The following is a 288358-nucleotide window of genomic DNA, read 5'->3' as shown; positions in this document are numbered from 1 at the left end:
ATCTGAAGATGCCATTTTGTAGTTTTTCTTCATTATTTCAAGTCACCTGCTCCTCTCTTCTATAATGATCGGAGCTGGGGTATTTCGGGGGCTTCAGGCTTAACTAAACCTGATGGATAAATTCAGTGTCACTCCACTTCATGAAGGCATGACATCGACTTTACTGTACCCATCATTCTGTTTCATGTAGTTACTGGATTTGTACACCTCCTTTCTTCTGTGAAACATAAAGCCCTATGTTTCTTATGTGAAACATAAACTTCTTGGGGCACCTGGGTGGCTTAGTAGGTTAAAACCTCTGCTTTCAGCTCGGGTCGTGATCCCAGGGTTCTGGGATGAGCCTGGGATTGAGCCCTGCATTTGGCTCTCTGCTGGGTGGGGAGTCTGCTTACCCCTCTCTCTCTGCCTGCCTCTCTGCCTCTTTATTTGATCTCTGTCAAATAAATAAATAAAATCTTAAAAAAAAATCTCTTGAAGAACATCCCTCATATTTTAATATTTAACAAAAACCCTTTGACAAGGAAAGACACCAAAGGAAAGAGGGTTAATTGGAGGAGAAACCCCATGAAGCTCAAATGTTGAACATTTCTCCTAGACTTTAGTTGGCCAAGTCATTACATGTTTAAAAGTCATGCATGGCTTCTTTCTTGTAAGTCACTGTGACTTACAAGAGTCACAGGGAGGGTCCTGGCTCTCCCTGGAACCCCAGTGCTCAGCATTGGTCTGTGTGCTATAAATATTTGTTGACTTGGGCATTCCTAAGAGATTGCTAACACGGAGAGATTAATTAGGATCTAGTTCCAGAGAATTCCCAAAGGTAAAAAATACTTTGGAATAATGAAGGCCCTGATCAGAAGGTCCTAAATTTCCTTGTTCTTTACCAATGTTGATCAAGATTCAGGAAGACAGAAGGGGCAGTTCCCAGGGTGGGATTCAGGGGGAACGTTGGGTAATACAGCAGAGGGCTGGTGCATTTGTCCGTGCTATAGACATACATTTAGGTGAGTGCTTTTAGACCTCCTTTGGCCTGTTTCCAAAAACTTCACTACCAAGGGTCATTCAGAATAACTGAACGATGGGTAGACTGAATTAAATTCTGTCTTGTAGTATTCTCCCTTACTTTTGCCGCTACATTTTGAGTCCCGAAATAGATATTGAATTCCATGAGAACAGGGCTGGATCTTTCCCATCTCGGGCCCCTACAGCAGACTTCTTTGGCCCGGCCCTCCCTCCATTACTGGCCCTTCTCCAAGTTCACCAATACCTCTAGCCTTCAGGATTAGTACACTTACCCAGTTCCATAAATAATGGATGTGTCAGCTGGAGCCTTCTTATCCCTTGGGACACAGAGAAGATTGTCTCAAGCACACCATTCCATAGACTTTGGAATGCCTCGTGCCTTCTCTAAGCTTCTGAGTGTTCCGGGGACCCTCCATTCTCGGTTACCTCTTGCTCTGACCTGTTCCTGTGAATTTATTCACCTTTGGGCTTGTCTTGCTGTTTTGTATCACCCAAATGTGAGACTCAGCCCTTTCCTTATTTTCTGTAAATTCACATGGACGTATCTTTGTATGTATGGCAGACTTTATTTTTACTAAAAATTCGGGAAGGTGGAAAGCTAGGTATCACAGAAAGTTAGACAAGTTACTTTGCTCATTCTTTGTAGCCTCCCTGGTCATGTTCTTAAAAACATCCTTCTGGGGGTGCCTGGGTGTCAGTCAGCTGAGCTTCCGACCCTTGATTTCAGCTCAGCTCATGATCTCAGGGTTGTGAGATCATTCCCCACATTGGACTCTGTGCTGGGTATGGAGTCTGCTTGGGATTCTCTCCCTCTCCCTACTCACCCTCCACCCCCACCCCAGCTTGCTCTCTCTCTCTCAAAAAACAAAAACAAAAACAAAGAAACCCCAAACAAACAAAAAACCACGTCTTTCTGCCATTTCTTCTGCCTTCTACCGGGTTACGTAACCTCCTCTCCACCTTCTTCTCTCTCCTTTTCCTTTCTCTTAGGAGAAAACAAAACTCCACACCCCGCCCCCAACTGCTTTCTGTTTTTTGAGCCTCCCATACATATTCCAGGACCACACTAAAGTTCTAAAATTACAACCCCCAAGGAAAAGCTCTTCTTCTAAAACAAATCGATTCCCATCCAAGATTTCGTCTAGATATTAATTAGGAGGACAATATGGAGATGGTTAGTTTCCTAGTTATTCTGATTCCCGGTTTCCCTGTCTATTAAATGGATATACTATAGCACTTGCTTCATAGAAGAGATGTGAGAATGAGTAAGTCAAGGTGTCAAGTCCTTAGCACAGTGCTTGCTACGTGATCCCCCCATCTTATTTGTTCCCGCTCTTCCTGCTTATTGAGGTTCTGTTCAGTCATCTGGGTCCAGATCAAGTACTGGCGTCCCCATAGAGACCTGTGAGCTCTTCTAGCCAGAACTGATCGGTCCTTCCAGGCCCTCCCTCTTGCATGCATTCTTGCAGCACTGGATTTACACTTCCTCCAGGCAGACTGGAGTGCAGAGATACATAAGGCTAGCCCCTAAATGAATTTATAGTCTAAAGGGAAAGACAAACATGGTCATATAGACAGAGAATGACCCAAGGACACTAGGAATGGGTGGAAGAAGTTCAAGCCAAAAGGCACATTCACCGGCTTCAGGGTCTTCAGTTCAAAGTCAGCAGTGGGATCGCATTGCCAGGATTGTCAGCCCTAAATACCATTCTGCGGGCCTTCTCTCGGATTTTCATCTGCTGCAGGCTTTATCACTGTGTAGTTTTAGGGCTTGCCGCTGTTACCCTGTGTTGATTATTTCAACATGTGTGTATCAGTCAGGGCCTGATCAGGGGAAGCAGAACTATGATGAGTTACGGGATAAGAAATGTATTATATGAAATGGACCTTACATAATTTTGGGAAGACATAGGGAAGAAAAGGTCTGGAAAGAGGAGCTGAAGATTCAGAGAAAAGTCAGTACCCAGACCTGGCTTACAGGGAAATGCGGAAGCCAGGCAAATCCAGCTGCAGGAGTAGGACTGGGAGGGGAAACTGGGCTAGAGATCTACAGGGGATTGTTGGCTCTGTATGATGGTTTCCTCTGCATGTTCCCAGCACAGCATCTGTTGGCACGCCCAGGATTGCTGCTGGCAGAGCAGGCAGACAGGAAGGAGGGCTGGACGCAGAGTGGGGAAAGATGAAGGCAAGCTGGAAAGTGCTAGTATGTCTATCCATCAGGCCAACTCTTACCAATGACCACAGTTAGACTGTAACGTTACCTGCCTCATTTCTTCTTTCTAAACCTCAAACCACTTCACTTTTGGCCAACTCAACCCAGAGTCACACAGAGAAAGGAATTCTAGGAAACAGTTCCCAGTAGAACAATCCAGCAAAACATTCATTATGAATCTCAGTATTCATTGCAAATTGGAAAAATTGCTGGTTGCTAATATCTACTTCTTGGAACAAAGAATAAAGAACAAAGAGGGAAAAGTGACAGAATCTGGGTAAATGGCACAGAGTTTTAGATCAGACAGTCCATAATCAGAACACACATATACAGATACACAATATATGATAGAGACGGTTCTGTAGAACAGTGGGAGAAAGGACAGCCTTTCAAAATGGTGCTGGGCCAATTGGATGTTCAAATGGAATAAATATTAATCTTGACTTCCTATCTCACAGCATATATAAAATCAGTTCTAAGCATATTATAGATCTAAATGTGGAAGATAAAACAGTAAATCTGCTAATGGATAAAATAGGAGACTATTGGGGTACCTGACTGTCTCATTTGGTAGAGCATGTGACTCTTGGTCCCGGAGCTGTAAGTTTAGCCACATGTTGGGCATGGAGCCTACTTAAAAAATACAATAGAAACTGAAATATGGGGGTGCCTAGGTGATTCAGTCAGTTAAGTATCTGCCTTCAGCTCAGGTCGTGATCCCAGGGTCTTGGGATCTAGCCCTGTGTCAAGCTTCATGCTCAGCAGGAAGCCTGCTTCTCCCTCTGCTCCTCCCAATGCTTGTGCTTTCTCTCTGTCTCTCTCTCTTCAGATAGATAGATATAGACATATAGATAGGTATCTATGGATCAAATAGATAAATAAAATCTTTTTTAAAAAACTAAATGTAAAAAATTTTTTTTAAAAAGGAGACTATCTACCATGACAGGTTGGGTAAGGTTTCCTAAATAGAACCCGAAAAGCACTAAACCCTTTTGAAGAAAATACAGAATAATTATAAAGTACAGTTGTTGGATGGGGTTATGAATTAATTCAACCAACCACTTTGGAAAGCTGCTTGATGGTGTCTGCTGAAGTTACATATATTCATAGCCTATATTTCAGCAATTTCACTTTTAGATACGTACCCTATATATATATATATATGTAGGTTTATCAAAGTATTTATCTAAGAATATTCATAGCTGCTTTAATAGTAGTCAAAATCAGGAAGCAAGCTAAATGTCCATTAACAAAAGGGCAGATAGGGGTGCCTGGTGGCTTGGTTGGTGACCTTCAGCTCAGATCATGATCCCGGGGTCTTGGGATCGAGCCCCATATCAGGCACCCTGCTCATCTGGAAGTCTGCTTCTTCCTCTGCCCCTCCCTCCTGCTCATGCTCTCTCGCATATGCTCTCTCTCTCTCTCTCAAATTAATAAATTTTAAAAATCTTTAAAAATTTCCTTTTTAAAAAGAACAGATAGGGGTACCTGGTGGCTCAGTTGGTTGGGCGACTGCCTTCAGCTAGGGTCGTGATCCTGGAGTCCTGGGATCGGGTCCCGCATCAGGCTCCCTGCTCAACGGGGAGTCTGCTTCTCCCGCTGACCTCTCTTCTCTCATGTTCTTTGAAAAAAATGAAATAAATAAAAAGAGCAGATAAATAAATGTGGGTATATGTATGGAATACCATACAGCAATGAAAATGAACATCTTTTGTTCTAGGCAAAAAGAGATAAATTTCACAAACATTTTGAGCAAAAGAAGCCATACACAACTGAATATACAGCGTGCGACTCTATGTAAAGCTCAAAATGGATGAAACTAACCTATCATGCCATAAGTCAGGATAGTGGTTTCCTTTAGGTAGTGGGGGTTAATAGCTGAGAGGAGGTATTGGTGGGGGGTTGCTTTGGATGAGCTGAAAATATATTTTTTTTTACCTGGAACGTGGTTCCGATCTCTTGATAATTCATTAAGCTATATGTGTATGAATGTATGCTTTCTGTATGTATATTTTACTTCCAACTTTTTTAAAAGCTTATTTTTAGGGCACCTGGGTGGCTCATTTGGTTAAGCTACTGCCTTCAGCTGAGGTCTTGATCCTAGGGTCCCGGGATCGAGTCCCCCATCAGGCTCCCTGTTCATCAGGGAATCTGCTTCTCCCTCTGACCTTCCCCTTCTCATGCGCTCTCTCTCTCTCATTCTCTCTCTCTTTCAAACAAATAAACAAAATCTTTAAAAAAAAATAAAAACAAGAATCTTAGTTTTAGAAAAACTTTAAAAATGTCTTGTATTATCCATCACCAACAGTCATATCTAGTAGTCTTTTTTTTAGTTTTCTCTCTTTTATCCCTCCTACATTATTTGCTACCCTCTGGCTCTAAAAGTGTGTTTCCTTTCATAATTTTTCTTGCACCTTGGACTTTATTGCTCAACAAATATTTCTGAGTAGCTACAATATGCCAAACATTGAGCCAGGCCTAGAGTTCATGGCGGTGACTAAGCTAGCGAAGGCTTTGACTTCATAGAGCCCCAGTGTCCAATGGAAAGAGGCTTCTAAACAGGTTAATTGCATCATAACTGACTCTTCTTCCCCCCATTTCTGAAAATGTAGGCCTTCCCCAAAGTTCTAGATTAAAGCCAACTTCTCAAAATCTTCTGTTTGTGCCCACTGATGGCCATTCTCCCCAACACATCATCGCTGTGTAAGACCCCAGCATTAACTGTGACAATTTCCTTCATCCCACATCCCAAATTCTGCCTCATCTTGCACATTTCTACCTCTGAAATGTATACACCCACTCCTGCTTTCCAGCCCTGTTGCTTCCAACCAAGCTGAAGTCCTAACTCCTTCTGTTGCCCCTCCCCCCATTTAGGGTTGATTTATAGAAATAGAAGCCATGCAAGCTGGTATGATCAGAACTCAGGTTTATGTAGCTCACAAATTGTTGAAAAATCCGGAGAAAACATTTGAAACAGAGCTTTCCCCAACCCTTGGAATCCTACTGCTCCTGTCAACAATTGGAAAGTGACTCCTGTCTCTATAGAAGTCCTTGAATTAGGAAACAAATGACCCCAGTACCTTGTTGCCTCTGTATCATCAATGTCCACAAAATGGATCTTTGTCCAGAAGTCCAGCTACAATGAGGGGGGGTGAATTATAGTTTCCATCTTTCCAACGTTAGTGGGTACGGGTTAGAAAGGACGTCGAGCATGCCAGACCTCACTGGCTCCCTCACCTCCTAGCCAGACTTCCGGCTTCCCTGCTCTTGCCCTTGATTTCCTTTCTCTTCATTGCTTCTGGCTCTGATTGTTATCACTCCACAGCTCAAAAGCCTCTATGAGTCATCCTCCCCAATGAATTAGGTTAAAATGCCCTCACCTATCATTCAAGGCCCTGTGTAATAGGATCCCCACTAGTTTTTCTGTTTTATGTCCTACTCCACTCCTTCAATTTCCTTCATGCAGTCTACGCTTTCCCACCTGGTGTCTTTGTGTATCCTCTGCCCCTTCCTGCCATCATTGCCCAGTAAAATACGTAATTTATTTAGACATTGTGTCTGAAGACAGAGATGTGGGCTGGAATCTTAGCTCTGCCTAGGAAAATGAGATCATCTTGAACTCAAAACCTCAATTTCCTGCCCTGTAAAATGGGGATAATAATAGTACCTCGTTTATAGACATGTTGGAAAGACTGGTCGAGATAAGAACCCGAGTTGCAGGTGCACACCCTCGACAGATGGCATCTAAGGTATTGTCGGCCTGATCTTTGCACCCCCTGACTCAGGTGCTCAGGAAATACTTGGGTCATGATTGGACAAGCCATACCAAGCAGCAACTGGGGCCTTGGCTAACCTAAGGTCAAACCAAGGTGATACGTGGTCCCTTCCTGGTCAGGGTCAGGGCCCTGGGTGGGGTCAGTTTATACCAGAAGTATGGGTGGATGAAATTTCCACTTGTTTTATCAAGTCAGGAGAAGTAAAAGCTAAGAATCTTAACAATTAGGCTGGGACACAACCCCATGGTGTAGGCCACAAGAAGTTACCAGTGCCTCATGGATTGAAATTGGGTCAAGATTCCCTTCCCAAGGGGCCTGGGTGGCTCAGTGGGTTAAAGCCTCTGCCTTCAGCTCAGGTCGTGATCTCAAGGTCCTGGGATCAAGCCCCACATCGAGCTCTCCGCTTGGCAGGGAGCCTGTTTCCCCCTGCCCCCGCCTGCCTCTCTGCCTACTTGGGATCTCTGTCTAATTAATTAATTAATTAATTAATAAAAAGATTCCCTTCCCAGGCCTTTATTTGGAGGGCTGTCACCTCTGTGCTTGGAGAAATCGGTATCTGAACACAGAAAGTGGAAGGAGGCAGGAGGTCTCAGATCAGGTTCATTCCTATCTGAGCCCCAGTGGAAAATACTCAGGCAATCTCAGTTGCTGCTGGAGAACTGAAAATTGATGTGCTCCACTTTGGGGATCCATGTGGCAGTATTTATGACATAGGAGGATGCACGTGCCCTGTGGCCCAGCAGTTCTGCTTCTAGGTCTCTGCCCAGGGAAGACACTCTTCCAAGGAGACTCACTCAAGGAGATTTTGTAAGGTCCAGGAGTGAAACCAACCTTGAGTCTCCATCAATGATGAACAAATAAAATGTGCATTGAAACATTACAATACAAAATGGCTAATGGGAAGACATGAACTAGATTTTTGTACGTTATTTGGATAGATTCCAAAAGTATAATTTTGAGTGAATAAAACAAGTTGGAGAACAATGCATTGAGAATGTTAAATGTATAAGAGCGATACAGAGATTGTTTAGGGATACATATCTTACAAGCTTTAAATAGTGGGCTGAAGGCATCCAAGCTGAACTCATCATTGTAGTTACTTCTGGAAGGAGGAATGAGACCAGGAATCAAGAGGACTTAAATTTTGTCTATAATATTTTTTCTCTTTTAATTAAAAAACAAAACCTTAAACCCTTGAAGGACAGATATTAACAACTGAATTTAGAATGGTGTTTGGGGTATAAGAACTCTCTTCTAAGTGAGGATATTCCTTTTTCGTCAGAAAACCAGGATATGGCTGTGAGTCTGATTTGGCGTCTGTGTCTGTGTGTTGTGTCATGCTGTGTTGGAGGAGGAGGTCCTAGGGAATAACTTTTGTTGTGATCCTTGAGGAACGTCTACTGGCAGGCGACAGAAATTAATCACCCCTGTGACATTTAAATACCTATGGGCCTTTTTGACTCTGATGAAAGCTGTGTCCTCTTGATTCTAGGGGTAAAAATACTTGTGCACACAATTTGGCATCTTGTGTCGTGCGCTCCATAGGCCTCAGGTTGGATCCTTACCACTGCAGGCTCTCCAGAGGTTGGCTTCTTTTGACCTCCAGAACAGCTATTAGAAATGCATGGCAAGGAGACCAGAGAGACTTGTTAAAGGAATATATAAATAAAACCGTGTCTTTGCAGAAAGGCAGTTTGAAGTGAGGGAGTGAGAGAGAGAGAGAAAGTATGTGTGTGTGTATGAGAGAGAGAGAGAGAGAGAGAGAAAGCTGCTGAATCCCCTCCCCACTGCCCCCCAAATAAGCACAGCTTCTCAGAAGTTCTTAATTTGCATCCTGAAGTGCAAGGCCAAGGTAAGTGCCAGCATCCCATCGTCCCAGCATCCCAGGCCTTGGAATTTGCTTCTCTAACCCTGGAGCAGGACAATTAGGGAGACTCGTTGGGTCTCAGTGATGTCTGTTCTTCGTGTGGAGACCACACAGGGTCCAGCTGGCTGTATGGTCAGCCTCTGTCGCCCCTTGCTGGAAGGCTTCAGGCTTTCACCCAACATCCCTGGTGAGACGGAGCCCCCCCATGAAGGGCACATGCAGCCCCTTTTTGCCCCCTGACCTCAGGCAGGGGGCTAAGTTGGCTTTTGAAACTGAACATTTTTTTTGAAGAATCATTTTGGTATTTGGAGTTTCTGAATTTGACTTCTTTTTTTTTTTTTTTAAAGATTTTATTTGTTTATTTGACAGACAGAGATCACAAGTAGGCAGAGAGGCAGGCAGAGAGAGAGAGAGGGAAGCAGGCTCCCTGCTGAGCAGAGAGCCCGATGCGGGACTCTATCCCAGGACCCTGAGATCATGACCTGAGCCGAAGGCAGCGGCTTAACCCACTGAGCCACCCAGGCACCCCTGAATTTGACTTCTAACAAAGGAGTTCAAATAGAGGAATGTAATTGAGAAATAATTTGAAATGTTTCCGTCTGCTGCATCTTTTCCAGTTGATAGGAAGGTCTGTGGAGTGGAGGGTGACAAGCTTCCGGGCCCCCCGACGGCAGCTTTCCGACTTTCTCATTCCCAGGGTTAGCGTTGTGGCCAAAACACTAGAGAATGCATTAGACATTTAGAGGAAATCTAATCTCTTCAAAAGACCCAAAGTCAGATGCAGCCTTAAATATTTTATAGGAAAATATTTGCGAAAAATGTGACTTGGCAATAAATCACAGGATGTACTCATTAAGGTTACTTGCTGACGGAGACAACTGGAATAATGATCCAGACCCAGAATTATTTTGGAGCCATGAAGAATCTATCAAGAGATATACTTAAAATTTTGTTCTTTCATTTTGCCAAGGCTAACTTCTCTTGGGGTTGGGTGAATAAAGCCCAGTGTGCTCCACTCTGAAATCTAGAGAAGCAACGTGACCTGGGACACAGAGCCCTCTCTCTGCTTTTGTTGAAACCGAAGAATGGGCCTCCCCACCCCTGTTGCCATGGACTCTCCTTCAGAAATCCCACCTCTGCATGTGGGGGCTGGCTTTAAGGAATTCCTTGTCTGTAGACCAGCTCTGCTTCCCCAAGGCCTCCCTTGGAACCTCGTGTAGGAGACTCTTGTTTTGAACCCATCTGGGAAATGCACACAGCACCGGTGCCAGCTCTCTGGGGGAAAATATTTATTCCCAACAAACATGCACCCGAAGTTTCAGAATCCAGATGTCAGTTGTGCACCGTGTGCCTCTGCCCCGGAGAGAATACTTGGAGAGCCCCTGCTGCGCTTGGTGACTTGTTTTTGCTCACAGGCTCCATTCTGCTAACTTGGATGCCAAGGCCAGTGTCAGCAGCTCCTATCAACAGCACAGGTTCTCAGGCATGAGCTTCACAATCCCCTGGAGGGTTTATTAGACTGGAGGCTATTAGACCTCCTCCCCAGGGTTTTTGATTCCATAGGTCTGGGATGGGGTCCCCAGACTTGCATTTCTGATAAGTTCCCAGTTGATGTTGATGCTGCTGGTCCCAGGACTGCACTTTGAGAACCACTGGTCTGTTGCTTTTCATCTGAGGTGCCCCTAATTCCTCAGCTTGGGTCTGGTCCCAGAATGTAGCCCTCGACAAACAGCCCTTGACACAAACATCTTGGAAGGAAGGGCAGTGCAGATATAGTGCGCCAGACACAAGAGTCCAAACTTATGCATAAAACAGCCCTTTCATTTTATGTTCAGCAGAACGTACTAATCTGTTCTGGAGACCACAAAGGGAGTCTGGAGTGGCTTCTCTGCTCCCTCCCACTGGCTTGCCCTTCTTGGGGATCTCTCACTGAAGAAGGGCTCTCTCTCTTTATAAGTCTCGGGCACCCAGGCGGCAGCTCTCTCCCTTTGGAGGAAGAGCCTCTCCTTCTAGACATCCTGTCCTGTCCCCCTTCCCCATGTGGCCCCTCATTTGGTTCATTTCTTCTGCTGGACTATGAAATTGTTCATTTCCACCTTTATACCACAAGGCTTGGGGAGCTGGGGAATGTAAGGTGGAAGAGGTGAGCAGAGGCCTCCTGTCACCTCTGCCTCGGGATGTGTTGTATTCAAGATCATCAGAATTTTCATGCTGCCTGATTAACAATGCCTTGGCTTTGTCCTGTGGTATTATGGTAAAAAGCGTCTGTTATCTTAGACCAAACTGTATCCAGTCCTAGGGACAATCCCTGGAAGGGAGAGGGGTGGTCCGCTGTCCCACAATAATGGGTCAGTGTGTGTTACCTCCCTTGTAACTGCTGCCTTAGCCTTCAAAGGGTGGATTTAATGCTGGGGATCCCTACTCTCAGTGGCTGAGATGGTTTTGCACAGAGATTTCTGTTACCCTTAGACCATACTTAGTAGGCATCAGTTACCTCTTGTGTGACATATTCACCCTAATTAATATATAATTCCCTAGTCATGATTCCAACCTGGCTGTCCTCAGAATTACCTAGGAAATGACAATAATATATATTATGAAAAAAATGCCTATAACACAGAAAGTAGGGATATGCTTTCTTAATATAGAAAGAGTTCTTACAACTCAATAAGAAAAATACTAATAACTTGACAGAAAAAAAGGACAAAAGATAGATTAGGGAGATCACACACACATATAAAAATTCTGATATGAACATGAAAATACAATTGGTATCACTCATAATAAAAGGAAGAAACATTGAGTTACCATTTTTCACATATCAGATTGGAAAAGATAAAAATGTTTAACAATATTAACAATTTATTGCCAAGAATGTCAAGAAAACACATTCTCATACGTGGTTGGTGGGAGTACACATTACTATAACCTTTTTGGATGGCAGTTTGTCAGTCTAGGAAAGTATGATGGGCATGTACCCTATGGGCCAGAGTTTCACTGCTACTAGTTCAGTACAGTGATGTCTCAGCACATGAATGAAAGTGTACATACAGGCCGTTCATAGCAGCATTGCTTGTGATGGCAAAATGCGGAGGCAATCTAAATGTTCATCAGGAAACAGTGGGTTAAGTAAAGTATGCCATGGACAGTCACCAAAGCTCTCTGCCAGTATAGAAAAGGATGATGTTGATCCTTAATCACATAACAATCTCCAGGATTTTTTGTTGGCTGAAAACAGCAAGATGTATTAATGTGTTGTAGCATACTGTCATTTCTGTTAAAAAGAAAAATGGGTGGTTTATATGTGTATACATATATGCATATTCAGAAATACATGTAGATCATTTCTGAAAAGATTTATAAGAAACTGGCAATACGTTGCCTTTGGGTAAGAAGACAGACTCTCAAAATAAATGTATATTGACTCACTATATATATATATAATATATATATATATACATACACATACACATACACACATATACATGTATGTATCTATGTACACATATGTATATATACATATATACACACACACCCTTGTCCTTATTTGAATTTATTTTATTATGAGCATGTTCTGTTTCATTTAATTAAAAAATAAATAAATACTCTTGAGCTCCCTCCCTAGACCGACTGGATTTTAGTTTCTGAGGTTGGAGGCAGGCATTTATATTTTGGAAAAGGAACGCCAGGGGCACCTGGGTGGCTCTGGTTAAGCATCTGCCTTCAGCTCAGGTCATGATCCTGGGGTCCTGGGATCAAGTCCCTCGTCAGTCTTCTTGTTCAGTGGGGAGTCTGCTTGTCCCTCTCCCTCTGCTGCTCTCCCTGCTTGTGCTTTCTGTGTGTCTGTCAAATAAATAAAATCTTGAAAAAAAAAGAAAAGAAAAGAAAAGGAACTCTACTGAGAGAAATACCGATTCTAAGAGTTGGGGTAGGGAATACACAAGATGAGCTTGGAGCATCTTGTTAAGATGCTCAAAAAAGGGCGCCTGGGTGGCTCAGTGGGTTAAGCCGCTGCCTTCGGCTCGGGTCATGATCTTAGGGTCCTGGGATCGAGTCCCGCATCGGGCTCTCTGCTCAGCGGGGAGCCTGCTTCCTCCTCTCTCTCTCTCTCTCTGCCTGCCTCTCTGCCTACTTGTGATCTCTCTCTGTCAAATAAATAAATAAATAACCTTAAAAAAAAAAAAAGATGCTCAAAAAAGCCAAAGGGTGGGGTGTGTCAAAGGGACACAGAACTCAGACCGAAAAAGCTTCCAATGAACAAAGCTGGAAAATTTGAGCATAAAATATATAACATGGGGCGCCTGGGTGGCTCAGTGGGTTAAAGCCTCTGCCTTTGGCTCAGGTCATGATCCCGGGGTCCTGGGATCGAGCCCTGCATTAGGCTCTCTGCTCTGCAGGGAGCCTGCTTCCTCCTCTCTCTCTGCCTGCCTCTCTGCCTACTTGTGATCTCTGTCAAATAAGTAAATAAAATCTTAAAAAAAAAATACATAACATACTATTGAACTATAACCTAGAATGTAAAATAAATATGCATGAGCCCATACTGGTAAACATAAATTATTAAACAAGTAAATGAATAAATAAATAAAAATAAATAAATGGGAGAAGAAGAGTTACATCTCCCTGACAAAAGAACTTCAAGAATTCCAAGTAATTTATGTAAATAACTCTCCATTCCAGCAAGTGAAGCTGAATTCCCAGTTCCTCCTTGGTTGTGGGTAGTGCTTTGTGACTCCAAAGAGAACAGTGTTGGAGTAGAGGGGTACTTATAGTGTGAAAGCGAGCAACCACTCTTGGCCCAGTGATCAGGGTCAATGTCAACAGTGATTAGTCTGGTTGAGAGTAGTACTTTTGATATGGTATGATGAGAAGGATTCTTCCTATCTGGTATTTTTCCCTCAACCCATAACCTGGTAGAACTATGGGAAAAACATAAGACAAATCCAGATTGAGGGGTGTTCTACAAGACACCTGCCCAGTACTCCTCAAAGCTGTCAAGGTCGTGAAAAAACAAGGAAACCCTAAGAATCTATCACAGACCAGAGGAGACTGTAAAACACCATGACTAAATGTAATGTGGTGTCCTGGATACGATCCTGGAACAGGAAAAGGATATTGGTGGAAAAACTAGTGACATCCACCTCAAGTATAGAATGAAGTTAATAATTAAAAACAAAAATAGATCTCCGGGCAGTTCTTCTTCAGCCAGCTTGGCTCCAGGCTGCCGTAAAGCACTTTAGGATCACATCAATAGGGTGGAAGTTCTCAGACTTGGGTGTGCAGTAGTATCACCCCGGGACTTATTAGCTCTATAGATCCCATCATAAAAATTCTCAGTGGGCTCATAGTGGGCTTGAGATAGACTTTTTAAAAAATAAGTGTCGATGTTATTCATTCCGTTTTTACATTTGTAGTATTCTTTGTGACATCCTTGAGTCTCTGCTACTTTTGTGCATTTACCACACAATTGCAACAACCACTCTTTTTTTTTTTAAATTTTTTTTTATAAACATATATTTTTATCCCCAGGGGTACAGGTCTGTGAATCACCAGGTTTACACACTTCACAGCACTCACCAAAGCACATACCCTCCCCAATGTCCATAATCCCACCCCCTTCTCCCAACCCCCCTCCCCCCAGCAACCCTCAGTTTGTTTTGTGAGATTAAGAGTCACTTATGGTTTGTCTCCCTCCCAATTCCATCTTGTTTCATTGATTCTTCTTCTACCCACTTAAGCCCCCATGTTGCATCACCACTTCCTCATATCAGGGAGATCATATGATAGTTGTCTTTCTCTGATTGACTTATTTCGCTAAGCATGATACGCTCTAGTTCCATCCATGTTGTCGCAAATGGCAAGATTTCATTTCTTTTGATGGCTGCATAGTATTCCATTGTGTATATATACCACATCTTCTTCGTCCATTCATCTTGCAACAACCACTCTTTAGGGTTTCCCCTCTCTGTCAGTTTTACAAAGGCCTGCCCATCCCCCTAGTTTTTTATTGTCATGAGCCTTAATTAGGTTAATTCCTTGTTCACCACAAAGAGCCTCCACCAACCTGACATACGTAGACTCAGCACAGTTGGGTACCAGTACACAAAGATGGGCTCAGTGCATCAATATTGGCAGCTTTGCAAATTTCATGTGCCCGATCATGGTGTGCAAGAGGGCAGTTCTCAGTACCTCTTACAAAGCAATCTGACTGTCCATTACACCTCCAGTAGCAATGTCATGCTGGTGCATTTTGGGTAAAGCCAAATCTTGAACAGACCTTAGGCTCTGCCTCAGTTTGTTGATGGCAGGAAAAGAGGGGATAATTATTTTTAATAAGCACTCTAAAGGCTTCTGAAATGCCACATTTTAGACACACTGCACTGGAAACCAAATCTGATATTCTACTCATAATTACTATGTCCATCAATAAGATGTGAGTTCAATTGGAACAAAAACCTTCTGAAGATAAAAAGATCAAGAACTTCCATTCATTATGTAACATCTCTAGTCTATTTGGGACATTCAATGAGTTTCTTAATAGAATTCTTACCACCATTTGACATGTGATAAGTGTGAAATGAACAAATACTGAAAATAAAGAATTAATAGGAAGCCTCCTGACACATCCTTTCTGATCATCCTGACCTGGTATAGTCAGGAGACTTTATTTCCTATGGCACTTCATTCACATTTAGGTCATACTCGTTTATTTTTCAATACAGACACAATGTCAACCATGAATTTGTTTACAGAATTAGAGCTTGATGAGTACGTGTTCTTTCAAAGATATCCTATGCCCTCTCTCTTCAGCTTCTCCCTGCCCACAGTTCTCTCTCCTGTGACTGTTTCAGCAAACCAATCCATAGCACTCCCCGCCCGCCAAACACACATTCCTGCTCAAGTCTAAGCTTAAAGATCATTTCTTCATCCAGCTTCTCACATTGGTAAGGGCTCCCTGCTCCCCAACATAGTCTCAGGGCATGTAGTCATTCTTGCAGTACTACCATTACTTAAAAGAAATCTAGAATTCCTTTCTTTGTGTTTTGTTGTTTTTTTTAATCTGTTGCTTGTGTTCCAGTACTGTCTAGTAGAACTTTCTATGATAGCAGAAATGTTCTTTATCTGTGCTCAGGTTTCAGTCCAAGAAATCTGTTGCTTGAGCCTGTGCCCCAGACCACCATGGAAAACTGCCTCCCGAGACCAAATAATTAATTACTTCATTTGTAACTTACCTTTTCTGTTAAGTTATGTGTTTCTTCCTATATTCATTCATTTGCCTGAGAGGGCAGGAAGGATTAGAGGAAACTCTTACAGAAGAGGTTAACATTGGAGAAGGTTGAGAGCAGTGAAGAGGTGTTCCCTTACAAAACAGAGAAAGGCCCTATGGGCGGATGAAACACCATAGACAAAGGTTCAGGGCTTGAAACAGCAAAACAAAGTACAGGTAGTCTCACAGCCAAAGACACTTAATGTCTAAGGAAGACATGAATGAAATCCAACATAAAAATTTCATATAAGGTAGGGGAAATTTTGATGAGAATTTGATATTGGAAAGTGAAAAGAAAAATTATGAATATAATCAATATTGTTATATATATTTAACAGAAGTTAAGTAATGGCTGTGAGTCTGTCCTAATTTTCAGAATAAACAAAATTAGTTGATTTAGGGCTTGGGAATCTACTTAAAAAAAAAAAAAAGTCCAGTAGCACATTTGATGACTATGTTGAAGTCCTTCATTTTTCTCAGCTGCCTCCCTTGATCTGTGATCTTGAAATGCTTCTCCCCTTTTGATGATCCTATTATGTCCGTTTTTTCATCTTTAATTTTAAACTGTTCTAACCCTGCAAGCCTCTTATTTATCAGTGTTTGCCTGTGATTCTAGCTATTTCTCCAATATCACTTCCATCTGTTTCATGAGACCCTGAATTAGGGTTATTCCCATTATGATTTTTGTGTCCCAAACTAACCAGAGACATTTGGATAATGATTACCAGTCTAGGACTGCCTACGTTTCAGCATAGCTGGGGTATTGGGTGTGAGATAGGGAGCAGTGGTACCTTGACATTTATAAACTGGAGGTATTCAGCAAATAACTGATTTTTGACCTTCAGATTTCTACGTTGAGGAAGCCAATGCAAAGGTTCAAGAAAAACCACAAAAATGGAAGCATATGCCAGGAAGGTGATGGTCCCTCAGCAAACACTCATGTTTTCCCTCCACATTGGATGGATGGATTGATTTGTGCATGATTGGATTTTTAAAATCTTGTTACTCTGTCAAGTAAGCACAAAACCTGATAGATGAATTTGTATGCTGCAAAGGGACAAAGTAAGGAAACATTTGTCAATTTTTAAGACAGGGGTTCCTAAGAAGCTAGTTTCACATTGAATATAGAGAGAAAAGCAGAACAAGAACGCAAGATATGACATATGCTGAGGATGATATCGCTGAGACTAAACAGAGCTGGCATCTGTAAGACAGGCAAAGATTTTTTTATTCCAGGGCCAAGGGATTCTGGAATCCAGCCCTTTCTGCACGTCATTCATTCTAGAGAAATAAGTTAATTAGACAGTTAAAGAGGAGGATCAACATGCCTCATTGCAGTATTAAAATTGAATTTTTAAATAAAAATAAGAAAATGGAACTCATCCTGGGCTCTTCTGAAGAATTATTGATAAATGTGGGACTCACTGACATCAAATCTGAAATGCAATTTTTCTGTCTATTGTTTTCTAAAATCATGTTTAAATTCATATTTTAATATATTTGTTTTTGCAATGTTTTATTTCCCTCAAGAACAAAAGAATTCTTGGAAAAGAATTATATGTGAAAATGAGCTGAGTGGTTTGCAACCATTTACAATGGAAATTTCTGTGCAGTGGTGGTAGACTAGAATGTAACATTTACCTTATCATACATTCCCATTACTTCAAAGATAGCTGGGAGACTAAATCTCAAGAAGGTTCTGATTTTCTAATGAGAAATTGAAAATAATAATGAGATTTGTTATGAGATTAGAATCATGAAATCATGGACAGAGGAAGGAATAAATTTGAGACTTTAATCTTTGTGTTCTGCATTCCATCCACATAATAATAGTATCTTGAAAGAAATTTCTTGTAATTTCTGTGAGGTGGTATTTGAAGCTATTTTCCTGTGTGAGTTAATTTCTTGGAAATAAGTCCCAAGGATGAATGATCATGTCTAAAGGAAAGAAAATGCTAATAGGCTGTGTCTTAATCATATACATCCTCCTTGGGAAAATTTTAACCAAGAATTGAGCATGTAAGCATTGAAAGAGTATTTAAAGAAACTATTGATTTGGAAAAAAAAAAAAAAACTGTTTTGGAAGAGCAACACCAGATACTAACAACAGGGCACAGTGAAAATCGAAGCTTCCCAACACAAATGTTGGAAAAGTTCCACTCATCCTGTTATTTGCGATTTCCAATTTCTCCTTAGAAAACCATTCTTTTAGGTTAATTTTATTAGTATATAAATAAAATTTTCTAAATTAATAAGAACTCAACAATTCAACAGAGGACACGAACATGCAGTTCACAGAGAAGGAAACAAATGGTTTTTAAATAGGAAATACGCTTTAGGTAGGCAATTATTAACTCAAAGAAAAAATAGAACGTTGTAGTAGAAATGCAATCTTCACAAGTTGGCTCAGCAATGGATAATATTTGTATAGAAATAATAACGCAAATGCTGAACTTAAACACCTGTTAAGTAGCTTATTGAGCAAGGTGGACTTGGAAGGCTTCTCTGCCATCTTATTTTTTCAGCCCCATGGATGGAATATTAGACGATTTCTATCACTTTTCTAAGTACTTTAGGTTATTAATGAATAGTCTCCATTTTTTTTCAGGTTAGCCAAAGTCCAGTGTAATATGATATCAGAACACCAAGCTCTTAGCCAGTTCATACTTTCTCCACAGCTTGGGCCTGCGCAGCCTTGAAATTTGCAGTGGGCAAGAAGTATGGGTAGGACTGCCAAATAAAACACAAAACGCCCAGCTCAATGTGAATTCCAGAAAGCAACAAATACTTTTAGGAAAATTAGGTCCCAAATATTGCATAGGATGTACTTATACTAAAAAAAGAATTGATAGTTTATCCAAAAGTCAGTTTTAACTGGGCATCCTGTATTTGTATTTGCTAAATCAGGCTACGCTAGGTACAGGGTTGACATGACTTTATTCTGTCTTGCTCACTCTGCTGTCTCTGGCTCCTCTAGGTTTGATATAGATTTGGAAGGGGTGGGAAAGGGATGGGGGAAGAAAAGCTCTTGGCCTACAGGATTGTCATCCATGATGGGTATCCTCCTCATATGGCTTAAGTCCAAGGCTGACCCATGGGAGCACCTCCATCCCTCTTTTAGCTAGGATGTGCCTCCTTTGGCTAACCACTGACAACCGTCCATTTGGCACCTGGCTTCCGGTTGTCTGCTCTTTGTTCGAGTCCTTTCTTTATCCTTCCCTGTAGTACTATTGGGTGGGAAACTTTTGAAGGCCACCTGTTGGCAGCTGTCCTCCACAGAATCCAGTCTGGCCTGCAGAAAACCACATCCTTGTTCCACTAATCCTCAGATATGCTGGCCAACCTTGACCCTTTGTCATGCTCTCAGGAAGGTTGCTGCAGTCAGCTTCTGGCCTGCAACTTTTTTTCAAGTGTCAGTCACCAAGTATGTGCCTACCCCATCAAACTGCAGGGAACACCTGTCATTCTCAGGATCCTCTTGAAATCCCCTTTACTAAGTTTAGGATGAATGGGAGGAGTCCTCCCATCCAGCGTTGGGGAAGTGGTGGAAGACAATGCTGCTAACTTTATCCAGAGCAACCTTTAACACAGACCACTTCAACCCCCTAGGTAATTCTTTTTTTCTTTTTTTTTAAAGTAATCTCTACATCTAACATGGGGCTTGAACTTATGACCCCAAGTTCAAGAGTTGCAATCTCTACCAACTGAACCAGCCAGGCGCCCCACCCCTTAGTTAATTCTTGAGACTTCAGGGAGATAGTGGCTAAGACTGGGGCCACCCAATGTGCAAGACTTGCATGGATTGTGTAGAATCTTTATTTAGAATGTGGGGCCTCTTTGTACCTATTGTTCTCATCTTTGGAGTCTCAGTTTGGTCTCAGAGACTTAGAAAATCTATTTTAACAATCTATTACATAACTAAAATGGTTATATCATCAAATTGTGAAGATAACAGGAGGGTATGTATATGTATGTAGGAATAGGTGTTGTCATAAATTAAGATCCTCATTTATCATAACAGGAAGTCCAAAGCGAGAGTCTCACACTGATAAATCAAGAATTAACAGTACATGCACATTACATAGAAATATGGAGTTAAATACCAGAAGGAAGATCCGAGTGATTAAAAATCTTTGCCTTTGGGGAGTGAGACGGGATTTGAAGAAGAGTAAAGAAAGGTACTGTTATTTTTCATTGTAAGCCTTTAAGTACTAATTTTTTTTTAACAATACTAGGGGCTTAATAATAAATATTTAAATGATAAATTTTGCCAAAAACACAGGGAAAAATATGCTTTCATTAAAAAGCATGAGGCAGGTCTATACAATAATGACAGCTAACACTTATGTGGTATTTGATGAGTATCAGGCATTGTCGAAATTCTGGGCATCTGTTAATTCATTTAATCCATGTGCACTTGTTTGCTGTAACAGTACAGCAAACTGGGTGGCTGGACCAACAGCAATTTATTTTCTCACAACTCTGCAGGATCAAAGTCAGAAATCAAAGTGCCAGCAAGGCCTGCTCCCTCTGAAACCTATAGGGCAGGGTCCTTCCTGTTCTCTTCTAGCTTCTGGTGGCCCCAGACATCCCTTGACTTGTGATAGCATCACGATCATCTTCACATGGCTTTCTCTGTGTGTGTCTGTGTCCAAATTTTCCCCTTTATAAGATCATTTTATAATCCCCTTTTAGATGAGGGCCCACCCTCATGACTTCATTTTAACTTGATTACTTCTCAAAATGCCCTATTTCCAAACATGGTCGCATTCTAAGGTACAAAGAATGAGGACTTTGACGTATCCTTTTTTGGGGGAGGCACAATTCACCCCACAACACCATGCAGAAACCCAGTGAGGTAGGTACCATTATTAGTACCATTTTGTAGAGGAGGAAACAGGAACACAGAGTGATTAGGTAATTTGGTCAAGAACACACAGCTAATTGATGGTGAATTTAATCCCAGAAAATCTGGCTCCCAAATTCTATACTCTTAGCAGTGGCCACTGCTAAGTGGCCTCACTCTCTATATTAAAGGCACAAAGCAAGGCAAGAGCAGTGTGTAGAGTGTGCTGTCATTTGTGTGAACAAAACAGGATGACTAGGGGTGCCTGGGTGGCTCAGTTGGTTAAGCGTCGGCCTTCAGAGTCATGATCCCAGGGTTCTGGGATCGAACCCCACATTGGGCTCCCTGCTTAGTAGGGAGTCTGCTTGTCCCTCTCCATTTGTCCCTCTCCCCTCCCCCTCTCCCCACTTGTGCCCTGTCCTCTCTCTCAAATAAAATTTTTAAAAATTGGACTTTTCTATTACATACATGCTTGCATATGCACAGTACACCTTTGGAAGAGTGCCTAAGAGACTGAGAGAAATATCACATCTGGGAGAATTTGGGACAGGGAACTGAAATATATATATATATATTTAACACTGAAGATTGTTGGAGGTTTTTGTTTACCATATATAGGAATTAATTTGAAATATTTATTTATTTTTAAAGTTTTAATTAATTTAGAAGAGTGCAGGTATGGGGAGTGACAGAAGGTGAGGGAAAGTGAGAGAGAGAGAGAGAAAGAAGCAGATTCCCTGCTGAGTGCGGAGCCTGATGCAGGGTTTTATCTGAGAGCAGAGATCACCACCAGAAATCACAGTTTGAGCCAAAATCAAGAGTTGGGTGCTCAACCGATTGAGCCACCCAGGTGCCCCTAATTGAAAATATTTAAATTAAAAATGAAACCAAGGATGCCCTTCCATTAATGCCATCCGCTCAGACTACAGAGCTACTTGCATAATATTTTATGCATGTGTGTAAGGAATCTGGGAAGAAATTATCTTAGTAAGCACTGGTTCCCAGACAACCTCTTTAAGAAAGACCATTGCTTTAAAGGACTGTTTTGGTGGCTGTAGAACTTTGGATGATGGAATACTGTGTAGCCATTATACTTTATATTTATGTATCATTTTTGAAATGATAATGAGAAATACACTCATAAAATATTAAGTGAACTTGTAGGGTAGATATTTGTGTCTCTTTAGAAACAAGGCTAAGTAGAAAAAAACAAAACCAAAAACTAACAAACCAATGCTGAGTAGAAAAAGCTGGAAGGAATAGACCTAAATATTAACCATGGTTGTTTTGGGGGAGGGTGAAAGAACCATGGATGATGTTTATGTTCTTTTTTGCATCTTTTCTTGTTTTCTTTAAGTCTGAAGATAGAATTTAGAGCATTTCATAAAATGTGCTAGGATGGCTTCTGGTGAGCTGCCGTCGTTCCCAAATCGACCGACACCGAACGCCCTGAAGAGATCATAATGACAAGATGAGTGTGTCTGCCTCAAAGGTTTCTCTCCCTCAAAAGTCAGCCTAGAAATCTATTTTCCAGTGTGGGCACGTCCACTCAAATGACCTCTTTCCTAGCTTGACTCCTCAACGAGATTTTTTAAAAGGGGAGCCTGAGGTGTGAGAGTCTTCTGCGGGGCATTAGCCATTACACTTGGAGATCCATTAGGATTAGTCTCTCTCAAGGGGCCACAGGATGTAACTCTGTCCCATGGGCCCCGCCCCAGCTGACCAGCTGTGGAGCTGTCCTTTAAGGCAATAGTGCCATACCACTCAAGCTTTGGTCCACCTAGACTGATGAGGATAGTGTATCCTTACATGGTGCATGGGAGCAGCCCCCATCATAAAATTCATATGGTTTTCTGGAGAGATTCGGACTTCTTCCCTCACTAGCCCATCCCATGTCACTGCACTGCTGAAATAACAGAAGCCATGACAGCCCTGAGCTTATCTTCACCACCAATGGTACGTGTCTGCCTGGTGGGCTCCATGGTGCCCACTGGCACATGACTCAGATGGCATTGCACCATCCTCAGCCCAGAGCCCACCTAATTCTCCCGAGAGAGCTGGGGGACAGGTTCTCAGGTCCGAGTGGCTGGCCGGCAGGACTGCTGGGCTTGCATTCTAGAAAGGGTTTTTGTGGTGTGCTCAAGGATGGCTATGTTAAACGTCAGACTAAAATAAAATCTGCTATGGAGTAAGGCAGGAGTCCTTCAGGGACTGGAAACATTCTGATCTGGAGTCCTCCCACCAGCATTCATCATCCTAATTCCCAGAGGGATGTATAGAACATTGTGAAATCTGTAAGGGGACTGCTGACATCTAGGTCATGTGATAGAGCTGAAAGAGTAAAATACAGAAAAAAATATTCCGTGCTTGATCCTATCTATGCTATGATAACCATAAATCAATATGATCCTAAATATATAAATATATGAAGAGATGTTTGGAGAAAGTTCCCTTAAATATTATCAGTGGTTGTCTCTGGGTGGTAGAATTTGGTGCTTTTTATTTTAATGAATTAATTGATTGATTGACTGATTGATTTTTACTTTTTAAAAAGTGTAATCCTCAGTCTTCCAAGAACTTTTTAAAGAAAAACCCATAAGCAGGGGTGGGTGGGTGGTAAAGTTGGTTAAGCTCCTGACTCTTGATTTCTGCTCAGGTTGTGATCTCAGGGTTATGAAATCAAGCCCTGGGTTGGGCTCCTCGCTCAGCATGGGGTCTGCTTCAGATTCTCTCTCCCTCTCCCACTGTCCCTCCCTACTGGTGCTCTCTGTCTCTCTCTCTCTCTCAAATAAATAAATAAATAAATATTTTTTAAAACCCACAAGCATGCGTCTTTTTTATTTTTTAAGATTTTATTTATTTATTTGACAGAGATCACAAGTAGGCAGAGAGGCAGGCAGAGAGAGAGGGAGAAGCAGGCTCGCTGCTGAGCAGAGAGCCTGATGTGGGGCTCTATCCCAGGACCCTGGGAACACGACCTGAGCCAAAGGCAGAGGCTTTAACCCACTGAGCCACAGAGGTGCCCTGCATGCATCTTTTTTATAGGCTAAAAGCAGACACATTATTTTTCTAAAGAACAAAGACACGCATCTCTTTTGACATGTGTATAACGTTAGGTAGGTTAGCTAATCTCCCTCTGCCTCAGTTTCCTCCACTATAAAATGGAAATGATAAGTTTCTACTTCGTGATACTGTGAGGATGAAATGTGTTAATATATATAAAGTACCTAGAAAAGTGCTGAGAACACAAGCACTCAATGCTCTTATTATTTTGGTGGTGATGGTGGTTGGCATTAGTTTTATTATTATGATCCCACATTACACAACAATATCCTCAGGACAGGAATTATCTAGAACAGAAAAGCCATGTTTTTCTTGCAAGGCCGTGAGACAGATCGGTGATGGTAGAAAAGAATAACATAAGTACATGGATAGGTTTCCAATGGAGAGCCAAGCGGCCTGATATATTCATATAACTGATGATTAGTTTGCTAATAAAACTACATGTCAGGGGGTTAAGGAAAAAAAAAAAAAAGGCTTCAGTCAGACAAGTTTCTAAGCATAATTTTCCAGGAAAAATAGAGTGATTTTCAGATTGATGCATTTCAAAGAAATGGATGAAGGTCATAAGGAGACAAAAACTTGTATGTGAATGCCTTTGCAACACACTGATTCTGTCTGTTTCATCAACACAGACCCACAAGAATCGGGGAGGGATGGTGGGCCACGGCTGTGTATATTAACTCCTTGGGTCTTTATTTGCAGTGGGGGGTCTCTGCCAGGTGCGCATATGTTGTGAAAGGCCCAACGAGCTGATGGTATGTTAATGTGCACAGTTCAGGGCACAAGTTGAGCCCCTGGTACCTAACCCTGAAATATTTTGAAGCTCTCCCTCATTCAGATGCCTCTGGCCCCGGGTTTCTGGGGTGAGGGCACCTAGACTTGCATCCCTGGTCCAGGTTCTTTTATCTAATGACAGCTGCTGGAGAACTTCGCAGCCAAGGTATGCCATCATTCAAGCTGATGTGAACCAGAGACCCAGGTGAGTCTCTGGTGTCTGTCCCTGCCAATGATAAACTCCTGAACAAAGCCACCCGCCCATTAAGGATGTACAACAACAAAGATCCATTATCATTCCACTTAGGGGAATTCTGTGCTGAAAATTCCAATGTAAATGTAAGCGCTTTTCACAAGCTGTGTCGTGGCTGAAAAGAGGAATTCCTGTCAGCAGCGTAAATAGATAATGTTTATGAACCCAGCCACCAGGAGGGCTTCTAGCAGATGAATTGCTTTGTCACCCCGTGTCACCCCATGACAAAAGTAAGATATCCAAACCTCTAGTGAAAAGCAGACAAAGGCAGACTCTTTATGGAGAGGAATAAAAAAAATTTTCATGTATGTAGGTCAGTTCTTATAAAATAAAGACTAGGAATATTTTAAAGTAATATTTATCTTACTGACCTACATGCCATAGGTTCAAAGTTACCTTATTTTGTTTCCTTACACCCTACTGAGGGTGGAAGGGATAACTTAGAAAATTATTTAGAGCCTGGTCTAACGTAGACCAGGGGGAAAAGCCTCAAGCCTCCACTCCCATAGAGATACAGAAATTGTTTTGACCTTGAAGGGTTTTGGGGAAGTTATAGCAATGACCATCTGGGTCAATAAAAGAAAAATCTTTATTGATCTAAGCCACACAACTTCTTGGGGTGGTTGCCAAGACAAACAAGTTGCAAAATATTTGTTTGTCAGTATTTGTCGGCTACTCAGCTGAATCCCAAGAGTCTGGACGAAGATGGTCCTCTGAGAGCTGAACTATAAAATCAGATTACAGTGGATTGAAGTGGAAATCCTCTCGGAAAGAGAATGCTACCCAGGTGGGGATTGGCACGGAAGGAGATACAAGCATTGCCCAACCATGGGGCGCTGTGTAGGGAACTAAGAAATCTTAGTCAACAGCTTTTAAATCTTGGCTTTTTGTTTTTGGGGTGTTAATGTTTGTTTGTTTGTTTGCCTGGAAAGGCCATTCCCCAGGTAGGGGTAGAAGCCAGAGATTGTCACCAGGTGGCCACAAATGTTTGGATTCCTAGATAAGAGCCTCCCTAAGGCGAGGGGGCGGGGGGGGGGTTGGGGGGGGCTCCTGCTGGGTGTGCCTGATACCATTAATATTCAATTAATCCCACTTCTCCGGTTCTCTTTCCCTGTTTATGAGCGGCGTCTTGATTATTCTGGCTTCCCATGTCAGTGGCCCTACAGAGGAATTTTGTATGGAGAACATGGGCACTATGTATTCCCATCATAATGATTATCTTTGATGTGGTCAATGAATTTAATTGTAACTCAGTTTAAGATTTGGCTTCCCATACGACTTGACTACAGAGAGAAAATGGGCTGCTCCTGCCCACTTAGGTATTCTAGTCTGTAGCCTCCATTATGTTTTGATTTTGTAGGCCTGAGTCTCAGTGGGCACACCTATTTTCCTGGTTCTTAGAGAATACCCTCTTTGTAGCCTCAAAACATTGATGAAAGCAGGTATGAAACACACCTTTCCGTACATCAGTGCATTGGTGTTTGGGTTTTATATCTAATCTCATATGTCTGGTGAAGGTGAGCATAACAAAACTAGGTTTCTAAGTCCATAAGACCAAGGACCACCCAGCAGACCATAGAAAATTACGAAAGTTGATCTTCGGGGGATCACCAGGGACTTTGGAGAGCAATGAAATCCTAGAGAGAAGTGATGGAGGATTTAGGGAAACAGATGCAGACAAATCATACACTCGTGAGTTTAAAATGGCTTTAAAAGAAACACAGAGTTTGGGGGAAATGGAATTCCCATGCATGGAGAGTGGGGTTGGACTTTTATAAAACGCAGCACCTGACATTTTACCCTGGGGTTCCCAGGAGCTATTAGAACGGAAACTACTCATTTTTAGTGCAATGTTACTTGGATTTTTTTCTTTTTCTTTTTCTTTTTTTTAAACTAGAATCAGTTGGTCATTTTGAGAATTTCTATGTGCTAACGGGGGGCGGGGGAGGGGGGCTTGGGTCATCTGGTGGGATGGTTTTGCTAGCAACAATAGACCAAGGTCACAGCTCTGGCTTCTGTCTCCTTGCTCTTCGTATTATGGATTTCAGCTCAGTGAGATCTTCCTCTGGGGAGGCTCTTTTTGTACTTTTATAACTAAACACTGAGAGAGAAGTCGACACAACCTCACTTTATGACATGTGTGCTAACACTGCTAGATTCATTTTGTAGCCAATGCATATTTTAGCTTCATTCCTTATTTGTGAGTTTTTTTGTTACTTGTGAAAATGGACATCTCTAAACATATTTATTTTTCTGCCACTTTTCCTATTATTTAAAGCAAGTGATATTTTCTTGATCACAAATATTTTGTAATGAAATACTTTCTCTTTCCTAGGGCTTTGTATGCTCTTGTATAATTATATTGATGGCAATGTAGAGTAAATATGGTTTTGGAAAACAAATTTTTATGGGTTTAAAAAGTTTTGGATATTGCAGATTTTCTTTTGGTGACTTGGTGGAAAGTGATTCGAGAACCTTTGGGTTCTCTGTTCCTTTAACTGTTGGCAAAACTGTGGGGTTTTTGTACCCTGGGTAAATGAGTACATGAAAGTGTGTCCCTATAAGGTAACAGTAAGTGGGCCTTTGTGGGTTGAAAAGTGTTAATGTAGTTAAGGCTATCTTTGTAAACAAATCTGTTTAATTTCAAAGGAGTTGGAGGGAAAAGATATTGTGGAAATAAAACAATGGCATGGTTAATCTGGACCTTTGGTTCTTAACCCAGTAAAGGAGTCAAGGGAGATACCCCAATAAAGAGGCTTCTAACACTGAAAAAAAAAAGAAAATTACGAAAGTAACAGGTGTCATCTGAGGCCTCCTGAGAATCAGTCTGACCACCTTCTCTGGAAAAGCACACTGTCTTAATTCTAAGTGGGCAGGTCATGTCCCCCCTTCCTTTTCTATATAAATCTCGGATCATAGATGAGCTTACTGGTCTTATGGGATTATTTGAGACAAACTAGTAAAAAGTTGAAGAGTAGCTATTCAAAACAAAACAGTGAATTTGGCTTTTGAATCAACTGACCCCAAGCTCTTCTTTTTGTCAATAATTAGCCTTTAGGACCAGACACCTGTTAAGACCACCCTTAGATCCATATGAATAGTCTGCATACAAGAGAACGTTTGTGTTTCTATTCTCCGTAGCAGGAAGTTAGGCATCCAGCTAACCCAAAAGTAGTAAAAATATTATTGTGATCTAGATTAAGTCTAAGGCCAAACAAATCCAGTTCTATCCCATTACTGATTATTAACTGATCTATCAAGAGACCCTTCCTATTCTGACTCTCAAAATGGTTTATAATGTAGGTTCTTATGAGCACCACTTGTCAGGGGTCATGCAGCTAGCCCAGATCCATTTGAAGTCCATGAAGTCCCAGCCCAAGGAAAAGCCTGCTAGGAACCACCATTGTTATGGACAGATTTCTTTTCAAGGTAGCAAATAATGTACTAGTGGCTTATAGTGGAACAATTATACCGAGAACCCCTGGCTGGTGGTAAGGATTGGCCTGCAAACCCAGACTCATGTTTTATAACATAAAAATTGGCTATCTTTTGCCTGGAACATCTATTAAGTTGATAGACATATAATCAGGCAAAGAAAAGAGTTTTCCACTTTTTTTCAACGAAACCTTTTGTTTTGAGACAGCTATAGATTCATATGCAAAGGTAAGAAAATAATAAATAAATAGAGAGATTCTGTGTCCCTTTCCCCAGTTTCCCTGGTGATAACATGCTGTAAAACTGTAGAACAGGATCACAACCTGGAGTTTGACATTGATACAGTCAAGATATAAAACATTTCCAGCGCCCCAAGGATTATCATGAAGTCTTTCCATAGCCGCACCCACTTCCATAGCCACACCCATATCCATAACCACACCCACTTCACCTCCCACTCCCATCACTCCTTGACCCCTGGGCACCCACTAATTTATTCCCCATTTCTGTAATTATGTCATTTTAAGAGTATTATATAAATGGAATCATGGCTTTTTTTCATTCAACATGGCCTTCTGGAGATTCATGTAGATTGTTGCACCTATCAGTAGTTGGTTTCTTTTTATGGCTGAGAAGTTTTCCATGGTACACATGTACCCCAATTTGTTTGACTGTTCATCCATTGAAGGACAAATGGGGTGTTTTCAATGTTTGGTTCTTCAGAATAAAACTGTTACAAGTATTTATGTACAGGATTTTGTATGAACTTAAGTTTTCGTTTATCTGGGGTAAATATCCAGGAGTGCAGTTGCTCGATCATAAGGTAGTTGCATATTTCATTTTTTTTTTTTTTTGGTTTCGTTTTTTTTTTTTTAATAAACTGCCAAAGTGTTTTCTAGAGTGACTGTAGCATTTTGCATTCCCACCAGCAATACGTGAATGACCAAATTTCCCCACATCCTTGCTAACATTTGATATGTTCACTATTTTTTATTAGGTATTTTGATAGATATTAGTGATCACTCATAACTGAGTGCCAAGCACAGCGTCTGACAGGGATTGGATCTGTTCACCCTGAGATTGTGATCTTACCTGAACCACAGAGGCTCTCCTTGATGTCCAATTCATTTATTTTTCTTTGTATGGATCTTGGTTTTGGAGCCAGGACTAAGTATTCTTGCCTAGTTTTAGATTCTGAAGATTTTCTCTAGTTTGTATTCTAAGAGTTTTATAGTTTTACATTTTACATTTAAGTCTGTGATTCATTTTGAGTAATTCTTTGTATAAGGTGTGATACTTTTTAAAAAAAAATTGACAGAGAGCTCATAGGTAGGCAGAAAGGCAGGCAGAGAGAGGGGGGGAAGCAGGCTCCTTGCTGAGCAGAGAGCCTGATCTGGCGCTCAATCACAGAACCCTGAGATCATGACCTGAGCCAAAGGCAGAGGCATAGTCCTCTGAGCCACCCAGGCACCCCAAGGTATGATACTTAAATTGAGGGGTTTTTTTGTTTGTTTTTTTGTTCTGTTTTGTTTTGTTTTTTGGTTATGATATCCAGTCGTTTTGTGAAAAACGTGTCTTCCATTGAATTTTTTTCCTCCTTCGTCACAATAAGTTGGACATATTTGTCTGGCTCTATTTTTTTTTTTCCAAAGATTTTATTTATTTATTTGTGGGAGAGAAAAAGAGCACAAACAGAGGGAGTGGCAGGAAGAAGGAGAAGAGAAGCTGACTCCCAGCTGAGGAAGGAGCCCCATGTAGGACTGGATCCCAGGATCCTAGGATCATGACCTGAGTGGAAGGCAGATGCTTAACTGACTGAGCCACCTAGGCATCCCTAGCTTTATTTTTTGGTTCTCTAGTCTGTTCTTTTGACCTAAGTCTATTCCTCTGTAGTGCCTCACAGTTCTGATTGCTATAGTTAAGTCTTGAAATTAAGTAGACTCTTTTCCTACTTTATTCTTCTTTATCAAAATGGTTTTAACTATTTTCATTCCTCTATCTTTCCGTAAAAGTTTAATCATAATCTAGAATATCTACAGAGCACGCACAAGAGAAAGAGAGAGAATGAACGCGTGAGCTGGGTGAGGAGGGCAGAGGCAGAGGAAGTAAACTTCTTATCGAGCAGGGAGCCCCATGGTGGGGGGCTCCATCCCAGGAGCCTGGGCTCATGACTGAGTCCAAGGCACACGCTTAACCAACTGAGCCACCCAGGACCCCCTATATGTGTTTTGTTAGATTGATAACCTAAGATTTTCATTTTTTGAGTGACTTTAAGTGGCATCATATTTTTAAATTTTGGTGTTCACAAGTTCATTACTCATATATAGAAATACAGTTGATTTTTATATATTTATCTTTTATCTGGCAACTTCAGTGAACTCATTATTTCTAGGGGTTTCCTGGGGTGGCAAGGTTAATTTCTTAGGATTGTCAGTATAGACAATCATGTTATCTACAAATAAGGACAGTTTTATTTCTTCTTTTTCAATCTGTATGTCTTTTTTCTTTTCCTGTCTTATTTATTATCCTGGCTAAAACTTCCAGCATTATAGAAGTGGTGAAAGCAGAAGTCTTTGCCTTGTTTTCTATCTTAGGGGAAAAGCACTCCGTCTGTCACTCTTAAGTATAATGTTAACTGTAAGTATTTTGTTGATGTTCTTCATCAATTTGAGAAAGATCCCCTCTATTCCTGTTTTTCTGTTTTTTCCTGAATGCTTTTATCATGGATGGATGTTGAACTTGGTCAAATGCTTTTTTTTTTTTCCAGGAACAAATATGATCCTGTGGTTTTTCTTCTTCAACCCATTAATATAATAAATTACACTGACTGATTTTTGAATATTGAACCAAACTTGCATTCCTAGTATAACCCCATTTGACCATGCTGTATAATTCTTTTTGTATATAGCTGCATTCTCTTTGTTAATATTTTGTTAAGGACTTTTGTGACTCTGTTTATGAGGAATATCAAACTGTAGGTTTTTTTTTTTCCTTTTTTTTGTACTGTCTTTGTCTAGTTTTGTATGTACAGTCCCCAACTTAACAGTGGTTCAACTTCTGATTTTTTGGGTTTACGATGGTGCAAAATGATAAACATCCAATAGAAACTGTACTTTGGATTTTACTCTTTTCCTTGGCTAGCAGTATATGCTACAATACTCTCTTGGAGTGCTGGGCTGCGGCAGCAAGCCACAGCTCCCAGTCAGCCATGTGGTCATGAGGGTCAACAGTCAATACACTTAAGACCATTCAGTACCCACACAGCCATTCTGTTTTTCACTTTCTGTAGAGTGTTCAATAAATTACATGAGATCTAACTCTTTATCTTTGTATTAAATAATTTTTCCCAACTATAGGCTAATGTTAGTAATTCAGAACACATTTAAGTTAGGTTAGGCTAAGCTCTGATGTTTGGTAGGTTAGGTATATTAAATACATTTTCCACTTAGGATATTTTCAACTTATAATGGGTTTTTTTCAAGGTTTTATGTATTTTTTTATTTTTTTAAAAAGATTTTATTTATTTATTTGACAGAGAGAGAGCACAAGCAGGGGGAGCAGCAGACAGAGGGAGAAGGAGAAACAGACTCCCCACTGAGCAGGGAGCCCAAGGTGGGGCTCCGTCCCCGGACCCTGGGATCATGACCTGAGCTGAAGGCAGATGCTTCACTGACAGAGCCACCCAAGTGACCCTACAATGGGTTTATTGAGACTACAACCCCATGGGAGATGTATCTTATTACATAAATGCATTAAAGATGGCCTCATGTTTGGCCCCTGGGTGGTTTATTTCATCATTGCAGACTGAGACCATAGCTCATTGGCACTCAAATTTTTACGTATCCCAATTATTTAACAATAGTATCAACAAGCAAATATTTAGTCCTTTAGGGATGGCCTGCTCTGCATATCCCATAAAACCTAATTCAGCATCTCCTGGTCTTTGATAAGATCGAGTCTTATGGGTTATAAGATACCAAGCTGCTGCCTTTCAGAGTTCTCTGACTCAAACTACCTCCCATGCTGCTGAGAGCCATCACCTAGACTTACATTTCTGGGGATATGAAACTCCTCTGGGAGTTACCCTGTCTTCCTCCCCTTCTGGATGGTAGCCCTTTTGCCAGAAGCTTCTGGATAATCTCATCCTGTGAGGGACTTCCCTTCACATACAACACTGTCTAAACACAGGCCAGTAAAGTTTACATGTTATTTCCTTTGTGGTTATATCTTTTTTTTTTCCCCCTTGATCATCCTTGAAATCCTTCAAATCCCCTGTAGATATCAAGGTAATATTAGCTTCATAAAATGAATTGGGAAGTGCTCTATTTTCTGAGAAAGATTATGTAGAATTGATGTTAATTTTGCCTTAAGTGTTTGGTGGGATTCTCCTGTGACAGTCCATTTGGGCCTGGAGGTCTCTTTTGGGGATCTTTTAATTGAAAATTCATTTTCCTTAATAGTTACAAGGCTATTCAAGTGAGCTGTTTCATTCTAGGTAGAGTTAGGCTGGTTTTGTTTTTCAAGAAATCCAGTTTGTTTTCATTACTTTCGTCTTCCTCTTCTTCCAGGAATCTAATGATCATTTGTTGTAGTCGCACCGATCCCCCAGGCTCTGTTCTTCTTCTTCTGCCCCTTCTTCTCCTCCTCCCTCTTCTTCCCCTCTCCCTCCTCCTTCTCCCTCTTCTTTTGTTCATCCTTCTTCTTTCCTAGTCTATTTTCCCTCTGTTCGGATTGGGTATTTTCTATCGCTCGATCTTCGACGTCACTGGTTTCTTCCTCCATCTCCTCTGTTCTGCTGCCGAGTCCCTCCACTGAAATTTTCATTCCTGTTACTGTATTTTTCAGTTCTGAAGTTTCTACTTGGTTCTTTCTATCTTCTGTTTCTCTGCTGAGACTGTTCTGTTTCTTTGCTGAGTCTATTTTGTTTTGTTTCAAGCCTGATCCTAATTGTTCATGGAAGCCTTTTTATGATGGCTGCTTTAAAATCTTACTTAGATGATTCTGGCGTCTCTGTCATCTTAATGTTGGCATCTCCTGATTGTCTTTTCCCATTCAGTGTGTGCTCTTTGTGGATTTGGGTAGGATGAATAAGTTTTAATTTAAACCTGAAAATTGGGGTATTATGAGAATTTGGATCTTATTAAAACCTTCTGTTTTAGCTGGCTTTCTCTAACATTGGTCTTTACAGGGAAAGAGGGTGCTGCCTCATTACTGCCAAGTAGGGGTTGAAATCCAGATTTCTTTTTTTTTTTTTTTTTTTAAGATTTTATTTATTTATTTATTTGTCAGAGAGAGAGGGAGAGAGAGCGAGCACAGGCAGACAGAATGGCAGGCAGAGGCAGAGGGAGAAGAAGCAGGCTTCCTGCCGAGCAAGGAGCCCGATGTGGGACTCGATCCCAGGAGGCTGGGATCATGACCCGAGCTGAAGGCAGCTGCTTAACCAACTGAGCCACCCAGGCGTCCCTGAAATCCAGATTTCTTACTCAGCTCTGCAGACACCTAATTTGTGGGGGCGGGCTGGTGGGGAGGGCATGGCCTTGCAGCTTCCCACTAGGGCTGCATTGGTACTTCCTCTGGCTGGGAGAGTTAGGGATGCCTTGTTACTACTCTGCATGTGGCCTAGGCCAGCATCACCGTGTGGGGTGTGGCCTTGTTCCAGCTAAGCTGTGGTAGAAATCCTGACTCCTCATATCACTCCAGTGGGAAGGAGAGGGGGTGCCACATCGCTGTGGGCAGAGGTGGAAGTCCAGCTCCCCGCTGGGGTTTGGTGACTGCCCATTGCTGATGAAATTCCTGGCCCTCTATCCTACTCCTTCTCACACCACCCTGGCTGTGAGTTTTACATTTTACATTCATAATTGACATAACGGCTTCATGAGGGTGGACATCTAGGCTCCTTTGCTAGCATTGGTGGGGGTGAGCACAGTTTTTTCTATGGTGTTTGGCCCCTGTAAAGCAATTTCCAGTCCAAACTTTTCTGTTCTTGCTAGGCTACCCTTTTTCTGCTCCTTTGGCTGGAGAGAGCAGGCTTTTGTTGGGGCCTTTCTTTCTTTCTTTCTTCCTTTTTTCTGAGTTTGTTGGCATTTCTAGGTTGCTGGCTTCCTTAGCTCCAAATCTGAGCTACACAAGGCAAAAAAAGAACTCAGAGAACTCACAGCTGTGCTGCTCCCCGGGCCTCAGTGTTTCTATCTGGTCTGCCTTCTTCCCTCCACCTCTCAGTCTTCTTATGTTTATTTTATAATGTTCAGGGTTTTGTGTTGTGCTTAGTGGGAAGAAGTATATCTACAACTACCCCATCTTCTCAGCAGCAGAAGCTCCTAGATGGCTATTTTGAAAAACAGACAAAACCCACACTCTGGGTCATACCAGATAGCGGCAGACCCATGGGATTCAAGAAGATGGCCCGGTTAATAATCACCTGAGCCAGCTGTGCCAGGTCGTCCTCCCAGTAACTCTGGGGGCTGGGCATTTCCTCCAAGCATTCATTCAGCGTGAAGTTTTTGATCAGCTATTTAAATGAGGTACAATGACCAGGTTCTATTCAGAGAAAGAGCTGAGCAGTGACCTTGTTTTGTAAATCAGTGGGTGTCCCCCACATCTCAAGCAGGACCTTTGGCGACACGACCTCAGTCATCAAGTTTATATTTCTGCTAACTCTCCTCAGAATCTGTACTGGTCCCTGTGTCTGACAACCAGACTCACATCCTCCCACTGGGATTTATAATTTCTATTTTTTTAAGTGGTGAGAAACTTATAATAAGCTTCAAATCTGGTGATATTTTAGTCACATGTATATCATCGATCTTTGTCAATACAGGTATTGGGAGAGTGTTTACTACATTTACCAGGACGCTCTGCGTGTAGAACTGATGTTTGGTTATCAACGATTTGTTAGTAAGTGGCCTCAAGGACAGAATTTTAAGTGGATCTCTGCCAGTAATAGGTCCCCAGTTGCACCGAAAGGTCTTGGGTCTGATCTCGTGGCGCCGGTAGACTCTGCATTCGAAAGGAAGAGAAAAAGCACTTTCTACCGCATCCACAATAGTCATTCTAACGATGGGAACTTTATCAGGATTCCACTCAGCTGCAAATGACACAAAAATCACAGTGGCAGTGGTTTTAACAGGATAGTAATTTATTTCTCTTTTACATAGAAGTTGGAAAGGACAGTTCAGAGCACTGGGCTGAAGGGACTGCCTCAAATTTCATCTTCTTGCTCAACATACAGCTTGCGGGTCGTGGTTCAGTGAGAAGTAGGACACACCCTTTCCTGTAATAAGACTTCCTTAGAGTCAAGACTGCCCCTTCCCACTGGCCTGATCTGGGTTATAGGCTTCCCGTTAGTGGCAGGGGATGCTTTGTAAGGTTGGGCCTATCCTGAGGACCTACGTGCCCACATAACCCTCCATTCTATTACTGAGAAGGAAAGGGAGAATGAATATTGGGGGGCCAATAACAATTTCTGTCACTGGGACTGACAACGATCGAGGTCTGTAATGCTAACTGGGGGCGACCACTTGACCCTGGATTTACCTTCACATGCTATCACTCCTATGTATTTGAGGACTTTTCCATTTGCAACTACATCTGCCTTTAAGGGTAGGGTCCATAGGAGAGCAGCCCTCCTCTTCTCCTGCAGCTCCAAGTGAGAATGGTAGGACTCACCAGCAGGTTTAATTTTCACGTTCCAAGAATGATTAATTCTGCCGTGGAGTCTGTGGAATAATACAGAATAAATATTATGACGCAGAGATCAGAAATCCAAGCAAATAGCATGCCCTTGGCAGGGGAAATATAAATGTTAAAAACAAATCACATCCAGTTGGCCAGAGAGCCAGTTCATAATTGTAGGAAGCTCCAGTCTCTCTGAAACCAGCAGAGATTTTAGTGACCAACTCAGCTTTCTCTTAATTCCACCCCACCCCTGATCCCTGCTCCCCCTAAATGTGTGGAGAGACAAATCCACAAATAGAAGGGGATTCATTCTAAGTCTGGCTCAATTTTAGACATATGATGTGAAAACCCACCTGTAAAGCCAGTGTGAAAAGGTTTATAATTATGGGGTACCAGCTTGTTGTGGTACCCAGGGGCTCTGAACTAAACAACGGCATCTGAAATTTACTAAAATCAAAAATTACCTGGGGCGCCTGGGTGGCTCAGTGGGTTAAGCCGCTGCCTTCGGCTCAGGTCATGATCTCAGGGTCCTGGGATCGAGTCCCGCATCGGGCTCTCTGCTCAGCGGAGAGCCTGCTTCCCTCTCTCTCTCTCTGCCTGCCTCTCCATCTACATGTGATTTCTCTCTGTCAAATAAATAAATAAAATCTTTAAAAAAAAAAAAAAAATTACCTGCTGATATATCTCTACTTTAAGATGAAATTTTTAAAACTATTTACAACCTCTCACTTCTCTAGAGCTCAGCAGTCTGCAACCTCTCAGGGACATAGCTAAGAAACACATGTCAATGAGAAAATAGAATCGATGTTAGAAGAACTCGTGTTATTTTTTTCCTTAAGGAAGTCAAGACTGTCCACTGGGTCCTGACTCATACTCCATGCAGTCTTGTACTATCTATAATTGTAGTAAGGGTGTTACCTTACTTCCAACTCCAAGCATATTGAAACTATAGAAGCAAGAAGAGGGCTGTGCAAAATGGCATACGAGCAATGGGAAGTGATGCTTATCAACCTGCCAGCAGGAAAGGAGACAGAAATTTACAAAAGACAGAAGGGAACTCCAATAATTCTGGTTTCCATAGACATGTAATGGTTAGGAAAAAGAAACATGCACCTTAGCAAGCACTGGTTAAAGTACCATGTCTTCACTTAGAAACATTCATGGAATACTTACCCTGTTACCCTTGCTTCGGGACACAGGAGTGAATTCTGGCCAATGGATATAGACAAAAGTGCTTGGTGCTGTATGCAGGTATGGTTTTTAAAAATATCTTTGAAGATATTTCAAACTCTCTCTCTTCTGTGTTCCCAAATGCGGAGGATACAGGTATGGAGTCCGAAGCCCTAAATAATATGAGAGCCCCAGATAAAAGGAACCTACTTCCTGACTGACTGCATGACCTCTACAGACCCACACCAGACTGTGAAGCCAGCTAGAAATATTTTATTGGGTCAGGCCACTGGGTTATGGGGCTGTTTGTTTGTTACAGTAACCAGAATTTCTCATCCCAGCTAATACAGAAATTAGTACTGAGAAATGCTGTTAAAAACAACAATCCCCTAGGGTGCCTGGGTGGCTCAGTTGGTTGAGTGACTGCCTTCGGCTCAGGTCATGATCCTGGACTTCCAGGATTGAGTCCGCATCCGGCTCCCAGCTCCTTGGGGAGTCTGCTTCTCCCTCTGACCTTCTCCTCTCTCATTCTCTCTCCCACTCATTCTCTCTCAAATAAATGAATAAAATCTTTAAAAAAACAAAAACACAACAATCCCCAAACTCACCGTAGGCAGCAAGAAAACAGATATTCAGGCTGATGGCTAGAAATCCATGTAATACGGTGGCAAAATTTTGGTAAAATTGTCACCTGTGATATTTTGGATGCAGGCCATGTGCCTATTGAACTTGTAGCTCTATGGGAAGAAATTAGGAAACAACACATTAGTGGTGTATGTTGGTTGTTACTGCTGCTTTTGACAGGCTATTCAAAGAAAGATGAGCAGAGAGAAAAAAAAAAGGGCCAATTTGCAAGCAAAAGTGAAAGGAAATAGAGAAAGTCCAGAAAATCAGATTCGCACAGAGTTGGAAAAATCCAACTTTTGTTCAGCTTCGGATTGGAAAATATAAGAACAAATAGGGTTTTGGGCAACAAAGTCTGAAGAAAAAATTCTCAGTTGAACAGATTGGCTGAGCCTGGCCTCAAAGATAAGACTGAGGGTGTGGCTTCCATCCCAGGTCTGATAGTCTGAAGGCAGCCATGATTAAGTTGAAGAGGCCTGGGTGAGGGGGTTGTGTTGGGAATAAAGAATAAGGCAGGCTCAAAAACTACAGGAAACATTCTGGGTGAGGCTACTGGGACATGGAACTGGTTGGAAGTAAAGGGATGAGAAGCCTGTGAAGATTTTGAAGCCAAGAACCCAGACTAAAACCTTTTGGCTAATCAGTCTTTGAGCCCACACTCTTACTTCCAAGGAAGGCATCCTCCCAAATACACAGGTCAGCTGTAGCCAAAGAAAATCATGCACAACGAAGACCATGCCAGAGGCTGGATCTAGGAGCTATCGAAAACAATGGAAATTTCCTCCCAGAGAATAGAATTAAAGCCTAATCAAGGGTAAGAATGCTTAGAGGATTTCAGATTTTTATTGACTGATGACTATTGTGTGTTTTTCATTTTGTCTTCCAAATGTAAGTGATTTATGTGGCAGTTCTGTGTTCCACCATTTTATATTAATATGTGTGGAAGGTAGGACCAGGACCAGAATGAGGCAAGTGAGTTGCCTACAGTGCAAATTTAAGGTAAGTGTTCATTCTCAGAGGATGCAGGTGCTGACTTTGCACACATAGAACCATATTCAGACCGGATAGAACTGCACATGAACAGACTATCTGCAGATCCTGTTTCTTGTAGTGAATGTAGTGATTGACTGAGATTTTGGATTATTCCTCTTTGAGGATGAATAGGCAGTGTTCTGTGTGTGGAAGAAGGAATGAAACAGACATTTGAAACAGAAGCATGGACATTGACAGAGATTGGCAAGGCATTCTCCAGTACCTATACTCTCTTTTCCTTGGCACACTGGTAGGCCACCTAGTATGCAACTTTAGGCTGGACCCTGAAACCTCTGGTGCAATTATTACCTGCCACCCGATGCATACAATGCAGTGAAGGGCTCCCAGGCTCTAAAAGGCAGCAGAATCTTAAGGTAGAAGAAGTCCTAAAATCTCAAGCTCACATGGAACATTCACCAAGAGAGACTATGTTGTGGGCTACAAAACACATCTTAACAAATATAAAACAATAGAAATCATGCAATATCTGCTTTCAGACCACAGTGGAATTAAAGTAAAAATCAATGACAGGAAGATAACTGGAAAATCTTTAAACATGTGAAGATTAAACAGCACACTGCTAAGTAACCCATGAATCAAACAAGAAACCTTAAAGGAACTTAAAATATATTTTGAAAAAAAAAAATGGAAATGAAAACACAGCTTATAAAAATGTATGGGATGCTACAAAAGCAGTGCTTAGAGGGAAATTCGTAGCACCGGATGCATAGATGGAGAAAAGAAGAAAGATCTAAAACCAATAATCTCAGATTCCATCATAGGAAGCTAGAAAAAGAAGAGCAGGTTAAATCCAAAGTAAACAGAAGAAAAGAAATAATGAGAATTAGAGAAGAATTTTGTATCATATTATAGTGATAGATATATGTCATCATTCCTTTGTCCAAATCCATAGACTGTACGGCACCCAGAGTGAACCCTAAGGTAAGCTAAGGACTTTAAGTGATTATGATGCATCCCTGTAGGTTCATTCCTGGTAACAAAGGTGAGTCATGCTGATAATGGGGAGGCTGTGCCTTGTGTGGGAAGAGTATATGGGATATTTCTGTACCTTCCCCTCAATTTTGTTTGGACCATAAACTGCTCTGAAAAAAAAATTGAAATCTTTAGGGGAAAAAAAGTCATTATTCAAAGTGATACATTTGTAGGGGCGCCTAGGTGGCTCAGTGGGTTAGGCCGCTGCCTTCGGCTCAGGTCATGATCTCAGGGTCCTGGGATCGAGTCCCGCATCGGGCTCTCTGCTTGGCAGGGAGCCTGCTTCCTCCTCTCTCTCTCTCTGCCTGCCTCTCCATCTACTTGTGATTTCTCTCTGTCAAATAAATAAATAAAATCTTAAAAAAAAAAAAAAACAAAGTGATACATTTGTGAAAGGTAATATTGGAAAAAGTGATTTCTTGGACGAGCTGCTGGAGACAGAACTAAGAAAAAATCTTACCATTGTCACAAATAGTAGTTTCCTTTCCTTTCCTTTCCTTCTCCCCCCTCCCCTCCCCTCTTCTCTCCTCTTCTCTTCTCTCCCCACCCCCCCACACAAGTAGTACTTTCTAATTTGTTCTCTCAGTTGAGCTGGGCTATAGTGCTGTGGTCATGGAAGAAATCTTCATGTGGTCTATTTGGTGTTCTGGTCCCAAGCCATGGAGAAATCGTGCCTGTGCCTATCATGGATGGATAGCCATTGGGACATCAGCACTAAAGGGTCTCTCCTACTATTAAAATAATACCTCAAAGCACATAAACTATTGATGTTATGTGGGTAGCTGTGCCTTCCCTTAGGAATGACTATTTTGCATAAGTAAGTTTTTTCAATGAATGGGGATGAATTGAAGTAATTTCTTATTAAGCCTACTCCAATAATATCTAAGTCAGAAATGTTTGGTCATTGTCCAAATAAAAAAATAAATCTTAAGTTACTTTTTTTTTTTTAAGATTTTATTTATTTATTTGACAGAGATCACAAGCAGGCAGAGAGGCAGGTAGAGAGGAGGAAGCAAGCTCCCTGTGGAGCAGAGAGCCTGATGCGCATCTCAATCCCAGGACCCTGAGATCATGACCTCCAAGTCAGAGGCTTTAACCCACTGAGCCACTCAGGCGTCCCTTAAGGTACTTTTCCTAAGTACAAAGTTGTAGTCTCTCTGTCCATTGATCCTCAACTAAAAATGCATTAGAAAATGAACAGAGCTGGGCATCGTATATGTATTTTGTTTTTATCTAGAAGTCATCCTTAATGCTACTAACGCTTTAAAAAAAAAGATGAAAGAAACCTGAGATCATCTAAACAAAATGAACCTAAGTTCCCCAACTACAGATAAATCCCAAAAGTATATTAAAATCCAGTTGCTAGAAGGGAAAATGAGTGAGATTTGAAGTTGGGGAAAGCAAGGATGAATGGGTATATGTGTGTTTCCGCTTAAAGAGTTCAAAAAAGGGGTGCCTGGGTGGCTCAGTCGTTAAGCGTCTGCCTTCAACTCAGGTCATGATCCTGGGTCCTGAGATCAAGCCTAGCATCAGGTTCCCTGCTCAGTAGGAAGTGTGCTTCTCCCTCTTCCACTCCCCCTGATTGTGTTCCCTCTCTCACTGTGTCTCTCTCTGTCAAATAAATAAAATCTTTTTTAAAAAAAAGTTAAAAAAATTAATCTTGATTTTTACTTAGATTTCAAGAACTGGGATTTCTAGTTATGTATATGGTTTCAAACATTTTTTGAATCACGGACCACTCTGAGAATCTAATGAGATCTATGGACTTAACTCTGAGAAAAATGCAGATATACACATACATAAAACTTTGCATGTAATTAATTATATTACCTTGGAATTTTTTTTCCTTTCCTTAGAGGACTACCAAAATGTTATGGTTTTTTCAAACAAAAACTAATGACCACTTCTTGAAAAAAACTTCAATAAGTAAAACTGCACATAAAACAAAAACAAGTTAATTCTGCTTGAAAGTTAGTTTAATGAAAAAGATGCTGTTCCTTTGGTTTATTTTATCTATTTTGTTCTTTTTTGGGGTAGGGGCACAAAGCATCTCATTATTTCAGGGTTTTTGTTGGTCAGAAGTTAGAGCACAGTAAAGCTGAGAACCCTGCAGTTGTCATCTGAAACTTTGGATACCTTTCAAGGCCCATTCAGATTTTTAGCAGAATTCTAATTATAGGGTTGAGATCCCTGTATTCTTGCTAGTTCTTGACGGGACCACTCTCAGCTTCTGCATGCTGCCCTAAATTCCTTTCCATGTGGCCTCCTTGGGCAGTTCCTGGCATGGTTGTTTGCTTGTTTCCAGGCCAGCAGGAGCATGTGTCTCTGCCTACCAAAAGTCCCTTTTAAAGACTCACCTGATTAGGTCTGGCCCACCGATCATCTCCCTTTGTATGAACTCAAAGACAGTTGATTAGAAACCTAATCACAGGAGTGATAGCCTATCATATTCACAGGTTCTGCCTGCACTCAAGGGGAGGAGATAATAAAAACTGTGTATGCCAGGGTGGGAGGGAGTTGGGGGTTGGGGGTGGGTGGCAACTGGGATCAGTGGGGGCCATCTTAGAATTTTGCCTGCCACAGCTACTTCCCCACAGCTGCCTAGAGGGAGGCTCCTTTGGTTTAATACGAAGTCGTGTAGTTTTTTAAAAGGCAAAACAAACATGATTATTACACAATTGGCTTTAACTTTTGCTTTGATGGAGATGGAAATGGTGTTGCTGCCTTGACTCCCTAAGATCTGAGTAGCAAATGGAATCAGTGACCAGTTAAGGATGGACTTGGACCTAGAACACCAGTCTCTGTAATACTTCAAGTTGAATTCATGTTACTTCATTTCTTTTGTTCTCAAGTCAATGAAGTCATCTTTGGCAAGGTTGGCCTCAAGGCTACTATCTGTGTCAACAAGGAAAGGATTACAGATTCACTTTCCACTTGAAGATTGAGCAGAAGGAACATTCAGAAATATCCTGAGGGCTCTCAGGTTGCTATAGTTTGCTGAGGGCGGAGAGATCAAGAACACTTCATCGTTACTCTGAGTTCTAGCCTGTGGAAGCGTTTACTTCCGTGGTAGAAAGTGTGAAGCTTCATCCCTCCAAGTTATTCTTCCAAGTATATAGGTTTGGCTAAAAGAGCTTGTAGTTTTGTTTTATTTTTCTCAACATAACTGCACTGCTGACCCCAGGACCTTGAACTGAAGGATGTACCTTATTCAGCATGACCAAAATGATCTGCCTAATCATCTAGGCTGGGAGCAAACTCCTCCCAGTAGCATTGCTTGGAGAACTGGCTTTCCTATTCTTTTTGTCTTAAGCACCTGCACGAACTTCTGCTTCAAGTTAAATAAGCACTTCATGACCTGTTTTATTCTGTGTGGTTGATGATATTCTGCTGCTATTATTTGACGAAATCTGTTTGAAAGGTAGTGATTCAAGGTCCTGGCTTGGAGGAAGATAAAGATATCCAGTGCTCAGACAAGGCTGTCCATAGGATCTTTGGCATCAGTGCCTGCTGAGAAACATTCAGAGAGCTGCTTTCTTCTAGAAGACAGTGTGACCAGGTAGACAGCTGAGTTTCCAAGGGTGCCTCGTAGAACCTGAGCTGGGAATTTTCTTGCCATCAAAGTTTGTTTGGCCAAGCTTCACAGTCGCCTTTTTTTTTTTTTTAAATATTATTTATTTTAGTGAGAAAGAGAGAGAAAGTGCAGCAGGGAGGGCCAGAGGGAGAGAGAAACTCAAGCAGACTCCGCATTGCATGGAGTCCAATGCAGGGCTCAATCTCATGACTCTGAGATCCTGACCTGAGCTGAAACCAAGAGCTTAACGAACTGTGCCACCCAGGAGCCCCCTTTTCACAGTTTTAGAAGAAGTTAGTGGTGTGTATATTTTCAAAAATGGGCTCAGAAAGCTTGGGGTTTTTTTCTCCAATGGCATTGGTCAGTATGCTAATAGCAAACAAAACCCTGAAGGCCACAGAGGAATGTTTATAGTTTCCTTCTTTTCCATGACAAAAAGAAACACTATCACTTTCGATTATTCAAGGATCTATTTCAAAATATGAGAAAGGAATATCACATATTTTGGACTGGATGGCATCAATGTAATATTCTGCCTCAGCTTCAAGCCCCCAGATAGTCCCAGTTCCAGGTATGCGACTTTGCCTAGGTCTCTCCAATTACTTGGGGATTCTTTGGCTTGACAGTAGGATGAACAATCTTGGAGGATGCTTCAAAATTTGAGATGAATCCGTACAATAAGATTCTGGTATTTCCAAAACAGGATTCTTCTTATGAATCCACACTGCCTGACATCAATTTTAGGGTATAGAAGTGTTAGGTCTTCCTTCAGCTTTGTTGGTCTCAGGTTTCCACTGGCAGAATCCTACCCCATCCAAGGCACCAAGACTTGGTATCTGATTACGTTCAGCAATGAATGTAGACCAAAAAGCACAAAAGTTTGGTCATGCTATGTTTTCTTTCCTTCAACATTTCCAATTTAAGCTAGACCTAAAAAAACAAAGGCAGATATTTGCATTCAAAATGAAAAAGTATATTTTATGTAATTCTCATCAATGGTAAACTTTTAGAAATCCAAAATGGCAGCAGGGACAACAGTGTGTTACCCAACCACACATTTAACTAAGCATGTGATAAACGCAGTTTCAGCAAGCAGAAAGTCAAATTTGGAAATTTACACCAGCTAACTGTTCCACTCACTAACTACCTGTGTAAATCAAGAGCCAATTGCAAAAGCTTTTCGAATCTTCCAAAAATCTCTGGAATTTCCTTACAGTTGATAAGGAACTATGATGTCCAGTTCTGTAGGCTTTAAAGAATCACATAGCTTCCGGTATGCTATTCTTCCAACTGCATTTATAAATGTTTTTATATTGCCAGTGTGTTCACAGACACCTGAGCAGTAGAAAACAAAGACTTGACCGTCTGGAGAGAACTGTGGTGTTCTTTCCCTTCTCTGCGGACCTCATATGACCAGTGTAGAGGACGAGTGTGATGTAGGCACCTCGGGAAATAGTCTTGGCTTTTCTTATGCTTCACGGAAACTCTGTACTAACCTGCCATTCATGTTAGCAGCACAAAGGTAGACATAATCTTATTTTATTCATATTGACTCTGATTTAAATAACCTTATAACCGTAGACAACTAGTGTTCACCCTGCCTTTATCATCTGTGAAATTTCCTTTAAGTGTAGAATTTGATGTTTTCTGTGATCATCTTGCATAAATCAATAGTTGTGGTTTTTCTTTGCCCTATCAGTCTTTTGTAAAATAATATTGAACAGGCTGAGGAATGGGATCCATTTATCACATCCTGCAACTATCCTGTCTATCATTCCAATGACTGTGAATTTGTACATTAATAGAAATCAACTTGTGAATGCTAAAAAATTGCTTTTATATATAGATGAAATAAACTGTTAAAAGTAAGTGGTATTTTCCAAGAAAAACAAAATATTTCCACCTAGAATGTCAGGTATATTTTACTTTTTCATCTTGTCTTGAATGAGTGAAGGTGTCATTTGTTATCTGTGGTTTTACCACGAAAATCAATGTTCACTCTCAAGTTGAGGTATGTTCAAACGTAGAACTTTTTCATGGTCTCTGAAAATTTTCAATGCTTCCTAAAAAGTCACAAAGCTACTTTCCATCAGAGATTCTTAATGACTCACTTTTTAAGTGGGGGAGACCAATAGGTGTAAGTAATAGAATAATGCATTCTTTGTCATACCATATTCCAACCACTGAAACAGTTTTCTTAAAGCTTCTCAATTTACCCACGATGTTTTTAATCTTTGGGTAAATTTGTATTACTGCTTCCTAACATGTAATTTCATGAACTTCAAACTGCATGCAGAATCCCAAGGGGAAGCTAAATCACAGTGTCCCTTATAGGTGAACTGTGATCAATGGTGGGTGATGATAAAGCCCTCCATTGCCAGTTACCATCACTAGCATCATTGTTCAATTTACAGTGGAATATTAGCACATTTTGTAAAAGATAACAATACACTTTCATTCTGACAGTGTTTTACAATAACTTCAGTTCCAGCAGCAACGGGGTGGCACAGTTGGTTAAGCACCTGACTCTTGGTTTAGGCTCAAGTCATGATCTCAGAGTCATGAGATTGAGCCCTACGTTGGCTCCGTGCTCTGTGTGGAGTCTGCTGGAGAGTCTCTTTCCCTCTGCCTCTGCTCCCCACCCCGCACAATAAATAGATAAATCTTTTTAAAAAATCAAATAACTACAGTTCTAAAACAAATAAAATTTATGTAGGTATATGCAACTGACCACAATTGAAATGTCACACTTCTAAAGAAGAGCAACAAGGGGACACTTGGTTGGCTCAGTCAGTTAAGCATCTGCCTTCAGCCTTTCAGCTTAGGTCACGATCCCAGGGCCCTGGGATTGAGTCCCATATCTGGCTCCTTGCTCAGTGGGGAATCTGCTTCTCCCTCTACCTGCCGCTCCCCCTGCTTGTGCTCCCTCTCTCTGACAAATAAATAAATAAAATCTTAAAAAAGAAAAAGGCAAAACAAAACCTACATACCAATACTTTCCCTTGCAAAACTGTGCAGCCGTTAAAAAGCCGGAAAAAACACGTCCACATGAGGAGAGAGGCAAAACATGCATTCCCTAACGATGCCAGGTCTCACCATCATTTCAGGTGGGATGCTCCTTAGTGTCCTTGGTGAGTTTAGGCTGCTGTAACAAAAACACAGACTAGATGGCTTATAAACAACAGAAATTCTGAAGGCTGCAAAGGCCAAGATCAAGGGGCTATTAGATTCAGTGTCTCGTGAGAACACACTTCCAGCTAACATCTTGTTGTCTCTACCTGGCAGAGAGCTGAGAAGGGAAGCGAGCTGTCTTGTGACCCTTATGAGGGCACTAACCACATTCATGAGGTCTCCACCCTCATGACCCCATCTAATCTTAACTCCCTTCCAAAGCCCCCCACCTCCTAACACCGTTGCACTGGGAAGTAGAGTTTCAACATGTGAATTTTGGGTGCACAGAAAACTTCAGTCCATAGCATATCCCTAGTTTGTGTTTTTATTTTTTGTCTCCATGAAAAATTTGGATAATTTTCCATTTTCACAAGGCAAATAAAACCACGACTTCCATTTATCATTTCATGTTCCTTCTGGAATATCGGGTAGGCCCATGCCCACCTTATCCCCATCACCACCCCTCCCTCATCCTCACCCTAACTTGCCATGCTTTTTATCCAGTTCTTCCAGAAACCAAATAATACCTTAGGCATAAGCCTGTTTTTTTAGTATATGAGACTTTTTAAATAAAAGCTTAAGTACTTTATTATTTCATAGTTGAGGAAGGGAGGCTGTGGTATTGTCCTTTGAGGTGATTAATCAGTAAGATTTTATAGTACGCTTTCAAGTGCCTTTGACAATGATTTCAGAGAAGAAATGACAGGGTTACAAAAGGAGCTAGAAAGAAAGGAAGCAAAGCTTAGTCGCAAAATATCAAGTGTCCTTATTTGCCACAGATCTGCAAATAAGTGGCAAGGATATCACAGGGGTCCAGAGAATGGTTTCACAAGCAATTAAAGTACTCCTTGCAGAGTTAAGAACTTTCAAGGACGACTTTAAGACAGCATGAACTATTTCACAGGCAAATCAAGGGCTCAAAGCCAAGGAAACTGATAGAGCTTTACCCCTCATAGAAAAACTGAGAAATGATGTGACCAGCTTAGTGGGCCACTGCTGTCCACTAATGACACCTGTCTGTAAGTGAGGCCTGGGAACACAGCAGCACCCGCTAGGGCTTCACATCCCAGGTTCAGAGGAAGAGCTCCATGCCAAGTGATAGTCTTCACTTCTTAAAGTCTCAGTGACCCTTGGGGCCTGGGCATCCATTTTTTGCACAAAGGTTGTGTTAAGTTTCACCAATACCTAAAGTACATAGTAACCAAAACAAAGAACAGAGATCTCAAATACAGACTGGGAATTCATGTTGGAAAATGTGGGTAAATAAACTATTTTAAAAGTTACAAAATAGGGGGGCATCTGGGTGGCTCAGTGGGTTAAAGCCTCTGCCTTCAGCTCGGGTCATGTTCCCAGGTTCCTGGGATCGAGCCCCACATCGGCCTCTCTACTCAAAAGGGGGCCTGCTTCCTCCATTCTCTCTTTGCCTGCCTCTCCATCTACTTGTGATCTCTATCTGTCAAATAAATAAATAAAATTTAAAAAAAAAAGTTACAAAATAGGGGAAACTTGCTAGCCCATTTGGTGGGATGTGCAATCCTTGGTCTCAGGCTTGTGAGTTCGAGTCCCATGTTGGGTGTAGAGATTACTTAAAAATAAAATATTTTTTAAAAAATGCAAAATATAAAAAGAAGCAAGGTAGTCTGTGAAATATAATTAAAAGCAATAAAAACATAATTAAAGTACAATTTTAAATAAATTTTAAATGTTGATAGTGAAGGTTGGTTTTTTTTTTTATTGCTGTGGCATTCAGAAAAATCACAAACATTCAAAACAAAAAAATTATAAACATTCAAATCATGTTTAGAATTTTCGCACATAAAATTCTTTGCCTTGAAAGTACACCCTGTAAAATCAGAATGGTGATTTCACAGGGTGAAATCCTTATCCTTAAGGATGGCAGTACCGGGACAGGGGAGGAGAGGTCGTCTGGGCTACTGGTAAACAGACTGGTAAAAGTTTGTTATACCTGGAACTAGCTGCACAGTTGCATTCCATGGTATGCTGGAGTCCCTGCAGACAGGCTATGAGAACTGATTGTTCTAGTTTTGAGGAATTTGTAAGCCAGTGGCTAAACACAGGCATCATTAAAAATTAAATGATGTAGGAGCCCCTGGATGCCTCAGTCACATAAGCAACCAACTCTTGATTTCCACTCAGGTCAGGAGCTCAAGGTCCTGAGCTGGAGCCCCACATCAGGCTCTGCACTCAGCAGGGAGTCAGCTTGAGATTCTCTCTCTCCCTCTACTCCTCCCCACTCGCTCTCTGTCTCTCTCTCAAATAAATAAATCTTTTTAAAAAATTAAATAATGTAAACATACAAAGTATACTAGGGACGCCTGGGTGACTCGGTCGTTAGGTGTCTGCCTTCGTCTCAGATCATGATCCCAGTGTCTTGGGATCGAGCCCCTTCTCAGCCAGAAGCCTGCTTCTCCCTCTTCCTCTCCCCCTGCTTGTATTCCCTCTCTCGCTGTCCCTCTCTCGGATAAATAAATAAAATATTAAATAAATAAATAAATAAATAAATAAATAAAGTATACTAAAATGGGTTCTCAAAACTTCCCAAGTATTTTACTACATTTTATTATGACGCACTCTCTTGAGGTTGTTTATGTGCTTTGTATCTGAATGAGGGAAATCTATAAGATATATAGATACTCGTGTTACTGCACATCTCTTCCCGGCTCTGCATTCTATGAAGTCACGTGGCTAGTTTGAAGTGGGCCATGGTGGCCAATTTCATTTGAGCGGTAGAAACTGACAAATGCTACAAATCAGGGCTTGAGTTTTGTTGATTTTCTAACTTTAGGGAAGTAATGACAAAAGCTTTAATGATGCAGATTAAACTTAAATGTAACATCACATCTGTAGCAATTACATTGTAAAAAAGCACAGAAAAATTAAGAAATATTCTTCCAATATTTGAAAACTATTACCCAGTTCAGTCAAGTTGTTCACATTGTCGATGAGTGAAGTTCAGACATACCTTTTCATTCTTTCACTTTTGTCTTACTCTTAAATGTAAAGAAAAATATTAGCCAAGATTCATGTTGGAATTACACTCATTGTCAGTTGCAAACTTAGATTATCTCCAGGTACAAGAACTCAGCAAAACTCCATTTTTTCCCCATGATTTCTTTATTTCCACCCCTTTTTTCTATTCTCTTTTTCTGTAATTCTAATTAATGAGATGTAGACCTAATTACTCATGTATTTTCCACCTTTCTGTTATTCTTTCTGAGAGTTTTTTAACTTTATCGTACAAATCTTCTATCAAATTTTTAAAATTTGGTGATCATTTTAAATTTCCAAGATTTCTTTCTCATTCTTGAATTCTACTATTTTTATAGCACCCTTTTCTTGTTTTAAAAGTACAATTCGTGTTTCTCAGTTTTTTGGAAAACACCCAAAGGCTTTTTGTTTGTTTGTTTGTTTGTGTGTTATCCACTATGCTCAGAATCTCTTATCTCTTCTTGGATCGGTTTCTTTGTTTAACTTGGTCCTTCTTTTTCTCCTTGCAGCCTTTTCTCCCCAGTCTTGTGATCCTTGGTTTCTCATTCATATTTAAAAATGAAGCAATAGAAAAGCTCATTGCTCGGGAGCTTGGCTTTGTGGATGCGCTCCTTGAATGGCAGGCTTTGTTTTCAGGTGACCAATGCTACAAATCAGGGCTTTGAGGACTCAAAATACCAAAATGCAGGGTCTTGCACTCTTATCTAGTTGTCTCCAGGCAGATGATACATTTCCTTAGATAAATACCTTTCTGCTTATCTTGAGCTTGGGGGCACCCTGGTATTCTGCAACAGGGACAGGAAAGGTGACTGTTTCATAGACAGGCTCCTGTGTTCTGCCACACTTGACTTCTGCCTTCTGTTGTACCAGTTATTATTATTTTTTTTTTAGATTTTATTTATTTATTTGACAGAGATCACAAGTAGGCACAGAGGCAGGCAGAGAAAGAAGAAGCAGGCTCCCTGCCAAACAGAGAGCCCGATGTAGGACTCGATTCCAGGACCCTGAGATCATGACCTGAGCTGAAGGCAGAGGCTTTAATCCACTGAGTCACCCAGGCGCCCTGCAGCAGTCATTTTTGAGACTTTGTGTTTTGAACCTGAGTTTCTATAAGCAAATCAGCTTCCCTCTTGGTGGCATTAGGTAATCCAAGAAAGTGTCTTGCACCCTGCTTTATTAGTTAACATTCCATTTTCTGCTATCTGTCTCCAGAACTGTGTGGAAATTCTTGGTAGTTGATGGCTTCCCCCGTAAGTTCACCATCTTGAAACAGGAGGGTCAACTCCTTCCTGACCCTGTTTGTGACTTACGCTTCGTAAACTAGTGTCTTTGCTTGTGAGGAAGAGGGGGGAGGAAGAGTTATGGGTATGGGGATGTTATTGTCACTGATTTTTTAAGACCTGAGCTAATATTTCTATAATTACTAGTTCATGCAGTCCCTCCCTCTTGTTTATTTAAAATGTATTTATCCTCTTTCCTCGCTTCTCTCTCCCCTTCTGCTAGGCAACCATTCTACTGTGTATAATAAATATCCTTCTACTTGTAGGTACATCAGTACAATGTGTATCAGTATTCCTCATGAACTTAATTTTAATCCACACAATGGACATTGTGCTAAAGATCTCGTTCTCCTTTTGACTTTTACAGTGAGCTCAAACCTCTTACATTTTCCAGAAATTCCCTCATCTCTATTGTTTTTTTATCTGCTTGATCTGTCGGTTAAAAATCTCCACCTAGGGGCGCCTGGGTGGCTCAGTGGGTTAAGCCGCTGCCTTCGGCTCAGGTCATGATCTCAGGGTCCTGGGATCGAGTCCCGCATTGGGCTCTCTGCTCAGCGGGGAGCCTGCTTCCTTCTCTCTCTCTCTGCCTGCCTCTCAGTGTACTTGTAATTTCTGTCAAATAAATAAATAAAATCTTTAAAAAAAAAATCACCTATAACTTTTGATTTATCTAAAGTTGTTGTTTATTATATATTTGAGACTGTTTAAGTGGTTATATGGGCATATGTATGGTTATATCATCTCGTATTTATTACTTGGATTTTATTTTGTCGGATATAGAGAGTGTACCTCAGCTTTCTTTTAATTTCTTATTTTTGTCTGGTGTATTTATTTCTGTTCTTGTATTTCTGATTTTTCTTTCTGTTTTAAATGTGTATTTTACATATAACATCTTTCTTTTTTTCCAACATGGACATCTGTTCTTCAGTCAATAACTGTGATGGTTAATTTTATGTGTCCAACTTGACTAGGCCACAAAGTACCCAGATATTTAGTCAGACTTTATTCTGGGTGTGTCTGTGAGGGCATGTTTAGATGAGAGTATATTTGACTCTGTAGACCGAATTACAGATTGTGCTCCCCAATGTGAGTGGGCCTCAACCAGCTGAAGACCTAAACAGAATAAAAAGACTTATCCTCCGGCAAGTGGGAGGGAATTTCTTCCTGTGTGACTGTCTTGTGCTGGGATATTGGTCTTCTTTGCCTGCCGTTGGGCTTGAACTGAAACATTGCTCTTCCTGGGTCTTAAGCCTACCGGCATTTGGACTAAAAATACATCACTGGCATTCCTGGGTCTCCCAACTTGCTGACTGCTGATCTTGGTACTTGTCAGCCTCCATAATCACATGGGCCAATTTTATATATTTATATGTAATTATATATGTAATTATTTTTAAAAATATTTTTTCACCTATTTCACCCATCCCTCCCACCCACCTCCCCTCTCGTACCAACCAGTTTATTCTCTATATTTGAGTCTCTTCTGTTGTTTCTTTTTTCCGTTCATTTGTTTAGTTTCTTAAATTCCACATAGGAGGGAAAACAAATTATTTGTCTTTGTCTGACTGAGTTATTTCACTTCGCATTCCAAGGATCCCTTAGATCTATCCCTGTTGTCGCAAATGGCAAGACTTCATTATTCTTATGGCTGAGTAATATTCCATTGTGTGTGTGTGTGTGTGTGTGTGTGTGTATGTACCACATCTTCTTTATCCATTCATCTATGGATGGACCCTTGGGCTGCTTCCATAATTTGGTTATTGTAAATAATGCTTCAGTAAACATAGGAGGGCATATTTCTTTTTGAATTAGTGTTTTTGTATTTTCGGGATAAATTCCCAGTAGTGGAATTCCTGAATCATATGGTAATTCTACTTTTACTTTTTGAAGAACTTCCATATTGTTTTTCAGAATGGCTGCACCAGTCTGCATTCCCACCAATAGTGCATGAGAGTTCCTTTTTCTCTACATCCTCACCAACACTTGTTTCTTGTGTTTTTGGTTTTAGCTATTCTGACAGGTGTGAAGAGATAACTCATTGTGGTTTTGATTTGCTGTTTCCTGATGATGAGTGAAGTTGAGCATCTTTTTATGTGCATGTCGTCTTTGGAAAAATGCCTATCCCATTTTTTAAAATTGTATTTTTAATACATTAAAAACCATTATGTTCTTTGGGTGTTGAGTTTGCTAAGTTCTTTATAGATTCTGAACACTAGTCCTTTATCTGATATGTCATTTGCAAATATCTTCTCCCATGCTGTCAGTTGTCTTTTGATTTTGTTAACTGTTTCCTTTGCTGTGCAAAAGCTTTTGATCTTGATGAAATCCCAATAGTTCATTTTTGCCCTTGCTTCCCTTGCCTTTGGCGTTGTTCCTAGGAAGATGTTGCTGCCCACTGAGCCACCCAGGCGCCCCCCATAAGTGACTCAATCTCACAAAACAAACTGAGGGTTGCTGGGGGGAGGGGGTTTGGGAGAAGGGGTTGGGATTATGGACATTGGGGAGGGTATGTGCTTTGGTGAGTGCTGTGAAGTGTGTAAACCTGGTGATTCACAGACCTGTACCCCTGGGGATAAAAAATATATGTTTATAAAAAATAAAAAATTAATAAAAAAAATAAAAATAAAGCATCTTGGAAAAAAAACCATTATGTTTTATTAATTAAAACATATTACATTTATGCATAGATTAAGTTATACATTTCAAATCTACTGTCATTCGTGTTCCAAATACAGAATATAGGCATTCAACCAGCATACTTATGCTGATACAATGATCTGGGAGTGGTGATTTCCATAATTTTCAGGTTTGAGGTAATTACTAAGAAATGTGGATATACAATTATGTGCCCTATTTAGGAAAAGTTAGTTACCCTCTGATATCTGAGAAGATTTCTTCCTTTCATCCACATCAACTATTATTTTCTACTTCTAATTATTGCTATTATGAAGCTATGTCAGTTTTTTACTGGCCTACCACCTCTTTTTCTTAAAGACCAATGGGTAAACCATTTTATTTATCCGATTAATGTTCCTCAGTCTTACTAACACAGAATAATGATGCCCCAACACCTATTTCATGGTAACTTACATCAATGTTGTAAGTCAACCACAAACATTATTTCCATTTAGATTTTCTTCATATCTTGTGTATATTTTATATTTAATTAATTTAATTAAAACTATGTTTTAAATATATACTTTAGAAAATACCAGAGAGTGTGTAAAGGAAAGTAACGTGAAGATTAAAGAAAAATAGGAAAATAGTTAAATGAAAATCAAATGTGAATAAATATCACATAATTCACAGTAGAAAGAAGTAAGTCAGTAACTTTTTCAGGCATTATTTTAATTCAGAGTATTTGTTATAGGGAGTAATCCAATGCTAAACCTTTAGATAAAGTATTTGCTAATATGCTACAAAAGATTAAGGGAATGGATTTTTAAACAGGTGTAATTAATTTCAGCATAGGCTTTTGTATATTGACCCTATTTGAGATTTGTGACCAGTACATATTAATGTATTCTACTCTCAAATCCCTCCATGAAATACCTTTAGTCCTAGTGGGTGTGTGAAATCATGTGGTTAATTATTGCTGCATGAAAGAGATGAGATGTCCTTTTTCATTAGGTAGGATTCATGCATATCTAATTTTTCATGGAAGATTAAGGACAATATAATATACAATATATGAAGAAGAAAAAAATACATATATCATTGGTTTTGTTTCTCTGGAGAGCCCTAATGTCATAGCTTTACCATATATTTTAATCAATATTTTATTGGGATTTATTTTTTATTTGATATTTCTACTTATATTTTTTATTTTTTCTTCTTTCCTGCTTTCTTCTTCTTTTCATGAAGAAGGTGTATGTATTACAGAATGCCTCTCCAGTCAATATTTTATCAATAAAATGCTTCTTAATTTTTCATATCCAAATATATATCACAGTGTAAGATTTTGGGGGCCTAATGTTAAAATTTTTTTTTTCAAGATTTTACTTATTTGTCAGAGAGAGAACAAGAGAGCAAGCACAAGCAGGGAGAACAGCAGGCAGAGGCAGAAGCAGACTCCCTGCTAAACAGGGAGCCTGATGTGGGACTCCATCCCAGAACTCTGGGATCATGACCTGAGCCGACCGTAGACGCTTAACTGACTGAGCCACCCAGGCATCCTGGTGCTGATGTTTATATAGCAAAAACAGTTGTTTACATTCCCCAAGATCAATACAATATTTTTAACAATGTGATGTGAAGGAAGTCTCAAGTTACAGTCACATTCCCAATAAAAGTAGTAAAATGTCCAAATCACTTGTGGACATTTTGAAAAGTGCACTGTGTGCCAAGCAAAGGGACCCGTGTTTCAGATGTTGCAGAAACAGAAACAGAGGAAACAAAAATTTTAAAGCTGTAAAGCATATGGCTAAGTGGTAGGACTAAGCGGGGAGGAAAGCCAAAGCCTAGATAATTGAAGCAAGAAACTCAACATGAACCGGCAAAAATCAAGCATTTGGCAACATCAGGTCATTCTGAACACCGGGAAGAGGTACAGTCTGAAAACAGTGGCAGAATAAATTTTTAAAGTCTACATTCTGAACCACTGGCCCTGTTCCCAAGCTCGGCTCTCATAACACTACAGGTTGGGCTTATTCCTATCACTAGCTCCACCACAGACTGAGTTCTAGAGGATTACCCTCCAGAGAAAGTGATCAGCCAACAAAGAAGAAATCTCAGGCACTTTTCATCTGGGAGGGGTGCCAAAAAGAGGCTGGGACCCCATCCAGTACCCTTTAGAAAATGCCATCAGAACAATCCCCAACCACTCAGAGCTTCCAGTCCTCATCTATCAAGGTGATCACATGACTTCTCTCCTTTCATTGGTTTCACTAGAATTCTGTCAACCAACTTGCATTTAACCGATCAATACTCACCACCTCTTGGGAAAATGCACTGACAAATGTTTATGCCGTGTTGCACGCTCACAGCTTATAGGCTACTCTCTAGTATTTTAAATTACACACTTCTGTTCCTCCAAATCAAGTTGTTCAGTTGTCATTTGTGCCCAGATTGCTTTTGCCACTTGTAATTATTATTTTAAATATTTAATTAAATATTTCATAATTTGTGAACTATGAGTATAAAGCAAAAGAGACTATTCTATTTAGCATAGGCAGAATTCTAATTTTACCAAAGATTCCTGTCCCCTGATTTTTCAAGCTCTAGGTGCTGATCTAAAAGGATGGAATTAAGATTATTAATCAACCAGCCTTAAAATAAGGAGATTATCCTGGATTTTCTGGGCAAGGTTGAAGGTAATCCTGTAAAAGCAGAAGGGGAGGCAGGAGAGATAGGCAGAAGGAAAGATCAGAGAGATGAGAAGTGTGAGGACTGACCCCACCTGTGATGGATTTGAAGATTGAAAAAGGACACTGAGAGCCAGGGAATGTGGGTAGCCTCCAGAACATGAGAGTGACCCCTGGCCAACAGCTCACCAAGCAACAGGGATCTCAATCCTACAACCTCATAGAACTAAATTCTGCCAACATCCCAAATGATTCTGGAAGCGATTCTCCCCTAAGAGCTTCTAGTAAGGAATGAGATTCTATCAACTCCTCTATTTCAGCCCTGTGGGACCCTAAGCAGAGGACTCTGAACTTCTGACCTACAGACCTAGGAGATAGAAAATAGGTCTTGTTTTGAGCAGCTAAATATGTGACAGTTTGTTACAGCAACAATAGGAAAGTAATACCCTCTTGAAAACTAAATTTATTACCTCAGAAAGATTTGATGAGTTGCTAAAAAAGCTGCTTTTGAACTCGATGTGAACACCACAATTGTACAAGATTGGAAAGAAGATTGGAAAGATCTTGCAGAAAAATGCATTCCATTTGCTTCCCAAATGCCCTTAAGATTTTGCTCTGCTTCAATAGGACCCAAACTGGAAATTGAGGGCAATACCTAAGAGTGTGTAGGAAAGACCTATGCAAGAAAGACAACTCGGAGTTCATTGATCCACTGTACAAGAAAGGAACTCCATCTACATTTAAAGACTGGTGTTTACATGTCTTAAGTTAAAATTAAATATATGAGGTATCTGTTGTCTTTTTTTTTTTTTTTTCCTTAAAGACTATGCTCTGGGCACCTGGGTGGCTCATTCGTTGGGTGTCTGCCTTTGGCTCAGGTTATGATCCCAGGGTCCTGGGATCCAGCCCCACTTTGGTCTCCCTGCTCATCGGGGAGTCTGCTTCTCCCTCTACCCTTGCGCCCCTGCTCGTGCTCTCTTTTTCTCACTTTCTCTCTCAAATAAATAAAATCTTAAAAAAAAAGAAAAAAGAAAAAGACACTATGCTCCAAGCCAGTTATTTGATGAACAAACTGTCTATCCTCATTGGCTCCAAAAAAGAACACCTCAACTACTTTCCTGAAGTTCTACGCCCCTGCCGTGACTGTCTCTACACTATGTCTGTCACTGTAAGCTTTCTTCAAAATGGTGGCTGCTGCCCTAGGGAGGCCTCTCCCTTCTGGGCTGAACTGTGGCTTGCCTTGTCCCCCTCACCCCAACCCTGGCCCCACAGCTGCCTGTGTTGTAAATGTGAGAATAGTTTCCTTGGTCATCACAAAAATTTCACAGGAATTTTTGGTTCCAAGTTGGGTAGGACCTGAGGTGGCCTCCCCACTGCACAGAAGTTCTTGGACTGCTGAGGTGACACATTCCTGGCTTCAGCATTTCAGGTTTTTAACTGTCTCAGGGGCTGCAAATTGAAGTGCTTTCAGGGTGAGACGGGAAACCTGGATGAGAAAAGCAGGAGAAAGGGAGTGATGAGAGCTGACCTAAGCAACAGGGAGTGCTTAAGTCCAGAAAAAAGAACACGGTGCCTGACGGTGACCACTGATATTAATTTCATGCCCACTGCCAGCTGCATTTCAGCTCTTTTTTAAACTTTCGCTAAATTTTATTTATTTATTTGAGAGAGAGTGGAAAAAGAGAACAGAGAGAGAGAGAGCACAAAAGGAGAGGGAGAAGCTGACTTCCCACTGAGCAGAGAGCCCGATGTGGGGCTCAAACCTGGGACCCTGGGATTATGACCTGAGCTAAAGGCAGGTGCTTAACCGACTGAGCCACCCAGGTGCCCCTTAACTTTCACTTTTAATGGCCATTTGACTAACCAAAAAAAATGCATGATTTTATGAATAACTGAAAGTTATATTAATTACAATTAGCTGCCCAAAGTTCTGTATTGTAAGATAGCACATCTCCCACCATATTTCAACGAATAACTGATACACTATTTTGTTATTGTATTTTATTGTCATATGATGAAAAGAACCAGAAGGTATGGAAGGAACAGTATTCTCTTTGTGGAGAGAAAGTTGAAGAAAGAGATGAAAAGAATGAGCAAAATATGAATTTTGAGAGGCACTAGGTAAAGGCTTTTGAAATTTTTAATCACTTACTTGGAAAATATAGTTTTCTGGATTGTGGGCATATAGGGTGCTCAAAAGTAAGTTCAATTATATACCATGACTTTTTAAATACTGCTTTATACCTTGCAGAAGGTCATAAAATATTTCTGTGTGCTTTTGAGGAAATCTTAAGAGGATCTTCTCTATCTTTGGTGAAAGATTAATTTTAAATGACTTCTGAATCCCTTTGAGAAAAAGTTGTGTCTATTGTTTCCCACAGCTTAATTGCATTAGCACATTAGCACAGAGATTTTTGGCAGAGCAAAAATCTAAGGTATTTTGACTATTTAAGTGTTAAAAGTTTTAGGGTGAGGTTTCGTTTTTTTCTACAAAGTCTGCCAAACTCTGGCTAAAACAAAGCAAAGAGGCCAGCAGTATCAGTTTTGGTACTAGTTACATGTCTTTTTTTCATGAAATCCATTGCAAGTAGATAACTGCATAAGAAAATTTGGGGGCGCCTGGATGGTTGGGTCCATTAAGCATCTGCCTTCAGCTAAGGTCTTGATTCCTGGGTCCTGGGATAGAGCCCCACATCCGGCTCCCTGCTCAGTGGGGAGTCTGCTCCTTCTCTCTCTGCCCCTTCCCTGGCTTGTGCTCTGCTCTCGCTCACTCCTTCTCTCAAATAAATAAATAAATAAAATCTTACCAAGAAATTATGAAGTTGTAGTAGTGAAACAAAATTAAAAACTTTCTGAAATGCTTCAGACCCAAAGGCTCAGAGAGAGCTCTGCTTCTTGGTTCAAGCAAATGATAACCAAAGGGTATAGAAGTTAATTCCCTTATTACATTATATTTTTGAGGAGCTATTGAAGTTGCTGAAGATTAAGGATATTGAAACAATTAGAATTTCAGAGGCTGTCTTGTGATGTTATGTGGTTTGAAGCAGGATGTGATTAGGAGGTAATTTTTCAGTAAAAGGAAATAGGCAGAAATGTCTAGAAAGAAAATTTAGGATAATTGAGAATTGACAACTTGTGTAATTCATGGATTAATTATTAATATTGAGGGTAAAAGTATTTGATAGTGAAACCTGAATAACTAGATGAAAATGACATTTACCCATAGTAGGGGGCTTTTGTTTTTGACATTTTATCTTTTACGTGCACATTAAGTAAGGGTTTTACTGGAAGTATTGAGTTTTTGAGGAGTTATTTTAGGGAGTAAGCCGGGATAGGAATAAAAGGTTAAAGCAGTGTCAAAATCAAATGCCTACATGAGCTGAGCAGGAGACATAGCAATGACGGTGGCCCAGAGTGAGAACAAGGGGAATCGTGCAAATGGGGACCAACTGGGAGGATACATTCCATCCCAAGGGGGCAACTGTTAACATGTGGGAATCTTGGTGAGGCGGCTCTTCAAAAAAAAAATTTTTTTTAAGATTATTTATTTACTTATTTGACAGAGATAGGACGAGAGAGGGAACACAAGCAGGGGAAGTGGGAGAGGGAGAGGCAGGCTTCTCGCTGAGCAGGGAGCCAGATGTGGAGCTCGATCCCAGGACCCTGGAAGATGACCTGAGCCAAAGGCAGATGCTTAATTTAAGACTGAGACACCCAGCCTTCAAAAAGGCTCTTCAAAAATTTGAAGGCACCCCAGCTCTTCAAAAATTTTTAAGTGATTTTGGATATCTGGATTTTATGTGACATTTCTTGGTATTCAGTAAACATTTCAATTTTAAAAAATCCTCTGAGTCAAATAAAAATCATGTACTGTTTGTGGAGCATAAGGAATAACACAGAGGACATTGGGAGAAGGAGAGGAGAAGTGAGTTGAGGGAAATCGGAGGGGGAGACAAATCATGAGAGACTGTGGACTCTGAGAAACAGACAGGGTTTTGGAGGGGAGGGGAGTCGGGGGTTGGGTAAGACTGGTGGTGGGTATTATGGAGGGCACGTATTGCATGGAGCACTGGGTGTGGTGCATAAACAATTTTGGAACACTGAAAAAAAATAAATAAAATTTAAAATAAAAACAAAAAAAAAAATCATGTACTGTTTGGATTCAGCTTGCAGACTTGCAGACTATCCCTAGATTTCTAGAATATGGTCGACATGGATATTAACTGAGCACCTATTTTTTAAAAAAAGGGGGCGCCTGAGTGTCTCAGTGGGTTAAAGCCTCTGCCTTCAGCTCAGTTCATGATCCCAGGGTCCTGGGATCAAGCCCCACATCGGGCTCTCTGCTTGTCAGGGAGCCTGCTTTCCTTCCTCTCTCTGCCTGCCTTTCTGCCTACTTGTGATCTCTGTCTGTCAAATAAATGAAATAATAAAAAAATCTTTAAAAAAAAATTGAGCACCTATTTCATGCTAGTTAATAGATATGTTTATTTATAGCTAAAGTAACTCAGTGCATTAGATACAATCATCTCCATAACACACGAAGAAATTGAAGCTTATAGAGATTAGCGTATCATTTTTTTTTAAGATTTTATATATTTACTTGAGAGAGAGAGCATGCATGGGTGCGTGCTCAAAATAGAGAGAGTGCATGAGCAGACAGGAGGGGTAGAGGAAAAGGAAGAAGCAGAATCCTGGTGAGCAGGGAACCCAACTCGGAGCTCGATCCCAGGACCCTGGGATCATGACCGGAGTGGAAGACAGTCGCTTAACAAACTGAGCCACCCAGGTGCCCAAGATTAGCATATTATTGATAATCACTTACCTGGGTAGCAAAATGTTTAATAGGAAACAAACAAATCAAGTGATAAACAGACCACAGAGGACCTAGTGTGGAACAGGTGTTTAACAATGATGGGGAAAAATCAAGGATGAAACTGGTATATTTCGCAAAACACACCTATGACTGTATGAAGAAGCTAATGTTTTTGTTTAGCCTTCCGTGGGCAATTTAAACTTGGAAAGGGCTAAATAAATAAATAGATGGATGGATGGATGGATAGATAGATCGATCGATCGATCGATCAATGATAGATAGATAGGGGTACCAGGGCAGCTCAGTCGTTAAGCATCTGCCTTCTGCTCAGGTCATGATCCCAGGGTCCTGGAATCGAGCCCTACATTGAGGTCCCTGCTTGGAGGGAAGCCTGCCTCTCCCTCTCCCACTCCCCCTGCTTGTGTTCCCTCTCTGTCTGTCAAATAAATAAATAAAACCTTTTTATAAAAATTAAATAAATAAATAAATAAATGAACTCGGTAAGGGCTCTTTACATTCGTGGGCTTGATTTCCATGTCAGAATACTCAGTTTTACTGAGGCGGCTCCATGTCTTTTTCTGATTATGATCCTGTTTTCTGCATTTCCACTTACAGTAGAAGAGAGAGGAGTGGAACCCCCGAAATAATGTGTAGCTACAGAGGAATCTCTTGTTTCAGGACATTTGAATCCAAAGTTCCAGAGGAAAAGGTTTTCGGGACCTATGGCTGACTTGGTGTAACAGGAGGAATACAGTAGACATGTTCTAACCATATCATTACATTAAGGACTCAAGTTCCTCCTTGTAATGTCTGAATTAATTTAAAATTTTTTTTCTTTCTCTTGTATGCTCTGAATTTTAAACACATATTATTTTAAAATCAGAAATAAATGTTATTTTTTCAAGTTTGATCGATACCGAAAAGAGCATACAGCACATAGAATTCAAGCATCAAATATCTAAACATCTGAAACAACTTCCCTGCACAACTGGGTCCCTAAATATTCATTTAGCCCTGCTTTAACCCCTGAGCTCCAATGTCTGCATCTGTATTCAGGCCTTTCAGCCTCCCTGGAATTTTCCATGACCTTCGTCTCTTTGAAGGCCCACTCTGGGTGCATTATTTCTTCTCATCTTGGGCCTAGACTTGATTCTTTCCAGATCTGTCCAGGTGCAATGGCCTTTCTCCTCTCTGAGAATACTCTGCATTTTCTTCTCTTCTGGTTTAGGAGTCATTCATTCAGTTTCATTTCGTTTCGTTTCTTTACTTTTATTTCTTTCTTCTTTCAAGATTTTATTTATTTTAGAGAGAGGGGGGGAGAGCATACGCTGGGGGAGTGGCAGAAGGAGAGAGAGAAACAGAGAATCCCAAGCAGGCTTTGCATTGAGGGCAGAGACCCACGTGTCCCATGCTTAATCAGCTGAGCCACCCAGGCACCCCCCCATTCAATTTCTCTTATTATCCGGGTTACCATTACATCTTTAGTTAAGCATGTGTAATTTGACAAAGTTTAAGTTAATCTGCATTACCACGTCTCTACCCTCTCTCAAACTAGACGAGGACTGTAGAGTGACCTTGTCCTTCTAAATATACTTTTTTGTCATCCCTTCCATAAGGTCCTCTTGGCGGGGAGCTCTCTCTTATGTCTGAAAATGCCTCTATTTCACTGTTTCTCTACGTAGGTAAGCTAGGTTGGCAGTTTTTTTCTTTCAGCACTTTGGAAATATTATTCCATTAGTTTCCAGTTTCTCCTGTAGCTTTTGCTGTCAGCCCCAGTGTTGCTCTTATGTGGGGAACCTGTTCTCTTGCTCTCACTCTCTTTGGTGTTGTGATGTGAAATTTACTGCAAGGAGTCAAGGTGTGAATTTAATTGTTACTTATTCTGCTTGGGACTTGGTGGGAATATTGAATTTTCTATTGTAATCTCACCTTCAGGCTTTTACCAGGAGAGCTCCTGTGCAACCTGGGCCGAAGGTGTGCTTTTCAGAGGTGTATGGGGTGGTGGGGGAGAATGTGTGTGTGTGTGTATGTTTGCGTCTGCTGGAGGGCTAGGAGAATCATTGGCTTAGAACCACATTCTCTGTTAATATCTTAGCTTGAAGATTTGCAGATCACAGAAACGGAATACACTGGAGCCCTGAACTCACATGAGGGTTAAACCATGACAACAAATAACCAGCTCTGTCTCTTTTTTTATCTCCACTGGGATCCTGGACTGAAACAGACATGCTTCCTGTGGTCTCACGAGGACAGTGGGTGGCGAGTTTCTCGTCCTTCCCCTCCTCAAGGACAGAACCCTTCGCTGGGCATAGCTACAGGCCTGGCTCTCAGTTCCGGGTCTCTGCCCACTATCCTGTCCCCTTGTGGCCAGAAAACCCTGAGTGCCCTGATGTCCTGGGTGGGGGCACACACTGAGGTCCAAACTGCTTGCTGCCTTAGCAACCTACCTGCTGCCCTCTTCTCTCCAGTTTTCATTCCCATCTTTCACTTGGACCTTTGGATTTCGCTTGCTTTCTTAGGAGCTCAGCCACATATCTACAGGGATGTTTGTTGTATTTTATCTTAGCACTTACAGGAGTTTGAGGGGGTGCCTGGGTGGCTCAGTTGGTTAAGCATTTGCTTTCAGCTTGGGTCATGATCCCCAGGTCCTGGGATCGAGTCCCATGTCAGGGAAGGGTCTGTTTTTCCCTCTTCCCTGACCCCTCCCTGTGGCCTCTCTCTGTCAGTTAAAAAGGAAGGAAGAAAGGAAGGGAAGAAGGGAGGGAAGAAAGGAGGAAGGAAGGAGTTTGTGGAGGGAAGGGTTTTATACTCTGACCCCCTGAAAGTTCTGGAAATGAAAGTCCACGTGGTTCCTCTACATTTCCTTCTTTCTTCTCTCTGTCCATCAGAGCTCTCAGAGCAGATAAAGACTTGTGCATCCAGAATGTGGACAGGAGTTCCAGGCTTGGTTTATCATTCTTCTTACACAGTAAATCCCACCCCAGTCTCTGGGAGTAAATATTTTATTGCGGGGTCAGTTCATTAGGAGCACAAGAAGCCCCGAGGAGAGTAGCTTCCAGGGAAAGACCCCAGGTCTTGTCTTTTCTTTTTATTCTATTTTTTGCAGATTCATTGGAAATGGGGAAAAAAAATTTTTTTTTTAAATTCAAATGGTGCCTATTAAGGTGCCATCTCATGCCACATCTTTGAGATTCCCAGCAGTTGGGGAGGCAACCCCTTGAATGGGAGCAGGCCTGCTAAAATGAGTGGGAAGGCCTTGTTCACAGTTCACTGAGCCACTCTTTGACAAGCAGCTCTGATTCACTTTCCATTTATTTGGGAATAAAATTCATTGTAACAGGCTGATAGAACTGTTTGTGAGAGAGGGATTTTTTTTTTGGTTCAGGTTAAGAAACAGTGCCTTAGGGTGTGTTCCTTTCACGTAGCTTGATTGGAATGATGCAGGTGTACAGTAAAGGAATCGGTGGGGGGGGTGGAGGGGAGGAGGAGATTAGGAGCTTTGAATTTGTAAAGTGAGGATCCAAGTTAAGGAGGAGGGAAATGCTGGAGACTTTCTGTGAAGGGGGTGGAAAGGAGACAGGTTAGGAGCAAGCTTTCCGATGGTATCTTGGTTAGGGGTTTGCCTGAAGTCAGATGACCCTCTCAAAAGAGGCGATTTAATAAAATTTAATGAAGGGACTATGTAGAAAAACCAAGTGTTGATGAAGCACCTGGGGGAGTGCGGCCCCCAGATTCTGAGCTCCAGTCAGAAGAGGAAAGGAAAGGGAACAGTGACTGGAACCTGGGGAGAGCTTGGCTGTAGGAGACAACTAAGCCTGTCTGTGGGGAGTGGGCATTCTTAGGAAACCTTGACCTTATAGGGAGGGAGCTGGGGGGCGGGGCATAAATACCGATCATTCTCGATCATTCTCTATCCTCCGAGGCTTTGATCTCCCCTGGTGCCACCACTGACCTAAGACAAATAGAGGCCAGAGGGCCAGGGAGCCCCACTGATGCAGTCAACAGAAGTCAGCCTCTGAGGACCAGGGCACTGTGGAGGATGTGGAGGATCCGGAGAGGCAGGTAGACCAGACAGACCATCCTCACAGGCCGCCTCCCACAGCAGAGGAGGGTGTGGAGGTCAGTGTGGCCGCAAGGCAAGCATAGAAAGCAGTATACCACTCTTTGACTACTTTCCTTTCTTTTTTTTTTCTCTAATCTTTTCACTGGTTCTAATGGCTTTTCATTTTCATTCAGTACCTAAATAATTGTGAAAAGGCACCACTTTGGGAGACCTGTCTTCAAGGGGGTGGAAATGCTGTTCTGTTCCCCACTTGCCCTTCCGAGCTACACTTTTCGGGGAAAGGGGACAAAAATCAAGCCCGTCGATTAAGGAGGGCATGTGATGTGATGAGTTGTGGCTGTTATACATAACTAATGAATCATGGAACACAACGTCAGAAACTAATGATATGTTGGCTAATTGAATTTAAATAATTAAAAAAAAATCAAGCCCATCCCTTGGCAGGTTTTCAGCATCTTGTAGTGGTCAGAATAGCACTGAACAACAGCAGTGGTGGTGAGTTACCCGGCTATGGAGGAAAATATCAGGGCAAATCTAGAACTCCACCAACCTTGTTATTTCCCCAGTGGAAATGACAGTCTCCCCTGTCTCCCTGAGCCACCAGGTCTGGTCCACCCTCTCCAAGTTAGCCTCTTGTATCTTCACTGGGTAGCTACAGAAAAAGAGTAAAAAGAGGAGAAGAAAAAAGTGAAGAAAAGATAGCACCTGGCCTTCTTCTCTTCCTTAGTCATTGAAATCATACACTGCCGATTTTCTTTCTTTCTTTTTTTTAGATTTTTATTTATTTATATGACAGAGATCACAAGTAGGCAGAGAGGCAGGCAGAGAGAGAGAGAAGGAAGCAGGTTCCCCATGGAGCAGAGAGCCCGACACGGGGCTCGATCCCCGCACCCTGGGATCATGACCTGAGCTGTAGGCAGAGGCTTTAACCCACTGAGCCACCCAGGCGCCCCCGCTGCTGATTTTCTTAATGCATGGGACTGTGAGCCCTTGAACCCGTCAAGGCAGGGCTCTAGAGCCAACCTTGAATCATTTGTTGATTCAATAACCATGGCCTCTAATATTATTCTCAGCATCTGATGACGACATTACTCATAATGATTGCTATCTTTGTGTGCACACAGGGCTTGTAGACCAAGGCTGGGCTCATGTTTCTTTTTAGGCTGCTCATACAAAATCTATTTTCTAGTCTGTGGAAACAGCCACTAATTGAAGCATCTGGTACTATTTGCGAGCCTTCTTTTTTTTTGCCCTATGGCAGGTGACTTCCCTTCTGTAAAACTAGTCACCCCATCCCTGTTGACAAAATACGAGGTTGGTCTTTCTGCCCCTGTCACTTTTCGGCTAATCATAAATCTGATGTCCCAATTCTGGTAACCTTGCAGACCATGTAGGCTCTGCCCATAGTAGCCTTACACATAGGTGCTCGAAAACATGTTGAATGAATAAATGAATGTTCTCGAAAGTTACGTTTATGACTCTGAGGTGAAAGGGTGTAATAATAATACAGCTAGGAATTTCAAAGCAATATTGGGATAATTAATAACAGCGTCTACCTACAGCGGCTGTTGAAGATTAAATGAACTAACATATATGAAAATAAAACTTTAAAGCCCTATACACACGTTAATTATTACCATTATATATTGTCAATAACTAGTCTCTCTGGAAAGAACACAAGATTTAGCTCAGTCGGTTAAGCGTCTGCCTTTGGCTCAGGTCGTGGTCCCAGGGTCTTAAGATCAAGCACCACGTTGGGTGTCCTGCTCAGCAGGGAGCCTGCTTCTCCCTCTGCCTGCTGTTTCCCCTGCTTGTGCCCCTCCCCCTCTCTGACAAGTAAATAAATAAAATCTTAGAAAAAAAAAAGAAAGAAAAGAAACTGTGGGCCACTCAAGGATGGACATTACGGCCTCACTGCCAACTTGGGGTGTCCAGCCAGCTCGACTGACAGAATTAAATCTGTGGGAAATTTCTCCTCATGGTATCAGGAAGCCACTCTCCCATCCAGCGCTTTCCATGACTTCTAATGGATAACAAAGTGGGAAATTTGCATTCCCTGATGTGTTTAACAGTAACGACACCAGACAGAGAATCAGAAGCTGGGTTCAAGACCCAATTGTTGTACTTTCTGGCTGTGTGATCACAGACAAGTCATTTATCATTGCTTAGCTAGAAAAGGAGAATAATGAAATCTATTGCACAGGACAGATAGGAGGCTAAAATAAGTTTGTATATGTAATGTCATTCTGTAGACTGCAGAGCACTGAACAAATGGAAGTATTAGTATTCTTCCCAAATACCGAGGGAGATGTTACTGAGCAGTAAAATTTCCTCACACATAAATAGCAGAAGTGGAGAGGAAGGAAAGCAAAAGGGCTGGATAATTCACAAACTGGAATAACCAGATCCCAAATCCTAGGCTGGGTCCAACAGGGAGCCCTGGTAACAACTTTAGTGGTGGGAACATAGGGCTTATGAGGAAAATCCAAAGGGGTTATTTCCTCAAAAGACAAGCTGGGTGGGAGCGAACCTGATGATTTCCAAGTACAGGCGAAGCAGGCAGCTGGTGCAGCCAGGATGTTGGGTCAGTAGATGGGAGTTTTTCTGTATGTGCCCTGGAACGATGTAGCAGGCCGAAGCCAGCGCCATAGCTGTCGTGACCAGAATGTGTTTTTGGCCAGACTGCCCTTTCCAGACCTGGTTGAGGGGAAGAGACTGTCATGGAGTTTAGTCATGTTCTTGTTTCAAAGATTTTATTTATTTAAGAGGGAGAGAGAGCAGGAGTGGGGTTAGGGGCAGAGGGAGAAGGAGAAGCAGACTCCCTACCAAGCAGGGGGCCCAGTGTGGGGTTGGATCCCAGAACTCTGGGATCACGACCTGAGCCAAAGGCAGCTGCTTACCCGACTGAGCCACCCAGGCACCTCGAGTTGAATCCTGTTGAGCAAAGGTGGGACGATCCCTAAGACTGAAAGGTCAGTCCTTGTGAGGTGGAACCTAAAGGGGCCCAAGGGACAGGAATCTTATTTTGAGCAGGCAGCTCAGCCCCAGATCTAAGCTGTGCTTTAATCCCCACATTGGTTATGTGGGACGATTAACTGCAGACTTTCATTACCTTAAATGCAAAACAGAATTTGGAGATAATTGCCATTCATTCACGCACGCATGCATTCTTTTTTTTTTAACCTATTGAGCCAATACTGGTGACAGTTACTCACGGGCAGAAAACCCAGGTGAACACGATAGAGTTAATTCCACAAGGGAGCGAGATTGCTGCATATAGAAGGGGGTTAAGGGATAGTAGATGGTGGTGGATGGTAGGGGGAGCGGAAGTGTGAAGAATGAAACTTGGAGGTTCAGGGGAGGGAGCAGTCTCACCTCAGAGTGGGAGATGACGTCCCAGAGAAAGTAGCATCTGGGCCAGGGACTGAGGCAAGGTGTTTGTGGCAGTGGCTATCACGTGAATTTTCAGAAGTGAGTTTGGAAGTGAGTATTTGATTTTTTTATTCATGGTTTTTATTGACTGTGTCTCTAATCAAAGGGTAAATAACTTCGTTAAGAATAATGAGGGTGGGGACGTCTGGGTGGCTCAGTTGGTTAAGCAGCTGCCTTCGGCTCAGGTCATGATCCCAGCATCTTGGGATCGAGTCCCACATCGGGCTCCTTGCTTGGAGGGGAGCCTGCTTCTGCCTCTGCCTCTGCTGCCACTCGGCCTGCCTGTGCTCGCTTTCTCTCTCTCTCTCTCTGGCAAATAAATAAATAAAATCTTTTAAAAAAAAAAAAGAATAATGAGGGTGCATCACACTCTTTAAATGACTGTGCTGCTCTATCCAATGTTCCATACATATCCAGAACTAACGTCCCTTCTTTCCACAGTTTCTCCTGAGACTCCTCTAACAAAACCCTTCCCCTAGGCTTTTATCTGTCATTCTTGTGTTCAAATCATATCCATTTTTCAAGACCACCTTCCCCCCTCCCTTTTTTTTTTCCTGGGGAGAAAGGACTCAGCTGCTTTCTAACACCTATTTATAAAGCCGAACCACACACAATTGTTTCTGTAGATCAAAAATGGTCCAATACTTACGATTTTATATGGTTCAACCTAATGTGTTCTCTTCCACTGAATTGGCCCTCACTCGGTCCCACTTTATAGTACTTCCCATTACTAGAGAGTAAGTGACCTTGTTTCTTTCTCGGCTCTCCCTGTGTGTCCCATCTCTACTCCCACCAAAGGTAAGTACCATGAGAGTAAGCAAGGTGCTGTCTTCTCTTCGCTGTAGCCATACCTCCCAGCAACTCTAGGTGCCTGAGAGTTGTTCAATGACAAGTAAATGCCCCAGGGTTTGGGCATTAAACAGTTTTTTGTTTTGTTTTAAAGATTTTATTTATTTGTCAGAGAGAAAGAGGGAGGGCTAGAGGCAGGCAGAGGGAGATGGAGGCTCCTCACTGAGGAGCTGGACACAGGACTTGATCCCAGGACTCTGGAATCATGACCTAAGCTGAAGGGAGACACCCACTGAGCCACCCAGGTGTTCTGGGCATTAAACAGATTTTTATCTAGCTGTGGGTTTGGGTGAGCCCTTCCAGGTTCTCACTGAGCTCTAAAAGCTAAGTTGTAAGGTATATAGGCCAGTGGTTCCCAGAGTGGCCTTCGGAGAATGCTGAAAATACCAATTCTAAGGCTCACTCCAGACCAGTGGAACCACAGTAGTGGGGAGGGGCCCAGAAGCTTTAGGTATTTGCCTCCCAAGATGACTCTTACATAGCCACCAAAATAGCTGTCTGTCTGCACTTGGGAACTGCCAGAGCCCATGGCGTCACCTAGATCTGTCTTGTTCACTGCCGGGTTCCCAGTGCTGCACAATGTCTACCACATGGCAGAGAGCAATGATCGATTGTTGAAGGCATGTTGGAGGGCTTTTCCATTTCTGACGGGCACCTTAAGCTGCCAAGGCCTATTAGGTTATCTGAAAGAGGTCTTACATGGATTGACCTTGAGATTTTTTGAAGGTCTCCTTGGGCTCCCAAATTCAAGATGCTTGCGTATTTGTGAGACTGTGTAACATGCCACATGTCATTGGGTGGTTTCACCTCTCTGAGCCTTTGATTTCTCTGTGAAATAAGGGTATTGGGTTAAAAAAGGACCACTATGGTCCTGTTGGACTTTACCTTGCTTTCCTTAATGACTTTCCTACTTACTAACTATGTGACTTTGGGCAAGTGACTTCCCTCTTGCTGAAGAGGGAACCCCATGCTCTCAGCCCTCGCAGCAGGATTGTAAGCCCCCCGTCCATGCAGAGCAGAGACCTTGCCCACCCACTGCAGCTATTCACAATCCTAAGTGCTTGGCGTGTACTCGTCACTCGGAAAATCATTCTTTGGATGAATAATAGAAACTTTTAAAAAACTGCAACAAATAAGTAGAAGCTAGCTTCCTTAGTTGGAAATTGTATATATCCCCCTGAACTCATGGCCCTGCTGGTGGAAGCATACGGTCATATAACAACTTTTCTTTACTTTTTTTGAATGATAAATTTATTAAGATGTCATTAACATATCTTAAAATTAACCCCTTTAAAGTACAAAGTCAGTAGTTTTTAATATTTCACAACCATTAAAATTGCACAACCATCACTGCTCTCTAATTCGAGAACTTTTTCCCCCCACAATAACCCCACATCTGTTAGTTGTTACTTTCCCTTTACTCTCCCAACCCCCCAGGGCAACCATTAATCCACTTCCTGTCTATGGACTTGCCTCTTCTGGATGCGTCATATGAACAGAAACATACTATATTTTTGGCCTTTTGTGTCTGGCTTCTTTCACTTACCATAATGTTTTCAAGGTTCATTGATGCTGTGGCAAGCATCAGAGTTCCAACCCTTTTTATGGTAAATCATATTCCGTTGTATTGATATACCTCATTGAATGTATCCATTTATCAGTTGATAGGCATTAAGGCTGTTTCCACGTTTTCTCGATTAGGAATAATGGTACTATGACCATTTTTATGAGGACGTAAGTTTTCAGTTCTCTTGGGTATATATCTAGGAGTCGTCTTGTGACTACTACTATGACTTTTTGAGTAACTGTCAAAACTGTCACAACTGTCAAACTGTTTTCCAAAGTGGTTGTTCCGTTTTGCAGTCCCATCAACAGTGTATGAGGGTTTCAATTTCTCCCCATTTTCTCCAATGTTCCCTGTTGTCTGTCCTTTTTATTTTCACTGTCCCTGTAGATGAGAAGTGTTATCTCTTTTAGGGTTTGATTTGCATTTCTCTAATGACATAAGATGTTGAGCATCTTTTCATGTGCTTATTGGCCATTTTTTATATATTCTTTGGAGAAATGTTACTCAAATCCTTGGCCTATTTTTTTTCCTCAAGATTTTAAAACTTTTATTTGGCAGTGTGGTATATGGTTTATTGGGCTCTGGAGGCTTGACTTTAAGACAACTCAGTGCTCTTGGGTAGTCTTTTTCTCCCAATCTGAGCTTTAATTGTTCACCTTCAAAATCTTTATTTTCCTATATAGTCCAGACTGAGTTTTTTGATGGAGGAATCCAGAGTAGAACACTCTACTCTGCCTTTTATCTGCTGCTTGTTAACATCTCTGCATCTTTACAAACCAGTGCTTTCTCCTTTCTTATTCATCATCAGCCTTTTCTGACCCTCTTCACCCATTTCTAAATTGGATTTTTGACTTTTGATTGTTGAATCATGAGTTTTTCAAATAATCTAGATGCTGGTTTTATATCAGATACATGATTTGCAAACAGTGTCTCCCATTCCATGGATTGCCTTCCTACTTTCTTGGCTTGGTGTCCTTTGAAGGGTAAAAGTATTAAATTTTGATGAAATCTAATTTATCTATTTTTGCTAATTGTTTTGTCCCTAAGAGACAATCACCTTATCTGAAGTTAGGAAGATTCACTCCTATCTTTTCTTCTAAGACTCCTAAGTCTTTATCTCTTACATTTAGGTCTATGATCCATTTTGAATTAGCATATCTATATGTGGGGGGGGCACCTGGATGGCTCAGTCAGTAGAACGTGCCACTCTTGTTCTCAAGGTCATGAGTTCACTCTTGATCTTGGGGTCCTGAGTTCAAGTCCCACATAGGGCATAGAGCTTACTTAAAAAATAAATACATACATACATACATAAGATTTTAAAAAAATTTTAAAGTTCTGTATGGTCTAAAGTAGAGTCATCTTCCTTTTTTTCTTCTAATTTTTAAATTTTTATTTTTATTTTTTGAGAGAGAGAGAGGTGGGAAGGGGCAGAGGCAGAAGGAGAGAAAGAATCTTAGGCAGGGTCCATGCCCAGCGAGGAGCCTGATGTGGGGTTTGATCTGGGGACCCTGAAATCATGACCAGAGCCCAAATCAAGAGTCAGACGCTTATCTGACTGAGCCACCCAGGTGCCTGGAGCCATTTTTCCTTTTATTTACTTATTTATTATTTAAAAAAAATTTTTTTTTAAGATTTTATTTATTTATTTGACAGAATGAAAGAGAGGGAGAGTATGAGAGGAGAGAGGGTCAGGGGGAGAAGCAGACTCCTGCTAAGTAGGGATCCCGATGCGGAACTTGATCCCAACTAGGTGTTGTAAATTTTGTGTGTTTAGACAAATTTATAATGAGACATACCCATCATTAGAGCATCATACAGAACAGTTTTAGTACCTTAAAACTTACTTTGGGCTTTACCTATCCATTCCTCTCTCTACTCTGGCCACTACTGATCTTTTCACTCTCTCCACAGTTTTGCCTTTTCCAGAATGTCATATAGTTGGAATCATAGAGTATGCAGTCTTTCAGAGTGGCTTCTTTCATTTAGTAATATGCATTTAATATTTCTCCATATCTTTTCATACTTGACAGCTCATTTCTTTTTAGTGTTGAACAATAATGCACTCTGCAGATATAGGCATTCACCTACTAAAGGACATCTTGGTTGCTTACAAGTTTTGGCAACTATGAATAAGCTTCTACAAACACCTGTGTGCAGATTTTTATGTGGACATAAATTTTCAAGTCCTTTGGATAAATATCAGGAAGTGTGATTACTGGATCATATGTTAAGAGTATGTTAGTTTTGTAAGAAACCACCGAACTGTCTTCTACAGTGGCCATCCCATTTTGCATTCCCATTCTTGTTGTTCTACATTTTGCCAGCATTTAGTGTCAGTGTTTTGGATTTTTAAGCCCTGTTGTTTTACTCAGTCAACTTTTACATACCTACATATTTTCTTCTGTTTTCATTCTTCTTCATACCTTTATGCCTCTCTGAGCTTACACTGAGGGATCATTTTTCTTTTGCTTAAAGAGTACCCTTTAGGAGCACCTGGGTGGCTCGGTGGGTTAAGCCTCTGCCTTCAGCTCAGGTCATGACCTCAGGGTCCTGGGATCGAGCCCCACATCGGGCTCTCTGCTCAGCGGGGAGCCTGCTTCCCCTTCTCTCTCTCTCTGCCTGACTCTCTGCCTACTTGTGATCTCTCTGTCAAATAAATAAATAAAATCTTAAAAAAAAAAAAAGTACCCTTTAAGATGGGTTGACTGTCAAAAATCTCTCACATTTCTTTTTCTTTCTTTCTCTTTCCTTTTTTTGGTAATATCTTTTCTTTCATTCTTTCGCCTTAAGAGTATGCATTACTTACAAGTGGGGAGTGTGTAAAGTGTTAGGGAACTAACCCAAGAACAGTCCTCAACCACTGAGGGATGGAGTTGATGGATAAATACTTCTAGCTCCCTCCCCTCTCACTGAGATAACTCTGAGGTATGTCCCCCCACAGTCTCTCAGATGGTCCCCATTGGATTGCATTCCAGTTATCCATAGTGTTAAAACATCCATCAGCCCATATTTCATCAAGCTTTTTCCCATTCCTGTCTCATTTCTCCATTCATTTGTTTTCAAAGGGAGAATTAGTCCAAATTTTTAGAAAAGAACCCTCTCCCCCAGTGTTGTTTTCTAGGCTTGTATTATACTTTTGATACTTCAGAAAGGTTCTCCTTAAACCCTGCTGATCTCCATTCTCTATCTGTATTCCTTCCTCCCCTGTCTATGTGATGGGCTTGAAAACTCCATGCCTTTATTTCTTATTTTTCTCTGTGCAAAGTGTGACCCACCACAGTGTTGGGGATCTAGAAGAGGAAAATTCTCCCCAACAAGCCAGCCTAGGACAAGAAGAAAACATTGCAATTCCAAAATGGTCATCAAAGATCAAATGTGCAGTATGAATGGGTGCCTAGAGTGAGAAGACTGGCCTTCAACCAGGACAGAAAGTCTCAGAACTTGGAAAGTAGGAGTGGATAAATCAAGCAAACAGGGTGCAATCACAATGAAAAAGAAGAAAAACAAATTTGGAAGAAAGAAGTAATAGATGGGTATGGTATGGAGTTTGTTCAGAGACAGATATAAATAAGTTTAAGCTAGATATTCTGTTTTCCATGAACATTCTTTAAAGTTCAGCTTAAATGACTTTTCTTAACTGTCTTGGCTTGAATCACTTCCTTTGTTAACTTCTATAGCACTCTTATTGCATTTGTCATATCACATTTTTCCTATGGCTTTGAATAATCTGCCCCTTTTAATTATTAACTAGATGGCAGCTGTGGTGTGGTGGAAAGAGCAACGTAATCAGAGTTAGATGACCTGGGTTTCAGTCTCATCTTCAACACTTACCTAAAGTGCTTGAGCCTCAGTGTTGTCATCTATATAATGGGGGTAATATTAACTACCCCATAGCGTGATTTGAGTATCAGAACACTTAAGTGTATCAAGTGGCACATACTGAGCACCGTTGACACATGAAAGTGTGCATTTGCTGAGCCTACCTAGTGTTATGAACTGCTCCAGGTGCTTGATAAATTTATCTTATTTAGACCTCACCATAACCCTCTGTAGATCTGTAACTATGGCATATTTTACAAAGGAGAAAAAAGACATTATGATAGGCCAAAAAATTTAATCAAGGTCACGTAGTTAAGTAGCAGAAGCAGGACAGAAATCCAGTTCTATCTGGCTCTAAAACTAGCAGTGTCCATTGGTCTACCCTGCTTCCCTGTGGCTTTGGAGGACTAAAAACCAGCCTTGAAATCACTTTTTAGTCTAAACTAATCTGGGCCAATTTTGGAGCTGGTGACCTACAAAACTGTTCCATTATCTGTCTCAAGGGGGTACCTACTCTATCCTCATTTATAAATAAATGTTCATATATTTCGCTCAAAAGAACTTCCTAAGCAAAAGTGTGTGTGCGCGGGTATGTGATGCAGTAACAGGAGAAAAGCGATATTTAACATTAAGAATGTTTCCCAGGACCCCTGATTTAACGAATATCCACACAAACTGGAGAAGCAGCTTAGTTTTCACTCTTTGCCTTGAAAGGGGTACTTGATTTTTTGAAGGAGCCATGGGAGCCTTGAGAAGAAAGCTGGGAACTGGTTCCCTAGAAAAAAGGAGTTCTTAGAAAAAGGATCCATTCAAGAATTTGCCGTTTTGATCCCACTGATGATGAGTTGAAGAACGCCTTTGTAGGAGAGATATATCATCTTTCATTTAAAAGTAGTTTAAAACCCCCATGAATCATTTAAATCAGGAAATTAGTGGAAATTTCCACATTTTGTCTTTGTACGGGTATGTGATGGTGTTGCTGGGGACTCTGGGGAGAGTAGGGTGATTAAAGAAGTTGCTGCAAAGTCAGCTCTCTCCGATCCTACGATAGGACCTTCTGGAAAGGTCCTTACATAACTACCTTACTTCTCCAATAAAAGGCTGTGTTTTCTTGCCCCTTCAGTGATTTTGCACTTCTACTTTAAATCTAACTGCGGGTGAAGGGCGAGAAACAACAACAAAACCCCCCTAAAGATCCGCAGAATAATTAGGGCTGCCCCAGGGAAATCAGAGCGAGAAGCGCAGGAGCCCCTCTTCCTTCCACCTCTCCGGGGACACACACTTAGCCTCCCTCCCAGACTTCTTCCCCGCCCCAGTGAGCTCCCCTCCGCCTCCTCCTTCCCTAACACGTGCTCTCCGGAACACTCACTCGGGAGCTATCCCACCTCCCGGGGGGCTGGGCTCGGGGCCGAACGGACCAATCCGCACGCGCCTTACAGCGCCGTGGCCCGACAACGTTGAGCCGCCCAATCGAAAGGGCCTTACCGCCCGTTTCCCGGAGCCCCGCCCCCCCGCAGCCGTGCCCCCGCCCGCCGGTCTCCTCCCTCCTTCTCCTCCTCCCGTTCGCCCCTCCCCCGCCGCTCGGGAGCGGAGCCTGCGAGACGGAGAAACTGGGGCAGAAGTGAAGATGGCGGCGGCGGTGCTGGCGGCGGCGGCGGCTTCTCGCCAGTGACGCGCGGTGCGGGCTAATCTCCCTCCCCACCTCCCTAGTCCGGACCCCGTCCGCCGCCGGGACCACACCGTCCCCGCAGCCCGCCCCTCTCCTCCCTCCCCAGTCGCCCCCTCTCCCGACGCCTGGCCGCCGCTGGCGGCGGCGCGCCCCGGGTCCCGGCCGCCGGCCTCGCACTCCTGCGCGCTGTCGCGGGGGGAGCGGGTGGCGTGTTGATCCGCCCCTGCCGGCCCCGCCGGACCGCCGGGCCGCGGACACACGCCCGGCAGGGAGGCGGCGGCGGCCCCTGCGCATTTGCTTCCCTCCATTTGGGGACTGGGAGGCGGCGGCGGCGGCAGTGGGTTTTGGGGAGGGGAAGGGTGTTCGGGGGGGGGGGTGGGCGAGAGCGGGAGGGGGCAGTCCTCGGGAGGAGGACGAGAAGGAAGCACCATGACGTCCATCCATTTCGTGGTTCACCCGCTGCCGGGCACCGAGGACCAGCTCAATGACAGGTAATAGGGCCGGCGGGCGGGCGGGCGGGGGGAAGGGCGCCTCCCCGCCCTCCCCTCCCCCACGGGGCCGCGCCGGGGCGGGCGCCCGTGTTTACGAGCCGGCCGGCCGGGTGGGGGGGGTCCTCACTGCCCCCGGCTAGGCCCCTTCCGGGGCAAACTTCTGGTCCCGGGGGTCCGGGGCCGCGGGGGGAGCGCGTTGTAGACGGTGCCCGCGATGTAGACGGGGAAGCGCGCTGCAACCTCCTCCTTCCCCCTGCACCCCCCCACTCCAGTCTCCCTCCGAGGAGCCGCGCTGAACTCGGTGGAGATGGGGGGGGTTTCGGCTCCGGAGGGGGGGCGGGCTGTAATTACCGCCCGGCCCAGGCCCGAGGAATCCATATTAGTCAAAGTTGAATTGAGACAGACAATGCGGATGGGGGATGGTGGAGGTAAAAAGAGAGGGAAGAGGAGAAGCGGGGCGAGAGGCCCCGGGGTAGACCGGGCTCGCCCGGGCCCCCGGGAGCTGTGTCCGGTGGGGTGGTCTGGACCTGCCAAGCCTGGAGATCCCGGGGGATGGGGAGGCTGATTCCCGGCAGATCGCGTGGGGTGGGAGGAGGAAGCGCCATGATTATTGTTATTATTATTAAATTTGAGCTCCTGCAGTGAGGTTTGTCTGCCCGGGGAGGGGATGAATTCAGGCGGGGGTGGGGAAGTGGATTGGATTCCCTTTGCTCTCCTTCTTCCGAAACGGGGCTGGTGTGCTCCCTCTCCCAGCCCCTATGGTGCGAGCTTTTTTTGTTTCCTTTTTTATTCTAATGATAGTGTTTTCCTGAGTTGTAATTTGACAGCTGAAAACCGTGCGTAGAGTCAAAGGAAAACTCTTAGGTTTGCAGTTCGCAATGCTGCTTTCTTAACAAGCTGTAAATTTCTGGGATGGGTTTGCAGTGGGCGGAGGAGGAATTATGGTGTTGTGTTTTTTGTTTTTGTTTTTGTCGTCTTTAATAAGAAGGCTATTTTGGCTGTGTATTCCTCCCTTTGCCTCCTCCACCGTTCCCTGCCAGTTTAGGGTATTGAATTGCAGGGCCGCATGCTCTCAGGGAACTAAGATAAAGCAGGAAAAGTTCCTTCACTGTTACAAAACAGGGACTCGGAGAAGGTTGAGGGAGGCCTCCATTAAAGTAAGTCTTAGAATTTAGGACTCTGATCTAGTGATGGTCTGAATATTTACGGGGCCAGAAAGTGGGGCATTTTAAGCCTCCTTCTCCCCCAGTGATATAGCTGCTTTCTATTTCTTTTGAGTATGAATGGCCATCTGGACCCAAGATTAGAAGTTAGATATGATTTTTACTAAGTGACCGGGTGACATAAGTTGCATGACGCCGTTTGTCATGCGCTTCCCGGAGGGAGGAAGAGGCCTAACTTGCTGCTAAGATATTGGCCTGAGTCTCCCGAGTATCTAACCGCCTCAGGTGAGGCGAAAGCTGGCGGCTCATGTTGTGGCACTGGGTTCAGATTTGTCCAATCTTTGCTGTAGCTATAGTGTATTTAACATGTTAGTGTTTGAACATTTTGCAATACTTTCTGAAAGTACTGAAATAAGTTTTGTCATATATTTTAACATTTTGTTATGTGATTTTTACTCTGCTTTTTATTTCATTAGAGATGGAATTCTCTGAGACTTTGAAATAAGGTTATTTTTGTAAGTTTTAGAACCAGGCTCTTCTTGAGGATAGCTCTGCTGTCACTCATAGAACTGAGTTAGTAGTGCTTGTCCTGGAACGTGTCTTGTAACTTAGAAAACTGCACCAGGCAGGAGAGAGGTAGGCCACGTTTTCTGTATTAGTCCTACTTTATATATACCAAGAATTCTGACCAGCTTACTCAATTGACTCTGTCTGCCAAAACCCATTTTGCCAGTTGTCTTGGGCACTCTGATTCATTTTTGAACATTCATTTTACTTCAGCTAGTCTGGGGAATTTACAAGTAATGGATCCTTTTTTAAGCTACCTTTTTTGTCATTCCTGATGTAAAGAAGTAATCAGTTTTGGTTTTGATTCCTGTAGTGTGAGTAGACAATATGAGGACTATTTAAAGCATCTTTGAATTTTTATGAAACAGAAGTGTGCACATCAGGGTGGCAGACATGTGAGAAGATAGAAAGCACTGAGGGTAAGATTTTGGGGACATAGAGTTGAGCGGGTAGAATGGTCTGTGGAGATCTGTGAGGACAGCATTTGAGACACCCATGCACCCTGTTCTGATGTAACTGACTTCTGGTGGAGCTGTTCTGTATCTGCTCTTCAGAGGGAAAGATCCTCTTTGCAGACCTCCTTGCAGAGTTACCAGATCAAGCTTTTGCTGCAAAAATCTGTTTACAAAACAGACTGGCTTTCTAGAGCCTTTTAACTAGAACAAGAAGCCCAGAACATTTTCATCTTCAGATCAAAAACTTTTTACCAAGATGTAGTAAGTTTTGGTAATCGGAAAGAGTGTGCCACTATAGCTTGACTTTTATATGAAATACGTGTCTACATCAGGAATGAAATGATAAATGATTTTTTGGGGGATAAAAAAGGGTTTAAATAAGTGGACTTGATTCTTGCATGAAAAGCAGTAAGATTGGCCGGGCAGTATGGTACTGCAAATAAATTGGTGAGTCAAAGAAAATGGAGGGGGCCCCAAAACATCGATATTTTCTTCTCCAAATAAGTTTTCATTTTGAAATAGCCATATCCTGTAAAAAGTCAGATATTTTGTTCAGTGTAATGATGTGATGTCTCTAATACCTCAAATATACTCAGTAGAGCAAAAGTTTATGTGATTTTTTTTTCTTTGTGTTTTCAGACTTGCTAATTCTGTTAATAGTCTTTCTGTATTGGGTTAAAATTTTTAATCATTACATTGGGAGACCAAATAATAAATGCAGTTGGTGAATGTAGGTGGGGGTGGCTAGGGCAGAGGAGAGTAGTTCAGAGCCTAGGATGTTGGTTGTGGCTTCCCAGGATGATTACAAGGTCCCTAGTGCCCAGTGGCTGGCCCTATGCAAATATTCACTGTGGTGAATTGAAACCATCCTACTCAGATACTTTAGTGACATTTTGATTTTCTTTCTAGTGAATTTCTTGAGTTAGTACTATGTTCCTGCTTGAATCATTCATTGTCTCAGAGAAACAGCAAAAGAACATAGAGAAAATGACTCTGAGGGAAGGGCTGGAAGTGCCTGCTAAGGTCTGGAAAGTGCCAAAGAAGTCACATAGACCAGTCTTTTCAGTAATGAGTTGAAAAAAAACAGGCCCAGAGCTTTGTGGCATTCATCCAGGGGTACACAGTGAGCTACTGACAGATGAGGTCTACATCCCCCCCACCCCCTCCCCTGCCCCCAGTCCAGGTCTCTTTCCACTGTTGCATGTGGCCACTGTTCAGAGATATGGTCACATTTGAGGCAGCTCAGCCTTAGAGCAGCCACCTGTCTTAGGCTTAGAGTTTGGATTTCTCCTTCCCCTCACCTCCTCCTTCCACTTAGGCCTTTTGTCAGGGGGCTGACCCTCTTAACCGTTTCCTAGAACTGGCCTAGGGAGAGGCATTTTTAAAGTGATGTGGGTATGCCGTGACTTGTCCTTATCCTGAATTCTTTCTCACGATGCAGGTTGGTTACAATAGGAACCAGTTCTCATTGTTTGTCTATGTGGAATTTTCCTGTGAGCTTTGCTTTTTGGCATTGTTGTGTGTTGTGCAATCAAACAGTCTGGGTTGAGATTGTCATATCAAAAGGGTTTTTCTCTAAGGAGCTTCCCCTTCATGTACTGTGAGCTACCAGGTAAGATAATAGAGGAGTTAGAAATTTAGAATTCCTAAATCTGGGTTTGTCTCAGTCCTGCTGCTTATTAACTATGTGCTGGTTGGCCAGTCATTTAACCACTTCGAGACTTACTCCATGTTTCTCCTCCTGTCCCCCGTGGCCCCCAATCTCTAAGTCAGGTGTAGTACCCATCTCAAGGTTGGTAAGGAACAACTGAGATAGTGGGTAGGAAACACAAATATTGTAATGCGGGTAATGTGGAAAATATGAAGAGGTGGTTACTTTTAACTGCTTTTAAAATCAGAAGGCAGGAAATCAAAGAGATTGCTCTAGAAAATCCTTACCATTGAGTGCAGAATCCAGACTTCGCCTTAAATCAGTGGTTCTCAACTGGGTGCAGTTGTACCCCCCCACCCCCACTCTGGGTATATTTGGCAGTGTTTGGAGATCTTTTTTTTGCTTGTCACAGCTGGAGCCCTGCTGCTGGCCTCTAGTGGGTAAAGGCCTGGGAAGCTGTGGAATGCCCTACAGCGCATGCTATAGCTCCCACACGGAAGGCTTATCCTGTCCAAATTTCTGCTTGTGCTGGGGTTGACCAACTGTCCTAGCTAATCTTGGGTATAAACAGATGTAAAAATAAATGGAAATGACTTTTATGAAGAAAAAGTCCAGCAGTATAAGTTGTTAGTCTCATACTGTGACTACTTAAAATTAAAAAGTCAGTTCCTTGGCAACTCGAGCCACATCGTGAGTGCCCAGTGTAGCCCGAGGTAGTGAGCAGCACAGAGGACAGTGTTGTAACTGAAGGTTCTGTTGGACGACAGTGCTGTAGAAAGTGCGTTTTTGCACGGGCCACGGCATTCTGGAAGTGGTTCTGATTTTTATGAGGAACTTTTGGGTTTTAAAGACTCTGGGATATCCTTGCCCTCTCAGTAGGCCCCTGAAAACATGCCAGGGATTGCATGGAGCTGAACAAAGGTTGTGGTGGGTAGATGTTCTAATAGTGGAAAGCTGCCTGAAATTTCAGTATGCCACACCAAGTGCACACGTGTTGGTCTGTGTGGGATAGAGCATCACCTCAGCAGACCAGAGGGCAGTCGGGCGGATTACTGAGGTGGTTTCCCAGGCACAGTGCTGCTGCAGGACTGGACTGGGAAGGTACAGGCAAGTTTAACTGAAATGATTCAGTGAAGCTGATTGAGGAAAGCAAGCTTAAAGACAGGGTATGAAATAGCCAAATGAAAAATGAACATCAGAACACACAGGGGCAGATCAAATCAAGAAATCGGGGACTACATTGTAGCTTTACGAGTAAATAGACACTTGTGAAAGAAATTACACAGTACACGGAAGTGCAACTAGGAGTAAGGGGCTGAATTTTAAGGCAGAGAAGGATTTTTCCCTAGCAATTAGGAAGTGGTCTGTAAAGGCAAGTGGCATCACCGAAGGCAGCGTCAGATTGCACTGCGGTAGGGGCGCAGGGCCGGCTCAGTTGGTGGAGTGGGCGGCAGTTGATCTCTGGGTTAGAAGTTTGAGCCTCACGTTGGGTGTAGAGAGTACTTAAAAAAATAAAATCTTTAGGAAATAAGTGCACTTCAGGAGCTCCTGTGGGGTGTATTGAAGGAAGCCGTTTTATGTTGGGGGAGAATGTACTTACGTCTTCTTTCCTCCATTTTTATCGTATCACTTCTAATTAAAACAAACTCGGCTTGTGGTCTCTTTTTCTGTCATTTTGCTACCTTGGCATTCTGAGCCAATGAAAACAGCCTCTCCTGGCTCACGGTGATGATGAATTGTTGATTTATTATTATAGTTGATTTTTAGGTTTTACTCTGAGAATTGTTTTTAAACTTTTAATTATGGAGCGTTTCAAGCGTACACAGATGTGGAGTCAGTAGGGTGCTGAACACACAGGTACAACAATCGTCGCTTAATCGCAGCAGTCATCACATTGATGACCAGTCTGGTTTCAACACTTTCCCTATCAGATAATTTAATCAATATATCTTCAGTATGCATCTCAATGATGAAGACTTAAAAAAAACCCAACCCACCTAAAATGGTTCCTTAATATCAAATTCAGTCTGTTTAGATTTTCCTGTTGTCAGATAAATGCTTATTTTTCATCAACAGTTTTACGTGATAGAACTAATTGGGTTGTGACATGTTGCAGAATTTGACTTTTTAAAGAGTAAGACAAAATTTGTTTGGATTGTAGCCTTAGAAGGAGGAATAGCATCACACTGGGATCTGAAGGCTCCTTGCATCTTGATGCTGTCCCTTGTTAACCTCCCGTGAGAGCGTTGTGTTAGCAGTCCCTTGTAATGAGAGTAAGAAGGGATTCTTGAAACTGCAGGGTTTTCTGTAGGGCATGTTGAGGAATAGTAAGTCCTGTGAAAAGTTTGCACGATTCTTCTAATTTAGTGTACAGAAGTGAGACTATTAGTAAATTGAACTTGGCTATGAGACATTATTCTCTAATGAGATCATATTTCGTATTACTTTCTTGATAGAATCAGTGTTGTGGTCATAAATCTCTTGAAAATGAGAGATACGGTAAGTTCATTGGTAACTGTTTTGTGACATTCTCATTTTTGTCAGGATATTAAAGTTAAAATCTAATGTTATTCCATGTGTAAATAAGGCACAATTTTCTTTGTAGCAGGAGTAATGTTATTTGGTTTCTGATGGTATCATGTACCTTAATAAAATGTTTTCAACTTCTTTATTTTGTAAATCAGCTTTATTGAAGTATATTTGACAGTATAACTTACCAAAAATGAACAGTTTGAATTTTGACAAATGTATACAGCTGTGTATCCACCCCAGTCAAGAACATAGAACATTTCCATCACCCCAAAAACTTCACTGGTGCCCCTTTGCACTCTCAGTCCCTCTCTTGTCCCCGTCCCTGAAAACCACTGTTTTTTTGTCTCAGTAATTTTACCTTTAGAATTTCGTAGAAATGGAATCATGTTTCTGGTGTCTTCTACTTAGCTTATGTAGCATGTAGTAGTTTTTTTCCTTTTGTGTTAGTGATGGTATTTCATTGTCTGGATATGCCACAATTTCAGATCTGTTTTTTTGCTAATTTAAATTTGGGTTGCTTTCAGTTTCTGGATATTCCCTAGTTTTTACTTACTTGTTCTTAAAAATTGCTTGTTTTAAGAAACGTTCTTAAAAAAGATCTAGAAAATACAGAAGATCAATTTAAAAAGTTTAGTAGTGCTACCACTGTTAACATTTTGGTGGTTTTCTAGTCTATTTTTCTGTCCCTGGATCGTTTTTGTTTGTTTTTATAATAGTTGTGATAATCCTGGGTATAATTTTATATCCTTGAAATTTTTCTTGACTTTAATATATTATTACAGTATTTTTCATACGAAAGGCTACTTTTAAGATATCTACATTTTCCTAACAGCAAATTTTTGTGTTAATCAAAAAAAATTGTATATATAAAGCAATGTTATTTTAGAATCCATTAGTATTGATGGTAGTCTAGATTGCGTAGACAGATTAGACTGCGTTCAGTATAGGAAGCAGTGTGGACTGAATGACTGGATAGATTTTTATTTCCTTTTCTCATCAGTTCAGACTCCATTTTTTTGTGATTCAGAAGAAAAAGTGTTGTGAACCTACCATTTCAAGAAATTAGCTCTGCTCCAGCATGGATCTGCTATTTCAGAATTAGGTGACAAGGTGTTCCAGATATTTCTGTGAACTCCGATACTAGGTCTTCCTCATAGCTGATCTGAAGGTCCAGAGATGGCCTTTCTGTGAGTGGCTTCCTTACCCTCTTAGGGGGAAATTCATATGAGATTTTCTGTGACTGTCTGCTTGCTGTGATTTGAGAAGTGGAAGGTGGCGGATGTCTTAAGCTTTAAGAAAAGGCCAGATTTGAGATTAGGGAGTTAATGTGAAGAAGAGACAGGGACACCTGGGTGGTTCAGATGGTTAAGCATCTGCCTTTGGCTCAGGTCAAGATCCCAGAGTCTGGGGATTGAGCCCCATATCCTACTTCTCCCTCTGCCTCTCCCTCCTGCTTGTTGCACGTGTGCATACTCTCTTTCTTCTCTCTCTCTCTGACAAATGAATACAATTTTTGAAAAAAAAAGAGCAATGTAGGGTTATTTTAATGTCTAAATGATGAAAGGGAAGGGGTATCAGGTTTTTGCAGTTCCACATCTATTTTCTTATATTGTAGGAATGACTTTGTTTCTTGTCCAGAAGTAATTTGAATTAGTCCGTTTATTGCTCTGTGTCATCATCTGCATATAGATGCTTTAAAAGAATCGCCAGTAAAATGATTTTTCTTAAATTGTGTGCATGTTTAGTTTAAACGTTCAATTCTTTCGGCATCCTTTTCTCTCTAGTGGTGTTTAGCCATGGTCTTCCTTCTCCTCTCAGAAATCCCTGGTGTTTTCTTCTTGTCAGGTGTTCTGATGATTGTACGCAGGTGGAGAATAATTGAGGGAGAGTGAGTACTTTGCTTCTGTGGCCAGTGTGCTCTTTCCTTTTCTGTGGCTGCTCTTCTAGGGGGGAGGTATATGAACTACTTTTTCTTTGCCTCTTGGAGTCCCAAGGAAGGGATAAACCCAAATTACTGTCACAGGTTCCTCCTCATTCACTCTGGTTTCTGTCACTTCAGAAGGGCTGCAGAACCAGGACCGGGTGTCTTCCATCGGGCAGCTTGGCAGCCCGTGGTCTGTAGGTCAGAGATGACCCGTGGGCTGATTTTGCCGGCGGCAGCTGCTCACCTTTCTGCCACTTGGGAGAGCTGGAAGCTTCTGAAGAAGGTGCACAACACCTGGATCCAGAGACAGGAGTCATAGGTGGTTAGCAGCCACCCCATGTCATTCCGGAATGTTTCTATTTTCACAAAATTCTTGAGGGGAAGGGCAGTTGGTCTTTTCTCTTTTCTCCTGACCATGGCCTCTTGATTCCTCGGAAGACTTTTGGAAATGGAAAAAGCTTTTTCAGCTTTCATGGAGATTTGATGATTCTTTGGTGCATTCTAGGACATTCTTGAGGGGTGATAGCATTGGTTTTTGGGCGTGGTATGTTTAAACCATTTTTTTTTTCTTTGAAATGGAGTTTCTCTGACAACACTGAAGTTTTATAAGAGTAACAGAACCTCACCAAATTGTAGTAAAAACATTTTTTGTGGCTTTTCTGAGTAAGAGTTTCATTGATTTAAAGTAGTACTCATAGTGTCTAAATGGACCACCATCATCAGGAGCACAAAAGCTTAAGGGTTACTGTATAAAAGGCCCTTGTTCACATTTCTTTGTATTACAGTTAAAATAATTACCGACAGCAGATAGAGCTATGCTTGTTAAGGCCTCACTACCCCTGGCCTTCCTCTCCCCATTAGACTAAGGGTTCTCTTGCTGTTGCTTGAGAATAGGGTATTTTCCTGCTCCTTGAAGCTAATTTTTGTTTTTTCTACAAATGAAACTTTAAAAGTCTGAGTAAAGTTGCATAAATATGAGGTCCTCCCTAGAACTCTAAGACACCGAGAAAGGGTAGCTTTTTAACAACGCATGTCAGTACTCACAGGGTTCGGGTCCAGGTGGGGGAGTGAAGCTCATTCCGACCACTAGCCGACTTTGAAAGACTGGTGCAAGAGGTAGTCAAGTTTAGCCTGTGCAAATATTTGCCATGTGTTCCTAGCATAGAGTTGGAGAACTGTGTTAGATTAGTTTTCCTTATTCAGTAAATGTTTGTGTGCTTTTCACCCTCAAACATTATGCTAACCCAGGAGTGGGTTTCACTTGTTGCACCAATTGATTCGCTTGTTACACCAACTTTTTTGGAACTTCGGGTTGAGAGGCAGTTGGAACGTTTTCTGCCTCATTCATTGGTCAAGTTTGGAGAATAGGGATGTGAAAGAGTATTGGGCCCAGGGAGCGGCATCAGGTGGGTATGCCAGGGATTTTTTTTTCCCCAACTGTTTACTTTGAAATAATTACAGATTCAGGTAGTTGTAAAAATAGTGCAGAGGGCGAGTGTCCCCAGAACCTGGCTCTTCTTGATTGTATCAAGTATTTTTGACATCCTTGCAAAGTGCTAGAGATTTAAAGGAGCATGTTCCCCCTTATGTATTTTTGAAAATTGGTTATTTCTCTGCTAAGATAGCATAGATTAGAAGACACAATTTTAGAGAAAACTTGGTATTCTTAGACAAGTTTGAATTGTTGAGATATATTCTAGATACTGTTTAAGTTTTTAGTCATTTGGTCTTTGATGTGTTGGTGAGTGGATTATAAATTTGAGGAAGTCAGTGGTCAGGGATTTTTTTTCCCCCTGACACTAATTGGCTATGTGACCATGAGTCAGTGATAAACTTACTTGTAAGTGAGTGAATTGGGCCAGATCATGTAGGTTTTCTTTGCTCAGTTTCTGTGTTCTTAGGATATGCTAGGGAAACGGTTTTCGTATTGTAGAATAGTTCAGAGGGAGAAGGAACTGTGTCTACGGTTGTCTATGATTTCTTTCACTTTGAATGGAAAATGAACAAAGAAAGTGGGAGAACAAATTTATACTCTTTTACTCAGTAAAAGTAACTATTCAGTAACTATTTTGCCAACTAAAGTATATACATTGGGATACAAAGATGATGGCCTCTGCCCTCACAGGGCATTCATTTTACAGGCAAGGCAAACATGTAATAGGGAGTTAAGTATAAGTACTAAGTGCTACTAGATAGTATAAATGACAGGGAAGATGGACCTGATGATGACACCTGGTGCATACGAAGGGCTTTGAAGACAGGGTTGTAGGGTGTGGAGACTGGTTCATCCTCTTCCCTCTGTTCTCTTGGGCCTAATGACTTTTTTCTTGTAGGGGCATGGAAGGTACTGTCTGCAATCAGGGCTTCAGAACCAGGAGGTGATTTGGATAATCAGAGTTTTAACAGTAGTCTAGAACTCTTGTGCTGTGTGAGAGCAGTTTACATATGGATAGTGGTTTTTGTTTTGTTTTGTTTGTTCCTTTGCTTTTTGTTTGCAAAAGATACTGCCCAGGGATGAGACAAGAATAGAGGACTCCGCAAGGTGTGAAAACAGGTTGCTTCGTCCTAATGCTTAGACTGCCTTATTGTTGGAGTTGGCAAGGAGGGGAGAAGGGGATACTTGAGCTTATATGGAGAGTCTGTGCTCCTTTCTGCTCACTCATGCTGCACAGGCTGGCATGAGTGACGGTGACTGACCTGCATACTACCAGGAGAGAGACGCTAAAGTGTGAGACTGTGTGTCCTCTGATTCCTTCACTGTTACTATTTTCATTTAAAATCCTAATTTGAGGGGCGCCTGGGTGGCTCAGTCGGTTACGCATCCTACTCTGGACCTGGGGATTGTGAGATCGAGCTCTGCTCTGCATCTAGCTCTGCACTGGGCGTGGAGCCTCCTTGAGATTCTCTCTTTTCCGCTGCTCCTCCCTCCCCCTTAAATAACATAAAATACTTAATCTTATATAGTACTCTGCCAGAAATATTTCAAGATTATTTATGTTTATAGACATTTATGGGGTAGAGCTGTTACAATGGATATAGAATTTCATATCAGATTTAAGACCCCAAGGTGAGATGACATAATCAGAAATATTGGGGGGGGGCAGCGACTGGCAGGCTCAGTCCATAGAACATCCAACTCTTGAGCACCCAGCTTTTGATCTCGGAGTCAAGAGTTCGAGCCCCAGGTTGGGTGTAGAGAGAGATTACTTAAATACATTTCTGAATTTAGGTGTATCTGCTTAATCCTTTTTAAGTTTTTTATTAAGTTTTTATCTGTCTTTGGGTTTGTTTTATGATACTGATGTTCATTATCAAGTATTAAAATTCCTACAGAATTTGAGCGTGTTACTGTGGATCTGTTAAGATTTTATGTACCATGGCTGGGTCCTGATTTTGAAGAGCCTTGTGAACTGAAAAGCCACTGGACTCCTTATCAGGAGGCTTGGTTCTTTTGCTAACTAGTGTAGTCTTGGCCAAGTCATTTCCCTGCAGTGAGTCTGGGTTTACTCATTTATAAGATGGGCAGATGTGTTTGATGTGTGAAAGTTCATTTCAGCTTGGAATCTGTGTGACTGTAGGGCCGTACGTATTGTTTTATGAGCTGTAGTTGATGTATGTTTCTCAGCTTTCCCCCTAAGATTTAACATTTATTTCCTGCGTTAGACCTGCTCTTCTTCCTTTTAGTACTCATTCTAATAGGTGTGTAAAAGCAGTGGACATTCTAAATTCTTCACCACCTTGTTGGGTTAAGTGGAGGGGAGCTCTTAAAAGCCATCCCAACTCTTCTGCATCTTTTTAAAATATTTTAAACTTTGAGAGATGATGTATTTAACTTGACATGAATGAATTCAGTGCAGTTATATTATCTCTTAATTATATTTTATTTATAAACTTAATGGTGAAGTTTCCGTAGCAAAAGCTCATTTGAAGTAAGGTGTGATAAAGCAAAAGCACATTGACAGTGTGACACCTCCTGGGACTGGGAATGTTTGTTCCTTTTGATTTCCAATGAGTTGAGACCACTGTTCTTTTTGAAAGGCTATTTAGTAGGTCCCAGTAGTGTCAGGTGCTGTTCAACAGGACTTTGTTCAGTTTTCTAGGATATCTGTTATTATTCCGGATTTTAGTTTGTACTAGCTGACGTTAGTTTTTAACTTGAGTAGCCTGCATGTCTACTTGACATTGACTGCTGAGTCATTTTTGAGATGTTCAAAGTTTTACACCAAGGAGGATTTTAGGGCTTTCATATTTTACAGCTGAGGAAATTGAGGGCAAGAGGGCCCAAGAGATTAGTAAAGTGGCAAAGACTAGACTCTACACTAACTCAGTTTTTTAAAAAAAGTTTATTTATTTGAGAGAGAGAGAGCAAGCGTGTGCACACAAGCAGGAGGGAGCTGTGGAGGGATAAGCAGACTCCTGGCTGAGCAGGGAGCCTGTCACGGGGTTTGATCCCAGGACCCTGGTGTATCATGACCTGAGCCGAAGGCAGACACTTAACTGACTGAGCCAACTAGGCACTCCTGCACTAACTTGGCTTTTTTTTCTTTTCCTTTTCTTTTTGGAATGGGCATGGGAAGTTACTTGTTTTTTTGTTACATATTTATTATTATATATAAATACAATTAAATAATGATACACACACTTTGTGTACACACCTGCCATTAAAACAGCAAATTTGGAGGGGGCTTCTGCTACACATCAGTTCTAGTCTTGGGTGTGTGGTGGTGGAGCTTAGTTGGGGAAGACAGGCCAGTAAGGGGGAGGTGAAAGAAGTTTGGGATTCTTCACCAGAGGCCCATAGCCTGGTCTTGTGAGGAAGGAAAGCTTCCCAGAACGGTCAAAAGGAGGATTGGGATTCTGAGTAGAAGGTAGGCTGAGAGGACCATGCCAGAGGTGAGGTGCAGGGAAGGACGTTGAAGACGGGAAGAGATTTTTATAGGCAGAAGGAACTGCATGTGTGAAGACGCGAAGGTGGGAGGGGGCAGTACAGATGAGGAACTATTTAAGAAGCCCAGAATGCTTAGAGCAGTGAGCACATAGGGTTTCAGATCAGTTGAATAGTCTTGTAGAAAGGAATACAGTGTTAACTGTCTTCAAAAATGGGCTTGGTATTATCATGAAAAATAAAGTTGATGTGCTAGGTTATGTATTTTGGCTATAACTGATTAATTTACTAGGTTAGACTTAGCAACTGCACCAGTGCAGTAAAGGGTGTGAATTCCCTCCCAGTTTAGGACAGTTGCTTGATTTCATGGCTACAAATGGCATCCTTTACTTCCATCCAGCCTAGTTGTTGGAATTTGCTATTGTTAATGAAGATGAACCAGCATGGATGGATGGTTCAGTTCAGATGCTTCACTGCTGTTGGGAAGACACTACAGATTCTACAGAGGAGCCACTAATGTCACTGAGATGAATAATAATGTATTTGTCTAAGAGAGAAAATAGTCTACGATCTTAACCATGTTAAGGACAAAAGTTTCATAAGAAGTGCTTGAGGAAAATGCACTTGTCTCTGGGTTATGGGTAAATTACTTTTGATGTCTCAATGTGTTTTCCCATTTTATATGCTTCTGTTTGAGTATGGATGTGTTTTTTTAAATAATAGATACAATAAATCCGTAACAAAGTATTTTAGTTTAGCTAGCCCTTCACATGTACTGTTCACATATATACTAACTACTATACCTCAGGTACTGGGAATGCAGAGACCACACACAATAAGCCTGTCTTCAAAGAGGGCACCTCTCAGCATTCCCATGAAACATGAAAAGCATTGAATAAAGAACATTTAATATCATTAAAATTTTTTTCCCTAGAAACCTTTTTTATGAAATATAATTCTTTGTGTAAGACTGAGGGGTGGTTCTATAAATACATTTATTATTTCAAAAATTTTATTTTGAGCTTTGATGTTGAACAAAGTCCTAAATTAGGATTAGATATTTGGGCATAATTTTTGATTTGAGCTTATGGAAATTGGTTCACAGCCTGCCCCCAAAGGAATGGTGTGTAATGAAAGCCTGTTGGATTTTGGGCAAGAACTAATTTCCATTTTACATTCATAGTTCACCCGGAGAGAAGACAGATTGTAACAAACATTGGGGTAAAATTTAAGGGCTATTTTTTCTAGTACACTGACAGAATTTTTGTCATAACTAAAATATAAATGAACACTACAAATAAGCATTAAAAAAAAATGCGGCCTGAAGTTTGTTTGATTGACTGATTCATTCATTGTCAATCAACAAATATTTATTGAGGGCTTGTTTTGGGCCACTCTTGGGCTGCAGCAGTGAACAAAGGAGGCAAAAATTCCTGCCTTTGTGGAGCTTACACTGTAGTGACATGCTTTTTGTGTGCTAGTAATTAGGAAACACTTCTTTTAAATGTGAGGTGTTTAATTTCCATGTTACATCTGTTTGAAATGTATTCTTATTAAAAATTGTATTCAGTTAGAAATGATGGGAAAGCCCAGTGAATTTAACTGTTCTTTGTAATATCCCTAAGTGGTTTATTAAACATTTTCATCACTGTGCAGAAGCATTCTTTAAAAACTTGCTTTTTCTTTACTTTGAGACTGCGAGTGCCATCTGGGAATGCTGAGAGTGGCCTGTTTGAGGACAGGCTTATTGTGCCTGGTCTTTGCATTTGTAGTACCTGAGGTATTGTAGTTAGTACACACTTTTATTAAATTAATTTGAACTTCAAAAAATAGTATTTTAATAAAAATTAATTCTTGCAACTGTACTTTGATCTTTAGAATAAGGAATGAATTAAGTGTATGGATTTTTTTTTTTTATATATTACTCTGATAATATTGAAAGATACCACAGTGTAACTTCATTGCTCCCTCCCATATTTCATGTAGGAGGTCTTCCTTAAATGGTGATCCTTGAGACTGTGTGTGTGTGTGTGTGTGTATATATTTTTGGTTAGGTCAATCCCTACCCCAACATTTTGTTATAAGCATTTTCAAACACACAGAAAAAATTGAAAGAATAAACAATAAATTACCTGGTTATACATCTAGATTCAGTAATTGTTACATTTTGCCAAATTTGCATTGTGTGTGTGTGTGTGTGTGTGTGTGTATAAAAGATACATATAAAAACTTAGGACTATTTGGAAGTTGCACATGATGCTTTATCTTTTAAATACATGTCCTTGCATTTCCTAAAAATCTGCAGTTTCCTCTGTACAACCATCTTACCATTATCACACCTTCGAAAAGAATTCCTTGGGCACCTTGGTGGCTCAGTTGGTTAAGTGTCTGCCTTTGGCTCAGGTCATGGTCCCAGGGTCCTGGCATCAAGTCCCACATCAGGCTCCCTGCTCAGCGGGGAGTCTGCTTCTCCCTTTCCTCCTGCTTCTCCCCTCCACTGATGCTCTTGCTTGCTCGCTCTCAAATGAATAAATAAAATCTAAAAAAAGGAAAAGAAAATCCCTAATACTGTCCAATAGCTGGTGTATATTCAATTTTCCCAACTTGTCTTTAAAATAGCTGTATATAATAGTTGGGTTTTTCAAATCAGAATTCAGTCAAGGTTCATACATTGCATTTGGCTTCATATGAATTTTGTCATGGAGTTATTTTTACAAAAAATAACAAGGGTCGACCTCAGTGATTGAAATGTGGAAATCCTTCTGTTTGAAAGTGCAGTCGTCATTGTTTTTAATTTCACGAACTTTTAATTGGTCAGTTTATACAATTTGTCAGTGGTGTATGGATATTTTGGTGAATTTTCTAGTATCGCTTTTCCTGGACTTCATGAAATCTTGCATCTTTTGCAAGATTTGCAATTTCACTTTGCAATTATTTTGCACTGAATTACATTGTATTGTCAGATAACATCCCATGATCAGTAACAGCTTGACTCCAAAAGATGTGGAAATGATAGCCAGGTTGTGCAGGGATGTCTGATACCATTTTAATAAGAGATAAGTGGTTGGTGAAGGTTTTGGCCTTGTCGGTTTTTGTTTCCTTATGCAGGGTCCTGACTGGGGGGGATGAGGGAATGAGAACAATCTATCAGTGTATATTTCCTGGTGTGATTGACAGGAGAGTGGGCCTGTTAGTGTTCTGTTAGTTACTAGGGAATATAGAAGTGAGAGGTTTTGTTTACGTTACATAAAAATGGTTTTTATTTTGAGAAAAGATTTACTCTCCAGATAATTCAATGGTTAAAACAGATTTGTTAAATAAGCTTGAAGTACATGCTTAAGGGAGTTCACATGAGTAGGTAATACAAAGTTTTGTTTTGTTTTTAAACTTAGCACAGTTAAAGGAAACTGGTAAGAAAGATATAAAAGATGAAGTATAAATGAGGCTTTATTCATATACCAGTGGAACTAGTACCAAAAAAAGTGGTGAGGTTTTTTTTTTTTTTTTTTTTTTTGATCTTCATTCTGGTTTTTTATTACTGTGTAAGAAACCACTCCAAATTGAATGGTATAGAGCTACAGTCATTTATTATTTCTAAGTTTGACAGCGCTCGGCTAGGGGGTTCTTACTCGAGGTTTCTTATGCAGTTGCAGTCAAATGGTAGCTGGAAGACTCAGCTGGGACCTGGAACTGGGGCGGTTCCTTGGGCATCTCCACCTTGGGTGGTCTCTCTGTGTGGTCTCTGCAGCGTGGAGGCTTCGAGCTTGCTAGACTTCTTAGGTTGGCAGCTCAAAGTTTCAAAAGCATGTGTCCCTGTCCCCAGAGAGAGAGTGCCAAGCTGGACTGCCTTTTTATGCCATGGCTTTAGAAGTCCTGCAGAGTCACTGCTGCCTCATGCCCTTCTCAAGAAGCAAGTCATAAGGCCTGTATTAAAGGGGAAGATAATGAGAGTCCACCTTTTGGTGGAGGAGTGTCAAAAGGATTTATAGATTTTTTTTTTTTTTCCAACCACCTTGACCATTAAAGATGATAAACAAGGCACCCGGGTGGCTCAGTCAGTTAAACATTTGCCTTAGGCTCAGGTTTTGATCTGGGGTTCCTGGGATCAAGTCCTGCATCGGGTTCCCTGCTCAGCTTGGAGTCCACTTCTGCCTCTCCCTTTGCTCCTCTGCCACCCTCCCGCTTGTACTTGCACTCTCTCTCTCAAATAAATAAAATCATTTTTTTTTTTAAATAAAATCATTTTAAAAGGGTGGTAAATTAATACTTACCAGAAGGAGATTTGGATACAATCAAACTTTTAGAAAAGATTGATACCATGTATTTGAAAGTAGAAACAGTGCAGACTTGAAATTTATAGCACTGGACATAAAACATTTTTTGGTAGTAGTAACTACTAATGAACATTATTTCCAGACAGAAGTACTGAACTTGACAGTTAAACAGTTTAACATCACAGAGTGCCTTCCCCCTGCCCCCTGCAGCATCTAGATCAGATCTCAAGGGAGTCAGTATAATGTGTTCTTTTGACTGTTATCACTCATATAGTCAGGTGTTTGATTGGGTGCATTATTTAGGAAATAATGAAACATTTGTTATGTTCTGAGACTTAAAAGATTGCTACGATGGCAAGCGGTTATTAATTCTTTACTATAACTGTGCTTGGATGCAAGATGTATTTCTTCTGGACCAGAATTTTCTTTGGACAAGAGCGTTTCTGCTTCATCATCTATTTGGTAAGTCAGCTTTTAGGATGGGATATTTCCTGTTTGCAGAGACCCATGTGCCCTCAAGTGACTAGGTTTTGGTGCTGAGTCTATTTAGTGTAATACTCATTTGCATGCCTACTGTGTGCCAGGCATTGTACTGGCTTCAGCCGTGCAGTAGCATTCAAAAGAAGCCTTATAGCCAGTTCCAAAAGGAGAGTTGGAAGCATTTTGGGGGCAGGGTCATTATGATTGAAATAAAGGTGTTGCTGAACAGTATGATTAATAGGAAGATGACGTCTATTCGCAAGTAAAGTTTGTTAGAAGTAGGCCTTCGTATTACTTCATAGCTTTGCCTGAGGTGGTGTTTTGATATTATTTGTGGTCAGTCTTAAAGGGATGTTTGTCATGAGTCTTTTTGGGGGGGGGGCGTGTTTTTGCAGTTTTTGTTAAGAGTATGTGATGAAATTGCAACATCTTTTGTGTCAGTGTGAAAAAGAAGGACTCTATTTATTCTGTACATTCAGTACCTTCTGTCATTTTGTCTCTTTCTAATGACAAGAGGCCTTATTGTTGTCATTAAAAAATGAGGACGTGGGACCGGACAGTTGATAAGAGCCTTCCCAGGTCTAACATTCAGAGCTGGGAAAGCATGTGGGTAGCAGTTCTAGTTGGGAAAGGTAGTAGGTGGGGTCGGCAAAGTGTCAGCTTAAGTTGATTCATATTTTAGACTTTCTAGAAGCTGAGACAAAAAAAAAGCAATGGCTGAAAAAAGTGTTGCTTGTTATGTTATAACAGAGAAACTTTTTCTTAATCATGCTCTGAGAAATTCCTAGAGAATCTTTTTTACATTTAGAGACATTAAAAAGTCCAGGGGACTTTTTAAAAGTCCAATCGACACATAAGGTTTCTTTATGTGATTATATTAATTAAGCACTGCTGCGGAAAAACTGAAGTTACTATAAGTTATTGTTTTGTTGAGGCCCTTCTTTAGGGATTGAAGACTGTAACTTTCCTGGTTAAAATTCAGATGTTTAGAGGCATCAAGAGGTTTGCTTATTTATTGTTTTATTTTATTTTCAAAGATTTTATTTATTTATTTGACAGAGATCACAAGCAAGCAGAGAGGCAGGCAGAGAGAGAGGGGGGTGGGGAAGCAGGCTCCCTGCTGAGCAGAGAGCCCGACTTGGGGCTCCATCCCAGGACCCTGGGATCATGACCTGAGCTGAAGGCAGGGTCTTCACTCACTGAGCCACCCAGGCGCCCCTATTTTATTTTAAGATTTTAATTTATTTGAGAGAGTGAGTGAGCCAGGGAGGAGGGGCAGAGGGAGAGAAGCAGATGCCCCGCTGCACCCCAGGGCTCATGACCCGAACCGAAGGCAAGCCATCCAGGTGTCCTTGAGGTTTGCTCATTTTAAACATTTTTTGTGTTGTTATTTCTTATTCTGTGCAAAGCACTATGGTTTCGGAACGTCTTGTTTCTCACCTGGCAGCATTGTAAAGGAAGCTGAGTTGCAGGGGTTTGCCCCCCCCCCGCCCCCCCGCAAGCCCCACGGGCACAGCAGGGGAGTGCTAGGTGGGTCTGCAGGCCCAGGCCCTTAGTTACTAAGTTGCGTCAACAGGCTCTACGGCTGAGGCTTATGGGTAGTTTTATGTGAACTGAAGTTTTAAACATTCATAGATAAAAAACAAAATGTCATAGTAAAGGCCTGGGCTGTAGCCTTTAAAAGCAGTACAGTTATCAGTTATCTTGTGCCTACAGGAATATCATTTTTTTTTTGCTTTAGAATTTTATCTGTTTGCGGAGGACAGGATGGGGTCACCATTCATTGTATGTCTTTTCTTCCTCTTGCCTGGGGTTTGTTGGAGGAGAGGGGGCTGCCAAGTGAAGGGACGTATGGTCTCCATGTTCACTGACCGTTGAAACTAGCATGGTGTTTCATTTCTGAAGCTGGGGGCCACTGCCTACTCTTCAAGCTCTTGCTGCACTAGCATGGAAGACAGCGGCCTGGGCCCTGTATGCTCGTCATTGCCCAATGACACCGAATTGTTCCTATCCATTTAGGTGGTGTTTGGGTGAGACAGCTTGTGAACAGTTGGGTCTCTGGTTTTGTATAATAATTCAGTATTTCTAATTTATGCAGTACCTACAGTGTACTAAATACACAGATGTGCAGAAAGGTAAGTCATAGGTCCTATCCTTGAGGAGTTTACTTCTAAAGTTGGGAAAATAAAATAGATTGGGGAAAAGTAGAATAGCAGTATCAGAGAGAACAGTTTAAAGCAGTAAATAACTAATTGCAAAATCGAATAGAATTGATGAGATGTTCTGGAGGCGGTCAAAAGAGGAAGTGCATACTGGGCTGTAGTATCTTAATTATACTTTCTTTTTTTAAAGATTTTATTTATTTGTCAGAGAGAGAACGGGTGTAGGGGCAGAGGGAGAAGCAAACTCCTTGCAGGACTCTGGGATCATGACCTGAGACACCCAGGCGACTTTAATTACACTTTTTGTAGATATTTCATGTGTAACTTGGGTAGAGGTAATTCCAAATATAATTTGGAGAAGTTGAGATAACCAGGATTTTAATAGATGCCATAGCATCACATTTTTATAGTACATATGAACTGAGAAGTCCAGTTTGCTCCATGAGGTTGTTTTATCTTGTTGGTATTCTTTTTTTTTTTTTAATTTTTTTTTATAAAGATTTTATTTGTTTATTTGACAGAGAGAGACAGAGAGGTCACAAGTAGGCAGAGAGGCAGGCAGAGAGAGAGAGGGAGAAGCAGGCTCCCTGTCAAGGAGAGAGCCCGATGCGGGGCTCGATCCCAGGACCCTGGGACCATGACCTGGGCCGAAGGCAGAGGCTTAACCCACTGAGCCACCCAGGGGCCCTCTTGTTGGTATTCTTAATATGTCAGTTAGGAGATCTACTTTGGATGTCTCTCAGTTCTTTTTTTTTTTTTTTTTAAGATTTTATTTGTTTATTTGACAGACAGAGACCACAAGTAGGCAGAGAGGCAGGTGGAGGGATGGGAAGCAGGCTCCCCGCTTAGCAGAGAGCCCCCATGCAGGGCTCTATCTGGGGACTGAGATCATGCCCTGAGCTGAAGGCAGAGGCTTAACCCACGGAGCCACCCAGGTGCCCTCTCAGTCCTTATTTTTTAAAAGGGTATGACGGTAGATACTTGGAGTTGCTCTTTCCTGTCTTCATCCATAGTGGTATATGCTCATCAGTTACACAGTTCTCCCCAAATTCCTTTTTTAACCAGTTCTTATTTAGCAGGTTTTTTTTTTTCCTCTTTTATTCTGTCAAAAGTGGTAATGACCATAATAGCAGGAGCAGCTAACATTTTGTACCTGGCTGTGTACTGAGCATATTGTGTGCTACAATACCCTGTTGGTTCAAATGTATAAGTAAAATTTGCCAGGCTGGGAATAAATTTGTGGTCTAAATTATTTCTTGGCTGTGTTGAGGAACTCACAAACCCTTTGTGGATATTTCAGATCAAAATGCTTGATTAAAGGTCAGGCTTTTAAGTGCTCTGTTTGTTGTGGTTAGAGTTTTTCTGGCTTGTCTGCTTTATAGACTCTGGTCAAGCCAATAACTCACTAGTAAGAGAGTTTAAAAATAAAGAAGTAGGGGTCAGGGTGTTCTAGACTTGCTAATTTCAGAGAACATTCACAAGGAACTCCTCTAATTTTTTAAAGAGACCTCAGTCACTAGGGTTTGTTTTATCTGTTTGGCTCTGTTCCTTACTCTTGTCCTTCTCCAGGCGCTTGGGTTTGCTGATACTCAGTTATCTTGAACATGTGTGAGGCTGTCGAAAGTTGTACATACACATTTAAACACAAACAGTACCTTTACTTCTCTATCACTTTTATAGATGAGACCACAATCACTGCTGTGAGGTTGGTTGGACAAGTGAATCTTAATTTCTGTGTCCAAAAAGGGAGGAGGATGGAGGGTTTTTAAAATTTGTTTCTTACTTAGATAACTTTGTCATCCAAAGTTTTGGTGACATTTTAAGGAATTTTGGATCTAGTTTTGATAGATTGTTTTAAAGAGGTTTTGTTTGTTTTAAATCCTGTGCATGTTCTTTCAGTGTGCCATTTTGTTACTTTATTTAGATGAAAACAAACTTAAGTTTTGTCTGTACACTGTTCTTGGCTAAGTATATGATTTCTGGTAGGGAATAATTTTTCCTTGAAGACATTGCATCGTCACATAGCGTACAGTATTTCTTTTGAGGAGTTCAGTGCCATTTTGGCTCCTGATCCTTTCTTCTTGACCTATACCCCCAAAGCTTTTAGGGTCTTCCTTTGATCTCTGTTGCTGAGAAGTTTCATGCTTGATGCAGTTCTTTTCCCCATTCACTGTATTTTGGGCCTCAAACACTTGGTAGGTCTTTTTATTCTGGAAGCTCGTATCTGAACTTGAGTTCCTGGAAATTTTATTATATTATTTCTTTTTTTTTTTTTTTAAAGATTTTATTTATTTACCAGAGGGAGAGAGGGGGAGAGAGCAAGCACAGGCAGACAGAATGGCAGGCAGAGGCAGAGGGAGAAGCAGGCTCCCTGCTGAGCAAGGAGCCCGATGTGGGACTCGATCCCAGGATGCTGGGATCATGACCTGAGCCGAAGGCAGCTGCTTAACCAACTGAGCCACCCAGGCGTCCCTATTATATTATTTCTTAATACTTTTTTCTCCCATCCATTTTTGTCCATTTTGGGGAGGCCAGGGGGAGAGGGAGAACTCCTAGTATTTGACACCTCCACTGCTACTCTGATTTACTTATCTTTTCTCCCCTGTTTTCCATTGCTTTGATTTCTTTTTTTTTTTTTTTTTTTTTTTTTTGCTTTACATTATTTTGAAGCTTTTTTTCTTCTGTTGGGCAAGTTTCCTCAGAGAGAGATCCTGGAAAGTAAGATGACTGTAAGCACATCTGGGATGGGGGCTGGCTTACTCCTCATTTCAGTAAATAGCTTTCACTTTTTCCAGTGTGCCCATACCTGCCCAGCTAGATATCCCCAGGCTGTTTTTCTAGGGAAGACAGTAGTTGGGACAGTCTCCTCATAGGGTGAGGATCTTAATTGCTCCTTATGCAAACTCACTACAGTCTTCTGTTTGAGTACCCCCAGACTCCACAAGTTCTTGGTGCCTCCAGTTAAAATTGTGAATAGTTAGTCTGTTTGTTTTGGCTACCCCCACCCCCACAGGCTTTATTTAGGTTTCTGAGTTTTGTGTGTGTGTGTTTTAAGATTTTATTTATTTGTCAGAGAGAGAGAGTGTGTGCACAAGCAGGGGGATCAGCAGGCAGAGGGAGAACCCTCTCTCTGAGCAAGGAGCCCGATGGTGGACTTGATCCCAGGACCCTGGGATCATGACCTGAGCTGAAGGCAGAGGTGTCCCCTTTCAGTTTTCTATTATCTGCTGGCTCTTTTGCCACTTCCCAGAATTTCATTGATATCTCTTGGTTGAACGCACTAGCCTTCTCTTTTCTTTGTCCTTGTAACTTTAAAATCCATTAGTTGTCTTTTAAAATTCATTTGTTGCCCTTTTAGAGGATTGCAGGAGGTAGTGGAGAGAAACAAGTTTAATTAGAAGTCCTATACAAGAAAATGATTCCTCTTTACTCTAAGTACACTAGTTCTCCATACCCCGTGTCTTAGTCTGCTATGCTTCTGAAACACAATACCCTAAACTGGGGGCCTTAACAACATTGATTTCTCATGGTTTTGGAGGCCGGAAGTGTGAGATCTGGGTCTGGTGTCATAATGGTCCAATTTTGGTCAAGGCATGTTTCTTGGCTTGTCCATGACTGTCTTTGCATTGTATCCACACATGGTCAAGCGCACCTAGCACAGAGCCAGCGCTCTCTGGTCTTCTTATAAGGGCACTAATCCCATCATGAGGATCCATCCTCATGACCCAATTACTACTCAAAGGCTCTGTCTCCAAATGCCATTACATTGGGCATTAGAGTTCTACTGTATGAATTCGGGGCGGGCGTGGGGATGGGGCACAGACAGTCCCTCCATAACAGCCAGTGCGATTTTTTTTTTTTTTTTTAAGATTTTACTTATTTATTTGACAGAGAGAGAGACCACAAGTAGGCAGAGAGGCAGGTGGGGGTGGGTGTGAGAGGGTGGAAGCAGATTCAGTGCTGAACAGAGAACCCAATGCAGGGCTTGATCCCAGGACCCTGAGATCAATGACCTGAGCCAAAGGCAGAGGCTTAACCCACGGAGCCACCCAGGTGCCCCAGCAGCCAGTGCGATTTTTTAAGGTGATTCTCTCTTTAGCTTGTACGCATTTCCTGTAATCCCTGTTTATATATCTGTCGTTCTTGGCCATGGCCATTTGCTCTCAGGAGTGGCTTGAAGTATTGGCTTCCCCTAACCCATTGTTTATGTCCTGAAAATGAATATCCCAGGATGTGCAGGCTTAATTTTTCAAAATATACTGAAGCCTGACTCAAAATCTAATTTTGGGAGGTTTCTGTTGGTCTTTGCAAATGGAAAAGGGTCCTTTAAAATTTATTATAATCAGGGCTTGTTTTTCTTTTACTCCCTTTTTTGGAAATGTAATATTTTCTTTATCTGGTGAGGAGCAGGAAGAACGATTTTCTTTTACTCTGTCTTCTTATTAAGGTTCTCTTCAGAGCACTCAGGTTGTTCTGTGTTGCTTCATTTTGTAGGATTCTGTGTCCGTGACAGTGCCCACATCTGTGATGTACTTTTCATCTTTCTTATTTGTGTTTCCATCCTGTCAGCTGCCTTTAAGTAGTCTATTTTGATATTTATTCAGTTTTATTCAGAGGGAGATTTTGATTCCTGTGAGAGTAATTATTTGAACACAGGAAGGGAGTATATACTTTGCCTTTGTTATTTATTCTTGTAGTTGTATGTTAACTAGCAGACTGCTCTAGAACTAGCCACTGTTTAGATAACTTGTAAGAAAAATGAAATAATTCAGATCTTAGAATTATCTTCTTGGCTTCCTGAAGCATCTTGGAGAACTTTAATTTTTTTAAGTTGTGTAAGAGCCAAGCATTTTGTTGTTGTTGTTGTTTAATAGAGAAATCTTAATAAAGGTTTTCACTTGATGATGTCCCTTTTGTGATGAATGCCAGCATCCCTTATGGCCTCTTTTAAAATCCTGATGCTCCTGAAAACCCTGCTGCTCCTTCACGAAATCTCTCCTCCCCTTTATAAACTAATCTCTACACCCAACATGGGGCTTAAACCCCCCCCCCCAGATCAAGAGTCATGTGCTCTACTGACTAAGCCAGGCTGGAGTCCCCCTCACAAAATCTAACCCCAAATGAATTCTGTCTTCTTTTAGTATTTCATGCTCAAGGGGACTCCTCTCAGCACCTGGTCACTGTTTTATTTTTTTGTCTTTCTGTGTATATAGTCTGTTTTTACAAATAGATCATAAACTACTTAAGGTGTGTGTGGATTCAATCAGTGGGTTTTCAGTGTTCCTTTTTCCTCAGACTTCCCCAGAGATAGATGACACTGTCTTCTGTGGCTGTCGCTCATGGTTAGGGGCAGTATCCCCAGGCGTGTGGAAAACTCCCTCAGGTGGTTCAGTTTGGCTCCTGTCCCTCCCCAGGGTATTTTATAGTGCAGTTTATTTCCTGTAATACTCAACAGCAGGCCTTAGACTCTGCGTGTTCAGGAAATATTGTTGATTGAACAAGGCCCTTGGCAGATGTGGTATGATGGCAAGAATAGAGGCCTGGAGAGGTTTTGTCTGACACTCTCCTATCTCTAAATTGATAATTACAGGTAAATCAGATCTCTGTAGTCTGCTGTTTATTCAAATGGAAAAAATAAGGACATTGTCACATGACGGACCTGATAATAAATATAAAAATCTGTATGTGTTTATATTCCTGAAATCAAATTAAAGTACACATAAGTACAGTTCTTTGCTGCTGCAGTTTCTAAGAAAATTTTCAGGGTCCATAGCATTTTAACCAGTCCATGGTTAGAAAAAAAATACGTAGATTGTTTTTACTACTTCTTAAAATTTTTTTTTTGTTAAGATTTATTTATTTATTTGATAGAGATCACAAGTAGGCAGAGAAGCAGGCTGAGAGGAGGAAGCAGCCTCCCTGTGGAGCAGAGAGCCCGATGCGGGGCTCAATCCCAGGACCCTGGGATCATGACTTGAGCCTAAGGCAGAGGCTGCAACCCACTGAGTCACCCAGGTACCCCACTACTTCTTAAATTTTAAAGGAATCTTTTTATGAAGTATTGGTAATAGTGGCTTTCCCCCTAAATCTTAATTTGGCAAAGTGTAAAGTTGGCAACCTTACCTTTGTCTTTATAATTTGAAGAAAATATTATTTATATGTTAAATCCAGAAACCAGAAATAACATGCTTTATACGTTAAAAAGAAAATCTGTGACGCCTCTTTGGGGACAGTTTTCTGTATAGTTATTTGTTAGCTCAAACTTGTTAATGTATCTTTTCAAAGTTCCTAGCTTTACTAATATTTAATCTGCTTGGTCTATCAGTTTCTGATAGAGGTATATTAAATTTCTCATTGCAGTTGACCATTTCTCAGACGCTCAGTTTTTACTGGGGATATTTTTGAGGTTATAGTATTAGGAGCATTCAAATTTATGAATGTTAAATGTTCTTGGTGGATTATTCCATTGATTGTTATATATAGTCTGTCTCTTTATTTCTGTTAATTCTTTACTCTGATAATTTTTGACTTTTAATTGTGAGATAAACAGTTTGGATGAGTAGATTTATTTCTCCTGTCTGCCTGAATTTCAGATCTTCTGATCCTTTTTTCTGCTGCTTTTTTCCCCTTCTGTTGGTGTCCTAGTTTTCTGCATTCCCTTCCTTTTTTCCTCCCTTTTGGTTTGGAAGCCATAGATTAGATTTCTGTTCTTTTAGTGGTCACCATTAAAATTTTCAGCTGTAACATTTTCAGACAAAACAGGCAGCCCAACTCCAGCTTCCCACAAGGAACCTGGCTCTGGTACCTGGTCTCTCACTGGGGAGTAATTTTTAGCTTTTTTTCCTTCCGAGAAGATGTTGATCTTGTGTGTGGTCTCCACTTAGTCTTCGGTTTTCTCTTGTCTACAGTTGTGTTTCATGGCTGTGTATTGAGAGGAGGGGAGGTTTTCCGGCAGTGAACTCACTACCAGCTCGGCTCCACCCATTTTCCTCCCCTCAGGTCTGCAGACCTGCACATCAGAGTCACTAGATACTTGTTATACATTGTGTTCCTTCTGTTTGTTTGAGTTTTAGCCATTTACTTTTTCGACTTCTGATGGAAAGGAGAGAAGGAATGGGACCACCCAAACCTGTGGAAGGCCCTTTCATGGACTGTCTCCCTCAGGCTGAGTGGATTGCTTCAGAGTGAAGGGGGAGGGAGGTGGAGAGAACTTAGTCCAGGACAGAGTACCTGTAAGGTCCTAGTGTGAAATGCTCATCTTTCCTGGTCGTATTGTCATTGTAGGCCGGCTCCGTTTGGTTCGGTTTGGTGGTGGTTTTGGTCTGTCCGCTCTCAAGGACTACTATAAAGATGCCACTTGTTTTTGTGGGAAACAGGAAGGTCGCACTACATGTTGTAGCTGTGATGATGGCGACCGAGTTTTGCAAGCTCTCCTGTTCTAGCCCAGTGCTTGCTAGGACAGGTCTGCAACGGGACAGGGGTGACTCTGAGGAGTGCCAGGCTGGAGGAGGGTTTTGTGTTTGGATGTACCGCACTCATTACTCCACCATCTTCTTTCCCGGAGTTGACGCTCGTTATGCAGAGAGGAGGTGGCTCATTAAACCGGTCAGCCTGCCAGGACCTGGTGCTGCAAAATTGAGAATTTCGTTCTCTGGCTAGGAAGCAGTCTTCAGGCATTAAACAGAAGCGTGGGGAAAGAATTCAGCAGTTTGGGGATGAATTTACAGTTTGCGGATGATAATTAGGGCTTGGCAGGGAGGAGGCTGATGGCCATCATAATCTTCCACAGGGTTAGCCCTTTTAAAATATCATTATTCACACACTGGAAAAGCACTCTGTGTGTGTGTGTGTGAGAGAGAGAGAGAGAGAGAGAGAGAGTGAGAAGTGGTTGAGAGATGAACTGAGTGGGGACTGAGATGGGATGCAGACCTCTCTGTCAGTGATGTCAGCCTGGAAATTGGAGACTGCCTGTTGAGTCAACTTAGATTAGGTTGAGTGTTTATTGTAAGACAAAGAATGGGAAGCATTTACTGGTGGATTTATGAAGCCTGAACTTGGGAGCCAGGCCTTTGCAGTGGAGGCTGTGTTGCCAGAGAGAACTTTGTATTCATTTGTGCTCCATAGTGATAAAACAAAAGGAATCTGGTCGAGCTCTTACATTTCACCCTGCTGTTTTTGTAGTTTTGACATTTGTTTGACTCCTTTGGTTTAGCTCTCTGAATTATACCTAAAGGAAGGCTTTCTGGATTTGAGAACTAGAGTTAAGAACCCTTAGTAGATGCTGATTTCAAACCAGCCATTTGATACAGCTTTCAGACCCCCCTCTGGGTGCACTGATGAACATGTTCTTGCTAATAAGTGGGGTTGTTGGGCAGTTTGATTGTAAAGCTTACGTGATTAGTCTGGCTTCCCGAGAATAAAGATGCCCAGCAGTGTCTGCTTATATTGCAAAGGGAAAATGATACTGAAATCTGTTGCTGTCTCTTATAATAGATGATTTCGAATCATAGTTAAACATCTTTTATTTTTCCACTTTAAGGAATAAAAATGCCTATTGCCATATTATTTGGATTTAAAAATGATCTGCTGTGGGTGCCTGGGTGGCTCAGCCAGTGAAGCATCTGCCTTCAGCTTAGGTCATGATCCCAGGGTCCTGGGATGGAACTCCATGTCAGGGTTCCTGCTCCCCAGGGAGTCTGCTTCTCCCTCTCCCTCTGCTACTCTCTCCCTTCCTCCATCTCTCTCTGTCTGTCAAATAAGTAAGTAAAATCTTTTAAAAAAGCAAAAAATTGTCTGCTGTCGGTAGTTGCATTTTTTTTAAGCAATATAATTTTAGGCAGAGTAGGATTGTTTATGCTATTGATTTATTTTTTAATGCTTGAAGCTGATTAAACAGTAAGAAAATTGGGACATAGTTTTGGGTTTGGTCAAGAGAAAAGACGGTAAAGACAGCCTGTCACTGTTGAGCTCTGTGCGTTGGGGAGGCTTTCTGTGTGCTAGGCACTCTGGAGGATTCTGGGATAGAGAGACTGTCTCTGCCTCAGGGAGCTTGGATCTTAAACCAGTGTCTTCTGATTCCCCGAGATCTTACTAGAAAAAAATGACCTTAACAGGGTTTCAAGTTCAGTTTCAGTTTGGGAAGCATAAGATTAAGCATAGTTAAATGGATTTCTTTATTATAGGACTCATAAAAGTCCAATAGAGGTATGTGAATTGTGAATTTCTGAGAGGGAGCTATCCTAAGCAACGTTTCTAAAACTTGAAATAGTCGGGTTATTAATGCTTCCCTAAAGGGACTTCTAATCTAATGACTATCTTAAACAAGCCTTACGTGTATTTGTGATATTTAAGAGTGGTGATTTCCAAGGTTAGGTTAATCACCAGAATCATTTTGGTTACTTAGAAATTAAAACAAAACAAAACAAAACTGTTGGGTCGATAACACGTTTATGTGGTTCAAAATTCAAAAGTGTACATTGGCACATAGTAAAAAGTCTCCCTCCCTGCTCTGTTCCCTAGCTGCTTACTTCCTTTTCTCATAGGTGACTAATATTACGCCTTCCAGAACTAATTCATGCGTGTGCCATAACTTATTTAGCCAGAATATCACCAAGCCTTGTATTTGGAGATCTCTGATTTAGTAGTTTTAAGTGAGGACTGGGGATGTCTTTTTTAATGTTCCCTAGAGGTTTTGATGATCAGCTAGATTTATACACTGTTACTTAAGATGGTACATACTACTTTTACATGTGGCTCATTATCCAGTTCTTAAGACAGCTCTGGAACAGATACTGTGATGACCATTTTTGGCAGAGGTGGAAACATGAGAGCAAATGTTAAGTGACCTCAAGGTTGTGCTTGCCTTTTAATGGTGGAGCTGAGACTCTAAACCTAGGGCCGTTTGCTGGAATCTAGGCAGGACAGGCCTGGCACGCACTCTGCCTTCATGGTGGCCATGTTGGCGATCGGCTAAATAGCCACAACAACAAAACCAGACAAAAAAATGAATATGGGCATTTATATATGATTTTTCTATTTTGATACCACCATTACATGTTAGAATCTTTTATTGGATTCCTTGTCGGTAGATGTCCAGTGACCAGAGTTTCTCTAGTTTGCATTTTAAGGCACTTAGCCTGTTAGACTCAAGTTACCAGCTTCAGGCACCTAAACAGGAGGCTGCACACAGACTTTTATCTGTAATGTTGCTTCCTGACGGGCTCTCTTTCTCTCTTCCCCTTTGCTTCCAACTTCTTTGGGCTCCTTCAGCCCCTTTCCCTAATACCAACTCAAATTAAATCACAGAGGAGGGAAGGAGTCAAAAAGGAGACCCTCTTCTAGATGGAGGGTGCTGGGAGAGTATCCCAGGCGGTGAAAACTTCGTGGTGTTCCTCACTGTTGGGTAAAAAGGTTTCTGTAGATGAATCTTGCAGAAGGAGTTGGCGCGAGTTTCTGATGGTACTGCTGGGGCATTTGAATTAGGGCAGGGCCGCCCAGAGTTTGTTTCATAGGACAACATTCCTTTGGTATATTTAAAAAAACCTAGTCTCATAATATTGGTCACATAAGAGAACACATAAAAATCTTTAAAAATAACTATGAGTTTATCATTTTGAGGCAGTGTAGGACTCAGAGCCGAGACATAAGAATGCCCATTCATTTGTTCAGCTGCCCTTCAATGGGCGCATGGTTAGGAAGGATTTACTATGTGCCAGGTTGTAGGGATTTAGAAGTTAATAAAACATGTTTCTTGCCTTAGAATTTGTCTGGTGGTGAAAGAGACAAATATTTCATCCAGTGAGTAGTTACATCATAGGAAGTGCTCTGAGGGAAGTTTGCTGCAGGTCTAAAGCTGGATTGGGAGAAATGCCTAGGTCAACCTGGAGTGAACTGTGAACTCAGGTTTCCCACAGGTTGTTTCAGGGTAGCCTTGAGGGCCTAGTAGCTAGGTGTGTAGAAGGCAGTGGGGTATAGTTACTCTAGGCTAAGGGAATAGATGTGTTCAAAAAAATAAGACAGTAGTATATGAGTATAATCTAGTTATGGAAGTGTGAGACTATAGTGATGTTTGGAGTGTAGAATGCTCTGGAAGAGTAAAGAGATGAGAGAGGTAGTAGGGGCAAGAAGAGGAACCTCTCATGCTTCGTGAGCTAAGACCCCTTCCTTGCACAGGAAACAGAGGAATTCTTGTGCCTATACAGACTTCTAATACCAGGAGTTCCTGGATGTAGCTCTCATTCCCTGGATCCCAATTCCCGGATCTTCAGGTTCCTACCCTTGATCTCTAGATTTAAATTGGCCCCTGTTTAGTTTGGCAGTCAGTTAAGCCAGAACTTGGGGGATTTGAGCTGCAAAATAAAGCAAGCTGTCCAAGGATGAAGAATATGAACATACATAGTTAAGTGATGTTAATGACTGTCATTTATTGAGCATTTAGGTCCTTGGTTCTTTCCAAGGCACATCACAGAATTACCTTTAATCCTCACAGCAGCACTACCAGACAAGTGGTTTTATGCTCAAGTTAGCAGACCGGAAGCCCTCCCAAGTTCTGGAAGGTTTGAGTAAGTTTGCCCAAGGTTCTAGAGCCAGTTAATGGCAGGTCTGAACTCAGACCCGGGTTGGCTTGTCTGACTTCACAGCTCATTCTTTCCCAGCCCTGTGCCCCTCAAAGACTGCAGCTCTGGTTCCTAGGGTGGGTGGAATGTAAAATGGCCATTTCAAAAGCAGTAAAACTACAGTTTCATCTTTGATGTTAATTTTATCAAGATTCCTTGGTTAGGATTATATGCTTCTTATATTCCTTGTCTTGTTTCTCTGGGAAAGTCAGATTTCATTACAGGTGTTTTACTTCAGTTTACAGTTCCATCTCAGGGACTGTGTAACTTGCCAAACGGCAGTAGTTGTACTAGGACAAGTATCAGTTACCTCATGACACGTTCAGTTTGTATGGAGAGTTGAAATTGGGATTATAATGATTTGAATACATTATCTGCATCTGGCAGATACTTTAATGAATGATGTTGCAGATACTCAGAATGTAGATATGGCCTAAGGGTGAAGAAAACCAAGAATTTTCTCTTGAATTTTTGGCTGGATGCTAGAAACACTTTTTGAAGATAACTCAAAAGAAGACTTCTCTTTCTGTTAGCATACTTTGATTCTTATATGCGTGTATAGTCTTACTCTTACCAAGATAGAATTAGACAGAAGGACTCAAGAAATTGTCAAGAACAATTAATGTATAAAGGCCATATCTTGTATCTTTTTCTACCAAATTTCTTGTCCATTTGGCATGTGTATTTCCCTTTTCCTGTTTTGAATGGAGCTGAAAATAACGTGGTATTTTGGCTTTAAAGGAAAATGATTCATTTTGTTGTGTTTGGCATTTAGTTTCTCAGAGAGGTGTTTGGCTTTTCAAATGGCACAGGAATTTGAGGTTTTGGTCTCCTTTTCATTTTGTTAGGAAAATGTTATTTACAATACTGTATAGGAGTTTGTAAGCAGGATATTTCCCAGGTTAGGGGAAGAAATTATTTATGAGTGGGATGCCTTTTTATTGTTGTTGTTCTGTGCTAGTTTACAGGGCATTTCTGTAAAATGAATTTTCTTATCTTTATTTTATAGAACTCTTAACAGTTTTAACTGAAAACCATTTTAGGGGAAATAATTTGAAAATTTTCCTGTTTAAGAAAATTTGTATCATTTTGTGAATTTATAGTATTTATTTAGAAACTTCTATCCTTTTTGGTGTTGGATGCATCTTGAAGATGAATGTCCTGTATCGTTTACTTAAAGTGGACACATTATGTAAACTAGCATTTGTCATCTCCATAAGCATGAAGTATGTGTATAAGCCCTACCTATAATTGTCATTCAGGAAGCTGACAGATGGATTTTCCCTCTGTAAAAGCCGTCATTTGTGTGATTTGGGGTCTTTTAATAGTAAAGTCAGATGTTTGCTGCTAGGCTTAGTTCTCTTTGGGTGGGCAAAAAGTGAGAAAAGTCATACCACTATTTTAGAAATTGTGAAGTCAATTTAAAGAAATAAAATGTGCTTATGACTTATGGCTGAGCAAAGATATATTAGGGATCACTGTGCATGCTGCAATTTGAATTATAAACCGGAGCATATTCCTCTTCACCAAACAAATACCTTTTTCAGGGGTTGGGAAGAGTAATCCTTCCCTATTACTGGCCTCAAACCCAGATTCCTACAGGTGCTAGGTACCTCTAGGTAAGGGTACCTCTAGGCACCATGGGGAAGATAAATGCAGTTGCTCGATCTCATTTTTCAAAAGAAGCTAAAAACCTGAATTCTCTGTAAAATTCTCCCAAGTTTAAATGTTGGCCAAGAATCTTTAAAAATCTTTAAAAAATTTAAAATGCCATGTGGTTCAATATCGTGTGTACATCTGTAGGCTAGCAGCGTGTGACATCTTGAGGCTCCCCTGCACCCTATTGGTAATTCACTGTAGCTTTTAAATACAAATCTTCAATAGGCTCTTCTGTATCCTTGCCCCTACTGCCTTCTTCTGTTGAAAACCACTGGTAAGAGGGGTGCCTGGGTTAATCAGTCTGTTAAACGTCAGCCTTGGGCTCAGGTCATGATCCCAGGGTCCTGGAATCCAGCCAAGTCCTGCATTGGGAAATCCCTGCTCAGCAGGGGGCTGGGTCTCTCCACCCCCCCACCCCCCCCACCCCCCCGCCGGCTTGCGTTCTCTCACAAGTAAGTAAATAGAAAACCACTGGTAAGTCAATTATATTCACTTAATGTCTTTCATGAGATTTTAATATTATTAGGGAGGTACCATTAAAAATATTAAATATGCTTTATGCTACTTCATGCACTTTACAGTGCCATTTTACTTTATTTTTAAGATTTATTATTATTATTATTTTAAATTTTATTCATTCACTTGACAGCACAAGCAGGGGGAGTGGCAGAATGAGAGGGAGAAGCAGACTTCCTGCCGAGCAGGGAGCAGGATGCTAGGCTTGATTCCAGTTCCCAGGATCATGACCTGAGCCGAAGCCAGATCCAGACACCCCTTATTTTATTTTTTAAAAGTGTTCTATTTATTTATTTGTCAGAGAGTGTGTGCACATGAGCACAAGTGGGGGGAGCAGCAGGCAGAATGGGCAGAGGGAGAATCAGCCTCCCCGCTGAGCAAGGAGCCTGTTGGGGGACCGGATCCCTGAGCCGAAGGCAGCCGCTTAACTGATTGAGCTATCCAGGCATCCCTATGGTGCCATTTTCTATCTAAACAGAAGCATACATGGGTAAATGATTTATTCAGAGTATAAGACAGACCAGTGGGTTTTCCTGTAACACTATGGAAAGTTCTTTGATAGGGTTTCAGATTCCACATTGCAACCAGCCTTTAAGAAACTATCACTTGCTGAGTTCTGGTGTAGTATCAAAGAATATCCATAATTTTTGGGCACCTGGGTGGCTCAGTTGGTTAAGTGACTGCCTTCGGCTCAGGTCATGATCCCGGAGTCCTGGGATCGAGTCCCACATCAGGCTTCCAGCTCCATGGGGAGTCTGCTTCTCCCTCTGACCTCCCCTCTCATGCTCTCTCACTCTGTCTCTCTTTCTCTCAAATAAATAAATAAATAATCTTAAAAAAAAAAAAGAATATCCATAATTTAAAAACTATTTTAAAAGTGTGTAATTATTTTGTTTGATGTAGTGGCTGTGTTACTAAGATGAATGAACAATTACTTATTTTTTCTGACACTGATTTAGTATTGGCTCCTTTAATGGCACCGTGAATTTATTTTATTACTTTTATCTGCCACCCTCCCTGCCCAACTCTCATTCTCAGAGTGTAGTCTGTAGACTCTGGGTCTCCAAGACCTTCTCATGGGCTCTGAGGTCAACATTATCTTCATAATAGGGTCCCCTGGGTGACTCAGTCAGGTTAGCATCTGCCTTCAGCTCTGGCCATGATCCCAGGGTCCTGGGATGGAGCTCCACTTTGGCTCCCTGCTCATTGGGGAGTCTGTCTCTCCCTCTGCCCCTCCCCCTGCTCCTGCATTCTCTGTCTCACTCTTTCTGGTAAATAAATAAAATCTTTTTTTTTTTTTTTTTAAACCATCTTCATAATAATACTGCGACTTTGCCTTTTTCACTGTTTTGAAATTTGTGTTATTGTTCAAAAGCAGTGGCAGGAAAATACTGGCTTCTTAGTACAAATCAAAGTAGTGGCACCAGACTGAATTGAAAATTACTGTATTCTTCACTTTTTTGCACTTGCAGGAAAAGCCAGTTTTTACTCAGGGGTGTCTTTGATGAAATGGTAAAAATTGCTAATTTTATTTATTTTAAGATTTTATTTATTTATTTGACAGATAGAGATCACAAGTATGCAGAGAGGCAGGCAGAGAGAGAGGGGGAAGCAGGCTCCCTGCTGAGCAGAGAGCCCGATGCAGGACCCTGAGATCATGACCCGAGCTGAAGGCAGAGTCTTTGACCCACTGAGCCACGTAGGCGCCCTCAAATTGCTAATTTTATTAAATCTTAACCTTTGAGTATCTGTCACTTTTATATGCAGTGTGACAAAATGAACATTGGTCATGTGGAAGAAAAACACTTCTGCAGTTGTTTCTGATGCAAGCTTAACTAGCTGCTTTCTTCAGGAACACTTACCTTACTTAAAATAAGCCTTGGGTATTTGACAGACATTTTTTCCAAAATGACCATAGTGAGCCTGTCATTTCAAGGAAAACAACTGAAGCTATTTGTTGCCAGTGATAAAATTAAGCTTTCAAGCAAAAATTAGAATTTCGGAAAGTTTGCATCCATCATTGTGAGGTTAACAAACATGATTTTGAAGATCTGCGTAAGTCAGCACACCATTATTTTCCTTATGACCAGCATATGCGGTTAGAGACTTGCACATGGGCAAAAGATTTGGTAGGTTTCAGAAGGTTTTACATTGCTCCCAGCCTTTAAAGAACGATCACTTGTCCAGTTTTGGTGTAATATCAAAGAATATTTACAGTGATGTGTAAGGGGTAGTAAAATGTCATTTGTTTTTCCAACAGCTGATTTATATAAGGCCAGATCTTCTTCCCATACTTCAGCCCAAACAATGTACTGTGACATACAGAATGCAGAAGCAGATCTGAGAATGTAGCTCTCTGATACTAAGACCAATAATAAAGAAGTCTGCAAAAATGTAAAATAGTCCCCCATCACAAATTGTTTTGGGAAAATAGTTACTTTTCATAAGGTAATTTTTGTCTGTGTAATGAGTTTATTATTGTAATAAATATTTAAAATTTTCTTGGTACTTAATATTATAAATATCAGTGTTTGTGACCCCCATAAACAAAAGTATTCTTGGGGGTCCTCAATTTTTTTTTAAGATTTTATTTATTAGAGAGTACAGTTGGGGGGAAAGAGGGAGAGAAAGAGAGAGAAACATAGTCCCCATGAGCAGGGAGCCCTATGTCAGGACCTCAGGATCATGACCTGAGCGGAAGGCAGATACTTAAGTGACTGAGCCACCCAGGTACCACTGGAGTCTTCAATTTTGAAGAGTGTAAAGTGGTTCTAAGATAAAATTTAAAATTTTGAAGTACATTATGAGGGGTTGACAAGAAAGGCTGTTGGGAAGACTTTAATGTTAAACTTTGAAGTTTTCTGTGGTCAGCAGAGACATGAGAAAAATTAAGGACAAAATAGTTTTTATTATAGATAATTTTTTTTGGTTTATATTTAATCTAAGATTATGGTCTCCTTACATTTTTGCTGTGAAAATGAGGTATAGTGATACTTTAAAATCTATCTATCTATCTATTTATTTATTTATATAATGTGTGTGTTGTCTAAATAGCTACCTTGCTTCTCTCATTATTTATCCAACCCCACTCCCATTTACTGTTCTGGAAATCCTGAAGCTGGTGAACCCATGGTCAGATAGAGGCAGTACAAAATGGATTTCAAAGAATGGATCTGAAAGTTGAATGTTTTGAAGTCAAATTTCAGACCCACTGTATGTGGGGTCTTCCATAATCACAAAGATGAAGAGAATTAGCAAGTTGGTGCTTCTTGCTTGCCAAGACAGCCCTAATCTTTCAGGTTCTTCCCAGCCATCCTCAGTCCTATGGATCAAGGGAGCTCTTAATATTTAAGTCATAATGTGGAGTTGGATGGGTAGCAAGAAAGGTTTAGCCCCTTCATAGTAAAGCAGATCCCCAGTGTAGCACTGGCACTCAGTTGGCCCCTTCTGTTTTATACCCAAGACATCCTGAAGAGGATTCCCTGTCAGCATACCTTTACTGGTTTGCTGTTGGCTTGCTGCAGGACGCTGTGGAAAGGGATTTTTGGTTTGATGATCTCTGGACTGGATTGAGTAAGGCAGCCCCAGATTTTCATTTATCTGGTACTGCTGGGAATGTGCCTGCTAGCTGCTGGCACAAGTAAGTGACCGTTTCAAAATACCCTCTGTAGCTCTGTCCAAGGCAGAGCCTCTTCTCCCAGTGCCAGCGGCTGGCAGGTGGGACCACCACGTGATAGCTCGAGTTTATTAATGTCAAGGATAATGTTGAACAGCTGACATGCGAAGAGACAGTTCAGAGGCGGCAGCATATACACACACACACACACACACACACATACGGTACGGCATGACATTTGTGTAAAAGAACAATGTGAAAGTTAAGGACTGAGTGCCTGTGCTTAGGAAAGTGTGGGGTGACAGAGCAGAAAAGACTGTAAAAGCTTGCCTTCTCTATCTTTGCCATCTATCGAGCAACAGAGTTGCTCCAAAAAAAAAAAAATAATATAATTTCATTGCTTTTTGAATTTTAGGCTCTAAGATTTAAAGTTTTTTTTGGGGGGGAATGTCCTACAAGAAAATAATCTGGGCACAGATTTTTAATGTATAATTTAGTGTTGTAGGTAATCTTTTACTGTTGGCTGTTGTTTCCTTATATGGATTATTAAACCCTTTACACCAAAATAAAATGATACTCATATGTACAAGTTTTATTCCATGGATGGGTGGGTAGAGGTTGGAGTGAGGTCACTTTAAAGCCAGGTTGCTGATATGATTATTGGGTAAGTGTTCAGTTACTAAATGTTTTATGTTAACTGGTCTGCTTACAAGAGCTAATATGGGTAATTGTCTTAAAAGAAGCCTGTATATTCATTCTTTTCTTGCCTATTGTAAACTTTAGTCTGAGTTGGAAGACTTGGAGAGTTGATTTTATTGAGATAAGATCAGGAACCTTGTCTTCCTCTGAAATGGATTGTACGCAAGTAGTATTGTACATTTTTCACTGTTGGAACTGTATCTAAAGAAGTGGGAGAGTGGGGAAAGACTTGGTTTTCTCCTGTCTTTACTGTCTCTGAAGCCAGTTCAGGCGGAAACAAATGAGTGCAAAGTAGACACAAAGGTCCTCTAGGAGGGAGAAACTGTCAATTTCTGTAGGAAGAAAAGTAGGGCTATCAGGACAAATTCATGAAGGAGGTAACATTTGAGCTGGGCCTGAAATAAGTAGGAAAGAGCCTGGAAGAAATGTACTGCTGGCAGATTTTGTCACTTTTTCACTGTTAATGGTGATTACTACTAAACATGAAACATGGGTAGGTGTACCTGGTCTTAAACTTCCAGATATATGAAGACCATCATCTTGTAGAAGGTGGGGTGTCAGGAATATCTTTCTGCCCTGGAGAATTGAAGCCTTTTCAGGATCTAAATATACCTACGTGTTTTTCGTTTTAGAAATACAGCTAGCAGTCTGTCAGGTTGCTTTCAGTTCAGGGATATGTGTGTCTGAACATGCAGGTGTGGGATGTGACAGGGGAGATAAAGAATTCTAAAACTGATGGACCTGCACTGATGCTATTCCCAATCGAGGATCGGTGAGAAGATGAATTATCTTTGAAATTATAATGTTAAATTTGGGGAAAAGGAGCCTGAACTTCTAAGGGATTTTTAGGGCAGCAGTGAAATACATTAGATTCTAGCAGATTATACTTGGACTTCTTGTCTCTTTAATTTTTTTAAAAAAAGATTTATTTATTTATTTGACACAGAGAAAGAGAGAGAGAGCGAGTGTGAACGAACACAACCAGGCAGAGGGAGAGGGAGAAGTAGGCTCCCCGCTGAGCAAGGAGCCCAATGTGGGGCTTGATCCCAGGACCCCAGGATCATGACCTGAGCCGAAGGCGGTCACCCAACCCACTGAAGTCACCCAGGCTCCCCTCTTGTCTCTCTTTATTTTATTTATTTATCTATTTATCCCCCCCCCCACATTTGAATTATTTATCTGACAGAGAGAGATCACAAGTAGGTAGAGAGACAGGCAGAGAGAGTGGGGGAAGCAGGCTGCTTGCTGAGCAGAAAGCCCGATGCGGAGCTCCATCACAGGACTTCGGGATCATGACCTGAGCGGAAGGCAGAGGCTTAACCCACTGAGCCACCCAGGCGCCCTCTTGTCTCTTTTTAAAACATCAGTTTGCTGTTACCCTACCTTGGTGCTTTAAGGGGGGGGGGGAAATCCAGCCTCTGGATCTATAAAATGCCTATAAATTTAAAGGAATGAAATGGGTTATTGAATTGGAACATAGACTAAATCTTTGGTGTAGGAGTACTAAGGATTGTCAGAAGCTTACTGCTAACCTACCAACTGGGTGTTAGAGCCTTATCAAAGGCTTCCTGACCTATCCCTGAGTTTGGTTAAATGCTGAGTTGTGAGATTTTTTGTAATGTTATGCTGTACTCTTAAAATTGTTTCCCGTCACAACCATATGTAAAGATTTATTCTGAAATGGAGCTTGGTGAGTTCTAGGGTGGTTTGCCTTTTATTTTAAAAACAAGGGAAACTTTTGTTCACGTTGCTACTAGAGGAAATACAGTTCATGACTTTAAGCGTTGTACGCTTTCGGGGAAAGATCCTTTAAAGTAGATGAGTGCCTAATAATTATGTAGAGACATTCAGTAACTTAGTAATTGAATGTGATCTTTGGTCTGCAGTGATTCTATGGTTTTCTTGTCTCCTGAGGACTCTAATGTTAAAGGGGGAACTAAATACTCTTTATTTTATAGTTTCTTGTTTGTAGGTTTTTTGTTGATACCATCTGAGATTTATGCTTAGGGGGCCAATTTAGTCCTGCTGTTTTGAGGTTTGCAAGCATGATATATTTTTGTGCAAATTTTGGTAATTGAATTTAAGAAATTTTAAAAATTTGGTATTCGGGGAAACATCCTAAAGAGTACATGTAAAATCGGTTTCTTTCTTTTTCTTTTTTTTTTTAAAGATTTTATTTATTTATTTGACAGAGAGAGATTACAAGCAGGCAAGAGAGGCAGGTAGAGAGAGAGAGGAGGAAGCAGGCTCCCTGCTGAGCAGAGAGCCTGACGCAGGACTTGATCCCAGAACCCTGAGATCACGACCCGAGCCGAAGGCAGCGGCTTAACCCACTGAGCCACCCAGGCGCCCCTAAAATCGGTTTCTATATGAAAGTTTCAGATGGGTTAGGTGAAACAATATGACAGTAAGTGCTAGTCCCATATAAACTATTTATTTATCCCCACTGATCTGTTTGCTTTTCAGACATTCAAAAGAATTCTAGGGCTGAAAAGAATCACAGGTGATTTTTAGTCTTCCCCTACGTAGAGAACCTGAGATTTAATGGGCTCAAATGAGCTCAGTTAGTAGATGATCTGGGAGTAAGATTTCTTGTTACCCAGTGGACATTGTTTCTAGTACAGATGGGTATACATTTAAGATGCTGTTAGGAGTCCACCATGGTTTTTGAGATTAGAAAATGGAATTGATGGTAGTGACCATCATTTCCCTAGTGGCCTGAGATTTGCTGGTGAGTTCTCGACTTCATACTCGTAGCATTTTGATGTTTTGAGAGCTTCTTTTAGCGTTACAAGTATGGTGTACATGGAATAGTATTTGAAGCCATGAAAGCAACATTTGATTTTTAATCAGTGTTATTGCCCAGTTTTGAAAAGGCTTTGACAAATTTTATCTGCCCTCAGCTCCTTCCTCTCCCTCCACCTGTAGACTTTGTGAAAGCTCTCAAGACCTTGTTGGGCGAAGAGGAAGGAATGGGAATGAACGGGTTTAGTTGCCTGCAGGAAAAAATGTACCTTCTCGGAGTACTACTGTGGTTTTGGGGACGTAAACATTTCTTAGGCTTTTCCCTCTAGCTCTGCTCTTGCCTCTGCTCCAGGATTCTGAAGGTCATTGTTTGGAGCCTCCCAGTTTATTTTATCCCCATTTTCTAGTTGGCCTTCCCAGAGCTCATGAATCCCACAAAGTGCATTACTCTTACAGTATTTCATCTTCTCTTGGAATCCAGAAATGTGCCTTGTAAATGGGCAAACTGGGATTTGGGAAAAGACTTGACTTTACAGGACAAGGAAAACACATCATTGTTAATGAAAGTAAATGCAACACTAGGCAGCAAAAATGAAAATTATTTTGTTGGGGGCCAGTTCACACATGGTCAGGTGCTGTTCTTTGGGAGTGAGAATAAAGTCACCAGTGAGGGGGAGAGAAATTAAGTATGGCATCATCTGAAAGTTATTTTTGCTTAGGAGTAAGTTTCAGAATTGGCAAGTAACTGTATATATGTTAGTGTTTGAAAGGTGCTCCTCAGCATTAAACAGGGGATAGAATTTATAGGATAAAATAAACTTGAGACAGTTGGGTCCTATTAGAATCTCCTACTGAAATAATTAGGTTATTTGCCCATATATATAATAAATGATTTATGGCAGCTTTGAATCCTAAACTCGCTTTAAGCTGTGACTTATTTTGGGGGTGTGTATACCCCTTTGATCTGTTAGTACAAGTGAATGAAATTTGATTTTGTCCATTTCTGTCATTTTTCAGAAAGCAAAATTCATGGAATTTCCTATTTAAAAAAATTTTTTTAAAGATTTTATTACAGAGAGCACATGTGCACACACACAAACAGGAAGCGCTGCAGGCAGAGGGAAAGGGAGAAGCAGACTCCCTGCTGAGCGGAGGGAGGCTTCTCTGGGGCTCTGTCACACTATCCCCGAGACCTGAGCTGAAGGTAGATGCTTAACTGACTGAGGCACCCAGGCACCCGATGGAATTTCCTATTGATTTAATGTCTTAATTTTTTTCTATTGCTTTCTAAAATTCTGTTTTTAAGAGAATTATTTATGAAAAAATTTTGAAAGACCAAGCACTTGTTTTGGTAGCTTGATAGACTGAAACTCTTATAATCTCTGCATTTGATTACATCTTTACATTTAAAATGAGTTCCTTAAATTGATCAAAATGTCTGGTTTAAATGAGCATTACAGTATTTTGTATTAATTCAAGATGGTTTTCTTGAGATAAGCAGCACAGTCATAATAGATAATATGGGTTAATATCTCTTAGTTATGCAGCCTTTTGAGATTTTTTGAAGCATAATTTTCTTCTAGAAATGGGAGAAGTGTTATCCTTGTTCTGTAGATACAGACACAAGAGGTCTTAATTTGTATAGTTTTGTGTCAGAAGGCCCTTCAGGAATTTGAGACTGTGTCTTAAGTCAATTAGGCTTCCAGGCTTTTTCTTCCCCATATTAAATTCTTAATAGATTTATGCTACCCCAGTATCTTCATTTTATGATTTACATATACATTTAAGGATCTCTTTTGGCATATATAGCACAGTGTTTAAAAAGTGGCTTCCATTAGTGTTGGTTCAAGTACCAGCTTTGTTGCCACTTTGTGTATTATAACTACTAGGAGCCTCAGTTTTCTCATCTGTAAAATGGGATTAATATTATCAGAGTTGCTAATGGGGTGGTGAGGGAGGGGAATTATAGGGTTGACTCAGGAATATTTTTGGGGACAAAAATCAAAGATAATATAAAAAATATTCTTACCACAGCAGATTTTTTGTATACTACCATTAGAAATCACCAAATAATGATATAAGTATACCTATCAGAACTATTTTGCTTTGCCTGGTGGTGGTTATTAAGGAAGTCACATATTGCATGGAGCACTGGATGTGGTGCATAAACAATGAATCTTGGAACACTGGGGGAAAAAAAGCTATTTTGTTTAAAAGGAATTTGTACATACAGCTTATTCATATTTCATTTTGTTTTTAAAGGTTACGGGAAGTTTCAGAAAAACTGAATAAATACAATTTAAACAGGTAAGAATTTTAAGATATTTAAAATTTTCTGAAAACAGCATTTTTTTCTTTTGTAGGAAAAATAACTCAGGCAGAAGTTACCAGGAGTATTTAAATCTATCAACTTTTTATAAGTTGGGTTCATTTGAATAATAGGTTCTATTCATACTGGTTTTTAAAAAATCTGGCATGCCAAGGACCTAAAATAACTATCAGGATATCATAGTTATTATTTTTCAATTATTGCTTATTATAATATGTAAATATTAATTTTTAAAAACAGGTTTTGCCAGCTATTTTATTTCCCCTCGGTTAATCAGATAAAAACAAACATACCAACCCTAGAATGTATTTGCCGTTTAAAAAAATAACTTTGTTTGACTTTTTTTATTCCATAGCCACCCCCCTTTGACTGTATTGGAACAGGCTGCCATCAAACAGTGTGTGGTAGGACCAAATCATGCTGCCTTTCTTCTTGAGGTAAATTCTTTATGTAAGGTATAGAAATGAAAAGGAACTTAAATTAAAATACAGTTGTGCATTATCATGTATCTTCCTTTTTAACCAGGCAAATAGAAGTTTCTTGCCAGAGTTGTTTCCTTATTTTGTACATTCTGTGGCTCAGAGAAAGCTTAAGTGATTTACTACAGCTTGAAACCACCATATTAGTGGAGAAGTTCCTGACACCCAGTCACTTCCTTACTCTGAATTCTGTTAGAGATACTTCAACTTATTTTTCCTGGTGTCCTGATAATAAAACAACTTCCCCAGGTCAGGTGTGAGGTGCCTTCTCAAAAGGAACTTATTTGTCGTCTTCTGAATTGATAGTGATGGAGACGTAATCTGTTTATTGAATAAATTCATATTTTAATACACATTCTTACTTTGGTGATTTCTTCTATTTTCTTGGCTTTTAGGATGGTAGAGTTTGCAGGATCGGTTTCTCAGTACAACCAGACAGATTGGAATTGGGCAAACCTGATAATAACGATGGGTAAGACCTTAATGCCCTTTCTATTTTGTAAGTATTTAGCTCTTCCAAGGTATTATATTAAACCTGTGTTTTGATTATGATTGCCTTCAAAATTAAAGAAAAGCTTTGTAGAAGATGAGGCACTTAAAATAGTGAAATAGTTATCTTGTAGTTTTAATTTTTCTGCAAGCAGTGATTTATAGCATTAGTATTGAAAATAGCAGAGAAGTCAGTCACTTTACAGGAGTTGGTTATCAGAGAATGATTTATGTATGTGGTAGGTCTCAAGTCAGATCTGTTCTTTGACTGAAATGATTTTTTAGATCTTTTTTCCCCCCTCAAGATTTTATTTTTAAGTAATCTTTATACCCAGTGTGGGGCTTGAACTCACACCCTGAGACTGAGTCTCGGGCTCTACCAACTGAGCCAGCACGGCCCCCTTCCCCGCCCTTTTTAAAGTAATATCTATACCTAGCATGTGTCTCGAACTCACTACCTCCCCAGACTGAGTCACGTGCTCTTCCGACTGAACCAGCCGGGCACCTCATGTTTTTTCCTTTTTAGTATTTCCAGTTCAGGTAATGCAGTTTGAAATTGACCAAGGGTCTTCAAAATTGTGGTCTTTATAAATGATACATACAAAAACCATTGCTAGATAATGTATGATGAATTCCAGTTGCGTGCCTCTAAGGAAAGCATGATTACTTGAAAAAATGTAAAGAATTACTCATTTGCAGTTAAACCGTGCAGTCACTTTGAACCAGGAGCGAGGGCTGGATTGCTAGGAGGCTATAAGTTGTTAGGCTTGCTCTTTGACGGGAAGGACACATTCCTGAGCGGTCGGGAAAGAGTGAGGCTGGTGTCTCACTACTATCACTCCCAGAGCAGTGAGGCTGGGAGTCCCAGGCTTGTGCCTAGTGAGTTTGGGACTGTTCTGTGACTCTTGTTCCTCCTGTTTTCTCCCCAGGTCAAAGTTGAACAGCAACTCGGGGGCGGGGAGGACATCGAGGCCTGGGAGGACAAGTGACTCCCCATGGTTTCTCTCAGGTTCTGAGACTCTGGGCAGGCTGGCAGGCAACACCCTGGGGTAAGTTGTGGCCAGGTGATGGCCTCTACTAGTCTGGGCCGGCGCTCTGTGAGTGCTGTCATTCCGAGACAGTGCCTCCTACGGTACCAAGTGGTGCCATGAGGAAAGCCCTGAATGCTGGGCAGGTGCTCTTGTTGCTCATGGCACAGCAGCACCCAGGCTCTTGACCTAACATTTCTAAGTTCCAAATCTGGTATTTCTTTCTGAATTAATTTAGTGAGGTTTGAAAATCATGTAACTAAACCTGACAGCCTTTAATTAAGTTTTTTTTTATTTTTAAAGATTTATTTCTAGACAAGGTGGGGGGCAGAGAAAGGGGGAGAAAGGCAGATTCCCTCCCCTGAGATGGGGGATTTGGGGCCCGATCCTAGGACTCTGAGATTATGATCTGAGCCAAAACCACGAGTCCGACGCTGAACCAACTGAAACATCCAGTGCCCCAAATTCTTTTTATTTTTTTTATCAAGATACAGTTGACATATAACATTCTATTAGTTTCAGATGTACAGTGTAATCATTTGATATTTATGCTTTGTGAAATAATCACCACAGTAAGTCTAGTTAACATCTATCCTCATACATTGTTTGTTTGTTTGTTTGTTTGTTAAGATTTTTATTTATTTGACAGAGCACAAGTAGGCAGAGCGGTAGGCAGAAGGAGAGGGAGAAGCAGGCTCTCTGCTGAGCAGGGAGCCTGATTCAGAACTCGATTCCAGGACCCTGAGGTCATGACCTAAGCTGAAGGCAGCTGCTTAACCGACTGAGCCGCCCAGGCACCCCTTCCTCACTGTACATACTTAAAATATAATTTTTGTTTCTTGTGATGAGGATTTTTAAGATCTACTCTAGCGAAATATAGTATTAACTATAGTCACCATGTTGTACATTATTATATCCTCATGACTGACTGACTTTATAACTGGAAGTTTATACTTTTTAAAAAAATTATTTATGACACGTGTACTTCTAAAACTAGATAATCAACTCTTTTCATTTTATCTGAAGTTGAGAAGCTGTTAAAGAAATCATATACAAATTCTAAGCCAGATGATTTTACTCATTTATACCTTGATTCTTGAATACCTAGATTTTCTGACACTACCTGATGAATGATTAGATAATGCCAAATAAGTCAAGTCAGCAGATGTGTTCAAAGGCTGCTCAGAGAAATGTAACTAGAAGCAGTTTAAATTGTTTCAAAATATGGTAAGAGAAGGAGGAAGGTTTTAAACATTTTTAAATGATTAAAAATATTTGACACTGTGAATTTCTAGGTAAAGTTAGATTTAAAAATTGAGAGCCCCAAATGTTTATTGTTTCTTTGCCTTTTTGTTTTTATGCTGAACTAAAGTTTATTTTGAGGTCAGAGGAAGGTCACTTGGTGGAGTACATCCTTTATTGAGCTCATTCTGCACTAGCACTGTTAATAGGAAACATAGCTCTGGTCTTTAGTAAAATATTAAGTATCTCCTTTTAATGGTCCTGTGTACACAACTGATAACAGCAATACATGATAAAGAATTCTGAAAATGATATGTAATAACAAATGAAAGGAATAACTATTATGTGTTATACCATGTCAGACTTTATCTTCTTTAAGAAATTTGTTTAATTCACGAGAGACATTTTTGCGTTTTTTTTTTTAAGATTTTATTTATTTATTTGACAGAAATCACAAGTAGACGGAGAGGCAGGCAGAGAGAGAGAGAGGGAAGCAGGCTCCCTGCTGAGCAGAGAGCCCGATGCGGGACTCGATCCCAGAACCCTGAGATCATGACCTGAGCCGAAGGCAGCGGCTTAACCCACTGAGCCACCCAGGCGCCCAATTCACGAGAGACTCTTAATCTCACAAAACAAGCTGAGGATTGCTGGGGTTGAGGGTTAAGGATAGGGTCTCTGGGTTATGGACATTGGGGAGGGTATGTGCTATGGTGAGTGCTGGAAGTGTGTAAGCATGACGATTCACAGACCTGTACCCCTGGGGCTAATAATACATTATATGTTAATTTAAAAAAACTTAAAAAAATAAGAAATTTGTTTAATTGCAGGGTCAGCAAACTACAATCTATGGACTAAATCCTCTTGATTTTATTAAAACAGGCATGCTTGATACTTTTACTGTCTGTGGCTGCTTTGTACTAAGACAGCAAAGAGGAGTCATCTCCACAAAGACTTTAGCTCACAAACCCTAAATAAACTATTTACTTGTCTGCTTTTTACAGAGAAAGTTTGCTGATCTGTCTTATTTTATCTGTTTATGCAGTGTCATTTGTTAACTAATTTGTGTTCTGTATTTATTTTTAAATTAAAATTTCTATTTTGAAATAATTTGATTTCCTTTTGTTGTTCTTAAAGTACATTATTGAAGTAATTTGACTTTTAAAATGTTGTCCCCAGGGGCGCCTGGGTGGCTCAGTGGGTTAAAGCCTCTGCCTTCGACTCAGGTCATGATCTCAGGCTCCTGGGATCGAGCCCTACATTGGGCTCTCTGCTCAGCGGGGAGCCTGCTTCCCCCCTTTCTCTGCCTGCCTCCCCCCTTTCTCTGCCTGCCTCTCTGCCTACTTATGATCTTTGTTTGTCAAATAAATAAATAAATAAAATCTTTAAAAAAAAAATTCCCCGAATGTTAACATTTGTACATGTTAACTATAGTACAGTGATCAAAATCAGGAAATTAACAGTGATCAGTGCTTAATCTACAGTTTATTCACATTCCACTAACTGTCCCACTAACACCCTTTCCTCTGGTTCAGGAGTCAATCCAGGATCCCAAATTGCACGTGCTTGTCGTGCTTTGGTAGTTTCCTCTAATCTGGGCCAGTTTCTCAATCTCCTTACTTTCTGGACCTTGATGTGTTTGAAAAATGTCCGATTATTTTGTAGCATGTTTGAATTTGTCTATTTCCTCATTATTATACCCAGGTGATACATTTCCTTTTTCTTTCTTTTTTAAGTTGTCTTTATTTAGAGTGGTTATCAGGTTCACAGCAAAAACGGGAGAAAGATACAGAGATTCCCTGTATACTCCCTGTTTCTACCCTGTATAGTCTCTTATTATCAACATCTCCTGCCTGAGCAATCCATTTGTTAAAGCTGATGAACCTACACTGATCCATCAGTCTCACCCAGAGTCCATGGTTCCCATTCGGGGTCACCCTAGATGTTGTACATTCTGTATGCAAACGTATGATGACATGTATCCTCCATCATAGTACTGGACAGAGGAGTTTCAGTTCCTTGAAAATCACCTGCACTCTGCCTATTCACCCCTCCCTCCCCTCTAACCCCTGGCAATGACTGGTGGTGTTACTGTCTCCATAGTTTGCTCTTTTCCGGAATGTTGTGTAGTTGGAATTCTGTGTCTAGATGTACTATAGGTTACTTATGCGTTCACCTACTGAAGGACATCTTGGTTGCTTCCAAGTTTTGGCAGTTATGAATAAAAATTGTGTGCAGGTTTTTTTGTGGATGTAAGTTTTCAACTCTAATACTGCAGAGCACAATTCCTGGAACATACGTTAGGAGTATGTTTCATTTTGTGAGAAACTGGCTGCTGTTTTCCGTACCATTTTGTTTTCCCACCAGCAGTGAGTGAGAGTTCTTACTGTTCCACATGCTCACAAGCAAAGTCGGTGTTGTTAGTGTTCTGGATCTTGGCCATTCTAATAGGCATGTAGCGGTATCTCTTTGTTTTAGGTTCCATTTCCCTAGTGATGTATGATTTGGAACGTCTTTCTATATGCTACTTGGTATCTGTATTCACCAGAGAAGATACACAGATAGGTGTCTGTTAGGGAGGGTCTCTGGCTCATTTTTTGATCAGTTGTTTTTTTTTTTCTTTTTAAGATTTTAATTTATTTGATAGAGAAAGAGTGCATGCACACACAAGCAGGGGAATCTGCAGGCAGAGAGAGGGGGAAGCAGGCTCCCCGCTGAGCAGGGAACCCCATGTGGGGTTCCAGGACTCTGGGATCATGACTTGAGTGGAAGGCAGACATTTAACTGACTGAGCCACCCAGGCGCCTCTCTATATAAGCTTTAGGCTCACTTGTTGGTATACACAAAATAATATGCTAGGATTTTAAGTGGGATTGCAGGTGAGGCATTTTTGTCAAGAATACGGCAGAAGTGGTGATGTTCCCTTCTCAGTGCTTCGTGTTAGGTGGCCCACACTTGGTGCGTCTCTCCTCGTGGTGAGATTACCCCTGATTAGTTAGATAAGGTGGTGGTTGCCAGATTTCTCAACTATAAAGTTACTATTTTCCCCTTTGTAATTAATATGTATTATGTGGGGAGATTCTTGGACTAAGTATTTTATTTTTGTGCTTGGTTTTAGCATCCATTGATGATTTTTTGCCTTAAGTATTTCTGTGGTGTTGGCCAGATAGTTATTTTTAAAAATTTCTGTCATTCCTTTTACACTTACTAACTGGAATTCAAGTGTAAGGAAGAATTTTTCCTCTTTGTCCATTTATTTCTTGTTTATTCTATTTCTCTTCAGTTCTTTATATCATATGGTCTCATGGATATTTTATTCCATGATTCATTACTATTTATTATGTTGCTCAGATTGTCTTAGATTTTAAGTTCTCTTTATAAATAGAACTTGATATAACCAATTATAATAGAATGACAAATATGGCAGTGGAATTTTATTATTTTGCTAGTGAAGTATGTAACATATAATAATAAACTGTAGTACATTTGATCTTGAATAAAGCCTCTGTAGATCTACTCCAGAGAAGATTAGGGTTAATCTTAAGACTTAAAATACAGAGAGAGGGGCGCTTGGGTGACTCAGTCGGTTGAGCGTCTGCCTTTGGCTCAGGTCATGATCTCAGGGTCCTGGGATCGAATTTTGCATCGGGCTCCCTGCTCGCCAGGGAGTCTGCTTCTCCCTCTGCCTTCTGCTCCCCCTGCTTGTGATCTCTCTCTCTCAAATAAATCAATAAAATCTTAAAAAAAAAATAAAATGCAGAGAGAAGCAATTTTTGATTCCCCCTGCACATCCTTGCCCACACTGCCTTTGTGCCCACTTTTTTCCTGTCCCTCACTCTCTTATCCACACATATGTCCCAGAACAAATTCAGCATGAGCTTTTTTTGGCATTTGATTCATGAGTTGCAGTATTGAGAAATGTCACAAATGTCACAGGGTCCACTAAGTCATTGCCAGTCGTTTGTTTACCTTTATTTGGCCTTGCAGATGTGTGCAAAGTGTAAGCAGTCGAAGGCTGATTGTTTCTCTTGGCCTCCATGAAAATTCTCAGTTTGTTGATAGTGAAATTATGACCAAGTTATTTTGTAAATTAAGAAATTTTGCGGAGTCAAAATTTTTCTTTATGATACATTTTCCCCCCATGAGTTGCATAGTTGATGCTTATTCCTCTTTCTCTGTTGATTACACTTAACTTTAAAGAAGTTTGCAATTTGTAGCATGTAATAGAGAATCTAGGACAGGAAGATCTTGAGACCCTAGAGGGGATTCTCATCCACAAATTTACCAGATGCAACAAAAAATGAAAAAGGCCATCCCCATGGACCGTGGTCCCCTACCCCTTCCTTCAAAGTCCAGGCTTGCTCCCTCTGAGTTGTGAATCAGGGAGTGAATTGTCTCTGTATTTGAGACAATTGGTTTTTCTTTCCCATCAGCATTAGATAATTGATAATTGGTCATTTATTTTAACTGATCTTTTATTGGTTTTTCTTTCCCATCAGCATTAGATAATTGATAATTGGTCATTTATTTTAACTGATCTTTTTTTTTTAAGATCTTAATTATTTGACACAGAGAGAGAGGTCATAAGTAGGCAGAGAGAGAGAGGAAGGGAAGCAGGCTCCCTGCCAAGCAGAGAGCCCGATGCAGGGCTTGATCCCAGGACTCTCAGATCAGGACCTGAGCCAAAAGCAGAGGCTTAAACCACTTAGCCACCCAGGCGCCCCTTTAACTGATCATTCTTAGAAATGCATAGCAGACAAAATTTATGGGACCTGTAGTATTTTTCTCTTTGGCCTTTTCACTGTCAGCAGGTATTTTTGCTAAAGATTTCTAGTTGCTCCTGGTTCTTCCCTTTCATAGTTACATAGATTTATCCTGGAAGATATTTCAAAAATCTTGTGGCTCTTTTTGTTAAACTCATCTCAGACCAGGTTAAGGATAAGAATACCAGATTTACTTGGAAGAGAGTCAGTTATACTCAGTAGTAGGTTTAAAATGGGGATATTAGTATCTAAAGTCTCTTTATTCTGTTTGATGTCACTGGATATAATAGCTGATGGGGTAAGCTGCTTTTCATTCATTTGAGCTACCATGTTTCCTTTGGCGTCTCATCTGAGCTAATAATTAGCACTGGATTTGGAGTGTAAAAGCCAGGCAGGTCACTAATTGTAAATAGTTGAAGCTGTCTAGGTGGGTAAGGTCGTAGGTAGTAGAGCTGTGACAAAGTAAGTGGCAGCTCTTTAAACGAGACAGCTCATGAACTGATTATTACCAGAGGAAAATACAGAGCTATTGCTGCTAAATGCAGACTTCTGTGCCTCACCTCCACCCCCCCCTTTTTTTTAAATAAGCTCTATGCCCAGTGTGGGTGCTTCAACTGACGACCCTGAAATCGAGGGTCACATGCTCTACTGACTGAACCAGCCATGTGGCCCTCAATCCACCCCTTCTTTTGGTCCCTCAAAAGCTGTAATTCTGGATCTTTAAGTGAATATCCTGACTTAAATGTTGGAACTAATTAATATTTTCACGGAAATAAGTATATACACTGGGCCATGCACCAGTCATATATATAGTGTGTGTGCATGTCTGTGTGTATATGTTCTTTTAAAGAAACCTTTTATTTTAAAACAGTTTCAGATTGACAGAAAAATTACGAAGATAGTACTGAGAGTTTTCATATATTCTGCACCCAGTTTCTACCGCTATTAATATCTAACATTGGTATGGTGAATTTTTTATAGTTAATGTATATTGATACATTATTATAATCCAAAGGCTAATAGTTATTGCTGTTTCCTTAGTTTTCTCCTGTTGTCTTTCTCCTGTCCCAGGATCCCATCCAGGATATCACATTACATTTAGTCATCTCTTCAGGCTTCTCCTGATTGTGATAGTTTCTCAGATTTGCCCTTACTCTTGATGATAATGATGATGATGGTGGTGGTGGGGTTCTGTGTGTGTGTGTGTTTGTGTGTTTTAAACCAACCATCTGGGTTTATGGACAAGACTTGGTCCATGGGCTTTTAAGTTTGCAAGCTGGGGTTCTAATTCCTATTGTGTGATTTCCTCAGTTGATTTTGAATCATTCTGTTACTTTGAGTACTGTGTAATAGGATCAGAATTGTAGGATTAATTCGATGAGCAGAGTTCAGGTAATAGAAACTGGTTTTCCCAGTACTTTTGAGTTTAATATTAAAAATTACATAGTTCACTAAGATTATAGATGGAATTATAGATGAATTATATACTGTATTTTTTGACCACTGCTAAATTTCTGTTAGTGTATGCTTGGTTCACTATCTTATTCTCTCTGATAGTGAGTTGATTAGGGGAAGGAATGTTGAGGAGCTATGAAGTAGGAAGACTGGTAGGTTGTTTGGATTGTGATAGAAGAAACACTCTGCACAGTGGGTATAAGTGGGAAAATGTGGTATACTACTTGGTAACAGTCAAGTTAATGGGCAAATCAGAGATACTTTGACATAGTCTTTCAGCTGACCTCTGTTGAGGGTTTGTATAGCAGAGAGTGCAAATTGGCAGCCATTGGTGTTTTGATGAAAGAATCCAGCAGCAAATTTGGGTATTTTAGGTTGGCTGATATGCTCCGCTCTTCCCTGTTATCTTAACGTCACTTGCTTCTGAGCCTCTCATGGAGATTTGAGTTTATGATACCTGTAAGCTGTTATTATATCTGATCAGGTTTCTAGCATTATTTTCTTGGGGGAGAAATGGTATGCATTCCTTGGTGGAAATAAGCCACAAACTAGGACATTTTGGAGTGAAATTAATAGTTAGGCTCAGATAGTATGTTTAAACAGGCAATATCTCAAGCAAACCAGGGCATATTGTCACCCTAAATATATATTGTTAAGACTTTTAGAATATGGTTCTCTGTGTTTTCAAGTTAAAATAATATATTATTTCATATTATATATATATAAAATAATATATTTAGCTTTGAATGTTAAAAAATTTCTAAAGTTGATCAAGAGACTTTGATACCTTAATAGGAAACCATGAAGTAGAACTGCTGCTTTCATATTTGATTTGAATAACCTATTTATGTTTCATTGATCCTTTATTATTTCTATTGCATAATTACAATTCATATAACTTGAAAATATGTTCTTTCTAGAATATTGCTTTCTTTTGATAACACATGGCTTAATTTTTTAAATCATATAACAAAATTTACGTCTTAGCCATTTTAAAGTGTACAGTTCAGTAATACTAAGTATATTCATGTTGGTGTGGAACAGATCTCCAGAATTTTTCATTTCGCAAAACTGAAAGTTCATACCCATTTTAGCCCATTGATCTCCTCTCCTTAGCCTCTGGTCACTGACTTTCTACTTTCTGTGTCTGTGAATTTGACTGCTAGGATACCTCATATAACTTGAATCATACGGGTTTTGTCTGTTTGTGACTGGCTTCTTTCATTAGCATAATAGGTTCGTGCATGTTGTAGGCTGTGACAGGATTTTTTTCTTAAGGCTGAATAATATTCCAGTGTATGTATCTGCCACATTGTCTTTATCCATTCATCCTTTGATGGACATTTGATTGCTTCTACCTCTTGGCTGCTGTGAATAATGTTGCTGTGAATGTGGGTATGTGTATTCACATCCTTTACCCAGTTTTTAACGAGTTATTTTTTGTGTTAAATGTAGGAGCTCTTTATATGTTCTGGATATTAGCCCATTATCAGATATATGATTTGCAGATATTTTCTCCCATTTTGTAGGTTGCCATTTCACTCTTCATGTCCTTTGAGGCACAAAGTTTATAGGTTTGGTATAGTTCATTTTATCTGTTTTTGCTTTTAGTGCTTGTCCTTTTGGTGTCGTATCTTAAGATTCCTGCCAGATCTAACATGAAGCTCTTCCCCTATGTTTTCTTCTAGGAATTTTGTTGCATGTGATATATGATATATGTGATATAACATAAGGGGCCAGTTTTATTTTTTTGCATAGAGATAACTAATTTTCCCAACATCATTTGTTGAAGACACTGCCCTTTCCCCATTGAGTGGTTTTGGCACCCTTGTCAAAGATCATTTGACGGTGCACACAAGATTTTATTTCTGGGCTCTCTATTCTGTTCCATTTGTTTATTTGTCTTTATGCCAGTAGTTCTGTAATAATGTTTCAAAATCACAAAGTATGAGTTCTCTAGAATTTTGTTTCTCTTCTTTTTCAAAATTGTTAGCTCCTGAAGTCTCTCCAGACTTCACATGAAATTTAGAATGAATTTTTCTATTTTTGTAAAAAAATAACCATTGGGATTTTGATAGTGATTGGAATAAATCTGTTGCTTTGAGCAATAAGGACATCTTAACAATATTAAGTCTTCCAGTTCATGAACATGAGGTTTGTTTCTTTTTATTTGTGCCTTCTTTAAATTTTCTTAGCCATGTTTGAAAGCTTTCAGTATACAAGTTTCACCTCCCTGGTTAGGTTTATCCTTAAGGTTTTTTTTTTCCCCCTTTTCTTTCTGATGCTATTGTAAATGGAATTGTTTTCTTAATTTCCTTTTTGTTAATGGAATATACTTGTAATGCTCCTTTGTTTATCTTTTGGTCTGTGAATGGTCATTACCATTACATTTATGAAATCTGGTACACAGCTGAGATGAAATAATGGATCATACTCTAGCCCTGAGAATGCAAAATACTGTCTTTCTCTGGAATTATCTTGGGTGGTTCTCAGACTGTAGTTACAGATACACAGAAGCAATAGAGTACATCAGCGAGGGTAGAAAGCCATCAATAAATAAGGGTGACACACGCCAGGTTTTCTGGAGATTTTTTTTCCATTTTACTGTGGAAACTTTTAAAAAAGTTTTGTTTTTTTTGTTGTTTTTTTGTTTTTGTTTAGACAGAAATTGGGCTTTCCAGTTAAGTGATAAGAGATTGAGTAGTTGTATATTAATTTGAGAATTGTTACGGTGTATATAGTCACACGTTTTTAAGGGAAAAAGAGACTTGGAAAATCAAATTTAAACTTATTCTGTTTGCAGTGGGAGGTTGAAGGTCTCAGTCTTAGGTGAGTACAGTGAAGAGTAGTTAATAAAGTAGCTTTCTCTAGATCGAATGATCTCTTAAGTATTAGATTGATTTTAAAGAGACATCAACTATACTCAATTTTTTTTTTTTTTTTTTTTGGTAAAAGAGACTGGCACTCTCATAATTTCTAAGGCTAATGTGGTTTGGGGGAATGTTTTCTTTAAGATCCGATTGAATGCAGAAAAGCAGTTGTTTATGGTTCTCTAGCTTAGTTGATTTGAAGATCCTTAATGCTTATGTTGGGGGCAGAAAGTGAAGATGGAAAAGGATGCCCTTTCTAAGTTTTCTCATATGTAAGAAAAAATTGCTAATTATTTTAAATAGTAGGTTCTTTTTGTTCAAGGTAGTTAATAGTGCTAAATATTAATGGATAGATACCTTTGCAAATGATTGTTACATTCCATGCAAAGCAGTTTGAGTCCTAAACTCTGAATTACACTTTTTGTGTAACACGTTGTTGATAGTTAACGTCTGATGAGTGTTTCATGAAGAGGCAGGGTATGTCCTATAACCCATTCTAGGAGTGACTAGGAATACTTGGTATGTGGAGCTTCAAAACATGATTTCGAAAGATGCAAAAGTGTGATATATACCTTCCTAAAGAGTGGATTTACATGTAAGCATTTAAAAAATTGAATCAGTTTTATTATAAGGCTCAGTTATATTACCTTGTTTTATTAAAGTACTGTAAAATGTATGTCAGACAAATAGCTTGTCTTCACTTACAGAAATGAATGTGAGACACAAGGTGATCTTTTCTGAGTGATTGTTTAAAATGCTGATTCGCTAAATTTTTTATTATTTAGAAGTCGATGGAGTTCTGGAGTAGGTGGAAGTGGAGGAGGATCCTCTGGTAGGTCGTCAGCTGGAGCTCGAGATTCCCGCCGACAGACCCGGGTCATTCGGACTGGACGGGATCGAGGATCTGGGCTTCTGGGCAGTCAGCCCCAGCCGGTTATTCCTGCGTCCGTCATTCCAGAGGAGCTGATTTCACAGGTAGAGGTCTTGAAGAACACTTCACATAACGCAACAAAATAGGAGGAGATTTAACCGAATATCTTGGGCTGTCGTCCTGGCTCACAGCCATGGGTTGTGAAATACTGCTTTTCCATTATTGTGCCTAGAAAGCTGATTTTGATAAAAGTGTAAGCAAAAGAGAATTAGCATAGCAGTCTTTTTTATTTTTTATTTCAGGCCCAAGTTGTCTTACAAGGCAAATCCAGAAGTGTCATTATTCGGGAACTTCAACGAACAAATCTTGATGTAAACCTTGCTGTAAATAATTTACTTAGCCGGGATGATGAAGATGGAGATGATGGGGATGATACAGCCAGTGAATCTTATTTGCCTGGAGGTTGGTGGATCACCATTGTAGTTTTCTCTTCTCTGAAGGAAGAGACTTTTTTGACTAGGGAATGGAATTTTAAAGTACAGTGGATTTTCTGATGGTTTTTCCCAAAGTGGTAGATATTTCTCATTGGAGTGTTTAATTTGATCATAAAATACTTTTAAGGGAAAATGAGAAATGTTTTTGCTCAGTAGACTTGTGTTTGGTTCCAGTAGAGACGTGGATGTATGTGTCTGTCTTTATCACTGGCTGACAGATGACTCTGAAATGTTGTTTTTTGATGTCCTTATTACTGAATATGTAAAAACTCTATTTAGATTTTAACTGCATTCATTATCTTTGTGCTGTTACAAATATATTAAATAGTTTTTTTTTCTTATGATTACTTAGTAGTTAGCCCAAGTGGCAATGCAATCATGCATTTCATGCTCTTTAAAATCTTTGTCTATAACGTTAACTTTATTTCCTAGGTAGTTATTACCTTTTTTCCTCAGGGTATATTAATAGTTTGCATCTCATTTTTATCTTATTTAATTTTCAGAGACCTTTCAGTGGTCTACAGATAATTTCCGTATCTGCTTTATTTGTATTTGTTTCTGTTTATAGAGGATCTTATGTCTCTTCTTGATGCTGACATTCATTCTGCCCACCCAAGTGTCATTATTGATGCCGATGCCATGTTTTCTGAGGACATTAGCTATTTTGGTTACCCTTCTTTTCGTCGTTCATCACTTTCCAGGCTAGGCTCATCTCGAGGTAATTTTGCATTATTTCTTTGTGATCATTGGCTGGCTGTACAGAGAGATAGTGATAGAATTCACTGTGTTTGAACCTCTAATATTATAGTAATTATATAATAATAAATTACTACTTATTAGTGTTTTGAGTGCTTTGGTATTATTTTTGTTATTTAGTTATTTTTGATTTTGAAGAGCCACAAATAGTATTTTACTTTAGAGATGATCTTAACAACATTGTGGAATACTTATCAAGGGTTATGACTTACCTACCTATATTTTTAATTAGGCATATGGATTCTGAACTAAAAGCAGAATTCTACTTTACAGTGACATGCAGCATTCAGAAAACAAGTCTCTTTAGTTTATTTGATTAAAATACAGTGATTATTCTGTTCATTTTAAATCTTGGTTAGCTGGAAGAGTGAAATATGAAAAAATTTAATAGAATGGGATTGGTCAGTAATAAATATGTGAAAATGATTATCTTATTAAAACAATATTTTCAAAAGTTTGAAATCCTTCAAAGGTATAGTACGTAGTAGAGGTTAGAAGATTTTGAAATCATACAAATCTAAGACTTTCTGTTTGTCTGTTGGTATAGATTTAGCTTGTATTTTAACCTTATTAAGTCAGAATTTTTACTTGCCAGAATATAAAACTGCTTGATTGAAATAACATACAAGAAGTGGTTATATATTACTTACTGATCATTAGTAAACTGGAAAAGATGCCATGTTATATTAAGACCTTGCTGCAAATATCTAGTACTTAAAAGCAAAGTTTAAAAAATAACAAATCTCTGATGATCTTTTAATATATTGAACTTATAATGTAATAGCTTTAAATATTTTTAAATAAACCCACACTTGATTGCCTTAAATATATCAAGTATTGCATTTTCAAATATTCAATACTGAGCTCAAATAACTCCTTTAAATTTCTTCTCCCTTTTGCTTTTCTGTAGGTCATTCTGTGTAGGCATTATTTTTTATCCGAACCATATGAAATTGCTGGTACTTGACCATATTTGACCTGTACGGATGGCAATTTCATATGGTTCAATTTAATAATACTGTTTCTAGTCCTTATCCAAGTCCTGGAAAATATATTTTGATTACCTACTTAAAATAAATAATGTATGAGCAAACAAAAAGAACAAAACCAAAACCAAAAACAAAGCTGGTTTCAGAGAGTTTGTAGGCTAATTGCAGGGGAAGCAATCTTTGTAAGGAAATCTTAATGTAAAGATTATTAAAAGAAAAAAAGAAGCTTGTCTGGTTCTCAGAAATGTGTAAATGAGACTGGTCATGAAGATCTGCTTCTAAAATTAAACAAGGGCTTGAATTATAAAAATTTTTATAGTTAACGTTAATGGATTTGTATTTTAGCCTTTTCACATTTTTCCCCTGTATGTGTAGGGTTTTGTTTCTATTTTTGTTTTTTGTTTTCTGATAACTGAAGACACTCTTAACAAATACTCTTTTTTGGCTTACATATGTAACTAACATGTTGAAATTCTAATTTATGCATATTTTCTAATAAAGTTATGGTAAGCATTTTTAATGGAAGCCAAAAATTTTGAACTCCATTTTAAAAATCCAGTTTAAAATAAAGTAATTCTGCTCTAAAAACATGTAGTTGGAATTCAGAAAAGTCTGCTTCTACATATAGTGCTTAAAAATACTAGTTTATAATCTTCATAGCTTCACTTGAAAGAGTTAATGTTTTGAATGTTGCATGTCAGGCTTACTAGATATATACATTTACATTAAATTTTTGTGAGTAGATAAACTGCTGTTAGTTGCATCCTGAAGGGTCTTTACTAGAGAGTGGCTTACTTTTATCCCACTGGTGTGACCCAATTGCATACCAGTTCTCCTTCTTCCCTTAGAGAGAGACTCTGAGCTGTTGCGTGAACGTGAATCCGTTTTACGTTTACGTGAACGAAGGTGGCTTGATGGAGCCTCATTTGATAATGAAAGGGGCTCCACCAGTAAAGAAGGAGAGCCCAACCTGGATAAGAAGAACACACCGGTTCAAAGTCCAGTATCTCTAGGAGAAGATTTGCAGTGGTGGCCTGACAAGGTATTTGGAAAAATTCCCACCCTTTCCATTTAAATGGATTCCTGGCAAGCCCCACCCCCTCAAAAAGGTTTCTGTTTTACTTCAGATTTTTGTATTACCATTATTTAAACACACACAGACGTAAAATGGTATTTTTGTTTTGTTTTAAAATAGACATGTAACATCTTTATTTGGCATTGTATGAGTCATAGTGAGATATGCTTGGTGGTGCTATTATTTAGGTTTTTTGTTTTATTTTTTGTTTTTCCTGCTTGATGAAGTAAATCCGAGAAATTGGACTTGGAGTTCCAGATAACATATCAGCATTCTGTTTCAGGACTTGTTTTCTGGTGATAATTTTGCCAATAATTGATGGCCCTTTGTAGAAATTTGTTTTGTAAAGTCAGTGAACCCCCAGTTACTATGGGGCAAGTTCATGGTCATTGATAAAAGGATGTATGTCAGGGCAAGATTAGGGATCTGTATTTCTTTGATTAGTTAGCTGTCCTGTTTCATGGCAATGAATTCCAACAGACCCTTTGCTCTAAATGCCGTGGGAGACAAAGCTGTCTGAACAGGAATGGACTAGGGGACTAGTTCTGGTCTGCATCCTGAGGAGAAATACGATGATTGGCTTCTAGAAAGCATCCAGGATTTGTTAAGTTGATTTGAATCTTTAAAAATTCATTACTGCCGTGTCTGAAGCAGACAGTATCTATATCCTGTTAATGCCATGGAGGTTTCATGTCGGAGGTGCTTGGTAATGGCTCCTGTAGGAAGCCATGTTTTCTGTCTCTCTTTTCATGCGCCTTTTTCTTATTTCCAGAGCCAGTGGGTAGGAAATTTTCTTAAGTAGAAGTAAAGTAAAAGAACGTAAGAACTTTAAGGTTAATTTCTAGCAGATACAGAGATTCTGATAGGGATTTCTTTTCTTTCTTTGAAGTTGAATTTGAATTCGGAGTATTAAAGGAAAATATTGTTTAGCTTTCTGAATTTGTTTATCTTTTATAGTAATTGTGAATCTTGATGTAGTTCATTTATTTTCCTCTGTATTCAGCTCATGTGGAAAGCTTGAATGCAAGAAGGAACATGAATTTTAATCAGTCTCTTTGTAAGCAAAAGGTTATTCTGTTTTCTTTGGCAGCTGACAAACTTTCCCTGAATTGGCATTCTCTTATTTCCATAAAACTAGACATGTCCTAAGTTCAGCTTTCATTCCATATGGTAGAAGGTGATTTAAACCTAGGCCTCTCCCCTCGCGTCCCTCCCCAACCCCCTGCCTCCCCCCCGCCTCTTTTTTCCGTACATTGTTTTATGTTTCCTATTTCTCTTGCCTGGATCATATTAGGTTGGCTCTCCTCTGTGTTGGCAGGAAGTAATAGAGGACTCAAGAATTTTGTTTTAATAATGCCATCACATATATATTAGTCTGGGCTTCTTTATCATGTATTATTTTTGATGAATGAAAGTATTTTGAACAGTGCAAGTTTAATAAGCTGCTTTCCTGGCCAGTGTATGCTCTCATAGATTTAGCCAGTCTTTGTTGGTCTTTACCGATGGGCATGTTTTTAAAAAGTACAGCTTATTTTCAGAGACAGTTAATAAGTACATCATGAAACACACTAGTGTGTTATTTCCTTCATGTTTAGCTATTGAATGAAGGAGGAATAGGAGTGTGTCAAACAAAGTATATCCTACCTATAGCGTTTTTTCTATAAAATACCTTATTTAAAATATTGTCACTGAAACAGAGGATCATGGGGGGTGAGAGGGAAAAATAAAACAAGATGAAACCAGAGACGGAGACAAATCATAAGAGACTCTTCATCGTAGGAAACAGGTGAGGGTTGCTGGAGGGGAGAGGGGCGGGACGATGGAGTAACTGGTGATGGACATTAAAGAGGGCATGTGATGTTATGAGCACTGGGTATTTTATAAGATTGATGAATCACCGAACTCTACCTCTGAAACTAATAATGTGTTACATGTTCATTAATTGAATTTAAATAAGAAAAAATGTCACTGGAAAAGATCCACTTTTTATTAGCTTATGATTGGAATTTAGACATCAAAAATAACAGTTTAGGGAAAGAAAATAGCTTAACTTTTAAGTTAAGCTATTATATATCAAACTTTTAAGTTTATTATATATCAAACTTTCAAGCATTGTCACAGTTATCAGCAAGTACCAATCAGTGATATGAGGGCTATTGCTACCCTCAGAGAATGCAGAGAGCTATTAAAGGGAAAAAGACCTGGCCTACAGCTGACTTTCAGACAACATGTGGAACTATCTTGAAGGGGCATAAGATCAATACTACATGCAGAAATAGGTAATATGTGGGACCGTATTGGTCTGCCTGAATTGGAGGTGGTGATCCCTTAGAAGTACAAGGGTTTTGGGGGACAGCTTGATAGGTGATCTAGGGTCAGGTGGAGAGTGCAGGGAGATAAAGCGTTGTCAGCACACACTACTTAAAAGTAGTGTCTTTCTCTTTTTTCTTTTTTGAGGGGAGAGAGGGGTGAAAGAATGCCTCCCAATTAATTTCAGAAATGACCTAATCCAGTATTTTTAAATTGTAAGTTTGGGTAGTAAGCATAGTATTTTCACTCTGTGTTTTATAAGGGTTCATGAGAAATTCCATTGGTAAATTTTATGTGGATTAGTACTGACTTTCCTAACACCTCTGTAGAGAAACAGCACCTTCTTCCAAAATCCTCACCATTTTGTAGGCTAATAAATTAGTTCCTTTAATAGTGGAGTGAGTGCTCTCTTTTCATTTTTTTAAAACCTTTTACAGTATAATCTTGAACTGAAAATATTTTAGGTAACCTTAGATTTAAATATTTCCACAAGTTATTCTTTGAGCTAAATGTCAAAGCTAGTATATGTAAGAACATACTTGGGAATGCTTATGACTGGTGGTGGGACTGTAAATTGGTGCAGACACTATGGAAAACAGTAGGGGGGTCCTCAAAAAATTAAAAATAGTACTACCATATTATCCAGCAGTTCCACTTCTGGATGTTTATACAAAGAAAATGAAAACACCCTAAAAGATACACGTACCTTTGTGTTCATTGCAACATTATGTAGAATAGCCAAGATATATGGAAATAACCTTAAGTAGCCATCATTGGGTTGTGGGTCAAGAAGTATATACATATATATACTCACACATATACTTGAATATTATTTCTCCATAAAAAAGAAGGAAGTCTTGTCGTTTATGACAACATAGATGGTACCTCCAGGGCATTACGCTATGTGAAATAATTCAGAGAAAGACATACTGTATGGTCACTCTTATATCTAGAAACATCAAATCAAAACAAAACACAAGCCTCATAGATACAGAGAACAGATCCGTGGAGACTGGAAGCAGGGTATCGAAAAGTAAAATGATCCCAGGGTCCTGGGATCGAGCCCTGCATCGGGCTTTTCGCTCAACGGGAAGCCTGCTTCCCCCCTCTCTGCCTGCCTCTCTGCCCACTTGCGATCTCGGTCTGTCAAATAAAGAAATAAAATCTTTTAAAAAAAATTGTTTTTTTAAACAAAAATAGGCATAAAAGTTTTTTCCCATACTCATTTTTCAGCATCTTAAAAAATATGATGTTGAAAGCTCCATGAAGACAGAGGTGAGGGTCATTCAATCAGTGTTAATTTAATAACCTTGATTCAATGCGTATTTCCTGTTAGGCGTTTTGCTTAGGTGTTAGGGTAAGAGTTTTGTAGAAAGCAGAACAATGATGTTAATGCTCTGGAGTAAGTACAATTGTAGAATTAGGTACAAGAGGCTCTGGGGAACCACAGGAGGCCAGAGCAGTTGCTAAGAGTGTGGACTCTAGAGCCAGACTCCTGGAGTGTTCATATCCAGGCCTTGCCAATTACTAGCTGTGTAGCCCTGGTCAAGCCCTTTAACCTCCCTGGGCCTTTGTTTCTCATCTGTAAGATTGGGATAGTAATGGTTTTTACATTGTGAGATTGTTAGAAGAGGTAAGTGACTCAGTATATGTAAAGTGTAAAGAGGAAGGAGAAGCAGGGTCCTATTCTACAGACTGAACAGGTAGTTTCTGTAGGTCATAGAAAGGTAGGAGCCCAGTGGGTATTCCAAGTGGGACCATGTGGCAGTTGTATATTGTGTGCCAGATTCTCTGCTGGTACAGAGTTGGGCAGAAGCTGAAAGAGATACAGACCGTGTCCTTGGTCTCACTGGACTATAAAATGCAAGAGATGAAAACATTTCATTACGGTAGTAATATAGCATACTAGGAAATTAATGGGTAGTCTAGTCCATAATCTACCTAAGGGAGAAATGGAGGGAAGGCCTTTAAGTCCAAGATCTAGGTCACAGTTGAAGTAGCTAAGTTTATACTAGTTTTTGAGTCATTTTACTCAAGAATGTCAACATTCTTAATTAGGCTTCCCTGTCTCTTCATCCATCATTCCTCCCTCCCTTCCCAACACTCTGCTGTCCCCCATTTCTCTCCCTCTTGCTGTTTGCTTTTCATACTTTGTATTTCTGGAAGTAGCTGTGATGATTCAGTTACGTTGGTAAGAAGATGCAGTCTTGCCACTAGGTGGTTATCTCACATGGCTTCATGTCACTTTTCAGCCGTTTTGAAATGTACTTTTCTCAGACTAGAAATTTAGTTTTATGTTGCTGAATGTCTACGTGCAAAATGTAACTATATATATATTTATGCCAGCCTACTTCCAACAAGAATCTGAGGTGACTTATAAGGGAAAAAAAGATGTGCTCCAGTCACGAAAGACTTAACCAAGAGAATCCCCAGATTAGAGTGAAGAGACGTGGGAGGGAGAGGAAGGAGTAAAGTTACACAGAAATCCGTGCTGAGTAAATCTGCTGAAGCTGAACATAAAAATAAAAACTTCGCTTTGTGCCCCATTAACAGACAGACGCTTTCAGTTGAAAGCACGCACAGATCCTTTATTTTCAGCAAATTGTGAGAGAAGCGTGTGGTGAGAGTCCTGTGGTGGGAGACGAAGGAAACACTGGGTGGGGCAGGCCGGTGCTCTTAATTTGCAGCCCCGTTCCTGACCGTTGTGGACTCTTTTTCATATGGTCTGAGTGAAGGATGGCAATTAGATTCGCACCGGTCTTCTGAGCTATAGAGTTGCGTGTGAGTCTCTGTTTCTGTGAGTGGTGGTATGAGCAGATAGCCTCAGGACGCTTGGCTCCTTGCTTTAGCTGCTAGAGCAGCCGGTGGATCAGACTTGTTGATTGTACTGCTTTACCTGCCTGGTGCCAGAAGGGCAGGTTGAGAGGGGAGAGGTCTTTGTTGTTGTTGTTGTTTTATTGACACTTGGAAGCATCCAGGTAGTAGTACCTATTAAGAATTAGCTAATGTGTCACAGATGCAATTTAATAATGAAATAAGAGCAGAAGCAGAAAGGGTCATAAAGAGGGAATTAGAAGGCAGGCATAAGGAGACTAGGGAAGGAAAAATGAAGTGTGAGGAAATACAGTTGACCAGATTCCATGGAGTGACCTTTAGTTGTAATTCCATCCACTTCAAGCATAATACATGGTACGTTCCTGTTGGTGCTGGTACTTACTGGGAAAACTAGTGTTGGCTGGTAGTAGGCAAGTTAAAAGAAAAAGAAGAAGGTAAAATCCAGGTTTTCTGGGAGAGGCTTAGGAATAGAAAGACCAACTTTTTCAAAATTGATGTCACAAAATGTAGATGTGGTCAGCGGTGTTCATGTTGCTGGACTATGTGCTTTGCAAGTTTTGACCTGTAGGTAATTCCGGTCTTATATTTGACAGTTTCTATCTCCTTTTGGGGAGGGATTTCTAGTTTGACTATTACCTCAGTTCAGTTACTTAGTGTCCTTTAGACAATTGGAAATTTATTGAGTACTTCAACCACTAGTGACTTGATTTTTGTTTTTAAAAAAAAGAGGGCTACAAACTACTAATCTTTAAGGAAACATGCATATCTACTTTTTCCTGTTGGGTAGAAGCAGGCCCCAACTTGCTCAGAGGCAGCCATTATTACTTCATTAAAATAATAAAAACAATGTTTTCTATGGCATTATGAAATGAGTGAGCTAAAATACTGTTCTTTTGTGTTGTGCTTGATTTTTTAAAAATTTCTTTACATAATGAATCTAAATAAGGGCAGATTATTCCATCATCCTCCTATGGTTGGACACAAAAATTTCCCACATTGTCTATAATGGATTTTCAGGGTCTTTGGAGTTCAGTTAGCTCATTCAGGACTTAACCTGGGGAACGCTGGCCTATCTTGGGAGGATATAGATAAGTCACTTCTGAGGGCCCTTGTGCACCATACTCTTGCTGTAAGGATGATTTGTTTAGGATTCAACTGCTCTGGCAAGGCCTTTTAACTTGGAGAAGTTGGAGTTAAAATTCATTTGTTCATTCAGTTATCCGGGTGCTCCTGCTGTGTGCCATGCACCAAGCTGACCTTTGGGAGTGCAGGGGTGACTACAATGCAGACCCTCTCACAGGGGATTCAGTGGGGGAAGACAGACATTCGCATGCAGTATCCCGTGTTCACGGTGTGTGATCAGTGGTAGACTGATGGCATGCGCACAGTGCTTGGGGTTCATGGTGGCGAATGACTAATACCACCTGAGGGATTTGGCAGAGACTTCACAGAGGAGATGATATCTGAGCAGCATTTTTAAGGTTAAGTAGCCACTGACCAAGATGAAGAGGCATTCCAAACATATCAGGCATGGGGCCCGAGTCATGAAAGGGCATGGTGTATTTGTGGAACAATGAGAAATTCAGACTTGCTGCATGTAGTAGGGAGTAGGAGAAGAGCAAGATGGAGCAGGACTGCGAGTGCCCTAGGCAACCCGCCACAGGGTTAAGATGTTCCGGAGTCACTAGGAAGCAGATAGAGTTCTTAGAGAAGTGAGATGATGAAAATTGTGGGTTTCTGTTTATTTATTTATTTTTTACGAGGTGAGCACTGTTGGCACTGTGGGAGAAGGATAGGAATAGGACACAAATCAGGAGTCTCTTTGGAGACTGGTAGAACTGTGGAAAGGAATTGTGAGCATTTCAAGCAAAGCAGTGGCAGCAGGGACCAAGGAAGGGAAGAATCTGAGGAATCCGAGGCAAAGACAGCTCTGGTTCTCTCGTCACTGTGTTGTTGAGAGAGAAGAGGAGGAGGTGACATAGTGCCCAAGTTTTCATGTCTCTCTCCTGTTACAGGGTGGGTGATGGATGTCATTCATGGAGAGGGCCTGCAAGGGGTGTGCAGCTTTGAAGGATCTGATACATTCATTTTATAGACGTTCGGGTGCTTTCAGACATCCAGGTAGATAACTCCTGCGGGATTAGTGTGGTGATGAGAGATTTGGCGCCCCAGTGGCTGCTGTCCATTAGGCTGAGAGCGGAGCATAATTTGTATAAAGGGGCAAGAATAGAATCTCGGGCAGGGAGTGCATGATGGTAGGAGGGAGATGGAGACAGTAGCCATGAAAATGGGAATAAGACCACTAAGGGGTAGTGTGACCTGTGAATAAGGGACAGGAGAGGTTCCAGAACAGATGAACAGGGTCAAATGGTTGGAAGAGTTTAAAGAGAAGATGGGTTAATTAAACTCGTGAGGCTCATACGGTAGGGTTCTAGCTCTGAGTGAAAGCTGGTAAAGTGAAGCATATGCCAAGCAATTCACTTTACCATGAGTAGGACTGGAAGAAAGATTAGTTTGAATGGTTATTGGGGTTACGGGAGAGACTTACAGCCCATGTGTGCAGGTTACCTTTAGATACGAAAGAAGGATGCTGCTTTTCTGAGATGAAGGTGGGGAGGAGAGGAGAATGGTGTTTTTTGTTAAACAACTCAAGAAGAACAGGCATATTCAGCAAGCTTGTGCTTTTCTGGGTGAGTAGGAGGTAAAGTTGGGGGCTGTGGAACCACAGTTGAATTTGAGCACTTACTCGTGCTGCGCTCTGTGCTTTTGTACCTTATGGATGTTAGTGGTCTTTGGTTTTTTATCCTCTCCCCCTTAGAGGTAAAGAAAGAGGGTTCAGGGAAATTATAAAACCTACCCAAAGTCACATGTTTGATAAGTGTTGGATCCCGGTTAGGGGCTCACAGGATCAGATTCTGTTATCCTTTAAGCAAAGAAGGCTAAGGAAGTGAGGCAGAGATGTTAGGATTTGATTCAGCAAGCGGCCTTGGAGAGAGTTGATGACGCTTTTCAGACCCCTGTGGCGAAGGGAGGAGAGGAATTGCTAACTTGTAGAACTTCATATTTGATCTCCCATCCGTCTGTGGAATGACTTGAAAATAGGGCTGATGTTGTTAAAATAGAAGATTAAAATGCATGTTCTTTCAGTACACCGCTGGGGCATAATCTGTAGTTACATTATAAATTGTGGCTGACTTCATAGGCTTCAGCTGAGCACTTCGCCCATCTGACCAGATAAGATTGGAATTTGACAGAAAAGCAGAATGACAACATTGGTTCAGCATACTTCAGAGCCAGAATTCCGAAGAGAAGCGGTGTATAGACCAGTAGCAAAAGTATAACCAAAAGTCTCTTACCTGGCAAGTTTCGTTCTGTGATTTCTGGGTAGCGTCACGACTCGGATTGTATTAACATATTAATGTGAAAAAATTATTATTGATACTCATTTACATTTATTGTCTTAGATTTTTAGAATTTATTTGCACTGAACTCCTGGAGTGAAGCTGGTCCGAGTGTTGGGGGTTATTAAGCTGAACTCCTGGCATGTGCTTTACCTTAAAACATTAAATGAACTTCTGCCTTTAAATATATATATATACATATATATATATGAAAAAAAAAACCCAAAACAAACAAAAAAACAACATGTAGACCTTTGTTTCAACAGCTTGGAAGAGCCTAGAGGGAAGCAGTCTTCTGTCTTGACGTTTGACTCTCCCAGCTGCAGCTTCTTAAGCTTCTTACTGTTGTTTCTTCATTTGGCAATTTATTGAGTGTGCCTACTCTGTGCACTCTGTTCTCTGAAGCGGGGCTATGGGGGTAGACCAGACAAAGCTTATATTCAAGTGAATAAACTATCAATGAGTAATACAGTATGTCAAGTTGGGAAAGGTCGTCACCTGAAAAGAAAGTAGAGTAAGGAGACGGAATACGAGAGTGGTGGTTTTGTAGGTGGTGTGGTCAGAGGTTTCATTTGAGCAGGCTTGATGAAGGAAAGGGGTTGAGTCACCTAAGAAACAAGGCAAGAGAATACCAGGGACTTGGCAGGTCCTGCAGGCGTGGTCCAGGAGCCGAAAAGAAGCGCATGTGCCGGGAGTACAGGGAGTGTGAGTTCAGGAAGCAACCAGGGCCAGGGTCTTGCAGGCTGTGCTGAAGACTTACTTGGCATAGGTGTGATTTACACGCTCACAGAATGAATCCAGGTTTGATGAAGTGATTAAAGCCATTTTAGGTTTGGCGATTATTACATCTATCCTCTTGTACAATTTTTCACTTTATAGGATGGAACAAAATTTATCTGTATTGGGGCTCTATATTCTGAGCTTTTGGCTGTCAGCGGTAAAGGAGAACTTTATCAGTGGAAGTGGAGTGAATCTGAGCCTTACAGAAATGCACAGGTATGTTATCATATTAAAGCTGCATTGAATGGCGCTACATATTGACACACAAAATGGTAATTGTGTTTCTTATACTTTTAAAGAATCCTTCACTACATCATCCACGAGCAACATTTTTGGGGCTAACCAATGAAAAAATAGTCCTGCTGTCTGCAAATAGCATAAGAGCGACTGTAGCTACAGAAAATAACAAGGTACAGAACATTGGGCATTGCTTGAGAAACATTTCACGCTTAAATTCTTAGTTTTCTTCCTCTCCCTGCCCCTTCTCCATCTTTTCATTTTCTTTCTAACTAGATCCACAAACACAAAGCATCTCAAACCTAAGAGAGTAATCTAATATATAACCTTTTGTTGCTGGTTTGTCCCTATATTATATTATCCCTTTTGGGGGAAGCTTTGTCCTTTAAGGGAAAGAAACAATATTCAAGATAGGGCTGACAAAAGAGGAGCTACTGAAAAGCCGAAGAGATGGACTGGGAAAGTATGGGGTATTATACCTCGGGTTATCAGTTTGGCTTTCGAGTTACTAAATTCTTTTGAAAATTGTTGAGGCAGATGTTTAGTTTTGATTAATTTCTTAGAGATGGCTTCAAACATTCAATAACTGCTACTTTGATTTATGTGTATGAAGAAAATATTTTAGGCTCTAGTCTTAATTAAGAATCTTTTCTGAATTCCTTATTTTTCTGGCATTTAACAGAGAATTTTAGAATTCCAGTCCATAGAGTATGTCTGTCTTTTCCTAGTTTTGACCACATCCTTTTCAACAGATTATTTGTATTATATTTATTTAAGCCCTTATTATTTTACTCTTTAGGTTGCTACATGGGTGGATGAAACTTTAAGTTCTGTGGCTTCTAAATTAGAGCACACTGCACAGACTTACTCAGAACTTCAAGGTGAACGGATTGTGTCTTTACATTGCTGTGCCCTTTACACCTGCGCCCAGCTAGAAAACAATTTATATTGGTGGTGAGTATCACAGGGAGAGGGAATTCCTTATCAGTGAATGCTTTTAGGTGCATAGATAGGTGCTTTGAGTAGTGGAAGGTTGGTCAAAAGATAATGAATGCTTCATGGGGAGGGAAATTTCACTATGGAGCAAAGTAATATTAAAAAAACCCTTAAAATGTTTTACAAGTAACGCATACTTTAGTGAGTATCATTATGGAATTTTATGAAAGTATAAAGTAAAAACTGAACATCACCTACTGTCCTACAACCTAAAGATAACTACTGTTAGAATTCAGGAGTATTTAATCTTATTTTCCTGTACGTAAATATGTACTTTGCTTTACATAATTGGAAGCATAGTCTTTAGGGTATTTTTTTCATGCTTTTTTTTTCCATTCAATAGTATTGCTTAAAATACAGTTTTAAAGGTTATTGAAGTATTTCATTGGATGAATATTCTATGCCTTCCTTAATTAGTCTTTTCTGTTAGGGATTTTAAATGTGTTTTCTGTTGTGTTTTAAGGAGTTAGTAGTAAATTTGCATTGGTAGAAATATTATATAGGGGAATCTACTAATGAGATATAGTTGTTTGGAAGAAAATTTTGGGTGATGAGTTTTCTGTAAATTTTAATCCCTGAAGGCTTAATAAAAAGGAACCATTTATGTGTTAAACCTGTGATCAAGTTATTAAGAATAAGTTGTACATGCTAATACTATTCTGAAACAAAAATACTGTAATATATGTAATTTCAAATTTATTTAATAGGCTTCTTTGCTGCTTGTTTGACCAGTTTATACTTTTTCTTTTCAGGGGTGTAGTCCCTTTTAGTCAAAGGAAAAAAATGTTAGAGAAAGCTAGAGCAAAAAATAAAAAGCCCAAATCTAGTGCTGGTATTTCTTCAATGCCAAACATTACTGTTGGTACCCAGGTAAGTGATTAGAATGAAATGTGTCTTAAGGGACAATGTTTCTCTTCAAAATCACTTTCGTCCCCTGTAAGCAGTTTTACAAATGAATGTCATTCAAAGTACCAGATTCCAGTAGCATGTATGTGCTCTTTATTCAGTAGCTGATTAACAGAGATTTCTGCCCCAGTGTCAGTAGGTTTCCCTATGAGGCAGGGTTCCCAGATTTGCCTAATTTTAAGAACCACTTGGCTCTCCTTACCTGAAACGTTCCTTCAGTTTGTTGGAGGGTATGGCCTGAACATCAGCAGGCGATAAACCGCGGGGCAGTTTGAACGATACTGCTCTCAGGGATGTTGTCAGCGTAAGGCAGGAGGCTTCGTCAGATCTCTGTTTCGGCCAGTTTCTGTTGTTTGAGTCTGAGATGGTCTTATGTGCCTGTCTCATAGATAGGTAATTTTTTCAGTACCTCTGTGGAGCAGAGTGTGTTCCGAGGACTTCTGCTGGCTTCGCCATTCTTTCAGGGAATCTGCAGAGTCCTGTCTCCTCTGTTTACGTATCTGTGTGAAGCTGAGTTGTCTTCACACACTTGAGTCTTAAGTGCTGTATCATAACAGATGGGATGCAGAAGCAGATATGGGAATGTCTTTCTGTTAAATCAGATATTAAGAGATTTGCAGAAATGTAAATAATGCCACTTTCCCTGCTATTCTTTTTGAGAATGTAGTTAGTTATAGTTCATAAAATTGTTTCTATTAACTTGGGGTTTATTATTGTTAAATATTTAAAAGTTTCTCAGTTTTAATAATACATTAAGTACCAACTAGATAGGATCCAAATAAAAGATTTTTGAGTCCTCAGTAATATTTAATAGGGAGAAAGGGTTTTGATACCAAAAGAGTTTGAGAACTGTTGTTATACTTCTCATTCATTAGATTCTCTAGTAATTTTATCTTCAGGATAAAACTTGATACATATATTCATTATAGCAAATGCTGAAATAAATATTTTAAGGGCTTTTAAATCCCTGTCACTTAGACAGTTTTTTTTATTTCTTTTACTTACACAGGGTGGTGCTAATTTTGTCATCTTGCACTTCCCTTCACTTGTTTTTTTCTCATCACAAGGTGGTATTACTTACAATTCCTATGTCTTAAAAAATCGTCACCATTTTTAGCTGTACTTTTCAGCAAAGCCCAGCTTAAATGTACCCATTTTTGTTTGTGTCTCTTTTGTTGTTGAGGGGTGTCATATTTGCAGCTGTCTTGTTCTGACTCCTTTCTTGGCCTCCCAGCTAGGAAGTTTTCAGTGATTATCCACTATTTTGAAATTTTTGTTCAACCTTCATTATTTCTTTCAGTTGCTTTGGACAGATCTTTCTCTTTAAGAAGCTCCCCTTTTCCTGTTTAGTCCATGTTCTGATTTTTGATGTTCTCCAGTTCCTTGTTCACCGGACTCACATAATAGCAGGATATCCTAGCATTTGCCTTATTAGCTTGTAAGATGACGTTACTATAGACAAGGAGAGTAGAGAAAATAATTTAAAGATGTACTGAAAAAAAGTTTTAAAATAGCATCGCACTAAATTGCTGAGAGGTAGTGGTGTATTAAGTATTTTGGTGGTAGAGCTAAGATTTTGTTTTAAAGCTTTAGAAAACTAGAGATTAAAGATAGTCACAGCCACAGAACAGGGAGGGCACTGATCATTTAGAGTGTCCATAATTGAGAGGTATGCATGTAGCAGCGGTTCCTTGGGATATCTTGTTTATGTGGGACCCTGAATACAAACCTTCTTGTCTTGAAGGTGCATTTATTTTTTATAGGAGGACATTAATAAACAACCTACCTTCTAATATAATGTCTTAATCACATTTCTCTTTCAAATATAGGCTTTTTTAGAAAAAGATTTTATTTGACAGAGTGAGCATGAGCACACGCAGAGGGAGCAGCAGAGGGAGAGGGAGAGGTAGACTCCCCATTGAGCAGGGAGCACGATGTGGGGTTCGGTTCCAGGACCCTGGGATTCATAACCTGAGCCGAAGGCATAGGCTTAACTGACTGAGCTACCCAGGCGCCCCCCAAATACAGACTTTGTTATTAAAGATTTTTATTTATTTGAGAGAGTGAGCGACAGAGAGAGCACGTGAACGTGAGTGGGGAGGAGGGGCAGAGGGAGAGGGAGAAGCAGACCCCAGCTGAGGAGCGGGAGCCCAATATGGGGCTCGATCCCAGTACCCTAGGATCATGACCTGAGCCAAGGCAGACACTTACCCAGTTGAACCACGCAGCTCCCCTGTTTCACCTTCTTCTGTGTCACGGTTAATTAAAAACCACCAAACACATGATCTTCACATATGCCAGTGTCAAGTACAACATAATCATTAGTTACTGGATGACTGGACAGAATGTCAGTAAGACTGAGCTGTTAGAGAAATGAGAGATTTCCTGGAATGATGTGTATCTTTAATTTGGAACTATTGTTGGTGCGTGTGATGGGGCCACCCTGCAGGTATTGGTTTTGGAGTGTGACCTGAGGGTGCTCCTCGGAGGTGAGAAGTTTTAGGTTATTCAGTCCTGAACTCAGTTAACTTCTAACACTGATGTTAACAATTTTTTTTTTTTTATGTAAGAAAAAAACCTATAATATCCAGTGAAACTTCTGGTTTGTAGAAAACTATAGTCTTCTGGGGGAAAGAAATACCCATAGAGATGAAAATAAGAGAGCCTGAATACTGTAGAGCATCACAAATTAGGAAAGTAATTTCAAATTATAAGAAGACAACAAAAAGTGTAATTGTTTTGTTCACATTTTTTTTTTTAATGCCAGCCTTTAAAAAAAGTTTCTTCTCTGTTTCTCTTCTATTTCCTTATAGCAGAATGGTCAGGATAGTTGGTGCATGAAATTAATTTGTTGTATAAGGTGTTATTTTCTTAGCAAATGTGCTGGAATTATTATTGCTCCTTAATTTGGGGAACAAGTTATCCACACACCCCCCCCCCCCCGGGATTTCATTTTTTTGTGAGAGAGAGAGCACAAGCAGGGGAAGCGGCAGGCAGAGGATGAAGCAGGCTCCCTGCTGAGCAAGGAGTGGGATGTGGGAATCCCTGAGCAGAAGGCAGACGCCTAACCAGCTGAGCCACCCAGTTGTCCCTGGGAACAAATTCTTGATAGAGACCTTTTTTGTTTTGGGGTTTTTGTGTTTTTTGCTTTGTTTTGTTTTGTTTTGATAGAGATCTTTAAGACAATGCTTTATCAGCATTATTGTTGGTGTTGACTGTTTTTGGAAAACCTAGGAAATAATACTTTTATATATTGTATTTTTATACATTTGAAGCAATTCTTCTAGTTTTAAAATTATGTCATTTTGATGGTGATTCTTTTGTATGCTAGGTATGCTTAAGAAATAATCCTCTTTATCATGCTGGAGCAGTTGCTTTTTCAATTAGTGCTGGCATTCCTAAAGTCGGTGTCTTGATGGAGTCGGTGTGGAATATGAATGATAGCTGCAGATTCCAACTTCGCTCTCCCGAGAGCTTGAAAAGCATGGACAAAGCTAGCAAAACTACTGAAGCTAAGTAAGTACTCTAACTAATCATGGTTTTATACCAGTTTCTAGTTTGTTCTATATGTGAGGGAGCTAGTCAAGGCTGACTTATAGGTGCACAGTGACAGAAGAGGGCTCGCGTGGTGTGTCTCATGAGGATGCCTAAGAGTTTTGAAAGGAGTCGGTCAAATTTACTGTTTGCAGCTTGGTTAATATTTGTATATTTTAGTTCTTGATGTTCAGCTGGAGTGACCATGTAGAGATCTCTTTTGGTGTCTTTGTTTTTTCATTAGAGTGTGTCCTTTGCCATGGGGTTGTGGCAGTAATAATGTGTTCAGCCTTACCCGTATCAAGCCAACTTTGCCCTTCTCTCTCCCTGTATAATCATCTTAATTTTTACCTAATGTCTCATCTGTGTCTTAATCCTTGGAAGGGTTTTACAAGTTAATTTGCTGGGGAGGGAAATTCTATAAAGGATTTGTAAATTTTTGGGTTGGAGGGATATGCGAACAGAAATACCACATAATTGTGTGGAACCCACACACAGAATCTTATTGTTGGGGAGCTAGATACATAGATCTTAGTTAACTCTTGTACTTTTAGGAGCATCTACTTGTCTCTAAAAATATTGGTATATAGTGTAATTTGGTTGTTTGTTATATGAACTTAAAAAATGTTAATGAAGTCTATAACCTTTATTCTTAATCTTATAAAAATATGTGCCTTACAGAAACATGGATGACTAATGTTATCATATTTCAGAAATAACATTTTAAATATTTGTATGTATATCCTTTTTAAAAAATGTATACAGGTGTTGAAAAGAGATAATGGGGATTGACTATACATAGAGATTTTTAAAGTACTGAAATTTTTTCATTTGCTCAAGTAAACGTAAACTTGCTGTCTTTATCGCTACTATTTTAATGTTAAAAATGAAAATTGAAGTTTAGAAAACACAGGGATTACTGTTAAATAAGTTAAAATAAACCAAAGCTGTTATAACTTATGCCAAATTAAGGCTTCCTGCTTTGTTGTAGTGTGCTCTAAATCTCTCTCCCTCCACTTTCTCCCTTTGTTTTGTTTTACAAAAGAGATTTATAGACTTCCTCTCTAATTACAGTGATTTTTATCCTAAAAATAAAAGTAGCAAAACACATTTTCATTATTTATGAAACTTCGTAAAGAATGGTTGAAATATTTTTGACATGCCACAAATGAGTTTAAATTAGAATATGCTATAGAGATTATGTAATTTATGAAGTTTTTCATGTCTTCCTTGAAATTTTCCATCTTTATTAATAAATTTTAGTAAAAGAGCTTAGTGAAATTAAATGTTAAGAACATAGTCATTTTCATGTGAACACTCTTCTTTGCTAAGTCGTTGATGCATTCACTTTAAAGGCATGCTAGTGATTAGTCAGTATCGGCCTGATTCCACCGTCACAAGATTTGCAAAGCAGCCGTGAACGAGTGTTCACATGTGCTTGTACGGAGTGCTTTGCCAAGATGCTGGTGAAAATAATACTGGTTTTCTGTGGACTTTTTCTAAACTCAGGTGACATTCCTGGTGGAGGTGGTAAGAGATGAGGGGGTTAAGATGATGGCCCTGATTATAAAATATACCAGAATGATCTATATATAACAAATTTCTTAGTATAGGTGACTATTTTTCTGACTAAAAAATTGACTTCTGCCTTTTAATGACTGAAAGTATTTATGTTTTTACTATCTATAGAGTATCGTAGTTGTTGACTGTAGTTGTCCTCTTAGGTAGAGTTAATGGAATAACTCAGTGCAGAGGGATAGTTTATAGTTTATTAATTCTGTGGTTTCTCATTTCGGTTGTAACAGATGATGGTTCATCACCAGATGGTTCAAGAATAAATTTTTGTAAGCCATTGTGAGTAGAGTTCCTTCTTTGAACTCTAAGGAATTAATGATCTAGTTGGCATTTTATTTATTTTCCTTTACTATTTTCTCAGTTAAATTGCTATGTCCAAGTCAGGGTTAAGTGAAGTGTGAAACATGTTTGCTCAAGAGGCTTAGGCTAAATTGAGTGTAGTTTTTGTTGTTATTCCTAGATAAGGCGTATCTGAATCATTGTTCCATGTTGTTGATAGCTTTATATGGTGTATTTTTCTTTCCTTTTGAAACATTACTAAGAATTTGAAGTATGCACTGTGTACCTTTTTCAGTATCTTGAGTCCTAGAAATAGACCACTTTGTACAAGTTTTTAATATTCCATTCCCTTACAAGAATAAGCTTGAGTCTTAAAAATCATCTGACAAGTCCCTAATACTTTATTTCCCTAATGAGGAGATCTTATTTCTAATCTCAGGCCTGAAAGTAAGCAGGAACCAGTGAAAACGGAAATGGGTCCCCCGCCATCTCCGGCATCCACGTGCAGTGATGCGTCCTCCATTGCCAGCAGTGCATCAATGCCATATAGTAAGTTTTATGTGTGGCGTGTACTTGCTGGTCCAAATCAGGTCCCAGGCAGACAGCTGTGTTCACTCAGTCTGTGATTTGAGGCAACTCTATAAATACCATTTTTCATACTTTATCATATCAATTGTATTTCTGCCAGTTTGATTGTGTGTGTGTGTGTGTGTGTGTGTGTGTGTGCGCACGCACGTGCACACAGCTTCGTTAAAATGAGGAAAAAATGGCGTTTACACTGTTAATTTCTGTTGTTTTTGAGAGTTATGTTGTTTTTTAATTTGTAAAATGCTTTACCGTAAGAGTAGGAAGTAATGCCACTAATTAGAATATCTGCCCACCTTTGCTGAGACTGTTTTTGTTGTAAATTGGTTATGGCTGGGTCACCATTCTTGCTCAGACTTTGTAGAATTTATGAACCTAGACTCACTATTGCACCTTGGATTTAAAGAGTATTTTGAAAGGTCCTCAAAATAAATTTATTTTGTAATGTATTTACTTTGTACCTGACAAAACTGAACGTTAGACTTCAGTAGTTAGTTACGTAATAGTTTTAAGAATAGCCTAACAGGTCTATTTTTTAAACCTTGGTCAGATAACTCTAATTTTAAGGGTTCAAAGTAGGTTTTTTAATTTCTTCTTTGTGATGTTTGCAGTAGTGTTAATATCATTAGACATTGACAGATGATATGAAGTCATTTGAATTGAAAGTTGGTCATAAAACATAAAGCAGTATTTCACAGAATTGTTACTTAGATAGCTCAGTTATGTGTCCCTTTACGGATGATCTTTTGTCATATATTTAGATGAAATCTATAAAGTCTCTTTTACATTTTCTTTTTGGTACTTACCATTTTGTTGTTGTCTAAGAACGACGACGGTCCACCCCTGCCCCGAAAGAGGAGGAAAAGGTGAACGAAGAGCAGTGGTCTCTTCGGGAAGTCGTTTTTGTGGAAGATGTTAAGAATGTTCCTGTTGGCAAGGTTTGTTCAAAATACGTAAGAATTATTTACCGCCAGAATTAGAACAGTATTGGTTATCCAAGAACTTACGGTTGGTGAGTGTTCATCCCTGTCCTCAAAGCTGCTTCATTTATCACTTTCAGTGAGCCCTTAGCCTGTTGCGGGTATCTTCTCTGTCCCTGAAGATGAATAGATGACTCTAAGTCCTCTTCTTCAACATTTATGGTGATATGTTGCTCTCTTTTAAAAAAAGTGTTAATTTGGAATAAATTCATATTTGCCGAAAGTTGCAAGAGATTATATGTATGTATTTTAAGATTGTTACTACTTTTTGATACACTCCATTCTTTGGAAATGTTAGTTCTGAAGGAGAGATCATCTTCTATAACATTTAAAAACTCCCTTAACATTTAAAACTCTTTATTGTTTTCAAGTCACCTTCTAGTTTCTTTCCCCTTCTTTCTGGAGAGGGTCTTGCTTTCTAAGAAAACAAGTGGGTAGAGTCCATCAGCTGGAATGCCACTGATTTCACGTTTCCTTCCACACGTACTGGAAAACGAAATGGATCTGTAGCTGCAGAATACCTGCAGAGTAAAGGTTTTCCTGATCGCTCATGTGTTTCTGAAGTTGGTGGTCTTCCATTTGTACTCAAGGGGAAGAGGAGGTATGCCATCCCCTATAGTTTACAGAGGCTGTTTTCACACCATCTTCCATGTGACTGTCAAAGCAGAACTGTCGTTTGTGGGCAGGTGTTTCCTCTGAGAAGATTACACGGGCTCAAAATCGGAAACCGAGTAGCTGAGATAGGACTCAAATATTATGGTTGCAAGTCCTGTGCTTGTCTTTCTGTACCCAGCTCACTCTCTATCTGTGTTGCCCAGAAGGGTAGCCACTAAGTATATATGTGGCTAGTAAAGTTTATTAAACTTAAATAACATAAAACCTCAGCTCTTTAGTCCCATTAGCTCCATTTTCGGTGTTCAGGAGCCACTTCTGGCTAATACCTACCATCTCAGGCAGTGCAGACATATAGCACATTATGATCTTCACGGAAGTGCTTTCACACAGCAGGGCTCTTAACTAGTAAAGAGGGAGGATGGGAGAATCTCAAGGGTTATACTTCATTTTTGTAGCTGATGGCTAAACATCTCCTGGCTGTAAGTGCTGGCTGTGTGGGTCAGTTGCTCTCTGGTAAGCCTCGAATACAGATGTCAACAACAAAGCTTTGGTGAGTCTGTTGAGGTTCATTTTCTTTTCCAGGTTCAGGTTAGTTTTATAACTTGTTCATCAGTAAAGAAATAGAAGAAATTAAATGCCTTTGATGTTAAGTAAGTTCAGTGGATCTCATTTGCATATTGATTTCATAGAAGTTGGTTAATACTCAGTATATTGGGCTGTGCTTCCAGGTGCTAAAAGTGGATGGTGCCTATGTGGCCGTAAAGTTCCCAGGAACGTCCAGTAATACAAACTGTCAGAGCAGCTCTGGCTCGGATGCTGACCCTTCCTCTCTCCTTCAGGACTGTAGGCTACTGAGAATTGATGAACTGCAGGTAGGTGTAGAAGGATCCTTCAGCGGGTGGGTGTGGGGCCTGATGGCTTGATTGCACTCCAGAGTTTGAGCGCAAGTTTCCTTTTGTGTCATGTAGGTTGTCAAAACTGGCGGAACACCGAAAGTTCCTGACTGTTTCCAAAGGACTCCTAAAAAGCTTTGTATACCTGAAAAAACGGAAATATTAGCAGTGAATGTGGATTCCAAAGGTAAAGCTTTTTGTAACTTTTTCAGTTGGCATATGTTATATTCTTTTAATACTTGTGTAGTAAATGGGTGGAGGATAAAGTGATGTGAGGTGTTATGGTAGTTTTTGTCCCTTGTGTGTAATGTTATATAGCGAAATGAATCTACATTTCAAACGTGACCACAGATGTTAAGATTTGATGGGCACTTTATTAGAAATTACTAAAGATGTATAACATTGTTTTTTACATTTATGTTTTCTAAAGGTGTGCATGCTGTTTTGAAGACTGGAAATTGGGTACGGTACTGTATCTTTGATCTTGCTACAGGAAAAGCAGAACAAGAGAATAATTTCCCTACAAGCAGCATTGCTTTCCTTGGTCAGAATGAGAGGAATGTAGCCATTTTCACTGCTGGACAGGTAATAGAGGCTTATTTTTGCTTTTGAAATTTGGTAGGACAACATTGACATTTTTGTAGAGCCTAGGGGTAGGCTATAATTTGCTTGTTACTAAACTGTTGAAGAATTTAGAATATCAGGCACGATTAATACTGGGTTTCTTATTTGGCCACTATAAACTGAACTTATTTGAAAATAAATATACCTGTTGTAAAAATCAAAGATGCATTTTTGATTGGGAACCAAATTTTATTATTTCCCCTCTTTTGTAGGAGTCTCCTATTATTCTTCGAGATGGAAATGGTACTATCTACCCAATGGCCAAAGATTGCATGGGAGGAATAAGGGATCCTGATTGGCTTGATCTTCCACCTATTAGTAGTCTTGGAATGGGTGTACATTCTTTAATAAATCTTCCTGCCAACTCAACAATCAAAAAGAAAGCTGCTATTATCATCATGGCTGTAGAGGTAACTTGACTACTGAAACTATGTGGAGTTTTAATTCACAAGATGATGCTAGAATCTAGGGAAAACAATCCTGAACAGATGATTTGTTAACCCTCTCTATAGGTGGTGATGAGAGATGAGTAGACCAATGATGACAGTGTAAGTGCTTAAGGCATGCACAGTGTTGCAGGAGCACAAAGGTGAGGGATATAAATCAGACTGTGACTGGAGAGAAGGCTTCTCTGAGGAGTTGATGCCTGAACACAGCTTTGAATAGTCAGATAGGAGTTTCCTAGACAACAGCTGAGGGTGGGAAGTGTTACCCCTAGCACCAAGAACAGCCTTTAATGAATCTCAGTACATTGGGAGACTCTGTAAGTTCTATTGATAAAACCAGAAGGTAGGGCTCCTATGGGTCAGTGAGTAACAAGTGCAAAGTCTGGAGAAAGGCACTGGGGTGCCTTGTGTGCCAACCTAAGGGGCGTATGAGCTTTCCCCTGAAAGCTAGGAGGAGAAGGATTTTAAACTGGCTTTTTAAAAGAAGTGTAGGGAAAAAAATAATAAAAGAAGTGTAGAGACCAGATAAAAAGGTGCATGAAGTTATCCAGGTTAGAACAAAGTAAGCTTGAGCCCTTGGATATGAGGAAGAGGGGATGGATTCAAGAGATCTTAAGGAAGTAGAAACTCTGAAGCTTGGTGCTGGTCATCAGTAAATGATAGGAAGGAGATCAAAGCTTCTGATTTCAGTGTGGTTGGTGGGGAGAGGGAAAAATAGGAGGAGGAGCAAATGGGATGAGGGAAGAGGCTGAGTTTAGTTTTGAACATGTTATAGATGAGGTGTTTGTTAGATGAAGAGACAGGACTTAACTGGAGCAATCTGAACAGAGTTTGACCTGACTTACATATATTTTCAAAGGATCACCATTGCGCTGCTGAGAATACCAGGAGGCAGTTTAGAAGTAGGGAGGCCCGTGAGGGGGCTGTTCAGATGGTCCAGGTGAGAGGGAATGGTGTCTTGGCCCAAGAGGTAGAGGTATGAGGGAGAAGGGATTTGATTCCATGTATACTAGATACGGTTGATGGTAGAGCCAACAGGATTTACGTATGGCTCAATACAGGTGTCGAACAGAGGAAGCAAGAGGGCCAAAGGAAGGAGGAATGAAGTTGGCATTTATAGAGGTAGAGACTAGGGATTGAGCAGGTTCAGGAGGGAGAGGTGGACAGCAGGAGTTTGGTTTTAGACATGCAGAGTTTAAGGTGCCTATCAGATATCCAAGGGGAGCCAATAAATAGAAAGTTAGATCTGTTAAGCCTGAGGATCCAGAGCAGGATGGACTTAGGAGCTGACAGTACATCTATGATAGTAGAGGAATTACACTGAATGCGATTATCAAGGTCATGGAGAAGAAAGGAGGCCTAGGGACTGAGCCATGAGAATAGTATCAGCATTTAAATGTCCAGGGAGATAAAGAAAAACCTGCGTATGAGACTGAGAAGGAGCAGTGTCCAGAAGGGTTGGAGGGAAACTAGAATGAGTGTTGTCTTAGAAGCCAGGTGACAAGTATGTGTCAAGTAGGACGCAGTGATCAACCATGTACAGTGATGCTGTTGGCCGGGCAAGGCAAGTGCTGAACGTGCCTGGGGATTTGGCTCCCATCTGGGTCATTCTTGACAGCGGGGATGAAAGCCTGATTAAAGGGTGGGCCAAGGAGAAAATAGACAACCGTGAGGAGATTTCCTATAAAGAATGGAAATAGAACTTGGTATGGGGGCTTACTGACCCTCCATTAGGTTGGAGGGGAAAGCAAACTACTTAGAATTGCATCTAGAATAGTCTGAATCCAGGTACACCTGAGAGCTGCCAGTAAGCTTGTTGTCTGGAGACACAGTGCTCATTCTGGTTTAGTTTTGTTTGTAACATGTTAGACTAGAGGTTCCAAACTGATAGGGCTGTGGTTAAGGAGGTGGCTATGGCCTGAACTTGGCCCCTAGAAGTAACCTCCGTCTCATTTTAAAATTCTTGGTCGGTTGCCAGCATTTAAAAACCACAGGAATTTTCTTTAAAGTCCACAGATTTTCAGTTGTTCTTAAAAAAATAGGAAGATCTGGGAACACTGGGCCATCATAAAGCCATTAGCTGCCCCCTTTAGAGGCTGTATGTGGTGTCTCCAGTTCATTGCAGTTCCCCATACTTAATTGCTCTGAATGTTGCCATTTATTTATGATCCAGTTTGTGTTATCTCTTTACCCCTGGCCGCCTCTGTTCATTTGTATTATTCCTTCAGATGTTTCTGTAGTTACTTGATTCTGTGACCCCTGCACTCTTGTCAGCATCTCAGGGGTAAAGATGAAATGTGTCGTCATCCCCTGGATAGCGATAAAGTGCGCCATAATTTATCTTGTACCTCAGTGAGTTGGGCTTGGTGCACAGTAGACTTGTGAGAAATGTTGCACTGAATTCACTCTGCCTTTTGCTACAAGAATAAGTGATGAATACAGCATAGAGTGATGCAGACTAAACTCTTTTGCATGTAACACAGTAAGTGTGGTATTGGTGAGTCTCAGAGTGAGAGCCCATGTGGAGCAAGTTGGAGATGAGAGTTCCTGTAGCTGCTTCCAACCCGATGACTTGCTGATTGCTTGGAAACCTTTTACGTCGCAGAGTATCCTGACTTCAGTTACTTTAAATAGTAGTGTGCCTTTTAGTATTCGGAGAGCCTTTGACATATTCTCTCAACATATTAATTGTTTCATATATGTCACTGGACTTTGGAAAGTTTAATCTTACGTACGTGTTCTACCTCATACCCTTGAACTGGAGCTTACAGTGTATGGGATCACCTCACCCCAGAGTCTTAGTGCCACAATCAAAATGGCCTGTCTCACCTGTGGCAGGTACTGAAAATAGTTTAACTATTTTTTGTTCTTCCTCCCCTTCCTATTTTTGTTTTACCTTTCCTCCTCTCCATCAGATTGGGGTTTGGAGGAGAGGTGGTAAGTGGTTCAAACATAGCTTTCTTCTTCCCTTTGTATTCCACACACTCTTTTCCCAGTTCTTAATTCTAGTTAAAAAAGAAACATTTACTTGTTTTCCAAAACTGATGCTTTATAGTTAGTCCGTTAAAATCTCTTAATTACAGTTTTACATTCTGAAAGAAGTACATTTGAACTCCTTGATTTATTCATGCCATGTCTTAGTGTGTTCAGATTGCTATCAGACTGGCTTACAACCAACTGAAATTTCTTACAGTTCTGGAGGCTGGAAGTCCAAAGGTCAAGGTGTGGCAGATTTGGTGCCTGATGGGGGCAACCTTTTGTTTCATAGACAGCCATGTATTCTCATATGGTGGGAGGGGAGAACTCTCATCTCTTCCGGTTCCTTTTAAGGGCCTAATCCCACCCACAAAGGCCCCACCTTTGTGACTTAGTTACTTCTCAAAGGTCCCACCTCCAAATACCATTGCATTGGAGATTAGCTTTCAGCATATGAATTTTGGGGGCCAGAGATACTCAGTCAATAGCATGCTGTTTCTTAGGTAGGTAGTGGAATGTTCCGTAAATTAACGAATATTACCAGGTATTTGGCAATGCAGTGCATTAGTTGTCACCTCTGAGAGACTGCATCTGTCGTGATTTTAGGGAAGTTGAAGGTTTTGGTTTTCTTCTGTACCACATGTGATGTAACTCATGAGCATAAGAGGGTATGAGTAAGCCTATATAAAATACAGAGAATGTATACCCTTTGTTTAATTGATTAACAGTACTAGTAGGATTCTAATTTGGTAGTTCCATAAGAACTAATATAAACCGGGAGTTGGCAGTCTTAACGGCAGATCAGATCCAGTCACTGTCATTTGTGTGTGTGTTGTATATGGTGGCTTTCCTGCCACAGCCAGAGTTGAGTTAGTTGCAAAAGCTGAAAATACTTAGTGGTCCTTTACAGATAGTTTATACCCTTTTCTGTTCTGGCAGTCTTATACTGTGCTTAAAGGGGGCCCTTAGTTTTACGTCCTTTGGTAGGCTACCTTGTGTCTACTTACTTTCAGAGCCAATTATGTTATTGTGTGAAATTATAAAATGAGGAATTTTTGACTTGTGTAATGTGCTATTCAAATTCATTGGAGTTTTTTCCCTGATTTATCTGAGCACAGAAACAAACCTTAATGCAGCACATTCTGCGTTGTGACTATGAGGCCTGTCGACAATACCTCATGAATCTTGAGCAAGCGGTTGTTTTAGAGCAGAATCTACAGATGCTGCAGACGTTCATCGGCCACAGATGTGATGGAAACAGAAATATTTTGCATGCGTGTGTATCAGTTTGTTTTCCAACCAGCAATAAGGAAACTAAAGAAGAAGAGGGTGAGAATAAGAACTATAACAAGGTCTTTAAAAGGAATTTTAGGCGGTTTTGAAAATGAAATAGCTATTAAAGGGAAGGAAAGGAAATGACTGTGAAGAATGTGTGTACTTTTTCTTTGTTTTGTGAAACCTAGGAGTTTTGCCATTCTTAAACAGTAAAGATGTCTGTCCTCTTAGGATGATCATGTAACATAAGCAGATAACTTCTTATCAGTATGCTTTGTTGTCTTGAGTTCTGTTATCTGATTATGTACAAACTTTATGTGTAATACTTAAAAAGATTTACTCATTTTATAATAGCAGATGACTTTTATTACCATGAGAATAATTTAGCTAGTTAAAGCAAGTTATACTGAAGCAACTTTTATCCCAGTTTTCAGAATGTACAAGGAAAAACAACCTAGTGAGTTATGAGATTTTTCTGGGAAAATAAACTTTTTTGCCCTCAGGGTTTTAATTGGTTAAACAAAAGGGAAATCTGCAAAACTAGAAGTGCGGTTGTGTGTTTTTCCTGATTCTAAATTCCACTGGTGCTACTCTGGTAGCTACATTTTAAAAAAAATATTTTATTTATTTATTTGACAGACAGAGAGCACAAGTAGGCAGAGAGAAGGGGGGAGGTAGGCTTCCTGCTGAGCAGAGAGCCCGATGCGGGGCTTGATCCCAGGACCCTGAGACCACAACCTGAGCCGAAGGCAGAGGCTTTAATCCACTGAGCCACCCAGGCGCCCCTGGTAGATACATTTTTGAGTAGTAGTTTTGCAAGTTTTGTTTCTTTCTTTTCTTTTCTTTTCTTTTCTTCTCGTTTTTTTTTTTGTTTTTTCTTGTTTTTTTGTAGGTTTCTAACCTTTATTTCCATATCATTAATGGAGGATGAGTAGTATATAAGCCTTGGCTGAGGTACTGAATTGTGGGTCTTTTTTGTACTTTGTAGTGAAAGCTGGATTTCAGTCTACTTATGAGTAATCTTATTTTTTAACCTTTGGGGGTTGAAAAGTAAGGCAGAATAAGGAAATAAGTCACATATTAAAGGTCATAGTTAAATCTGTCATAAGTGTCTGTTGCTCCAAGGAGGAAAAAATTAAGCTACTCATTATCTCTAGCATGTGATTTAAAGTACTAAAATACATAGCAGTTAGCATTTAATGGCCAGTACATACTTAATCTTAGTTATTTTTGAAGTTTAAATTGATCCTGATTTCTTCTCTTATGTTTCAGAAGCAGAGCGCTCTGAAAGAAATACATTTGCAGAAAGGCTTTCTGCTGTTGAGGCCATTGCAAATGCAATATCAGTTGTTTCAAGTAATGGCCCAGGTAATCGGGCTGGATCATCAAGTAGTCGAAGGTAATGTGATTTTTACCAGGAAAGTTTATTTGGCGGAAACAGAATCCAAGTACAGAAAAATGTATCTCATACCTATCGTATGCATGAATTGGTGGGTCCTTTTGCTTTGTTTTTGTTCCTTTCAGTATCACCCCAGGAAAAAGATCTGGTAATATCTAATTAGATTTTAAGTGTAGAAGAGTAGGATCTAGGATGCTTCAAAAATTTGAGATAATTTAGACAAGTAGTTCAACCTTGATTCTTCAATGTGTTTTAAGTTTATCATTCTTGTTTCCTAGGAAGTTCCTTTTTTTAGTTGGAGAACAAATAATAATAATTGAAAGAATGGCAATCTTTTATTTTCTGATTATTATTTAGGTCAATTTCTCAGATGTATTAATGATCTGGGAAGAAATGAAAGGCTGATGTGTATTGTGAATGTTGCTATTTTAAGATTTCAGGTCTCTGGGTTGTGGGATGGACAGACCTTAATAACATGTAGAAAATTACTAGGTGTTTGAATAGACGAAGAGTATAAAGAATTCAGGATATAGTTGTTTTCGTTTTTTGGTTTTTTTTTTTTTGTTGTTGTTGTTTTGTTTTTTGTTTGTTTTTTTCCTGAAGGAGAAAGCATGTTTATATTAGACACGAGAGCCAGAGTTCTTGGACACTTGACAGATCATTGACGGAAGCACTGCTCACTGTGCTCATGTGATAGGTTGTAAAGTCTGCTTAAAATGAAGACTCTCTTTGCCTATTTTCTGTTCCATATCCAACTTTCCCTTTAAAAATGATTCTTCTAAAATTGATAGCTTCCCAGGTTCAAAAATGTCCTGAAGTGAGATTTGTCACAAACTATTTATGGGTGACCAAATTATAATTTAAAACAGTACAAAGACCTTATGTAGACTATACAAAATGGAAATTATCACCAGTTTATCTGTTTAGGACTACACTAGGCAGACGAAGTGTTTGGTCTAAAATGGAAAGCAACTTAAATTCTTCATGAAGAAATTAGTTTCTGAATTATTTCAGGTATTTCGTTTCCTCAGGGAAAATACAGGTGCAGATCAAGTTGGACTCTGATATGGTTGGTCCAATGCCAGTGCTGCCATCCTTTTTTCATGTAAGGATTATTTTGAAGGCAAAGACTAAAAGGAGCTTCAAGAGTGGGTGATGTGTTGCTCACAGAAATAATTTGCAGAGTAAGCTCCTTTGAGGCATTTGCCGAAGATTTCACTGCAGTGCTCTTAACCAGTTCAAACTCAGGGCTGCCGGTTGAACAGATGAAAGCACAGGAGTCTTATTATCCACGCCGGGCAGTAGGAAGTCCACAGACTCTGCTTCATTGAAGTGAAACCCTCCTCTAGTCTACAATGGATTTTCTAGGCGATGCCCCTTGATGAGTTTGCAGGCTGGGATTCATGAGCTGTAAGCTCAAAGCTGATGCAATTTCAATATTGAATGGAGTACTGTTAAATGTCTTCAGATGATGATTTGACTCAGAAGTTTTGTTATGTGACTCATAGTTCCTGAGTACAAAGGGCAGATTTAGTGGAAAGCTTGATTGATGCATCTGATTGCAGGTGTATGTACTCTAGAGATTATTAATCTGGAAGACACATGACCTTCGCTTTTTTGTCACAGTGGTATGTTTGAACATGACTGGATTCTAAGGCTTCTGTAGCATGGATATAACGTGCTTACAAAGAGGAACTTACATCATCCTTGAATTCTTCCATATTGTCAGAAAATACGATGACTCCAGGCAAGCCTATACGAAGAAATGTCAAAACTCTGAATCTTAGCAGCCAAGGTGGTATCTCCTCAGTATTGTCCTCAGCCACTGAGGATACAGGTGAATCTTCATGAATTGTGTACAGCATCTTGAAGAATAATTTTCTTTTTTTTGTTTTTTGTTTTTTGTTTTTAAAGAATCTATATGAGGAGCTGGGCGTTGTACTTAAAAATGTTCCCAAGACCTAATGAAGAAAAGTGGTTAAGGACAATTTTTTAAAATCACAAAGGAATGACCCCCTCATTTAATATTGAATTGACTACATCACAACAACAGAGTTGGGAGTTTGCAAGTTCAAGATGAGACTATGGTCTCAATTTATCTTCATTTTAACTTAGTCTACTCTCAGCTAGAGGTTGGAGAATAGCCCACATATGTTTTCTTTGGCCTGTGCACTGTTACAGTTTTTTGTTTTTTTGTTTTTTTGTTTTTTTTCTTTAAAATTTGAATGCCTTTAGATAAGCATGTATGCCTCTAGTTTGCCATCACTCCCTACTTCTTAGACCTGACTGCCCTTTCCTTAATCGATACTGTCTTCCTGGCCCAGTAGGCATTGAGTTTGTGACCCTGATGTAAGCATTCTTCTTAATAGGCCCCAAACATGCATTTATTTTCAGGTTATTTGCAGTGCCTCCCACTTAATTGCTGATTCTTTCTCTCTCTCTCTCTCTCTCTCTCTCTTTCTCTGTTTTGAGTAAGATACACTAGGATACCAAGTGTCTGTGTTGAGCTTAATTAAGATTATTTAGGAACATCACAGTGTGAACAGTCACCCTGGTGTGTGCTGTTACCTGGTAAGGAGCCCGTCTTTCTCTCTGGGTGAGGTCTTTGGACAGAGAAGTGACCTCGACTGAAAGAATCCCTGTGCCCTGCTCCCCTCCATATTCTAAAAACTCTTAAACTCAGACTTGTAAATTGGGAGAGGGAAGACATCAAAGATACCATAAAATTTAACTGTAGGTACTTTTTGATAATGAATACTATAGTAACTAATATATTATTTGAGACTGTAAAATTTACTTTGCAGAATCTTCCAAAGAATGCTTCTGTTCCCAAGGGTATCATCATATATATATATATATATATATATATATATATATATATATATAAGCTTTTTAAAATAGACGTGTTCCTGAAAGTAGCCTCTAAAAGAAATTTTTGTAAAAACTTAAAAAAAAAATTCCTCATAAAATGGAAAGTGTATCGATATGGAAAACCACATTTATCCTTGGATTACACAACAATTATAATTAGAAGATTCAAACATTAATAAAAATCTTTCTAAACTACTTATTTGTAGACATATAATGCTCACCTGGTAAGGTCTTTCACATCAGAGAAATATCATGTCTTTGGGATTAAATCTGCATGGGAGAATGAAGTCCCTTATGTGTTACCTGGCCCTTACAGTTGAATTTTTAGTCTTTATTCATTTGGAGACTCTAAAATTGTGACTGATGGAAGGGAATTTGCCTTATGTGCTCTTTCTTAATTGCTGTTAGTTTGTAACGTTAATTTTGTGGGCTTTGTAAGCTTTTATTCAGAGGTATAGATTTTTATACAGGTAGTTACCAGTTCCCCTAATAAGATCTGTGTTTGTGATTATTTCCTTTTCTTTTTAGTGATGTGCACACCTTTGCAGTGTTTTTTTTCCCTTGTATAGCAGGAGGAAAAAAAAAATCATGCCCAGACATTAATCTAACAGCACATTTTACAAGCTCCAGTTTCATTAATTTCTTTGGGATGCAAGTTGTACTGTTAAAAAAAGACTTTTTTTTTGTATAAAAAATAAATCTAAATTGGTCTTTGTTTTAAGACTACTCACTGTGTGGACATTAGTTTAATTGCTTTTGAGATCACAGCAAAGGGATTTATTTAAGTGAGCTAACAGTATCGGTTTTGTGCTAATCAGTATGTCTGCTGATGTCTATTATTAAACTTAATTCTTACTGATTATAAACAGGGGACAGAAAAATTTTTTTGTCTTAATGTTCAGCTGTTTATTTACCTTAATTGTATGAAAGATTATTTTCTAATCTTCACTGCAAGTTTTGTTCCCTGTGCTTAAGTTTGTGTGGGAGCTTAATATAGTGGTTTTAGTGCTGAACTGGGTGCCCCCAGTTTCATTTCTATCCCTCACTGACTTACTCTGTGATTCCGGAATTGGCATTTGTACTTCACTTCCCTTGCCTGGAGTATTTGCTTATAGAACAAACTTTGATCTCAGATGAGAAGTTCTGTGCACCTTTTCATTACATTTAGCCATGGTAGTGAGCTCCAATTTTGTCCATGTTCTTCTAGTTTGAGATTACGGGAAATGATGAGACGTTCGCTGAGAGCGGCTGGTTTGGGTAGACATGAAGCTGGAGCTTCATCCAGTGACCACCAGGATCCAGTTTCGCCCCCCATAGCTCCCCCTAGTTGGGTTCCTGACCCTCCTGCGATGGATCCTGGTAAGATCTGTTATTTTATTTAGTACTTGACAAAAAACCAAGGTCCTGAAAGAAAGGAAATTGAACATTTTAGTGGGTTATTTTGAAATCTGAAGTATTTAGAAATAGCATAACGAGTAAACCGTAACTAAATTAGTTGTTGAGATTCAGTCTGGGGGTGGGGTTATAACTTAAAAAATAAAATTCTAGAAGCTCTTTCATTGAAATATATATTTCCATACTGGCAAGAAACTAATTAGTCATCTGTCACAATAAGTCAATAATTGGCCTAGTGGATTCCTTCTCTTATAGTTTGGAAAACAAGTTTCTACTTAAATCTCTGTTGGATTTGACCTTTGGCTTGCAGAGAAAAGCCTTAAGGCCAGTTAAGAGAACATGTTAGGAATATGTTGCCTATAATGATGTACATCCTGCTGTTCTGTTTACTGAAAGATGGTGACATTGATTTTATCCTGGCCCCTGCTGTGGGATCTCTTACCACAGCAGCGAGTGGCACCGGTCAAGGACCAAGCACCTCCACCATTCCAGGTGAGAATCTGTACTATTTTATCTGCCTAGGCATTTGGGTTTCTGCAGATCTGCCCTTAGCCTCAGGGAGACTTCTTTGGCTTGAAAAATATCTAATTCGCTGAATTACATCTCCCATATGTCAATGAAATTGTGTGTGTGAACATAACATTTCATCAGTCGGGAGTTGTAAATGTGTTAATGTGTTTAAATTCTCTATACTGAAGTTACTAATTTATTACTTATAGTAGAATATTTTTCTGGTGGCTTATTTAATAGATACTTGGTATGTTATTCCAGAATATCCTTTTACTCTGTCTTGTTTACTCTTGTTTTGTTACCAAATAAATCTCCTTAATTACAGGTCCTTCCACAGAGCCATCTGTAGTAGAATCCAAGGATCGAAAGGCCAATGCTCATTTTATATTAAAATTGTTATGCGACAGTGTTGTACTGCAGCCGTATTTACGAGAACTCCTCTCTGCCAAGTAAGAAGTTTAATATACTTTTGCTATTAAGATTTAGCTTAGCTCCTTTTACTATTTAAGTTGATCTGGCGATGTATGGACAACAGTTACCTACTGTGAATTTAAAATAATTAATCAAAACCTAGCATTGTATTCCCTCTGTGATTAACCAAGCGCTCTTCAATGAAAGGCCTTTCTTAGTATAATTCAGTATACACTAATTGAACACAAACAACTTTTATGGAGCTTGATGTGGAGGTATATACGTGTGTGTGTGTGTGTGTGTGTGTGTGAGAGAGAGAGAGAGAAAAAGATCACAGTATAGTTATTCTCCATGTGAATTCATAAATTCTATCACTGGCAGCTTAAGAACTTTAAAAATGACAGATTCTTCCCCAAACTTGCACTAGAAGTATGGCTGTGTAGGTCTGGGATGGGGCCTGGAATCTGTATTCTAAAACTCTGTGGATGATTCTGATGGTTTCTTTGGATATTTTTTTGGCTTACAAAATCCTAAATGAGATTATGCTGAGTTTTTGGTAAGTATTGTGTGGCAAATGCTCATTCACTATTGGTAGATTATAGCTCCGCTTTTAGCCTGATTGTTTATATTCCTTCACAAACTCAGTAATAGGCATTTTTATAAAAGTTAGCTCTTATCTGTGCCAAACTATACTTGTATTAACTCTTCTAACAATAGCAGTGTGGAGTAGGTAATATTATTTACATTTTATATTTGAAGTAATGGTCTTAGAGGCTAATTAACCTGCCCAGGGTCATGAAACTAGTGAGTCGCACAACTGGAATTCAACTGTGGTCTGTTTCTTGATTCTAGAATTGAGACTCCCAGCCATCATCCTTATGCTACCTCCTCATATTTAAGAACAAGGAGGTGTTTTGAGTTATCATTGAGGGCAAGAGTTTTGTTTAAGGCTTATTGGCCTTAGGCCATAATTACCGAACATGTGAACTTCTGATTACTTTAATGAAGGCTGCCCCACTAGTAAAATAAGTCACTGAATTGGAAATAAGCTATTACTCCAGAAGCAGCTTACTAATTTATTAGTGGTTGGAAGCATAGGTAAGAATGGTATATAAACAAATACAGTTTTTTCTATTTTTATTTTCTCACTTACCAGTTTTAATTTCTATTTATGGTATTTTTAAAGGTACTATTTTGTATCATTTCCTCCATCATTTGGTGTTACCTAAAAATTTATAGTGTGTTCTTATTCCCTTTCTCTTAATTTTTTTTTTTTTTTAATATTTTCATAGATGTCTGGATGGCTCAGTTGGTTAAGCGTCTGCCTTTGGGTCAGGTCATCATCACAGGGTCCTGGGATCGAGCCCCACATGGCGCTCCCTGCTCAGTGGGGAGTCTGCTTCTTTCTCTCCCTCTGCCCCCCACCCTTCATGTGTTCGCTCTCTGATGAATAAATAAAGTCTTTAAAAAAATTTAAATTTTTTTTATTAGAGTGAGCATGAGTGTGCACGAGTTGTGGGGGGGGCACAGAGGTAGAAGAGGGACAGGGAGGCTCTCCCCACTGAGCACAGAGCCCTACACGGCACTTGATTCCAGGTCTCTGAGATCATGACCTGAGCTAAAGTCAGATGCTTAAAGTGAGTCACCCAGGCACCCCCCCCCCCATTTTGCATTTCCACAGTGCATTTCTAGTTCACCAGTCCTTTATTTTAGTGTCAGTAGCAGTTGCTCTCCCCCAACCCCTTATCTGAGAAAATACATAACTTACCTGGAAAACAGTCAAAATGCCATTCTGTTAATAAGCTTGTATTATTGATGACAGCTTTGAAACAGATTAGAGGAAAGGCAAGGTTCTTTTGCCTTTTAGGTGATAAGCCTAGGAATTCTCAAATTGGTCCTTTGTTTCCTTTTTTATATTTTAAATATAAGACAGTTAATTCATTACTTCCAATTTAATGTTCCCCCTTCCCCTACCCACTGACCTCCCTCCAGTCCCAGGTGTGGGTGGTTGGGTTTTGCTTTTATAATACAAGCTAAAGAAAGTGAATGTTGGTAAAATTATCCTGGTTAGTAAAGGTGCAGAGGATTTTATTCTTAACCTGAGTAGAGGTGGTATGAAGCTTGGGAAATAGGGAGAAGAGTGAACAAAAACACAGAAAAGGAGAGGTATGAATATTTTAGGGACCAGTGATGCACCTGATCAATAGAGGAGGATGAGAAGAGGAGAGCAGTAGCCAGTGGATCTGCAAAACTGAGTTAAAGCCACCACTTTGTTCTCTAGTCCTTGGGCTTGAACCCTCCGAATAATGGCTTTGGCTAGACTAATACTATCAGTGTGGGTTTATAAGAATAATAATGTGATGGTTGGGTAAAAAAGGATTAAATAGGCAAGAGTAGAGACTGGAGTTGATCAAGGGTTTGGTTTTTATGCCTGCCTGTCGTCTTTAGTGTGTGTGTTACAATAAACTGAACTGGAAAACAGAAAAGGAGGATTAAATGCAAGAGCAAAAAAGTTGATTTAGAAGGGAAGACTTCAGGAAGAATCCAGATTTTTTTATCTTAATTTCTAGTAGCAGTGCTACTGTTGGCTGACTAAGTCAGGTAGAGAGCAGGTTTGGGTAGACAGGTGATTTTAGTTGTTAGACATGTTGAATGTGAGGTATCATTGGGAAATCCTAAGTAGAGTTACCAAGTAAGCAAGTGCGGATGGTGGTACTATGTTATTGTTACAGAAGGAGTTCTTGCTTTGGTCGATCAGACAGGAATGCACAGGTGGTTGAGGACTAAGTTTTGGGAAATGTAAAGGATCCAGGAGGGAATAGAAATTCAGGGAAGAATACTGAAGGTACATTTTTAAGAGAAAATAGATAATAATAAGTAACCTTTATTGAATACATTTTATTTGCTAGGCATTGTGTTAAAAGGTTTTTAAGTAATAATTGAGTATTACTTAGTACAACTAAGTAATAGTTGTATGAGATAGAGGCAGTTACTACCCCCACATCTAGAGAATACTAGTTTGACTCTAGAGCCCTTGGTGATTCTATTCTTTAGTGTCACTAAGGCCATGGAAGGAGAGCATGCTTGAGAGAGACAAGGATTCTTAGAGAGGAGGCTTGCTTTCTTAAATGGGATAGTAGAAAGTAGAAAATACCACCAGTGATTTTCTTTCACTCTTAGGACATTATTATTTAATACAGCAGAACTACTTTTTTGTTTCATCATGGACACCCATTTCTTTTATAATCAAGGAGGAAAATAATGGTTAATTTTTTAAAGGCTTTATTTATTTGAGAGAGAGTGATTGAGAGAGAGCTCATAGGCAGTGGGGAGGGCAGAGGGAGAGTCATACTCCCTACTGAGCAGGGAGCCCAATCCCAGGACTTTGGGATCATGACCTGAGCTGAAGGCAGACGCTTAACCAATTGAGCCACCCAGGCGCCCCTGATTACTAATATTTTTATGTATAATTTTTCTCATTTTAGGGATGCAAGAGGCATGACCCCGTTTATGTCAGCTGTGAGTGGCCGAGCTTATCCTGCTGCAATTACCATTTTAGAAACAGCCCAGAAAATTGCAAAAGGTAATTTATTTCAGGTCCTTTTTTAAAAGGGTGGCTTAGTTTTTAATTTGAATAGATTCTCCTCTACATACATAACATTCAGAGCTAATTTCTGTGTCTTGAAATGATATAATTGTGTAAAAACTATCAGTTTATTTCTTTCACTCGTGTGCATTTGTGTGTGTGTAAAATTCATGTTTGCACCTTTTCCAGTTATTTTGTCTTCTAACTTTCCACCAAAAATGCTAGTGTAATTTTTAAAATTAAAAAAATTTTGCATAGTGGGTAATGCAGTGACTAATATTTTGAAAATAAAGATGGATTGCTGATAGAACCTGTCAGTGGTTAATTGGTGGTAGTGATACAATTTTATAGAAATAATAGGCCAGGTGTCTTATTGGTCTTCCTTCTGACTTGGAATTCCTGCTTCATAGAATGCAGTAAGGAATATTGTCATTTCCTGCCATCCAGCCTTTAAAAGACAAACATAGTTTAAAATACTGGCTATAAAACTTATGTGATTTTCTGTAATTTGTTAAATGGAGCTAGAACTTTATTTAATCGTAACTACATAACGCAGAGCTGTCGTTACATGGTTATAATTACACTTTGCTTTTACTTTGTACCAGAATTGACTGAATTTCTTGCACACTGACTTGTATATTAATATTTGAAATTAGTATGTAGTTGTTTTTGATTTATAATATGTAAATGTTAGAGCTTTGGCATTTGAGTAAAGTAGTAGATGGCTATAATTAAGGCCTTTGGTGATACCTGAACTACTGTGTTCTTAATCTTTTTAGCTGAAGTATCCTCAAGTGAAAAAGAGGAAGATGTATTTATGGGAATGGTTTGCCCATCAGGTACCAACCCTGATGACTCACCCTTATATGTGTTATGTTGTAACGATACTTGCAGTTTCACGTGGACAGGAGCAGAGCACATTAACCAGGTAAGCTGTTTTTTATTTCCCTTTATAAATGCTGTCTTCAGGTCCCTTTTTCCTTTTTTCCCTTTCACCGTCACGACATTATAGTTCTTAGCTCTGGAATTCTAACTCTAGTATTTCCTTTTATTCTAAGTTACAAAATTCTCTAAAGGAAATTAATTTTTATTTAATTCCTAAATAAGTGAAGCAGAGGAGTTGATCGTTACGTTAATTATAAGATACCTTGAAAATTAAGAAATCTTCACTCTAAGTTGATCCACAGTTCTTGATACAGATTTTATAACAGTAATGCCTTTTGGGGGGTATGATAAGAGTTAGTTTTGCCCTACCGGTAATCTTTGACTTCCACTTGTATAATACTATAAAATGTGTTTTCGCTGTACCCATTTATTACTCTTTGTTTGCAGAGCACATTAGTTTTGTTCTGCTTTCGTTGTCATTGATTTGTTCCAGAAAATACCAGAATTAATTACAATGGTGAAATGTACATATATTCTCCTTTAAAAAAATAAATGCTTCAAATTTTAGGATATTTTTGAGTGTCGAACCTGTGGCTTGCTGGAGTCACTCTGTTGTTGTACAGAATGTGCAAGGGTTTGTCATAAAGGTCATGATTGCAAGTGAGTACAATTCTTGTCTTCTTCCATATTAGAAATTGCTTAGATTCATATTGCTGTAATCTTCAACAAGATAATGTTCTGCTAATTAAGGGAGCGTGAGGTTTGTCACATTGTTCTCCTTAAACTACTTTATGTATTAAAATACGGTTGCTGATTCAGAATGTACTTTGAAATATTTTTCGTTTGCTTTTGCTTTTTTGACTTTGCCAGCCAAATTCTCAGGCCCCTGTAGTAGGTTCTGCTAGCAGGAGATCACTGCTGGTATTAAGTGAATCATGGTGTATGTTTATTTACTCCTTAAAGTGAATTAATAACCTTTCATCCAGCAGTAGAGTTACCACGGCTAGTTTGTTAATTTTCCCTGACTTAAGAAGCAATAAAATACTCGAGTATGAGCGTTTGCAGTGCCTCAGCATCTCAGCAGGGACTTCAGCTGTAACTGTGCTACAGATGTGTAGATGTTAATGGTTAACAGAGAATTGGTTTGTAAAAAACCATCTTTTTTGCTTTAAAATATGTAGGACAAGTAGAAAATGTTTATAGATGTTGCATTGGTACTTATTTATGATTTTTATTAAAAGAGCTTTGGTTTCTATGTTTGTTTTTCTTATTTTAAACATCTAAAAGTGATACTGTATTTATTCATTGATTGCTTACTAAGTACTTTGACACACTAGATGCTCGGATGGTGGTGGATAAGAGAATCCTTGTCCTAACAGGGTTTACAGCCCTTTGAGAGGACACAAGCAAGAAACATCTGCCCCTAAGGGTTTTAGGGTTTATTAGATGCCCATCGAAGGACCACCTACACTGGATGGGGGCTATGGGGAATGAAGACATTCCAGAGGAGGTGACTATACCCAAGTCATTACAAGGTCCCTCTTCTCATGAGAGTAACTTTATAGACTTCATGCCTCTAAGTACTCTTCCTAATTTAAGTATGCTTTAAGAATTACACTTTGCATTTAAAAACTAAGGGTTCTCTCTGGTGTCAGTAAGTTATACCTCCCTAATTTCAGCAGAGATCTTTGTATCTTTCTTTTTAAATTTCAGTTTTTGTACTTGTATATGAATTCTTTCTAGACTCAAAAGGACATCACCAACAGCCTATTGTGATTGTTGGGAAAAATGCAAATGTAAAACTCTAATTGCTGGACAGAAGTCTGCTCGTCTTGATCTACTTTACCGCCTGCTCACTGCTACTAATCTGGTCACTCTGCCAAACAGCAGGCAAGTGGGATTTTTTTAAGAACGTAAATTGAAATATGCACATCGCATCTAAGTAGCCCTCCCCCTCTCCCTGCTCATGACAATGTTCTATTTTGCAGGGGAGAGCACCTCCTGCTGTTTTTAGTGCAGACAGTTGCAAGGCAAACAGTAGAGCACTGTCAGTACAGACCTCCTCGCATCAGGGAGGATCGTAACCGAAAAACGGCCAATCCTGAAGGTGGGTGAGTCTGACAGTTACGACACCTGTGAAAAGCATTCTATTTATTTATTACTCCCTATTTCTTTTTCTTTTTAGATTCAGATATGCCCGATCATGATTTAGAGCCCCCAAGGTTTGCCCAGCTTGCGTTGGAACGTGTTCTACAGGACTGGAATGCTTTAAAATCTATGATTATGTTTGGGTCACAGGAGAATAAAGACCCGTATGTATTCATTAAAAACGTTTTAAATTTATGTATTTCCCATGTTAATATAGGTGACCACAGTGCATTATCTTATCTTCCCCCTCAAGTCTCAGTGCCAGCAGTAGAATAGGCCATCTTTTGCCAGAAGAGCAAGTTTACCTCAATCAGCAAAGTGGCACCATTCGGCTGGACTGTTTCACTCATTGCCTTATAGTCAAGTGTACAGCAGATATTTTGGTAAGTTCTTTGGATGTTTATATACAGGTATATGAAAACAATGTTTTCTGACTTAGCTTCCCATGATTTTATTTGAGCCAAACTCCTAAGTACTGATGAGCTTAAATTAGTACACTAAGGGGAATGGAATTTGGGGGTTGATTTAAATGTCTCCATTAACAACAGAAGATCCTTTCATTCTAAGCAAAAATTCTAAAATGTGTTAATAAGGCAACAGTGTAAAAATGTATGGAACAATGTTCAAAATTAATAGTAACAGTGCAAATTTTTGTTAAGTACTCCATTTTGCTATGAAACTAGAAAAGAATAAAACTATAAAACCTAGTGTTGATGAATTTATGGTAAAAAGAAAACTTAAGGCACTGCTGGGGGTGGCATTGCATTTGGTATTCTTTTAGAAAACAACATGGCAATAAAATCACGAGCCATAAAAAATCAGTGTCCCCAGAACTTATGGTATAAGAAAGAAAAAAATCATGTCACAGAATAATAAAAGATGAAATACTTGGTGGATTATTGAATCAAATTATAGCCCAGCCACTTGTTGAAATGTAATGTAGCAATTTAGAAATAAAGTTTATTTTAAGTAACTTAAAAAAAAAACCCAAATAATGTGAAATTGGATGTTCTCTGTAATTAATATGTATATGATAGACCATGCATAGAAATGAGAAAGTAAGAATAATGACTGAGTGGGAAGGATGGGATTATGAGCTTATTAATATAAAGTATTTGAATATGTTTTGTTTTTTCAATATGTACCCTATAGTGAGTGAAATATGTTCTTTTTTTGATTGATTTTTCTTCTAAATATTGATACACAAAGAACTATAAGACTAAAAAGGGAAAACAGACATTTGAGACCCACTATATATAGGTCAAAGACATGGTAAGCATGTGGCATAAATTAAACACTGACATTAGAAATGTTTTGGTTAAATTTACTTTGAGGTTCTTATTATGAGATGTTAATCTTCAGAAAGTGTTAGAACTTTTTACTTTATAAATCTTTTGTCTCAACATTAATAGAGTGATAACAATTTTTTAAAGCTTTTAGATACTCTACTAGGTACACTAGTGAAAGAACTCCAAAACAAATACACTCCGGGACGTAGGGAAGAAGCTATTGCTGTGACGATGAGGTTTTTGCGTTCAGTGGCAAGAGTTTTTGTCATTCTTAGTGTGGAAATGGCTTCGTCCAAAAAGAAAAAGTAAGACCTCCTTCTTGATTTTGGCTTTTGTTTGCTTCTGCACACATTTTTTGTGATAATGACAACATTGTGTATATGAAAAGAATCATAAAAGATTCCTGGATTTTTCTTTTTGCTCTAGCAACTTTATCCCACAGCCAATTGGAAAATGCAAGCGTGTGTTCCAAGCACTACTACCTTACGCTGTAGAAGAATTGTGCAATGTAGCAGAGTCGCTGATCGTTCCTGTCAGAATGGGAATCGCTCGCCCTACTGCACCTTTTACTCTGGCTAGTACTAGCATAGATGCCATGCAGGGCAGTGAAGAATTGTTTTCAGTGGAACCCCTGCCACCACGACCATCATCTGATCAGTCTAGCAGGTAAATTCCTACTTGATAACAGATTCTCATTAATTCTTTCTCTGGAAATACAGTGGGTTACTAAACCACTGCGTAAGAACTCAGGTGGTGTCCATGATCATTTATGTAACAAGTGATAGAGATTTTATTTTGTTTGGAACCTGTGAGGAGACTTCAAAAATTATACATTGTGTCTGCACATTTAAAGTAATAGACACATAGTTGTGGGTTTTATTTTTGTTTTGGAAAAGTTCTATTTTCATTATGCCAGTAAAGTACTCTGGTAAGAAAGTTCAGACTTCCGTAGGCATCATTACTTCCTGTGTTTTCTTCCTTTAAGTAAAGCCTCCTGTAAGGTCAGCTTGAGGAATGAAAGACTTAAAACTTTATGTGTCCAAAGGATTGGGCTAGGGGGCAGCTTGTTATGTGTAATATAAATAACCGGAATGCTGGAATTTAAAAATAGTCTCTGCAACAACCGTATTATCTAAGATAGGCTAAAACAATTCAGTAACTAAATGGTTCTAGTTACAAGATTAATTCTTAAATCTCATTCATCTTTTCTGTTTGTAACTAGACAATAAGCTTGTTGAGTCAGAATGTTTAGAAAGTAAAATGTTCTGGTGTTTTTTAGCACAGTGCTTCTCAAAATTAAATATGCATGTACATCACTTGGGGTCTTATTGAAATGCAGAGGCTGATTTTGAAGGTCTGGGTGGGCCCTGAGATTCTGATTCCTTGTAAACTCTGAGGTTGTGCCAGTGGTCCTGATTCAGGGGCCACACTTGAGTTGCAGGGCTCTAGTGAGCTAGAGCCCTGCTCTAGAGCTAGAGCCCTCTAGTGAGCTAGAGCCCTGCAAATTAAGAAATACAAATTATAAAGAAATAAAATTAAATACAAATTAAGAAATGCAAATTAAGAAATATTTTTGGTTTTCTCAAGTCTCATTTTGTCACTGTGTGTATGTATAATGATGTTCAATAAAGATCTTTGGTACCTAAAGACTCTTCTTTTCTGGAAAAATCACTGTGTTGAATAAGGAAGGCCTGCATTAGTATTTGACACAGTTCCCAAAACTTCATCTCTGGGTTGATGAATTGAGTATCTGCTCTCTCACTGTTCTCCCCTTATTCCATCTGCCAGTATGTGTCCTAACTTTCCCCTTAGTGTTAGGTCTCCTAGGATACCTTGGAATCTAAATCCAGGTTTGTCTGTCAAAGCTTTCCCACAGTAGCCTTGTCACTGGTAAGACTTCCAGGATTTGCTGAAAATGGTTACAGATCAAACTATGTATTTTCAGACTCACTAAAATACTTCATTATCCAGTGATTCTGTTAGCAAAATCTGCTTGGGCGCCATCTGATGCTTTTGATCCTGATACCCTGTGAGGAGCCCTCTAGTTACTTAAGTGGAATTACTTGGTGAATTCTTTGTACCCTCTCCTTGGTTTTGTTCCAGAACATAAATGTTTTTTTTTAATCTGTTGAACAGACTTTGGAGTGATCTCATCTTTAAACAGTGCCAATGAGCCTGTTCTTACTAAGTTATCAAGACTTTGTGTCCCCTTGCCAACTGCTTCTTAGGCTCTTTATTTAAAGTACTGTGCACTCTTCAGTTCTCTCCTTCACTCCATTACCCTTGATTGATTCTTGAGTAAATCTCTCAAGTCTTCCCAGAAGGAGATCTCATTTGATAATCAAGAGAGATAATAGTGTAATGTTTTCAACAGCTGTTGATAGAATGTGGAAATCCTTCATTATAATACAGTATAATCACTCCTTCTCATAAGGGCGTGTTTTGATCTCTGTTCCAAGCATGTCTTAAATAAGAAGTACACACTTACTAGTCTCTCTGATTTCCCTTGTGTTGGATGGTAGATGGTATATATCACTCCACTGAGCACAAAGGTCTGCATTTAGTATTTTTGCTTTTTCTGTTGCTTCCCTTCACCTCTTTAAAACTCTTAAAATGTCCTTATTAGCCTGTTCCTCTATCTCCATGCCTCATACAAAAACTGTTAGCTGAAATTTTATTATGAACTAGGAACTTTTAAGCATGGTAAATGCATTACCTGTCTTAATGTTCCAAATAACTCACAACCACTGTCATTCTGATTTTAAAAATGAGAACTCGGAGGTTCAGAGAGGTTAGGTAACTTGTCCAACGTTGAATAACCATTAAAGTTTAAAGATATTTAGAGATAATTCTAGACAGATTTTTTTCCTTTTTCGTATATTCTAGAATATTACATGGCAGAGTAGGGGGAAATAACTGCTTTTTGGTGCTCGTTCTTTCTCTTTTTTTAGATTTTACTTATTTATTTGAGAGAGAGAAAGAATGAGCGAGAGCACAAGCAGGGGGAGGGCCAGAGGGAGAAGCAGACTGCCCACTGAGCAGGGAGCCTCCCTCTGGGCTACATCCCAGGACCCTGGGATCATGACCTAAGCTAAAGGCAAATGCTTAACCGACTGAGCCGCTTAGGCACCCCTGTTTGGTGCTCATTGAGAGTGTTGAGGCATTCATTGGATGACTCCTCACTGAAGCCCGCCCTACCTCACAGCAAAGATTGTAGCCCTAAACTCTCACGAGTGCAGGTTTGTAATCCGAAGTTCTCTGAAGAGACACTTCTACCCATCCAGGCATGGCTGATGGTCTCTTGAAATCGGTTGCCCTTTCCTGGTTTATGTTTGGCTTTATTTATGTGAGGGGGACAGAAGAGGGAGTTTCTATGATAGAACTTCCCATTTTGCTTATATCCTAGACTGTCTCCTGTGAAACCTATGGCTCTTTGAAACCCTTCTAGCCTGAGACAGGAGCACATGCCTTTGGTGTAAATGGTGGCACCACTGCTCTCAAGCTTAATGACATAGGATTGTTTCCCCTTATCACCAGGATAGTTGTGCTTTGTTTTTTTAATATTTTATCTAGCATATTTAGGTAATCTACACCAAGAGGGATTTCTCTGCAGTTTGGCAAATTCCTGGAACTAGAAGTTCCCACAACTTAGAAGTATTTTTACAGCTCCTATTAGACTGGGTTTCAGGACTGTAGTTGTGCCATGAAGTCTCTAGTGGGAAACAAGATGAATCACAGTATGAAGAAAACTGAAGCTCTGAATGGGGAGTTATTAATATATTTTGGGACTTAGTACACATATACATAGTGCATAACTCCTTCGAGGAGATGATAGACCTTGTGGATATTCCAGGATATTTTCTTTTTAACACTAGGGACGCCTGGGAGCCTTGGTCATTAAATGTCTGCCTTCGGCTCAGGTCATGGTTAGGGTCCTGGGATTGAGCCCCACATCCGGTTTTCTGCTCCGCAGGAAGCCTGCTTCTCCCTCTCCCATTCCCCCTGCTTGTGTTCCCTCTCTCACTGTCACTCTGTCAAATAAGTAAATAAAATCTTTAAAAAAAGAAAAAGAAATACTAATTACTTGTGGCTTCACAGATGTTGACTCTTATTTTTTAATATTGGAAATGTTGAAATCTTGGGTTGGAAATACCCTTTCCATCTTTCCAGACTTTCTTTTAGCCTTCTCATATGCTTTGTAACTCACTATCTCTGAAGAACCAGTTACTTAAATTTCTAGTATGAAACACCATATTTGAGGCTGCTTGTGTGTTTGAAGGCAGAGTGTGTCAGTTGACTCTTCATGTGTCACTGGTTTCTCATTTCTAAGAGCAGCTGAGGTGAGGAAAGAACACTATTCAGGTAAACTCCTTTAAAGGTCCTTTAACCTCTCTTACTTAGACTGTGTTTCTTAATTTGTAAATAAAGGATAATAGTAGGTCACATAGCCATCTTCTGATCTCTGACCTGCATTTTATGCTGCATTTTCTCATTCTCCCCTTCCCTTTATAATGGAGGCATCTGTCCTTTCTTGGCTGTTTCCAAGGCCTAGTTTTAGGGAAGTGGAACTATTTGGCCATCCACATTTTATGATTCTCTTTTCAAATTCATACTTTTGAACTGGTATTCTTCCTCTACACACAAGTCTGTGGTTAATATACAAACTAGGCAAGGTCAAGTCTCTTAAAAAGAGTGGATCACTTGTAGGAAGCACACTTCTTACCATACTTCGTCAATGGGGGAATGCTGCAGTTGGAACCTTGGAAAGTTGAGGACTGCTGGCGTTGAAAGCAGTAGAGAAGGAAAAAAATTTCCTGTAAAGCGTCTCAATGGGAAGGACTCCTAAATGGATGTGCATTAACACATTTGAAATGACTTACCAAAAAGTAAAAACAGTTCTGAGATTTCTAAGTTAAATCTCACTGGTAAAATTAATTTCTTTGGGCTTCATCTTTTCTGATATGCTATAGATTAATTATTGTTGGTTTCCAAGAATGTTTAAGTCAGATTTAAAACAGCATCCTGGCAAGTGGGTCACACTGAGTGTCACTGAGAAACATAAAAAGTGTGCTGTGTGGCAGAGGGGTGGCAGCAGCACCCCCATTAAGCTCCCATTTCTCCGCAGCTCCAGTCAGTCTCAGTCTTCCTATATCATCCGGAACCCCCAGCAGAGGCGCATCAGCCAGTCGCAGCCCGTTCGGGGCAGAGACGAAGAACAGGATGACATTGTTTCCGCGGATGTGGAAGAGGTGGTTGTAATTGTCTTCATTGTGGTAGATGAGAGGCTTTTCTATGGGAGGGAAGAAGTAATTCTTAATAGTAGCTTACTACCATTTTATGTATTTGCTTCCAGGTTTTAGACTTTTGTTACATGTTCTCATCTATGGTTATAATTTTAAAAAGACTTTAATAATCCTTGATTTAGTGGATAATACAGAATTGAAACATAAGCTTATTTTTACTTAGAAAAGATATCCTCAGTGTTTAAGAAAAAAGGTTTTAGGTGCAGTGCATATGAAGGTATAGAGGATATGCATCTTCATTAGGTAAATTTTATAACTGTGGAAGTTTAAAAAACTTAGTCTGTACATAATTGTTATACTTCCAGTTTTAAGGTTCTGCATATGGATAATGATTACAAACCTTAGGATATATTGATAATGATTTTGATAGCAAGTTATCACTAGCCAATGATTTTTCAAACTCCTTAGTGTTAAAATTCTCTGTAGTTAGGGATCTTTGTATTATAGTTATTAATTGTTGTGGAGGAATACTGGTAGAGATGTGGGTTTATTATGTGCTTTGATTGTCTACAAATAAGATTCTGGATTTAGGTTGAGGTGGTGGAGGGTGTGGCTGGAGAAGAGGATCATCATGATGAACAGGAAGAACATGGGGAAGAAAATGCTGAGGCAGAGGGACAACACGATGAGCATGATGAAGACGGTATGCAGGTTATTTGAGAAATTATTCAGTATGAATAAATCAGGTACCTTTAAGGATATTAATATAGAGAAAAGCCCCATTTGACGTATAATGACTGTAAAGTTCAGCATGTTTTCAACCTAGCATCTGTTTGAAAATTTTAGGAAGCAGCTGTACACACATACATGTAAAAATTTATGCATATATGCCTATGTATATATTTATAAATATAAAATAATTTTATCTTCTTCCTCCTTTACCTTTTGGTTTTGACTTAAAAGTTTTGACTTTTTCTTAAAAGCCTTTCTAGAAGTTAAAATAATCATAACTACATTAGGCAACATTTGCCAATTAGAGAAAAGAAAAAAAATGACCCATAAACCCACCCAGATGCTAATAGTTTGTATTTTTACTTTCGGTCCTCCCCTGTGCTGCCCCATTCCCATGCATGTCTTCATAGATATTACATGTGTAATTTTTGTGCCTTTCTTTTTTCATTAACAATAATCGTTTTGGCATTTTTTGCTACTAGTCATTATAACTGTTCTTACTAGTAGCCATCAGATAGACTTTTTGGGGATCTGCTTTATTGAGGTATAATTGACATACAACAAATTGCACATATTTAAAATTTATAATTTTACATGTTTTGACATTTATATATTGTGAAATTCTAGATAGATCTTTTTTAGCTTTCTTTCCCTTTTGGAATCCCTGTATGTAAAACAGATGAAAATAGAGCAGTGGACCTAGCCCAGGGCTCTGCCCCTGATGGAGGTTCTCTTGCCCAACCCTTTTTTACCTTAGGCAATGCAGAACAGATTTTGAATTGGAGTGTAATAGTCTACTGAGTACCATCATTTGCCTAGTCATTTTTCTCCTACTAAGCGGGCAGTTATGCTTGTTGTCGTAGTAATCGCTCCTCTCTGCCCTTCCACCCTTCTGTTACCTATGATATTCTGGTTTATTGGACCTTGTCTTGTTCCACAACGAGTTTGTACTTTTCCCCCCCTTCTTATTTAAATATATTTTCTAGGGAGTGACATGGAGCTGGACTTGCTAGCAGCAGCTGAAACAGAAAGTGACAGTGAAAGTAACCATAGCAACCAAGATAATGCTAGTGGGCGTAGAAGTGTTGTTACTGCAGCAACTGCAGGCTCAGAAGCAGGTACGTTCCCTTATTTATATCCAGCTTTCTTGCTTATACTAAGGCTATGTGTATACTCAGCATGAATTGGTTAAACTATACTCCTTATGATTTGCACAAGAGTGGGTCTTTTTTGTGACTTAATCCTTTTTCCCTGTGGATATTAGTGAGGAAGATATTTTAATAACTTTTTTTTTCTTTTCTCATTTTTAAGAATTGATTAGTTTTAAGGTTCATTTAGAACAGTTGTTTTGTAATTAAACTATCTTAATGAGTTTTGTAGACTATTAAGACTAGCCTGGTGTTCTGTTTAATATATGTTTATTTTCCTGAATAAGGGAGTACACTGTAGTTTTAAATATCAACAAACTGACAACGGTTTCGGTTTTAAAAATAAAAAATTTAGGTGCGAGCAGTGTTCCTGCCTTCTTTTCTGAAGATGATTCACAATCAAATGACTCAAGTGATTCTGATAGCAGCAGTAGTCAGAGTGACGACATAGAACAGGAGACCTTTATGCTTGATGAGCCATTAGAGAGAACCACAAATAGCTCCCACGCCAATGGTGCTGCTCAAGCTCCCCGGTCCATGCAGTGGGCTGTCCGTAACACCCAACATCAGCGGGCAGCCAGCACAGCCCCTTCCAGCACATCCACACCAGCAGGCAAGTTGGAAGACTTCGTATTCTTGAAAGACTTAAATAGGTTTTTAAAATTACGTATGTTTATCTAGCCCAGTTAAGTAGTTTCATAATAGTTCTTCATTGTTTTGCTGGGTTCAAGTACAAAAAGTATTTACATATGCTTATATCAAGATTTCTCAGTGTCCATACCATTGCTACTTTGGGCTGAATAATCCTTTATTTGTGATTGCGCATTGTAGTATGTTTAGCAGTATCGTTGACCTCTATGCACCAGATGCCAGTAGCAACACCATCCCCTACGCCCCCTTGTGACAACCAAAAATGCCTGTAGATGTCAAATGTCCCCTGTTTGGGGACAGCAGGGAATAGCAGAATTGTCTCTGGTTGAGAACATTATAGTAATTCTTGTCCCCCTCATCATCGCCCTCCCTAATTTAGTGTGGTTTAAGAAAAAGTTTTTTGTTCAGTTGCCACATTTGCCAGTGCAGTTGATCTTTTAGCTTATTTAAATGTATACAGTGCTAGAGAAACACAATTAGCATCTGACAGCTTGTTGTGGTTGTCCTTTTTTTCTTTATAGCAAGTTCAGCGGGTTTGATTTATATTGATCCTTCAAATTTACGCCGGAGTGGTACCATCAGCACGAGTGCTGCAGCTGCGGCAGCTGCTTTGGAAGCTAGCAATGCCAGCAGCTACTTAACATCTGCAAGCAGTTTAGCCAGGGCTTACAGCATTGTTATAAGACAAATCTCGGACTTGATGGGCCTTATTCCTAAGTATAATCACCTAGTGTACTCTCAGATTCCAGCAGCTGTGAAATTGACTTACCAAGATGCAGTAAACTTACAGGTATGAAAACATTGAAAAGTTACTCATTCAAATAAATATTTTGGCTGATCATTTATGAGAATTCCAGTATAATGGGAATTAATGTTACAAATATTCAAGTGTTTACATAATACTAGTGTATCAAATTTAACTTTATTTGGATAGTTTTAACTATTTTAGTTTGGTCTTCATAGAACTATGTAGAAGAAAAGCTTATTCCCACTTGGAACTGGATGGTCAGTATTATGGATTCTACTGAAGCTCAATTACGTTATGGTTCTGCATTAGCATCTGCTGGTGATCCGGGGCATCCAAATCATCCTCTTCACGCTTCTCAGAATTCAGCTCGAAGAGAGAGGATGACTGCACGAGAAGAGGCTAGTTTACGAACCCTGGAAGGCAGACGGTATGAAATGCTTCATATATGCTTGTATGTTTAGACAGAACCCTTACGTGTGTCCTAGAAAGCTAGAGCTTTTAGATTACTGTTACATAAGACTTCTGTCTGTTTTGTTTGAAGGAGGGAGATACCTTGTGTTAGTTGTTTTTAAATTGTGTAGTTGAAGCAAAATAAGTTAGGTCTAATCCAAGCTAATTTAAAAAAATTCATTGGGATTGTAGAAATCTGATGCTGAATACTTCTCATTTTGAAGTAGTTGATCTACATCCTTGTATCCTTTGACCATGGTGGAATATGAATGTACGTTGTACTTGGGAAGAGGAGAGAGTATGCAGTTACCAAAGATGCTCTTTGATTCCTTCAAATGTTTTTTTCTACATCTGCCAGTTTGTTGAAGTGTATTTAAGTATATTTGTGTATTTGGTATTTTTTTAAGGTTTTACTTATTTATTTTAGATAGGGTGAGCACATGCAAGAGAGTTGAGTGGGGGCAGAGGGAGAGAATCTTGAAGCAGACCCCTTCTGAGCAGAGTCTGGTACAGGGCTTGATCTCATGACCTTGAGATCATGACCTGAGCCAAAATCAGGAGTCAGACGTTTAACCAGTTGAGCCACCCAGGTGCTCCTGTATTTGTTTTCTGTTTAGTTATAAAATGAACTTTTTCAGGACTAGGAATTAGCCCAAAATTGAATACTAGAGTCATGAGGCAGTGCCGTATAGTGAAAGTACCCCATACCCAAAGTCACCATCCTAGGATTTGGTTCTATTTTTGGCTTAGGCAAAACAACCTTGCTATTTATATTTAGGGAGGAAGACAAGGGGCTTAGGAGACTGCTTAGGAACCTTAACAAGATATGGTTGGAGTCTACAGTTGAAAAGTAACAGTTATTTAGGACAAGTGAAGGCCAGGAAGGTAGAGAGAGAGAGAAGCACTGAAATCATACAGAATTACAGCCTTGCTGAAGGGTGGAGCAGGAGGAGGCAAAATTTACATGTAGACTTTGATTCTGAATAAACTAATAGGAAATTTAAGAGAAAAATCTAGAGGAGTATAGAATGGACATACTTGATTTACTGAGAACTGGGAGAGGATTTGGTGGAAACATCTAGAGTACAAAACTGAATGCTTGGCAGAGAGATCTGGACTACTTGGGAGGCCTCTGCTTTCTTGTCCTGGGAAGGCTGCTCCACAAAAAGATACAAACATTGTCTTTGTTAGGCAAGTTCCTCCCTGAAGAATAGAGTTCTGATAATATATCTTGATTGGGAACAGGGGTCTCCCTTTATTTTACTGTAGCTCTCATTCTAATAGAATACCCTTATTGAGAAAGAATTCACATACTGCACAGTTCACCCATTTAAGTGTACAGTTCCATACTTGTGAGTATAGTCAGAGCTATGCAGCCATCATCACAATTAATTTTGGGATATTTTTTATCATCTCCACGAGAATACTGGTAGTCACCTTCAATTTTCCTCTACCTTGCCACCCGAAGCAACCAACTACCTTCCCACCCAATGCTACACTCTTCCTCTGTAGCATTGCCTATTCGGGACATTTCATATAGGGAATCATACAGTATGGTATTCTGAGTCTGGTTTCTTTTACCTAGCATGATGGTTTTAAGGTTCATCCAGGTTTAGCATTATCAGTCAATACATTACTTCCTAGTAATATTTCATTGTATGGATGTGCCACATTTTTTTTTATCCATAAGTTGGGTTTTTCAACCCTTTTGGCTCTTGTGAATAAAGCAGCTGTGAATATTTGTTTACAGGTTTTTGTATAGACATGTTTTCAGTTACCTTGAGTAAATACCTAACGGTGGAATTGTTAGATCATACGGTAATTCTGTCAACCATTTGAGGAGCTGCCAGAGTTTCCTAGAGTGGTTGCGCTATTTTACATTCCCAATAGCAGTGTATGAGGTTTCTAATTTCTCTGTCTCGTGGCTAACTCTTGTTACTAACTTTTTTCTTGTAGCCATCCTAGTGGTTATGAAGTGGTAGGTCATTGTGGTTTCGATTTGCGTTTCCATAATGGCTAAATAAATGATGAGCATTGTTTCACGGTCTTATTGGTCATTCGTATATCTTTTTTGGGGAGACATCTGTTTAGATTCTTTGCCCATTTTTTAATTGGCTTGTCTTTTTTTTTACTGAGTTGTATGAGTTGCTTATATTTTCTGAATATAAGTTCCTTATCAGATTCATGACTTTCAGAAATTTTGTCCCATCCTATGTGTGTTTTCATTTTTTTGATGGTGTCCTTTGAACATAAGTTTTTAATTTTGATAAAATCTCAACGCTGTGTGTGTTTTCTTGTTGTTTGTGTCTTAGTGTCATGTTAGGCAGTAGTTCTCAGCATGTAATTCCCCAGAATAGCAACATCAACATCACCTAGGAGCTTGTTAGAAATAACAAAATTTGGGGGCCCTGCTCCAAATCTACTAAATTTTCTGGAGATGGGGCCACAGTCTGTCTCAACAAGTCCTCCAGGAGATTTTGATAAGATCCTGAAGTTCAAGAACCATTGTCTTTCGGGAAGAAACTCCTTTTCCTTCCAAAGGACATGAGAAATCCTTTCCTGAATAAAAGCGCAGGATAGTGCGACATCTGAGTGGCTCAGTCAGTTAAGTGTTTGACTCTTAATTTTAGCTCAGGTCTTGATCTCGGGGTCCTGAGAGTCCTGTGTTGGGCTCTGAGCTTAGCAGGGAGTCTGCTTGGCTTCTTTCTCTCCCTCTGCTCACCACCCCCTACCGTCCCCCCTCTAAAATAAATAAATCTTAAAAAAACAAAACAACAACAAAAAAAGAGGACCTTGTATGGTTAATGAGTTTTGATTTATGGATACCCTTAGTTCCTAATTTTGAATATTTATGATGGTGGTAAGTTTCACATTTGTTTCTTTTTAAAAAAGATTTTAATTTCTTTATCCTCCTACAGACGTGCCACATTGCTTAGCGCCCGTCAAGGAATGATGTCTGCCCGAGGGGACTTCCTAAATTACGCTCTGTCTTTAATGCGGTCTCATAATGATGAGCATTCTGATGTTCTTCCAGTTTTGGATGTTTGCTCACTGAAGCATGTGGCATATGTTTTTCAAGCCCTTATATATTGGATTAAAGCAATGAATCAGCAAACAACATTGGATACGCCTCAACTGGAACGCAAAAGGTACCCATACTTGCCATGAGGTTGGTTTAGGAAATACTTAATTGCTAAAAATGGTCTCTATCAGTTTTGTTTGATTTTTGGAGTAAGGAGAACAGTGTTGCAAAAGAGAAATAGTACAGGAACATTTCATGTGGGAAAGAGGGCTGAGTATCCATAGCTGCTACTCATTTGAAACAGGAAACCTGAGAATCCACTTAAGCTTTATGTTTGATGTAGTTTGTCATGTTTTCTATTAGAGTTTGTGTAAGTACTCACTATTTCTGACTGTGATTATCCTTTTTCTTTTGAACCTACTTTGTAATTGCTGTACCTTTGGCTGGTCAGTCTACCATTCCCAGAGTCTGAAACTTGATCACAATGTTTGAAATTGACTAGATACTTAACTGACTTCTTCAGTGTTTTTTGCTTATAGTTCCCATCACCTTTGCTCCATACTTCATGTAAAAACTTGTCTTTTTAAAGGACGCGAGAACTCTTGGAACTGGGTATTGATAATGAAGATTCAGAACATGAAAATGATGATGACACCAATCAAAGTTAGTGTACAGAAAATCTGCTAATCTACTTCAAGAAATGGCTGCCTCAGTATTTCCCCTTCAAGCTTTTTAACTTCATTATTTTCTGTCTGGGTGGGAATTTCTCTTTTCTTCTCTATGTCCCATTTCTTGCATTTTCTGTCCATTATCCCTTATATATCCTTGAGTTCTTTGCTTCATAAGTAAGGATGAATTAAAGAAATGTTATGAACTTTTTTAACAGTCAATATTTTTTCTATTTTATCTTTGTATCCTTTGTGTTTTAGTCTTATGTTTACCTTTATTTTTAAGTGTGTAAGTACAACATTTTTTAAAAATCTTAAGAGAACCTTTATTAATGCTGATGCAAAATAGGTTTAGTCAAGACAATGAGAAATACCCATTATAACTCTCGAACATCAAAACTCGTAATTATGAGTTAATTCAATAAAAAAATATTCCAAACTGAAGAAATTTTGGGATCTTCTGCAGTCTCTTTGTAGTTTTTAGCTATTATTTCAAGCGGAATTTAAAAATTTTTTGAAGTGGGGTCAAATGGCCTGTCTTCTTCCCTATTTCTTTTTAACAGTTAGAACTCTTATTCAGCCCAGGGAAAGACAACTGATTTAATTGCTGCTGTTTGAAAACCCAGCCATAGCTCAGTATTTTCATAGCATACTGTACACTGTCCAGTTTTACTCCATTAAGGGGAGAAGGTGGTGTTCTGCTGACTTACTGTTGAGATGAATGAGGCATCCAGGCATTTTTGTCTTGTAGAGAAAGAATTTTTGTAAGCACATGCTCAAATCTCTGCTCCAGACCATCTCTTCCTTTTAGAGTCATTAGTGAGCCATGTCCTGAATAGGCTTAGGAAGCTAGCTCTATTCAGGTTTGACTCCCTCGAGAGAGAAAGATTTGGGAAATGTTTGTCCAGTACAGAAATGGAACACTATTTGTTACTGTTAATACTTTAAGGTTTTTTTTTGTCATGTTAAAGTACACATAATAGAATTTACCATTGTAATCACTTTAAATTGGTAGTATTTTAAATTTTCTCCTAAAAATATTATCAGAATTTGGACAGTATTTTTGGGTTTTGGGTGACATTAAAATTTCATGAAGAGGTTACAGGAATTTTGGTTTGAACAGATTGAGATTCTTTTACCCTTCCCTGGTAATTAATACTTTCTAAAAAACAAACACTTTATCTCTTTACGTTTAGGTGCTACTTTGAATGATAAGGATGATGACTCTCTTCCTGCAGAAACTGGTCAAAACCACCCATTTTTCCGACGCTCAGACTCCATGACGTTCCTTGGATGTATACCCCCAAATCCATTTGAAGTGCCTCTGGCTGAAGCCATCCCCTTGGCTGATCAGCCACATCTGTTGCAGGTGATTTAGATAAACTAGTCTTACAAGGTTTCTTTTTAAGTGACTCTATTTTTTTTTAAGTGTTCAGTGTAACTAGAATATTTCTGTTAAAATTCCAGCCAAACGCTAGAAAGGAGGATCTTTTTGGCCGTCCAAGTCAGGGTCTTTATTCTTCATCTGCCAGTAGTGGGAAATGCTTAATGGAGGTTACAGTGGATAGAAACTGCCTTGAGGTAAGATAGTAAAAATCTTCACAATACAATATTTATGATTGAGAACTTGTCCCAGTATCTCGAGTTTTGGAAATGCATTATTCCAGAATATTGTATTGCCTCAAATAATGGAAATATCAGAAATTCCTGCCTTATGACATAATTCCATATTATTTCATAACTCCGTCAGTGTTAACATCCTGCTTTGAGAACTAACTTGTTTTAGGTCAGTGACTTCATCTGTGAAATGGCAGTTTCATTATGTGTTTTGCCTATTTCACAGAGTTGAATGCTGTAATGCTGCTGGAAATTAAATCTTCATATGTGTAATGCATATGTATATATATCGTATATATGAATATCTGTCGTATTGGCTTCAAAGTTTTCTTTTTGGCTGTAGAATATGAATAAAGTAGAATTATTCAACAGGTCATTATTAATATCTACTAGGTGCGGTCTCAATCTTTATAACCATGTTGGATAGAAAGCATTTTTATCCTGATTTTATGGGTAAAAAATTGAGGCTTGCAGAGATGACATTTCTTGTCATTTCTTGTGGGAATGTCTGTTGTTATACAACTAGTTAGATCTAGTTTATAGATAAAAGCCTTATTTGAGAGCCTGAAATTATACAGTCTGTACTATTTCTCAAATAAAAACATAACAAACATTTTTAGGAGCAGAATTTTCTTTATTATCTGAGTGACAAAAGAATGCAATCCTGCAAATACTGAAAATACATGGGGCATTAAAGTAACCACTGGTATTATAAAGAATCCTTTAAAAGTTCTCAGGCTGCTGTGGTAAATGCACAGTGGTGCAGTTTCATTGGTGGTCAGCGAGGGGAATCAGAGAAAAGAAACAGGCTTCATCTTTGTTATTGAAGCACTAGAAAGGAATTACTTAACTTCCATGTAATTTCTGTGGAGTTTTAGTAAGTTGAAAAGGAAATCTAGTCAGTGGTTTTTTTTTAATGCCTAACTTTTATATGTAAAAATTCATAGGTTCTCCCAACTAAAATGTCTTATGCTGCCAATTTGAAAAATGTAATGAACATGCAAAATCGACAAAAAAAGGAAGGGGAAGAACAGAATGTGGTGCCAGAAGAAGCTGAAAGTTCAAAACCAGGGCCATCTGCTCATGATCTTGCAGCACAATTGAAAAGCAGTTTACTAGCAGAAATAGGACTGACTGAAAGTGAAGGCCCACCTCTTACATCTTTCAGGTATTTGCTAAGTGGAGATAGTTTTTCTGTTACATTACTTTATGGGTATTATAATTCTTGGAAGAATTTTTATTTAGGGATTTTATAATTTTATATCATTTGTATGTAAATAATAGAATTAAATGTTCTCTTATTTCTGTGTGTTCCTGATTTATAATCAGATATTTAAATATTTGCGCTGTCTGGATTTTGGGGGTGACTGTATAGTCATTGATTGATTCGAATTTTCTCTTCACATTACTGAGGAAATTCTAAGGCTCTGTTTTTTTTTTAATGTTCAGTACTGAGTTAAGTATGTCCATGTCAAATTGCCAGTTAACAGTTGTGTTACCAGCAGCTCAACAAAGGAAAACCCTGTGAATGACTATAGAGTTTTGTAGATTCGTGACTCTCACACTTGCTTGGGCTCCTATGCCATGTTCACAGTTGGTTCTTATTTTGTAAGAAAGAGGTGGGTTCTTTGATTTCCCAATAAAAATTGCTAGTGTACACTGTGGCTCGGTATGACTAATCTCAAATAATTTGTTGAGTACAAATGGTTTACAGAATATCAAACAATTATTTTTGCTTAGGAAACGATATACTATTTTATATACACAGTCCAACAACCATAAAAGGCAAGGAAGAAATGTGGACTAGGGGTGGGGGGCAAGCTTTTTGGAGACAATATGGCCTGAGCTGAGATGGCCAGACCATGTAGAAGCAAACCACTGAAGGAGAGAAGAATTGGAGGTAAGGAGATAAAGTAGAAAGCTGTTACTCTAGCTCAGGCTAGTGGTAAAGGGGCTGAAAAAGAATATTGCCTTTGGGTATGGATAGGAAATTTTGGAAAGAGAAGCTTATGAAGGACTTAATCACTCTGGAGGAACAGGGGAAAGACACATTAAAATTTGTTTCAAGTTTGTGCCATAGGGAAATAGGTGGTACTACTGAAAAAAAGCATGAGGCAGTGTCATTGAAGTGAAGAGGCCATATTCTGTTTTCCTGTGTTGAGTTGGACATGTATGTCATTGACATGGATATATTTAACACAGTGGAAATTTTGGTCTGTTGTGAAAATCTGAACTGGAGAGGGATCTGGGAGACACCCAAATGGAGAAGCATGATGGACTTTAGGGAGAAGAGGTAAAGTTGAAGATGAAGGTAGGCAGCTGGGAGATGTATCCTTATATAAAGGACAGAAGGAATAATGGAATAAAAACGAGAAGTTCTGTGAGGAATGAGAGTTACAGAAAAATTGTGTTAGAGAGGATGTGGTTTGAAAAGATCAAGAAAATTACTGTCATTGACCAAAAATCAAGGAATCTTTATAGTTGGCTTAATTACTTCCCACTCTCCCCTTAAACCTCTTGCAGGCCACAGTGTAGCTTCATGGGAATGGTTATTTCCCACGATATGCTTTTAGGACGTTGGCGCCTTTCTTTGGAACTATTTGGCAGGGTTTTCATGGAAGATGTTGGAGCAGAACCTGGATCGGTATGTATTTTGAGCACTTTTAATTCTGTTCTGCTTCATAAGAACTTATGTCAGAGAATAATTTTGTCATGCCTTTCTTTTTTTTTTTTAAAGATCCTAACTGAATTGGGTGGTTTTGAGGTAAAAGAATCAAAATTCCGTAGAGAAATGGAAAAACTGAGGAACCAACAGTCAAGAGATTTATCACTAGAGGTAAAGGTATTTAGATTTTCTTATACTATACATATAGTGTGCCATTTATTTGAAGTTTCAAAACAAAAAATCTTGTTTAGGGATACGTTTATTATAATGAAAAATTTAATAAATGGTAATCACCATATTTAGAGTAGTGGTTATCTCTGGCAGTTGGTTTCCTAACGTCATCTCTTGATCAATGAGTATTTTTAGTTTTTGTTTTTGTTTTTGTTTTTTAAACATTTTTGATGTCCTTTATTCCATTAAGGTTATTATATTCCATTGATGCTCAGATTGTTTCTTTGGCTAGTGGGAGTCCTGAGTCCTCTTTGGCTCCTTGGTCCTTTTGACAGGACTTCAACACTCTCTGATAACTTCTTTGCTTTTTGGTATGTCTCATCTTGTGTATTTCCTGTCACAGATCTTAAATCAACCATTTCTTCAAGAACCCTTGGTTTCTTCTAGTAGGAATATTTTGAGATTATAATCTGGACTTGAGGGTTGCTCATTGCCTACTAAGTCGGTCATGGTTTCTAGGTCTTTTCAATGGATAGAGCTAGGAAATTTTCCTTTAAGAAAAAGAGAAGTGATACACTAAGTACATACTTGATATTTCCAATTCAAATTTAAGATTTAGGATCACCTAATTGTTTTATTTCCACCTCTTAGTCTTTACCTCCCTTCTTCCAAACCATACATCCAACTTTCCAACAACACTAAGAAAGTTACTCATTTGCTTTTAATCATAGCATATACACAGCAGTCTTAGAATCACAACATCAACATTACCACCCCAAAATGATTATTGAAAATAGCTTAAGATTTATGTGCATTATTTGGCCTTCCAATTAGAGATATAGTCACATTGCTTCAAGTCACTTGAAACAATTTTAATGTGGTTTTGCTACTAATCTGCATACAATCAGGGCCTTTTGTTTAATTTTGCTTTTAACTTTTAGGGATTGCTTTCTCGCCTTTTCTTGGTTTGGTTTTGTCATTAATGTAAAACATCTACAATAATGCAAGGCCAACCCTACAGAAGAAGTTATATTTAGGGAAATCTGGTTTCTTGTCATTAATGTAAAATATCTACAGTAGTGCAAGGACAACTCTACAGAAGAAGTTACATTTAGGGAAATCTGGTTTCTATTTCTGTCTCTTACCATGCGCCTACCTTTCCCCTTCAGGTTTTCTTTTTTCTTTTTTTTTTTTTAATTGTCTTCCTTTTTAAAAAAACTGTAATCATGCATGTGTGTGTATGTATTCATTACCCATCTCTCTCCCCTATTCCTGACCCCGAGTGTGCTCTACATTTTACTCCATCTTGCTTTTCCCAGTTAACAGTATATCCCAGAGGTAAAGCCATTGCTGTGTAGAGCAGTGTTCGCCTTCCTTTTACAGCTGCTTTGTCTTAGTAATGCATTTTATGGTTGTATCACAGGTTTTTTGGTGGTGGTGTTGTGGGGTTTTGTTCTTGTTTTTTTTTGGTTAAAGATTTTATTTATTTGAGAGAGACCGAGATTGCGACAGAGGGCACAGGGTGGGGAGGAGAGGGAGAAGCAGGCTCCCTGCTAAGCAGGATACCCAATGTGGTGCTTACTCCTAGGACCCTGGGATCATGACCTGAGCGGAATGCAAACACTTAACCAAGTGAGCCACCCAGGCACCCCACCAATCTCCTACTGATAGACATTTGGGTTTATTTCTAATCTTTTGCAGTTATGAATAGTGGTGTGTGTTTTTCTTTTTGGCTAGTATGTGTGTCTTTGAGATAGATTCTTAGACATAGAAAGGCATATGTATATATAATTTTGGCAAATACTTCTGCATGGTGGTTCTGTACTTTTGCACTTGCAACATTAATATGCGATGCCTCTATAGTTGTGCCAGCAGTTTGTCAAATGTTTAGATTTTTGCCAATCTGTTAGGTAAGAAATGGCGTTCCGTGTAGTTTGAATTTGCATTTCTTATATTATGAGCAAAGTTAAAGATTGTTTCATATATTTATTACTTTTCTATGAACTGTTATATCTTGCCCATTTTCTTCTGTTGTTTTTTTCCTCAATTTTTTAAGGTTCTTTAGAAGCACATTATCTTACAGTGCTATATGAAGATACAGCTTTGTAACAGAAGACACTCACCATTTTCCCAGCTTGTCATTTTTCTTTTACTTGTCGTTTTCTGTCACGAAAGAAATATATCTGTGTCTTCTAGTATATGCTGAGTTTTTTTGTGTTTGATTTTAAAACACACTTTTTATTTACTTGGAATTATCTTGGTATATTCCAAAACTGAACAAATGGCTGTTTTCCAACAGACTTACTAAGAAAATGTTAGATTGAGTTACATTCCATTATCCAGATTTAATGCAAGACATTTTTAAATGCTTTAGAATGTTTTTTATTTGGGGCTGGGGGTGGCTCAGTCTGTTAAGCGTCCAAATCGTGATTTTGGCACAGGTCATGATCTCAGGTTCATGAGATTTGAGCCCTGTGCGATACTGAGCCCAGTGCAGAGCCTGCTTAAGATGGTCTGTCTCCATCTGCACCCGCCCACGCCCCCATGTTCACTTTCCTTCTCTCTCTCTCTCTCTCTCAAAAAAAAAAAAAAAGTTTTAAATTTGGAATATAAGCTCCCAAGAACCCAGATTATTTTGTAGTTAAACTCTCAACAAGAAACTAAAATTACAGTTTCATATTTTATACAAAAATTTCAAGGCAGTTTCTAATACTGACTTTACTACTTTTTTGGTGCATTTTAATAGGTTGATCGGGATCGAGATCTTCTCATTCAGCAGACCATGAGGCAGCTAAACAATCACTTTGGTCGAAGATGTGCTACCACACCAATGGCTGTACACAGAGTAAAAGTCACATTTAAGGATGAGCCAGGAGAGGGCAGTGGTGTAGCACGAAGTTTTTATACAGCCATTGCACAAGCATTTTTGTCAAATGAAAAACTACCAAATTTAGATTGTATCCAAAATGCTAACAAAGGCACTCATACAAGTAAGTATATCTACAGATAACAAGCATCATAAAAATTATTTCAATGGATGAAATTGGTAAAGGGGATTGAGAGGAGAAAAGAGATTCTTCTTTCATTAAAACAACTATAATCATAGTTGTATATTTATAATGGGAGAACTTTTAGTGTCAATATGCATTTTTATACAATTTTTTTCTAGATTAATGATTTACTCTTGTTTAAACTACTCTAATGAACAGTTCATCACTGCTCTTTTACTGCCCCACTTATTTTCATAAATGTGACTGCAGTAGTGAGTTTCTCATCTCAGTTGTTACATGTTTGGAGAGTGGGAAGTTGTAAGCTCTACAGTAATAGAAAAAAATCAGTGAGCACATTACAGATTTCCACCACCCTGTATTTAATTAGCATAGATTGTTAAGAAAATACTGTTCTCTAGAGCAGTGCTATTCAGAGTACAATTTGCAGAGTTGCTACCAGTCCCCAATGAAATAAGGAGCTCGTAAGCAAATGTAGATTGGTTGACTGTATTACTAATTTTACTGTATAATTTAGCAAGACTTTGGTTTTTTTTTGGTAATAAGATTTTCTTTTTAACATCCTGGCTCAAGTTGTACCTCCTTGAGGACCAGTACTTAGGGATTAGGATTATTAGCTAATTTTCAAATTAAAATAAAAAAATCTGTGAAAATTACAAATGCCTTTAAGTAGGTTGTAATTGGGGATTCATGTAAAGTGAGGGCAGGAATTGTCATCGTGTAGGTGGATAATTCAGGCGGAGGGAATTACTAAGGAAATCCTTTATTTTACCTAGGCTTTAGTGATACTGTATTGAGGTTCTGTAAACTGCCATCATAGAGGCTGAATGAGCTCCAAGAAAGATTGAGGATAAAAAAAGAAAGAAAAAAAAAGAAAGAAAAAAAGATTGAGGATGAAAAGATGTGTGGAGTACTCCAGCCTTTCATCATTAGTTTTACCATTTGACTTTCTTATAATAAAAAGAAATTGGCAGATGTGAATGAGGGAACCTGGGAAGTTGTAACATTTCAGAATAAACTTTTCTGCATTCTCTTTAGGAAACCAGACTTTGGTTTCCGTTGGCTTATTATGCTCAACGTTTTGAAAATAGTAATAGCTAATGTTTTAGGTGTCTATAAATGCTTAATGCCCAAAACTAAGAATAAAGAAAAGAGATAGGACTCTAAATCACCTAAGAAGTCTCATCATTACTTATGGTGAAACTGACAGCCCCAGTTGCTACATATTATTTCACAATTGTGACATAATTCATGACTGAGTGAATACTTACTATGCCGGGTACATTCTATACAGTTAACCCCCAACCTTCAAACCAGAGAATCAGAGAAAGGCACTAACAAAAATGCTAAGTGAGATAACCTTCACCTGTTAAGTTCTTATATTTGTCTTATGTCCTCCCATTGACTTTCAAAGTTAAAGTAGTTGCATTTACATGTATCTAAATAAAGTGTGTTTCACATTTTCTTCCAGGTTTAATGCAGAGATTAAGGAACAGAGGAGAGAGGGATCGGGAAAGGGAGAGAGAAAGGGAAATGAGAAGGAGTAGTGGCTTGCGAGCAGGTTCTCGGAGAGATCGAGATAGGTGAGATCATTTTGTATCTTTTACTAAATACCACCTACCACCATTTTGAATGAAATTGGAGCTGGCCTGTAATAGGAGGGTCTCGATTATGTACTATTTTTTAGAAAAAGTTTTAACATTTGGGTAAATAAACTGTACTATTATTAAAATATTTTGCTTTTAAAACCCTGAAAATCATTCTTTCCCCAGTTTGTCTTAAAATTTTATTTGTGGAAATTGTGTTATATTTAAACCTCTTAATTTTTCTCCTGTTAGGGTGGGTGGCATTTTACTTTGGACTAAAATTTCTAGGAAGTGTGGGTGAATTTTTGATTTCTGGTATTTTATGGGCTTGCTCCCTTAGAATCTTAGGATCAAATTGAACTATGCATTGCAAAGTTACAGATTTTGAAGTAACAGTATCTAGAAAATCTTTATTTTCCAACCATCATCCATTAGGCATTCCACCACCTTAATCCCAGAGGGAACTACCTATATATTCTGGTTTTTCATCTTTGTTACCAGTGGTGCTGATGTTTTTTGCAGACAAGGGAAATAAGATATAATAGCTTTGTTGTTCTTACAGAGACTTCAGAAGGCAGCTTTCCATTGATACTAGGCCCTTCCGACCAGCCTCTGAAGGGAATCCTAGTGATGATCCTGATCCTCTGCCGGCACATCGTCAGGCGCTTGGAGAGAGACTTTATCCTCGTGTACAAGCAATGCAGCCAGTATGTATGGTGCACTCGGCTTCCTCATAACTGACTCTGCCGTTTTTGTTTTTTTAATTAAAGTTAGCATTGTAAAAATGTTAGCTACTTTCAAGTCATGTGGTTGAGGACTATAGTTAAAAGAAAGCTTAAGAGGGAAAGCAGCAAAATTTGCTGGAGGGTAGCTTGAAGATTTGTGTTTTCTACCTGTGCTAAGTTGGCATTCTACCTAATAAGTCCCTTGTGTACATAAGTAATTACCTGTGCATTTAATTTGTACTTTTATTTGTACAAATTGTTATTTTGAAACAGACTTTTTAATCTGTTAAATTGTAGCTAGGACATACTGCAAATAATCTACATTATTGCTGTTAAGTATTGCCAGATTTTTATATTGAATGTTCTGTCAAAGGTTTTTTTCCTATATTATGAAACAAACTAGTTGTGTTTGTTTTCCTTTATACATGACTTACATGTATGTTACAGCAAGAGAAAACAGAAAACCAGCTATAGTTCTTTCAGTAAATCCTTAGCCTTAATTATAGTCTTCTTTCTTCTCCCTCTTTCACTTCTTCCCTCCCATTCTTTTCTTCTACCCTACATGAAAGAAAGGTTTCTGGCTCTCTGAGGGGGATAAATGGAAACTGAGTATTTGTATGTTTATTCATAGATAGCAGAAATCTTAAAAGGCTTGTCATACAAATTTTAAACTAGCTTTAACAAGACTTTGAAAGTTCTCTATAATTAAGCTTCCAGTTTAATAAAATACCTTAACTAGTTCAGAAGTTTTTTTCGTTTCCCAAGGGTCTTACATTTTCTTCTTCTTTTGGGGGTGGGGGTGGCTAAAAGATTGTTGATTTAGGCAAGAGGTTTCAGAGAGTAAGGGCAACTAACTTTGTTTGTTGTTTACAGGCATTTGCAAGTAAAATCACTGGCATGCTGTTGGAATTATCCCCAGCTCAGCTGCTTCTCCTTCTAGCAAGTGAAGATTCTCTGAGGGCAAGAGTAGATGAAGCCATGGAACTCATTATAGCACACGGACGGTAATGTATATAATTGGGAAGGCATTTCAGTTTAAATATCAACTACTTTATTTTTAGGATGTAGGTGCTACCATATCTTAAAATGTATACTATAAAGTACACAACTTCAAATGGTTTTATAAGAGATGGGCTTAAAATCCGTGAGTGAGACAATTGAGTTTTGCATGTATTAGAAAGTTAGAATTTTAGCATTCTGACTTAGGTTCTAAAAATCTTTTATATACCTGATATTTAGAAATAACTTGTAAAAAGTACATCCCAAATTCTCTACCAGAATACCCCTAACGGCAGAGGCCAGAGATCTCAAGGAACTGGGGTGTAATCCCTGAGTTCTTGCCATAAGCGTGAAGTTTCTTTTAGAGCTCCTGACTTATCTTAAAAATTCACGCAAATTTTTGCTTTCTGTTGTGTAGTATATTTGTTTTAATATAAAACTTAAAAATATCTAATAGTTTAATTACTCTTTTTCCAAGGTGACAAAGTAAAGGTGACATCAGGAAGATAGGCCAAACTTATCTGTGCCTTCTATCCTGAGACTACTCTTATATGCAGTTTGAGGCTTTTTAGATGCAAATTTCTGTCTTCCCAGTCATGATCTTGCACAGGAACTTAGATTGGATATAGTCGTAGAAATGGATAAATGGGTAGGCTAAGCACTGAAATGTAACAGCCACTTACCTATTTCACAGCCTTTGAACATCCAAGTCAAAAGACTATTGCTAGAGGTTTATTTTCTTTATTGGTAATTACTGTTTTTCTTCTCTGGGCTTTTATGTACTATTTCTTCATTCCTTTTCCCTGTCTCTGGATGTAATCAGCACCGATAGAGCTCAACCCACTATAGAAAAGGTTACAAGGAATGTCCATTTGGGAAAAAACCTTTATATGTGAGGATTGCCAATTTAGTACTTTCTGTTGAATGCAAATAATGTGTAATTTTGATTCTTTCAGCTGGCTATGTAAAGTGTACTGTGAATTTGTATTGTAGAATAATTAAACACACTAAAAAATTTGATTCCTGTTGCAATTGCTTTTTGAACATTTTCTGTTCTTTTATAATGCTACCTGTGAGCTTAAGCTTCAGTACCCCTATGAAGCTGCATTATTTTGTTGTAAATCAGATAGCCCTTAGCTCATTATCTTGAATCACACATATAGTACCTAATTTTTTTTGTTACATAGTATTGACTTCTCTGTTCCTATAATTGCACTGACTAGTATGTGTCTTGGATATTTTTTAAAGCCTTTAATAAATGTATTTATAAATCTTTATAAATTCAAATGCATGTTTCTCTACACTAAATTCTAGAAGCCTCAATTATCTGGGGTGTAAAAGGTTTTTGATTTGTTTTTAGGGAAAATGGAGCTGATAGTATCCTGGATCTTGGATTATTAGACTCCTCAGAAAAGGTACAGGTAAGAGATGTTCTGTACATGAGCTAATAAACAGCACTTGGAACTCCCAATTTAGCACAGCCTGAATTAAGCTTTAATTTTAGAGATGTCATGAATTTCTTAGTGCTTAACTCAAGGAAGAAGTGAGTGCAAAGATGCAGAGAAAATGAGACCTGTGGAGAGGCAGTAAGGAAGGCTTTTTTAGTTCCCCAAACACTTCAGTGCCAGTCATGGTAGAGCAGACCCAATACAATCTTACCTCTTTTACTGATTACAACTAAAAACTGAACAAAATGTGAAAGGAACTGCCTGAGTATTCTGAAAAGTAGATAGTAGCACACAGACGATAGAAGGCGGTCAAATTGATTAACAGGTAGCATGGCATTGTTTTAGGGTAGAGAGGAAAGCTGATCTCTTTAACTCCAGTCTTAGCTGGAAAATAGAGAAGGCTTTGAGAACTGAGCTGTAGTATTGTCCAGGTCCCACACTATCTATGGTGCATATGCAGGGCAGACCCAAAAAATAAAAGGCTTTGAAAATCTGTTTTTGGAACCATTGTGCACAGATGGTGACACTTCCAATCTGAATCTAACCAGAGTGATTGCCTGCTAAACCCCAAAACATCAACATTCTCCCTATCATTTTAACAAGACCCAGAGTTCACACTTAATATTCAAAAGGCCAGGATACACTCCAAAATTACTCAATATACAAAGAACCAGACAAGACCCACTAGTTCTCCTGGGAAAAGAACCAGTAGATGCTAACTTTAAGATGTCCTACTTGTTGGAATTATCAAAGACTTTATCTCATATTCTAGGAGATGGGGGTATCTTTATCTGATAGAATAGGAGATAAAGTTAAGCACTAGTGAACTGAATGAAAGAGGTTCATAGCAGAGAAATAGAAACTGTAAAAGAGAACCAAGGGAAAAGCTTAGAATTAGAAGTACAACGTCTAGGGATGCCTGGGTGGCTAAGCTTTTGGCTTAGGTCATGGTCCCAGAGCCCTGGGATCAACTCCTGCACTGGGCTCCCTGCTCAGCAAGGAGCCTGCTTCCCCTGCTGCATGCTCTCTCTCTCCCTCAAATAAATAAATAAAATCTTTAAGAAAAATGTTACAAAAGTACAACTTTTCTAAAAGAAAAAAATTCAGTAGATAGGTCAGTAGCTCAATGAAGAGGATAGGAAAGTGTCAGTTTGAAGACAGAAATTATCTAAAGAACAGAGAGAAGATTTTGAACAAAGGAACTTCAGGAATCTGTGGGACCATAATGAAAGATCAGACATCCGTGTCATTGAAAGCACTTGGAAGACTAGTACAGGAGAATATTTGAAGAAATAGCAGCCGAGAACTTCCCACATTTGGTACCAAGATTTATAGATTCAAGGTGGTCAATGAACCCTAAATAGAAAAACTATGTCTATATGTATTATAATTGAGCTGCTGTAAAACTAAGCAAAGAACAGTGCTTTACATATAGAGAAACTGTGATTTGAAAGACAGTGGATTTCTCATCAGAAAGGTATGAGCCAGAAGACAGTGGTTCATCATTCTTATATCCAGCAAAAGTATCTTTAAGGAATTAGGGTGAAAGAAGCTACCAGTTTCATTAGTGATTTTAAATGGACAGAGAATTTAAAGATTTAATAGGTATGAGCTTTATATAAGTATCACAGTTCTGAAAAGATGAATTAAAAAATTTACATTTAAATATAAACATTGCTTTACCTACCTGACTTCCCTTTGAGTGATTTTAGACAACTGGTTCATATGTTTTGTTTTTAAAATCAGTCTTGGGGTGTGCCTGGGTGACTCAGTTGGTAAAGTGTCCAACTCTTGATTTTGGCTCAGGTCATGGTCTCAGGTTCTGAGATTGAGCCCTGCATCAGGCTTCACACACAGTGCAAACTCTGCTTGTCCCTCTCTCTCCCTACCCCCCTTGTATGCATGTGTGCTCTCTCTCAAATAAATAAAAGCTTAAAAACAAAACAAACAAAAAAAAAAAACTTGGGACTTAACCTGATACTTTATTATTAGGAAAACCGAAAGCGTCATGGCTCTAGTCGAAGTGTTGTAGATATGGATTTAGACGATACAGACGATGGTGACGATAATGCCCCTTTGTTTTACCAACCTGGAAAAAGAGGATTTTATACTCCAAGGCCTGGCAAAAACACAGAAGCAAGGTTGAATTGTTTCAGAAACATTGGCAGGTAAAATAACGCTAATCTTAAATTTTTTAACAATTTCAGTTTGAGATTTTCTAAAACAATCGTTTTTAAAATGTGTATATGTTCTTCATACTGATTAGAAATGAGGCTGTAGAATTCTCAAAATACTGTGTGTATATTATGTATGTATGTGTGGGGTTATATGTGTTTTAGAATTACTTTCAAATTTAAATATATTTCCCTGTTTTTATTTTTAGGATTCTTGGACTATGTCTGTTACAGAATGAACTATGTCCTATTACATTGAATAGACATGTAATTAAAGTGTTGCTTGGTAGGAAAGTAAGTGATTTTAATGAACCTAACTGCTTTTACAATTGCAAAATTTTCCTTTTATAGCCATTATAAAGCATTTTCAAACATTTAATGACATGGGGAAAAAATAATCTCAATACATGCAGGAATGGGTGACACTGGTGGGTTTGGGGGTGTCTGACAGACCTGGATCTTGATGCAGACAAATCCCCTCACACCTATGGCATATTTTCCCATTTGCAAAATGGTAAAACTGTAGTGCCTGGTAAGTGCTTAATAGATTTTAACTATTACTATTTGTTCAAACAGGTGGTAGAAGTAGAAGTAGTATTTTATTGAAAAGAGTGTTGTTGGCTTCAAAAATATATGTAAGATGTGCAGGAGGGAGAGGGGACAAAAGAATGTGAGAAAATACAGCACAGCATGCTTAATATTTCTCTCTGAGTGGTAGAATTAGCATAATTTCTTTATTGCTTTGAAGTCTGCCTACACATTCTTTTTATATGGGGAGGGGGAGACCACATCCTTTAAAATTTATGTGTAATACTAATTATGCAACTTCTGATTTAAAACACAACTGCCAGTGTTCCTAAAGGTATTAAAAAGAAATTACTTGACACAAAACAATGAAATATTGTAGTCTTTTCCAGCAACTTATATCATGCGAATGATATGAATTAACATTGTTCAAACCCACAGATGAATAGTTTTCTATTCATATCATATAAATGTGTGTGTACATTTGTATGCATGTACATGTAATGATGTAAACTCTGACTCTGTTGAATTCTTAAAGTATTCCAGCAAAAATGTTCTTGTGCAAAGAAGAACTGGATTTAAAGCTCAGCCACAGCTGAGAAATGTTGATGCATTGAGCCTTTTTAACACGGTTTGGGGAGAAGATGGAATCAAATAGACTCAAGTTTAACCCAATGATATGACCTTCAATAAGTTACTGAATTCCCTTGAGCATCAGATTCGTCATCTAGAATAATCTATATTTTTTTATTATAATCAAGACTAAATAGGATGTATATACTAAGGACCCACTGCTCAGCATAATCACTGTTTAATAATAAGTGCAGGTTTTTGCAAATTGTTTTGGAACTTAATTCCTCCACTATTGGCTTTAAATTTTTTTCAAAATATATCTTACTGTATTTTGAAAGTTAATTATCAGAGTCAAAGATTTTGACATTTTACCTCTTCAAATCAATTATATTTAGTGGAATATTCTTTATATCTTCAAATTAAATAAAATTCAGTAAAGATATTTCATAATTGTTTTATATGATTACTTTCTTAGGTCAATTGGCATGATTTTGCTTTTTTTGATCCTGTGATGTATGAGAGTTTACGGCAACTTATCCTCGCTTCTCAGAGTTCAGATGCTGATGCTGTTTTCTCTGCAATGGATTTGGCATTTGCAATTGACTTGTGTAAAGAAGAGGGTGGAGGACAGGTAAAGCAAATATATAATTTTCTGATTCTGGCAAGATAATTTGGTTAGTTTGTTTTGCTTCTATAGAAACAATTTAGATGGGGACAGAACAAGAGACACACAAAAACATACAGAGAAAAACCACAGTACATATCTGGACAGGTACCCAGAGATGGAGAGTTAATGAGACAGACCGAAAGGTAGAAGACTTTTTTGTACCTTTTTTTTTTTCATCTCTTAGATACTTGTCAGATACAGAATTATCTTACTTTTTTAAACTTTTTTTTTTTTTTTTTTTTTTTTTAAGTTTTAGAGACAGTAGAGGGTAGGCAGAGGGAGAGAGAAACTCTTAAATAGGCTCTGCGCACTAAGTGCAGAGCCAGACACAGGGCTCGATCTGACTACCCTGAGATCACTTTTAAATAGCAATGTTAAATTTTTTTACAGGTTGAACTTATTCCTAATGGTGTAAATATACCAGTGACTCCCCAGAATGTGTATGAGTATGTGCGGAAATATGCAGAACATAGAATGTTGGTAGTTGCAGAACAGCCGTTACACGTGAGTACTTTCTAGAAAGTGTTGTTTGATCTGATGAGTCTCTTTGTGTCTTCATGTGTGGTAAACTAGTTCAGAGTATATTCAGCTTGCCTACCAAAGGTTAAAACTTTTAAACCAAATTAATTTATGCACAATGTAAATTATACCTGGCTCCAGGCCAAGCACTCTTTTTTCAGTAAAACTATTTGGAAAAACCATGTAATCATCTGAAAGTCAATTTGGTGAGTAAAGTTCAGAAAGGATTCTTGTGGAACTGAAATGACTACTGCTTTAGGGTCCTTTGACCACCCATGTCTAGGTGACCAACTAGAAGGATTCCAAGGCAATTATAGTCATGGCTTATTATAGCAAAAGGACTCAGCAAAGGAAAAAGTACACGAGACCAAGTCTGGAGGAATGTAGGTGTGCAGCCTTCTGAAGTTCTTTCAGGCTGTGGGGCTGTCACAGAGAACATACTTCTTTCCTTCAGCAGTGAATTATAGAAACACATGTACAGTGTTTGTGCTTAGAGAAGCCTGCTTAAGAGTTGCAACCTAGGTTTTTCGTCATTGTCTTCTTCTTTTTTTTTTTTTTTTCTGGAGGCCAATCCTGTAAGCATTTTCTCCCTATGCATCCAGCCATGAATACTGAAATTCAGACTCTTAGAGGAAATTCATCATAAATCACACTGTTCGCACAAGTAGTCTAGGCAAGCTAATGCAGCAGGTTCACTGCTCCAGGCATTCAGAATAGCTGTATCAGTAAAGCCAAGTTTCCAGATGCCAGCCAAGGATCTCAGTGAGGGTTTCTAAAGGGCAGCATCAGGCCTGCTGTGTTTGTCAAAAAGATTTTGTTTGTTAAAAAGATAGAGCATGCAGAGGGCGAAGCAGGCTCCCCACTGAGCAAGAAGCCCATTGGCTCAACTCCAACCCAGGACCCTAGGATCATGACCTAAGCCAAAGGCAAATACTCAACCAACTGAGCCTCCCAGGTGTCCCTTGTCAAGTGTTCTAATTTCCTATGCTGCAAATAATCGTGCAGGTTCTGAAGTCATACTGTCAGGATTCAAGTCATGGCTATAACACTCTTTAATGTTATATGACATTAGCAAACTACTTAAGTGCTTTGTGCCTTGGAAAATAAAATTAAATGCATTAATAATGTAAGGTGCTTAGAACAGTTCTTGGCACATTGTAATTGCTCAGTAAGGTTCTGGATTTCAGATTTGTGTTTATCATTATGATACCTTTCATAGGATGTGACAGGATAGCATGTCTGACACATTGAAGATATTTTTACTTAAAGACTAGCTTTTTATTAACATAATTAAATTATGGTCAGTTAAATCCTGTAAAACAATACTATTTCACTTTCAAACCTGTAGCCTGTTCATGGCTGCCTTTTTTCCCCCCTCTGCCTCTTTTGAATCTATTAAATTCAAAATACAGAATTTAATTTTTCTTTCTGGCTTAAAATGAGATCTAGTATTCTTAGTCTAAAATTAGATATTGGGCTTTAACAGTAATGCTACATGGAAAATACAGTACCGAGACTAATAAAAAGGTAATTTTTAAAATATTCTATAGGCAATGAGGAAAGGTCTACTGGATGTGCTTCCAAAAAATTCATTAGAGGATTTAACAGCAGAAGATTTTAGGCTTTTGGTAAATGGCTGTGGTGAAGTTAATGTGCAGATGTTGATCAGTTTCACCTCTTTCAATGATGAATCAGGTATGAAATTTTTGAATGTTTTAAGGAATAAAATAGATGTATTTATGGGGCTTAGAAATGCTATGTTACTCAGATGTTTAAAAGTTTTTTGCCTACATTTTTAAGATACACTTGGACTAGCCTTAACATTAGGTTATTCTTAATTCTTCTACTTTTTCTAGGTTTTAAAGAATATATGGTTTAGTATAAATACAAGTAAAAATTCTTTGTGGTGAGCAACTACATAAAAGAAGTTTTATGTAGTAAGAAAAAATAATCCATGTGACAATTCTATTGGCGTTTCCCAATTAATTTCTCTTAGACTTTCTAATTAAAGAATTTGTATGGTGTTTGCTTTGTAGAACCGGCCCCAAAGCTTACTTACAAAGATGTAACAACACACAAACACACGGAGAATCTAGAGAGAATAACAACAGGTAGTGATAATCCTCCTAGAATAACATTTATCTTCAGGGCCTGATTTGTTGCATCTCTGTTTTAAAAGTCCTAAGAATAGAATTTTAGCTGTGACTATACAGTAAAACACTGGAAGCTCCAAGAAAGTCCTTACGAGAGGATTCCAGGTATAGGTCATAATTGCTGTGTACATGAAGGTACCAGTTTTTCCCCTTTTACATTTTGCAGAATTATTTGGATAAATTCTTTTTTTTTTTCTTTGTGCTCGGCAACGTATAGATTCATTGTATAATAGTTTTTGTGCTACCTTTTTTTTTTTTGAAGATTTTATTTATTTATTTATTTGACAGAGATCACAAGTAGGCAGAGAGAGAGAGAGAGAGAGGAGGAAGCAGGCTCCCTGCTGAGCAGAGAGCCCGATGTGGGGCTCTATCCCAGGACCCTAGGATCATGACCTGAGCCAAAGGCAGAGGCTGTAACCCAATGAGCCACCCAGACGCCCCTGTGCTACTTTTTAATACAGTTTTCAGTACTTGTGAGATAAGAATTTGTCTCATTTACAAACCAAAAACCTAAGAGGGGAAAATAAATATCTAAAGCCCCTCCAAATTTAATCCTCAGATAAGCAGCATCAGCATCATCTAGAAGATTTTTAGGAATGCAGAATCTCCATTCCTTTCCTTTCTCCCCGTAGACCTAGTAGATGAGAATCTGCATTTTAGAAAGATCCCCCAAGTGATTTGTAAACTCATTAAAATTTTGAAGTCCTGATTTTAGTTCATGAGAAGAATCATGAATTACAGATGGGATGAAAGCTATATGATAATCATTTTTGAGGCTGGTAGTCCATTTTTCTTGGTCATCTTAAGTCAGGATTGACTAATGAATAGGTTTTACATTATGCAAATGGTCCTAATTCTCTCTATTAGGAATTAGACCTCTGATCCTAGATAACATTTCAATTTTAAGCTATTTTTATAAGAGGCAGTATTTTAAAATAACAATGGATACAGTATACTGGATTTATACTCTTCATTCTTAGGAGAAAATGCTGAGAAGCTCTTGCAATTCAAGCGTTGGTTCTGGTCAATAGTAGAGAAGATGAGCATGACTGAACGACAAGATCTTGTAAGTCAAAAATTTCACGAAGTTTGTAGAAGAAATGAAATTCTATAATGCTGTGTATGGTAGCCTTTTAAGTTTGCAAACAGTGGTTGATCATTTTAATTTTGGCTAAGGAAATCAGAAATATAAGGCAGTTTTAGTTTTTCTACTCTAGAACTGAAAATCTGAAGTATTAATAAAGCCTGTAAACAGAGTAAAATGCATTTAGCTATTGCTATACTGTTTTTAGTCCCGGAAGATAATACCAGTTAATAATTGTTGAGACAGGTTTCATTTTCCCTATAGTGTTTATATATGCTGGCTACACCTTTCATATACCTTAATCCTTTTGACCAGTGGCAAGTCTTCGCAAAATTTTTGAATAATATCTTGATTGCTTTGTGTGTACTTGGAATAACATAGCTTGTGGTATGTGGGTATTACATCTATGATTTCAATCTTATCTACTAATAAGAATCATAAACTAGATAATATAAACTTTAGTCACTGTGAAAAGTTTACCAGGTCAATGGAATCTATATCCACCCTTGAGTATAAAACCAAATCAACCTGTCCATTAGTCTTGAAAGGCATTCTTAACCTGGAAAATCCTAGATATCCTTTCTACTCCTATTCCTTAATGGTTCCCTGAAAAATTTTTCCTGTCAAAGCAGCCTTAGTTCTCAGTAACTAAAACCAGACTACTTGTGGAATATATAAAAATGATCCAATTTCTAGAAATATCCTCCAGTTTTATTTGAGAGGGAAAATAGTTCTGTGGGAAAACATGAAACTTGGGGAGTTTCCCCTTTACTTTTAACTGAGTTACTAACTTATTTTTGGGGGGGGTGGTTCTGCATTTAGGACTCTCTAATTTTTACATGGTCCCAGGAGCCTTCCAGTATTTCTGTTCTGTAGGGAGACAGTTCTATTGCTAATCCTGTCAGTTGTTTCTATTCTTGGTTTTAGCTACTGTGGTAATAATTTCCACTGAGGTCGTTCCATAGGTAGATTCCATATACTTGGTTCCGTGCAGCTTTCCCTGTCTTTTGGATCCTGAAGTCTCTGCCAGTGTTAATATTGTATCTATCCTTTTTTGTTTCATTGTTAGGGTTCTACCACCTGTGGTCAGTTTTTGATTCAGGTACCTTATTTCTTTAAGAAAGGGGCCATATCGGTTCTGTAAGATGTACCAAAAACAAATGATTGGCTATAAATTCGAAGGTTTTAATGGACTATTTTTTAATCCCCTAGTTGTAATGTTCTGTTTTAAAACCAGTAAATTCTCAGTTCTATCAATCAAGTTAAATTTCACTGCAGTTTCTGCCTTCTACTGGAAGATAAATTTGCTATTCAGTTTTTGAAATGAAAGAAAGAAGATCTCCCTTTGGAAAGGGCCTCAGAATTTCCTATGGACAGCTTTAATTTGTGAAAGTCACTTCTCTATTTGTAGGGCTTAAGTAGTATATCAGGGGGTCTTTTCCCTCTCCTCTTTTGGGAAGAGTGCTTCACAGTTGTTGGTTTTATCCTGATGTGTCCGAGGATAAGAACGGAAGGACATAAGAGACTATTCAGAGCATACTGAAAATTATAAAGTATTTGGGGCTTTTGGGTAAGACTACATAAGTTTATTCCCCTCCTGGTTACACTTTACTAGTAAAAGTTCTGAAAAGTCTTCTACTATATTTCTCTTCTTCCAACTTTTGGGATATCCAGCAGTGGTAGTTATATCTACTCTGGCTAATCATACTCCTCTTTGGAGAAACTCTTTGTTTGTTCTTTATGTGTAAAATGAGTGGATTAGACCAGCTTTATCTTTAGAGCATCTTTTATAAAATTCTTTGAAGAGACACTTAGCAGGGATTCTTTTTCTGCCTCCTCCTATGGAAGTTAGAGATTTCGCGTAAAACAATTTTTCAGGAAAGCAGAATACAGTCGACCCTTGAATGATGTGAGGGTTAAGGGCACCAGCTTACTATGTAGTTGAAAATCTGAGTATGACTTTTGACTCCCCCAAAAACTTGACTAATAGCCTGCTATTGATCAGAAGCCTACCAGTAACAAGAGTCCATTACACATATTTTATATATGTATTATTTCTAACTGTATTCTTAAAGTACACTAAAAAAACTTAAGAAAACCATAAGGAAAATATATTTATAGTCCTATATGTGGTGATTTGTTAAAAAAATTTTGCATGTGGGGTACCTGTATGCAACTCCTGATCTTGGGATTGTGACTTTGATCCCCACATTGGGTGTAGAGATTACTTTAAAAAAAAAAATCCACATGTGAGTGGACTCATGTAGTTCAAACCCATGTTGTTCAAGGGTCAACTGTACTTCATTTAGGTTTTCTAGTCACTTTGGGATATTGGCTATATTTGTATTTTTAGTTGTGCATTTTGGAATGCATTAGATTTAAAAAGCCTTACCTTTAAGAAATAGGAACTGGGCAATGTAAGAATGTAATGTGTGTATGTATGTATAGATCAGTGAGGAATGATAAAAAGTACAGAAGTTAACATTTATCTTATTTACACAATGTCATACAAAATAGATGTGTAGTAAAACTCATTGTTAATAGGCTTATTGCATGGATTTTATGTACAGTAGATACTCCCCAACACTTTAATAAAATTATTCCTGAATCATAATATAGCACTGAAAATATGCTGGTAGATAAAATGCAAAACAACTTTTTTGATAATCTGTGTGAATTTTATTTTTTTAAATTTTTAAAAAGATTTTTATTTATTAGAGAAATCACAAGTAGGCAGAGAGGCAGGCAGAGAGGGGGGGGGAGCAGGCTCCCCGCTGAGCAGAGAGTCAGATGTGGGGCTTGATCCCAGGACCCTGAAACCATGACCTGAGCCAAAAGCAGAGGCTTAACCCACTGAGCCACCCAGGTGGCCCAATAATCTGTGTGAATTTTAAAATTTTTTTGGAGATCTTGTGCCCTGTTTCCCCTAAAAGATACTTTAAAAGCCACTGGAAAGGCCCAAGATAAATTGAGGCCCTTGAAACAGTCAGTTTTCTATATACCTGATACTTTTTACTTTTCTGACCCTGAACCTTTTCAGTATAAGAAATAAATTTAAAACCCAGTACAAAATAATATCCCTCTTTAGGTTTTAACATAAGAATGGGGCTCTCTGTATATATTGCCAGAATTAATGTTAATCTGTTAAAAGCCAAAATTGTAATTATTATATTCCTGTTTAGGTTTACTTTTGGACCTCTAGCCCATCATTACCAGCCAGTGAAGAAGGATTCCAGCCTATGCCCTCAATCACAATAAGACCACCAGATGACCAACATCTTCCTACTGCAAACACTTGTATTTCTCGACTTTACGTCCCACTCTATTCCTCTAAACAGATTCTCAAACAGAAGTTGCTACTCGCCATTAAGACCAAGAATTTTGGTTTTGTGTAGAGTATAAAAAGTGTGTATTGCTGTGTAATATTACTAGCTAATTTTGTAGATTTTTTTCCATTTGTCTATAAAAGTTTATGGAAGTTAATGCTGTCACACCCCCCTGGTGGTACCTTAAAGAGATTAAATGCAAACATTCCTTGCTGAGTTTGTAGCTTAAAAGGCCTGAGGAGCACTAGCAACATTTGACTGATGGTTTGCTAGTCGACAACTTCTGGGTCTAACCCCAGCCAAAGATGACAGCAGAACAACATAATTTACACTGTGATTTATCTTTTTGCTGAGGGGAAAAATGTAAAATGTTCTGAAAATTCACTGCTGCCTTTGTGGAAAGTGTTTCAGCAAAGGTTCTTGTATAGAGGGAATAGGGAATTTCAAAAATAAAAAATTAAGTATGTTCTGTGTTTTCATTTTAACTTTTTTTATGGTGTTTAATTTGTGGTTGGCTGCAATTGTGTATCATGTATATGGAACTTGTAAAAAGTTCTGGACATTCAGATCTTAGAGATGAAATCACTTTTACCTATGAAAACCACTTATTGCGGTTTATTTTAGCTGCATTGAGCTCTAGGATATTAAATGATATCACTAATTTTTGCATGTAATTTGTTCATTTGAGTAAGGGCACTTTTTTGTACATATGATGGGGCCAATGCACAGTACTTTATCACAATCAGTTTTTTTTTCTTTGTATCCCTATTTCAATGAGCAGTCAGTCAGGAGGTTACTGCACTTCAGTTCTAATTAGACATTTGTACTAAGGTATTTCAGTTATGTAAACTCAGCCTGGGCACTTTCTGATAACTGTAAAATGTTTTATAAGATCATGATTATTGAAGATACATTTTGGAAAATTTTAAATGTTCGTGAGCAGCTTAACTACTTTTGTATCTAGCCTTTTTTAAGTATCTTGTTACATTTACTTTTTTAAATAAAGAAATTACAGAAGAAATGTCAAGTAATACTGAAGAAACAATAGTTTTTATTTATGTAGTTGTACATTTTTAAACTAAGGGTAATACACCAACATGGTTATATGCATAAGAATTTTTGATTTAAAGAACTGAAAAGTTTATATACACATGGACTATAAGAAAGAGAAGAAAATCAGTCCACATTTTACAGTTAGCAGAGAATCCTGAATGGCACTGGCCAGGCCACCTTTTCTTTTTACAAATGAGGGACATGAAGTGTGACCCTTACTTGGCATAGGAAATTAATTCACTTATACTTAGTAACTAAGTGACAGGTTCTTTTTTGATGACCCATTAATTATGTAGCCTAGGACCAATATCTAAATTTTGTGGTTTTAGTAGCTTTATTATTCAATGGCATAAGGAACACGGTTTTCTCACTAAGTCTTCAAAAAGTGACAGACTAGTCACTTTACATATTGAAAATGAGAAAAATTCTCTGAAATCTCTACCTTTCAATTCCTTTAAGAGGACTCCTGGCCTTTGGGATGTTTTCATATTCAAAGGCGCTATGCTTTTATTATATAACTTCCTGCAGAAGACTGAACCATGTGATATTCTCAGCCCTGCTGACACAATAAATATTAAAAACTAAAATGATAGTAGTGAAACTCATTGTATTACTTAAAAGTTACACAACATGCTGTATTAGATTTGTGTAAATTAACCAAAGGTTATTTTACAAAGTAAGACATTGGTTTTTAGGTCTAAATGCTATTTCTGAATAAATGAAATAGTAATTAGATTAAGAGCTAATTATCATCAATGTGTCTGAAAGAAAATTTATATATCACCTTAACTTCTGTATGCACATGATGGGATTGATAAAATATTAAATGAAAACAAACTAGATATGATTAGGACATTTGAAACCCTAATTGTGAACTTATTTTTAATAGTTATTGAAAGAATGAAAATATTTAAAATAATGCACAATGTCTTAAGTCTTCCTAAATCAAGATTTTGGTTAAAATGCTTTTAGGACTATTAAAAGCAGAGTGAGTTTTTTTTTTTTTTTTTTTAAGTAAAGCATAAAATGGTTCTAAATGGAAAATAAAGTCATGTAAAATAAAGTTCTCTTTTGGTCTTGTTTAGTGATTAAATCTAATAGAATTGAAAACAAATTTAGGAAGAGAAGACCAAGAATGAACTTTACCAAGGGGCTTTCAAAGTTTTACTACTTTTACCCTTTCCCCCCACCTAAACCTTCTGAGTATCTTGACTATATAGTACAATAGCTTACTGAGACAGACTTGAGGTTTTTAATAGTATGATATCACCATTTAATATTTGCCCCTGAACATTTCTCTTCTAAAGATGATTGTTTCTGCCTGTTTAAAGGTAGCCAGTGATTTCCAGGTCTGAACCCAAAACAGATCTTTCCCTGAGGTAGTAGTTCTCATTGCTACTCTATGCTTAAGATTCCCTGGTAGAGCTTTTTAGTACAGATTTCCTAATCTTTGCCCATTCTTCCAATCACATTCTGATTCAGTGTCTTCAGTGGAGTACAGAAATCTTTATTCTTAAAACAGCATCCTAGGTGATTCTGAAACAATGCCCAAAAAACGTTCTTTTTCACTAATGGAAATCCCTTTGTTGTCCTTAGAGCCAAGATTTCCTACTCATAGCTTATGGAAAAATATTCCTGTCAGTCATTTCATCCGGGATTAGGTTCTTCTCCTAATAAAGGACTTGCTAGAAGTATCTTTAATATACTGAATGAAAATATTTTCAGTGTTTAATCTAAGCAGGTAGGCATGGACAGAGATTAATTCTTCCCTAAACATCATTTGGTTAATGGAGAGATGTATTTAAAATGTGTTGTTTATTCAACTCAAGATACTCTATAAGCAAATTATCTTGTTACCTCTCTTCAAATTAAAAAAATTACTGCATTGCCATGACTCTGCAACATGAAGTTTCTATTTTATTCAGTACTTACTGTGTGCCAGGCACTTTGTCAAGTGCTTTACATATAGTATCTCCTTTTATCCTATGAGATGGGGGGCTTGCCATCCTTAGGAAACTAGACACAGTTTAAACAACTTGCCCTAGTACACACAGTTAATAAGTGCTTAAGTGAGATAGGATACTAGGTATTCTGGAGCTTGCATCCCTAAACACTGGGCTATACTATTTTGTGGAAGGTATGATTATTAAGCAAAGCAAGTGAGTTGGTCAGTAAGGGTTCTGATACCCAATGTGTGTGTGTGTGCGTATGTGTACGGGATTTCATCCATACCACCAGGCATTGGGCTATTTTGTGGAAGGTATGCTTAGGAGTGAGTTGATATTAACGGTTCTGATACCCAGTGTGTGTGTAAGGGATTTCCTCCATTCCATCAAGCATTGCACCAGTACTAACACAATTTAACTCATTCTGACACTACCTGGAATAGCATCCGATTCTACAGGTCAAGGGCTCAGTACCACAAGACTGCCCTTCACTTCAGATGTGGATTGCAAGCACAGGTTGTTAACTAGTACTTCTAACTGACCAGCTGTAAACCTCTCCTTGGGTTTGAATGATTTGCTAGAGTGGCTCACCAAATTCAGAGGAACATTTTGCTTACTAGATCACTGGTTTATTATAAAAGGAAATAACTCAGGAACAATCAGATCGAAGATAAGCATAGGATAAAACATTAAAGAGTGTGGAGCTCCCGTGCCCTCTAAGCATGCAACTTTTCTTGCATTTCTATATGTTCACCAATCTGGAAGCTCTCTGAATCCTGTCCTTTCTGTTTTTACGTAGCCTTCATTACAAAGATTAAATCATTAGCTGTTGATTGATTCAACCTCCCACCATCCTTCCCCTTTCTGGAAGCATGTGTGTGCACATGCATGGTGCATGTGGACCTGAAAGTTTAAACCCTGTAATTACATGGGGTTCCCCCCGGCAACCAGCTTCCATGTTTAGGTATGGTCCAGAAGTTACCTCATCAATATAACAAAAGATAACTTTACCACTCTCATCACTTAAATTCCAAGGGTTTTAGGAATTGCCAGAAAGAAGAACAAAGACCAAATACATATTTCTTACTATAAATCACAATACCACAGTTTGACTCCTGGGTCTTCAAACATGGATACTTTTACAGCAAATCAATCAAAAAGTTCAGAAGATAACCAGCATATTACTAGAGTCCCAGTCATTAGTAACTCCAGTCCATCATCCTATCATATGAAAAATGTATCCCAGGGCAAGACCATTCAGGTTTGCACGCTTCCATTGTATCTTGTCAGGTTCCAAAAGTAGAAGTGGTGTCAAATATATGCCTTCACCATTTCATGCAGCTGGCGTCATCAAGCTAAGATGCAATATGATCTCTTATTCTGAGCTGCTTTCTAGATGTGAATGTAATACTAGATTTCCCTCATTATATAACTCATTTATTCATTCTTTTACTCATACCTACTGTTTTTCCTTCTCTCCATTTATAACCAAACCTTTCCACCTTTGGAAGGGACATTAGGTTTGGCCACTGTGCTTCTCTAGATTGCAGGCATCAGTACTAGTCTAGCAAGTCCCTCCCCCTCAAGTCCACTTCTGTTCAGACAAGGTAAGGTTACACAGGTGTAAAACTGATGGACTGTTTTTATAATTTTTACAGTTTCTTGCTTAAGAATCACCCCTGCTTCCAGCCCTTGTAGTTGTGATAGCCCGATCTATGACCAATGCATCAAAGTAGGAGGAAAAAACAAAAATGGAAGTGATGGGGAAGAAAGAATACTCACACCTTTCCCTGGCCTCTCTCCTTCAGACTCAATAAAAAATAACAGAAATCTACCTAGTAGGGAACTTACTTACCCCCACTCATGCTTAAAGAAGAATTTTTAAAAATCATGGAAACAAAATGAAAACACAACTGTTCAAAATCTTTGGTACACAGCAAAGTGGGACCCACCTTTTATTACTTTGGGAAAGGACCTAAAGTAAAATCATGAATGAAAGAGGAGAGATCACAACCAACACCAAAGAAATACAATTATTAGAACATATTATTAGCAACTATACACCAGCAAATTTGACTATCTGAAAGAAATGGATGTGTTTCTGGAGACATATAAACTACCAAAACCGAACCAGGAAGAAATAGAAAACCCGAACAGACCCATAACCAGTAAGGAGATTGAAAAAGTCATCAAAAATCTCCCAACCACCAAGACCCCCAGGCCAGAAGGCTTCCAAGGGAAATACCAAGTCTTTCTCACTACCTAGATGACAATAAACCTTCAGGCACTTGAACCCTGGATACACATCTCATCTGGATATCTGGTCCTGTACAAAAGCTGGAGACCTCCAAATCAAGTTGACTAGGAAGAGAAGTAGCTGAGAGGGAGGTAGACCGCTTCCTCCTATGACACCAGATGAAGACTTCATACTTTTTTTTTTTTTTTTTTTTTTTTTTTTATCAAGAGTTGGATGCTTAAGCAACTGAGCTACCCAGACACTCCAAGACTTCATACTTCAACTAAACATATGTTCCTTCCTTTACTCTGGTACTGACCTGAAAAGATAACACCATCATCTATATCTCCCAGGCCATTGCTAAGGGGAGTAACCTCTGGAATTCAGAACTTTTTTTTTTTTTTTTAAGATTTATTTATTTGTCAGAGAGAGCAAGTGCTCACACAGGCAGCAGAAGTGGCAGACAGAGGGAGAAGTAGGCTCCCTGCTGAGCAAGGAGCCTGATGCAGAACTCACCCCAGGATCACAACCTGAGCTGAAGGCAGATGCTTTACCCACTGAGCAACACAGGCATCCCTAGAACAACTTTTTATTTCAAGTTAGGAGAAAACCTAACTGATCCCTGGTTTGAATGGGCAAATGTAACAATCCTTGTGAATGAATCCATTAACAGTGCCACCTTAGTGGAAGTGGCTTGCCCAACAAGATTTATCTTTGTAGTGGTTATTGTTCTCCTTGGGTCTATGAATGTCTTGATGGCTGTTGCATAACAAGGCAATGCCTCTTAAGTTATTCAATTATGCCCTGAACTGTTACACCTCATTTGTCAACTCCCCTGAATTTACACCTTCAAATTAGAAAGGAACTACCAGGTTAGCTGGGAAGATGGCAGAATAGGAATATAAGCTTACCTCTTCCCACAGATAGAACTAGGTAACACCCATATCAGCAAAGTAACCCAGGAAACAATGCAAAAATTGGCAGAACAAACTCCACAACTAAAAGTCAGGGAAGAGGCCATATTGAAGAAGATAGGAAGAGTGAAGATGCAGTCTGGGAACAAACTGGATCATGGCTATCTACAGCAGGGAGGGGGCTGGTGGCACAGAGAAGGGCAGAAAACAGACTTCAACACTGGGGAGCCCACAGAGGGGAAGGATGACTCTCTGTAATATTTACCTTTGAAAGTGAGTTTCATGCTTTTTCAAAAATGAGTGGGACTTAAAGCCTGGAGTTTTAAAAATCAGCAGGCTCAGCTCTGGGAGAGCCTGGAAGGCATTAGGAAGCTAATTCCTTCCCTTACAAATAGCCCATGCAGATACAAAGTAGATCCAGCAGTGTGAAAAATACCAGGGGCAGATGGGAGGGAGAATGATTTGCTCATCTCAGAGTATGGCCAGAGAGAGATCATGGAGAACCCCTCCAGGAAGAAAAAAGTTGGCAAGTTGGCAGGTGCCATTTCCCTTCCCTATCACCCAGCATAAACATCCAGGCAGAAGCCAGTGCAGTGCCAACACTGGTTAACTAACTTGCTTGTACCAAGCCCTATCTTCCTGTGCTTCCTTGGAATCACCCTTCCCAGTCACATTTGCCTGAGTCCCAGCACTATGGACTCCTCTTCAGAAGACCAGTGCAAACCCTGCCAGCACCACATCTGCAACCTGACAAATTTGAGGGACCTTACTTCCAGCAATGGTGGGGACAGGTCTCATTTTGCAAGCAGACCACCACACACCTTGCTGCATTCAATAGGCAAAGAAAACCTCTGTAGATAACTAAAGAAAAAAAGATGCCAAGACTCTACAGCAGAGTGCCTACAACACATTAAGAGACACCCACTAAAGTGCCAGGCCCTGGGGAACAAGGGCTGGTGCACTGAAGGGCACTACAGGACCTCTTCATTATAAAGCTATTATTGTTAAGAGCAAGAGAAGAAGCTGACTTTCCTAACACACAGAAAGAGATGCAGAAAGCCAGGCAAAATGAGACAAAGAAACATCTCTCAAATGAAAGAATAGGATCAAATCACAGTAAGAGACCAAAGTGAAATAGATATAATATCCCAGATAGAGAATTTAAAGTAATAATCATAAAGATACTCACTGGACTGTACAAAAGAGTGGAGGAAATCAATGCAACCCTTAACTTGATCCGAGATCAAGAATACAATAAATGAAATTAAAAATACACTTGATGGAATGAAATGCAGGACAGAAGAAGCAAAGAAACAAACTAATGACATGGAAAATAGAGTAATGGAAAGTAAAGAAACAGAACAAAGGAGAGGAAAGAAAATTATGCAAATTGAGAATAGTCTTAGGGAATTCAGAGACTCCATCAAGCAAAGTAACATCTGCATTGCAGGGATCTCAACAGAGGAAGACAGGAATAAAGGGGCAGAAAATTTTATTTGAAAAAATAATAGCCAAAACCTTCCCTAATCTGGGGAAGGAAAGAGATCCAGATCCAGGAGGCAAAGAAATCCCCCCAAAGGTGCTCCAAACCAAGACAAAGAGTAATTAAAATAGCAAAAAGTAGCAACAAAAAGTTTTCAAAGCACCAAGAAACAGACGACAGTTACCTACCAGGGAAACCCCACTTGACCATCAGTGTATTTTTCAGCAAAAACTATACGCCAGAAGGGGTGGCATGATATACTGAGAGTGTTGAAAGGGAAAAACCTGCAGCCAAGAAAAATTTCTTTCAGAATAGAGAAATGAGTTTCTCAGACAAAAACTAAAGGAGTTCATGACCACTAAACCAGCCCTGCAAGAAATATCAAAGGGGACTCTGAGTAGAATGGAAAGACCATAAATGAAAATATGAAATGCAGAAAACATAAAAGCAGTAAAAGTGAATATTTCTGTGAAAAAAAATCAGTAAAGGAACTCAGAAAATAAAAGGATGTAAAATATGATAACATATACCCAAAACATGGGAGGGTAAAGAGTAAAGATTGGATTCAAACTTAAGTGACCACTAAGTTAATATGGACTGCTATATGCAGCAGTGTTATATACAAACCTAATGGTAACCACAAATCAAAGACCAGTAATAGTCACACAAAGAATAAAGTGAAGGGGATCCAAGTGTATCACTAACGAAAGCCAACAAACCAATAAAAGTGAGCAAGAAAGGATCAGGGAAAAAAATCTATAGAAATAACCACAAAACAAGTAATAAAATGGCAATAAATACAGATCAATCAATAAATACTTTGAATGTTCCAACCAAAAGACAGGGTGACAACATGGATTTAAAAAAAAAAGAAAGAAAGAAAGAAAAGAAAAGACCCATCTATATGCTGCTTGCAAGAGACTCATGAGACTCATTTTATTTTTAGAAAGAGAGATGGGGGAGTCAGAGGGGGAGAGGGAGAGAGAGAATCTGAGGCAAGCTTTACACCCAGAGTGGAGCCCGATGCAGGGCTTGATCTCACAATACTGAGATTATGAGCTGAGCTGAAATAAAGAGTTGAATGCTTAACCAACTCCGCAAACCAGGCACTTGTTTTAGACTGAAAGACACCCATGGAAAATGAGGGAATGAAGAAACATTTGTCATGCGAATAGGTGCCAAAAGAAAGTCAAGGTAGCAATACTTATTTTAGACAAAACAAACTTTAAAACAAAGACTGTGACAAGAGAAGAAGAAGGATACTATATAATCATAAAGGGGACAGAGAAAGAAGATGGTGGCTGCATGAGGACCCTAGGTTCTCCTCACCCCGTGAATACAGCTAGATAACTATCAAATCACCCTAAATACCCCCAGAAATCAATCTGAAAACTGGCAGAACAAACTCCACAACTAAAGGTAGAGAAGGGACCACATCAAAGAAGGTAGAAGTGTGGAGATGTGGTCTGGGAAAGAAAAAGACTGTGGCTGCTGCAGTGGGGAGAGCACCACAGTCAGAAAAGGGAGAGAGACAGACTCACACACAGGGAAGCACACGGGGGAAAATGAGCCCCCATAGCAACCGGTTTGGAAAATGAGAGGGCCTGAATTTTGTGGGTTCCTGCAACCAGCAAGGCTTAAAGCCTAGAGTTTTAAAGGTCAGCATGCTTTAAAAGTCTGGAAGAGCTTGGAGGACACTGGGGCTGCTCTTGGAGAAAAGGCAGGGGAAAGAGCCTGTAGACTTACAGCATGGAAATGGCAATCTGAAGAGCGCCTGGGGCAAAAAGCAGGGAGGTTATCTGCGGATTTCAGAGCATTTCCCAAAGAAGCAGCATTCATGGAGCGACCCCTCTTAGAACAAAGGAACTGGCAGATTCCACTTCCCTCCCCCACCCCCCAGCATAAACACAGAGCCACCTGTGGAAACAGCACAGTATGGACACTTGTCAACTAACCTGCTTGCACCAAGCCCCTCTCCCCATCCCCAGGCTGTAGTGGAGCAGCCCTTCTTAGTCATGTTTGCCTCAGTCCCAGCTTGGCACGCCTCCTACCGAGAAGACCAACCCAAACCCCTACCAATACTGGGTCTCTCAATTTGGGAGTTTCCTAAGGCCTTGGTTCTGGCGGCAGTTACAGGTCTCATTTCACAAGCAGACCAGAGCACATCTAGTTAAAATGTACCACATTCAGGCCAGATACCCAAATGTCCACAACAGGCAAACAGAGCCTCTGCAGGTGAGTGGCCTGAAGGATAAAGCAGCTAAGACACAACAACAGAGCACATGTAGCACATACTGGCGACACTCCAGGAAGTACCAGGCCCTGGAAAACGGGACACTACACTGCAGGGCACTATAGGACCTCTTCTTCATAAAGCTATTATCCTCAAGAAATGGAGACGTAACCCTCCTAACACAGAGTCTCAGACAAAATGAGAAGACAGAGTAATTTGTCCCAAACGAAAGAACAAGACAAGGCCACAGCCAGAGATCTAAGTGAAACAGATATAAGTAACATGCCTATTGGAGAATTTATTTATTTTTTTTTACTAATTTTTTTAAAGACTTACTCATTTGAGAGAGAGAGAAAAAACACAGAAGTGTGTAAGGATGCATGTGAGGAAGAGGCAGCGGAAGAGGGACTCCCCACTGACATGGGACTCAGTCTCATGACACCAAGATTATGACCTGAGCCGAAACCAAGAGTTGGATGCTCAACTGACTGAGCCACCTACGTGCTCCTTCTAATGGAGAATTCAAGTCAATGATCATAAGACTAGTCAATGACTTGAGAAAAGAGTGAAAGACATTAGTGAGACCATTACATGGAAATAAGGAATAACATAGCAGAGATAAAGGGCTCAATAAACAAAATGAGAAACATGCTTGATGAAATGAACAGCAGGCTGGAAGAAGAAGAGAAATGAATTAATGACCTAGAAGAAAGGGTAATGGAAAATATTAAAGCTGAACAAAGGACAGAAAAAGAATTATGCACAAGAATAAACTCAGGGAGCCCAGCGACTTCATCAAACATAAGAACATTTGTATTATAGGAGTCCCAGAAGAGAGAGAAAAGGATGCAGAGAATTTATTTGAAGAAATAATAGGTGAAATCTTCTCTAATCTGGGAAAGGAAACAGATATCCAGATACAGGAGGCACTGAGAACCCCCAACAAAAGCAGATCCACACCAAGACATATTGTAATTAATTTTAATGACAAAATATAGTGATAAAGAAAAAATATTAGAAGCATCAAGACAGACACTTAACTATAAAGAACAAATTGAGGGTTCCTGGAGGGAAGGTGGGCAGAGAGGATGGCCTAAATGAGGGATGGGTATTAAGGAGGACACTTGTTATGAGGAGCACTGGGTGTTATTTAGTGATGAATCTCTAAATTCAACCCATGAAACTAATACACTATATGTTAACTAACTAGAATTTAAATAAAAATTGAAACAAACAGACAAAAAGCAGTAAGACAAAAGAAGACAGTTACATACAAAGGAAATATCACAAGGCTAACAGATTTTTCAGCAGAAACTTTCCAAGCCAGAAAGAAGTGGCATAATATATAAATGCTGAAAGGGAAAAATGTGCAGCCAAAAATACTCTATCTAGCAAGGCTTTCATTCAGACTAGAATAAGAGGTAAAGAGTTTTTCAGACAAACAAAAACTAAAGGAGTTCATGTTGCAAGAAACATTAAAGGGGACTGTTTGAGTGGAATAGATAGACCAAAAAAGAAAAAAAATTATAGTATAAAGGTAGGAAAAACAAAAGCAGTAAAAATAAATATTTCTATAAAAAAAGTCAAGGAACTCATAAAATAAAAGGATATGAAATATGACACCATATACCTAAAATATGTGGAAGAGAAGGGTAAAGAACAGGTTTAAACTTAAATACCCTCTATGTAATATAGACTGCTGCATGCAGATGTTATACACAAACCTAATGGTAACCACAAATCAAAAACCACTAATAAATATGCAAGGAATAAATAGAAAGAAATCCAAATATATCACTAAAGAAAACCAACAAACCATGAAAGAGTGAAAGACAATAAAAGACCAGACGAAGTCTTCAGAAACAACAAAACAAGCAATAAAATAACAGTAAATACATATCTGTCAATAATTTGAATGCAATATACTAATTATTCCACTCAAAAGACATAGGATGATAGAATGGATTTAAAAAAAAAAAAAGACCCATCTATATGTTGCTTATAAGAGACTCATTTTAGACTGAAAGATACCTGCAGATTGAAAGTGAAGGGATGAAGAAACATTATAGAAATGGATGTCAAAAGAAAGCCAAAGTAGCTATACTTATATCCAACAAAATAGACTAAAACAAAGACTAAATTGGATGGTAGGGTGGCTGAGTAGGTTAAGTGTCTGACTCTTGATTTCAACTCAGGTCATGATCTCAGGGTTGTGGGATTGAGCCCTGTGTGCTGGGCATAGAGCCTGCTTAAGCTCTCTTCCTCTCCTGTTCTCTCTAAAAACAAAACAAAACAAAACAAGACACACACACAAAAATAAAACAAAACCCAACGATTGTAACAAGAGACAAAGGACACTATATAATAAAGGGGACAATCCAACAAGAAGATATAACAATTGTAAATATTTATACACCCCACATGGGAGCACCCAAATACATAAAAACAGTGAATAAGAAACATAAAGGAACTAACTGATAATAATACAATTGAGGTAGGGGACTTCAGAGCTCACTTACATCAATGGACAAATCATCTAAGCAGAAGATCAACTAGGAAATAATGGTTTTGAGTTAGACACTGGACCAGATGGATTTAACAGATATTTTCAGAACATTTCATCCTACAACAGCAGAATATACATTCTTTACAAGTGCACATGAAATACTGCCCAGAACAGATTACATACCAAGCCACAAATGAAGCCTCAAAATATTCAAGGAGATCAAAGTCATATTATGCATCTTTTCTGACCATAGCACTATGAAACTCGAAGTCAGCCATAAGAAAAAAAATCTGGGAAGACCATAAATATATGGAGGTTAAACAACATGCTACTAAACAATGAATGGGTCAACTGAAAAATAAAAGAAAAAAAATACATGGGAATGAATGAAAATGAAGACAATGGTTCAAAACCTTTGGGACACGGTGAAAGTGGTTCTAAAAGGGAAGTTTATAGCAACACAGGCTTACCTCAAGAAGCAAAAAAATTTCAAACAACCTAACTATACACCTAAAGGAGCTACAAAAAGAACAAACAAAATGCAAACCAAGAAAAAGGAAGGAACTACTAAAGATTAGAGCAAAAATAAAAAAAAAAAAAAAATAGAACTCTGATCAATGAAACCAAGAGCTGGTTCTTTGAAAAGGCCAATAAAATTGATAAACCTATAGCAAGACTCATTAAGAAAAAAAAGGACCCAAATAAAATTACTAATGAAAGAAGAGAAGTAACAATCAACACCACAGAAATACAAGTATAAGAGAATATTATGAAAACCTATATGCCAACAAACTGGACAACTGAGAAGAAATGGATAAATTCCTAGAAACATACTACCTACGAAAACTAAAGCAGGAAGAAATAGAAAATTTGAATAGGCCGATCACCAATCACTGAAACTGGATCAGTAAACAAAAAACTCCCCCAAACCAAAAGTCCAGGATCAGAAGGCTTCACAGGCAAATTCTACCAAACATTTAAAAAAGAACACTGGGGCGCCTGGGTGGCTCAGTGGGTTAAAGCCTCTGCCTTCAGCTGAGGTCATGATCCCAGAGTCCTGGGATGGAATCCCGCATTGGGCTCTCTGTTCCTCCGGGAGCCTGCTTTCTCCTCTCTCTCTGCCTGCCTCTCTGCCTACTTATGATCTCTGACTGTCAAATAAATAAATAAAATCTTAAAAAAAAAAAAATAAAAAAGAACACTCGTGTGCATATGGCCCTTCTCTTCCCTACCTCTGTATGTTTGGGGTAAATACCCAGCAGTGCAATTACTACCTAGGGTAGCTCTATTTTTAATTTTTTGAAGAACTTCCACACTGTTTTTCCCAAGTAGCTGCACCAATCTGCATTCCTACCAACAGTGTAAGAGGGTTCCCCTTTCTCCACATTCTCTCCAACATTTGTTTTTTATTGCCTGATGTAGATTACTAGAACATGAATGCATAAAAATAAAGACACTTGCTATACTTTTCAAGAAAAAAAAATTTTTAAAGGCTTTATATCCATTCTTCTCAAACTACTCGAAAAAATATGAGAGGAAGGAAAACTTCCAAATTAATTGTACGAGGCCAGTATCACCCTGATATAAAAACCTGATAAAGATACCACAAAAAAGGAGAACTACAGGTTCATAAGTGAATGCAAAACTCCTTAACAAAATATTAGCAAACCAAATTCAACAAAATAATTTAAAAATTGAGGGCAGGGGCCCCTGGGTGGCTCAGTTGGTCAAGTGTCTACTTTTGGCATGGGTCATGATGCCGGGTCCTGGGATCAAGCCCCAGAGTTGGGTTCCTTGCACAGCAGGGACCCTGCTTCTCCCTCTCTCCACTCCCCCAGCCCCGCTCACTCGCGCATGCTCTCTCTCAAGTAAATAAATAAAATCTTTATAAAAAGAAAAAAATAAAGCTTTAAAAAAAATTGGGGTGCCTCAGTGGCTCAGTTGGTTAACTGTCTGCCTTTGGCTCAGGTCATGATCCCATTATCCCAGGATTGAGACCTCCATTGGGATCCCCGCTCACTGGGGAATCTGTTTGTCCCTCCTGATGTTCTTGCAAGAGGGTGAAATTAGAAAAGCAATCCCCGGGGCACCTGGGTGGCTCAGTGGGTTAAGCCTCTGCCTTCAGCTCAGGTCAAGATCTCAGGGTCCAGGGATCGAGCCCCGCATCGGGCTCTCTGCTCAGCAGGGAACCTGCTTCCTCCTCTCTCTCTGCCTGCCTCTCTGCCTACTGGTGATATCTCTGTCAAATAGATAAATAAAAAATCTTAAAAAAAAAAAAGAAGAAAGAAAGGAAGCAATCCCCCCACCAAAAAAGAAAACAATCCCATTTACAACTGCACACACACAAAAAAAATCTAGTAATAAACTTAACCAAAGGGGTGAAACACCTGTACTCTAAAAACTATAAAGCATGGATGAAAGAAATTCCAAAGAAAAGGTTAGACATTCCATGCTCATGGAGTGTAAGAACAAATATTGTTTAAACATCTACTGCTCAAAGCAATCTACACGTTTAATGCAATCCCTAACAAAATACCAAAGCATTTTTCACAGAACTAAAACAATCCCAAAATTTGTACGAAACCACAAAACACCCTGAATAACTAAAGCAATCTTGAAAAAGAAAACAAAACTAGAGGTATCACAATTCCAGAATTCAAGTTACTTTACAAACCAGTAGTTATTCAAGCAGTATATTACTGGCATAAAAATAGAAACATAGATCCATAGAACAGAACAGACATTAACTCACAATTATATGGTTAATCTTTGACAAAGCAGGAAAGAACATCCAAAAGGAAAAAGTCGGTCTCTTCAACAAACAGTGCTGGGAAAACTGAATAGCCACGGGCAAAAGACTGAAGCTGGACCACTTTCACCATACACAAAAATAAACTCAAAACGGATTAAAGAGCTAAATGTGAGACCTGAAACCATAAATATCCTTGAAAAAAGCACAGGCAGCAATCTCTGACATTGGCCATAGCAACTTTTTTCTAGATATGCTCCTAAGGCAAGGGAAATAAAAGCAAAAGTAACTCCTTGGACCACATCAAACTAAAAAGCTTCTGCACAGCAAAGGAAACCAATCAACCTAAAAGGCAACCTGTGGAATATTTCCAAGTGACGTATCTGATAAAGGGTTAGTATCCAAAATATATAAAGAACTCATACAATGAGGAACCTGGGTGGCTCAGCTGGTTAAGCGGCTGCCTTTGGCTCAGGTCATAGATCCCAGGGTTGTGGGATGGAGTCCATGTCAGGGTCTCTGCTCAGTGAGGAGCCTGCTTCTCCCTCTCCTTCTGCCTGCTACCCTGCCCTGCTTGTGCTCGCTCATAAATAAATCAAACCTTTAAAAAAAAAAAAAAGAAATACAACTCAATATCCAAAAAACAACTTAAAAATGGGCAGAAGATATGAAGAGACATTTTTCCAAAGAAGACAGATGGCTAATAGACACATGAAAAGATGCTCAACATCACTTATTATCAAAGAAATGCAAAAAAACCCCCAAAAACAAAACCATAATGAGATACTATCTTATACCCATTAAAGTGGCTAAAATAAAAAACATAGAAAGAACAAGTGTTGGCAAAGATGTGGAGAAAGGGGGATACCTCTTACACAGTTGGTAAGAATGCAAATTGGTTCAGCCATTAGGGAAAACAGCATGGATATTGCTCAGAAAGTTTAAAGTAGAACTACCCTATGATCCAGTAAACACACTACTGGGTATTTATCCCTCCAAATATGAAAACACTATTTCAAAGGGAGACATGCACCCCTCTGTTTATTGCAGCATTATTTACAATAGCCAAACTATGGAAGCAGCCCAGATGTCCAACAATAAATGAATGGATAAAGATGTGAGATACACACATATACATACACACACACACACACACACACACACACACACCATGGAATATTATTTAGCCATAAAAGGAGGAAATCTTGCCTTTTCCAACAACGTGGATATAGCTAGAGAGTATAATGTGGAGTGAAATAAGTCAGAGAAAAACAAATATCATATGATGTTACCCATATGTGGAATTTAGGAAACAAAACAAACGAGCAAAGGAAAAAGAGATAAATCAAGAAACAAACTCTTAACTATAGAAAACAAACTGATGGTTAGTTACTAGAGGGAGGTGGGAGGATGGTGGGAGGATGAGGATTCAACAGTACACTTACGAAGATAAAACAAAACCAAATGATAAAAATATAAAAACAAAAAACAAAAGAAGAAAAGAAAGGAATTACCAGGGGCTTTCGTGATTCAGAATTCACTTTCTTTAGCAAGGCCCTACTTCCATGGTTAGGAGTAAATGAGCCTATGAATAGAAATCTCTCTTTAACTCTTTAAGGTATTATGGAATCCATTGACAAGACAGGAGCTACCCAACAAAAGTCTTTGGACTCTGGCCAAAAAAGTTTTCTTGGAGATAGGATAGTCTTAATATCTTTTAGTTGAACAAAGTGTCTGTTCTGTAGCCAACATCACTTGCTGCACCTGCATTAACACTTCTGGGGAAGGTGAAACTCAGTTACAGAAGATCACTGAGCAAAGCACTAGGCTGACTCCTTCATCAAGGTCTTTCTTTTTTTGATTGGTTTGGGTCTTGGGTACTATGTTCTAAAATGCACTCCAAACACTGGTAATTAGCCTCCTGCTTATTATAATTAAAATAACTCCCTTGTGCATTATAAGCTCTCAGAAGCGTTAAATGCATGTTTACAGGTGCTAACCAAGAAAACAATCTCCCTAATACTGAGAGATGAGAAAAGGGATGAAGAGAATGACCAGTTTAAAAGCTGTGAATTTAAAGCCATGACCTATGCATCTCACAGAGATGCCATGACCTACGGACACCACACAAAGAATGAAGAAAAGCTGCAAGCAATAGCTAAGAGCAATAGCTGTAAGCAATGGCTAATAATTTAATGCCTTAAATTATTAAGTTATTAAATTATTAGCCTTAAATTTTGATCACATCTCTCAGTTAAACTGAGTTTTCTCAAAAGGGGAAAACTGTTAAAAAGAAACAAGAAGCCCAAAAAGGAGTCACTTGTACTAAGCCCACTTTGCATAGCCAAGGCTTAAATGTCTAACTTAAATGCAGTTTCAACTTTCTCCAGGAATGTAATCTTAACTACCAGTCTGGAATTTTTTGGTCAGCAACAATGAGGTAATCGGCCACATCCTTTTCCTGCTTATAAAAGCCTTTCACCTGGTACAGAATTTCAGAGCTCCTTTCTATTTGCTAGAAATGGAATTCATGAGGTACTGAATAACACCAATTAGATCTTCGCATTTACTCAGTTGGACTTCTGTTATTCCAATGTGAGTCTGGTTACACTTTCATGAAAAAACAGTGATTCATATATTTTTTGTAAAAGATTTTTTAAAGATTTTATTTATGTATGTATTTATTTGAGAGAGATGGAGCGAGTGAGAGAGTGCGCAAGCAGGGGGTAGGAGTAGAGAGCGAGGGAGAAGCAGGGACCCTGCTCAGCAGGGATTCCACGGCAAGGCTTGATCCCATGACATAAGCCCAAGGCAGATGCTCAATCGACTGAGTCACCCAGGTGCCCCTGCTAAAGATTTCTAAAAAATATATTTGTCATTCAGTAACTTTTCTTAAGGATAATCAGGATTCTGGAGATTGAGAATTTTCTAAAATCAACGTTGGCACCAACTTTAAAGTCTAAGTGTCTTTTAAAAAACAAATAGCTTTCATTAGTAAAACAACTGAATTTCCTGAATAGATTTTCAGAATTTATCTTTGATTTCTAGTTGAACTAGAGTGAGTCTTTGAATCAGTAGTTTGTATTTTTACATAGCAACTTTGATGCATGTAAAAATACTTCAGAAAAACATACTAGGGCATATATTTCTATCTAAAACCGTTTCTTCAAGAGGAGGATGAAATGTGGCTATTTATGAAGATTAAATGCATGGTCATTCTATTGCAAACTTAGGGCATGGTTCTGTTTAGGTTTTGAGTTTTCGGGGTTAGGTCTTTGATTTGATAAACAAAGTGCCTCAAGGTCTCAGATAGCCAATTACACTTAAATATTTTGTTTGTGTAATGAAATCACAGGTACTGTTATGACCTATGGAAATGGAAAGCTTTTGTGATGATCACTTTTTTGTGTGTGTGTGATGATCACTTTTGTGGCATTCCTTTAAGTAACAAACACCTAATTTTGTGTTATGTTTCCTTAAGAATTCTGCCCACATAAAAACAGGATAAACTTCTCAATTACCAAGAAATAGATTGGGGTGGGAGAGTGAAAATAAAGCAGAAATAACAGTGACTCAAAAAACAGGCATCCAAGTCCAACTACAATAATGAAAGCAGAGGTTTTGATTCTTAGAGTGATCAAGTTCCTGCTTCATGACAGATTAGAGGTGGCAAATTAAAATCAAGGAAGAGATCAAACATTCAAAAACACAGCAGAACATAATCTTTTAATGTAGAAAACATTTGGTACTGTTGGTGAAGGTCATTGAGAAGAACATCAGTTGACCTGTGAATGGGATCTGACAATGTGAGGCTCTTCATGCCCTCCCCTGTTGGAATGTGGGTTCCACTTGCCTTTCCCACTTCCAGAAGATGTTCTCAGGACAGAGCCTTGAGATAGTGCTATGATATTGAGAATATATGCAGGTATATGTGACTGAACCTAGTTAAAGAAAGCCTCTATATAAAAACTTTTAAGATTTGGTGGGCAGTTGCAGGAATCCATTCTTCTCACTGGGCAGCAGCCCAAGATAAGCTTTGTACGTAAGATCCCTTTGCTGATTAAAATTGCCACCTACCAACATGAAGTGGCTTGCCTTTTTCTTTAGTCTCTCTTTCTCTCCTCTGTACAGAGTTTGATTTCAGATTTCACCTAGGAAGCTCCCAAGGTGGTTGCCAACCAACAGGAAATGCCAAATCTACAAGTCTGAATACTGCAAACATCAATGTGTCTGCTTCACAAGGATGACATGCTGGCAGCCCTACCAATTAAAAAATAGTACCAGGGCTAACTAATAATTACTTCAACTCAGAATAATTATTCATTTTACTAAAAACTACTATATATATGTTGGAAGAAGGCACACAAGCACATATTTTAAAAGGCATATCCAAAGTTAATAAGGTTTGGGATATTTAAAAATTCTGTAAGCTGATATATAGGCCCTCAAGCAAAGTACTCACATGTATTGAGTGAAAGAAGTAATTTATTCCTTACAGGTGCCTAATAGATAAGGAATTACTATATCTTGTGGTCCTTGGCTTGGATAACTAATGTAAGTTTTCTTGATTATATGAACTTTTTGGAAGCACCCTAAAGATCATAAAACACATTTATTTTCCAGATTTTTAAACAAAATTTTAATAAAACTATCTTGGAACATTAAGTAAGGGCATAAAAAACTTGCCAGTGTTATTTTTTAGGTAGAGCAGCTGAAAATTGAAGTGATTTGGAGAAGTCAAAGAGGAGAACCAAGATTTTCATGCCCCTCTTTTTTTGAGAGGGGGAGGGGGTCATTCTGCACTTTCCCCCTACCACTACGCCATAGACCTCTGGAAGCCCATAAGAGTAACAAAAGACTGGCAGTTTCTGCCCCACAGCTAGGACTCAAAGTTTCAAAGTCGTAGGCACAATTCCCATCACCCCGGGTCCAAGCACTACCTGAAACTAGTTCACTTGCTTATTTTTTAACTTCTTCAGTGACCCTTAAGAGTAAACAATATCAGAAACTCTATTCTTGTTCACTTATTTTAAGCCCAGTACTTAGAATGACATCTGGCTGAAAAATAATTTGTAAGTTACCTAGTTCCCAAGCCAGAAACATGCTTAATTTCTTCTTCTTTACCTCCACATTCAAATCATTAAACCCTATAGTTATTAAATCCTTATTTCTTGACTTTGCCTACTTCTCTCCAGTCTACAATCCTTATCTAATTTGCCTACATTACTTCAACTAACTGGTTTCTCTGTTGTTTTGCTCCCTTCAATAAGCAGAGATTCGGCAATCTTTCTAAAATGCTTACCATGTCACTCACATGTTTAAAATATATGGACTTCCCATTGCCCTTAGTGTAAAGTCCAGATTCCTTAACACAACATACCAGTCTCTTTATGATTGGAATCCTGTTTCACAACCTTATCTTTATTTGCTCCCTTATTATATTGAAAGATTTGCAGTTCCCTGATGGGTTATGTCCTCTGTCACCTTGGGGCCTGTTCACATACTGCTTGATGTTACTGCCTTTTCTTCATGGCTCTTCATCTTGGAATGGTTAATTCCTATTCATACTTCAGAATGTGATTTAGCCACCTCCCCAAGTACCTCTCCCTGACCTGCCCTCCACTTGCCCTCCTGAGAAAGCTGGTTTAGACGCTCCTTCACACTCTCCCAGAACAATGTATTTGCTTGATTTTCCCCTCTAGCCTTTAAGTTCCTTAAGAGTAAGAATTGTGGCTCATTTACCTTTGCGTCTCCAGAACCCAGTATGTTTATATTTATTAAATCAATAAATTTCAGTGACCAATTTCACTCCAATTTAGGAACATAATGCTGTAATCTCACTGTTCATTTTTATCACCCAGAGCTCTGCACCTCTGAAATATTAAGTTTACGCTACATCAAAAACTAGTGATGTACTGTATGGTGGCTAACATAATAAAAAAATAAGTTTATTGTATCATCCTTTGATCAAAAACTACTATCGTTCCAGTGCTCTCACACTTATGAGTAAGAGAAAGTGGCTTTGTTTCCTTTATTCTGCATTCAGCCTAAACATGTCAACAACTTACTTTCAAGTAGTTAAGGGGAGGGAAAGTTTTTTATACTGCACTTAAAACTAAAAACGACAAAACACACACACAACAAAACATTTGCCAATTCTCTTGAGACACATGCTTTATTTATGACGACTGTACAGTACGGCTAAGTATGGCTTTGAGGTTGGCAGAGGCAGAGCTAGATCAGATTTATGGGCTGAGCCTGTCATTTCTGGGTCACATTACTAGATACCTCCAGTTATATTTGTCACAGGCACCACGGTCTCAACATATCCAAAACTAATACGAAATTTTTCCGATTAAACCTGCATGGGTCAAAGGCTTGCTAACTGCCTAGTCTATTGCTCAGAAACTTGTAGTTATTCTAGAATCATCCCTCTACCATACACTCCATATCCAGCTGCTGATCAAATCATCTTGAGTTATCTACTTAACTCACATGTACATCTCCTTGCATTCCCCACTGCCACAGTATTACTTCAGATTTGCATTATCCTGAACCTGGCCTATTCCAATTAGCTCTAAATTGACACCCCTGCCTCCAAATTTGCCTTTTCCCCCACAGTGAAGGATTTCTGCATGATAAACAAATGGCTCATTAAATATAGAAACATCTACTCTAGTGATTTCCAAGCTGGGGTTTAGGATCTGCCAATTTTGTGCAAGGGTTTTATTTCAATTTTTAATAAATATCTCAGATTATCTGGATGACCATTTATGATTGCATTGATGTCAAGCAATATTCCTTTTAATGACTAAAGCTAAGTAGGCAAATTTAATATATAAATGATGCATTTGAGGGGCACCTGGATGGTACAGTTGGTTGGGCAATAGATTTGGTTTCTGCTCAGTTGTGGTCTTGGGGTCATGGGATTGAGCCCTGCGTCATGCTCCATGCTCAGTACAGAGTCTGCTTGAGACTCTCTCTGCCCCTCCCTTCCGTTTGCCCTCAAAAATAAATAAATCTTAAAAAAATAAATGGTGTATTTGTTCCTGATGAAAGGCAAGTGATCTATAGAGCTGCTGTTGTGGGAAAATGGAGTTCTATCCCATGACTGGAATGTAAAAGACCATACTTCATTAATGATTACTACAAAATTCACACTGATGCAATATAGTTTCTGCAAAACATCATCCAATGCTTAATGTCATAGATTTGAGTTCTACCATTCCTACAGTTTTGTTTGGATTTATTTTTACTTTTTAGTTGTATAAAGCTCTAAAAATAGGTAGTTTATAACTGGTATGTAAGTATTTACAAACATAAGACAACATATGTAGCTTAAGTCATTACTAAATGGCTGTGAGAACTTTTTTCTTTTAAAGAGTTTGAGATAAAATTGGGAGAAATGAGGATATACTCACTGAAGAATACACACTAATAGTTGAAATTACATATTTTCTGCACCATGGCTAAATTGCCTTCTTAGGTCATTACTACACAAATCTTTGTGAGTGGAATGGAGGCTGTTCCAGTTACTATGGTTGCAAAACAAATCATCCCCAAATTTAGCAGCACAAAAAACCCTTTATTACACTAATCAATTCTGTGGGGTAGGAATTTAGACACAAAACCGTCATGACATCTTGTTTCTGCTCCAAGAATTTTGGGTTTCAAGCAGAAGACTTGATGACTAGGGGCAGTAATCCTCTGATAATTCTTTCGTTTACACATTGAGAAGTTTATGCTACCTGTTGATTGGGTGCCTCAGTTCCTTCCCATATAGACATCTTCATGTCATCTCTCTTTGTGGGCTAGTTTTTGGCTACCTTAGAATATTATCCAAGTTCCAAGAGCAAGTGAGAGAGAAAACTAGGCAAACACTGTCTGGATCATATACTTTATGAGCTACACTTAAAAGTCATGTATTTGTTAAAAGTCACTCAACTCCAATGGAACAGAATGAAAAGCCCAGAAATAAACTTATGCATATACAGTCAACTAATATTTGGCAAGAGATCCAAGAATACTGAATGGAAACAATTGTCTCTTGAATAAATCCTGCTGGGAAGACTGGATATTCACATGTAAAAAAAAAAAAACTAAACTAGACTTATATCTTACACCCCTCACAAAACTTACCTTGAAACAGATTAAAGATATAATATAAGACCTGAAACCATAAAACTCCTATAAGAAAATATAGGAAAAGAGATGTTTGACACAGGTCTTGGCAATGATTTTTTTTTATAGGACACCTAAGTACAAGCAACGAAATAAAAAACAAGAGGGACTATATAAAACAAAAAGGCTCTATACAGCAAAAACGACAATCAACAAAATGAAAAGACAACCTACAGAATGGGGAAAAATATATGCAAACTGAAAATCTGATACAAGGTTAATATCCCAAAGATAGAACTCATACAACTCAATAAGAAAGCAAATAATTCAATTTAAGATTGGTCAAAGGACCTGAATAGACATTTTTCCAAAGAAGATATAGCAATGGCCAATAGGTACATGAAAAGATGCTCAACATCACTCATTATCAGGGAAATGCAAATCAAAACCACAATAAGACATTATGTCACACCATTTAAAACAGCTAGCATCAAAAAGACAAGAAATAACACTGGAAAAGATGTAGGGGAAAAAAGGGAATTCTTGTGCCTTCTTGGTGCAACTATAAAGTTGGTACAGTCATGATAAAAAACACTATCGTGGTTCCTCAAAAAGTTAAAAATAGAACTACCTTATCATCCAGCAATTGCACTTCTGGGGATATATGTGAAGGAAATGAAAACACTATGTCAAAGAGATATCTCCATCTCCATGTTCTTAGAAGCATTATTTACAATAGCCAGGAAAGGCTTGGAAATGTGTTCATTACCAGATGAATGGATAAAGTGTGATATATATATATATATATATATATATATATATATATATAATGTACATATATAATAGAATATTATTCATTCTTAAAAAGGAGGAAATCTTGACAATTATGACAGCATGAATGGACTCTGAGGCCATTATGCTAGGTGAAAGAAGTCAGACAGAGAAAGACAAATACAAAATGATCTCACTATATGTGAAATCTTAAAACAAACTCATAGAAAAAGATCAGATTTCTGGTTACCAGAGGTGAAGGGTAGGAGAAGGAGGAATTGGATAAAGGTGGTCAAAGGTACAAACTTTTAATTATAAGATAAATAAATTCTAGAGGTGTAACAAACAACAGGGTGACCAGAGTTAATACTGCCATATGATGTATGAAAGAGTATAAATCCTAAGATAGGATTTAAAAGTTCTCATATGAAGGAAAAATACTTTTTTTGTATCAATAGATGATGTTAACTTTAAGTAATAATTTCACAACTTATGTAAGCCAAATTATTATGTTATGTATCTTAAATTTATACAGTGCTATGTGTCTATTATATTTTAATAAAACCAGGGGAAAAAAGAGTCACTAAGGACAGCTTACATTCAAAGGGAAGTGTCTTAGTCTGTTGTGGTTGCTATGAAAAAATATTACAGATTGGGTGGTTTATAAACAATAAACAATAAATATTTATTTCTCACTGTTCTACAGGCTAGTAATCAGAGCAGGGTGCCAGTGTGATGGACTGTGTACCTACTCACCATACCCTCACATAGCTGAAAGGCCCAGAGTGTTCTCTAGAGCTTCTTTTATAAGGACTAATATGCCAAATTCTCCAACCAAAAGACAGAAAATTGCTGAATGGATTAAGAAATAAACCCAAATAAGATCCATTTATATAATGCTTACAAAAACAAGTCAGATGTAAAGACATACACAGACTGAAAGTGAAAAGATGGAAAAAGATATTCTAAGCAAAAGGAAACAAAAAGAAAGTTGTGTAGATATACTTTTTTGAAAAAAAATTTATTTTTTTAGGTTTTATTTGTCAGAGAGAGAGCACAAGCGGGGTGGGGAGGGGCAGTAGGCAGAGGGAAAAGCAGGTTCCTCACTGACCATGGAGCCTGATGTGGGACTCGGTCAACCTGAGCTGAAAGGCAGATGCTTAACCGACTGAGCCACCCAGGTGTCCCTAGATATACTTTTAATAAACAAAACAGACTCTATTAAAGACTAATAAAAGATAAAGAAGGGCATTACATAATGAAAGCAGGGGTTAATCCAACAGGAGGATATAATATTTGTAAATATTTATGCACCAAATATAGCAGCACCTAAATATATAAACCAAATATTAACATATCTAAAGGAAGACACAGCAATATAGTAATATTAGGGGACTTTAATACCCTGTTTTTATCAATGGATAAATCATCCAGACAGAAAAATCAAGAAGGAAACACTGGCCTTAAATGATGTTAGACCAGATGGATTTCACAGATATATACAGAAGAGAACATCCCAAAGCAACAGAATACATGTTCTTCTCAAGTATACATGGAACATTCCCCAGGACAGATCAGATGTTAGGCCACAAAACACATCTTAAATTTAAAAAGACCAAAGTCCTATCAAGCATCTTTTCTGATGACAGTGGTATAAAACTAGAAATCAATTTTAAGTAGAAAATGGAAAAATTCATAAATATGTGGAGGTTAAACAAATCTCACTGAATAATCAGTGGACCAAAGAAAAAATAAAAAGAAATAAAAATACCTTGATTATACAGTTGTTGAAGGAAACCATCAACAAAATGGAAAAGCAATCTACTGAATGGGGAAAAGCTCTGCAAATGATATATCCAATAAAGTGTTAATTCAAAATATACTCCTGCATCTAACGCCAAAACAAAACATGTTTTTAAAATGGGCTAAGTACCTAAATAGACATTTTCCCAAAGAAGACATACAGATGGTCAAATGAAAAGATGCTTGACATCGCTAATCATCAGGGAGATGCAAATCAAAACCACAATGAGCTAACACTTCACACCTGTCTGAATGACTAGTGTCAAAAGACAATAACAAGTGTTGGTAAGGGTGTGGAGAAAAGGGGAAAAAGGAACCCTTGTGCACTGTTGGTGGAATATAAGTTGGTATAGCCATTATGCAAAACAATATGGAAGTTATGGAAATTCCTCAAAAAATTAAAAATAAAAGTACCATACAATACAGCATATAACATAATGCTATATAAATGTGGAATATATAAATGTGGAATATAAAAGTTGAATCACTATGTTGTACACCTGAAATTAATATTATATGGCAACTATATTTCAATTAAAAATGATTTAATTTAAAAATATTTTAAGACAAATGAAAATACAACATGAAAATTTATGGGATGTATCAAATGCAATTTTTAAAAAAAGATTTCATTTATTTGAGAGAGAGAAAGAGTATCAAGGAGAGGGAGGGAGACAAGCAGACTGAGCACAGTCTAATACGTGGCTCAATCTCACAACCTGATCCAAAAAATCAAGAGCCAAAATCAAGAGTAGGACACTTAACTGACTGAGTCACCCAGGTACCCTAGCAAAAGCACTTCTAAGAGGTAAGTTCATAGTGATAAATATGTACATCAAGAAATGAATTATCTTAAATAAACCACCTAAGTTTATACCCCAAGGATCTAGAAAAAGAACAAAGTTGGCAAAAGGAAGGAAATAAGAAAAAATTAGAGCAGAAATAAATGAAACAGAGACTAAAAAGACAATAGAGAAGATCAACAAAATTAAGAATTGGGTCTCTGAAAAGTTAAACAAAGTTGACTTTAGCTAGACTTCCCAAGCAAAAAAAAAGAGGACTCAAAATCAGAAATGAAAAAGGGTGTTACAACTGGTATCACGGAAATACAAAAGATCATAAATGACTACTACTACTGAGTGAGAAAATAATTGCAATCATATCCTTTTTAATGGTTTAATATCCAAAATATACAAACCCCTAACTATATGTGTGTGTGTGTGTGTATATATATATATATACACGTTATATATACGTGTGTATACACAAATACACACACACACACACACATAAAAAAAAAAAAAAACCAAAGGGCTGAGGAGCAAGATGGCAAAGTAGGAAACATAAATTTCATCTGGTCCCAGGAATTCTGCTACATAGTCATTCTGAACATCCACAAACTCAACAGGAGATCAAAAAAAAAAGAATAGCAGCAATACTAGGAACAGAAAAGCGACCACCTTCCACCTTCTGGAAGGCAGGAAGTGCAGAGATATGAATCCGAGCACTTGGAAAGACAAACTGCAGGGAGAGGGAGCCTCTTGTCAGCTGGCTCCTGGTGAGATAGAGCTGCAGAGAACAAAAATCAGTACTTTTAGAAGTCTGCTTTGCTGAGGGATCTCACTCCAGTGGCTAATCGGGGTATGGAACCCTCGCTGAGACAGTGTGGTCTCATGCTCACAGAGTGACTGGGGGTGCCTGAGTCTGGCAGAGCTCTCAAGTATCAGTGCGGGGAACTCAGCTGCAAAGACAGAACCGAGGAGTGGGCTGTCAGCTCAGGGTTGCCATAAACTGTGATCTCTGGCACAGAAGGACCATTACTCTTCAAGCAGGGACCCAACAAGTAGCAGATCTGAGGAGGAACCCCCAACTTCATCCCCTGGAAGGAGGAACATGGGAGCACACCACAGGTATCAGCTGGATTTGAAAACTCCGAACAGGATCGTGGCCAGACATAGAAATGCTCTGTAACAGGGTGAGCACAGAGGGCAGCCAGAGACCAGGAAGACAGGAGTGATTGACTGCTTGTCTCTGAGGGCTCACTGAGAAATGGGGCCCTGAGCACTCTGCTCCTCTGGGTCCAGAGACTGGGAAGTAGCTATTTTCATTCTCATCCTCCAAAGCTGTACAGAAAGCTTTCAGGGAACAAAAGCTAGCTACCAAGAGCTAACTCAAGCAGATTACTTAGCCAGGCACCTGGCAAGGGCAGTACAATTCTGCCTCAGGAAAAGACATTTGAGAATCACCTCAACAGACCTCTCTGCCAGAAGATCAGCAAGAACATCCAGCCAATACCAAGGTTACAATCAATGAGAATTGCAAAACTCCAGTGTTAGGGGAATACAACAGATAGAATTCATGGCTTTTTTTCCCACCATGATTCTTTAGATTTTCAAAGTTAATTTTCAAAATTATTTTTTCTTTTTAAAATTTTTCTTCTTTCCTTTTTCAACATCTTATCAATTCTTTTTAAAAAATCTTTTAAAATTTTCATCTTTTAAAAAAAATTTATTTCTTACTTATTTTCAGCATAACAGTATTCATTATTTTTGCACCACACCCAGTGCTCCATGCAATCCGTGCCCTCTATAATACCCACCACTTGGTACCCTGACCTCCCACCCCCCACCCTTTCAAAACCCTCAGATTGTTTTTCAGAGTCCATAGTCTCTCATGGTTTACCTCCCCTTCCAATTTCCCCAAACTCCCTTCTCCTCTCTATCTCCCCATGTCCTCCATGCTATTTGTTATGCTCCACAAATAAGTGAAACCATATGATAATTGACTCTTATCTTTATAGTCCTATTCCATCCCTTCATTGTACCTACCCTTATTTTCATGTAAGTTTTTCTTTCCTTAAAATTTTGGGAGACAGTTTCTTCTAACACACCAAATACACCCAAAAATCTAGTGTGTGGTTCTGTTCTGTTCACCAGCCTGATCATATTTCTTCCCCTCCCACCCCATTTTCTTTTCCCCCTGGTTTCGGGTCTCTTCTTATTTGTTTAGTGTATATTTTTCTGGAGTCCTTGTTACCCTTTTGGCATTTTGTTCTCTCATTCATCTATTCTTCTCCAGACAAAATGAAAAAATGTAAAAACTCACTTTAAAACAAAACAAAACAGGAGGCAGTACTAACTGCCAGGGACCTAATCAATACAGACATTAGTAAGATGTTGGAACTAGAGTTCAGAATTAGGATTATAAAGATATACTAGAGAATCGTTTTTTGGAGACATAAAAGAATGAAAATCTAACCAAGTCGAAATCAAAAAGGCTATTAATGAGGTGCAATTAAAAAATGGAGGCTCTAACTGCTAGGAGAAATGAGGCGGAAGAGAGAATTAATGATATATAGGACAGAAAATGGAGAATAAAGAAATTGAAAAAAAGAAATTAAAAACTACTGGATCATGAGGGGAGAATTTGAGAGATAAGTGATACCTTAATATGAATCAATATTAGAATAACTGGGATCCCTGAACAAGAGAGGGACAGAAGGTATACTGGAGCAAATTATTGTGCAGAACTTCCCTACTTTGGGGAAGGAAATAGCCGTCAACACCCTGTCATCTAACCATAAAACATACAAGTCTCAGAGACAAAGAGAAAATCCTGAAAGCAGCTTGGGACAAGAGGTCTGTAACCTACAATGGTAGAAACATTAGACTGTCAGCAGACCTATCCAGATATTTCCAGCTAGGCTTTCACTGAAAACAGAAGGAGAGATAAAAAGCTTCCAAGACAAACAAAAAAATTTTCTAACACCAAACCAGCCCTACAGGAAATATTGAAAGGGGTCCTCTAAACAAAGGGAGAGCCCAAAAGTAACATAGACCAGAAAGGAACAGAGCCAATATACAGTAACAGTCACCTTACAGGCATACAATGGCACCAAATTCATATCTTTCAATAACAACCCTGAATGTAAAAGGGCTAACAAGACCCATCAATATGCTGTCTGCAAGAGATGATTTTAGACCCAAATACACCTCCATATTTAAAGTGAGAGAGGAGAAAATAATTTACCATGCTAATGGTCATCAAAAGAAAGCTGGGGTGGCAATCCTTATATCAGACAAATAGGATTTAAGCCAAGACTATAATAAGAGATGAGGAAGGACACTATATCATACTAAAAGAGTCTACCCAACAAAAAGATTTAACAATTTTAAATATCTATGCCCCTAACATAGGAGCAGCCAATTATATAAGCCAATTAATAACAAAAATCAAAGAAACACACTGACAATAATACAATAAGAGTAGGGGACTTTAACATCCCCCTCACTGAAATGGACAGATCATCTAAGCAAAAGATCAACAAGGAAATAAAGGCTTTAAATGACACACTGGACCAGATGGACATCACAAACATATTCAGAACATTCCATCCCAAAGCAACAGAATACACATTCTTCTCTAGTGCACATGGAACATTCTCCAGAATAGATAACTGGGTCACAAATCAGGTCTTAACTGGTTACAAAAGATTAGAATTATTTCCTGAATATTTTTGGACCACAATATTTTGAAATTCAATCCCAAGAGGAAAGTCGGAAAGAACTCAAATACATGGAGGCTAAGGAGCATCCTACTAAAGAATGAATGGGTCGACCAGGAAATTAAAGAAAATTTTTAAAAATTCACGGAAACAAACGAAAATGAAAACACAACTTTTCAAAATCTTTGGTACACAGCAAAGGTGGTCCTGAAAGGAAATTATGTAGCAATACAAGCCTTTCTCAAGAAATAAGAAAGTTCTCAAATACACAACCTATTCCTATACCTAAAGGAGCTGGAGAAAGAACAGCAAAGAAAGCCTACACCCAGCAGAAAAAGAGAAATAATAAATATCAGAGCAGAAATCAATGAAATAGAAACCAAAAGATCAGTAGAACAGATCAACGAAACTAAGAGCTGGCTCTTGGAAAGAATTGATAAGATTTTGATAAATATAACTAGATGTTTATCAAAGAAAGGAAAAGGACCCAAATTAATAAAATCATGAATGAAAGCAAAGAGATCACAACCAACATCAGTGAAATACAAATAATTATAAGAACACATTATGAGCAACTATTTGCCAGCAAATTAGACAATCTGGAAAAAATGGATGCATTCCTAGAGAAGGTATAAACTACCAAAACTGAACCAGGAAGAAACAGAAAATCTGAACAGACCCATAACCATAACTATAACCAATTTGATGATTGAAGCAGTCATCAAAAATCTCCCAACCACCAAGAGCCCAGGGCCAGAAGGCTTCCCATGGGAATTCTACCAAACATTTAAAGAAGAATTAATACCTATTCTCCTGAAACTGTTCCAAAAAATAGAAATGGAAGGAAAACTTTAACTCATTTTATGAGGCATTACCTTGATCCTCAAACCAGACAACGACCCCATCAAAAAGACTTACAGACCAATATCCCTGATGAACATAAATGCAAAAGTTCTCACCAAAATACTAGCCAATAGGATCCAACAGCACATTAAAAGGATTATTCACCACAACCAAGTGGGATTTGTTCTTGGGCCAAGTTTGGTTCAACATCCACAAATCAATCAATGTGATACAATACATTAATTAAAGAATAAGAGCCATATGATACTCTCAATAGGCACTGAAAAAACATTTGATAAAGTACAGCATCCTTTCTTGATCAAAACTCTTCACAATGTAAGGATAGAGGATACATACCTCAATATCATAAAAGCCATCTATAAAAAACCCACAGTGAATATCGTTCTCAATGGGGGAAAACTGAGAGCTTTTCCCCTGAAGTCAGGAACAGGGCAGGGCTGTCCACTGTAACCACTGCTATTCAACACAGTACTAGAAGTCCTAGCCTCAGCAATCAGACAACAAAAAGAAATAAGACATCTGAATTGGCAAAGAAGAAGTCCAACTCTCACTCTGCAGATGATATGATACTTTACAGGGAAAACCCAAAAGACTCCACTCCAAAACTGCTAGAACTCATAAAGGAATTCAGTAAAGTGTCAAGATATAAAATCAATGCACAGAAATCAGCTGCATTTCTATATACCAACAAGACAGAAGAAAGAAATTAAGGAGTCGATCGCATTTACAATTGTACCCAAAACCATAATATACCTAGGAATAAACCTAACCAAAGAGGCAAAGAACCTCTACTCAGAAAACTACAGAAGACTCAGGAAAGAAACTGAGGAAGATACAAAGAACGGAAAAACATTCCACGCTCATGGATTGGAAGAACAAATATTGTGAAAATGTCTATGCTACCTAGAGCACTCTACACATTTAATGCAATCCCTATCAAAATACTGTCAACTTTTTTCAAAGAGATGGAACAAATAATCCTTAAATTTATATGGAACCAGAAAAGACCCCAAATAGCCAGAGGAATGTTAAAAGAGAAAAACCAAAGCTGGTGGCATTCACAATTCTGTACTTCAAGCTCTATTTCAAAGCTGGAATCATCAAGACAGTATACTACTGGCATAAAAACAGACACATTGGTCAATGGAACAAAATAGAGAGCCCAGAAATGGACCCTCAACTCTATGGTCAACTCATCTTCGACAAAGCTGGAAAGAATGTCCAGTGGAAAAAAGACAGTCTCTTCAACAAATGGTATTGGGAAAACTGGACAGCCATATGCAGAAGAATGAAACTAAACCACTTCCTTACAGCACACACGAAAATAGACTCAAAATGGATGAAAGACCTCAACGTGAGACAGGAATCCAGCAAAATCCTTGAGGAGAACACAGGCAGCAACCTCTTCGACCTCAGCCACAGCAACTTCTTCCTAGGAACACTGCCAAAGGCAAAGGAAGCAAGGGCAAAAATGAACTATTGGGACTTCATCAAGATCAAAAGCTTTTGCACAGCAAAGGAAACAGTTCACAAAACCAACAGACAACTGACAGGATGGGAGAAGATATTCACAAATGACATATCAGATAAAGGGCTAGTATGCAAAATCCAGAAAGAACTTATCAAACCCAACACCAAAAAACAAATAATCCAATCAAGAAATGGGCAGAAGACATGAACAGAGATTTCTGCAAAGAAGACATCCAGATGGCCAAAAGACACATGAGAAAGTGCTCAACATCACTCAGCATCAGGGAAATATAAATCAAAACCACAGTGAGATACCACCTCAAACCAGTCAGAATAGCTAAAATTAACAAGTCAGGAAAAGACACATGTTGGCCACAATGCAGAGAAAGGGGAACCCTCCTACACTGTTGGTGGGAATGCAAGCTGGTGTAGCCACTCTGGACAACAGTGCAGAGATTCCTCAAAAAAGTTGAAAATAGAGCTATCCTATGACCCAGCAATTGCACTACTGGGTATTTACCCCAAAGACACAAATGTAGGGATCCAAAGGGGACATGTATCTGAATGTTTATAATAGCAATGTCCACAACAGCCAAACTGTGGAAAGAACCTAGATGTCCAACAACAGATGAATGGATAAAGATGTGGTGTGTGTGTGTGTGTAATATTATATAGCCATCAACCCCACCCAAATCTTGCCATTTGCAATTACGTGAATGGAACTAGAGCGTATTATGCTAAGCAAAATAAGTCAGAGAAAGACAATTATAGTATTATCTCACTAATACAAGGAATTTGAGAAAAAAGAGAGGATCATAGAGGAAGGGAAGGCAAAATGGAAGAAGGTGAAACGAGAGGGAGACAAACCATTAGAGACTCTTAATCTCAGGAAACAAACTGAGGGTTGCTGGAGTGGAGGGGAGTGGGAGGGATGGGGTGGCTAAGTGGGATGGGGTGGCTGGGTGATGGACAGTGGAGAGGGTATGTGCTGTGGTGAGTGCTGTGAATTGTGTAAAACCGATGAATCACAGACCTGTACCCCTGAAACAAATAATACATTATATGTTAATAAAAAAGAAAAACAAAAGAGCAACAAACAAACAAGAAAACCCCATAACAATCTAAGGGCACTAATTCCATTCATGAAGGTTCAACCCTCTTGATCTAATTAATCATCTCCTAAAAGAGATGGAACCAGAAAAGATGACCTGCCTACCTCCTAAAACCATTACCTTGGGCATTAGGTTTTCAACATACAGATTTTGGAAGACACAAAGATATAGACCACAGTAGAAGAGGAATTAGACTCCACCTTTTATTTTTATTTTATTTTATTTATTTACTTGAGACAGAGAGAGCACAAGCAAGTGTGAACAGGGAGGGGGGTAGGGAGGGGGGTAGGGAGAGGGAGAGAGAGGGAGAAGCAAGCTCAGCACTGAGCAGGGATCCAGGGGAGGGGCTCATACCCAGGACTCAGATCTTGACCAAAGCCAAAGGCAGATGCTTAACAGGCTCAGCCACCCAGATGTGCCATGACTACACCTTTTGATGGGGAGGGGGTATCAAGTTTCTGGAACAGCATGTGGGATCAAAAATGTTGAGGGTATTCTTGGAAAATATGCTACAGAGGCTATATGAAGATGTACAATCCTCTTACTCCCAGAGATCTTTCAGTTATACATTTTATATCTGCCCTATTAACTTCAAACATCTTGGATGGAAACTAAAACATACTATGCACCCGGCACTGTTAAAAGCACTGTACTGTTCTCTCTGCCTGCCTCTCTGCCTACTTGTGATCTCTGTCTGTCAAATGAATATATAAAATCTTTAGGGGAAAAAAAAAGCACTGTACTGTGTTTTTGCTATATTAAGATTATTCAATTCTACTGTAAAAATTGAAAGTGTGGGAGCAACTGATTATAAGACCTAAGGAGATTCATAAGATATGTTAAGTATAAATAGTAAATAAGTTATTACCCTATGAGGCATGTTAAAGACAAAATAAGTGGAACATAATTATGTTGAACACTGATAAAAATAATGGGATAAATGAAGGTCACAAACAGAAATGGCTGGAAAGGAATAAGTAGATCTTAAATATTCACAAGGTAAAGCTCATGTCATTTCCAGACTAACAACTATGTTATATCTAAATCAGTCACCAATTGGTGACATTCATTTTGGCCCCACATCTTCTCTTCCCAGGAAATACAAATACAACTCATAGCTGTTCAGGTTAATTTATGTCAAGTTACAGCTGTGAGCAGGTCTACTTGATCCTGCATCTCCAAAATAGCCAGTGTGTGTTGGCTTCATGTTTTGTTTATTGAGACCTCTTGTTAATCCTTAGCTTTTTTTTTTCCCTTAAGATTTTATCTGAGAGAGAGAGCACAAGTTGGGGGGCTGTGTGGCAAGGGAGAAGTAGACTCCCGCTGAGTTGAAGAGCCCTGTAAGGGACTCCATCCCACGACCCTGAGATCATGACCAGAGCCAGAGTCATATGCTTAACTGACTGAGACACTCATGTGCCCCTTAATTCTGCTGTTTAATAACTATACTGCCAGTCTGGAAAGCTGATGTAGCAAGGACAGTATATATGAACACTGAGTAACACTGAGATTTGGATAGTAGGGTCCTTCCTTCCTTCCCAACTCTTTCCCCTTGATGTAGGTTTTAAATTAACCTAGTAAACTGTATTTATTGAAGCAAATGAACTTGATCTGAACCTTTCTGTTCCATGACCTGTAAGATGGCCTGATTAGTGCACAAGTGCACTTGGAAGCTACCATTGTAATTTCCCACCCCAATAAGTGCTTTGCAAGTAATATATTACTAAATCTACATAACAATCTTTTTAGGAAGGCGTTATTATCCTTATCCTACAGGCGAGGAAACTGAATCTTGCAGAAGCTAAGTAACTTGTCCAAGGTAGCACAGCTAATAAATGAGGGAGCTAGAATTCATGCCCACGATGACAGGCTCCAGGATCCATGCTCTCTTTCACTAAGTTCATTCATTTTTGTTTCTTCAATAGCAAACACAATGCCTGACATACAGCAGACATATTGTTTGATGACTTTAAATGGTATAATCCTTGCTCTTAGTCTATTGGCCATGTGGCCAATAAATTACTGGATTTCTTTAAGACTCGGTTTCTTCACAGAATTTAGCTATTATTTAAAGTCAAAATAGGTAAAACATTTTCTTCAGCACTTGACCCCTGGTAATTGCCTTAAGAAAGGTAACTCTCAACCCCCACTCCAGAGCAGGTTTTAGAAAGAGCTGATGTGCATTCTCAAAACTTCATTTTCCATCCTATTCTACCACACTTCACAGGGTTATCCACAGAACAGGTGCCTGTTGTTCAAGGCATGACAAGGTTCTCCCAATATTTCAGCTTCAAGCTACTGAGTCTCGTTCACCTCATTTTTATTTGCTAAACTTTTTTTTTTTTTTCTGTCGCAGTTATCTTTAGATCAATCCCCCTTGAGATATGGGTAGCAGGCATTCAATCACATTATTGCGACTCTGGGCACCGAATGCTGCCACGACAAGGGGGGTGGGGAAGGGGGGAGGGGGCGGGATCTCTCTTGCTTCCTAGTGAATTACCCATTAGTGATCTTTCCTTGGGCGGCGTGTCTGCACCCGTGAGAGGAGGGGCACTGCTGTACCCACCTCACACGAGTGTCCTGAAGATGAAATCCCTCGCTCACAGAGGCGCTCAGCAGCTACTTCCAAAAACTTAGTGTGTTTGTACATTTCCACAGAGCTTCCACAACACTGTCCTGAATTTAGTCCTTTCTTTACACCCCCCTCAGTCTGGGAGCCCCACCTACCCATTCCCACACCCACTTTCCCCTCAACCACTTCTTTTCGGCTGCTGAAATACAAAACGAGGCGGCCTTTTCTCCTCATTAATTTTTAACAGTGCCGTTTTCTTTTTTCACCAATATGTGGCTTTTCCCACCACCGCTTCACACGCAGAGAAAGCCCTCTCTTCATCTCCTCCAGCGTCTCCTCCCCGCCCCCCCACCCGGGGCAGTCTCTCAGGACACGCCGAGTTAGCGCGACATACCGTGTTCCTGAGGCACGGCGAGAGCTGGCTGGAGAGCCTCGACCCGAAGAGGTGGCCAGGCGTGGCCGGGCACCTCACGTACCAGTAAGTACAGCCGGGAGCCCGCCAAGCGGGCGGGGCCAAAAGCCACCGGCCGAATGTTTCACACAGCGAGCGGGGAAGCGAAGCCCGGGGGTTCCGGCCGAGTTCTTCTAGAGGCCGGCGGAGGCGCGGTCCCGGTCCGGTAGCGGAGTGGGCGGGGCCTCTTGAAGTGGGCGGGACCCTGGGACCTGGGAGGCGGAGCCAGCAGGCGCAGGGAGTCCCTCACTGGGCAGGAGGGAGGCGGGGTCCGCCCGAAGGTTGGTGCGGGGTTGGCCGAGGCCGAGAGATGTCCTCAAGCCGCAGGCGGGAGGCGGGTCCGGCAGGGGTAGGCGGGGCCCTGAGGCGGGGGAGGCGGGGCCGGCCGTCTCAGGGGTTATTGCTCAAGAGGCTGGCGAGAAAGCGGGGACCGCGGGAGTAGGAGGGGTCTGTGCAGTTGGAGGCGGGGCGTACTCAGTGGACCCTCGGGCCACCTGGGTCCCGTCGTAGTTGGAGGTGGCTCGAGGCTCTCAGTTCCTTCGGCCCTCGTAGCTCTGGCGGAGTCTGCGCGATGGGTGACCCGGAAAGGCCGGAAGCGGCCAGGCCCGAGCTGGATAAGGTAAATGCTGCTGTTCCCTGTCCCGCCCCTTAGTCATGCCTGGCCCTTAGGTTGCAGGCTGCAGCCGGGACCTGTGAGGTGCCGGACTGCTGTAGAAAATTTTACACGTTGTGGTGGGCAACCCAGTGCAGGCCCAGGCGCGAGCCTTCGCAGCAGCCTGGTTTCGTGGTTGTGAGTGCTGGGGAGGCCGTCCGTAGGTAGGGGTGACGAGGGAGCCGGGTTTCTGCTCCGTTGCTCTGCTCCGGGGCCAGCTAAGGGCGACGCTCTGAGGTTTCAGGCCCGGCCGGGGAGCAGCGCCCCTCCCCCTCCCCCAAATAGTCCGACCCATACTCTCCTCTCATCTTTGCACGTCCGGAGCCCTCTGGCTGGGGAAACCCAGGCAAGGAATGAGGACAGGTGGATTTACTGAAGAAATGCAACCCTTCTCGAAGATGGTTAAAAGGAGTTGGAGACCGTGTGTGGAAATTGACACAGGTGGATGAGGTGGTGATGATCGGTAGACGGCGACGGGAAGTCCTCACAACAATGAAAAATATCAGGTTAGGAGCCCAGATTTGCTCAGACTGAGCCACTTAACTAGCTGTGACTCTCTGGGGTTTCACTGTCTTCATTTATACAGTGTAAGTGATACTTCCCTCACAGAGGAGTAAGTCAAAGACTTCATGCAAAGTGCCACGGAAGTTGTGGGTGCCTCCTAAAACCCAAATTAACATGTTTATCTTCTGCTTCTATAATGGAAGTTCATAATAACAGTAAATCAATTTATTAAACTGTTGTAGGGTAGTTCAGATTGTTCTGTAATTTTCATACCCTGTTATTTCACAAATACTTCTAAACCATTTGTGTACAAGAGAAATACTTTTTGTATTTATCTTGAACCTGTTGGCTGTGTGTGATTTTTTTTTTTTTTAATAGTGTCAGCTTACAGAGACTGAGTCCTACATTTCTTTAGAAAGTTGAAGGATCCAGACTTGGGGTTTTATAATATTTGATTTTGATTTTTGTAAACATTTAGTAACTAATTAACAAGCTGTAAATATCCCTCAAACTTTTTCTTCCCCTTTTGAAACAAATACACTGAGTACCAGTTTCCTTACTGGAAAAGGACAATTCGGATTTTTCTTTTTGTGCTACAACCATTCAGACTTAACACCTGGAAGTTAACTTTTATTTATTAACACCTTCTCAATGACATAGGCCCACAAAGACAGAGGCAGAATTTTAGCTGTAGAATGAATTCTAGTGAGCATCTGGTCCAAAATTTTTTAACTTGAGTTGCAAGGATGCTTCAAGCACTGTGTTTCTGTGCAGCCACCTGCATTAGAATCACCTGGAGGGGCGCCTGGGTGGCTCATGGGTTAAGCCTCTGCTTTCGGCTCCAGTCATGATCCCAGGGTTCTGGGACAGAGTCCTGCATCGGGCTCTCTGCTTGGAGGGGAGCCTGCTTTCTCCTCCTCCTCCTCTCTCTTTCTCTGCCTGCTTGTGATCTCTCTCTCTCTCTGTCAAATAAATAAATAAATACAATCTAAAAAAAAAAAAAAAAAAGAATCACCTGGAGTTGTAAAAAATGTAAATTACTGGGCCTCCATTCCAGACATGGTAAATCAAAATCTCTTGGGAGGGTCTGGGACTGCAGTTTTAACAAGGACTTCAGGTGATTCTCATTTGCATATTTTAAGGAACACTGTCTTAAAGCGTACATAGATGGGCTTGAAAGGTTTTTATGAATCTCCTGAAGTTTATAGATTTTGTGTGTGCATGTGAATCTCCTGAGAAAGGGGTCCTTAGCTTTCATCAGTTTCTCGAAGTTACTATCATTAATCTAATCAATAGCCCTTATTTTCAAGGTGAGAAAGTTTAGGCCAGAAAAGAGAAAATGACATGCCCAGGACCACATGATTTAATAGCAGAGCTGGGTTTAAAACCAAGTTCTTGCTTGTGGGCCAGTATTCTGTTTAGTCAGATTTGGTGAGAATAGAAAAATGAAAATGAAAGTGACAACCTGGGCGGATACAAATAGAGTAGGAACATAGCCGCATCCACAAAGTCTTCACCTGAGAAGAGAGGCCAAGGCAAACAAATGAAAGTGGTGGAATTGGGGCTGGATTGAGAGGGAGGAGCCTCGTAGCATGCCAGCCTGGACCAGGGAATGGTGAGTGCTAGCTGGGGAATCTGCCCAGGGGTATCCTCTTGGGTGACCAGAAATTAAGGCAGGCAGGAACTAGAGACACCATTCTGAAAGACACAGTGGAATGTTGCCAAGGAATGCTTGTGTGTTCTGGACTTTATTTCAGGGTCTTATCACTTTACACCTGTGCAGCTACAACATCTTGTCCCTCTACCTCCAGTCTTACCCACTATTTAATCCTTTTTACCATTCCTAAACTAATTCTTCACTAAACCAGGGCCTTTATGTCACTCCTCCCAAATAAAAACTCTTGAGATGGTCTCAGTTCCCACCAAAAAGACCCAATTCTGTAAACTAGCCAGGCCTTGTTGAAGCAGCTTTTTCATGCTAACCACATCTTAATTCAGGCTGTCCTGACATTTTCCCAAAGAAGACATCCAGATGGCCAACAGACACCTGAAAAGATGCTCAACATCACTCATCATCAGGGAAATGCAAATCAAAACTACAATGACATATCACCTCACACCTGTCAGAATGGCTAAAATTAACACAGGAAACAACAGATGTTGGAGAGGATGTGGAGAAAGGGGAACCCTCTTACACTGTTGGTGAGATGAAAACTGGTGTAGTCACTCTGGAAGACAGTATGGGGGTTCCTCAAAAAGTTAAAAATAGAGCTACCATATAACCCAGCAATTACACTACTTGTTATTTGCCCAAAGGATACAAACATACTGATTCAAAGGGACACATACCCCATGATGTTTATAGCAGCATTACCAGTCACAGCCAAATTATGGAAAGATCCTAAATGTCCACCAACTAGTGAATGGATAAATATACACACATATATAGTAGAATATTACTCAGCCATCCAAAAGGATGAAATCTTGCCTTTACAATGACATGGATGGAGCTAGAGTATATTATACTAAGTAAGATAAGTCAGAGAAAGGCAGATACCATATGATTTTACTCATACGGAATTTAAGAAATAAAACATGAACATAGGACAAGGGGGAAGCAAGAGGCAAAGGCAAACCTTAAGAGACTCTTAACTATAGAGAATAAATTAAGGGTTGATGAAGGGGAGATGGGGAGGGGGTGGGCTAAATGGATAATGTATTAAGGAGGGTACTTGCTCTGATGAGCACTGGGTGCTGTAGGTAAGTGATGAATCACTAAATTCACCAAAGCAATATTACACTATATATTAACTAACTAGTATTTAAATAAAAGCTTGAAAAAAAATAATTCAGGCTGCCATTTGTACCGCTGAGATCAATACCATGGTTGCTACCAAAATCTAGGGCTTTTTTTCTTTTTCCAGTTCATCCTGGATTGATATCCAATGAATCTTCCTGATGCTACCCCTATTCCTATTAATTCAGATTCAGAAACTCTCCATGACTATCCACAGGAATGATGTTCAAACTGCCCTACAGTGAATGCCAGTACTTGGGGGTTGGGGGCAAATGGCAAGAGTTGGAGTATGAACCTCTCAATCTTCCAGATGTTTAAAAATCTTTGGTGCACATAATTACTTCCTAACCTCTTCCCCTGATTGATATCCAGAGTGTGGATCCTTTACAGAGTTCTCTGTTTCATCTGTTGACAGAGATGGCTTTAGCCAAATCAGATCACTTCTGCCTTTGCTTTTGACTATCCTACATTCATTTCAGCCACTTTTTTTTTTTTTTTTTATGATTTTGTTTATTTGACAGAGTGAGCAAGCAAGAGAGCACAAGCAGGAGGAGTGGCAGGCAGAGGGAGAGGGAGAAGCAGGCTCCCCGTTGAACAGGGAGCCTGACACGGGGCTCAATCCCAGGACCCTAGGATCATGGCCTCAGCCAAAGGCAGATGCTTAACCAGCTGAGCCACCCAGATGCCCCCAGTTCAGCCACTTTTAATCCCAGCTGGCTCCTTTTCTTCCATCTGTCCTTCCAGTGTCAGCATTTTCTTGGCTGTATCCTCATCTGTGCTGCCTCTCTAAATTATCTCCCTGGATAATCCTTTTGGTGACTACCAATGGGACAGATCACCACCACTCCTCTGCCACAGTATTATATTTATAACTGCCTACTGGATATCTTCAAACTGAACAAATTACATTTTTTATTAACCAAGTTGACTTTTTAAAGACTTTTGTGTTTGTCACTATTGTTGTGGCTTGGGTGGGTGGAGTTCATTCAAATTAAACTTTTGTTAAACATCTAATGGGAGAAGCAAGGGATTTGTCTTATTTATTCAATTATTCTCCAGATACTGAGCACTTTCTTTGTGTCTCTTATTTCTTGATATGATCATCCAGTTGCTGGACACCTCAAGGGCATCTTCAACTCTTCCTTATCCTGGTCTCCAAAATCCAAGTTTTTAGCAAGAATGTTTAATTCTACTTCTGAATATCTCTTAAAGCAGCCTTCTTTTGTGTTTCTACTGCTGGTACCCTAGTTCAGGCAAGATTTGGGTAGGGTCATGATTTTTTAATTGTTCCCTCCCCCTGCAGTTTCTCTTCTAATCTGACCATATTTCTGGATAAGTGAGTTTTAAAAATATTTATTCATTGGGCGCCTGGGTGGCTCAGTGGGTTGAGCCGCTGCCTTCGGCTCAGGTCATGATCTCGGGGTCCTGGGATGGAGTCCCGCATCGGGCTCTCTGCTCGGCAGGGGGGCCTGCTTCCCTTCCTCTCTCTCTCTGATCTCTTCCCTTCCTCTCTCCTACTGTGATCTCTCTCTGTCAAATAAATAAATAAAATCTTTTAAAAAATATATTTATTTATTTGTCAGGAGGGAGGCAGAGGGAGAGAATCTTCAAGCAGACTTGCCACTAAATGCAAAGCCCCATGTGGGACTTTGCTCCCAACACCCATGAGATCCTTGACCTGAGCTGAAACCCAGAGTCTGATGCTCAACCAATCAGTTAAGTATCTGCCATCGGCTCAGGCCATGATCATGATATGGGATCAAGCCCCATATTGGGCTCCCTGCTACCAGGGAGCCTGCTTCTCCCTCCCCCTGCTCATGCTCTCTCTCTCTCAAATAAATAAATAAATTCTTTTAAAAATTCTGTAGAATTAAGTGTAAGCAAGACAAGTATAATAAGATTGGGAGAGAATCCTATGAGAGAGAAGGACTCTGCACTCAGACTGTTTGAAAACTAGAAATTAGAATGTGTAAGTGATACATTGTGTCATGTTTATGCCAGAAAGACTTGAAACTTGAGAGTCCAATCAAATAAAAAAAATTTTTTTAAAAGTCACATGCCATCATGCCTTTTTTCACATTGTTTTCTCCTCTAAAATATGAGTTCTTACCCCAGGTCCGTACAGGATAGTCTAGAGATCCTAGAGCTTTGAGATGTATGACCCTCCTTACATTGTATTAAAATGTATGTTGATTTTTTTTGAGCATCATGAAAATAAACAATGTATCATCTTTAGCTCAATTCAGAAGTTTATGTTGGTTAAGAAACTCTTTCATGATACTCTCCTAATCCAACAACTTCTTTTAACAATGCGCATGTTATCAGAATGGAACAGGAAGAATATAGGTACAAAAATGACTTTCATTCTAATGGAAAGGTGCTAGTCTTTTGTTTTCATAGATTCTGACATTGATCATTTGTTTCATCAGCATTAAAAACTCCCTCAGTACCAGGGTGCTTGGTACCAAAGAGTTACTGCTTATGATGGTTCACATAGCAAATACAGTGAAGGTAGGGCATTCCAGCTCTGTATCCATACCTGTATCCCAGGGACAAAATATATAAAGGCAACACAAACAAAAAATTTGACAGCTTCCATTTTAAAAATTTGCTTGAGTATTTGGAGAATGAATATCAACTAAATGCCAGGTGCTATGCTGGGTTCTAGGGATTCTACCTGAGTAAAATAGAATAGTCTCAAGAAGCATAGTCTAGAGGGGACTATAGACGAATAACAAGGAATTAAATTGTAGTGAGCTCTGTGCTATATCAGGGACCTAATCCAGGCTTTTGGAATGATAGGGAAAATGGAGATATGGAGCACTCAGAAAAGGCTTGATTTGAGTGGTTATCAGGTTATCTCATTGATGTATTGTGGTCTTATGTTAAATTCAAAAGGTATCCAGTAATCCAATCACAAGATAAAGAGAAATTAGCATCCCATTCACTTACTTAGCTAACATTTATTGATGTTATGCTTGACACAGTATTTTGGGAGCACTGTAATAAATAAGAAGTGGTTTCTACTCTTCTTTGTGCTCTCCAGAGCTCAAGTGCTTTATCTGGGAAGGCCCTTACCTTCAAATAAATAGTTACAAAATAAGACAGTCTCTTCTATAATGACAGCATGTGTGCAGTGTGCAAGCCCCACTGTATTTGTGTGGCCTCTGGCTTTGACTTTGTGCATCTTGTCTTAGCACACTTGCTTCAGAGAGGGTGGCTGATGGAAGCAATGGTGAAGATGAAGGAACATGATTGACCTGGCCCTGGAGAGAGAGAGACAGTTTGAGTTAGGAGTCCAGAATTTGAGTTAGGAATCTAGAGTCCAGATAAATGTATCCCAATAATCTTGATTTATACATTTTAAGCCTAATTCTATATACTTGGTATATATTCATTCGCATGGAAAGTACAACTCTTTTGATGCTTTTCCTAACTATTAAAATATATATTGGCACTGTTCCTTGTTGGCATACCATCATTTCCAAGTCGTATGTGTACAGGTATGTGCTTCTCACTTGATTCCACGAAGCTTTGAGCCAGCCCACACGGAGATCATCTGTAGTAAAGCTAACAAATAAATAGTAATAAAAATTGGTATATGGGAAGGTTCAGATGAACGAAGGTTGATAAATTGTTGGTTAGTAGTTTTCAGGGGAGTATGATGATAGTTCAGATTCGGAAAGAAAACATTAAAATAACGAAGTATGGGGGGAGAAAGAAGAAAGTAGGGGCGCCTGTGTGGCTCAGTCAAGTAAGTGTCTACCTTTGGCTCAGGTCATGATCCCAGGGTGTTGGGGTCAAGCACCCTGCTCAGGGGGGACTCTGCTTTTCCCTGTCCCTCTGACCGTACACTGCTTGTGCTCTCACATGCACTCTTTCTCTCTTAAATGAATAAATAAAAAAAATATTTAAAAATAAAATAAGAAAGTAGTTTATAATAGTATCCTGTCATGCCAGCATCCTATCTCTGAGAAAGGCACTGAAGGGATGTTTTGTACACAGACTAAGAAATTCGTACACCATGACATTTATGGATGTACTTTTGTGCTTATCCTTAAAGTAGCAATAATGACACTTGTTCCATGCTTATTATGAGCCAGGCTCTGTTTAAAGCACTTTTAATTATCAAGATTAACCTAAATGAGGTAAGTGTTATTTTTACTGATAAGGAAAAACCAAGTCTCAGAGAAGTTAAGCGACTTTCTGTGGTCGCACAACTAACCAAACACTGTTAACCAGGAATGGGTAACAGTAAAGGATTCAACCCAGGTGGACGGGCTCCTCAGTCTGTGCTGTGTCTCTGGATTCCCCCAGGGTGTGTTTAGATATGAATAGAGAGGGAATTTCTGCACAGAATGGGTGTTTTTAATTTGTTTTCCAAAGAGATTATCTTCAGATACCAACGAAAATGAAGTGAAGTCAGACGAAGAGCCGCTTCTACGTAAGAGTTCTCGCCGATTCGTCATCTTTCCAATCCAATACCCTGACATTTGGAAAATGTATAAACAGGCACAGGCATCCTTCTGGACAGCAGAAGAGGTAAGTGGCCTCACCTTTGCCAGCAGGCGTGTTCTGTAATGCAGTGTCACATCTTCTGTTGTGGGACATTGGAAAATGTTAACTTATATTGTTAGATACATTGAAGAAGATCAGTTGTATAACATAATGCTTGAAATTACTGAAACTCAAGACAGTGTTTGCCAATGTTTTCCGTTTAGACTGCAGTCTATAAACGTGTTTCCTGATATAAAAATGGCCTCTCAGTCTTCCGGGTTTTTACTTCCAATATATTTTAGAACATTTTCTATTTTTAAATAGACTTTTAATTTGCTGTGGCCAAATAAGACTAGTCTTAACCTGTGGCTGGCAGAATGAGTAAAATTGTGTTATGGCTGAAAAATGAGAGTGAACGCCACAGAGACCCTAAGGGATGCTTCCATTGAGAGACTTAGCTGATTGTGCAGAAAGAACTGTGGTGGAGAATTTGCCTGCTCGGACAGTGAGCTCCCGAGCTGCCCGCCAGAGCGCCAGCTGTCCGCCCTCAGTCTGGCCCTGCCCTCAGTCACATCAAACCTGGCACTGCTGTCCCAGCAGCTTGGAAAGTTCTAGAATGCTGTATGTTAGGGTGGCATTTTCCACCAAGAAAATGAGTTGAACACAGTAAATTCGAAAATACTTGCTGGTTTGGCAAGGACAGTTGGTCATGTAAGTGGCTGCCCTGTAGTCTAAGTGAACCCACAAACAGTCTTTGTCTTCCTCTTTGAATATGACGGATGATACCTACATTGCATACTTCCTCTGTGTGTGTGTGTTTATTTGTCTATGTAAACAGATAAATGGATATATCTATGTAGATAGATATATTCAGACCTATTTTTCAGAAGATTATTTTTGTACACGTAAACACGCAGTGTTAAGAAAGCAGGCTCTCGGGTGCCTGGGTGGTTCAGTGGGTTGAGCCTCTGCCTTTGGCTCAGGACCAGATTGCCTAGGTATATATTCCTTTTTTTTTTTCTTTTAAGATTTTTATTTATTTATTGACAGAGAGGGAGGTCACAATAGGCAGAGTGACAGGCAGAGAGAGAGAAGGCTCTCTCAGCAGAGAGCCTGAAGCGGCTCGATCCCAGGATCATGCCCTGAGCTGAAGGCAGAGGCTTAACCCACTGAGCCACCCAGGTGCCCCAGGTACATATTCTGACTCTGCCACCTACTAGCTGTGGAACTGGGAAAATTGCTTAACCTCTCTGTGTATCCTCATTGGAAAACTGGGCTAATGGTACCTCGTTCATTGGGTTATTATGAGGGTTAATGAGTGGAGTCTCATGAATGAGATCAGTGAGATGTCTAGAATGCCACATGGCACTTAGAAAGCACTAAATAAATGTAAGCTATTTTACACAGAATGAGGGAGAGTGACATTAGAAATCAGAAGCCACCAATTGTTGAAGCTTTGATGACACTAATTTTACCCATTTATCCACCTGTGTTATATTGTTAAAACTCTTTGTTATACTGTAGTTAACATACAGAGCAAAAAAACGCAAACAAAATAAAAACCCAGTATTTTCAAATTGGGTCATACTGCTTGGCACACCTGACTGTTCCTAACTGTGGTTTTCTAGGATGTGTTTTTTAGATTTGGTTAAGAGAACAAATGGAGCACGCAGGTGGCTTTTTCATTCATGATGTTAAAAAGCTACTGTGATACTTGGGTTTCTTAAAATTCATTTGAAAATTACTTGAATCTTTTAGCAAATGTAACACATGTTGTATTATGACTAAGAAATACTAATTAAAAAATTAAAATACACAGGTTGGTACATATTTTGTTTATTTAAATATACATTTTAAAAGGAAGTCAAACACATATAGTGCCACATATTTTTCCTCTAAACAAATTATGTCAACTTTAGACTTCATTGTTTTATCTGTGGTTTAGCTTTATTCCTAAATATGGCTGATCATCAGAAAACTTGATTCAGAAGAAAAAAATCTAGGGTTTTGGATTTTTTATTTTAAAGCTACCAGGCAATTCTAATAACCAGCAATTTGGAATCAATATTTAGAAAGTGAAATTGAGAATTTGTCCAAAGGAGATAAAACTGGGAAGGACGGTTTACGTTTTAAGAATGGGAGATGACCAGTGTAGTATAAATGAAATATTTTGAAGTTGAATGTTCAAAGAGATATGTTTAATATTTAAGAGTGAGCATATTACAATATAAAATTTAATATCAGGAGTAAAACACATAAAAACTAGGAGGGTGTCCTTCAGTTAATCCTGGGTTGAACTCTTAAGAGATTAGGATCTGATATTTAGCTTGCATGTTTTAAAAGATACATACAAGTATACCCCCCCAAACCCATTGTATCTCCAACACTTATTTTTTCTAAAGATTTATTTATTTATTTATTTGAAAGAGGGAGAGCGGGAGGTCAGTGGGGGACAGAAGGAGAGGGATAATCTCAAGCAGACTCCCCACTGAGCATGGAGGCCAGTGTGGGGCTCGATCTCACCACCCTGAGATCATGACCTGAGCTGAAATCAAGAGTCAGATGCTTAGCCAATTGAGCCACCCATGGTTCCTCTCCAATACTTATTATAGTGTCTGGAATGTAGTAGGTACTCAGTAAACATTTAAAGAATAAAGTGACAGGAAAAAGAATTTCAAAAAAGAACACAAATAATGAAACAATCCTTTTTGGAGTGGTTAAAGAAATTAGGGCTTTGTTAGAATAAATAAAAGGACAAAGGACAGCTATATATTTTAAATGTTTGTGAAGTTATTGTGAAAAATACTTCAGAGATCTTCTTAAGACAAAATAATATCTATAAGATACATTTAAATACCATCCATCCCAGAGCCCTGAGATCTTGACCACAGCTGAAGTCAGATGCCCAACTGACTGAGCCATCCAGAGGCCCCCCCCACCATTTTCAAAAATATTTCTATTCCCAGAGGAAGCCATGTCAGTAAATTGCTTTAAAACCTGGGTTGTTACATGCCTGATATTATTTTCTGGGTATAAAACTAGATTAGCTGGCAGTAAAGTAGTAGCTTCTATTGCTGAATAGGTAGCTAATCCAACACAACACTAAGTGTTACATATCATGTTAAAGCAATGGCTGCTGAAAGTTATTAATTTATTCTGCCTCAGTTAGCCAGAGTAGAGTCCTTCAAAATGCTTTTCTTTTATTGTGTTCCTTTGTAATAGTCTTAGTCAATTTGGGTGGCTATGATACTATAGACTGGATGGCTTACAAACAGGAGAATTTTATTTCTCACAGTTCTAGAGGCTGGGAATTCCAAGATAAGTCTCTGGCAGATTTGGTGTCTGGTGAGGTCCCGGTTCCTGGTTCAGTGATAGCTGTTAACTTTCTGTGTTTTCGTATGGCAGAAAGATTGAGGAAGTTCTCTGAGGACTCTTTTATAAGGGTACTAATCCCATTCACGAGGGCTCCACCTGTATGATCCAATCACCTGCCAAAGATTCCATCCACCTCCAAGTGCCATCACACTGGGCATTAGTTTCAAATACTTGAATTTGGTTGAGGGGGTGGGGGATGTGAACATTCAGTCTATATCCTTATCCTTAAATTAGAATATTAACATCTTTTCCTCTTTCACATTTTACTGCTAATGACTTGTCCCTCCCTAACTTTGAGATGGAAGTTAGTTATCCAAACACTTTGAGAAGAATTAAACACTGAAGTAAACATTTTGAAAATCTTATTTCAGGTTGACTTATCAAAAGATCTCCCTCACTGGAACAAGCTTAAATCAGAGGAGAAGTATTTTATCTCTCACATATTGGCCTTTTTTGCAGCCAGTGATGGAATTGTGAATGAAAATTTGGTAAGATTTTTGTTGTATTTCTGTTCCCATTCAGCAGCTAAATGATGATAATGGAAGTAAGACAATTAGACTAAGGCTGAAAAATGACTTCTAGGAAATGAACTACATATAGCTTAACTTTCTGATGAAGTGTCAGAGAAAAGAATGCATTTCTCCCATTTGACCAGCAAAATATCATGAAATCAAGCATCTCGTGCCCATCAAAACTACTTACAAAGCATAGACATGAGTTCCATTTTACCCTTCGATAGTAATCTTAATGGAGAGCCTGTACCTTAATAACCTTTCTGGAGCTCTATCTTGAAGCATTGCATTCTGGCTCCCCATTTTTAACATGTATTATGGTTGGCCAGGAGGCCTGCTTTCTTGTTAAAGAGAATTAGAAAGATACAAACTTTGACCATGAATTAGAAGGGGCTTCAATCTGTTGGTCTTCTGTTGAGGAAAATAAAGACTTAGGGTCAATTTTTGATAGCTGTTCTTTGAAATTTACTTGGCTTTGTAGGAAGTATCTCCACCTATTAAGTCAATTCATATAATTGCTTAAGGGTACATTGTGCAACTAATTTATTGGGGAGGATTGATGGATAATACTGCTTAAAATAATCCATAAATTCTGTCTAACCTGTTTGTGGCATGACAGGTAATTTTTAAGTGATAATGCCCAGGTTCTGATTTGCAGTGTTTATGAGAGGTCACAGAATTGGATATGTTTCCCTTATTTTTGTAGGTGGAGCGCTTTAGTCAGGAGGTACAGGTTCCAGAGGCTCGCTGTTTCTATGGCTTTCAGATTCTCATCGAGAATGTTCACTCAGAGATGTACAGTTTGCTAATAGACACTTACATCAGAGATCCCAAGAAAAGGTATTACATTTTATTTTTATTTTATTTGCAAAGGTTTATGCTGTTGCTTATGTTAAGAGAAGAATTTACTCCAAAAGCAAATGTTAGGGAAAGATTATTCAGATGTTTTCTATTGCTTAATAATGTGTTGGGTTAAAAAGAACTTGTATAGAACCAGTTTGTCTTTGGGTATTATATCTTTAAAAGCTGCTTAATAATGCATGCCCTTTAGAAATTGAGTATTGACTTTAGTCAGTTTTATATCAAACCAGAGCCAAACCACTAATTTGAATTTTTAGTTTTATTTCTATACTTTGTAGACATGCAAAAATACAGAAAAACGGCAGATCTGGTTGCACTCTTTATAGACGATTAAACTAATGAATTTTTTTTCTGATTAAGAAAGACAGATGAATAACTTTTCCATTCTTTTGTTTTTACAGAGAATTTTTATTTAATGCAATTGAAACAATGCCATATGTTAAGAAAAAAGCAGACTGGGCCTTACGATGGATAGAAGATAGAAAATCTACTTTTGGTAAGTAGTTTTAGTTTAAAAATGATCACATTTGCCTCAGTTGACATAACACTTTTTATGTGGTGTGATTATCAGGTATAATTGAAGTCCCAGAATGGAAAAAGAGTACAAATGTCTCCATGTACACCTTTAGTAAAATCATTACTCCTAATGATTAGAAACCAGTAGTAAAATAATCTAAAGCTGTTACCTGTTTTGTTTAGTAAGTTGAAAGTTGAAAGGTTAAGATGTCAGTACATAATTATAGGTAAATAAAAGTCACATGGAATCTGACAAGAATATTATAACAATCACAGTTTGTCTCTGATTTCATGAATGTTTAAGGGAATAAAAGCAAGTCAAAGTCACATTTTTTTCAGGGAACAAATATGTAGTTTCTGAAAAACTATCACATAATAGTTGCTCAATAAGTATTTACTTAATTTAATTAAAATATTCAGATCCTTCATTTGAATTGCTCTGAGTACCTGTCTCATACTTATCTATTTCACAATTAGTGGTCTTTATTTTCTGGTTTTATTCATTATGGGGGAAGCAAGTCTCAAAATTTTTGGTCTCAGGACTTCTTTGTACCTTTAAAAATAAGGACTCTTAAAAAATAGGACTCTCCTATTGGTGTGGATTATTGATATCTCCATGTTAGATATGAAACAGAGCAACTTAAATATAATTATTAATACATTTAAAAGCAATAGAAAAAAACCATTATATTTTATTATAAATAGCATGTATTTATGAAAAAAACACTACTTCCTCTCTCCCCTGGATTTTGCAAACCTTTTAAATGTCTGGCTTATTAGAAGACAACTGGATTGTATCTGCTTCCACATTTAATTTGTTACAGAATATTGTTGTAGTTTCCTTTATGGTTATGAAGAAAATCCAGTATTACTCAGATAAGTAATTAGAAAAGGGAAGATTATTTTAGTAGGCTTCTCAGATTATTGTGGATATGTCATGTAGCCTCTGGAAATAACCACTGTACACTCATGCAAGAAAGATAGTAAAAAAAATAGTGACTTAGCATTTTTAATGAAAATGGTTTTGACCCCATAGTCCTTCTCAGTCTGTGGATTTCCATAGACCCCCAGGACCACACGTTGAGAACCAGTAATGTAGAGTAAGGTATGGAACAAGCCTGTTATATATCAGGGAAGAAACAAATATATTTGCATTACCTTCAGTTCACTTCAAGAATAAGAAAAGTGATGGTTCTTAGTATGTGTAAAAATTATGTGAGAGTTTGCAGAAAACCCTTCAGAATCCTGGTCCTCACCAGAGAGTGATTTAGGAGGCCCAGGTAGGACTGAGGAATCTGCATTTTATACGTAGCTGATTTTCTTGTAAGTGGTTTAAGAAACACTGGCTTTAAAGAAAGAAGGAGAGAAATATTAATGTGTTCAGTATGCATTGAAAATAGTATGGATTGGTACCAATGGAAAATGATGAACAGTCTTGCAGTTGGCATGTATTTCATAACTTCCCAGAGAGAAAGAAGAGGAGGGTAGCAATCACCATGTGGCAACAGCAGGGCTCCAGGTAAATTCTCCATATTGCTCACTCTCAAGGCAGACCATGCTGCAGATGCAGAAAAAGCAGTGGACAAAATTTGGTATCCATTTATGATTAAAAACTCCCAAAAAAGCAAGTATAGAGGAAATATACCTTAACATGATAAGGCCACATATGACAAACTCAGAGCTAACATTATACTCCATTGTGAAAAGCTGAAAGCCTTTCCTTAAGATCAGGAGCAAGACAAGATGCCCACTCTCACCACTATCCTTCAACACGGTATTAGAAGTCCTAGCTGGAGCAATAGAGGCAAGGGGGAAAAAAGACATCTAAATTGGAGAGGAAGAAGTAAAACTCACTGTTTGCAGATGACATGACACACATATATATATGTGTAGATATATAGAAAACCCTAAAGACTCCATGAAAAAAACTATTCATTGAAGTTACAGGATGCAAAATTGGTATGCAGAAATCTATTGTGTTTCTATATGATAATAACTATCAGAAAGAGAACTTAAACCCATTTACAATTGCACCAACAAGAATAAAATACCTAGGAATACATTTAACCAAGGAAATGGAAACCTGTGTATTAACTCTAAGACGTTAATGAAAGAAATTGAAGACACAAATAAATAGAAAGATATTCCATGCTCAAAGATTGAAAGAATCAATATTGCTAAAATATCCATAATACTCAAAACAATCTAGATTAAATGTAATCTCTATCAAAATCCCAATAGCATTTTTTCAAAGAAATAGAAAAAATAATTCTAAAATTTATATGAAATCACAAAAAAATCCCAAATAGGCAATCTTGAGAAAAAACAAAACATCATCAAATCCCTGATTTCAAACTATCTTACAAAGCTACAGTAATCAAACCAGTATTGTATTGGTGTAAAAAACAGACACATAAATCAATGGAACAGAATAGCCCAGAAATAAAATCCATGCATATATGGTCAATTAATTTATGACAAAGGAGCCAAGAATGTACAGTGGGGAAAAGACAGTCCCTTTGATAAATAGTATTGAGAAAAGTGGACAACTAAAAGCCAAAGAATGAAACTAAATTACAACTTACACCATACATGAAAATTAACTCAAAACAGATTAAAGATTTGAATGTATGACCCAAAACCCTTAAGCTTCCAGAAGAAAACATAAGTGGTAAACTCTTTGATACAGGTCTTGGTGATGATATTTTGAATTCAATACCAACAGCAAAACAATAGAAGCAAAAATAAACAAGTGGGACTATATCAAACTAAAACCTTCTGCAAAGCAAAGGAAACTATCAACAAAATGAAAAAGCAATCTACTGGTATCTGATTAGGGGCTAATATCTAAAATATATAAAGAACATATATTATCCAATAGCAAAAAAAAAAAAAAATTAAAATGAGAAGATCTGACTGGATATTTTCCCAAAAAATATATACAGACAGCCAACAGACACATGAAAAGATGCTGAACATCATTAAACCACAGGGGTCTATAAATCAAAACCACCTGTTAGAATGCCTGTTATTAAAAGATAACAAGCGTCCATGAGAATGTGGACAAAAGGGAACCCTTGTGTACTGTTATGGGAACATACTTTAGTAGAGTCACTGGCGAAACCAGTATGGAAGTTCTTCAAAAAATTAAAAATAGAACTACCATATGATCCAGCAGTTTCTCTTCTGAGTATTTATCTGAAGAATTAAAACATGAACTCAGAAAGATATATGCACTCCCATGTTCACTGCAGCATTATTTATAATAGCCAAGATATGGAAACAACCTAAGTGCCCATCAATGGATGAATAAAGAAAATGTGAGGGGTATGTGTGTGTGTGTGTGTGTAATAATGGCATATTAGCCATAAAAACACAATGAAATGTCACCATTTGCAACAACATGGATGGACGTGAGGGCATTATGCTAAGTGAAATAAAGCAGACAAAGAAAGACAAATACTGTCTGATCTCTCTTATATAAGAACAAAACTAAAAACTAAAATCTAAGCTCATGGATACAATAGATTGTGGTTGTAAGAGGTGAGGGGTAGGGGTCAGAAGAAATTAGTGAAAGGGGTCAGAAAGTTAAAAGAGAGTCTGTATGGCTTACTTGGACAAATATTAGTAATCAGCAAAACAAATAGGCTAATGTGTAAACCTTCAGAAAAAAAAAGAATAAACATTTCCCATTACAGTTGACTCTTGAACAACACGGGTTGACCTATGTGGGCCCACTTATATGCAGATTTTTTTGATAAATATAGTACAGTACTATAAATGTATTTTCTTTTTCTTATAAATTTCTTATATTTCTTGTTTTGTTTTATTGTGAGAATACAGTATATAATACATATAATACAAAAAATATGTGTTTACTTATCTGTAAGGCTTCCAGTCAACATTATATTATTAGTAGCTAGGTTTGGGAGAGTCAAAAATTGTAAATGGATTTTTAACTGCACAGGAGCTTAGCATCCCTAACCTCCATGTTGTTCAAGGATCAACTGTACATAAAAAAAAACAACAACAACAAAACCCAGGGGCACCTGGGTGGCTCAGTGGGTTAAGCCTCTGCCTTCAGCTCAGGTCATGATCTCAGGGTCCTGGAACGAGCCCCACATCGGGCTCTCTGCTCGGCGGGGAGCCTGCTTCCTCCTCTCTCTGTCTCTGCCTGCCTCTGTGCCTACTTATGATCTCTGTCAAATAAATAAATAAATAAATCTTAAAAAAAAAACAGCAACTAGAATTTCACATATTTTGTAGAAGATCCTAAGAACAAATAATTGAGAGTATCATTTTAAAGAATGGGTTTTGGGAGTGCCTGGGTGGCTCAGTCAGTTAAGCATCAGACTTGGTTTTGACTCAGGTCATGATCTTAGGATCATGAGATTGAGCTCCACGTCAGGCTCCACACTCAGCAGGGAGTCTCCTGGAGATTCTCTCCCTCTGCCCCCCCACCTCATGTTCTCTCTCTCACTCTCTAAAATAAATAAATACATCTTTAAAAAAATTAAAGAATAAGCTTTGTACTAACTCAAAGAATATAATAAAAAACAATTTCCTGAAATGAATTTATACATGTATAAATTTATACATCAAAAGAATCCTTCATTATATAGGACCTACATAATAAAGAACTATACAGGGCGCCTGGGTGGCTCAGTGGGTTAAGCCGCTGCCTTCGGCTCAGGTCATGATCTCAGGGTCCTGGGATCGAGTCCCGCATGGGGCTCTCTGCTCAGCAGGGAGCCTGCTTCCTCCTCTCTCTCTCTCTGCCTGCCTCTCCAACTACTTGTGATTTCTCTCTGTCAAATAAATAAATAAAATCTTTAAAAAAAAAAAAAAAGAACTATACACTCTGAGTGAAATTATTGAAAGGCAAAGGTAGAGGAAATATGGAAGAAATAAAGTTATCTCCTAAAGAAAAAAAAGAAAAACTATACCCTACTTTCCTACAGCTAAAACAGATGATGAGGCCTTCACTTTCATTATAGCTTTCAGAAGAAATATTTTGGAAGTCTCTTTTTATTTTTTATTTTTTTTATTTATGACAGAGACACAGTGAGAGAGGGAACACAAGCCAGGGGAGAGGAAAGGGAGAAGCAGGCTTCCTGCCGAGCAGGGAGCCTGATGTGGGGCTCAATCCCAGGACCCCGGGATCATGACCTGAGCTGAAGGCAGACACCTAGTGACAGCCACCCAGGTGCCTGGAAGTCTCTTTTTAATTTACATCTACTCTTGAAATTTGTTAAGTTTACCTCTCTTAATCCTTTACCAAAAAAGAAAAAAAAAAATAGCCTTCTATAACAATTTCTGTCATGACTTTCATTCTTTAGCATTCACATGTAAAGTATAGAATAGTTAAAATAAAAATTTCCTCTTACTCACAATGTGTGTATTATAATCTAGTTCTTTTACATTTAAATGTGCACATGACATTACCTTAGTGACAATGAAGAATGCATCAATTGTAACTATCCATTATCTTACTAATAGCAAGATGAAAATATAGTAATCTATATGTTAAAATAAGAACAATTCTTCATCCGAACAAATATAGCTAGCCTAAAGAGCCATTTTTGTTGCCAAGACCATAGTAATTATTACTATATTTTATATTTAGTGTAGTATACTAAAGATTCTTCTCTTACTAATTCCTTCTACACTGTATATATTCAGTAAGTACTTATTTAATTTATATTTCTTCTGTTTTTTTTTCAAGGTGACTTTTAAAATTGTAAAAATAAAATGCTATGGAACTTTTTCTGATGTTTACTAATAGACAAATATTTCATATAACTGATATGATTTGATTTATTTAAGATAATCAGGGGAGAGACTGAAGATAAATCAGAGCACTATTTAGAGACTGCCAGAAATATTTAAGAAATATTTAAATTTAAGTCATCTTTCTTTTTGAAATTTAAATATTATAATTACCTTTGTTCTGTAAGTTATATTTTTCATAGAATAAATAATGTCTTTTACCATCTAATGCTTAGATATTTTTCATTTATTCAGTTCAGAACACATTTATTAAGCACATGCTCTGTGTTTGGTCCTGTGACAGTACTGGGATACAAGCTATGATGTTATTGATGAAACAGACCTGTAGTTGGTTCAAGCCCTCAGATGCATTTATCCCATAGTCTTATAGACCAAACTTTTCTCCCTAGACAGACATGTATAAAAATAATGTCTCTTGAGCATATGCAGTGTGGTGGGATTTGTTTGGGTTAGACATCTGATCAACCCCTAGAGACAGTGGATGTGGTTCCATTATAGACCTTTTAGGAGATGGTCTTCTGCAAAGTCCTTGCCTAACAGTGAGTAACCTTTGAAATTAGGTCTTATATATTTAGCAGAAGATAGTATTTTTGCTTATGTGATTGGATATTTTATCCGACAGATATACTTATTCTCTTTAGCTGGATTCATATTTTTTTTCATTGAAGATACGTGGCAATGTTTTTTGAAATGAAATGTTTGCTGCTGATCTGTAAGATATCTTAGGATTTAAAAATGATGACAGTACAGACAAAAGGTTGATATCCAGGATCTATAATGAACTCCTCAAACTCAACACACATGCAACAGGCAAACATATCAAAAAATGGGCAGAAGATATGAACAGACAGTTCTCCAATCAAGACATACAAATGGCTATCAGACACATGAAAAAGTGTTCATCATCACTAGCCCTCAGGGAGATTCAAATTAAAACCACATTGAGATATCACCTTACACCAGTTAGAATGGCCAAAATTAACAAAACAGGAAACAACATGTGTTGGAGAGGATGTGGAGAAAGGGAAACCCTCTTACGTTGTTGGTGGGAATGCAAGTTGGTGCAGCCTCTTTGGAGAATAGTGTGGAGATTCCTCAAGAAATTAAAAACAGAACTTCCCTATGACCCTGCCATTGCACTCCTGGGTATTTACCCCAAAGATACAGATGTTGTGAAAAGAAGGGACATCTGTACCCCAATGTTTATAGCAGCAATGGCCACGGTCGCCAAACTATGGAAAGAACCAAGATGCCCTTCAATGGATAAGGAAGATGTGGTCCATATACACTATGGAATATTATGCCTCCATCAGAAAGGATGAATACCCAACTTTTGTAGCAACATGGACGGGACTGGAAGAGATCATGCTGAGTGAAATAAGTCAAGCTGAGAGAGTCAATTATCATATGGTTTCACTTATTTGTGGAGCATAACAAATATCATGGAGGACAAGGGGTGTTAGAGAGGAGAAGGGAGTTGGGGTAAATTGGAAGGGGAGGTGAATCATGAGAGACTATGGACTCTGAAAAACAATCTGAGGGGTTTGAAGTGGCGGGGGTGGGGAGGTTGGGGTACCAGGTGGTGGGTATTATAGAGGGCACGGATTGCATGGAGCACTGGGTGTGGTGAAAAAATAATGAATACTATTTTTCTGAAAATAAATAAATTAATTTAATAAAAAATAAAAATAAAAATGAAAACTCAGCAACCTCCTGTTCCTCAAACAAAGAGGGAGACCTTTGTCATAAAATTTTAACTTCTACTCTCTATTCCAATACATGCAAACACTTAATATGCAGATACTACACTCATAGGCATGTGTGGTACACAGCTAAATGACTTTTTTTTTTGAGTAGGAAAGATCTTCTTTGTCCAGAGACCAAGACCTCTAGAGTCCAATGTCTGACATAAGATTTTTTTTAAATGATTTTATTTATTTATTTGGCAGACAGAGATCACAAGTAGGCAAAGAGGCAGGCAGAGAGAGGAGGAAGCAGGCTCTCTGCTCAGCAGAGAGCCCAATGCAGGGCTCAATCCCAGAATCCTGAGATCATGACACAAGCTAAAGGCAGAGGCTTTAACCCACTGAGCCACCCAGGCGTCCCTGACATAAGATTTAAAGTAGACATAACTACATACCTTTCTTCTGTAGTAGGTAGAAGTGGCATATTTCCTCCTCTGAAGACCCTTGGCTGTGGCACTAATTTGTTCATTTTGATTTTTGGCAAAATAGTTGTGATATAAATACATATGTAAAAATATGTGTATTTTATAGATGTGAGCTTGAAAATGTTTACAGGATGTGATATTTCAGAAAATAAAACTATTTTATGTCTCCCAGGGGAAAGAGTGGTAGCTTTTGCTGCTGTAGAAGGGATTTTCTTCTCAGGATCTTTTGCTGCTATATTTTGGCTAAAGAAAAGAGGTCTCATGCCTGGACTTACGTTTTCCAATGAACTCATCAGCAGAGATGAAGTAAGGAATGAAATATTCTTCTAGTTAATATTTGTATTTGTATTTGGTGTTCATTTATTTTTCTTTCCCCTGGAAAATGATGATATCCTGGTAATTAAAAGAAAACACAAAGTAATTTCTTCCTCGGTTTTTAAGAATTGTTATTTTTCTCCTGCCTCTTACTGTTTGTCAGTCTCCCCACTCATCCTTAAATACATCAAATCCTGGTTTTCCGACCTTGGCCTCTCTCCTTCACTGTACGTGATCTCCTCCTGGCTAATCTTATCTATTTCCATGGGATCAGGAACCATTTAGATGCTCCTAAACAATCCAAACTTGAGCGCATTCTTTCCTGAGCTTCAAACCCAGGTGGTCAAGTGCATTTAGTTTCTCCTGAAAGGCTCCACTGATAACTCAAACCTAATATTTCAGAAATCAAACTCATCATCTTTCTCCCCAGATTCATTCTTCTGTTTTCCCTGTCTCATTCGGTGGTGCTACCTTCTATCCAGTCATCCAAATTTGAAATCTGGAAGTCATTTTGGATTGCTTTTTCCCTTTCTCAGCCACATCCAGCCAGTAACTACATCTTATCTCCCTTTGCCTGCGATACCCTTTCCATCTTCCTGCCATTTTTTCCCCATTTGTTGATTACCTTCTTACAAGTTGCAACTCAAAACTTCCCTGACTCTGTTAGATAGAACTGACTACTTTTCCTCTATGTATCCCTTTGAAAGGGGAATCTGTCCCTGTCTTAGAGTCAGTACATTGTACTATACTTCCTGCCTCTCTCCTCTGCTGGACTCAAGGCTCCCTGTGTGCAGGCACCTTGTCTTACTTTTTATTCCTCTTCTCAGGGTTTAGCCCATCACAGCCATCAGCTCACAGGTGTTGGCTACACTAATCCTGGCCCCTCAGCTTATTTCTAAGTGACCTTGTCAAGTTATCAACTTCTCTGAGCCCCAGTTGCTTCAGCTATAAATCTTGACAGGGTTTTGTTAAAATAAAAGGAGCCGGTATGTGTGAAAATGTAAGTTAAGTGCCATAAAATGCTTTCTTTAATTTTTGTTGTTTCATGTCTTTCAGTTTCTAATAATTTCTTATCATGAATGTCATATGTGGTAATTATAGAGAATTAAGAGAATAAAATCACTCAATCTTGACAGAGATAACCACTATTAGTATTTCATTGTATTTCTTTTCAGACAATTTTCTGTAGTTAAACCTATGTAGAGACATATGACTTTTATTTTTATTTATTTGACAGAGAGAGATCACAAGTAGGCAGAGAGGCAGGCAGAGAGAGAGGAAGGAAGCCACTGAGCCACCCAGGCGCCCCTATGTAGAGACATATGAACAGCATTTTATAATTTGAAATATTCTGCTTTTTTCATATTTTTATGAGCTGAGTTTTTTTTTAGCAGAACATTGTGAGCATTTTTTAATTAAATCAAGCATTTTTTGGAAAGAGTAGTTTTTAAAAAAGAGTAGTTTGGTTAGATATATAATATTCTAATGAAACAGTGTTTCACTTATTTGACTATTCTATACTTGGAAATTTAGGTTATTTCCAGTTTTTTGCTTATTTCTTTTCCTATAATGTAAAATGAATATGTTTTGTGGATAAACATTATCCCAATTTCATATTGTTTTCCTAAGCTAGATTGCCTAGAAATACAATTACTGCGTTATAATGTATAATCATTTTGAAGGTTATCCATACTAATTTCCAGATTTCTTCCCAGAAGTTTTATAGAAAACCCCACCTAGCAACATAATTTACATGTCTTTTCTTACCATAATCTCACCGAAATTTGGATTTGTGTTTTAAATAGTTGACAGAGTTGAGGGCTAATGGTTCCTCATTATTGGTTTTATTTGCATTTATTTGATTACTACTTAGAGTGAACTTTTTTTTTCCATAATGACATTAGTCATTTTTTTTGGTCTGCATTTACCTGTATTTATTTATTTGACAGAGAGAGAGAGAGAGAGCACAAGTAGGCAGAGCAGCAGGCAGAGGCAGCCGCTTAACCGACTAAGCCACCCAGGCGCCCTGCATTTACCTATTCTTGCCTCTGTTTCTGTTGGTGTATATTCCCAGTGCATAGTGACTGCTAGGGCTCTCTCAATAGTGTTGTTTATTGAATTTGTTATATTTATTGTATGAATATAATATAAAATATTATTTTTGTCATATTTTTGCAAATATTTTCCCAGTTTTTCCTTTGCTTTTTAATTTTGTTTTTTTCTTGTAACATACAAAAAACCTGAAATTGATGTGATCCACTTCCAGAGAGTAGTTAAGTAATCACATATATTTTCTCTTGACTTTATAACATCTTACTCTGTAATACAGTTGGGCTCTGTTTAGTACTAAGCACAGAATTTGGTATAAATGTAGTATAGGATAAGTTAGAATTTAATTTAATTTTATTTCATACACTCGGGCAGTTTTTCTAGTTCTCTTTGTTAAGTAAGTCATCCTTCTCCATTGACTTGTGATGTCTCCTTTATTGTATATTAAGAATTTTAAGTGTACTAAAATCTGTTTGGGGGCTATTTTTCTCTTTTCATCAACCTGTCAAATTTCATGCCAAAAAACCTTTTTTTTTTTTTGAGGGGGAGGGGCAGAGGGAGAGGGAGAAGGAGAAAGAGAATCTCAAGCAGGTTCCATGCCCTGCGCAGAGCCTGACTTGGGCCTTAATCTCACAACCCTGAGATCATGACTTGAGTCGAAATCAGGAGTGGGACGCTTAACCAACTGAGCCACATAGGTGCTCCTGAACACTTTTAATTATTATCATTTTTTTTATGTTTTGATAACTAATAAGATAAATTTAATAACTTTCCTATTAAAACTGTTATTGTAAGATTCTGCCCATTTAATCTTCCAGATTAATTTTTAATTGAAATACATTTGACATATAATATGCAAATTAAAGATCTATGACATGTTAATTTTGTACATTTATATATTGTGATATGATTGCCATTGTAGTGATAATTGGCCCCTCTATTACATTGCTTAATTACCCTTTTTTTTTAGTTCAAATAAATAAGTTCTAGTCTCAGATTCTTTTAACTTGTTGGATTGCTTTTTCCCTTTCTCAGCCACATCCAGCCAGTAACTACATCTTATCTCCCTTTGCCTGCGATACCCTTTCCATCTTCCTGCCATTTTTTCCCCATTTGTTGATTACCTTCTTACAAGTTGCAACTCAAAACTTCCCTGACTCTGTTAGATAGAACTGACTACTTTTCCTCTATGTATTCTGTTGAGATTTTGATTGGAATTGCTCTAAACCTCAAAATTAATTTTAGATTAATCTACCTTTGATTTACTCATCTCTGTAATAGGTAGCTAGCTGTCAGTTCTAATCAACACTTTCTTTAACAGCCTTCACAGTTTATTTGAAATTCAGCCTTTGGTAATTTGAAGTATCCTTTTGAGTCCAGTTGGGGAAAATTCTTTGCCTAACAAATCTTCTAAGATTAACTGTTCAAAGCATTTTTTTTTTCCTGATGGTTTCTTCAGGGAATGATAAATAGGAAAATAATCCTTGGAATAACAACCTTTGATTAGAATCTTATCTTTCATTTGCCTTTGGTTTTTGTTGATTTATTTAGAAAAACACAAGCATACTCTGATTTGTAATCTTTTAAGGTGTACATTCCTTCATCCTCCTAGCCCCTTGGTGGCTTACAAAATTGTTTCTTTTTCTTTGTAGTTTAGAAATGTTCACTGACTCTGCCTTGCTTAATTTTATAATCTCTAGCTTAATTTTGTTTGGTACTGCATCATCTTTCTCTGTCTCTGGCCTCTTTCTTTTTTTGTTTTGACTTTTTGCAATTACTTCTGTTGTTTTCAGCTTTATACCATCTGTTCTGTGTTTTGGAATCCTGATTATTGTACATTGGATCTCCCTGATCTGTTCTCTATTTATTTAAAGCTCTATCCCATTTCTTGCATTTGCATAACCATTCTGTTCTCAAGGTATTTCACAAGTTTATTTTCTTCTATGGTTATCTGCAGAGTCATTTCTGCTTTGTACAGCTTCAAATGGCATTATTTTATTTTTTTTAAAGATATTATTTATTTATTTGACAGACAGAGATCACAAGTAGGCAGAGAGGCAGGCAGAGAGAGAGGAGGAAGCAGGCTCCCTGCTGAGCGGAGAGCCCGATGCTCGATCCCAGGACTCTGGGATCATGACCCGAGCCGAAAGCAGAGGCTTTAACCCACTGAGCCACCCAGGCGCCCCTCAAATGGCATTCTTAATTCTTCTTATTTTCATTGCACTGAATTTGTTTTTTTCTTGAGCCATTCTTATTGAATATAAATGTTGTCTTTTTGACACCTCTTTAAGTTTCACCTTTACTTTAAACACTTACTGTTTTCAATCATTTCTTAATTTTTTTAAGACATTAGAAATGAATGAATTTTCATTTCAGCTGTTGCTTTGTTTTCCTTTCCAAGATGATTTTGGTTACAGATTTGTTGTTGTTAATTAATTCATCTTTCATATTGATGAATTAAGATTTGCTGGCACTGAAAAATTTTCATGATAGGTTATTGTAATTGGCATTTTAATGATATTTGAAGGAAAGTAATTCCTGGTACTATGAATCCTTCTTCTAGCTTCCAGAAATTCTGTGTTGCATTCCCAGAACCTAATTTATATGATGCCTGACACATGACAGTGAAAATAGGTGATTAAACATTCTTTAACAATGGTATTTTTCTTCTATTTTAGGGTCTTCATTGTGACTTTGCTTGCCTGATGTTTCAGTACTTAGTAAATAAGCCTTCAGAAGAAAGGGTCAGGGAGATCATTGTTAATGCTGTTGAAATTGAACAGGTAAACAAGGAAGCTTGTATGATTAGCACATCTTTTCCTCTGATGTTTGTACCATTATTATATTGAATTGACTCAGGAAATTGCCACTTGTAGGTCAAAGCAAATATCAGTAATTTTCAACCTGACAGTACCAACAGATGATACATTGCAATTATCATGTCAGCTTATAATTTGGTTTGTAAGTAAATGTTATATGTTAAGCTTTTATGTGTACTAAAATCTGTTTTGGAACTGTTTTTTTCTATCTCATTGATCTATCACGTTTTATGTCATAGCAAACTATTTGAATTATTTTAGCTTTATTTATTTTTTTTTCAGCTACTAAAGGGTAATGACGGTCTCTTGTTTGTTTTGTATTTTCAAAACTGAGCATGGTATCTAGCTTGAAGTTTTCACTAAATTATGTTTATAGAATTAGTAAATCAATGAATTAGTGAATAGTAAAACTTAATAAATAGAATGTAAAAATCTCTAACTACAAAGACGTAGATGTTCCACTTAGGACTTTTTTTTGTATATATCATTTGAAAGAATTAGTTTAAAAGTAAAGTAAATTTTAAAAATATTTTATTATGTTCGGTTAGCCACCATACAATAATGCATTGTTAGTTTTTGATGTAGTGTTCAACAATTCCTTAGTTGTGTACAGCACTCAGTGCTCATTACAACATATGTCCTCCTTAATACCCATCACCCAGTTAGCTCATCCCCCGACCCCCCTCCTTTCTATAACCCTCAGTTTGTTTCCTAAAGTCCAGAGTCTTTCATGGTTTGTCTCCCTCTCGGATTTCTTCCCAGTTTTCCCTCCCTTCCCCTGTGGTCCTCCATGCTATTCCTTATGTTCCACATGAATGAAACCATATGATAATTGTCTTTTGTTGCTTGACTTATTTAGTAAAATAAAATTTTTAAACTTTTAAAAAAAATACTGCATAGTTCAATAGCTGTGGTTTTCACATCTGGAAGGAGAAAATGCATGAAATGCATTTTGGTATTTTTAATCATTTTGAGAATTAAATTCAAATGGTTAATTTTTTTTTAATTTTTAAAAAGATTTTATTTATTAATTTTTTAGAGAAAGTAAGAAAGAGCACACAAGTGGGGAAGTGGGACAGTGGGAGAAGCAATGAGGAGGGAGCCTGATGCGGGACTCGATTTGGGACTCGATCCCACGATCCTGGGATCATGACCTGAAATGAAGGCAGATGCTTGACTGATTAAGCCACCCAGGCACCCTAATGTGCTTATTTTTGCCCTATTAACATATAGCCACTGTCTTTCAATATAGTTGGAGTTCAATTTATCTCCCAACCCCCATATCTGTTTTTATTTTATTCTCATTTTCTTTGCTAAGTGTGTTTCTATCTTTCCCAATTCCCTTCCATAACTATGTGTCCAACAGTGATCATCTTTGGTGAATCTTTTTCCAGATATTTCAGGGCAAAATATCTCATTTTTTCAATGGAGAAAGCCTATGAATTAAGGTTCTATAATGCTACTCTGTAAAATACCAGTAATTTGATAGTTTCAATTTACTTAGGCTATTTAAGAATATGAAATACTGTGAATAGTAATACCCCAAACATTTTTAAACAAATGAATGTTGCGATGTTGAAAGATTTTACCCTAGTATACTTTCCTCAGGAACTTAGATGATTAAAAAAAAAAAATGAAAACCCTATTTTTATTTGGAAAATATTTATTGTTCTATCTCTGTATTTTATTCTGTTTTTGTTAAAATCTTAGGAGTTTTTAACAGAAGCCCTACCAGTTGGCCTCATTGGAATGAATTGTGTTTTGATGAAACAGTATATTGAGTTTGTAGCTGACAGATTACTTGTGGAACTTGGATTCTCAAAGGTAAGGTATTTAAAAATATATTACTACAAGCTAAAATGTTATACCAAGTAAGGCCACTAAAATACTATATTTTATTAAAAGCATTTGTAACATACCTGTCTACTTTTAAAATGTGTGTGACAAACCCTGTTTTGCATAAACAAATTGGTCTTGCAAAATCCTTTGGAACTTGGAATTCATAACAGAAGTAGGAGGCTGATAAATCTTATTAACTGAGCTCAATAAATTACTTATAATAATTGTAGGATTTAATGGGATTATCTTTAAGTAAATAGGATTTATTATGTGTATATATGTTTACCCTCATAAATCCCCATGGGTCAATATTGTAATTTTTATGTTACTATTTTTTAAAAGATTTATTTATTTATTTTAGGGAGTGGGAGAGAGCGCTCAACTGCAGGAAAGGGCAAAGGAAGAGGGAGAGAGAGAGAATCCCCCAGCAGACTCCCCATTGAGCCGTTGAGCGTGAAGGCCACATGGGGCTCAGTCCCAGGACCCTGAGAGCATGACCTAAGCTGAAGTCAAGAGTCTGCTTCTTTTTCTTTTTTTAAAGATTGTATTTATTTATTTGACAGATAGAGATCAGAAGTAGGCAGAGAGAGAGGGAGAAGCAGGCTTCCTGCTGAGCAGAGAGCCTGATGCGGGGCTCGATCCCAGGACCCTCGGATCTTGACCTGAGCCGAAGGCAGAGGCTTAACCCACTGAGCCACCCAGGCGCTCCAAGAATCTGCTTCTTAATCGACTAAGCCTTCCAGGAGTCCCACATTTGTATTTCATTTAAAGCCTATTTACCTTTTATTTGTTTAGTGAGATTAGTTCATCAGAAATTAGTACTTTTATTTTTTTATTTTTAAAAAGATTTATTTATTTGAGAGAGAGAGAGAGAGAGCTAGTGAGCGAGCTTGGTGGGGAGGGGCAGGGGGGAGGGAAAGAATCTTAAGCAGACTCTAAGCCGAGCGCAGAGACCCACACAGGCTCCATCTCATGACCCTGAGATCACAACCTGAGCTGAAACTCAGAGTCAGATACTTAACCAACTGAGCCACCCAGACGCCCCTGAATTTTAAATATGAGTAGTTATTAGGAAGACATTAACTGACATAATTTGACCCCTTGAACTCAGTTGTCTTAAAACTTATTTTTCATTTTGTTTATCAGAAATAATATACCTGAATATCATAAAGAGGTATGCTTCTCATATAACAGATGGAGTCTGCGCTAATCTACCTGGGTTCCAATCCTGGTTCTGCCACTTTCTATCTATAGGACCTCAAGCAAGTTGCTTAACCTCTTATCCCCATTTCTTCATCCATGAAAGGGAGATGATAATAATAATACTTACCACAAAAGATTGTTGATGAGTTGGTATGCGTAAAGCATTTCAAATAGTATCAGACATACAGTAAATGTACACTGGGTCGTCATGTCGTCTTCACCGTAATTGGAACATTCATAGATCTTGACTATGTACTATATATATGATGGTAATTAGAAATTAGAGGTTTTAACTTCTTAGCATGGAACCGTGAGTTTACATTGTATTTAATGAGAAGCGTTATGAAATCCATGATGCTGGAGTAATCATTACCTTTTTCAGTAATGCATTTATGTGCTGGTAACCACAGAAATACCATCATGAAAGAGCCCAATAAGGCAAAGGTTTTTGTAAGATGAACTATAGTTTATTATTTTAGTTATAAAATTCTGTGTTGACTGACAATGAATGGAGAAGTCAAGATTATAATTGCATTAATATGATCTCTTAAATTTATAAATGATATATTTTTTAAAATTGTGTTTGTTCCTAAGTAATACCAATATTTTTGTTACAGGAAAATTAATTTCCTCACTTGAGCCTTAAAGAGAACTCAGTGTGCTTTAACTGACCACCATATCCTCACACTTTTACATCCATGTTCTCCTGCTTTTTAGAAAACTGTGGACTCCTGGGTCTAATTTTCCCTTTGGGACCTGGCTCACTGTAGATCTATAAAACATCCTGCCTACAGAAGAAAACCTAAACGTAGTATGAAAAATCGTTTTTCTACAGGCCTTCAACAAAACTCAATAAATTCCAAAAGGCAGAAATTATATAGACCTTTTAGATTTTAATGCAGTAAAAATAGAAATTAACAATGAAAGATTGACAAAAAATTTTGTCTGCTTAGAAATTAAGAAGCTGTCCTTTAAAATGAGATTAAAATGAAAATATAAAGTAATAGAAAATGTGAACTAAATGATGATAGGGTTACTATATATCAAAATTTATAGAATGTACCCAAATAGATCCTCAAAGGAAAAGTGATAGCCTTGAATGTGTAGATTAAGAAGACAAGACAGTTTAAAATACATGAACCACACTTTGAATTCAAGAAACTTAGAAAAAGAACTGTTCCTCTAATGACAGTTTTTAGCAAAATAAGAGATTACTTAAATTAGCAAATGTTTGTCATTTATACAGAATTCTAAGTAGCCATATTAATGTTTTCAACTTCTCTTTTGGTTTGGGATTAGTCAACAAATGTTTGAGTGCTTCAGTGGGTCAAAACAAGCCACTTAATTTATTTTTTGGTATTATTGAAATGTAGTTGACATACAGTGTGATACTAGTTTCAGATGTACAATTGTCTGATGGTTCCATACATTACCCAGTGCTCCCCACGAGAAGTGTGTTACCACTTGTCACCATACAGTGTTATTATCATAGCATTGACTATATTCCCTATGTTGTACTTTTCATCTCCAGGACTGACTTATTTTATAACTGAAAATTTGTACCTTTAATTCCCTTCACATATTTCACCCATCTTCCCCCCTTCCCCTCTCTGGCAGTCACCAGTTTGTTCTCTGTATTTATGAGTCTGTTTCTGATTTTTTGTTTGTTTATATGTTTTGTTTTTCTTAGATTCCACATAGGAATGAAATCATATGGTATTTCTCTTTCTCTGATTTATTCCACTTATGGTAATTCCCTCTAGGTCCATCCATGTTGTCACAGATGGCAGGGTCTCATTCTTTTTTTTTTTTTTTTTAAGATTTTATTTATTTGAGAGAGAGCATGAGGAAGAGATCAGGAATGGGGGTGGGGAGGGCTGAGGGAGAGGGAGGAGCCGATTCTGCACTGAGCAGGGAGCCCCAAGGGCGGATTCGATCCCCGGACCTGGGAATCATAACCTGAGCTGAAGGCAGACACTTAACCAACTGAGCCACCCAGGAGCCCAGATCTCATTCATTTTTATGCTGAGTAATATTTGTGTGTGTGTGTGTGTGTGTGTGTACATACATAGTATATCTTCCTTATCCATTCTTCTGTTGATAGACCCTTGGGATATATTCACACATCTACTACTGTTGTAAATAATGCTGCAGTAAACGTAGGGATGCATATATCTTTCCAGATTTCTGTTTTTGTTTCCTTTGGGTAAATACTCTGTAGTGGAATTACTGGATCATATGGTATTTCTCTTTTTAAGTTTTCGAGGAACCTCCATATGGTTTTCACCAGTGGCTGCAACAGTTTACATTCTCCAGCTACAATGCCTGAGAGTTTCCCTTTTCTCCACATCCACACCAATGCTTGCTATTTCTTGTCTTTTTTTAAGAAATGTTTTTATTTAGTTATTAGAGAGAGCATGAGCAGGGGTTGGGGGTGCCCTGAGGAGGGACAGAGGGAGAAGGAGAAGCAGATTCCCAACTGAGCAGGGAACCTGATGTGAGACTCCATCCCAGGACCCTGGAATTATGACCTGAGCCAAAGGCAGGTGCTTAACCAACTGAGCCACGCAGGTCCCCTATTTCTGGCCTTTTTGGTACTAAATATTGTGACAGGTGTGAGGTGATATCTCATTGTGGTTTTGTTTTTGCATTTCCTTGATGACTAGTGAGTGATGTTGACCATTTTTTCAAGTGTTGGTTGAACATCTGATATCTTCTTTGGAAAAGTGTCTCGCTTCTCTGCCCATTTATCCCCCCTCTGGCCATTTTTAAAATCAGATGATTTGTTGTTTGGATGTTGTATACATTCTTTAGATGTTTTGGATATTAACCCTTTATTGGATACATCAAATATATAAAATATTTACAGATGTTTTCTCCCATTCTGTAGGTTGCGTTTTTGTTTTATTGATGGTCTCCTTTGCTGTAGTCTTAATAGTTTATTTTTGCTTGTGTTTCTCTTGCATAGGAGATATATTCATATTTATGTTGCTAAAGCTAAATTCCAAGACATTACTGCCTTTTTTTTTTTTAAAGGAGTTTTATGGTTTCAGGTCTCACATTTAGATCTTTCATCCATTTTGAGTTCATTTTTGTGTTTGGTGAAGGAAAGTAGTTCAGTTTCATTCTTTTGGCATGCAGCTGTCCAGTTTTCCCAGCACTATTTATTGAAAAGACTACCTTTTCCTCATTATATATTCTTACCTCCTTTGTCGCAGATTAATTGGGCATATGAACATGGTTTATTTCTTTATTTCTTGACTCTTTCCTGTATTATTGATCAAATTATCTCTTTGTTGTGCCAGTACCCTATTGTTTTGATTACCAAAGCTTTCTAGTATATCTTGAAATCTGAGATTGTGATACTTCCAGCTTTGCTTTTCTTTCTCAAGATTGCTTTAGCTATTTAGCCTTTTTTGGTTCCATACAATTTTTAGGATGATTCAAGTTATGTGAAAAATACATGCACTTAATTAACTTAATTTTAGTTACTTTGTCCATGCCATGGATGATTTATTTTTTTAAATAAATTTTCAAAAGATTTTATTTATTTATTTGGCAGAGAGACAGCGAGAGAGGGAACACAAGCAGGAGGAGTGGGAGAGGGAGAAGCAGGCTTCCTGCTGATGTGGGGCTCAATCCCAGGACCCTGGGATCATGACCGGAGCCAAAGGCAGACACTAAATGACTGAGCCACCCAGGCACCCTGCCATAGATGATTTAAATCAGGTTTTTTGGAAGGCTCCAGTTTTAAAATGCAGTAAATCTGTAACTATTGGTTCAGTGCTTTTTTCACTATATCCTGCTAGTTCTAATTTTCACTCCCTCTTAGCGCATTATTTCTGACAGGCAATGTCATTGAATTCTGTAACTCAACTACACACAACATTTGATCTTTTGTTGAAAAAATATATATATATGTATGTATATATATGTATATGTAATATTTTATTAAGATATCAAGCTTTTTATTAAGCTTCATTAAAAGTCACAGAGCATGCAATTTCCTTTTTAACAAACGTATAGTTCAGTGGTTTTCAGTATATTCAGAGGTGTACAACTGTCACAACAATCTGTTTCAGAGTATTTTTAGCACCCCACAAAGAAACTGTACTCATTAGCCATCAGCCAAATAATACTCTAAACCAAATTTTATTTATCCATTTATCAGTTGATGGACATTTCAGTAGTTTGGGCCATTAAGAATAATGCAAATAGGGGGCACCATTAGGCTAATGGGCTAATGGCTCAGGTCATGATCCCAGAGTCCTGGGGTCGAGCCCCACATTGGGCTCTCTGCTCAGCAGGGAGCCTGCTTCCCCCCCCCCTCTCTGCCTGCCTCTCTGCCTACTTGTGATCGCTGTCTGATGAATAAATAAATAAATAAATAAATAAAATTTTTAAAAAAGAATAATGCAAATAGGAACATTCACTTATAAGTGTTTGTGTGGACAGTGTTTTCATTTCTCTGGGATATGTAACTACAAGTGAAATTGCTACATCCTGTGGTAGCTGTTTTTAATTATTAAGAGGAAGTGACAAACTGTTTTTCAAAGCAACTGCACCATTTTACATCCGGTAGGGGCTTGTTTCTGCGCATCTTCGCCAACACGTCTGATGCATCTTTTTTGTTATAGCCGTCCTAGTGGGTGTGAAGTAGTGTTTCATTGCAGTCTTGATTCGCATTCTCACTAATGAGTAATGATTTTGAGCATCTTTCCGGTGTTTCTTGGCTTTTGTATACCTTCTTTAGAGAAATATCTGTTTGTTGATTCAGACCCTTTACCCATTTTTAATTGGGTTATTTGAAAATATTCTTATCTGTGGTGTCCATAATCCCTGCTGGAATTCTCCTAAATTTAAAAATCCTATTTTATTGCCCCTCATGGATCACTGAAATGTTTCATGGTTTTTCATCAAGCTGTGTCGCCAAGTCTGCTTCTTGAATTCAGAAGTAGTGGAAAAGCTTCTTGTTAACATATATTCCACTTTTGGGGGTGCGTGGGTGGCTCAGTGGGTTAAAGCCTCTGCCTTTGGCTCAGGTCATGCATGATCCCAAAATCCTGGGATCGAGCCACATCGGGCTCTCTGCTCAGCAGGGAGTCTGCTTCCCTTCTTCTCTCTCTGCCTGCCTCTCTGCCTACTTGTGATCTCTGTCAAATAAATAAATAAAACCTTAAAAAAAAAAAACCATAAATTTCCACTTATAGTTCGGAGACATCTATAGATAGTATTTATTCTCTTTTCTCATCACGGTCCCTTAACATCAATGGGTTAATTATCTGTTAAGAACTGAGAAACATGGTAAGGTTCACAGTACATTTTTGGTAATTCAGTATTTTGTAGTATCATGTCTGTGTGACCCCCTAATGGTTTTAACTGTGAAAAGGTCTATAATGTCAATCGTGTATTGGATCTTTCAAGCTGCAAAAACATTTTAGTTTGATTGGTATTAAATCTTTCATTTCTACGGTAATATATGTCTTCTTCCTACTTCTTAAAATACCAGAGATGCTAATGTAGTTTCTTAAAGTTAGTAGGTGATCTCAATTGTGTTACAACTAATCAGCCTTGATTAACTCTAGGACCTTCTGGAATCACGGATCCTACAGGTGACTAGGCAGGTGTTAGGAGACTTGAGCTTGTTAGTTATCTGTTCTTCTTGTGGATGTGATTTGGCTTCTTCAGAATGTCTAATAACATGTCTTCTCTTTTTAGGTTTTTCAGGCAGAAAATCCCTTTGATTTTATGGAAAACATTTCTTTGGAAGGGAAAACAAATTTCTTTGAGAAACGAGTGGCAGAGTATCAACGTTTTGCAGTCATGGCAGAAACCACAGATAACGTCTTCACCTTGGATGCAGATTTTTAAAACACTTCCCATATATAAACCTATCACTGGCAGACAGCAGTCTGTTTTTCTTTGTTTAAAGAAAACCCCACCAAACTTAAAGTACCTCCTTTAGGGAATAGAAGTTTGCTCAAGAGGAAGTCTAAAACCAAACTTCAAATCAAGTTGGATTTATATAAATACACTCTAATTTTCTTGTTGAACAACCAGCTTGTGACTTAAATGCTTTTGTTGTATCACTAAAATATAAGATGGTACTATGTGGGGGTTAAGAGCATGAGGTGAGGGGTCAGATATGAGTTTGACATTCTGCCCTTACTACTTGTGTGATTCTTGGCAAGTCAATTAATCTCTCTAAATCTCAGTGTATGTATCTTTAAAGTGAATGTAATAGTAGGTCCTAAATTTATCACATGGAAATGAGGATTAAGCCACAAAATAAATGCTTAGTCAATATTACCACCACCACTATTACTATTATGACTTACTAATAGTGTTAATTATGGTGTTGTTGTGATAAAATGCTCCCCTGTCTTCCAAGTAATTGTGATTCTGGGTCTTAAGATCTAGATTAAATCTTTGTTTGAAATAATGTTTGAGGGAGAATACAAGGATTTCATTTAAGAGATTATAATTCTCATTAACTTGAGAATAACTTCTTTGGATTCCTCAGCATGTGGTAAAGGAAATTTAGTTCTTAGTTGTTTTGGGCAGGATACTTAGGAAGTGGAATTCAGGAGGTTATCCTGGCAGTCGACCTTGTAAGTAAAGTGATTCTCCTCCTTTGGAAGTCAAAATGATCACTATTGCCATAGTCCTGAAATGTTTAAAGCCCAGGTGAATTAGCTAGAATAGCATTTCCCAAAGAGTATTCTAAGAGCTGTTAGCCCCTCTAGATATTTTGAGGGGAAAGAAAAGGGATTCTGTGGTCAGATGAATCTGGGGAATGTTTGTCTTCCCTTCCTCTTTAGAACATATAGTCAGTACATCAAGGATAGAGAAATTCTAAGTATGTAAGCTTACTCCCCCCCAGCCAACTTTCTTAATACAAATACAAATAGGAAATGTTCACCTGTTAACATCTCATCCAACTGGTGTTCCTCAGAACATAGCTTGGAAAAAGTTGGCCTTGAACCATTTTACACTTAGGGGAAGGAGTTGGGGACTGAGTTCAGGAGACCTGGTGGGGATTACTGACCCATTTGTATTTGTGCTAAGCTGAGTAATGCTCCTGAGACTGACCTCAGCTGTGCTTCTTTAATACTCTTTAAACTCTTATGCTGTTACAAGGTAGAGTCCAAATAATGGAACTATGCCTCCTGCACAGCAGCAGATGGCAAGGGAGACAAAGGTCTCTGCCGACGCTGAGCAAGGAGAGGCCGGGAACCCCTCATTATCATTAGGAAGAATCAAGAAGTAGCCTGGGCCCCCAAAACAGTGTGGTTCTCCACTTACAGCAACTTTTTATAAAATTCTGCAACCTGGAATTTAGAGATTTTTCACTTTGCCTAAATGTTTGCTTCATTTATTCAGCAGTGATCTAACTGACTTTGTGAAACTTGGAGTTCTCGAGCAGGTGCAAGAGGAGCAGGTCATAACTTCGTTAGGGAGAGGTCAGAAACTTGATATATTTCCGCCTATGACAATGCCATGTATTTGTTCAGTTTTTCAGTTTGTTCTGTGTTGCAGAGTTGGCCAGCTGTTTTTATGTCTTCTCAGGGGATCCCACAACAGCCTTGGGAGCTTGAAGAGCAGCTAGTATTGACATTTTACTAATGGGAGAGAGTGAGGCTCAGAGAAGTTAAATGTCTTGGCCACGATCTGCTCGTATCACTGTCCCTACAGTAGAATTCTTTTTTCTTAGAGATTATCATCTTTTTTGTGTTTAGTCCCTTACATCCATCTTCATGTGATTTTGTCTGTTTCCTCATTCAAGTATCATGTACTTTATTACGGTGTTATATAAATTATTTAACTATATTCAGATAGTGTGTTAAAAGATGTGCCTACTACTATACTGAACACTGAACGTTTAAAACTAACAATATCTGCAGTGATATCAGAATGAAAGAAAAATGTTTTCAGTGCATATTCCCTTTGTTTGGAATCCAGATCTTTCTCATAGGTTATGGCAGGTGCCTTAATATGAAGCTTATTTATAGTAGCAATAAACCTAATTCTATCGAGATGAAGAAGTTTTATTACTGAAATACTGGATTTTTAATACACTGGTTTATTATATTCGGTGTTCTAGATCCTTTTCCAGGCCTCTAGGTTACATATTTATTTATTATGTTTAGTACTTTGGCTCTTAGCTCTTAAGGAATGAAGCAATTGTGGAATCTCTTTTTAATATTATCTTGCAAGTAAAGAAAAAAATTTAGAGTATGTTTACAACTTCTTTTTTTAATAGCACATATATTCAGATCATGGTTACAGTAGTCAAGTTCATTATTTAGGAATATAAAAACTTGTAGTTCATGACAGATTGCAGTTATTAAACATATTTCATTGTAGTATGCAGAATCATGACTTGGAAAAACTTTGGAAGACAGACCCAGTACTTTCAGATAAGCCTGTTCTGTTGTTCAGTTATGTACAGTAATAAACAATTGTTTTTACATACAAGCTTACTTGAGTCCTGTCTTCATTGTCTCATTTTGGAACATCAGATTTTTCTGCTGCTTTTTGCCATTTTGTTTTTTATTCATAAAAAAGTGATTACAGTTGACTGTTGAACAACATGGGAGTTAGGGGCACCAATCCCCACCCCCCACAGTTGAAAATCTACATGTAGCCTTTGATTCCCCCAAAACTTAACTACTAATAGCCTCCTGTTGAGCAGAAGCCTTACCAATAACACAGTCAATTAACATGTATTTTGTGTGTAGTATATATGATATACTGCATTTTACAATAAAGTAAGTTAGAATAAAATGTTATTAAGGAAGTTGTAAGGAAGAGAAAATACACTTACAGTACTGTCCCCTATTGAAAAAAATCTGCATGTAAGTGGACACATGCAGGTCAAACCCATATTGTTCAAGGGTCAACTGTATTGAGAAATCATACCAGTTTGTGTATTTTAAAAATACTTTATTTGATATTCAGAATTTTGCATTTACCTTTAAATATGCTAACATCAGTGTCATGGAATCCCCAAATTGCATTTGTACAGATTAAGCTAACGGCTAAATGTCACTAACTGATTTTCAGTGATAAATCTGCTCTTGGGCTGCATGAAAGCCAGCTTAGACCTATAATCAGGTTTATGTTTTTCCACTAAATTGAGTGAATTGGCAGCCAACTCAGGAACTCCTGCTCGGCGGACTCTCTATGAGTGGCACAG

At 39.0% G+C, this 288358-nt stretch overlaps 2 protein-coding genes and 1 long non-coding RNA gene across 9 annotated transcripts; 2 read left to right on the top strand and 1 right to left on the bottom strand.

The window, feature by feature from the left end:
- The first annotated feature begins 76514 nt into the window (after positions 1–76514).
- Positions 76515–212938, top strand: UBR5 (ubiquitin protein ligase E3 component n-recognin 5). 6 transcript variants are annotated; one of them, XM_045078002.1, is made up of 59 exons: positions 76515–77049; positions 120255–120299; positions 120677–120758; positions 121196–121272; positions 122219–122338; positions 133430–133619; positions 133818–133977; positions 134578–134727; positions 136585–136796; positions 146255–146371; positions 146455–146565; positions 147192–147346; positions 148141–148258; positions 151626–151810; positions 154122–154231; positions 155093–155205; positions 156591–156734; positions 156831–156942; positions 157186–157340; positions 157592–157789; positions 161920–162130; positions 163349–163475; positions 167554–167705; positions 168189–168233; positions 168577–168700; positions 172148–172245; positions 173028–173176; positions 173702–173793; positions 174877–175023; positions 175122–175240; positions 175319–175445; positions 175535–175664; positions 176715–176875; positions 176997–177236; positions 181696–181819; positions 182405–182516; positions 183532–183663; positions 184049–184306; positions 184866–185134; positions 185308–185519; positions 188461–188691; positions 189154–189227; positions 190429–190601; positions 190700–190813; positions 191797–192017; positions 193373–193493; positions 193587–193691; positions 196432–196675; positions 198165–198276; positions 198842–198986; positions 199878–200008; positions 201364–201424; positions 203444–203619; positions 203835–203919; positions 205199–205354; positions 205781–205894; positions 207460–207604; positions 209043–209128; positions 212329–212938. In XM_045078002.1, exons 1-59 carry the CDS (start codon positions 76988–76990, stop codon positions 212539–212541), a joined length of 8352 nt encoding a protein of 2783 aa, XP_044933937.1. In that variant the 5' UTR covers positions 76515–76987; the 3' UTR covers positions 212542–212938. The 6 variants fall into 6 exon arrangements, with proteins under 6 accessions (XP_044933937.1, XP_044933934.1, XP_044933936.1 ...); XM_045077999.1 differs by having other exon boundaries at positions 168138–168233; positions 201364–201418; XM_045078001.1 differs by having other exon boundaries at positions 76516–77049; positions 136603–136796; positions 168138–168233; positions 193587–193685.
- On the bottom strand, positions 167646–249523 carry LOC123391451. Its single transcript, XR_006606136.1, has 3 exons — positions 249204–249523; positions 181294–181860; positions 167646–167750 (listed from the first exon to the last, which is right to left on the bottom strand). It is a non-coding gene; the product is annotated as an uncharacterized LOC123391451 (long non-coding RNA).
- Positions 249524–249612: 89 nt separating this feature from the next.
- On the top strand, positions 249613–287637 carry RRM2B (ribonucleotide reductase regulatory TP53 inducible subunit M2B). Of its 2 annotated transcripts, XM_004768876.3 has the most exons (10): positions 249861–249879; positions 250237–250418; positions 257600–257755; positions 261457–261573; positions 262304–262437; positions 262860–262954; positions 271107–271240; positions 275977–276081; positions 277828–277941; positions 284878–287637. In XM_004768876.3, exons 3-10 carry the CDS (start codon positions 257714–257716, stop codon positions 285028–285030), a joined length of 894 nt encoding a protein of 297 aa, XP_004768933.1. In that variant the 5' UTR covers positions 249861–249879; positions 250237–250418; positions 257600–257713; the 3' UTR covers positions 285031–287637. The 2 variants fall into 2 exon arrangements, with proteins under 2 accessions (XP_004768932.1, XP_004768933.1); XM_004768875.3 differs by lacking the exon at positions 250237–250418 and having other exon boundaries at positions 249613–249879.
- Positions 287638–288358: the final 721 nt, after the last annotated feature.

The sequence above is a fragment of the Mustela putorius genome, unplaced genomic scaffold, assembly GCF_011764305.1.
Source record: "Mustela putorius furo isolate JIRA1106 unplaced genomic scaffold, ASM1176430v1.1 tig00000228_pilon_pilon_pilon, whole genome shotgun sequence".
Taxonomy (NCBI): domain Eukaryota; kingdom Metazoa; phylum Chordata; class Mammalia; order Carnivora; family Mustelidae; genus Mustela; species Mustela putorius.
The sequence above is the reverse complement of the archived record's forward strand: the minus strand, read 5'-3'. Positions and strand labels throughout refer to the sequence as shown.

Excerpts from the sequence above, each read along its gene's own strand:
- UBR5 (XM_045077997.1), top strand. The coding sequence starts at position 76,988 with ATGACGTCCATCCATTTCGTGGTTCACCCGCTGCCGGGCACCGAGGAC. Across the intron at positions 133,978-134,577 it reads TGAATCTTATTTGCCTGGAG|AGGATCTTATGTCTCTTCTT; the intron begins GTTGGTGGATCA and ends TTCTGTTTATAG. Across the intron at positions 198,277-198,841 it reads TCTCGGAGAGATCGAGATAG|AGACTTCAGAAGGCAGCTTT; the intron begins GTGAGATCATTT and ends TTGTTCTTACAG.
- RRM2B (XM_004768875.3), top strand. The coding sequence starts at position 249,832 with ATGGGTGACCCGGAAAGGCCGGAAGCGGCCAGGCCCGAGCTGGATAAG. Across the intron at positions 257,756-261,456 it reads CCTTCTGGACAGCAGAAGAG|GTTGACTTATCAAAAGATCT; the intron begins GTAAGTGGCCTC and ends ATCTTATTTCAG. Across the intron at positions 262,438-262,859 it reads ATCAGAGATCCCAAGAAAAG|AGAATTTTTATTTAATGCAA; the intron begins GTATTACATTTT and ends TTGTTTTTACAG.